Source organism: Carcharodon carcharias, chromosome 28 (genome assembly GCF_017639515.1).
Source record: "Carcharodon carcharias isolate sCarCar2 chromosome 28, sCarCar2.pri, whole genome shotgun sequence".
Lineage (NCBI taxonomy): Eukaryota > Metazoa > Chordata > Chondrichthyes > Lamniformes > Lamnidae > Carcharodon > Carcharodon carcharias.
Window position 1 is genome coordinate 6,773,711 of NC_054494.1, and position 288,358 is coordinate 7,062,068.

Consider the following 288,358-nt stretch of genomic DNA (forward strand, 5'->3'; position numbering starts at 1 on the left):
TTTGTTGACTTGTAGAGGTCTTTGTTGTCAAACACTTGCTGCTGTAGTTTGTAGAAGGCTGAGCTGGCACAGCTGATCTGGCATTGGATCTCCTCGTCAATAGTGCCCTTTTGAGACTTTTGAGGCTACCAAGGTATGGGAAGTGTTCAACCTATTCTAGCATCTCCCCTTCAATATATATGGAAGGTGGGATATTTTATAGGAGTTTCGCCTGAATGTTTGTGGAGCTGGCTTCAAGAAGGACTCTAGCATTTGGTGTGGGTTTACATGAGTTTTGTTTTGGCCATATTCAAGGACGGGCTGAATTTCTTGTATGCAAAATTGAAGACATCAAGAGTGACTTGAAAATCTAGTGCAGAATGGGCAATGACCCTGTAGTCATCCACAAACTGTAGATCATGTGTGTCGTTGAGAGTCAGTTTAGTTTTGGCACAGAGGTGACTGAGGAGAAAGAGTTTTCCACCTAGGTGGTATTTAACATTAATACTGATGGGGAGGCAATGGCATAGTGGTATTGTTACTAGACTGGTAATCCAGGGTAACGCCCTGGGGACCTGGGTTTGAATCCTGCCACAGCAGATGGTGGAATTTGAGTTGAATAAAAATCTGGAATTAAAAGACCATTGTCAATTCCTGCAATAAACCCATCTGGTTCACTAATGTCCTTTAGGGAAGGAAATCTGCTGTCCTTACCTGGTCTGGCCTACATGTGACTCCAGACCCACAGCAATGTGGCTGACTCTTAAATGCCCTCTGAAGAAGAGTAATGCTGGCCTAGGTTTGAGGTGAATAGCTACTGTCACTGTAAATAGTATGGGGGCTATCATTCTGTCTTGCTTGACCCCAGTCCATATTCAGATCTCCCACTCTAGGCAGCAGCAGTGAAGCAGTTACAGGATTGTGATGTAGTTTGTTGGATGTCCAAACTCTGAAGCACAATCCACAGCGCCTCGTGATCTACTGAGTCAAATGCTTTGGACAGGTCGATGAATGTAATGAAGAGTTCCTGGTGGAGTTGCAACATTTTTCTTGGATTTGCCTGGTAACAAAGACCATGTCAGAGGTTCCTCTGTAAGATCGAAAGCCACACTATGTCCCTGGGTGATTTTCTCAGCCACAGGAAGTAAGTGATTCAGAGGAATGTGTCAGAATTTTCCCTGCTTTGGATGAGAGGGAAATACTCGATAGTTTCCTCAGCATGATTTATCTCCCTTCTTGAAGATAGTTACAGTTTAAGTGCTGCTGAGAAAGAGACATGCTGTCGAAGCTTTTTGTCTCGCACTCATCAGGTCAGTTTGCAAAAAGGCCAATAGCAAAGGGAGCAACAATTTATACTGCATGAGAAGGGAATGTTGATTGGTTGGCAAGGGAATTCACCAGGGAACACATAACTGCCAAGCTTTTATTTAAATTCAAACCAAGCAGGTTGCCTCTGAGTGGTCAAGGCATTGCCATGAGGAATGAACAAGGGAAGGGCTATCCCACAAGCTTTTACTTAGTTGAAAAAGGTGCAATGCATGGGCATGCTCCTTCTGTCTGCATGTGGTTTTATATTTGTCCCTCGGGCAGAAGAAGGTGCTTGTTATAATGAGACCATGCTGAGTGCACTTGGTCAGCAGGAGGATGCCATTTGCATTGGCTTTTCACACCCTGCTTTTCCCAATGGTTCCTTGGGATCAAGCCTGGCATTAAAGTCCCCCAGAAGGTGATTGTTTCTTCTTTTGGAGCAGCAGTGAGGAATTCATTGCTTCATCACAATCAAGGGTCGGGCATAACCGCTGATAACTGGCTTTTTTTTTCACTCTTTCATGGGAAGTGGACATCTCGTTGATAAGGCCAGCATTTGTTGCCCATCTCTAATTACCCTTGAACTGGACATTTCAGAGGGCAGTTAAGAATCAACCACATTGCTGTGGGTCTGGAGTCACATGTAGGCCAGACCAGGTAAGGACAGCAGATTTCCTTCCCTAAAGGACATTAGTGAACCAGATGGGTTTTTACAACAATCGGTGATAGTTCCATGGTCACCGTTACTGAGACTAGTTTTCAATTCCAGATTTATTAATTGAATTTAAATTCTACCGGCTGCTGTAGTGGGATTTGAACCCATGTCCCCAGAACATTAGTCTTGGCCTCTGGATTATAGTCCAGTGACATTACCACTACTGCCATCATCTCCTGACCACTTCACCTGTGGTTAAGCCGTAGATGTCACCAGTCATTCATTTATACAACTGGGGAGTTCAAGCAGTGCATCTGAGATCCTATCCTGGATGGCAGAACTAAATCCGTGGACGCGAGGATCGCTGTTAGCTTTCCTTTCCAGTAGAAGGTGACTCGCCCTGCTTGTTCCGCAGCTGACCCTCCCCAGGAAGATGGGTCTCACTAAGGGCGGTGATGTCAATTTGGAGTCTTGGTAGCTCGTGCGATACGATTGCAGTTTTTCTTTCCAGGCGGTCATCCCGAGATTATCCAGGAGAGTTCGAACATGCCAAATTGCAACATTTAAAGTTTTCTTTCTTTGACCACAAAGATGGTGATCCTGCAGGGAGTGGTTCCCCAGCCAAGAGGAAGTGGGACAGCCTATTTTAAGGGGGCCTTTTCTGCACCCCCCACCCCACCCGACCCCACCACCCACCCGCCCGCCTATTAGTTTTTCATTTGTGTTGATTCATCCAGTGGGGGGGCGGGGGGTGGTGTACTTTCTGTCCCCTGCAACCAATGGCCCCTACCCTTTTGCTGATAGTGCACATTCCATTCCTGTCCCTGCTTCTATGTTGACATCCTTTACCAAAATGCTCCATGAATGTTGCAGCTTGCTTAACTTTTCCGGCTACACCTCCAAACAGTAGTGGTAAGGTAGGGGACAGCATTAAACAGGAAATTTGAGATGCATGGAACAAAGGTGTTACAATAACCATGGGTGACTTTAATCTGCATATAGACTGGGCAAACCAAATTAGCAATAATACTGTGGCGGAAGAATTCCTGGAGTTTGTACGAGATGGTTTTTTTTAGACTAGTACATCGAGGAACCAACTAGGGAACACGCTATCCTAGATTTCGTGTTGTACAATGAGAAGGGGGTTAATTAATAATCTTGCTGTGCGGGGTCCTTTAGGGAACAGTGACCATAACATGATAGAGTTTAAAACAGCGAGAGGAGAGCCGGGATTTCTACAGTGTAAAACAGCGAGAGGAGAGCCGGGATTTCTACGGTGTAAAACAGCGAGAGGAGAGCCGGGAGCACACAGAGAGTGGACCTGTGTGATGTGGTAGATGAAAACCAGTGGCAGAGAGTTCCTTCAATCTGTTTCTACCTGTCAGAGCCAAAGTGTGACATCACAGGAAATCAGGTAGGTGATTGGTGGCTATCTTTTCCATGTCTCATTTGACTGGCCAAGCGGCTTAAATCAGGAGATGTTATTACAGCTGAAAAGTACAGTTCAGAAATTCACTTTTAAAATATTTAACACCCAAATTAATTAAGTAGAATAGAGATGGCTTGGTAGGCAATGTGTTGCAGCTGTAGAGGATGGGGCTGATGGACCCTGGTGTGATCCACAGTGACCACATCTGCAGCAAGTGCTAACGGAACTTTGGCTCAGAGTTGTTGAGCTGGGGTCTGAGCTGCAGACACTGTGACACATCGGTGGGGGATGGGGGGAATGTACCTGGACACTGTTTCAGGAGGCAGTCACGTGCCTTAGATTAATTACATCAAATTTGGACCATGGGTCAGGGACAAGAGGGTGTGACTCCAAGTGAGGCAGGTATGGAGATCCAGAATTTAGCTTTGGAGGAGCCCCAGCCAGTGTCCTTGCTCAACAGGTACGAGGTTCTTGCTCCCGGTGTGGACGAGGGCACAAACTGCAGGGGCGATGAGTGAACGGACCACAGCACAATGGTACAGAGCGCCATTCAAATAGGGGGAGAAAAGAGAAATGTAGTAGTAATAGGGGATAATATATTTGGGGGAATAGAAACTATTCTCTGCAGTAAGACAGTGTCCCGAAGGCTATGTTGTCTACCTGGTACCAAGGTTAAGGGCATTTTTTTCTGGGCTGGAGAGGAACTTGGAATGGGAGGGGAAGGACCCCATTGTCGTGGTCCATGTAAGGACCAATGACATAGATAGGATTAGGAAGGAGGTCCTGCTGAGGGACAACGAGCAGCTCGGGGCTAAATTAAAAAGCAGAACCGCAAAGGTAATAATCCCCGGATTACAACCTTAGCCACATGGAAATTGGTGTAGGGTAGGTAAGATTAGAGGGGTAAAGGCGTGGCTCAAAGATTGGTGTGAGTGAAATGGGTTCCAGTTCATGGGGCACTGGCACCAGTACTGGGGAAGGAGAGAGCTGTTCCATTGGGAAAGGCTTCATTTGAACCATGCTGGGACCAGTGTCCTGGTGATTTGTATAACTAGGGTTGTAGGTAGGACTTTAAACTAATTAGCAGGGGAGGGAGAGTTCAATTGAAGAGAAGTTTAAAAAATCAAAAAGAAACAAGAGAGCAGAAGTGCAGGGTAGTGAAAAGATGAACGATAATCAAATTGTGATAGGAAGGGGCAGAAAATATAAGTAGAAGAGTGCAGCAGAAATTAGAACCAGAATGAGTAATAATGGTAAAAATTTTAAGTTTAAGGCTCTTTATCTGAATGCACGCAGCATTTGGAACAAGATAGATGAGTTGATGGCACAAATAGAAATAAATGAATACAACTTGACAACTATTACAGAGACGTGTTTGCAGGGTGACCAGGATTGGGAACTCAATATTCAAGGGTATTCGACATTCCAGAAAAATAGGCAAAAAGGGAAAGGAGGTGGGGTAACTTTGTTAATAAAGGAAGGTATCAGTACCATGGTGAGTACTGATACAGGTGCAATAGATCGTGATGTGGAATCAGTTTGGGTGGAAATAAGGAATAGCAAGGGGAAGAAGTCATGGGTGGGAGTCGTCTATTGGCCCCCGAAGAGTTGCCTCACTGTAGGACAAATTATAAATCAGGAAATTATAGGAGGCGTGTAACAATCATCATGGGTGATTTTAATCTGCATATTGACTGGACAAATCAGATTGGCAGGGGTAATGTGGAAGATCCATTTGTAGAGTGCATCAGGGATTGTTTCTTCAAGCAATACATTGCAGAACCTACCCGGCAACAGGCTATCTTAAATGTGTAATGTATAATGATGAAGGATTAATAAGAGATCTCATAGTTAAGAATCCTGTAGGGGGTAGCGATCACAACATGGTAGAATTTTAAATTCAGTTCGAGGACGAGCAACTCAGATCTCAAACCAGTGTCCTTAACTTAAATAAAGGCAGTTAAAGAGGTATGAAGAAAGAGTTGTCTAAAGCGGGCTGGGAAAATAGACTAAGGGGAAGGTCAGTGGATGAGCAATGGCAGACATTTAAGCAGATATTTCATAACGCTCAGCAAAAATTTATCCCAGTCTAAAAGAAGGACTCAATGAGAAGGATGAACCACCCATGGTTAACAAAGATGGTCAAGGAGAGTGTCCAATCAAAAACTAAGGCATACAAAGCAGCAAAGACTAGTGGTAGGCCAGAGGATTGGGAATTTTTTAGGAATCAGCAGTGGATGACTAAAAAGCTAATAAACAGAGAGAAAATTGATTATGAAAGTAAATTGGCAAGAAATATAGAAATGGCAAGACCTTCAACGGGCCTATAAAAAGAAAGAGAGTAGCTAAAGTGAGCATGGGACCCTTGGAGGATGCGACTGGAGAATTGATAATGGGGAACAGGGAAATGGCAGATAATTTAAACCAATATTCTGCATCGGTCTTCACACTATAAACATCCCAAAGATATCAGATAAGCAAGGAGCTAATTGGAGGAAAGATCTTGTAACAGTCTCTATCACGAAGGATAAAGTATTTGACAAACTAATGGGACTAAAGGCAGACAAGTCACCAGGACCTGATGGCCTGTATCCAAGGGTTTTAAAGGAAGTGGCTGCAGAGATAGTGGAGGCATTGGTCGAAATATTCCAGAACTCACTGGATTCCAGGAGGGTCCCAGTGGATTGGAAAACCACTAATGTGACCCCCCTGTTCAAGAAGGGAGGGAGACAAAATGCAGGAAACTATAGGCCAGTCAGCCTAACATCTGTTGTTGGGAAAATGCTGGAGTCCATCACTAAGGAAGAAGTAGCAGGATATTTAGAAAAGCTTAACCCAATCAAACAGAGTCAACATGGTTTTGTGAAAGGGAAATCATGTTTGACAAATTTGCTAGCGTTCTTTGAGGATATAACAAGCAGAGTTGATAAAGGGGAACCAGTAGATGTAGTGTATTTGGATTTCCAGAAAGCATTCGATAAGGTGCCACATAAAAGATTATTGCACAAGGTAGGAGGTCACAGTATTGGGGGTAATGTATTAGCATGGATTGAGGATTGATTCACACACAGAAGACAGAGTCGGGATTAATAGGTCCTTTTCAGGTTGGAAAGATGGAACTAATGGAGTCCCACAAGGATCAGTCCTAGGGCCTCAATTATTTACTGTCTATATTAATGAGGGGGCAGAGTATATTGTATCCAAATTTGCTGATGATAGAAAAATAGGTGGGAGGGCATGTTGTAATGTGGACATAAGGAATCTGCAAGGGGATAAAGACAGGTTGAGTGAGTGGGCAAAAATTTGGCAGATGGAGTTTAATGTAGGAAAGTGTGAGGTCTTGCACTTTGGTAGGAAAAGTCAAAATTATTTAAATGGAGAGAGACTCCTAAAAAGTGCAGCACAGAGGGATCTTGGTGTTCGTGTGCATGAAACACAAAAAGTTATCATGCAGGTGCAGCAAGTAATTAAGAAGGCAAGTGGAATTTTGGCCTGTATTGCTAGGTGGGGGGGTTGGAGTTTAAAAATAAGGAAGTCTTGTTACAACTGTACAGGGTGTTGGTGAGGCCGCACCTTGAGTACTGTGTACAGCTTTGGTCCCCGTATTTAAGAAAGGATATATTGGCATTGGAGGCAGTTCAAAAGCGATTCACTAGGCTGATTCCTGGGATGAAGGGGTTGACTTATCAAGAAAGGTAAGCAGGTTAGGCCTTTATTCATTAGAGTTCAGAAGAATGAGGGGTGATCTTATTGAAACATACAAGATTCTGAGGGGGTTTGACTGGGTAGATGTTGAGAAGTGGGGGAATCTCGAACTAGGGGACATAGTTACAGAATAAGGGGACACACATTTAAAACTGAGATGCAAAGGAATTTCTTCTCTCAGCGGGTAGTGAATGTCTGGAATTCTCTACCCCAGAGAGTTGTGGAGGCTAGATCGCTGAAAGTATTTAAAGAGGAGGTAGATAGATTTTTGAAATATCGGGGAGTTGAGGACTATGAGGAGCTGGCACGAAAGAGGAGTTGAGGCCTGGGGCAGATCAGCCATGATCTTATTGAATGGTGGGGCAGGTTTGAGGAGCTGAGTGGCCTACTCCTGCTCCTATTTCTTATGTTACGTTCTTAGAATTCCTGTTTAGGATGGAAAGTCCGATCTGAAACTGAGACCTTAAACCAAAACGGAGGAAACTACAAAGGTATGAGGCATGATTTGGCTAAGATAGATTGGGGAACTTCATTAAAAAGCTTGATAGTGGATAGGCAGTGGCTAATATTTAAGGAACGAATGTTTGCATTGCAGCAGATAGACATTCCTTTCTGGCGCAAAAACACAACAGGAAAAGTGGCTCAACCGTGGCTAATAAAAGAAATTAGGGATAGTATTAGATCCAAAGAGGAGTCATATAAAGTTGCTAGAAAAAGTAGCAATTCTGAAGATTGGGAGCAGTTTAGAATTCAGCAAAGGAGGACCAAGGGATTGAATAAGAGAGAAAAATAGAGTATGAGAGTAAACTTGCAAGGAACATAAAAGCAGACTGTAAAAGCTTCTATAAGTATGTAAGAAGAAAAAGATTAGTGAAGACAAATGTAGGTCCCTTAAAGTCCGAAGCAGGAGAATTTATAATAAGAGAACAAAGAAATGGCAGAGCAATTAAACAACTACTTTAGTTCTGTCTTCACAGAGGAAGACACAAATAACTTCCCAGAAATGCTAGGGGACCAGGGCTCTAGTGGGAAGGAGGAATTGAAAGAAATTAATATTACTAAAAAAACAGCACTGGAGAAATGAAAGGGACTGAAAGCCAATAAATTCCAAGGGCCAGATTACTATATCCCAGGGTACTAAACGAGGTGCCCATGGAAATAGTGGATGCGTTGGCTGTCATCTCCCAAAATTCTGCAGATTCTGGAACAGTGCCAGCTTGATTGGAGGGTGGCAAATGTCACCCCACTATTTAAAAAAGGAGGGGAAAAAATATCAGCAGTGGGGAGAATGCTAGAGTCTATTATAAAGGGTGTGATAACAGGACACTTAGGAAATATCAACGAGGTGAGACAAAGTCAGCATGGATGTATGAAATGGATATCATGCTTGACAAACCTACTAGAGTTTTTTGAGGATGTAACTAGCAGAATAGGTAAGGGAGTACCAGTGGATGTGGTGTATTTGGATTTTCAGAAAGCTTTTGATAAAGTCCCACATAAGAGGTTAGTGTGCATAATTAAAGCACATAGAATTGGGGTATTATATTGGCATGGATTGAGAATTGGCTAACAGACAGGAAACAGAGAGTAGGAATAAATGGGTCTTTTTCAGAGTGACAGGCGGTGACTAGTGGGGTGCCGCAGGGATCAGTGCTTGGGCCCCAGCCATTCACAATATATATCAGTGATTTGGATGAAGGAACCAAATGTAATATTTCCAAGTTTGAGGATGACAGAAAACTTGGGGAGAATGTGAGTGGTGAGGAGGATGTTAAGAGGCTTCAAGGTGATTTAGGCAAGTTGAATGAATGGACAAATACGTGGCAGATGCAGTATAACGTGGATAAGTGTGAAGTTATCCACTCCGGTAGGAAAAACAGAAGGGCAGTGTATTATTTAAATGGTGATAGATTGGGAAATGTTGATGTACAAAGGGACCTGGGTGTCCTTGTACACCAATCACTGAAAGCAAGCATGCAGGTGCAGCAAGCAGTTAAGAAGGTAAATGGTATGTTGGCCTTCATTGCGAGAGGACTTGAGTACAGGAGCAAGGATGTCTTACTGCAGCTGTACAGGGCCTTGGTGAGACCACACCTGGAGTATTGTGTGCAGCTTTGGTCTCCTTACCGAAAAAAGGATATACTTGCCATAGAGGGAGGGCAGTGAAGGTTCAGCAGACTGATTTCTGGGATTACAGGATTGTTGTATGAGGAGAGATTAGGCCGACTTGGCCTGTATTCACTGGAGTTTAGAAGAATGAGAGGGGATCTCATTGAAATGTATAAAATTCTGACAGGGATGGACAGACTGGATACAGGGATGATGTTTCCTCTGGCTGGGGGAGTCTAGAGCAAGGATCACAGTCTCAGGACACAGGGCAGGCCATTTAGGACTGAAATGAGGAGAAACATCTTCACTCAGAGGGTGGTGAACCTGTGGAATTCTCTACCACAGAAGGCTGTGGAGGCCAAGTTACTGAATATATTTAAGAAGGAAATAGATGGATTTCTGGGCTCTAAGGGTGTTAAGGGGTATGGGGAGAGAATGGGAGTACAGTGTTGAGATGGAGGATCAGCCATAATTGTACTGAATGGCAGAGCAGGTTCGAAGGGCCAAATAGCCTACTCTTGCTCCTAGTTACTATGTTACATTCATTAGAAGCCTCCTTTTTGTGTCTCATTTTAACCTCTGTATCTTTAATTATCCAGGGAGCTCCAGCTTTGATGTCCTTCCCTTTCTCCCTCCGCTCCCCCATCTCCTTTCAGAATGCGTTTCTTCTGTACCTGAAGCATCTCCTTAATTACTGCTGAACAATTTTGATTCCAATCCATCTCGGTCAGGTCCTTTTAGCCCATTGAAGTTAGCCGTCCTCCAGTTCAGTATTTCTACAATTCGATCCCCGGAAATAGATCCAGCATAGTTCCATTCCATACTGGGCTGGAAACAAAGTTCACTCGAACAGTCATTCGGACTCGGAACGTTAACTGTGTTCCTCTCCGCAGATGCTGTCAGACCTGCTGAGTTTTTCCAGGTATTTTTGTTTTTGTTTTGGATTTCCAGCATCCGCAGTTTTTTGCTTTCACTAGAAAGTTCTCTTGTACATAAATTCCTCCTGGTCTTTCCTGTCACACAATTACTATCCCAGTTTATATTAGGATAACTGAAGTCCCGCATTATCACTACTCTATAGTTCTTGCATCTTTCTGTAATTTGCCTGCAGATTTCGCCTCTTTGCCTTTTGCTTTATTTGATGGCCCATTGTATTCATCCAGCGTGTCATTGTCCCTGACTGTTCCTCAATTATAACCAAACAGATTCTGTCCTTGACCCCTCAACTCCATCATCCCTCTCCAGTGCAATTATAGCTTCTTTGATCAATACTACCACTGCCTCCTCATTCATTCGCTATCTTTCCTGAATACCTTGCAGCCAGGAATATTAAGTTGCCAATGCCCCTCCTTCTTTGAACAAGGTCTCTGTTATTGCCACAAAGCATTTTTTTAATTAATCCATGGGATGTGGGCATCACTGGCTGGACCAGCATTTATTGCCCATCCCTAGTTGCCCTTGAGTAGGCGGTGGTGGGCTGCTGCAGTTCATGTGGTGTGGGTATAACTAATGCCCGCAGCTCACCGGCCTGATTTACCACACTCTATGCAGCTGTCTAAATGCACACCAAATACATCTTGAATTGCTTCACACTCTTGATCTCTCCTGCTCCTGAACGATTCTTTACTCTGGTGCTATTTGTCTTTCCCAGTGCATCGTGCTTCTCCTCTCTAATATTTCATCCTGGTGCCTGACCCCCTACCAAATGAGTTTTAGCCTCCCCCTCCTCCACAGCACTAGATAGCTGCTCTGTGAGAACACTGACCCCAGCCCTGTTGAGGTACAGACCATCCACCTTGACCTGCCCCAGAACTGGGGCCAATGCTGCAGGAATTGGAAACCTCTCTCCTGCCTTGTCAGCCTGTTCTCACTGGCTCACTGTGAAACTCACTGGCATGGGGCACATGGAGCCAGAGGTTACTAACTTTGGAGGTTCTACTTTACACTTCCTACTGTGCTCTTCACCCTCTGACTGTAGAATGCCACCTCTCTTCCTTCCTGTGTCGTTGGTTGTCTCGTGGACCACAAGCTTTTGACTGCTCCCCTTCACCCTGTGAAATGTGGTTTCCTTTACTCTGGTGCCAGACAAGTGACATCATGTAAGACTCACCTTGACAGCTGTTTATCTCCATGACTATCGAATCTCCTATCAGCATTCCTTCCAAACAACCATGCAGCCTTTTACCCTACAGTGTGGCACCAAACTGCACCACCCTGCCTGGTTTGAGTGTGCCACACTCCTGGAGGGTTCCTGTACAGCTTGCCACCTTCCTATCCTAAACCCTTGTTTTAAATTTATTATTCATTCACGGGATGGGATGAGACCATTACTAGGCCAGCATTTATTGCCCATCCCTAATTGCCCTTGTTCAGGGGGCATTTAAGAGTCAACCACATTGCTGGTGGGTCTGGACTCCCATGTAGGCCAGACCAGGTAAGGACAGCAGATTCCCCTCTCTAAAGGACATTAGTGAACCAGGTGGGTTTTTACAACAATCAACAACTGTTTCATGGTCACCATCATACTTTTATTTCCAGATTTTTATTGAATTCAAATTCCACCATCTGCCATGGTGGGATTCGAACCCAGATCCCCAGAGTATTACCCTGGGTCTCTGGATCACTAGTCCAGCGACAATACCACTATGCCACCAGCGACAATACCACAACACCATCACCTCCCCCACTGCAGTTACAGGGTGACCGTCGCCTGGAGCGTGTACCCGAGAAAATTCGCAGCCTCCCACCGCCCAGCAGTGACTCCAACTACTGTTCAAACTCGGAAACCCTGAGTTTGAGCAACTAGAGACATCCATGATACATCCTGGTGTTCCCAGGAGTGCAGGCTCCCGATCTGCCATCATTTTGCTGAAAAATCAACCTGTTTGCTCTAATTAATTAAAATTTATTGATATATTTACCATTTTGGCTTGGATTAAAGCACACAGCACCTCTTTCTGTACTGAACTCTCACTCTCACCAGGTTCTCCAGTGCCACCCGGTTTACAAGCCATTCTGTTTAACAGATGCTCCTAGCTGTCACACAGCTCCATGTTAACCCTCTAAAAATACCTTTGTGCAAACACCCCAAATGACCCCATACATACTCCTCTTTCCCCAGAGCCCTGAAAATTTCCCCTTTTCAAGTATCTTTCACCACATCAGAAAAGAAATACAGTTTCAACTTTTTGTATCTAATGGTTCTAATAACCTTTAAAGACACTCAGTCATTAATCTAACATTAATAAAAGACATGAGTGAGCAGTAGGAAGCCACTTAGAGCTGTATTTTACATCAAAAACATTAAACGCACAATTTCAATGTTTCTTGAAGTTTCCATTTATTAAAGTTTTTTATAAATTATTCACACAACAGGGATCTTACAAAATGCAAGGAGTCAATTACTGAAGAACACACCAATTCAAGATGTTCCAAACTGGAAAAATAAAGTACTGGTCAAGTTAATGTTCATTAAATAATCTAATTTAAATCTAGATTATTGTAAAACATGATCAGACTTCGAGGTCATGCTTGACCTGTCTCGGGATCTATTAGCGGATTTTAAAACGCTGGATTGAAAGATTCCAATTAAAATAATTAGTTGCGTTTTAAAGATTAGACAGCAAATTTCAGAGGTGAAGACTTGTTCCTGGAAACCTGGAACCCCTGAAACCCGAACCTGATCTGGGACAGGCTCGGTTCAATCAGGCCATCGTGAGGGAGGGATGATAGGAATTCCCTTCTGGGAATCCTGATTCCCGATTGGTGCCTGGGTTCCCAGCGGGCACGCAGTGAGACCAGGATCCAGCCAGTGTTTAAAGGCCTTTCTGAAATATGGCCATTTAAGGTTGTAAACCATTCAAGGTTGGTGTCAACATGCTGGGAAAAGCCATGCCCAGTGCCATCTGCAGCTGGTTACCCATCGTCTCAACTCTGGGGTGGTAGTTCAATGGTACAGTAACACCTAGTAAATGTGTCCCCCTCACTCCCGCCTCATCCCTGGGTACCATACTGACCTTTCCCCCGGTGCCATCTTCGCCCCTGTCTGAGATGTCACTCCGCTACTCTCAGTTCACAAGGTTTGAATATAATTGACTGGTGGGGCACCAGGTCCCGACTCAACAATCATAACTGTTCACATTTATATAGTGCCTGTAATTTAATAAAACATGTCAGGGCACCTCCACAGGATCATTGTAAACAACATTTGACATCAAACCACATAGGAGATCACCTTTGGTCAGATAACCAGAAGAGAGGCAGAGAGGTGGAGGGAGGGAGCTCCAGAGATTAGGGCCTTGGCAATTAGAACCATAGAACCATAGAACACTACAGCACAGAAAACAGGCCATTCGGCCCTTCTAGTCTGTGCCAAAATATTATTCCGTTAATCCCATTGACCTGCACCTAGTCCATAACCCTCCAGACCTCTCCCATCCATGTATCTATCCAATTTATTCTTAAAACTTAAGAGTGAGCCCGCATTTACCACGTCAGATGGCAGCTCGTTCCACACTCTCACCACTCTCTGAGTGAAGAAGTTCCCCCTAAAGTTCCCCCTAAACCTTTCCCCTTTCACCCTAAAGCCATGTCCTCTCATGTTTATGATATCACCAAGGAGCGCATGTAGAAAGGAGTGGGCCCAGTGTAGGTCCTTAGGGGTGGAAAAGATGGGCACGGATTGCAGAGGCACCAACATGTTCAAGGGCTTTGGAGAGGAATGGGAGGTTGGAGATGGGAAGGTAGTTTGCAAGGACACAGTTGTCAAGGGCTGTTTTTTTGAGGAGAGGGGTGATGACAGGAGATTTGAAGAAGAGAGGGTCAATACCTGGGGAGAGAACCTGAGGTGGTGACGAGGCCTTTATTTGTGAGTGAACGGATATTCTGGAGGGAGATGCAGAGAGGGGCAGTGAGAGCTGGACCACTGGCAGATACAGTGAGTTGGACAAGGAGGAGATTGGTAAGATCAGCCCCTAGCTGGCATACTGGGTGGGAAGAATGGTTAAGGGCACACAGGCAGATAGGAAACCCAGCTGCAAAACGCACAAGTCAGGCAGTGCCCAAGGACAATAAATCACTGGCAGCTTTCTCGGGGCAGGGAAAGTGTCAGTCAAAACTTACTGTTTTAATACAAAGTTTTCTTTCCTCCTACGTTGAAGGGGTGTGTTTTGTAGCGAATGTATTTTAAAAAGAGACATTAGTATGAAGAGGATTTAGTTGTATGCACAGGTGATGTGGACGCAGTGACAGAAAACATGTAACTCCCACTGAATTAGTCCTGGACAAATCTGTAGGAATCTATGGCCGGGACCTCTCTGTGATTCTTCAGACTTACGGCTGTCAGTTAACTCCACAAACATTCGAACCCAAGTACCTTAGCCAGAGAGGGTGAGAATTCTGAAATTATCATGGGTCCATGTGCATTATAAAAAATCCTAAACTTCACTCAGGTCAGTCTCACACCAATCAGCCCTGTGCATTTAAAAAAGCAAAGAAAATTACAGGGTTTAGTCACAAGGCCCAAAATACTAAAACTAAGTGGGTAATGTTAAACTTGTCCAATCAGAGTATTGGGTACAGCTTGGGCCATGTCATTAGAGAAAGTTGTAATGTGTCAGGAAATGTACAACAGACATTCACCAGGACCTTACCAGGCATGAGTAAGAACTGGGGATAGAACTTATTAGGGCTGGCAAGGTTAAGCAATGATCCAATAGAAGCATCAAGGTTATAATAGAGAACAGCTGCAATGCATCGGGCTGTGGGTAGGATTAGTCTCCTGCTTTCAGGAAATCCAATCCGACTTTTCTGCTCACTCCACATATCCCTTAATATCCCACCCAGTCCAGACTCACTCCCCAAAATCTTTACTATCCCACCCAGTCTATTCTCACTCATCTGCTCACTCCCTGTACCCTTTCATATCCCATCTCATGTGGCTGTTTTAAAGGTAAACCCTTCCTCCTTATCCATGGTTGACCACACTATCTACCTCCAACACCTCTCCACTCTCACCCAACTGGGCGAGACAGCTCTTACATGATTCCATTCTTAACTGGCTAGTGGTAGCCAGACAATCATCCACAAAGGCTTCTCTTCCTGTTCTCTCGGGTGCCCCCAAGGATCTATCCTTGGCCCCTCCTACTTCTCATCTACCTGCTGCCCTTTGGCGACATTGTCTGATTAGAATTGCTCCACCATTGGTGACTGTGCCCTTCAGTTACCTGATAGCACATGGGACAGATATTTTGGGCATCAGCTCTTTCCTACAACTTCCTAGCTAGGCAACAAACTCATGGATGCCAAAAGTTCCAACTTCCTTTGCATCTATTCTTCTTCCACACTGAGGTCACAGGAACACAATAAGCAGAAGCAGGATTAGACAACACGCCCATCGAGCCTGCTCTGCCATTCAATATGATCAAAGCTGATCTTAGGCTTCAAGTCCACTTTCCTGCCCATTACCCATATCCCTTAATTCACTGAGACTCCCAAAATCTGTCTATCCCAGCCTTAAATATATTCAATAATGGATCATCCATAACTCTCTGGGGTGGAGAATTCCAAAGATTCACAACTTGTTGAGTAAAGAAATTTCTCCTCATCTAAGTCCTAAATGATTGGCCCATTATCCTGAGACTGTGTCCCCATGTTTAAATCATCCAGATAGTGGAAACAACCTCTCTGCATCTACCCTCTCAAGACCCTTCAGAACTTTATATGTTGTATGTTTCAATGAGATGGCCTCTCATGTTCTCAGAGTTCAGATGAAGTAGCCCAACTTACTCAGCTTCACATCATAGGGCAGCCCCCAGACGCCAGGGTCTGATCTAGTGAGCCTTCGCCGCATTGCCTCCAATGCAAGTATATTCTTCCTTAAATGTGGAGACCAAAACTACACACCGTACCCCAGATGCAGTCTCGACAAAACCCTATACAATTGTAGCAAGGCTTCTTTATCCTTGTAATGTAACGCCCTTGCAATAACGGCCAACAAGTCATTTGCCTTCCTAATTGCTTACTGCACTTGCATAGGATCTTCCTTCCTCATTGTAAGAGCACGCCCAAGTCTCTTTAAATATCAAGTTTCACACCTGTTAAAAAATATACAGCTTCTCCATTCTTATGACCAAAGTGAAAAACTTCACATTTACTCACATTATACTTCATCTGCCAACTTGTTGCCAATTAACACAATGTGCTGTAATCTCATTGCAGCCTTTAAGTGTCCTCCACACAGCTTACCTTTCCAAGTTATTTGGTATCAGCAGCGAACTTTGACACATTAATGTTTAAGTCTAATTCATGAATATAGATTGGAAATACTGGAGGCATCAGCACGGATCCCTGTCACAGTCCACTATTCACTGCCTCAGCACTGATCCCTGTGACACTCCACTATTCACTGCCTCAGCACTGATCGCTGTGACACTCCACTATTCACTGCCTCAGCACTGCTCCCTGCGACACTCCACTATTCACTACCTCAGCACTGATCCCTGTCACACTCCACTATTCACTGCCTCAGCACTGATCCCAGTGACACTCCACTATTCACTACCTCAGCACTGATCCCTGTCACACTCCACTATTCACTGCCTCAGCACTGATCCCTGTCACACTCCACTATTCACTACCTCAGCACTGATCCCTGTCACACTCCACTATTCACTGCCTCAGCACTGATCCCTGTCACACTCCACTATTCACTGCCTCAGCACTGATCCCTGTCACACTCCACTATTCACTACCTCAGCACTGATCCCTGTGACACTCCACTATTCACTGCCTCAGCACTGATCCCTGTCACACTCCAATATTCACTACCTCAGCACTGATCCCTGTCACACTCCACTATTCACTACCTCAGCACTGATCCCTGTCACACTCCACTATTCACTGCCTCAGCACTGATCCCTGTCACACTCCACTATTCACTACCTCAGCACTGATACCTGTGACCCTCCACTATTCACAGCCTCAGCACTGATCCCTGGGACACTCCACTATTCACTGCCTTATCATTGATCCCTGTGACACTCCACTATTCACTACCTCAGCACTGATCACTGTCACACTCCACTATTCACGGCCTTATCACTGATCCTTGTGACAGTACACTATTCACTAACTCAGCACTGATCCCTGTGACACTCCACTATTCACTGCCTCAGCACTGATCCCTGTCACACCCCACTATTCACTACCTCAGCACTGATCCCTGTGACACTCCACTATTCACTGCCTCAGCACTGATTCCTGTGACACTCCACTATTCACTGCCTCAGCACTGATCCCTGTCACACTCCACTATTCACTGCCTCAGCACTGATCCCTGTGACACTCCACTATTCACTGCCTCAGCACTGATCCCTGTAACACTCCACTATTCACTGCCTCAGCACTGATCACTGCGACACTCCACTATTCACTGTCTCAGCACTGATCCCTGTCACACTCCACTATTCACTACCTCAGCACTGATCCCTGTGACACTCCACTATTCACTGCCTCAGCACTGATCCCTGTCACACTCCACTATTCACTACCTCACCACTGATCCCTGTCACACTCCACTATTCACTACCTCAGCACTGACCCCGGTCACACTCCACTATTCACTGCCTCAGCACTGATCCCTGTCATACTCCACTATTCACTACCTCAGCACTGATACCTGTGACACTCCACTATTCACAGCCTCAGCACTGATCCCTGGGACACTCCACTATTCACTGCCTTATCAATGATCCCTGTGACACTCCACTATTCACTACCTCAGCACTGATCCCTGTCACACTCCACTATTCACTGCCTTATCACTGATCCTTGTGACAGTCCACTATTCACTAACTCAGCACTGATCCCTGTGACACTCCACTATTCACTGCCTCAGCACTGATCCCTGTCACACTCCACTATTCACTGCCTCAGCCCTGACCCAGGTCACACTCCACTATTCACTGCCTCAGCACTGATCCCTGTCACACCCCACTATTCACTACCTCAGCACTGATCCCTGTCACACTCCACTATTCACTGCCTCAGCACTGATTCCTGTGACACTCCACTATTCACTGCCTCAGCACTGATCCCTGTCACACTCCACTATTCACTGCCTCAGCACTGATCCCTGTGACACTCCACTATTCACTGCCTCAGCACTGATCCCTGTAACACCCCACTATTCACTGCCTCAGCACTGATCACTGCGACACTCCACTATTCACTGTCTCAGCACTGATCCCTGTCACACTCCACTATTCACTACCTCAGCACTGATGCCTGAGACTATCCACTATTCACTACCTCAGCACTGATCCCTGTGACACTCCAATATTCACTACCTCAGCACTGATCCCTGTCACACTCCAATATTCACTGCCTCAGCACTGATCCCTGTCACACCCCACTATTCACTACCTCAGCACTGATCCCTGAGACTCTCTACTATTCACTACCTCAGCACTGATCCCTGAGACTCTCCAGAATTCAATGCCTCAGAACTGATCCCTGACACGCTCCACTATTCACTGCCTCAGCACTGATCCCTGTGACACTCCACTATTCACTGCCCCAGCACTGATCCCTGCGACACTCGACTATTCACTGCCTCAGCACTGATCCCTGTCACACTACACTATTCACTGCCTCAGCACTGACCCCTGTGACACTCCACTATTCACTACCTCAGCAGGGATCCCTGTCACACTGCACTATTCACGGCCTCAGCCCTGATCCCTGTCACACTCCACTATTCACTGACTCAGCACTGATCCCTGTGACACTCCACTATTCACTGCCTCAGCACTGATCCCTGTCACACTCCACTATTCACTACCTTAGCACTGATCCCTGTCACACTCCACTATTCACTGCCTCAGCACTGATCCCTGAGACACTCCACTATTCACTGCCTCAGCACTGATCCCTGTGACACTCCACTATTCACTGCCTCAGCACTGACTCCGGTCACACTCCACTATTCACTGCCTCAGCCCTGATCCCTGTCACACTACACTATTCACGGCCTAGCACTGATCACTGTCACAATCCACTATTCACTACCTCAGCACTGATCCCTGTGACACTCCACTATTCACTGCATCAGCACTGATCCCTGTGACACTCCACTATTCACTACCTCAGCACTGATCCCCGTCACACTCCACTATTCACTACCTCAGCACTGATCCCTGTCACACTCCACTATTCACTACCTCAGCACAGATCCCTGTCAAACTCCACTATTCACTGCCTCAGCACTGATCTCTGTGACACTCCACTATTCACTGCCTCAGCACTGATCCCAGTCACACTCCACTATTCACTGCCTCAGCACTGATCCCTGTCATACTCCACTATTCACTGCCTCAGCACTGATCCCTGTCACACTCCACTATTCACAGCCTCAGCACATATCCCTGTGACATTCCACTATTCACTACCACAGCACTGATCCCTATCACACTCCACTATTCACTACCTAATAAATGATCCCTGTGACACACAACTATTCACTGCCTCAGCACTGATCCCTGTCACACTCCACTATTCACTACCTAATAAATGATCCCTGTGACACACAACTATTCACTACCTCAGCACTGATCCCTGTCACACTCCACTATTCACTACATCAGCACTGATCCCTGTCACACTCCACTATTCACTACCTCAGCACTGATCCCTGTCACACTTCACTATTCACTGCCTCAGCACTGATCCCTGTCATACTCCACTATTCACTGCCTTAGCTCTGATCCCTGTGACACTCCACTATTCACAACCTCAGCACTGATCCCTGTGACTCTCCACTATTCACTGCCTCAGGATTGATCCCTGTGACACTCCACTATTCACTACCTCAGCACTGATCCCTGTGACACTCCACTATTCACTACCTCAGCACTGATCCCTGTGACACTCCACTATTCACTACCTCAGCACTGATTCCTGTGACACTCCACTATTCACTGCCTCAGCACTGATTCCTGTCACACTCCAATATTCACTGCCTCAGCACTGATCCCTCTGACTCTCCACTATTGACTGCCTCAGCACTGATCCCTCTAACACTCCACTATTCACTGCCTGTGCACTGATCCCTGTGACACTCCACTATTCACTGCCTCAGCTCTGATTCCTGTGACACTCCACTATTGAATGCCTCAGCACTGATCCCTGTGACACTCCACTATTCACTGCCTCAGCACTGATCCCTGTGACGCTCCACTACTCACTACCTCAGCACTGATCCCTGTGACATTCCACTATTCAAAACCTCAGCAGTGATCCCTGTGACACTCCACTATTCACTAACTCAGCACTGATCCCTGTCATACTCCACTATTCACTGCCTCAGCACTGATCCCTGTGACACTCCACTATTCACTGCCTCAGCACTGATCCCTGTCACACTCCACTATTCACTAGCTCAGCACTGATCCCTGTGACACTCCACTATTCACTGCCTCAGCACTGATCCCTGTCATACTCCACTATTCACTGCCTCAGCACTGATCCCTGTCACACTCCACTATTCACAGCCTCAGCACATATCCCTGTGACATTCCACTATTCACTACCACAGCACTGATCCCTATCACACTCCACTATTCACTACCTAATAAATGATCCCTGTGACAGACAACTATTCACTGCCTCAGCACTGATCCCTGTCACACTCCACTATTCACTACCTAATAAATGATCCCTGTGACACACAACTATTCACTACCTCAGCAATGATCCCTATCACACTCCACTATTCACTACCTCAGCACTGATCCCTGTCACACTCCACTATTCACTACCTCAGCACTGATCCCTGTCACACTTCACTATTCACTGCCTCAGCACTGATCCCTGTCATACTCCACTATTCACTGCCTTAGCTCTGATCCCTGTGACACTCCACTATTCACAACCTCAGCACTGATCCCTGTGACTCTCCACTATTCACTGCCTCAGGATTGATCCCTGTGACACTCCACTATTCACTACCTCAGCACTGATCCCTGTGACACTCCACTATTCACTACCTCAGCACTGATCCCTGTGACACTCCACTATTCACTACCTCAGCACTGATTCCTGTGACACTCCACTATTCACTGCCTCAGCACTGATTCCTGTCACACTCCAATATTCACTGCCTCAGTACTGATCCCTCTGACACTCCACTATTGACTGCCTCAGCACTGAACCCTCTAACACTCCACTATTCACTGCCTGTGCACTGATCCCTGTGACACTCCACTATTCACTGCCTCAGCTCTGATTCCTGTGACACTCCACTATTGAATGCCTCAGCACTGATCCCTGTGACACTCCACTATTCACTGCCTCAGCACTGATCCCTGTGACGCTCCACTACTCACTACCTCAGCACTGATCCCTGTGACATTCCACTATTCAAAACCTCAGCAGTGATCCCTGTGACACTCCACTATTCACTAACTCAGCACTGATCCCTGTCATACTCCACTATTCACTGCCTCAGCACTGATCCCTGTGACACTCCACTATTCACTGCCTCAGCACTGATCCCTGTCACACTCCACTATTCACTAGCTCAGCACTGATCCCTGTGACACTCCACTATTCACTGCCTCAGCACTGATCCCTGTCACACTCCACTATTCACTACCTCAGCACTGATCCCTGTCACACTCCACTATTCACTACCTCAGCACTGATCCCTGTCACACTCCACTATTCACTGCCTCAGCACTGATCCCTGTCACACTCCACTATTCACTACCTCAGCACTGATACCTGTGACACTCCACTATTCACAGCCTCAGCACTGATCCCTGGGACAATCCACTATTCACTGCCTTATCATTGATACCTGTGACACTCCACTATTCACTACCTCAGCACTGATCCCTGTCACACTCCACTATTCACTGCCTTATCACTGATCCTTGTGACAGTCCACTATTCACTAACTCAGCACTGATCCCTGTGACATTCCACTATTCACTGCCTCAGCACTGATCCCTGTCACACTCCACTATTCACTGCCTCAGCCCTGACCCAGGTCACACTCCACTATTCACTGCCTCAGCACTGATCCCTGTCACACTCCACTATTCACTACCTCAGCACTGATCCCTGTCACACTCCACTATTCACTGCCTCAGCACTGATCCCTGTGACACTCCACTATTCACTGCCTCAGCACTGATCCCTGTAACACCCCACTATTCACTGCCTCAGCACTGATCACTGCGACACTCCACTATTCACTGTCTCAGCACTGATCCCTGTCACACTCCACTATTCACTACCTCAGCACTGATGCCTGAGACTATCCACTATTCACTACCTCAGCACTGATCCCTGTGACACTCCAATATTCACTACCTCAGCACTGATCCCTGTCACACTCCACTATTCACTGCCTCAGCACTGATCCCTGTCACACCCCACTATTCACTACCTCAGCACTGATCCCTGAGACTCTCTACTATTCACTACCTCAGCACTGATCCCTGAGACTCTCCAAAATTCACTGCCTCAGAACTGATCCCTGACACTCTCCACTATTCACTGCCTCAGCACTGATCCCTGTGACACTCCACTATTCACTGCCTCAGCACTGATCCCTGCGACACTCGACTATTCACTGCCTCAGCACTGATCCCTGTCACACTCCACTATTCACTGCCTCAGCACTGACCCCTGTGACACTCCACTATTCACTACCTCAGCACGGATCCCTGTCACACTGCACTATTCACGGCCTCAGCACTGATCCCTGTGACACTCCACTATTCACTGACTCAGCACTGATCCCTGTGACACTCCACTATTCACTAGCTCAGCACTGATCCCTGTCACACTCCACTATTCACTACCTTAGCACTGATCCCTGTCACACTCCACTATTCACTGCCTCAGCACTGATCCCTGTGAAACTCCACTATTCACTGCCTCAGCACTGATCCCTGTGACACTCCACTATTCACTGCCTCAGCACTGACTCCGGTCACACTCCACTATTCACTACCTCAGCCCTGATCCCTGTCACACTACACTATTCACTGCCTCAGCACTGACCCCTGTGACACTCCACTATTCACTACCTCAGCACGGATCCCTGTCACACTGCACTATTCACGGCCTCAGCCCTGATCCCTGTCACACTCCACTATTCACTGACTCAGCACTGATCCCTGTGACACTCCACTATTCACTACCTCAGCACTGATCCCTGTCACACTCCACTATTCACTACCTTAGCACTGATCCCTGTCACACTCCACTATTCACTGCCTCAGCACTGATCCCTGTGACACTCCACTATTCACTGCCTCAGCACTGATCCCTGTGACACTCCACTATTCACTGCCTCAGCACTGACTCCGGTCACACTCCACTATTCACTGCCTCAGCCCTGATCCCTGTCACACTACACTATTCACGGCCTAGCACTGATCCCTGTCACACTCCACTATTCACTACCTAATAAATGATCCCTGTGACACACAACTATTCACTGCCTCAGCACTGATCCCTGTCACACTCCACTATTCACTACCTAATAAATGATCCCTGTGACACACAACTATTCACTACCTCAGCACTGATCCCTGTCACACTCCACTATTCACTACATCAGCACTGATCCCTGTCACACTCCACTATTCACTACCTCAGCACTGATCCCTGTCACACTTCACTATTCACTGCCTCAGCACTGATCCCTGTCATACTCCACTATTCACTGCCTTAGCTCTGATCCCTGTGACACTCCACTATTCACAACCTCAGCACTGATCCCTGTGACTCTCCACTATTCACTGCCTCAGGATTGATCCCTGTGACACTCCACTATTCACTACCTCAGCACTGATCCCTGTGACACTCCACTATTCACTACCTCAGCACTGATCCCTGTGACACTCCACTATTCACTACCTCAGCACTGATTCCTGTGACACTCCACTATTCACTGCCTCAGCACTGATTCCTGTCACACTCCAATATTCACTGCCTCAGCACTGATCCCTCTGACTCTCCACTATTGACTGCCTCAGCACTGATCCCTCTAACACTCCACTATTCACTGCCTGTGCACTGATCCCTGTGACACTCCACTATTCACTGCCTCAGCTCTGATTCCTGTGACACTCCACTATTCACTGCCTCAGCACTGATCCCTGTGACACTCCACTATTCACTGCCTCAGCACTGATCCCTGTGACGCTCCACTACTCACTACCTCAGCACTGATCCCTGTGACATTCCACTATTCAAAACCTCAGCACTGATCCCTGTGACACTCCACTATTCACTAACTCAGCACTGATCCCTGTCATACTCCACTATTCACTGCCTCAGCACTGATCCCTGTGACACTCCACTATTCACTGCCTCAGCACTGATCCCTGTCACACTCCACTATTCACTAGCTCAGCACTGATCCCTGTGACAGTCCACTATTCACTGCCTCAGCATTGACTCCGGTCACACTCCACTATTCACTGCCTCAGAACTGACTCCGGTCACACTCCACTATTCACAGCCTCAGCACTGATCCCTGTGACACTCCACTATTCACAGCCTCAGCAGTGATCCCTGTCACACTCCACTATTCACTACCTCAGCACTGATCCCTGTCACACTCCACTATTCACTGCCTCAGCACTGATCCCTGTCACACTCCACTATTCACTGCCTCAGCACTGATCCCTGTCACACTCCACTATTCACTACCTCAGCACTGATCCCTGTCACACTCCACTATTCACTACCTCAGCACTGATCCCTGTGACACTCCACTATTCACTACCTCAGCACTGATCCCTGTCACACTCCACTATTCACTGCCTCAGCACTGATCCCTGTCACACTCCACTATTCACTGCCTCAGCACTGATCCCTGTGACACTCCACTATTCACTACCTCAGCACTGATCCCTGTGACACTCCACTATTCACTGCCTCAGCACTGATCCCTGTGACACTCCACTATTCACAACCTCAGCACTGATCCCTGAGACACTCCACTATTCACTGCCTCAGCACTGATTCCTGTGACACTCCACTATTCACTGCCTCAGCACTGATCCCTGTGACACTCCACTATTCACTGCCTCAGCACTGATCCCTGTGACACTCCACTATTCACTACCTCAGCACTGATCCCTGTCACACTCCACTATTCACTGCCTCAGCTCTGATCCCTGTGACACTCCACTATTCACTGCCTCAGCACTGATCCCTGTGACACTCCACTATTCACTAGCCTCAGCACTGATCCCTGTCACACTCCACTATTCACTGCCTCAGCACTGATCCCTGTCACACTCCACTATTCACTGCCTCAGCACTGATCCCTGTGACACTCCACTATTCACTGCCTCAGCACTGATCCCTGTGACACTCCACTATTCACTGCCTCAGCACTGATCCCTGTGACACTCCACTATTCACTACCTCAGCACTGATCCCTGTCACACTCCAGTATTCACTACCTCAGCACTGACCCCTGTGACACTCCACTATTCACTACCTCAGCACTGATCCCTGTCACACTCCACTATTCACTGCCTCAGCACTGATCCCTGTGACACTCCACTATTCACCGCCACAGCACTGATCCCTGTCACACTCCACTATTCACTGCCTCAGCACTGATCCCTGTCACACTCCACTATTCACTACCTCAGCACTGATCCCTGTCACACTCCACTATTCACTGCCTCAGCACTGATCCCTGTGACACTCCACTATTCACTGCCTCAGCACTGATCCCTGTGACACTCCACTATTCACTGCCTTAGCTCTGATCCCTGTCACACTCCACTATTCACTACCTCAGCACTGATCCCTGTCACACTCCACTATTCACTGCCTCAGCACTGATCCCTGTGACACTCCACTATTCACTGCCTTGGCTCTGATCCCTGTCAAACTTCACTATTCACTACCTCAGCACTGATCCCTGTCACACTCCACTATTCACTGCCTTGGCTCTGATCCCTGTCACACTCCACTATTCACTGCCTCAGCACTGATCCCTGTCACACTCCACTATTCACTGCCTCAGCACTGATCCCAGTCACATTCCACTATTCACTACCTCAGCACTGATCCCTGTGACACTCCACTATTCACTGCCTCAGCACTGATCCCTGTGACACTCCACTATTCACTGCCTTAGCTCTGATCCCTGTCACACTCCACTATTCACTGCCTCAGCACTGATCCCTGTGACACTCCACTATTCACTGCCTCAGCACTGATCCCTGTCACACTCCACTACTCACTGCCTCAGCACTGATCCCTGCGACACTCCACTATTCACTGCCTCAGCACTGATCCCTGTCACACTCCACTATTCACTACCTCAGCACTGATCCCTGTGACACTCCACTATTCACTGCCTCAGTACTGATCCCTGTCACACTCCACTATTCACTACCTCAGCACTGATCCCTGTCACACTCCACTATTCACTGCCTCAGCTCTGATCCCTGTCACATTCCACTATTCACTGCCTCAGCACTGATACCAGTCACACTCCACTATTCACTACCTCAGCACTGATCCCTGTGACACTCCACTATTCACTGCCTCAGCACTGATCCCTGTGACACTCCACTATTCACTGCCTCAGCACTGATCCCTGTGACACTCCACTATTCACTACCTCAGCACTGATCCCTGTCACACTCCACTATTCACTGCCTCAGCACTGATCCCTGTCACACTCCACTATTCACTACCTCAGCACTGATCCCTGTGACACTCCACTATTCACTGCCTTAGCTCTGATCCCTGTCACACTCCACTATTCACTGCCTCAGCTCTGATCCCTGTCACACTCCACTATTCACTGCCTCAGCACTGATCCCTGTGACACTCCACTATTCACTAGCCTCAGCACTGATCCCTGTCACACTCCACTATTCACTGCCTCAGCACTGATCCCTGTGACACTCCACTATTCACTGCCTCAGCACTGATCCCTGTCACACTCCACTATTCACTGCCTCAGCACTGATCCCTGTGACACTCCACTATTCACTGCCTCAGCACTGATCCCTGTCACACTCCACTATTCACTGCCTCAGCACTGATCCCTGTCACACTCCACTATTCACTGCCTCAGCACTGATCCCTGTCACACTCCACTATTCACTGCCTCAGCACTGATCCCTGTCACACTCCACTATTCACTGCCTCAGCACTGATCCCTGTGACACTCCACTATTCACTGCCTCAGCACTGATCCCTGTCACACTCCACTATTCACTGCCTCAGCACTGATCCCTGTCACACTCCACTATTCACCGCCTCAGCACTGATCCCTGTGACACTCCACTATTCACTACCTCAGCACTGATCCCTGTGACACTCCACTATTCACCGCTTCAACACTGATCCTTGTCACACTCCTGTAGTCACTACCTCAGCACTGACCCCTGTGACACTCCACTATTCACTGCCTCAGCACTGATCCCTGTCACACTCCACTATTCACTGCCTCAGAATTGATCCCTGTCATGCTCCACTATTTACTGTCTCAGCACTGATCCCTGTCACACTGCACTATTCAATGCCTCAGCACTGATACCTGTGACACTCCAATATTCAATGCCTCAGCCCTGATCCCTGTGACACTCCACTATTCACTGCCTCAGCACTGATCCCTGTGACACTCCACTATTCACTGCGTCAGCACTGATCCCTGTCAAACTCCACTATTCACTGCCTCAGCACTGATCCCTGTGACACTCCACTATTCACTGCCTCAGCACTGATCCCTGTGACACTCCACTATTCACTGCCTCAGCACTGATCCCTGTGACACTCCACTATTCACTGCCTCAGCACTGATCCCTGTCACACTCCACTATTCACTGCCTCAGCACTGATCCCTGTCACACTCCACTATTCACTGCCTCAGCACTGATCCCTGTGACACTCCACTATTCACTGCCTCAGCACTGATCCCTGTCACACTCCACTATTCACTGCCTCAGCACTGATCCCTGTGACACTCCACTATTCACTACCTCAGCACTGATCCCTGTCACACTCCACTATTCACTGCCTCAGCACTGATCCCTGTCACCCTCCACTATTCACTGCCTCAGCACTGATCCCTGTCACACTCCACTATTCACTGCCTCAGCACTGATCCCTGTCACACTCCACTATTCACTACCTCAGCACTGATCCCTGTCACACTCCACTATTCACTGCCTCAGCACTGATCCCTGTCACACTCCACTATTCACTGCCTCAGCACTGATCCCTGTGACACTCCACTATTCACTGCCTCAGCACTGATCCCTGTCACACTCCACTATTCACTGCCTCAGCACTGATCCCTGTGACACTCCACTATTCACTGCCTCAGCACTGATCCCTGTCATACTCCACTATTCACTACCTTAGCACTGATCCCTGAGACTCTCCACTATTCACTGCCTCAGCACTGATCCGAGACTCTCAAATATTCACCGCCTCAGCACTGATCCCTGTGACACTCCACTATTCACTACCTCAGCACTGATCCCTGTCACACTCCACTATTCACTGCCTCAGCACTGACTCCGGTCACACTCCACTATTCACTGCCTCAGCACTGATCCCTGTGACACTCCACTATTCACTGCCTCAGCACTGATCCCTGTGACACTCCACTATTCACTGCCTCAGCACTGATCCCTGTGACACTCCACTATTCACTGCCTCAGCACTGATCCCTGTGACACTCCACTATTCACTACCTCAGCACTGATCCCTGTCACACTCCACTATTCACTACCTCAGCACTGATCCCTGTCACACTCCACTATTCACTGCCTCAGCACTGATCCCTGTGACACTCCACTATTCACTGCCTCAGCACTGATCCCTGTCACACTCCACTATTCACTGCCTCAGCACTGATCCCTGTGACACTCCACTATTCACAGCCTCAGCAGTGATCCCTGTCACACTCCACTATTCACTGCCTCAGCAAAGATCCCTGTGACACTCCACTATTCACTGCCTCAGCACTGATCCCTGTGACACTCCACTATTCACTACCTCAGCACTGATCCCTGTCACACTCCACTATTCACTACCTCAGCACTGATCCCTGTGACACTCCACTATTCACTGCCTTAGCTCTGATCCCTGTCACACTCCACTATTCACTGCCTCAGCACTGATCCCTGTGACACTCCACTATTCACCGCCTCAGCACTGATCCCTGTCACACTCCACTATTCACTACCTCAGCACTGATCCCTGTGACACTCCACTATTCACTACCTCAGCACTGATCCCTGTGACACTCCACTATTCACTGCCTCAGCACTGATCCCTGTCACACTCCACTATTCACTGCCTCAGCACTGATCCCTGTGACACTCCACTATTCACTGCCTCAGCACTGATCCCTGTCACACTCCACTATTCACTGCCTCAGCACTGATCCCTGTCATACTCCACTATTCACTGCCTCAGCACTGATCCCTGAGACTCTCCACTATTCACTGCCTCAGCACTGATCCGAGACTCTCAAATATTCACCGCCTCAGCACTGATCCCTGTGACACTCCACTATTCACTACCTCAGCACTGATCCCTGTCACACTCCACTATTCACTACCTCAGCACTGACCCCTGTGACACTCCACTATTCACGACCTCAGCACTGATCCCTGTCACACTCCACTATTCACTGCCTCAGCACTGATCCCTGTCACACTCCACTATTCACTGCCTCAGCACTGATCCCTGTCACACTCCACTATTCACTGCCTTAGCTCTGATCCCTGTCACACTCCACTATTCACTGCCTCAGCACTGATCCCTGTGACACTCCACTATTCACTGCCTCAGCACTGATCCCTGTGACACTCCACTATTCACTGCCTCAGCTCTGATTCCTGTGACACTCCACTATTCACTGCCTCAGCACTGATCCCTGTGACACTCCACTATTCACTGCCTCAGCACTGATCCCTGTGACACTCCACTATTCACTACCTCAGCACTGATCCCTGTGACACTCCACTATTCACTACCTCAGCACTGATCCCTGTCACACTCCACTATTCACTGCCTCAGCACTGATCCCTGTGACACTCCACTATTCACTGCCTCAGCACTGATCCCTGTGACACTCCACTATTCACTGCCTCAGCACTGATCCCTGTGACACTGCACTATTCACTAGCCTCAGCACTGATCCCTGTCACACTCCACTATTCACTGCCTCAGCACTGATCCCTGTGACACTCCACTATTCACTGCCTCAGCACTGATCCCTGTGACACTCCACTATTCACTGCCTCAGCACTGATCCCTGTGACACTCCACTATTCACTGCCTCAGCACTGATCCCTGTGACACTCCACTATTCACTGCCTCAGCACTGATCCCTGTCACACTCCACTATTCACTACCTCAGCACTGATCCCTGTGCACACTCCACTATTCACTGCCTCAGCACTGATCCCTGTCACACTCCACTATTCACTACCTCAGCACTGATCCCTGTGACACTCCACTATTCACTGCCTCAGCACTGATCCCTGTCACACTCCACTATTCACTGCCTCAGCACTGATCCCTGTCAAACTACGCTATTCACTACCTCTGCTCTGTTCCCTGTCACACTCCACTACTCACTGCCTCAGTACTGATCCCTGCGACACTCCACTATTCACTGCCTCAGCACTGATCCCTGTCACACTCCACTATTCACTACCTCAGCACTGATCCCTGTGACACTCCACTATTCACTACCTCAGCACTGATCCCTGTCACACTCCACTATTCACTGCCTCAGCACTGATCCCTGTGACACTCCACTATTCACTACCTCAGCACTGATCCCTGTCACACTCCACTATTCACTGCCTCAGCACTGATCCCTGTCACACTCCACTATTCACTGCCTCAGCACTGATCCATGTGACACTCCACGATTCACAGCCTCAGCACTGATCCCTGTCACACTCCACTATTCACTGCCTCAGCACTGATCCCTGTGACACTCCACTATTCACTGCCTCAGCACTGATCCCTGTCACACTCCACTATTCACTGCCTCAGCACTGATCCCTGTGACACTCCACTATTCAATGCCTCAGCACTGATCCCTGTGACACTCCACTATTCACTGCCTCAGCACTGATCCCTGTCACACTCCACTATTCACTACCTCAGCACTGATCCCTGTCACACTCCACTATTCACTGCCTCAGCACTGACCCCTGTGACACTCCACTAATCACGACCTCAGCACTGATCCCTGTGACACTCCACTATTCACTGCCTCAGCACTGATCCCTGTCACACTCCACTATTCACTGCCTCAGCACTGATCCCTGTCAAACTCCACTATTCACTGCCTCAGCACTGATCCCTGTGACACTCCACTATTCACTGCCTCAGCACTGATCCCTGTCACACTCCACTATTCACTGCCTCAGCACTGATCCCTGTGACACTCCACTATTCACTACCTCAGCACTGATCCCTGTGACACTCCACTATTCACCGCCTCAGCACTGATCCCTGTCACAGTCCAGTATTCACTACCTCAGCACTGATCCCTGTGACACTCCACTATTCACTACCTCAGCACTGATCCCTGTCACACTCCACTATTCACTGCCTCAGCACTGATCCCTGTGACAGTCCACTATTCACTGCCTCAGCATTGACTCCGGTCACACTCCACTATTCACTGCCTCAGCACTGATCCCTGTCACACTCCACTATTCACTGCCTCAGCACTGATCCCTGTCACATTCCACTATTCACTACCTCAGCACTGATCCCTGTGACACTCCACTATTCACTGCCTCAGCACTGATCCCTGTGACACTCCACTATTCACTGCCTTAGCTCTGATCCCTGTCACACTCCACTATTCACTGCCTCAGCACTGATCCCTGTCACACTCCCCTATTCACTGCCTCAGCACTGATCCCTGTGACACTCCACTATTCACTGCCTCAGCACTGATCCCTGTCACACTCCACTATTCACTGCCTCAGCACTGATCCCTGTGACACTCCACTATTCACTGCCTCAGCACTGATCCCTGTCACACTCCACTATTCACTGCCTCAGCACTGATCCCTGTCACACTCCACTATTCACTGCCTCAGCACTGATCCCTGTGACACTCCACTATTCACTGCCTCAGCACTGATCCCTGTCACACTCCACTATTCACTGCCTCAGCACTGATCCCTGTGACACTCCACTATTCACTGCCTCAGCACTGATCCCTGTGACACTCCACTATTCACTGCCTCAGCACTGATCCCTGTGACACTCCACTATTCACTGCCTCAGCACTGATCCCTGTCACACTCCACTATTCACTGCCTCAGCACTGATCCCTGTCACACTCCACTATTCACTACCTCAGCACTGATCCCTGTCACACTCCACTATTCACTGCCTCAGCACTGATCCCTGTCACACTCCACTATTCACTGCCTCAGCACTGATCCCTGTGACACTCCACTATTCACTGCCTCAGCACTGATCCCTGTGACACTCCACTATTCACTACCTCAGCACTGATCCCTGTCACACTCCACTATTCACTGCCTCAGCACTGATCCCTGTGACACTCCACTATTCACTACCTCAGCACTGATCCCTGTGACACTCCACTATTCACTGCCTCAGCACTGATCCCTCTGAAACTCCACTATTCACCGCCTCAGCACTGATCCCTGCCACAATCCAGTATTCACTACCTCAGCACTGACCCCTGTGACACTCCACTATTCAATGCCTCAGCACTGATCCCTGTCACACTCCACTATTCACTGCCTCATCTCTGATCCCTGTCACACTCCCCTATTCACTGCCTCAGCACTGATCCCTGTGACACTCCACTATTCACCGCCTCAGCACTGATCCCTGCCACACTCCAGTATTCACTACCTCAGCACTGACCCCTGTGACACTCCACTATTCACTGCCTCAGCACTGATCCCTGTCACACTCCACTATTCACTGCCTCAGCACTGATCCCTGTGACACTCCACTATTCACTGCCTCAGCACTGATCCCTGTCACACTCCACTATTCACTACCTCAGCACTGATCCCTGTGACACTCCACTATTCACTGCCTCAGCACTGATCCCTGTCACACTCCACTATTCACTGCCTCAGCACTGATCCCTGTGACACTCCACTATTCACTGCCTCAGCACTGATCCCTGTCACACTCCACTATTCACTGCCTCAGCACTGATCCCTGTCACACTCCACTATTCACTGCCTCAGCACTGATCCCTGTCACACTCCACTATTCACTGCCTCAGCACTGATCCCTGTGACACTCCACTATTCACTGCCTCAGCACTGATCCCTGTGACACTCCACTATTCACTACCTCAGCACTGATCCCTGTGACACTCCACTATTCACTGCCTCAGCACTGATCCCTGTGACACTCCACTATTCACCGCCTCAGCACTGATCCCTGTCACACTCCACTATTCACTGCCTCAGCACTGATCCCTGTCACACTCCACTATTCACTACCTCAGCACTGATCCCTGTCACACTCCACTATTCACTGCCTCAGCACTGATCCCTGTGACACTCCACTATTCACTGCCTCAGCACTGATCCCTGTCACACTCCACTATTCACTAGCCTCAGCACTGATCCCTGTGACACTCCACTATTCACTGCCTCAGCACTGATCCCTGTGACACTCCACTATTCACTGCCTCAGCACTGATCCCTGTCACACTCCACTATTCACTGCCTCAGCACTGATCCCTGTGACACTCCACTATTCACTGCCTCAGCACTGATCCCTGTGACACTCCACTATTCACTGCCTCAGCACTGATCCCTGTCACACTCCACTATTCACTACCTCAGCACTGATCCCTGTGACACTCCACTATTCACTGCCTCAGCACTGATCCCTGTCACACTCCACTATTCACTACCTCAGCACTGATCCCTGTGACACTCCACTATTCACTACCTCAGCACTGATCCCTGTCACACTCCACTATTCACTGCCTCAGCACTGATCCCTGTCACACTCCACTATTCACTGCCTCAGCACTGATCCCTGTCACACTCCACTATTCACTGCCTCAGCACTGATCCCTGTCACACTCCACTATTCACTGCCTCAGCACTGATCCCTGTCACACTCCACTATTCACTGCCTCAGCACTGATCCCTGTCACACTCCACTATTCACTGCCTCAGCACTGATCCCTGTCACACTCCACTTTACAGTGCCTCAGCATTGATCCTTCTGACACTCCACTATTCACTGCCTCAGCACTGATCCCTCTAACACTCCACTATTCACTACCTCAGCACTGATCCCTGTGACACACCACTATTCACTGCCTCAGCTCTGATCCCTGTCACACTCCACTATTCACTGCCTCAGCACTGATCCCTGTCACACTCCAGTATTCACTGCCTCAGCACTGATCCCTGTCACACTCCACTATTCACTGCCTCAGCACTGATCCCTATCACACTACATTATTCACTGCCTCATAACTGATCCCTGTGACACTCCACTATTCACTGCCTCAGCACTGATCCCTGTGACACTCCAGTATTCACTGCCTCAGCACTTATCCCTGTCACACTCCACTATTCACTGCCTCAGCACTGATCTCTGTCACACTCCACTATTTACTGCCTCAGCACTGATCCCTGTGACACTCCACTATTCACTACCTCAGCACTGATCCCTGTGACACTCCACTATTCACTGCCTCAGCACTGATCCCTGTGACACTCCACTATTCACTGCCTCAGCACTGATCCCTGTCACACTCCACTATTCACTGCCTCAGCACTGATCCCTGTCACACTCCACTATTCACTGCCTCAGCACTGATCCCTGTGACACTCCTCTATTCACTGCCTCAGCACTGATCCCTGTGACACTCCACTATTCACTGCCTCAGCACTGATCCCTGTGACACTCCACTATTCACTACCTCAGCACTGATCCCTGTGACACTCCACTATTCACTGCCTCAGCACTGATCCCTGTGACACTCCACTATTAACCGCCTCAGCACTGATCCCTGTGAAACTCCACTATTCACAAACTCAGCACTGATCCCTGAGACATTCCACTATTCACTACCTCAGCACTGATTCCTGTGACACTCCACTATTCACTGCCTCAGGATTGATCCCTGTCACACTCCACTATTCACTACCTCAGCACTGATCCCTGTGACACTCCACTATTCACTACCTCAGCACTGATCCCTGTGACACTCCACTATTCACTGCCTCAGCACTGATCCCTGTGACACTCCACTATTCACTGCCTCAGCACTGATCCCTGTCACACTCCACTATTCACTGCCTCAGCACTGATCCCTCTCATACTCCACTATTCACTACCTTAGCACTGATCCCTGTGACACTCCACTATTCACTGCCTCAGCACTGATCCCTGTCACACTCCACTATTCACTGCCTCAGCACTGATCCCTGTCACACTCCACTATTCACTGCCTCAGCACTGATCCCTGTCACACTCCACTATTCACTGCCTCAGCACTGATCCCTGTGACACTCCACTATTCACTACCTCAGCACTGATCCCTGTGACACTCCACTATTCACTACCTCAGCACTGATCCCTGTCACACTCCACTATTCACTGCCTCAGCACTGATCCCTGTGACACTCCACTATTCACTGCCTCAGCACTGATCCCTGTCAAACTCCACTATTCACTGCCTCATCTCTGATCCCTGTCACATTCCACTATTCATTACCTCAGCACTGATCCGTGATACTCCACTATTCACTGCCTCAGCACTGATCCCTGTGACACACCACTATTCACTACCTCAGCACTGATCCCTGTCACACTCCACTATTCACTACCTCAGCACTGATCCCTGTGACACTCCACTATTCACTGCCTCAGCACTGATCCCTGTCACACTCCACTATTCACTGCCTCAGCACTGATCCCTGTGACACTCCACTATTCACTGCCTCAGCACTGATCCCTGTCACACTCCACTATTCACTACCTCAGCACTGATCCCTGTCACACTCCACTATTCACTGCCTCAGCACTGATCCCTGTCACATTCCACTATTCACTGCCTCAGCACTGATCCCTGTCACACTCCACTATTCACTGCCTCAGCACTGATCCCTGTCACACTCCACTATTCACTGCCTCAGCACTGATCCCTGTCACACTCCACTATTCACTGCCTCAGCACTGATCCCTGTGACACTCCACTATTCACTGCCTCAGCACTGATCCCTGTCACACTCCACTATTCACTGCCTCAGCACTGATCCCTGTCACACTCCACTATTCACTACCTCAGCACTGATCCCTGTCACACTCCACTATTCACTACCTCAGCACTGATCCCTGTGACACTCCACTATTCACTGCCTCAGCACTGAGCCCTGTGACACTCCACTATTCACTGCCTCAGCTCTGATTCCTGTGACACTCCACTATTGACTGCCTCAGCACTGATCCCTGTGACACTCCACTATTCACTGCCTCAGCACTGATCCCTGTGACACTCCACTATTCACTACCTCAGCACTGATCCCTGTGACATTCCACTATTCACTACCTCAGCACTGATCCCTGTGACACTCCACTATTCACTACCTCAGCACTGATCCCTGTGACACTCCACTATTCACTACCTCAGCACTGATCCCTGTCACACTCCACTATTCACTGCCTCAGCACTGATCCCTGTCACACTCCACTATTCACTGCCTCAGCACTGATCCCTGTGACACTCCACTATTCACTGCCTCAGCACTGATCCCTGTGACACTCCACTATTCACTGCCTCAGCACTGATCCCTGTGACACTCCACTATTCACTGCCTCAGCACTGATCCCTGTCACACTCCACTATTCACTGCCTCATCTCTGATCCCTGTCACACTCCCCTATTCACTGCCTCAGCACTGATCCCTGTGACACTCCACTATTCACTGCCTCAGCACTGATCCCTGTCACACTCCACTATTCACTGCCTCAGCACTGATCCCTGTCACACTCCACTATTCACTGCCTCAGCACTGATCCCTGTGACACTCCACTATTCACTGCCTCAGCACTGATCCCTGTCACACTCCACTATTCACTGCCTCAGCACTGATCCCTGTGACACTCCACTATTCACTGCCTCAGCACTGATCCCTGTCACACTCCACTATTCACTGCCTCAGCACTGATCCCTGTCACACTCCACTATTCACTGCCTCAGCACTGATCCCTGTCACACTCCACTATTCACTACCTCAGCACTGATCCCTGTCACACTCCACTATTCACTGCCTCAGCACTGATCCCTGTCACACTCCACTATTCACTGCCTCAGCACTGATCCCTGTCACACTCCACTATTCACTGCCTCAGCACTGATCCCTGTCACTCCCCACTATTCACTGCCTCAGCACTGATCCCTGTCACACTCCACTATTCACTGCCTCAGCACTGATCCCTGTCACACTCCACTATTCACTGCCTCAGCACTGATCCCTGTGACACTCCACTATTCACTGCCTCAGCACTGATCCCTGTCACACTCCACTATTCACTACCTCAGCACTGATCCCTGTCACACTCCACTATTCACTGCCTCAGCACTGATCCCTGTCACACTCCACTATTCACTGCCTCAGCACTGATCCCTGTCACACTCCACTATTCACTGCCTCAGCACTGATCCCTGTCACACTCCACTATTCACTGCCTCAGCTCTGATCCCTGTGACACTCCACTATTCACTGCCTCAGCACTGATCCCTGTGACACTCCACTATTCACTACCTCAGCACTGATCCCTGTGACATTCCACTATTCACTACCTCAGCACTGATCCCTGTGACACTCCACTATTCGCTACCTCAGCACTGATCCCTGTCACACTCCACTATTCACTGCCTTGGCACTGATCCCTGTCATACTCCACTATTCACTGCCTCAGCACTGATCCCTGTCACACTGCACTATACACTGCCTTAGCTCTGATCCCTATCACACTCCACTATTCACTGCCTCAGCACTGATCCCTGTGACACTCCACTATTCACTGCCTTAGCTCTGATCCCTGTGACACTCCACTATTCACTGCCTCAGCACTGATCCCTGTCACACTCCACTATTCACTGCCTCAGCACTGATCCCTGTGACACTCCACTATTCACTGCCTCAGCACTGATCCCTGTGACACTCCACTATTCACTGCCTCAGCACTGATCCCTGTGACACTCCACTATTCACTGCCTCAGCACTGATCCCTGTGACACTCCACTATTCACTGCCTCAGCACTGATCCCTGTGACACTCCACTATTCACTGCCTCAGCACTGATCCCTGTCACACTCCACTATTCACTGCCTCAGCACTGATCCCTGTGACACTCCACTATTCACTGCCTCAGCACTGATCCCTGTCACACTCCACTATTCACTACCTCAGCACTGATCCCTGTGCTCTCCACTATTCACTGCCTTAGCTCTGATCCCTATCACACTCCACTATTCACTGCCTTAGCTCTGATCCCTGTCACACTCCCCTATTCACTGCCTCAGCACTGATCCCTGTCACACTCCACTATTCACTGCCTTAGCTCTGATCCCTGTCACACTCCCCTATTCACTGCCTCAGCACTGATCCCTGTGACACTCCACTATTCACCGCCTCAGCACTGATCCCTGCCACACTCCAGTATTCACTACCTCAGCACTGATCCCTGTGACACTCCACTATTCACTACCTCAGCACTGATCCCTGTGACACTCCACTATTCACTAGCTCAGCACTGATCCCTGTCACACTCCACTATTCACTGCCTCAGCACTGATCCCTGTCACACTCCACTATTCACTGCCTCAGCACTGATCCCTGTCACACTCCACTATTCACTGCCTCAGCACTGATCCCTGTCACACTCCACTATTCACTGCCTCAGTACTGATCCCTGTGACACTCCACTATTCACTGCCTCAGCACTGATCCCTGTCACACTCCACTATTCACTGCCTCAGCACTGATCCCTGTGACACTCCACTATTCACTGCCTTAGCACTGATCCCTGTCACACTCCACTATTCACTGCCTCAGCACTGATCCCTGTGACACTCCACTATTCACTGCCTCAGCACTGATCCCTGTCACACTCCACTATTCACTGCCTCAGCACTGATCCCTGTGACACTCCACTATTCACTACCTCAGCACTGATCCCTGTGACACTCCACTAGTCACTGCCTCAGCACTGATCCCTGTCATACTCCACTATTCACTGCCTCAGCACTGATCCCTGTCACACTCCTCTATACACTGCCTTAGCTCTGATGCCTGTCACACACCACTATTCACTACCTCAGCACTGATCCCTGTCACACTCCACTATTCACTGCCTCAGCACTGATCCCTGTCATACTCCACTATTCACTGCCTCAGCACTGATCCCTGTCAAACTCCACTATACACTGCCTTAGCTCTGATCCCTGTCACACTCCACTATTCACTGCCTCAGCACTGATCCCTGTCACACTCCACTATTCACTGCCTCAGCACTGATCCCTGTGACACTCCACTATTCACTGCCTCAGCACTGATCCCTGTCACACTCCACTATTCACTGCCTCAGCACTGATCCCTGTCACACTCCACTATTCACTGCCTCAGCACTGATCCCTGTCACACTCCACTATTCACTGCCTCAGCACTGATCCCTGCCACAGTCCAGTATTCACTACCTCAGCACTGACCCCTGTGACGCTCCACTATTCACTGCCTCAGCACTGATCCCTGTCACACTCCACTATTCACTGCCTCAGCACTGATCCCTGTGACACTCCACTATTCACTGCCTCAGCACTGATCCCTGTGACACTCCACTATTCACTGCCTCAGCACTGATCCCTGTGACACTCCACTATTCACTGCCTCAGCACTGATCCCTGTGACACTCCACTATTCACTGCCTCAGCACTGATCCCTGTGACACTCCACTATTCACTGCCTCAGCACTGATCCCTGTGACACTCCACTATTCACTAGCCTCAGCACTGATCCCTGTGACACTCCACTATTCACTACCTCAGCACTGATCCCTGTCACACTCCACTATTCACTACCTCAGCACTGATCCCTGTGACACTCCACTATTCACTGCCTCAGCACTGATCCCTGTGACACTCCACTATTCACTGCCTCAGCACTGATCCCTGTCACACTCCACTATTCACTGCCTCAGCACTGATCCCTGTCACACTCCACTATTCACTGCCTCAGCACTGATCCCTGTGACACTCCACTATTCACTGCCTCAGCACTGATCCCTGTGACACTCCACTATTCACTGCCTCAGCCCTGATCCCTGTGACACTCCACTATTCACTGCCTCAGCACTGATCCCTGTGACACTCCACTATTCACTGCCTCAGCACTGATCCCTGTCACACTCCACTATTCACTGCCTCAGCACTGATCCCTGTGACACTCCACTATTCACCGCCTCAGCACTGATCCCTGTCACACTCCACTATTCACTGCCTCAGCACTGATCCCTGTCACACTCCACTATTCACTACCTCAGCACTGATCCCTGTGACACTCCACTATTCACTGCCTCAGCACTGATCCCTGTCACACTCCACTATTCACTGCCTCAGCACTGATCCCTGTGCACACTCCACTATTCACTGCCTCAGCACTGATCCCTGTGACACTCCACTATTCACTGCCTCAGCACTGATCCCTGTGACACTCCACTATTCACTGCCTCAGCACTGAACCCTGTGACACTCCACTATTCACTGCCTCAGCACTGATCCCTGTGACACTCCACTATTCACTGCCTCAGCACTGATCCCTGTGACACTCCACTATTCACTACCTCAGCACTGATCGCTGTCACACTCCACTATTCACTGCCTCAGCACTGATCCCTGTGACACTCCACTATTCACCGCCTCAGCACTGATCCCTGTCACACTCCACTATTCACTGCCTCAGCACTGATCCCTGTGACACTCCACTATTCACTGCCTCAGCACTGATCCCTGTGACACTCCACTATTCACTGCCTCAGCACTGATCCCTGTGACACTCCACTATTCACTACCTCAGCACTGATCCCTGTGACACTCCACTATTCACTACCTCAGCACTGATCCCTGTGACACTCCACTATTCACTGCCTCAGCACTGATCCCTGTGACACTCCACTATTCACTGCCTCAGCACTGATCCCTGTCACACTCCACTATTCACTACCTCTGCACTGATCCCTGTCACACTCCACTATTCACTGCCTCAGCACTGATCCCTGTGACACTCCACTATTCACTGCCTCAGCACTGATCCCTGTGACACTCCACTATTCACTACCTCAGCACTGATCCCTGTGACACTCCACTATTCACTGCCTCAGCACTGATCCCTGTGACACTCCACTATTCACTGCCTCAGCATTGATCCCTCTGACACTCCACTATTGACTGCCTCAGCACTGATCCCTCTAACACTCCACTATTCACTGCCTCAGCACTGATCCCTGTGACACTCCACTATTCACTGCCTCAGCACTGATTCCTGTCACACTCCACTATTCACTGCCTCAGCACTGATCCCTGTCACACTCCACTTTACAGTGCCTCAGCACTGATCCCTGTGACACTCCACTATTCACTGCCTCAGCACTGATCCCTGTCACACTCCACTATTCACTGCCTCAGCACTGATCCCTGTGACACTCCACTATTCACTGCCTCAGCACTGATCCCTGTCACACTCCACTATTCACTGCCTCAGCACTGATCCCTGTGACACTCCACTATTCACTGCCTCAGCACTGATCCCTGTCACACTCCACTATTCACTGCCTCAGCACTGATCCCTGTGACACTCCACTATTCACTGCCTCAGCACTGATCCCTGTCACACTCCACTATTCACTGCCTCAGCACTGATCCCTGTGACACTCCACTATTCACTGCCTCAGCACTGATCCCTGTCACACTCCACTATTCACTGCCTCAGCACTGATCCCTGTCACACTCCACTATTCACTACCTCAGCTCTTATCCCTGTCACACTCCACTATTCACTACCTCAGCACTGATACCGGTCACACTCCACTATTCACTGCCTCAGCACTGATCCCTGTCACTCTCCACTATTCACTGCCTCAGTACTGATCCCTGTCACACTCCACTATTCACTACCTCAGCACTGATCCCTGTCACACTCCACTATTCACTGCCTCAGCACTGATCCCTGTCACACTCCACTATTCACTGCCTCAGCACTGATCCCTGTCACACTCCACTATTCACTGCCTCAGCACTGATCCCTGTCACACTCCACTATTCACTACCTCAGCACTGATCCCTGTCACACTCCACTATTCACTGCCTCAGCACTGATCCCTGTCACACTCCACTATTCACTGCCTCAGCACTGATCCCTGTGACACTCCACTATTCACTACCTCAGCACTGATCCCTGTGACACTCCACTATTCACTGCCTCAGCACTGATCCCTGTGACACTCCACTATTCACTGCCTCAGCACTGATCCCTGTGACACTCCACTATTCACTGCCTCAGCACTGATCCCTGTCACACTCCACTATTCACTGCCTCAGCACTGATCCCTGTCACACTCCACTATTCACTGCCTCAGCACTGATCCCTGTGACACTCCACTATTCACTGCCTCAGCACTGATCCCTGTGACACTCCACTATTCACTGCCTCAGCACTGATCCCTGTGACACTCCACTATTCACTGCCTCAGCACTGATCCCTGTGACACTCCACTATTCACTGCCTCAGCACTGATCCCTGTCACACTCCACTATTCACTACCTCGGCACTGATCCCTGTCACACTCCACTATTCACTACCTCAGCACTGATCCCTGTGACACTCCACTATTCACTGCCTCAGCACTGATCCCAGTGACACTCCACTATTCACTGCCTCAGCACTGATCCCTGTGACACTCCACTATTCACTGCCTCAGCACTGATCCCTGTGACACTCCACTATTCACTGCCTCAGCACTGATCCCTGTGACACTCCAATATTCACTACATCAGCACTGATCCCTGTCACACTCCAATATTCACTACCTCAGCACTGACCCCGGTCACACTCCACTATTCACTACCTCAGCACTGATCCCTGTGACACTCCACTATTCACTGCCTTAGCTCTGATCCCTGTCACACTCCACTATTCACTGCCTTAGCTCGGATGCCTGTCACACTCCCCTATTCACTGCCTCAGCACTGATCCCTGTGACACTCCACTATTCACTACCTCAGCACTGATCCCTGTCACACTCCACTATTCACTGCCTCAGCACTGATCCCTGTGACACTCCACTATTCACTGCCTCAGCACTGATCCCTGTGACACTCCACTATTCACTGCCTCAGCACTGATCCCTGTCACACTCCACTATTCACTGCCTCAGCAAAGATCCCTGTGACACTCCACTATTCACTGCCTCAGCACTGATCCCTGTGACACTCCACTATTCACTACCTCAGCACTGATCCCTGTGACACTCCACTATTCACTGCCTCAGCACTGATCCCTGTCACACTCCACTATTCACTGCCTCAGCACTGATCCCTGTGACACTCCACTATTCACTGCCTCAGCACTGATCCCTGTCACACTCCACTATTCACTACCTCAGCACTGATCCCTGTGACACTCCACTATTCACTGCCTCAGCACTGATCCCTGTCACACTCCACTATTCACTGCCTCAGCACTGATCCCTGTCACACTCCACTATTCACTGCCTCAGCACTGATCCCTGTCACACTCCACTATTCACTACCTCAGCACTGATCCCTGTCACACTCCACTATTCACTGCCTCAGCACTGATCCCTGTCACACTCCACTATTCACTGCCTCAGCACTGATCCCTGTCACACTCCACTATTCACTGCCTCAGCACTGATCCCTGTCACACTCCACTATTCACTGCCTCAGCACTGATCCCTGTCACACTCCACTATTCACTACCTCAGCACTGATCCCTGTCACACTCCACTATTCACTACCTCAGCACTGATCCCTGTCACACTCCACTATTCACTGCCTCAGCACTGATCCCTGTCACACTCCACTATTCACTGCCTCAGCACTGATCCCTGTCACACTCCACTATTCACTGCCTCAGCACTGATCCCTGTCACACTCCACTATTCACTGCCTCAGCACTGATCCCTGTCACACTCCACTATTCACTGCCTCAGCACTGATCCCTGTCACACTCCACTATTCACTGCCTCAGCACTGATCCCTGTGACACTCCACTATTCACTGCCTCAGCACTGATCCCTGTCACACTCCACTATTCACTGCCTCAGCACTGATCCCTGTCACACTCCACTATTCACTGCCTCAGCACTGATCCCTGTGACACTCCACTATTCACTGCCTCAGCACTGATCCCTGTGACACTCCACTATTCACTACCTCAGCACTGATCCCTGTGACACTCCACTATTCACTGCCTCAGCACTGATCCCTGTGACACTCCACTATTCACTGCCTCAGCACTGATCCCTGTCACACTCCACTATTCACTGCCTCAGCACTGATCCCTGTCACACTCCACTATTCACTGCCTCAGCACTGATCCCTGTGACACTCCACTATTCACTGCCTCAGCACTGATCCCTGTGACACTCCACTATTCACTACCTCAGCACTGATCCCTGTCACACTCCACTATTCACTGCCTCAGCACTGATCCCTGTGACACTCCACTATTCACTACCTCAGCACTGATCCCTGTGACACTCCACTATTCACTACCTCAGCACTGTTCCCTGTGACACTCCACTATTCACTGCCTCAGCACTGTTCCCTGTGACACTCCACTATTCACGGCCTCAGCACTGATCCCTGTGACACTCCACTATTCACTGCCTCAGCACTGATCCCTGTGACACTCCACTATTCACTGCCTCAGCACTGATCCCTGTCACACTCCACTATTCACTGCCTCAGCACTGATCCCTGTGACACTCCACTATTCACTACCTCAGCACTGATCCCTGTGACACTCCACTATTCACTGCCTCAGCACTGATCCCTGTGACACTCCACTATTCACTACCTCAGCACTGATCCCTGTCACACTCCAGTATTCACTACCTCAGCACTGATCCCTCTCAAACTACACTATTCACTACCTCTGCTCAGATCCCTGTCACACTCCACTACTCACTGCCTCAGTACTGATCCCTGTGACACTCCACTATTCACTACCTCAGCACTGATCCCTGTCACACTCCACTATTCACTACCTCAGCACTGATCCCTGTGACACTGCACTATTCACTGCCTCAGCACTGATCCCTGTGACACTCCACTATTCACTGCCTCAGCACTGATCCCTGTGACACTCCACTATTCACTGCCTCAGCACTGATCCCTGTGACACTCCACTATTCACTGCCTCAGCACTGATCCCTGTCACACTCCACTATTCACTGGCCCAGCACTGATCCCTGTCACACTCCACTATTCACTGCCTCAGCACTGATCCCTGTCACACTCCACTATTCACTGCCTCAGCACTGATCCCTGTGACGCTCCACTATTCACTGCCTCAGCACTGATCCCTGTCACACTCCACTATTCACTGCCTCAGCACTGATCCCTGTGACACTCCACTATTCAGCGCCTCAGCACTGATCCCTGTCACACTCCACTATTCACTGCCTCAGTACTGATCCCTGTGACACTCCACTATTCACTGCCTCAGCACTGATCCCTGTCACACTCCACTATTCACTACCTCAGCACTGATCCCTGTGACACTCCACTATTCACTGCCTCAGCACTGATCCCTGTCACACTCCAGTATTCACTACCTCAGCACTGATCCCTGTCACACTCCACTATTCACTGCCTCAGCACTGATCCCTGTCACACTCCACTATTCACTACCTCAGCACTGATCCCTGTCACACTCCACTATTCACTGCCTCAGCACTGATCCCTGTCACACTCCACTATTCACTACCTCAGCACTGATCCCTGTCACACTCCACTATTCACTACCTCAGCACTGATCCCTGTCACACTCCACTATTCACTGCCTCAGCACTGATCCCTGTCACTCTCCACTATTCACTGCCTCAGTACTGATCCCTGTCACACTCCACTATTCACTGCCTCAGCACTGATCCCTGTCACACTCCACTATTCACTGCCTCAGCACTGATCCCTGTCACACTCCACTATTCACTGCCTCAGCACTGATCCCTGTGACACTCCACTATTCACTGCCTCAGCACTGATCCCTGTCACACTCCACTATTCACTGCCTCAGCACTGATCCCTGTCACACTCCACTATTCACTGCCTCAGCACTGATCCCTGTGACACTCCACTATTCACTGCCTCAGCACTGATCCCTGTCACACTCCACTATTCACTGCCTCAGCACTGATCCCTGTGACACTCCACTATTCACTGCCTCAGCACTGATCCCTGTCACACTCCACTATTCACTACCTCAGCACTGATCCCTGTGACACTCCACTATTCACTGCCTCAGCACTGATCCCTGTCACACTCCACTATTCACTACCTCAGCACTGATCCCTGTGACACTCCACTATTCACTGCCTCAGCACTGATCCCTGTCACACTCCACTATTCACTGCCTCAGCACTGATCCCTGTGACACTCCACTATTCACTGCCTCAGCACTGATCCCTGTGACACTCCACTATTCACTACCTCAGCACTGATCCCTGTGACACTCCACTATTCACTGCCTCAGCACTGATCCCTGTGACACTCCACTATTCACTACCTCAGCACTGATCCCTGTCACACTCCACTATTCACTGCCTCAGCACTGATCCCTGTCACACTCCACTATTCACTACCTCAGCACTGATCCCTGTCACACTCCACTATTCACTGCCTCAGCACTGATCCCTGTGACACTCCACTATTCACTACCTCAGCACTGATCCCTGTCACACTCCACTATTCACTGCCTCAGCACTGATCCCTGTGACACTCCACTATTCACTACCTCAGCACTGATCCCTGTGACACTCCACTATTCACTGCCTCAGCACTGATCCCTGTGACACTCCACTATTCACTGCCTCAGCACTGATCCCTGTCACACTCCACTATTCACTGCCTCAGCACTGATCCCTGTCACACTCCACTATTCACTACCTCAGCACTGATCCCTGTCACACTCCACTATTCACTGCCTCAGCACTGATCCCTGTGACAGTCCACTATTCACTGCCTCAGCATTGACTCCGGTCACACTCCACTATTCACTGCCTCAGAACTGACTCCGGTCACACTCCACTATTCACAGCCTCAGCACTGATCCCTGTCACACTCCACTATTCACTGCCTCAGCACTGATCCCTGTGACACTCCACTATTCACTGCCTCAGCACTGATCCCTGTGACACTCCACTATTCACTGCCTCAGCACTGATCCCTGTCACACTCCACTATTCACTACCTCAGCACTGATCCCTGTGACACTCCACTATTCACTGCCTCAGCACTGATCCCTGTGACACTCCACTATTCACTGCCTCAGCACTGATCCCTGTCACACTCCACTATTCACTACCTCAGCACTGATCCCTGTCACACTCCACTATTCACTGCCTCAGCACTGATCCCTGTGACACTCCACTATTCACTGCCTCAGCACTGATCCCTGTCACACTCCACTATTCACTACCTCAGCACTGATCCCTGTCACACTCCACTATTCACTACCTCAGCACTGATCCCTGTGACACTCCACTATTCACTGCCTCAGCACTGAGCCCTGTGACACTCCACTATTCACTGCCTCAGCACTGATCCCTGTGACACTCCACTATTCACTGCCTCAGCACTGATCCCTGTGACACTCCACTATTCACTGCCTCAGCACTGATCCCTGTGACACTCCACTATTCACTGCCTCAGCACTGATCCCTGTGACACTCCAGTATTCACTACCTCAGCACTGATCCCTGTGACACTCCACTATTCACTACCTCAGCACTGATCCCTGTGACACTCCACTATTCACTGCCTCAGCACTGATCCCTGTGACACTCCACTATTCACTGCCTCAGCACTGATCCCTGTCACACTCCACTATTCACTACCTCAGCACTGATCCCTGTCACACTCCACTATTCACTGCCTCAGCACTGATCCCTGTCACACTCCACTATTCACTACCTCAGCACTGATCCCTGTCACACTCCACTATTCACTGCCTCAGCACTGATCCCTGTCACACTCCACTATTCACTGCCTCAGCACTGATCCCTGTCACACTCCACTATTCACTGCCTCAGCACTGATCCCTGTGACACTCCACTATTCACTGCCTCAGCACTGATCCCTGTGACACTCCACTATTCACTGCCTCAGCACTGATCCCTGTGACACTCCACTATTCACTACCTCAGCACTGATCCCTGTGACACTTCACTATTCACTGCCTCAGCACTGATCCCTGTGACATTCCACTATTCACTACCTCAGCACTGATCCCTGTCACACTCCACTATTCACTGCCTCAGCACTGATCCCTAACACATTCCACTATTCACTGCCTCAGCACTGATCCCTGTGACACTCCACTATTCACTGCCTCAGCACTGATCCCTGTCACACTCCAAAATTCACTACCTCAGCACTGACCCCTGTGACACTCCACTATTCACTGCCTCAGCACTGATCCCTGTCACACTCCACTATTCACTGCCTCAGCACTGATCCCTGTGACACTCCACTATTCACTGCCTCAGCACTGATCCCTGTCACACTCCACTATTCACTGCCTCAGCACTGATCCCTGTCACACTCCACTATTCACTGCCTTAGCTCTGATCCCTGTCACACTCCACTATTCACTACCTCAGCACTGATCCCTGTCACACTCCACTATTCACTGCCTCAGCACTGATCCCTGTCACACTCCACTATTCACTGCCTCAGCACTGATCCCTGTGACACTCCACTATTCACTGCCTCAGCACTGATCCCTGTCACACTCCACTATTCACTGCCTCAGCACTGATCCCTGTGACACTCCACTATTCACTGCCTCAGCACTGATCCCTGTCACACTCCACTATTCACTGCCTCAGCACTGATCCCTGTCACACTCCACTATTCACTACCTCAGCACTGATCCCTGTCACACTCCACTATTCACTGCCTCAGCACTGATCCCTGTCACACTGCACTATTCACTGCCTCAGCACTGATCCCTGTGACACTCCACTATTCAATGCCTCAGCCCTGATCCCTGTGACACTCCACTATTCACTGCCTCAGCACTGATCCCTGTGACACTCCACTATTCACTGCCTCAGCACTGATCCCTGTGACACTCCACTATTCACTACCTCAGCACTGATCCCTGTGACACTCCACTATTCACTACCTCAGCACTGATCCCTGTGACACTCCACTATTCACTACCTCAGCACTGATCCCTGTCACACTCCACTATTCACTGCCTCAGCACTGATCCCTGTCACACTCCACTATTCACTGCCTCAGCACTGATCCCTGTCACACTCCACTATTCACTACCTCAGCACTGATCCCTGTGACACTCCACTATTCACTGCCTCAGCACTGATCCCTGTGACACTCCACTATTCACTGCCTCAGCACTGATCCCTGTGACACTCCACTATTCACTGCCTCAGCACTGATCCCTGTGACATTCCACTATTCACTACCTCAGCACTGATCCCTGTCACACTCCACTATTCACTGCCTCAGCACTGATCCCTAACACATTCCACTATTCACTACCTCAGCACTGATCCCTGTCACACTCCACTATTCACTGCCTCAGTTCTGATCCCTGTGACACTCCACTATTCACTGCCTCAGCACTGATCCCTGTGACACTCCACTATTCACTGCCTCAGCACTGATCCCTGTGACACTCCACTATTCACTGCCTCAGCACTGATCCCTGTGACACTCCACTATTCACTGCCTCAGCACTGATCCCTGTCACACTCCACTATTCACTACCTCAGCACTGATCCCTGTCACACTCCACTATTCACTACCTCAGCACTGATCCCTGTGACACTCCACTATTCACTGCCTCAGCACTGATCCCTGTCACACTCCACTATTCACTGCCTCAGCACTGATCCCTTTCGCACTCCACCATTCACTACCTCAGCACTGATCCCTGTCACACTCCACTATTCACTGCCTCAGCACTGATCCCTGTGACACTCCACTATTCACTGCCTCAGCACTGATCCCTGTCACACTCCACTATTCACTGCCTCAGCACTGATCCCTGTCACACTCCACTATTCACTGCCTCAGCACTGATCCCTGTCACACTCCACTATTCACTGCCTTAGCTCTGATCCCTGTCACACTCCACTATTCACTGCCTCAGCACTGATCCCTGTCACACTCCACTATTCACTACCTCAGCACTGATCCCTGTGACACTCCACTATTCACTGCCTCAGCACTGATCCCTGTCACACTCCACTATTCACTGCCTCAGCACTGATCCCTGTCACACTCCACTATTCACTGCCTCAGCACTGATCCCTGTCACACTCCACTATTCACTACCTCAGCACTGATCCCTGTGACACTCCACTATTCACTGCCTCAGCACAGATCCGAGACTCTCAAATATTCACCGCCTCAGCACTTATCCCTGTGACACTCCACTATTCACTGCCTCAGCACTGATCCCTGTCACACTCCACTATTCACTACCTCAGCACTGATCCCTGTGACACTCCACTATTCACTGCCTCAGCTCTGATCCCTGTGACACTCCACTATTCACTGCCTCAGCACTGATCCCTGTGACACTCCACTATTCACTGCCTCAGCACTGATCCCTGTGACACTCCACTATTCACTACCTCAGCACTGATCCCTGTGACACTCCACTATTCACTGCCTCAGCACTGATCCCTGTGACACTCCACTATTCACTGCCTCAGCACTGATCCCTGTGACACTCCACTATTCACTACCTCAGCACTGATCCCTGTGACACTCCACTATTCACTACCTCAGCACTGATCCCTGTGACACTCCACTATTCGCTGCCTCAGCTCTGATCCCTGTGACACTCCACTATTCACTACCTCAGCACTGATCCCTGTCACACTCCACTATTCACTGCCTCAGCACTGATCCCTGTGACACTCCACTATTCACTACCTCAGCACTGATCCCTGTGACACTCCACTATTCACTGCCTCAGCACTGATCCCTGTCACACTCCACTATTCACTGCCTCAGCACTGATCCCTGTGACACTCCACTATTCACTGCCTCAGCACTGATCCCTGTGACACTCCACTATTCACTGCCTCAGCACTGATCCCTGTCACACTCCACTATTCACTACCTCAGCACTGATCCCTGTCACACTCCACTATTCACTGCCTCAGCACTGATCCCTGTCACACTCCACTATTCACTGCCTCAGCACTGATCCCTGTCACACTCCACTATTCACTGCCTCAGCACTGATCCCAGTCACACTCCACTATTCACTGCCTCATAACTGATCCCTGTGACACTCCACTATTCACTGCCTCAGCACTGATCCCTGTGACACTCCACTATTCACTGCCTCAGCACTTATCCCTGTCACACTCCACTATTCACAGCCTCAGCACTGATCCCTGTCACACTCCACTATTCACTGCCTCAGCACTGATCCCTGTCACACTCCACTATTCACTGCCTCAGCACTGATCCCTGTGACACTCCACTATTCACTGCCTCAGCACTGATCCCTGTCACACTCCAATATTCACTGCCTCAGCACTGACCCCTGTGACACTCCACTAATCACGACCTCAGCACTGATCCCTGTGACACTCCACTATTCACTGCCTCAGCACTGATCCCTGTGACACTCCACTATTCACTGCCTCAGCACTGATCCCTGTGACACTCCACTATTCACTACCTCAGCACTGATCCCTGTCACACTCCACTATTCACTGCCTCAGCACTGATCCCTGTCACACTCCACTATTCACTGCCTCAGCACTGATCCCTGTCACACTCCACTATTCACTGCCTCAGCACTGATCCCTGTCACACTCCACTATTCACTACCTCAGCACTGATCCCTGTGACACTCCACTATTCACTGCCTTAGCTCTGATCCCTGTCACACTCCACTATTCACTGCCTCAGCACTGATCCCTGTGACACTCCACTATTCACTGCCTCAGCACTGATCCCTGTCACACTCCACTATTCACTGCCTCAGCACTGATCCCTGTCACACTCCACTATTCACTGCCTCAGCACTGATCCCTGTCACACTCCACTATTCACTACCTCAGCACTGATCCCTGTGACACTCCACTATTCACTACCTCAGCACTGATCCCTGTCACACTCCACTATTCACTGCCTCAGCACTGATCCCTGTCACACTCCACTATTCACTGCCTCAGCCCTGATCCCTGTGACACTCCACTATTCACCGCCTCAGCACTGATCCCTGTCACACTCCACTATTCACTGCCTCAGCACTGATCCCTGTGACACTCCACTATTCACTGCCTCAGCACTGATCCCTGTCACACTCCACTATTCACTGCCTCAGCACTGATCCCTGTCACACTCCACTATTCACTGCCTCAGCACTGATCCCTGTCACACTCCACTATTCACTGCCTCAGCACTGATCCCTGTCACACTCCACTATTCACTGCCTCAGCACTGATCCCTGTGACACTCCACTATTCAGCGCCTCAGCACTGATCCCTGTCACACTCCACTATTCACTGCCTCAGTACTGATCCCTGTGACACTCCACTATTCACTGCCTCAGCACTGATCCCTGTCACACTCCACTATTCACTACCTCAGCACTGATCCCTGTGACACTCCACTATTCACTACCTCAGCACTGATCCCTGTGACACTCCACTATTCACTGCCTCAGCACTGAGCCCTGTGACACTCCACTATTCACTGCCTCAGCACTGATCCCTGTGACACTCCACTATTCACTACCTCAGCACTGATCCCTGTCACACTCCACTATTCACTGCCTCAGCACTGATCCCTGTGACACTCCACTATTCACTGCCTCAGCACTGATCCCTGTGACACTCCACTATTCACTGCCTCAGCACTGATCCCTGTGACACTCCACTATTCACTGCCTCAGCACTGATCCCTGTGACATTCCACTATTCATTACCTCAGCACTGATCCCTGTGACACTCCACTATTCACTACCTCAGCACTGATTCCTGTGACATTCCACTATTCACTACCTCAGCACTGATCCCTGTGACACTCCACTGTTCGCTGCCTCAGCTCTGATCCCTGTGACACTCCACTATTCACTACCTCAGCACTGATCCCTGTCACACTCCACTATTCACTGCCTCAGCACTGATCCCTGTGACACTCCACTATTCACTGCCTTAGCTCTGATCCCTGTCACACTCCCCTATTCACTGCCTCAGCACTGATCCCTGTGAAACTCCACTATTCACCGCCTCAGCACTGATCCCTGCCACACTCCACTATTCACTACCTCAGCACTGATCCCTGTGACACTCCACTATTCACTACCTCAGCACTGATCCCTGTCACACTCCACTATTCACTGCCTCAGCACTGATCCCTGTGACACTCCACTATTCACTGCCTCAGCACTGATCCCTGTCACACTCCACTATTCACTGGCCCAGCACTGATCCCTGTCACACTCCACTATTCACTGCCTCAGCACTGATCCCTGTCACACTCCACTATTCACTGCCTCAGCACTGATCCCTGTCACACTCCACTATTCACTGCCTCAGCACTGATCCCTGTGACACTCCACTATTCACTGCCTCAGCACTGATCCCTGTCACACTCCACTATTCACTACCTCAGCACTGATCCCTGTGACACTCCACTATTCACTGCCTCAGCACTGATCCCTGTGACACTCCACTATTCACTGCCTCAGCACTGATCCCTGTGACACTCCACTATTCACTACCTCAGCACTGATCCCTGTGACACTCCACTATTCACTGCCTCAGCACTGATCCCTGTCACACTCCACTATTCACTGCCTCAGCACTGATCCCTGTGACACTCCACTATTCACTACCTCAGCACTGATCCCTGTGACACTCCACTATTCACTACCTCAGCACTGATCCCTGTGACACTCCACTATTCACTACCTCAGCACTGATCCCTGTGACACTCCACTATTCACTGCCTCAGCACTGATCCCTGTGACACTCCACTATTCACTGCCTCAGCACTGATCCCTGTCACACTCCACTATTCACTACCTCAGCACTGATGCCTGTCAAACTCCACTATTCACTGCCTTAGCTCTGATCCCTGTCACACTCCACTATTCACTGCCTCAGCACTGATCCCTGTGACACTCCACTATTCACTGCCTCAGCACTGATCCCTGTGACACTCCACTATTCACTGCCTTAGCTCTGATCCCTGTCACACTCCACTATTCACTGCCTTAGCTCTGATCCCTGTCACACTCCCCTATTCACTGCCTCAGCACTGATCCCTGTGACACTCCACTATTCACCGCCTCAGCACTGATCCCTGCCACACTCCACTATTCACTACCTCAGCACTGACCCCTGTGACACTCCACTATTCACTGCCTCAGCACTGATCCCTGTGACACTCCACTATTCACTGCCTCAGCACTGATCCCTGTCACACTCCACTATTCACTGCCTCAGCACTGATCCCTGTCACACTCCACTATTCACTGCCTCAGCAAAGATCCCTGTGACACTCCACTATTCACTGCCTCAGCACTGATCCCTGTGACACTCCACTATTCACTACCTCAGCACTGATCCCTGTCACACTCCACTATTCACTGCCTCAGCACTGATCCCTGTGACACTCCACTATTCACTGCCTCAGCACTGATCCCTGTCACACTCCACTATTCACTACCTCAGCACTGATCCCTGTCACACTCCACTATTCACTACCTCAGCACTGATCCCTGTGACACTCCACTATTCACTGCCTCAGCACTGATCCCTGTGACACTCCACTATTCACTACCTCAGCACTGATCCCTGTGACACTCCACTATTCACTACCTCAGCACTGATCCCTATGACAGTCCACTATTCACTGCCTCAGCATTGACTCCGGTCACACTCCACTATTCACTGCCTCAGCACTGATCCCTGTCACACTCCACTATTCACTGCCTCAGCACTGATCCCTGTGACACTCCACTATTCACTACCTCAGCACTGATCCCTGTGACACTCCACTATTCACTGCCTCAGCACTGATCCCTGTGACACTCCACTATTCACTGCCTCAGCACTGATCCCTGTCACACTCCACTATTCACTACCTCAGCACTGATCCCTGTCACACTCCACTATTCACTGCCTCAGCACTGATCCCTGTCACACTCCACTATTCACTGCCTCAGCACTGATCCCTGTCACACTCCACTATTCACTACCTCAGCACTGATCCCTGTCACACTCCACTATTCACTGCCTCAGCACTGATCCCTGTGACACTCCACTATTCACGACCTCAGCACTGATCCCTGTCACACTCCACTATTCACTGCCTCAGCACTGACTCCGGTCACACTCCACTATTCACTGCCTCAGCCCTGATCCCTGTCACACTCCACTATTCACTACCTCAGCACTGATCCCTGTCACACTCCACTATTCACTGCCTCAGCACTGATCCCTGTCACACTCCACTATTCACTGCCTCAGCACTGATCCCTGTCACACTCCACTATTCACTGCCTCAGCACTGATCCCTGTCACACTCCACTATTCACTGCCTCAGCACTGATCCCTGTCACACTCCACTATTCACTGCCTCAGCACTGATCCCTGTCACACTCCACTATTCACTGCCTCAGCACTGATCCCTGTGACACTCCACTATTCACTACCTCAGCACTGATCCCTGTGACACTCCACTATTCACTGCCTCAGCACTGATCCCTGTGACACTCCACTATTCACTGCCTCAGCACTGATCCCTGTGACACTCCACTATTCACTACCTCAGCACTGATCCCTGTGACACTCCACTATTCACTACCTCAGCACTGATCCCTGTGACACTCCACTATTCACTACCTCAGCACTGATCCCTGTGACACTCCACTATTCACTACCTCAGCACTGATCCCTGTGACACTCCACTATTCACTGCCTCAGCACTGATCCCTGTGACACTCCACTATTCACTACCTCAGCACTGATCCCTGTCACACTCCACTATTCACTACCTCAGCACTGATCCCTGTGACACTCCACTATTCACTGCCTCAGCACTGATCCCTGTGACACTCCACTATTCACTACCTCAGCACTGATCCCTGTCACACTCCACTATTCACTACCTCAGCACTGATCCCTGTCACACTCCACTATTCACTGCCTCAGCACTGATCCCTGTGACACTCCACTATTCACTGCCTCAGCACTGATCCCTGTCACACTCCACTATTCACTACCTCAGCACTGATCCCTGTGACACTCCACTATTCACTGCCTCAGCACTGAGCCCTGTGACACTCCACTATTCACTGCCTCAGCTCTGATTCCTGTGACACTCCACTATTGACTGCCTCAGCACTGATCCCTGTGACACTCCACTATTCACTGCCTCAGCTCTGATTCCTGTGACACTCCACTATTGACTGCCTCAGCACTGATCCCTGTGACACTCCACTATTCACTGCCTCAGCACTGATCCCTGTCACACTCCACTATTCACTACCTCAGCACTGATCCCTGTGACACTCCACTATTCACTGCCTCAGCACTGATCCCTGTGACACTCCACTATTCACTACCTCAGCACTGATCCCTGTGACACTCCACTATTCACTGCCTCAGCACTGATCCCTGTCACACTCCACTATTCACTGCCTCAGCACTGATCCCTGTGACACTCCACTATTCACTGCCTCAGCACTGATCCCTGTCACACTCCACTATTCACTGCCTCAGCACTGATCCCTGTCACACTCCACTATTCACTGCCTCAGCACTGATCCCTGTCACACTCCACTATTCACTGCCTCAGCACTGATCCCTGTCACACTCCACTATTCACTACCTCAGCACTGATCCCTGTCACACTCCACTATTCACTGCCTCAGCACTGATCCCTGTCACACTCCACTATTCACTAGCCTCAGCACTGATCCCTGTGACACTCCACTATTCACTAGCCTCAGCACTGATCCCTGTCACACTCCACTATTCACTGCCTCAGCACTGATCCCTGTCACACTCCACTATTCACTGCCTCAGCACTGATCCCTGTCACACTCCACTATTCACTACCTCAGCACTGATCCCTGTCACACTCCACTATTCACTGCCTCAGCACTGATCCCTGTCACACTCCACTATTCACTGCCTCAGCACTGATCCCTGTCACACTCCACTATTCACTGCCTCAGCACTGATCCCTGTCACACTCCACTATTCACTGCCTCAGCACTGATCCCTGTGACACTCCACTATTCACTGCCTCAGCACTGATCCCTGTGACACTCCACTATTCACTGCCTCAGCACTGATCCCTGTGACATTCCACTATTCACTACCTCAGCACTGATCCCTGTGACACTCCACTATTCACTGCCTCAGCACTGATCCCTGTGACACTCCACTATTCACTGCCTCAGCACTGATCCCTGTGACACTCCACTATTCACTGCCTCAGCACTGATCCCTGTGACACTCCACTATTCACCGCCTCAGCACTTATCCCTGTGACACTCCACTATTCACTGCCTCAGCACTGATCCCTGTCACACTCCACTATTCACTACCTCAGCACTGATCCCTGTCACACTCCACTATTCACTGCCTCAGCACTGATCCCTGTGACACTCCACTATTCACTGCCTCAGCACTGATCCCTGTGACACTCCACTATTCACTGCCTCAGCACTGATGCCTGTGACACTCCACTATTCACTGCCTCAGCACTGATCCCTGTCACACTCCACTATTCACTGCCTCAGCACTGATCCCTGTGACACTCCACTATTCACTACCTCAGCACTGATCCCTGTCACACTCCACTATTCACTGCCTCAGCACTGATCCCTGTCACACTCCACTATTCACTACCTCAGCACTGATCCCTGTGACACTCCACTATTCACTGCCTCAGCACTGATCCCTGTGACACTCCACTATTCACTGCCTCAGCACTGATTCCTGTGACACTCCACTATTGAATGCCTCAGCACTGATCCCTGTGACACTCGACTATTCACTGCCTCAGCACTGATCCCTGTCACACTCCACTATTCACTGCCTCAGCACTGATCCCTGTGACACTCCACTATTCACTACCTCAGCACTGATCCCTGTGACACTCCACTATTCACTGCCTCAGCACTGATCCCTGTGACACTCCACTATTCACTGCCTCAGCACTGATCCCTGTCACACTCCACTATTCACTGCCTCAGCACTGATCCCTGTCACACTCCACTATTCACTGCCTCAGCACTGATCCCTGTCACACTCCACTATTCACTGCCTCAGCACTGATCCCTGTCACACTCCACTATTCACTGCCTCAGCACTGATCCCTGTCACACTCCACTATTCACTGCCTCAGCACTGATCCCTGTCACACTCCACTATTCACTGCCTCAGCACTGATCCCTGTCACACTCCACTATTCACTGCCTCAGCACTGATCCCTGTCACACTCCACTATTCACTAACTCAGCACTGATCCCTGTGACACTCCACTATTCACTGCCTCAGCACTGATCCCTGTCACACTCCACGAGTCACTGCAATAGCACTGATCCCTGTCACACTCCACTATTCACTGGCTCATCTCTGATCCCTGTCACAGTCCACTATTCACTGCCTCAGCACTGATCCCTGTCACATTCCACTATTCACTGCCTCAGCACTGATACCAGTCACACTCCACTATTCACTACCTCAGCACTGATCCCTGTGACACTCCACTATTCACTGCCTCAGCACTGATCCCTGTGACACTCCACTATTCACTGCCTTAGCTCTGATCCCTGTCACACTCCACTATTCACTGCCTCAGCACTGATCCCTGTGACACTCCACTATTCACTACCTCAGCACTGATCCCTGTGACACTCCACTATTCACTACCTCAGCACTGATCCCTGTGACACTCCACTATTCACTGCCTCAGCACTGATCCCTGTCACACTCCACTATTCACTACCTCAGCACTGATCCCTGTCACACTCCACTATTCACTGCCTCAGCACTGATCCCTGTGACACTCCACTATTCACTACCTCAGCACTGATCCCTGTCATACTCCACTATTCACTGCCTCAGCACTGATCCCTGTGACACTCCACTATTCACTACCTCAGCACTGATCCCTGTCACACTTCACTATTCACTGCCTCAGCACTGATCCCTGTCACACTCCACTATTCACTGCCTCAGCACTGATCCCTGTGACACTCCACTATTCACTACCTCAGCACTGATCCCTGTCATACTCCACTATTTACTGTCTCAGCACTGATCCCTGTCACCCTCCACTATTCACTACCTCAGCACTGATCCCTGTCACTCTCCACTATTCACTGCCTCAGCACTGATCCCTGTCACACTCCACTATTCACTACCTCAGCACTGATCCCTGTCACACTCCACTATTCACTGCCTCAGCACTGATCCCTGTCACACTCCACTATTCACTGCCTCAGCACTGATCCCTGTCACACTCCACTATTCACTGCCTCAGCACTGATCCCTGTCACACTCCACTATTCACTGCCTCAGCACTGACTCCGGTCACACTCCACTATTCACAGCCTCAGCACTGATCCCTGTGACACTCCACGATTCACAGCCTCAGCAGTGATCCCTGTCACACTCCACTATTCACTGCCTCAGCAAAGATCCCTGTGACACTCCACTATTCACTGCCTCAGCACTGATCCCTGTGACACTCCACTATTCACTACCTCAGCACTGATCCCTGTCACACTCCACTATTCACTACCTCAGCACTGATCCCTGTGACACTCCACTATTCACTGCCTCAGCACTGATCCCTGTCACACTCCACTATTCACTACCTCAGCACTGATCCCTGTGACACTCCACTATTCACTGCCTCAGCTCTGATCCCTGTCACACTCCACTATTCACTGCCTCAGCACTGATCCCTGTCACACTCCACTATTCACTAGCCTCAGCACTGATCCCTGTCACACTCCACTATTCACTGCCTCAGCACTGATCCCTGTCACACTCCACTATTCACTGCCTCAGCACTGATCCCTGTCACACTCCACTATTCACTGCCTCAGCACTGATCCCTGTCACACTCCACTATTCACTGCCTCAGCACTGATCCCTGTCACACTCCACTATTCACTACCTCAGCACTGATCCCTGTCACACTCCACTATTCACTGCCTCAGCACTGATCCCTGTCACACTCCACTATTCACTGCCTCAGCACTGATCCCTGTGACACTCCACTATTCACTGCCTCAGCACTGATCCCTGTGCACACTCCACTATTCACTACCTCAGCACTGATCCCTGTGACACTCCACTATTCACTGCCTCAGCACTGATCCCTGTGACACTCCACTATTCACTGCCTCAGCACTGATCCCTGTGACACTCCACTATTCACTACCTCAGCACTGATCCCTAACACATTCCACTATTCACTGCCTCAGCACTGATCCCTGTGACACTCCACTATTCATTGCCTCAGCACTGATCCCTGTGACACTCCACTATTCACTACCTCAGCACTGATCCCTGTGACACTTCACTATTCACTGCCTCAGCACTGATCCCTGTGACACTCCACTATTCACTACCTCAGCACTGATCCCTGTGACACTCCACTATTCACTACCTCAGCACTGATCCCTGTCACACTCCACTATTCACTACCTCAGCACTGATCCCTGTGACACTCCACTATTCACTGCCTCAGCACTGATCCCTGTGACACTCCACTATTCACTGCCTCAGCACTGATCCCTGTCACACTCCACTATTCACTGCCTCAGCACTGATCCCTGTGACACTCCACTATTCACTACCTCAGCACTGATCCCTGTCACACTCCAGTATTCACAACTCATCACTGATCCCTCTCAAACTACACTATTCACTACCTCTGCTCTGTTCCCTGTCACACTCCACTACTCACTGCCTCAGTACTGATCCCTGCGACACTCCACTATTCACTGCCTCAGCACTGATCCCTGTCACACTCCACTATTCACTGCCTCAGCACTGATCCCTGTCACACTCCACTATTCACTGCCTCAGCACTGATCCCTGTCACACTCCACTATTCACTGCCTCAGCACTGATCCCTGTCACACTCCACTATTCACTGCCTCAGCACTGATCCCTGTCACACTCCACTATTCACTGCCTCAGCACTGATCCCTGTCACACTCCACTATTCACTACCTCAGCACTGATCCCTGTCACACTCCACTATTCACTGCCTCAGCACTGATCCCTGTCACACTCCACTATTCACTACCTCAGCACTGATCCCTGTCACACTCCACTATTCACTACCTCAGCACTGATCCCTGTCACACTCCACTATTCACTGCCTCAGCACTGATCCCTGTCACACTCCACTATTCACTGCCTCAGCACTGATCCCTGTGACACTCCACTATTCACTGCCTCAGCACTGATCCCTGTCACACTCCACTATTCACTGCCTCAGCACTGATCCCTGTCACACTCCACTATTCACTGCCTCAGCACTGATCCCTGTGACACTCCACTATTCACTGCCTCAGCACTGATCCCTGTCACACTCCACTATTCACTACCTCAGCACTGATCCCTGTGACACTCCACTATTCACTGCCTCAGCACTGATCCCTGTGACACTCCACTATTCACTACCTCAGCACTGATCCCTGTGACACTCCACTATTCACTACCTCAGCACTGATCCCTGTGACACTCCACTATTCACTGCCTCAGCACTGATCCCTGTGACACTCCACTATTCACTGCCTCAGCACTGATCCCTGTCACACTCCACTATTCACTGCCTCAGCACTGATCCCTGTCACACTCCACTATTCACTGCCTCAGCACTGATCCCTGTCACACTCCACTATTCACTGCCTCAGCACTGATCCCTGTGACACTCCACTATTCACTGCCTCAGAACTGACTCCGGTCACACTCCACTATTCACAGCCTCAGCACTGATCCCTGTGACACTCCACGATTCACAGCCTCAGCAGTGATCCCTGTCACACTCCACTATTCACTGCCTCAGCAAAGATCCCTGTGACACTCCACTATTCACTGCCTCAGCACTGATCCCTGTGACACTCCACTATTCACTGCCTCAGCACTGATCCCTGTGACACTCCACTATTCACTGCCTCAGCACTGATCCCTGTCACACTCCACTATTCACTACCTCAGCACTGATCCCTGTCACACTCCACTATTCACTACCTCAGCACTGATCCCTGTCACACTCCACTATTCACTGCCTCAGCACTGATCCCTGTCACACTCCACTATTCACTGCCTCAGCACTGATCCCTGTGACACTCCACTATTCACTGCCTCAGCACTGATCCCTGTCACACTCCACTATTCACTGCCTCAGCACTGATCCCTGTGACACTCCACTATTCACTGCCTCAGCACTGATCCCTGTCACACTCCACTATTCACTGCCTCAGCACTGATCCCTGTCACACTCCACTATTCACTGCCTCAGCACTGATCCCTGTCACACTCCACTATTCACTGCCTCAGCACTGATCCCTGTCACACTCCACTATTCACTAGCCTCAGCACTGATCCCTGTCACACTCCACTATTCACTGCCTCAGCACTGATCCCTGTCACACTCCACTATTCACTACCTCAGCACTGATCCCTGTCACACTCCACTATTCACTGCCTCAGCACTGATCCCTGTGACACTCCACTATTCACTGCCTCAGCACTGATCCCTGTCACACTCCACTATTCACTACCTCAGCACTGATCCCTGTGCACACTCCACTATTCACTACCTCAGCACTGATCCCTGTGCACACTCCACTATTCACTGCCTCAGCACTGATCCCTGTGACACTCCACTATTCACTGCCTCAGCACTGATCCCTGTGACACTCCACTATTCACTGCCTCAGCACTGATCCCTGTGACACTCCACTATTCACTGCCTCAGCACTGATCCCTGTGACACTCCACTATTCACTGCCTCAGCACTGATCCCTGTGACACTCCACTATTCACTACCTCAGCACTGATCCCTGTGACACTCCACTATTCACTACCTCAGCACTGATCCCTGTGACACTCCACTATTCACTACCTCAGCACTGATCCCTGTGACACTCCACTATTCACTGCCTCAGCACTGATCCCTGTCACACTCCACTATTCACTGCCTCAGCACTGATCCCTGTCACACTCCACTATTCACTGCCTCAGCACTGATTCCTGTGACACTCTACTATTGACGGCCTCAGCACTGATCCCTGTGACACTCCACTATTCACTGCCTCAGCACTGATCCCTGTGACACTCCACTATTCACTGCCTCAGCACTGATCCCTGTGACATTCCACTATTCACTGCCTCAGCACTGATCCCTGTCACACTCCACTATTCACTGCCTCAGCACTGATCCCTGTGACACTCCACTATTCACTGCCTCAGCACTGATCCCTGTCACACTCCACTATTCACTGCCTCAGCACTGATCCCTGTCACACTCCACTATTCACTGCCTCAGCACTGATCCCTGTCACACTCCACTATTCACTGCCTCAGCACTGATCCCTGTCACACTCCACTATTCACTGCCTCAGCACTGATCCCTGTGACACTCCACTATTCAGCGCCTCAGCACTGATCCCTGTCACACTCCACTATTCACTGCCTCAGCACTGATCCCTGTGACACTCCACTATTCACTGCCTCAGCACTGATCCCTGTGACACTCCACTATTCACTGCCTCAGCACTGATCCCTGTCACACTCCAGTATTCACTACCTCAGCACTGATCCCTGTCACACTCCACTATTCACTACCTCAGCTCTTATCCCTGTCACACTCCACTATTCACTACCTCAGCACTGATCCCGGTCACACTCCACTATTCACTGCCTCAGCACTGATCCCTGTCACTCTCCACTATTCACTGCCTCAGTACTGATCCCTGTCACACTCCACTATTCACTGCCTCAGCACTGATCCCTGTCACACTCCACTATTCACTGCCTCAGCACTGATCCCTGTCACACTCCACTATTCACTGCCTCAGCTCTGATCCCTGTGACACTCCACTATTCACTGCCTTAGCTCTGATCCCTGTCACACTCCACTATTCACTGCCTCAGCACTGATCCCTGTCACACTCCACTTTTCACTTCCTAGGCACTGATCCCTGTGACACTCCACTATTCAATGCCTCAGCCCTGATCCCTGTGACACTCCACTATTCACTGCCTCAGCACTGACCCCTGTGACACTCCACTATTCACTGCCTCAGCACTGATCCCTGTCACACTCCACTATTCACTGCCTCAGCACTGATCCCTGTGACACTCCACTATTCACTGCCTCAGCACTGATCCCTGTGACACTCCACTATTCACTACCTCAGCACTGATCCCTGTGACACTCCACTATTCACTACCTCAGCACTGATCCCTGTGACACTCCACTATTCACTACCTCAGCACTGATCCCTGTGACACTCCACTATTCACTGCCTCAGCACTGATCCCTGTGACACTCCACTATTCACTACCTCAGCACTGATCCCTGTCACACTCCACTATTCACTGCCTCAGCACTGATCCCTGTGACACTCCACTATTCACTACCTCAGCACTGATCCCTGTGACACTCCACTATTCACTACCTCAGCACTGATCCCTGTGACACTCCACTATTCACTGCCTCAGCACTGATCCCTGTGACACTCCACTATTCACTACCTCAGCACTGATCCCTGTGACACTCCACTATTCACTGCCTCAGCACTGATCCCTGTGACACTCCACTATTCACTACCTCAGCACTGATCCCTGTGACACTCCACTATTCACTGCCTCAGCACTGATCCCTGTGACACTCCACTATTCGCTGCCTCAGCTCTGATCCCTGTGACACTCCACTATTCACTACCTCAGCACTGATCCCTGTCACACTCCACTATTCACTGCCTCAGCACTGATCCCTGTCACACTCCACTATTCACTACCTCAGCACTGATCCCTGTGACACTCCACTATTCACTACCTCAGCACTGATCCCTGTGACACTCCACTATTCACTGCCTCAGCACTGATCCCTGTGACACTCCACTATTCACTACCTCAGCACTGATCCCTGTGACACTCCACTATTCACTACCTCAGCACTGATCCCTGTGACACTCCACTATTCACTGCCTCAGCACTGATCCCTGTGACACTCCACTATTCACTACCTCAGCACTGATCCCTGTGACACTCCAATATTCACTGCCTCAGCACTGATCCCTGTCACACTCCACTATTCACTGCCTCAGCACTGATCCCTGTCACACTCCACTATTCACTGCCTCAGCACTGATCCCTGTCACACTCCACTATTCACTGCCTCAGCACTGATCCCTGTCACACTCCACTATTCACTACCTCAGCACTGATCCCTGTGACACTCCACTATTCACTGCCTCAGCACTGATCCCTGTCACACTCCACTATTCACTGCCTCAGCACTGATCCCTGTCACACTCCACTATTCACTGCCTCAGCACTGATCCCTGTCACACTCCACTATTCACTACCTCAGCACTGATCCCTGTGACACTCCACTATTCACTACCTCAGCACTGATCCCTGTGACACTCCACTATTCACTGCCTCAGCACTGATCCCTGTCACACTCCACTATTCACTGCCTTAGCTCTGATCCCTGTCACACTCCACTATTCACTGCCTCATCTCTGATCCCTGTCACATTCCACTATTCATTACCTCAGCACTGATCCCTGTGATACTCCACTATTCACTGCCTCAGCACTGATCCCTGTGACACTCCACTATTCACTACCTCAGCACTGATCCCTGTGACTCTCCACTATTCACTGCCTTAGCTCTGATCCCTGTCACACTCCCCTATTCACTGCCTCAGCACTGATGCCTGTGACGCTCCACTATTCACTGCCTCAGCACTGATCCCTGTACACTCCACTATTCACTGCCTTAGCTCTGATCCCTGTCACACTCCCCTATTCACTGCCTCAGCACTGATGCCTGTGACGCTCCACTATTCACTGCCTCAGCACTGATCCCTGTCACACTCCACTATTCACTGCCTCAGCACTGATCCCTGTGACACTCCACTATTCAGCGCCTCAGCACTGATCCCTGTGACACTCCACTATTCACTGCCTCAGCACTGATCCCTGTCACACTCCACTATTCACTGCCTCAGCACTGATCCCTGTCACACTCCACTATTCACTGCCTCAGCACTGATCCCTGTCACACTCCACTATTCACTGCCTCAGCACTGATCCCTGTCACACTCCACTATTCACTACCTCAGCACTGATCCCTGTCACACTCCACTATTCACTACCTCGGCACTGATCCCTGTCACACTCCACTATTCACTGCCTCAGCACTGATCCCTGTGCACACTCCACTATTCACTGCCTCAGCACTGATCCCTGTCACACTCCACTATTCACTGCCTCAGCACTGATCCCTGTCACACTCCACTATTCACTGCCTCAGCACTGATCCCTGTGACACTCCACTATTCACTGCCTCAGCACTGATCCCTGTCACACTCCACTATTCACTACCTCAGCACTGATCCCTGTCACACTCCACTATTCACTGCCTCAGCACTGATCCCTGTGACACTCCACTATTCACTACCTCAGCACTGATCCCTGTGACACTCCACTATTCACTACCTCAGCACTGATCCCTGTGACACTCCACTATTCACTGCCTCAGCACTGATCCCTGTCACACTCCACTATTCACTACCTCAGCACTGATCCCTGTCACACTCCACTATTCACTGCCTCAGCACTGATCCCTGTCACACTCCACTATTCACTGCCTCAGCACTGATCCCTGTGACACTCCACTATTCACTGCCTCAGCACTGATCCCTGTGACACTCCACTATTCACTACCTCAGCACTGATCCCTGTGCACACTCCACTATTCACTGCCTCAGCACTGATCCCTGTGACACTCCACTATTCACTACCTCAGCACTGATCCCTGTCACACTCCACTATTCACTACCTCAGCACTGATCCCTGTGACACTCCACTATTCACTGCCTCAGCACTGATCCCTGTGACACTCCACTATTCACTGCCTCAGCACTGATCCCTGTCACACTCCACTATTCACTACCTCAGCACTGATCCCTGTCACACTCCACTATTCACTGCCTCAGCACTGATCCCTGTCACACTCCACTATTCACTACCTCAGCACTGATCCCTGTGACACTCCACTATTCACTACCTCAGCACTGATCCCTGTCACACTCCACTATTCACTACCTCAGCACTGATCCCTGTGACACTCCACTATTCACTACCTCAGCACTGATCCCTGTGACACTCCACTATTCACTACCTCAGCACTGATCCCTGTGACACTCCACTATTCACTACCTCAGCACTGATCCCTGTGACACTCCACTATTCACTGCCTCAGCACTGATCCCTGTCACACTCCACTATTCACTGCCTCAGCACTGATCCCTGTCACACTCCACTATTCACTGCCTCAGCACTGATCCCTGTGACACTCCACTATTCACCGCCTCAGCACTGATCCCTGTCACACTCCACTATTCACTGCCTCAGCACTGATCCCTGTCACACTCCACTATTCACTGCCTCAGCACTGATCCCTGTCACACTCCACTATTCACTGCCTCAGCACTGATCCCTGTCACACTCCACTATTCACTGCCTCAGCACTGATCCCTGTCACACTCCACTATTCACTACCTCAGCACTGATCCCTGTCACACTCCACTATTCACTGCCTCAGCACTGATCCCTGTGACACTCCACTATTCACTGCCTCAGCACTGATCCCTGTGACACTCCACTATTCACTGCCTCAGCACTGATCCCTGTGACACTCCACTATTCACTACCTCAGCACTGATCCCTGTGACATTCCACTATTCACTACCTCAGCACTGATCCCTGTGACACCCCACTATTCACTACCTCAGCACTGATCCCTGTGACACTCCACTATTCACTACCTCAGCACTGATCCCTGTCACACTCCACTATTCACAACCTCAGCACTGATCCCTGTCACACTCCACTATTCACTGCCTCAGCACTGATCCCTGTCACACTCCACTATTCACTGCCTCAGCACTGATCCCTGTCACACTCCACTATTCACTGCCTCAGCACTGATCCCTGTCACACTCCACTATTCACTACCTCAGCACTGATCCCTGTCACACTCCACTATTCACTGCCTCAGCACTGATCCCTGTGACACTCCACTATTCACTGCCTCAGCACTGATCCCTGTCACACTCCACTATTCACTGCCTCAGCACTGATCCCTGTCACACTCCACTATTCACTACCTCAGCACTGATCCCTGTGACACTCCACTATTCACTGCCTCAGCACTGATCCCTGTCACACTCCACTATTCACTACCTCAGCACTGATCCCTGTCACACTCCACTATTCACTGCCTCAGCACTGATCCCTGTCACACTCCACTATTCACTACCTCAGCACTGATCCCTGTCACACTCCACTATTCACTGCCTCAGCACTGATCCCTGTCACATTCCACTATTCACTGCCTCAGCACTGATCCCAGTCACACTCCACTATTCACTACCTCAGCACTGATCCCTGTGACACTCCACTATTCACTGCCTCAGCACTGATCCCTGTCACACTCCACTATTCACTGCCTCAGCACTGATCCCTGTCACACTCCACTATTCACTGCCTCAGCACTGATCCCTGTCACACTCCACTATTCACTGCCTCAGCACTGATCCCTGTCACACTCCACTATTCACTGCCTCAGCACTGATCCCTGTGACACTCCACTATTCACTGCCTCAGCACTGATCCCTGTGACACTCCACTATTCACTACCTCAGCACTGATCCCTGTGACACTCCACTATTCACTACCTCAGCACTGATTCCTGTGACACTCCACTATTCACTACCTCAGCACTGATCCCTGTGACACTCCACTATTCACTACCTCAGCACTGATCCCTGTGACACTCCACTATTCACTACCTCAGCACTGATCCCTGTGACACTCCACTATTCGCTGCCTCAGCTCTGATCCCTGTGACACTCCACTATTCACTACCTCAGCACTGATCCCTGTCACACTCCACTATTCACTGCCTCAGCACTGATCCCTGTGACACTCCACTATTCACTACCTCAGCACTGATCCCTGTGACACTCCACTATTCACTACCTCAGCACTGATCCCTGTGACACTCCACTATTCACTGCCTCAGCACTGATCCCTGTGACACTCCACTATTCACTGCCTCAGCACTGATCCCTGTGACACTCCACTATTCACTACCTCAGCACTGATCCCTGTCACACTCCACTATTCACTACCTCAGCACTGATCCCTGTCACACTCCACTATTCACTACCTCAGCACTGATCCCTGTGACACTCCACTATTCACTACCTCAGCACTGATCCCTGTCACACTCCACTATTCACTACCTCAGCACTGATCCCTGTCACACTCCACTATTCACTGCCTCAGCACTGATCCCTGTCACACTCCACTATTCACTGCCTCAGCACTGATCCCTGTGACACTCCACTATTCACTGCCTCAGCACTGATCCCTGTGACACTCCACTATTCACTGCCTCAGCACTGATCCCTGTCACACTCCACTATTCACTGCCTCAGCACTGATCCCTGTCACACTCCACTATTCACTGCCTCAGCACTGATCCCTGTCACACTCCACTATTCACTGCCTCAGCACTGATCCCTGTCACACTCCACTATTCACTGCCTTAGCTCTGATCCCTGTCACACTCCACTATTCACTGCCTCAGCACTGATCCCTGTCACATTCCACTATTCACTACCTCAGCACTGATCCCTGTGACACTCCACTATTCACTACCTCAGCACTGATCCCTGTCACACTCCACTATTCACTACCTCAGCACTGATCCCTGTCACACTCCACTATTCACTGCCTCAGCACTGATCCCTGTCACACTCCACTATTCACTGCCTCAGCACTGATCCCTGTGACACTCCACTATTCACTGCCTCAGCACTGATCCCTGTGACACTCCACTATTCACTACCTCAGCACTGATCCCTGTCACACTCCACTATTCACTGCCTCAGCACTGATCCCTGTCACACTCCACTATTCACTGCCTCAGCACTGATCCCTGTCACACTCCACTATTCACTGCCTCAGCACTGATCCCTGTCACACTCCACTATTCACTACCTCAGCACTGATCCCTGTCACACTCCACTATTCACTGCCTCAGCACTGATCCCTGTCACACTCCACTATTCACTGCCTCAGCACTGATCCCTGTGACACTCCACTATTCACTGCCTCAGCACTGATCCCTGTCACACTCCACTATTCACTGCCTCAGCCCTGATCCCTGTCACACTCCACTATTCACTACCTCAGCACTGATCCCTGTCACACTCCACTATTCACTGCCTCAGCACTGATCCCTGTGACACTCCACTATTCACTGCCTCAGCACTGATCCCTGTCACACTCCACTATTCACTACCTCAGCACTGATCCCTGTCACACTCCACTATTCACTGCCTCAGCTCTGATCCCTGTCACACTCCACTATTCACTGCCTCAGCACTGATCCCAGTCACACTCCACTATTCACTGCCTCAGCACTGATCCCTGTCACACTCCACTATTCACTACCTCAGCACTGATCCCTGTGACACTCCACTATTCACTGCCTCAGCACTGATCCCTGTGACACTCCACTATTCACCGCCTCAGCACTGATCCCTGTCACACTCCACTATTCACTGCCTCAGCACTGATCCCTGTCACACTCCACTATTCACTACCTCAGCACTGATCCCTGTCACACTCCACTATTCACTGCCTCAGCACTGATCCCTGTCACACTCCACTATTCACTACCTCAGCACTGATCCCTGTCACACTCCACTATTCACTACCTCAGCTCTTATCCCTGTCACACTCCACTATTCACTACCTCAGCACTGATCCCTGTCACACTCCACTATTCACTGCCTCAGCACTGATCCCTGTCACACTCCACTATTCACTGCCTCAGCACTGATCCCTGTCACACTCCACTATTCACTGCCTCAGCACTGATCCCTGTCACACTCCACTATTCACTGCCTCAGCACTGATCCCTGTCACACTCCACTATTCACTGCCTCAGCACTGATCCCTGTCACACTCCACTATTCACTGCCTCAGCACTGATCCCTGTCACATTCCACTATTCACTACCTCAGCACTGATCCCTGTCACACTCCACTATTCACTGCCTCAGCTCTGATCCCTGTGACACTCCACTATTCACTGCCTCAGCACTGATCCCTGTTACACTCCAGTAGTCACTACCTCAGCACTGATCCCTGTGACACTCCACTATTCACTGCCTCAGCACTGATCCCTGTCACACTCCACTATTCACTGCCTCAGCACTGATCCCTGTCACATTCCACTATTCACTACCTCAGCACTGATCCCTGTCACACTCCACTATTCACTGCCTCAGCACTGATCCCTGTGACACTCCACTATTCACTGCCTCAGCACTGATCCCTGTGACACTCCACTATTCACTGCCTCAGCACTGATCCCTGTCACACTCCACTATTCACTGCCTCAGCACTGATCCCTGTCACACTCCACTATTCACTACCTCAGCACTGATCCCTGTGACACTCCACTATTCACTGCCTCAGCACTGATCCCTGTCACACTCCAGTATTCACTACCTCAGCACTGATCCCTGTCACACTCCACTATTCACTACCTCAGCTCTTATCCCTGTCACACTCCACTATTCACTACCTCAGCACTGATCCCTGTCACACTCCACTATTCACTGCCTCAGCACTGATCCCTGTCACACTCCACTATTCACTGCCTCAGCACTGATCCCTGTCACACTCCACTATTCACTGCCTCAGCACTGATCCCTGTCACACTCCACTATTCACTGCCTCAGCACTGATCCCTGTCACACTCCACTATTCACTGCCTCAGCACTGATCCCTGTCACACTCCACTATTCACTGCCTCAGCACTGATCCCTGTCACACTCCACTATTCACTACCTCAGCACTGATCCCTGTCACACTCCACTATTCACTGCCTCAGCACTGATCCCTGTGACACTCCACTATTCACTGCCTCAGCACTGATCCCTGTGACACTCCACTATTCACTACCTCAGCACTGATCCCTGTGACACTTCACTATTCACTGCCTCAGCACTGATCCCTGTGACATTCCACTATTCACTACCTCAGCACTGATCCCTGTGACACTCCACTATTCACTACCTCAGCACTGATCCTGTGACATTCCACTATTCACTACCTCAGCACTGATCCCTGTGACACTCCACTATTCACTGCCTCAGCACTGATCCCTGTGACACTCCACTATTCACTACCTCAGCACTGATCCCTGTCACACTCCACTATTCACTGCCTCAGCACTGATCCCTGTGACACTCCACTATTCACTACCTCAGCACTGATCCCTGTGACACTCCACTATTCACTACCTCAGCACTGATCCCTGTGACACTCCACTATTCACTGCCTCAGCACTGATCCCTGTGACACTCCACTATTCACTGCCTCAGCACTGATCCCTGTGACACTCCAATATTCACTACCTCAGCACTGATCCCTGTCACACTCCACTATTCACTACCTCAGCACTGATCCCTGTCACACTCCAATATTCACTACCTCAGCACTGACCCCGGTCACACTCCACTATTCACTACCTCAGCACTGATCCCTGTCACACTCCACTATTCACTACCTCAGCACTGATCCCTGTCACACTCCACTGTTCACTGCCTCAGCACTGATCCCTGTCACACTCCACTATTCACTGCCTCATAACAGATCCCTGTGACACTCCACTATTCACTGCCTCAGCACTGATCCCTGTGACACTCCAGTATTCACTGCCTCAGCACTTATCCCTGTCACACTCCACTATTCACTGCCTCAGCACTGATCCCTGTCACACTCCACTATTCACTGCCTCAGCACTGATCCCTGTCACACTCCACTATTCACTGCCTCAGCACTGATCCCTGTGACACTCCACTATTCACTACCTCAGCACTGATCCCTGTCACACTCCACTATTCACTACCTCAGCACTGATCCCTGTGACACTCCACTATTCACTACCTCAGCACTGATCCCTGTGACACTCCACTATTCACTACCTCAGCACTGATCCCTGTCACACTCCACTATTCACTACCTCAGCACTGATCCCTGTCACACTCCACTATTCACTGCCTCAGCTCTGATCCCTGTCACATTCCACTATTCACTGCCTCAGCACTGATCCCAGTCACACTCCACTATTCACTGCCTCAGCACTGATCCCTGTCACACTCCACTATTCACTGCCTCAGCACTGATCCCTGTCACACTCCACTATTCACTGCCTCAGCACTGATCCCTGTCACACTCCACTATTCACTGCCTCAGCACTGATCCCTGTCACACTCCACTATTCACTGCCTCAGCTCTGATCCCTGTCACATTCCACTATTCACTGCCTCAGCACTGATCCCTGTCACACTCCACTATTCACTGCCTCAGCACTGATCCCTGTCACACTCCACTATTCACTACCTCAGCACTGATCCCTGTGACACTCCACTATTCGCTTACCTCAGCACTGATTCCTGTGACATTCCACTATTCACTACCTCAGCACTGATCCCTGTCACACTCCACTATTCACTACCTCAGCACTGATCCCTGTCACACTCCACTATTCACTAGCCTCAGCACTGATCCCTGTGACACTCCACTATTCACTACCTCAGCACTGATCCCTGTCACACTCCACTATTCACTGCCTCAGCACTGATCCCTGTCACACTCCACTATTCACTGCCTCAGCACTGACCCCTGTGACACTCCACTAATCATGACCTCAGCACTGATCCCTGTGACACTCCACTATTCACTGCCTCAGCACTGATCCCTGTGACACTCCACTATTCACTGCCTCAGCACTGATCCCTGTGACACTCCACTATTCACTGCCTCAGCACTGATCCCTGTCAAACTCCACTATTCACTGCCTCAGCACTTATCCCTGTGAAACTCCACTATTCACTGCCTCACCACTGAATCCTGTCAAACTCCACTATTCACTGCCTCAGCACTGATCCCTCTCATACTCCACTATTCACTGCCTCAGCACTGATCCCTGTCACACTCCACTATTCACTGCCTCAGCACTGATCCCTGTTACACTCCACTATTCACCGCCTCAGCACTGATCCCTGTCACACTCCACTATTCACTGCCTCAGTACTGATCCCTGTGACACTCCACTATTCACTGCCTCAGCACTGATCCCTGTCACACTCCAGTATTCACTACCTCAGCACTGATCCCTGTCACACTCCACTATTCACTACCTCAGCTCTTATCCCTGTCATACTCCACTATTCACTACCTCAGCACTGATCCCTGTCACACTCCACTATTCACTACCTCAGCACTGATCCCTGTCACACTCCACTATTCACTGCCTCAGCACTGATCCCTGTGACACTCCACTATTCACTACCTCAGCACTGATCCCTGTGACACTCCACTATTCACTGCCTCAGCACTGATCCCTGTCACACTCCACTATTCACTACCTCAGCACTGATCCCTGTGACACTCCACTATTCACTGCCTCAGCACTGATCCCTGTCACACTCCACTATTCACTGCCTCAGCACTGATCCCTGTCACACTCCACTATTCACTAGCCTCAGCACTGATCCCTGTCACACTCCACTATTCACTGCCTCAGCACTGATCCCTGTCACACTCCACTATTCACTGCCTCAGCACTGATCCCTGTCACACTCCACTATTCACTGCCTCAGCACTGATCCCTGTCACATTCCACTATTCACTACCTCAGCACTGATCCCTGTCACACTCCACTATTCACTGCCTCAGCACTGATCCCTGTCACACTCCACTATTCACTGCCTCAGCACTGATCCCTGTGACACTCCACTATTCACAGCCTCAGCACTGATCCCTGTCACACTCCACTATTCACTGCCTCAGCACTGATCCCTGTCACACTCCACTATTCACTGCCTCAGCACTGATCCCTGTGACACTCCACTATTCACTGCCTCAGCACTGATCCCTGTGACACTCCACTATTCACTGCCTCAGCACTGATCCCTGTCACACTCCACTATTCACTGCCTCAGCACTGATCCCTGTCACACTCCACTATTCACTACCTCAGCACTGATCCCTGTCACACTCCACTATTCACTACCTCAGCACTGATCCCTGTCACACTCCACTATTCACTACCTCAGCACTGATCCCTGTCACACTCCACTATTCACTACCTCAGCACTGATCCCTGTGACACTCCACTATTCACTACCTCAGCACTGATCCCTGTCACACTCCACTATTCACTACCTCAGCACTGATCCCTGTCACACTCCACTATTCACTACCTCAGCACTGATCCCTGTCACACTCCACTATTCACTGCCTCAGCACTGATCCCTGTCACACTCCACTATTCACTGCCTCAGCACTGATCCCTGTCACACTCCACTATTCACTGCCTCAGCACTGATCCCTGTCACACTCCAGTATTCACTGCCTCAGCACTTATCCCTGTCACACTCCACTATTCACTGCCTCAGCACTGATCCCTACCACACTCCACTATTCACTGCCTCAGCACTGATCCCTGTCACACTCCACTATTCACTGCCTCAGCACTGATCCCTGTCACACTCCACTATTCACTACCTCAGCACTGATCCCTGTCATACTGCACCATTTACTGTCTCAGCACTGATCCCTGTCACACTCCACTATTCACTACCTCAGCACTGATCCCTGTGACACTCCACTATTCACTACCTCAGCACTGATCCCTGTCATACTCCACTATTCACTGCCTCAGCACTGATCCCTGTCACACTCCACTATTCACTACCTCAGCACTGATCCCTGTCACACTCCACTATTCACTGCCTCAGCACTGATCCCTGTCACACTCCACTATTCACTACCTCAGCACTGATCCCTGTCACACTCCACTATTCACTACCTCAGCACTGATCCCTGTCACACTCCACTATTCACTGCCTCAGCACTGATCCCTGTGACACTCCACTATTCACTACCTCAGCACTGATCCCTGTGACACTCCACTATTCACTGCCTCAGCACTGATCCCTGTGACACTCCACTATTCACTACCTCAGCACTGATCCCTGTGACACTCCACTATTCACTGCCTCAGCACTGATCCCTGTGACACTCCACTATTCACTGCCTCAGCTCTGATTCCTGTGACACTCCACTATTGACTGCCTCAGCACTGATCCCTGTGACACTCCACTATTCACTGCCTCAGCACTGATCCCTGTGACACTCCACTATTGACTGCCTCAGCACTGATCCCTGTGACACTCCACTATTCACTACCTCAGCACTGATCCCTGTGACACTCCACTATTCACTGCCTCAGCACTGATCCCTGTGACACTCCACTATTCACTACCTCAGCACTGATCCCTGTGACACTCCACTATTCACTACCTCAGCACTGATCCCTGTCACACTCCACTATTCACTGCCTCAGCACTGATCCCTGTCATACTCCACTATTCACTACCTCAGCACTGATCCCTGTGACACTCCACTATTCACTGCCTCAGCACTGATCCCTGTGACACTTCCATGTTCACTGCCTCAGCACTGATCCCTGTCACTCTCCACTATTCACTGCCTCAGCAATGATCCCTGTGACACTCACTATTCACTGCCTCAGCACTGATCCCTGTCCGACACTCACTATTCACTTGCTCAGCACTGTTCCCTGTGACACTCCACTAATCACTACCTCAGCACTGATCCTTGTCACACTCACTATTTCTGCTCAGCTCTGATCCCTGTCACACTCAACTATCACTAGCCTCAGCACTGATCCCTGTACACTCCACTATTCACTACCTCAGCACTGATCCCTGTCATACTGCACTATTTACTGTCTCATCACTGATCCCTGTGACACTCTCAGTATTCCACTACCTCAGCACTGATCACGGTGAAAACTCCACTATTCCACTGCCTCAGCACTGATCCCTGTGACACTCCACTATTCACTATCTCAGCACTGATCCCTGTCACATTCCACTTTAAGGGACCAATGTTTACTTTAGCTACTCTCTTCCTTTTTATTTACTTATCACTGATCCCTGTGACACTCCACTATTCACTATCTCAGCACTGATCCCTGTCACATTCCACTATTCACTGCCTCAGCACTGATCCCTGTGACACTCCACTATTCACTGCCTCAGTATTGATCCCTGTGACACTCCACTATTCACTGCCTCAGCACTGATCCCTGTGACACTCCACTATTCACTACCTCAGCACTGATCCCTGTGACACTCCACTATTCACTGCCTCAGCACTGATCCCTGTCACACTCCACTATTCATTGCCTCAGCATTGATCCCTGTGATACTCCACTATTCACTACCTTAGCACTGATCCCTGTGACACTCCACTATTCACTGCCTCAGCACTGATCCCTGTGATACTCCACTATTCACTACCTCAGCACTGATCCCTGTCACACTCCACTATTCACTGCCTCAGCACTGATCCCTGTCACACTCCACTATTCACTGCCTCAGCACTGATCCCTGTCACACTCCACTATTCACTACCTCAGCACTGATCCCTGTGACACTCCGCTATTCACTGCCTCAGCACTGATCCCTTTAAGACTCTACTATTCACTACCTTTGCACTGATCCCTGTCACACTCCACTATTCACTACCTCAGCACTGATCCCTGTGACACTCCACTATTCACTGCCTCAGCAATGAACTCTTTGACACTCCACTATTCACTGCCTCAGCACTGATCCCTTTGACACTCCACTATTCAATGCCTCAGCACTGATCCCTGTCACACTCCACTATTCACTGCCTCAGCACTGATCCCTGTCACACTCCACTATTCACTACCTCAGCACTGATCCATTTGACACTCCACTATTCACTGCCTCAGCACTGATCCCTGTCACACTCCACTATTCACTGCCTCAGCACTGATCCCTGTCACACTCCACTATTCACTGCCTCAGCACTGATCCCTGTCACACTCCACTATTCATTACCTCGGCACTGATCCCTGTGACACTCCACTATTCACTGCCTCAGCACTGATTCCTGTCACACTCCACTATTCACTACCTCAGCACTGATCCCTGTGACACTCCACTATTCACAGCCTCAGCACTGATCCCTGTGACACTCCACTATTCACTACCTCAGCACTGATTCCTGTCATACTCCACTATTCACTGCCTCAGCAATGATCCCTGTGACACTCCACTATTCACTACCTCAGCAATGATCCCTATCACACTCCACTATTCACTACCTCAGCACTGATCCCTGTGACACTCCACTATTCACTACCTCAGCACTGATACCTGTGACACTCCACTATTCACTGCCTCAGCATGATCCCTGTGACGCTCCACTATTCACTACCTCAGCACTGATCCCTGTCACACTCCACTATTCACTGCATCAGCTCTGATCCCTGTCACACTCCACTATTCACTGCCTCAGCACTGATCCCTGTCATACTCCACTATTCACCTCCTGCCAATTTGAAAACGCCCCGTTCATGCCCAGTGTTTTCTTTCCTTTAACCAATCCTCTATTCATATTAATATATCGCCCCCAACTGCAGGAGCCCTTGTTGTGCCTATTCACCTTTTGTGTGGCACCTTATTAAATGCTTTTTGGAAATCCAGGTATACGACATCTATGAGTTCCCCCTTACCTACCCTAGTACTTACATCCTCAATATATTTTAATAAATTTGTCAAACAGGATTTCCCTTTAGTAAAACCATGTTGACTTGATCTAATCATACTGTGCTTTGCTAAGTGCATTGTTAAGTCTTCCTTAATGATAGATTCTAGCATTTACCCAACTGATGTTTGGTTAACTGTTCTGTAGTTCACTGTTTTCTCACTCTCCGCTTCCTTGAAAAGTGATGTAACATTTGCCAAGTGCCAGTCTAAAGGGACTATTCTTGAACCTTAGGAATTTTGGAAAATCCTAGCCAGCAGATCCACTATCTCTGTAGTTATCTCTCTTAGAACTCTGGAGTGTAGGCCATCAGGTCTCAGGGATTTATCGGATTTTAGCTCCATACTTTCTCCAATGCATTTTCTCTAATGATATTAATCTCCCTCATTTCATTTAAGCTCCCAGGTTGCGCTCTATTTTTGGTATGAAACCTGTGCCTTCTATTGTGTAGACAGACAAAATATTTCTTCAATGGCTCTGCCATTTCCTCATTCTCCATGATAATTTCTCCTGTCTTCGCTTTAAAGGGACTAATGTTTACTTTACCTACTCTCTTCCTTTTTATTTACTTATCCCTGATCCCTGCGACACTCCACTATTCACTGCCTCAGCACTGATCCCTGTGACACTCCACTATTCACTGCCTCAGCACTGATCCCTGTCACTCTCCACTATTCACTGCCTCAGCACTGATCCCTGTCAGACTCCACTATTCACCTCCTGCCAATTTGAAAACGCCCCGTTCATGCCCATTGTTTTCTTTCCTTTAAACAGTCCTCTATTCATGTTAATATATCGCCCCCAACTCCAGGAGCCCTTGTTGTGCCTATTCACCTTTTGTGTGGCACCTTATTAAATGCTTTTTGGAAATCCAGGTATATAACATCTACGAGTTGCCCTTATCTACCCTCGTAGTTACATCCTCAATATATTTTAATAAATTTGTCAAACAGGATTTCCCTTTAGTAAAACCATGTTGACTTGATCTAATCCATACTATGCTTTGCTAAGTGCATTGTAAAGTCTTCCTTAATGATAGATTCTAGCATTTAACCAACTGATGTCAGGCTAACTGACTTGTAGTTCACTGTTTTCTCTCTCTCCCCTTCCTTGAAAAGTGGTGTAACATTTGCCAAGTGCCAGTCTAAAGGGACTATTCTTGAACCTAAGGAATTTTAGAAAATCTTAGCCAGCAGATCCACTATCTCTGTAGTTATCTCTCTTAGAACTCTGGGGTGTAGGCCATCAGGTCTCAGGGATTTATCAGATTTTTAGCTCCATTGTTTCTCCAATGCATTTTCTCTCATGATATTAATCTCCCTAATTTCTTTTAAGCTCCCAGGTTACCTTCTATTTCTGGTTTGAAACCTGTGCCTTCTGTTGTGCAGACAGACAAAATATTTGTTCAATGGCTCTGCCATTTCCTCATACCCCATGATAATTTCTCCTGTCTTCGCTTTTAAGGGACCAATGTTTACTTTAGCTACTCTCTTCCTTTTTATTTACATATAAAAGCTCTTATAATCTGTTTTTATTTTCCTGGCTAGTTTATTCTCATTCTTTTTTTTTTACCTTCTTATCAACTTTTTGGTGGCATTTTGCTGGTTTCCAACACACTCCCAATCCTCAGACTTGCGACTGTTTTCTACAACATTATAATTCTCCTTTTAACCTAATACTACCCTTAATTTCCTGAGTGAGCCACGGAGGGATCCTGCTTGCTGAGTTTTTGTTTTTCAATGGGATGTATTTTTGTTGAACATTTTGAATTGTTTATTTAAGTATTTCTCCATGTTCATTTACCTCCATACCCTTTTGTCCATTTACCCAATTAAACTTAACCAGTTCTCCCCTCCTACCTTTATTGGCTTTAAGTTTAGGATTCTTGTTTGTAATTGGAGTATGTCATTTTCAGACTTAACATGGAATTCAATGGTCTTTTGATCACTATTTCCCAATGGACCTTTAACTACGACATTAGAAATCAACCCTGCTTCATTATACAATATTAGAGCTAAGATAGCTTTAATCCTAGTTGGTTTCACTATGTACTGCTCCAAGAAATTGTCACAAAAACATTCTACAGACTCACCCTCTATATCATGCTTGCCAATCTGATTGCCCCAGTCTATATTTGAATGCATAGGGCAAGCACCAGGCATACCTAAAAATGAGGCATCAGCCTGGTGAAGCTACAACACAGGACTACTTGGATGCCAAACAATGAAAGCAGCAAGCGATGGACAGAGAAGCGATCCCACAACCAATGGATCAGGTCTGAGGTCTGCAGTCCTGCCACATCCAGCCATGAATGTGGTGGATACTTAAACATCTCACTGGAGGAGGAGGAGGATCCACAAATAGCCTCCTTCTCAATGATGGGGGAGCCCAGCACATCAGTGCAAAAGGCAAGCCTCTGGCATTTGCCACAATCATCAGCCAGAAGTGCCGAGTAGATGATCCATCTCGGCCTCCTCTGGAGGTCCCCAGCATCACAGATGTCAGTCTTCAGCCAATTCAATTCATTCCATTTGATATCAAGAAACAGCTGAAGGTACTGGGTACTGCAAAGGCTATGGGCCCTGACAATATTTCAGCAATAGTAATGAAGACTTGTGCTCCAAAGTTGCATCCTTAGCCAAGCTGTTCCAGTACAGGTACAACACTGGCATCTACCCGCCTATGTGGAAAATTGCCCAGGTATGTCCTGTACACAAAGAGCAGGACAAATTTAACATGGCCAATTAGAACCCCATCAGTCTACTCTCGATCATCAGTAAAGTAATGGAAAGGGTCAACAACAGTGCTATCAAGCGGCACTTACTCAGCAATAACCTGCTCACTGACGCCCAGTTTGGATTCCGCCAGGGCCACTCAGCTCCTGACCTCATTACAGCCTTGGTTCAAACATGGACAAAAGAGCTGAACTCTTGAGGTGAGGTGAGAGTGACTGCCCTTGACATCAAGGCAGCATTTGACTGAATGTGGCATCAAGAAGCCCTGGCAAAACTGGAGTCAATGGGAATCATGGGGAAAGCTCTCCACTGGTTAGAGTTATACCTAGCACAAAGGAAGATGGCTGTGGTGTTGGAGATCAGTCATCTCAGCTCCAGGACATTACTGCAGGAGTTCCTCAGGGTAGTGTCCTAGGCCTAACCATCTTCAGCTGCTTCATCAATGACCTTCCATCCAAAGGTCAAAAGTGGGGATGTTCGCTGATGATTGCACAATGTTCAGCACCATTCACGACTCCTCAGATACTGAAGCAGTCCATGTCCGAATGCAACAAGACCTGGACAATTTCTACGCCTGGGTTGATAAGTGGCAAGTAACATTCCTGCCACACAGGTGTCAGGCAATGACCATCTCCAACGAGAGAAAATCTAACCATCACCCCTTGCCATTCAATGGCATTACTATCACTGAATCTCCCACTATCAACATCCTGAGGGTTACTATTGACCGGAAACTGAACTGGGCTAGCCACTGTGACTACAAGAGCAGGTCAGAGGCTGGGAATTCTGCTCCGAGTAACTTACCTCCTGACTCCCCAAAGCCTAACCACCATCTACAAGGCACAAGTCATGAGTGTGATAGAATACTCTCCACTTGACTGGATGAGTGCAGCTCCCACAACACTCAAGAAATGCGACACAATCCAGGACAAAGATAAGGGAGAATTAGTGGATGTGGTGTATTCGGATTTTCAGAAGTTCGACGTAAGCTGCTAGTAAAATTGAAACACATGGGATTGGGGGTAATATAGTGCCATGGATTGAGAATTGATTAGCAGGCAGAAGACAGAGTAGGAATAAATGGGTCTTTTTCAGAGTGACAGGCAGTGACTAGTGGGGTACCTCAGGGATCAGTGCTTGGGCACCAGCCATTCACAATATATATCAGTGATTTGGATGAAGGAGCCAAATGTAATATTTCCAAGTTTTCTGACGACACAAAACTGGGTGGGAATGTGTGATGAGGAGGATGTTAAAAGACTTCAAGGTGATTTAGGCAAGTTGAGTGAGTGGGCAAATACATGGCAGATGCAGTATAACATGGATAAGTGTGAAGTTATCCACTTTGGTAGGAAAAACAGAATGGCAGAGTATTATTTAAATGGTTATAAAAACAAAAAAACTGCGGATGCTGGAAATCCAAAACAAAAACAGAATTACCTGGAAAAACTCAGCAGGTCTGGCAGCATCGGCGAAGAAAAGAGTTGACGTTTCGAGTCCTCATGACCCTTCGACAGAACTTGCGTTCGAGTCCAAGAAAGAGTTGAAATATAAGCTGGTTTAAGGTGTGTGTGTGGGGGCCAGCGAGATAGAGAGACAAAGAGGTGGAGGGGGGTGGGGTGTGGTTGTAGGGACAAACAAGCAGTGATAGAAGCAGATCATCAAAAGATGTCAACGACAATAGTACACATAGGTGTTAAAATTAAAGTTGGTGATATTATCTAAACGAATGTGCTAATTAAGAATGGATGGTAGGGCACTCAAGGTATAGCTCTAGTGGGTTTTTTTTTTTATTTTTTTTTATTTTTTTTAATATAATGGAAATAGGTGGGAAAAGGAAAATCTTTATAATTTATTGGAAAAAAAAGGGAAGGGGGAAACAGAAAGGGGGTGGGGATGGGGGAGGGAGCTTACGACCTAAAATTGTTGAATTCAATATTCAGTCCGGAAGGCTGTAAAGTCCCTAGTCGGAAGATGAGGTGTTGTTCCTCCAGTTTGCGTTGGGCTTCACTGGAACAATGCAGCAAGCCAAGGACAGACATGTGGGCAAGAGAGCAGGGTGGAGTGTTGAAATGGCAAGCGACAGGGAGGTTTGGGTCATTCTTGCGGACAGACCGCAGGTGTTCTGCAAAGCGGTCGCCCAGTTTACGTTTGGTCTCTCCAATGTAGAGGAGACCACATTGGGAGCAACGAATGCAGTAGACTAAGTTGGGGGAAATGCAAGTGAAATGCTGCTTCACTTGAAAGGAGTGTTTGGGTCCTTGGACGGTGAGGAGAGAGGAAGTGAAGAGGCAGGTGTTGCATCTTTTGCGTGGGCATGGGGTGGTGCCATAGGAGGGGGTTGAGGAGTAGGGGGTGATGGAGGAGTGGACCAGGGTGTCCCGGAGGGAGCGATCCCTACGGAATGCCGATAAGGGAGGTGAAGGGAAGATGTGTTTTGTGGTGGCATCATGCTGGAGTTGGCGGAAATGGCGGAGGATGATCCTTTGAATGCGGAGGCTGGTGGGGTGATAAGTGAGGACAAGGGGGACCCTATCATGTTTCTGGGAGGGAGGAGAAGGCGTGAGGGCGGATGCGCGGGAGATGGGCCGGACACGGTTGAGGGCCCTGTCAACGACCGTGGATGGAAAACCTCGGTTAAGGAAGAAGGAGGACATGTCAGAGGAACTGTTTTTGAATGTAGCATCATCGGAACAGATGCGACGGAGGCGAAGGAACTGAGAGAATGGGATGGAGTCCTTACAGGAAGCGGGGTGTGAGGAGCTGTAGTCGAGATAGCTGTGGGAGTCGGTGGGTTTGTAATGGATATTGGTGGACAGTCTATCACCAGAGATTGAGACAGAGAGGTCAAGGAAGGGAAGGGAAGTGTCAGAGATGGACCACGTGAAAATGATGGAGGGGTGGAGATTGGAAGCAAAATTAATAAATTTTTCCAAGTCCTGACGAGAGCATGAAGCGGCACCGAAGTAATCATCGATGTACCGGAGAAAGAGTTGTGGAAGGGGGCCGGAGTAGGACTGCAACAAGGAATGTTCCACATACCCCATAAAGAGACAGGCATAGCTGGGGCCCATGCGGGTACCCATAGCCACACCTTTTATTTGGAGGAAGTGAGAGGAGTTGAAGGAGAAATTGTTCAGTGTGAGAACAAGTTCAGCCAGACGGAGGAGAGTAGTGGTGGATGGGGATTGTTCGGGCCTCTGTTCGCCATATGAACACACTCGACCTCTCCCTCCAGCAGCACCGCCGTACTCTTTTTCAAAGCTGCGCGTGCCCCCAGTTTCATTTTATCCTTCGGCTCATCCGACGCCTCAACAAGAAACTTTTTCTCTTTCTCTCAAGTGCTAAGGAACGCAAGCTGCAACAACTCATTGACACCAACACCCATCTAGGACCCTCCACCCCTGCCTGTTCCTCCGTCCCCACCCTTTCTTCCAATCCCAACCGTGTATTCACTATACCCCCTGACCTTCCCCTCTCCGATGCTGAACGTTCAGTGCTCAGCAAAGGACTTAGTTTCATACCCTTACGCCCTCACCTCAATGAATTTCGGGCTCGGCATGATGCTGAACTCTTCTTCCGCCGTCTTCGTCTCCGGGCTCACTTCTTTGGGCAGGAGTCCTCTCCCAGTTCAACGGATCCTTTTACCCATCTCCAATATTCTCCCTCCACCTGGACCCCTCCCTCTGGATTCTTACCTTCTCTTGATCTTTTCATTGAGAACTGTCGGCGCAACATTAGTCGTCTCAATTTCTCTGCTCCTCTCACCCATTCTAACCTGTCTCTCTCTGAACTTACTGCACTCCATTCTCTCAGGCCCAACCCTGACATTGTCATCAAACCCGCGGACAAGGGTGGTGCTGTTGTTGTCTGGCGCACTGACCTCTACCTCGCGGAGGCTGAGCGTCAACTCGCAGACACTTCCTCCTACCTCTCCCTGGACCATGACCCCACCACTGAACATCAAGCCATTGTTTCCAGGACTGTCACTGACCTCATCTCCTCTGGGGATCTCCCTCCCACAGCTTCCAACCTGATAGTCTCCCAACCTCGGACGGCCCGCTTCTATCTCCTACCCAAAATCCACAAACAGAACTGCCCCGGTAGACCGATCGTGTCAGCTTGCTCCTGCCCCACAGAACTCATTTCTCGTTATCTTGACTCCCTTCTCTCTCCCCTTGTCCAGTCCCTTCCCACCTACATCCGTGATTCCTCTGACACCTTACGTCACATCAATAATTTCCAGTTCCCTGGCCCCAACCGCTTCCTCTTCACCATGGACGTCCAATCCCTCTACACCTCCATCCCCCACCAGGATGGTCTGAGGGCCCTTAGCTTCTTCCTCGAACAGAGGCACGAACAATCCCCATCCACCACTACTCTCCTCCGTCTGGCTGAACTTGTTCTCACACTGAACAATTTCTCCTTCAACTCCTCTCACTTCCTCCAAATAAAAGGTGTGGCTATGGGTACCCGCATGGGCCCCAGCTATGCCTGTCTCTTTATGGGGTATGTGGAACATTCCTTGTTGCAGTCCTACTCCGGCCCCCTTCCACAACTCTTTCTCCGGTACATCGATGATTACTTCGGTGCCGCTTCATGCTCTCGTCAGGACTTGGAAAAATTTATTAATTTTGCTTCCAATCTCCACCCCTCCATCATTTTCACGTGGTCCATCTCTGACACTTCCCTTCCCTTCCTTGACCTCTCTGTCTCAATCTCTGGTGATAGACTGTCCACCAATATCCATTACAAACCCACCGACTCCCACAGCTATCTCGACTACAGCTCCTCACACCCCGCTTCCTGTAAGGACTCCATCCCATTCTCTCAGTTCCTTCGCCTCCGTCGCATCTGTTCCGATGATGCTACATTCAAAAACAGTTCCTCTGACATGTCCTCCTTCTTCCTTAACCGAGGTTTTCAACCCACGGTCGTTGACAGGGCCCTCAACCGTGTCCGGCCCATCTCCCGCGCATCTGCCCTCACGCCTTCTCCTCCCTCCCAGAAACATGATAGGGTCCTCCTTGTCCTCACTTATCACCCCACCAGCCTCCGCGTTCAAAGGATCATCCTCCGCCATTTCCGCCAACTCCAGCATGATGCCACCACCAAACACATCTTCCCTTCACCTCCCTTATCGGCATTCCGTAGGGATCGCTCCCTCCGGGACACCCTGGTCCACTCCTCCATCACCCCCTACTCCTCAACCCCCTCCTATGGCACCACCCCATGCCCACGCAAAAGATGCAACACCTGCCCCTTCACTTCCTCTCTCCTCACCGTCCAAGGACCCAAACACTCCTTTCAAGTGAAGCAGCATTTCACTTGCATTTCCCCCAACTTAGTCTACTGCATTCGTTGCTCCCAATGTGGTCTCCTCTACATTGGAGAGACCAAACGTAAACTGGGCGACCGCTTTGCAGAACACCTGCGGTCTGTCCGCAAGAATGACCCAAACCTCCCTGTCGCTTGCCATTTCAACACTCCACCCTGCTCTCTTGCCCACATGTCTGTCCTTGGCTTGCTGCATTGTTCCAGTGAAGCCCAACGCAAACTGGAGGAACAACACCTCATCTTCCGACTAGGGACTTTACAGCCTTCCGGACTGAATATTGAATTCAACAATTTTAGGTCGTAAGCTCCCTCCCCCATCCCCACCCCCTTTCTGTTTCCCCCTTCCCTTTTTTTTCCAATAAATTATAAAGATTTTCCTTTTCCCACCTATTTCCATTATATTAAAAAAAATTAAAAAAAAACCCCCACTAGAGCTATACCTTGAGTGCCCTACCATCCATTCTTAATTAGCACATTCGTTTAGATAATATCACCAACTTTAACACCTATGTGTACTATTGTCGTTGACATCTTTTGATGATCTGCTTCTATCACTGCTTGTTTGTCCCTACAACCACACCCCACCCCCCTCCATCTCTTTGTCTCTCTATCTCGCCGGCCCCCACACACACACCTTAAACCAGCTTATATTTCAACTCTTTCTTGGACTCGAACGCAAGTTCTGTCGAAGGGTCATGAGGACTCGAAACGTCAACTCTTTTCTTCTCCGCCGATGCTGCCAGACCTGCTGAGTTTTTCCAGGTAATTCTGTTTTTATTATTTAAATGGTGATAGATTGGGAAATGTTGATGTTCAAAGGGACCTGTGTGTCCTTGTCCACCAATCACTGAAAGCAAGCATGCAGGGTCAGCAAGCAGTTAAGCAGGCAAATGGTATTTTGGCCTTCATTGCGAGAGGACTTGAGTGCAGGAGCAAGGATGTCTTACTGTAGCTGTACATGGCCTTGCTGAGACCACACCTGGAGTATTGTGTGCAGTTTTGGTCTCCTTACCTAAGAAAGGATATACTTGCCATAGAGGGAGTGCAGTGAATGTTCACCAGACTGATTCCTGGGATTGCAGGATTGTTGTATGAGGAGAGATTGGGTCGACTAGGCCTGTATTCACCGGAGTTTAGAAGAATGAGAGGGGATCTCATTGAAATGTATAAAATTCTGACAGGGATGGACAGACTGGATACAGTGATGATGTTTCCTCTGGCTGGGGGAGTCTAGAACAAGCGGTCACAGTCTCAGGATATGGGGTTGGCCATTTAGGGCTGAGATGAGGAGAAACTTCTTCACTCAGAGGGTGGTGAACCTATAGAATTCTCTACCACAAAGGCTGTGGAGGCCAAGTCACTGAATATATCTAAGAAGGAAATAGATTTCTAGACTCTAAAGGCATCGAGGGGTATGGGGAGAGAGCGGGAGTACGGCGTTGAGATAGAGGATCAGCCATGATCATATTGAATGGTGGAGCAGGCTCGAAGGGCCGAATGGCCTACACCTGTTTCTATTTTCTATGTTTCTGTTTTTTAACTCGCTTGATCGGCACACCATCCACAAATGTTCACTCCGTCCACCACGGACACACAGTAGCAGCAGTGTGTGCCATCTACAAGATACACTACAGGAACTCACCAAGGCTCCTTCAACAGCACCTTCCAAACCCATGACCTCCAGAAGGACAAGGACAGCAGACACATGGGAACACCACCACATGCAAGTTCCCCTCCAAGTCACTCACCATCCTGACTTGGAAATATATCGGCCGTTCCTTCACTGTCGCTGGGTCAAAACCCTGGAACTCCCTCCTTAACAACACTGTGGGTGTACCTACACCACATGGACTGCAGCGGTTCAAGAAGGCAGCTCACCACCACCTTCTCAAGGGCAATTAGGGATGGGCAATAAATTCAAGCCTAGCCAGCAACATCCACACGCTGTAAAAGAATAAACAAAAAGGTTAAATTCTCCCACAGTTATTACATTTCCTTTGTTACAAGTTCTAACATTTTCTTGCTTCATGCTCCAACCCAACAGCATTACTACTGTGTGTGTGTGTGTGGTGGGGGCGGGGGGGGGCGCGGGGGGGTGGTGGTATATAAACTACTGCCTCCGGTGTTTTCTGACTCTTGCTATTCCTAATTTCCACCTATGCCGATTTTACTTCATGATCTTTTGAGGCAAGATCCTTTTTCCATAATATCCTGACATCATCCTTCACTATCAGGACCACCCCTCCTCCTGTGCCATTCTGTCTGTCTCCCTCCAAAACATTGTGCACCCTGGAAGATTTATTTCCCAACCTGTAATAGCGATTAGATCCAAATCATTTACTGCTATTAGTGTGACTGGTTTATCGATCTTATTACAGGTGCTTGATGCATTCAGATAAAGACCCTTTAATTTCATTCTTTCCTTCTATTCCCTGCAATGGCCTTATTTGCAGATGTACAGTTTTTGTTCAACTCTGTCTCCCTCTGCTCATCTTTAGCCACATTGCTAAACGTGCTGGTGCCTCAGCCCTTCTATTTGGATTTCTAAATCTCTCGTCACATGAACCGCCCATGAGTTTAAAGCCTTGTCCACAGCCCTTGTTATATACGATTAGCCAGGATTGACCCACCTGAACCAAATTCCCAACTGCACATTCTACTTAGGTCAACTCCGACATAGTCTCCTCTCTGTACAACTCCCACATAGTCTCCTCTCTGTGCATCCACTTACTCGGTGCAGTTTGAAAAAAACCGGGTTGCTGACATATGTAGCATTCGGGTTTTTAACGGTTAACAGTGTGAATAGCTCTTCCCATAACGATGAGGTCAGACAACACATGACGAGGAGTCAAGATGGAGAACGTTCATGGCTTCAGCAGTGTAACACCTAGTCGTAGATAGTTGTACATAGTTCAGTTGGAAACAATAAACCAGTTATTATTTGGACATATCAATGTCTCAGTAATTATTTCAAAGCTAGACTAACCAACATATGACAACATTGAGCCTCTGATGAGTCACTAGTTAGCTTAGCTATGGTAATTAACACCTATTGAACCAACTAATTTCAGCTGATTAACAGATAATTGGCACTGCCAGGCAGCTCACTGTTTAACAAGGCTATTTAACCCACTTGAAGGTTGAAAGTTCAATGTCAGACCCTGACCCTTAATCTAAACTTAAGCTTAAGAAAAAATTTATCACCTGAACCAAATTTTTTAAAAATTCCTTCACGGGATGTGCGATTCACTGGCCGGGCCAGCATTTATTACCCATCCCTAGTTGCCCTAGAGCTGGCGGTGGGTTGCCTTCTTGAACCGCTGCAGTCCATGTGATGTAGGTACACCCACAAATCCCCAACTATACACACCGTCTAGGTCTCATTCTGGTGTAGTCTCCTCTCCATCACAGATAGAACTGCTCTCCTCAGTACCTTTGCTCTGCACATACTGGATTTGCATCAGGTACAATGTGAAATTCACTACCACATGGTGTGATTAAGACAAATGACATAGGTACACTTAGGAGGAAGCTAGATAATCACAAGGTAGAAAAGAGTATAAGGATGCACTGATAGGATAAGATGAAGGTGGGAGGAGGCTCTCCTGGAACATAAACACCAGCGTAAGCTATGCTTCTGTACTGTAGATACCAGGTAGCTCTGGCTAATAACCGGCATGACTCCTTCCATCACACTCAGCGCCTGCTAGTTTACTGACATTGAGTGCATAGAGTGTGCCAAATTCCCTGAATTCAGGGTCACCACATATCCAGCATCACTTAGCCTCCTGGGCTGAATCGTTGTTTATACTGTGTCCCACTTTATTACAGTAACATTGTTTAAGGATAGAAAGCTTCACCCATTCAACCTGTTCCAGAGTTCAAAAAAAGTGTTGCAATTATATAGTGCCTTATATGAGATCCCAAAGCACTTTATGAAGTAGTTGTCCTGAAGTATAAAGCAGGAAATGTGACAGCCAATTTTCACGCAGCAATCTCACAAAACCCACTGAAATACTGACTAAACAATCCACTTTATGGTGATGTTGGTTAAGGAATTAATATTGGCCAGGGGGAGAACTCTGCTTTTCTTTAAGCAGTGCTGTGGATCTTTCGCATTCATCAGAATAACATAAAAACTAGGAGGAGTGGGCCATTCGGCCCTTCGAGCCTGCTGCTCCATTCATTATCATGGCTGATCATCCAACTCAATAGCCTGCTGCCGCTTTCTCCTCATATCCTTTGATCCCTTTCGCCCCAAGAGCTATATCTAACTCCTTCTTGAAAACATACAATGTTTTGGCCTCAAAGACTTTCTGTGGTAGCGAATTCCACAGGCTCACCACTCTCTGGGTGAAGAAATTTCTCCTCATCTCAGTCCTAAATGGTCTATCCCGTATCCTCAGACTGTGACCCCTGGTTCTGGACTCCCCCACCATCGGGAACATCCTTCCTGCATCTACCCTGTCTAGTCCTGTTAGAATTTTATCGGTTTCTATGAGATCCCCCCTCATTCTTCTGAACTCCAGCGAATATAATCCTGATCGACTCAACCTGTCTTCATATGTCAGTCCCGCCATCCCAGGAATCAGTCGAGTAAACCTTCGCTGCACTCTCTCTATAGCAAGAACATCCTTCCTCAGATAAGGAGACCAAAACTGCACACAATATTCCAGGTGTGGTCTCACCAAGGCCCTGTACAATTGCAGCAAGACATCCCTGTTCCTGTACTCGAATCCTCTGGCTATGAAGGCCAACATACCATTTGCCTTCTTTACCGCCTGCTGCACCTGCATGCTTACCTTCAGCGACTGGTGTACAAGGACACCCAGGTCTCGTTGCACATTCCCCTCTCTCAATTTATAGCCATTCAGGTAATCTGCCTTCCTGTTTTTGCTACCAAAGTGGATAACCTCACATTTATCCACATTATACTGCATCTGCCATGCATCTGCCCACTCACTCAGCTTGTCCAAATCACACTGAAGCATCTCTGCATCCTCCTCACAGCTCACCCTCCCACCCAGCTTTGTGCCATCTGCAAATTTGGAGATATTACATTTAATTCCCTCATCTAAATCGTTAATATATATTGTGAATAACTGGGGTCCCAGCACCGATCCCTGCGGTACCCCACTAGTCACTGCCTGCCATTCGGAAAAAGACCCGTTTATTCCTACTCTTTGTTTCCTGTCTGCCAACCAGTTTTCTATCCATCTCGATACACTACCCCCAATCCCATGCGCTTTAATTTTACACGCTAATCTCTTATGTGGGACTTTGTCAAAAGCCTTCTGAAAGTCCAAATAAACCACATCCACTCGCTCCCCTTCATCAACTCTACTAGTTACATCCTCAAAAAATTCCAGTAGATTTGTCAAGCATGATTTCCACTTCGTAAATCCATGCTGACTCTGTCTGATTCTGCCACTGTTTTCCACGTGCTCAGCTATTAAATCTTTTATAATGGACTCTAGAATTTTCTCCACTACTGACGTCAGGCTGACTGGTCTATAATTCCCTGTTTTCTCTCTACCTCCCTTTTTAAATAGTGGGGTTAAATTAGCTACCTTCCAATCTGTAGGAACTATTCCAGAGTCTATAGAATCTCGGAAGATGGCCACCAATGCATCCAAAGGGCCACTTGCTTAAGTACTCTGGAATGTAGATCATCAGGCCCTAAGGATTTATCGGCCTTCAATCCCATCAATTTCCCCAACACCATTTCCCTACTAATACTGATTTCTTTCAGTTCCTCCCTCTCACTAAACCCTGTGTTCCCCAACATTTCTGGTATATTATTAGTGTCCTCCTTTGTGAAGACAGAACCAAAGTATGTATTTAGTTGGTCAGCCATTTCTTTGTTCCCCATTATAAATTCCCCTGTTTCTGACGATAAGGGACCTACATTTGTCTTCACCAATCTTTTCTCTTCACATACCTATAGAAACTTTTACAGTCAGTTTCTATGTTCCCCGCAAGCTTACTCTTGTACTCTATTTTCCCCTTCTTAATCAATCCCTTGGTCCTCCTTTGCTGAATTCTATATTGCTCCCAATCCTCAGGGCTGTTGTTCTTTCTGGCCAATTTGTATGCCTCTTCCTTGCAAGTAATACTATCTTTAACTTCCCTTGTAAGCCATGGTTTGGCCACCTTTCCTGTTTACTTCTGTGCCAGACAGGAATAAACAATTGTTGCAGATCACCCATGCGCTCTTTGAATGTTTGCCATTGCCTATCCACCATCATCCCTTTAAGTAACGTTTCCCAATCCATCATAGCCAACTCGCACCTCATATCATCGTTGCTCTCCATCTTGATGAAGAATTCTACCATATTATGGTCGCTCATCCCCAAGGGGCCTCGCACAACCAGATTGCCAATTATTCCTTTCTCATTACACAATACCCAGTCGAGGATGGCCTGTTCTCTCATTGGTTCCTCAATGTAGTGGTCCAGAAAACTACCCTGTATACACTCCAGGAATTCCTTCTCTATGGTATTGTTACCAATGTGATTTACCCAATCTATATGCATGTTAAAAACATCCATAATTACAGTTGTTCTTTTATTGCATGCGTCTCTAATTTCCTGTTTAATGCCATTCCCAACATCACCACTACAGTTTGGGGGTCTACATACAACTCCCACTAACATTTTTTGCCCCTTAGCGTTTCTCAGCTCTACCCATACAGATTCCACATCGCCGGAGCTATCTTTCCTATTTCCTCACATCAGACAGGACCCGTCTAACGACTCATCTGAAAGTTACTGACCCTCCAACAGCGCGGTACTCCCTCGGTACTGACCCTCCGACAGCGCGGTACTCCCTCGGTACTGACCCTCCGACAGCGCGGTACTCCCTCGGTACTGACCCTCCGATAGTGCGGTACTCCCTCGGTACTGACTCTCCGACAGTGCGGTACTCCCTCGGTACTGACCCTCCGACAGTGCGGTACTCCCTCGGTACTGACCCTCCGATAGTGCGGTACTCCCTCGGTACTGACCCTCCGACAGTGCGGTACTCCCTCGGTACTGACCCTCCGACAGTGTGGTACTCCCTCGGTACAGACTTTTCAACAGTGCAGTTGTCCCTTGGTAAAATCTTCTGACTCAGAGACAAGAGTGCTACCCACGGAACCATACCTGACACCGTTACAGAGCACACAAATCACTGCCAGTATCACCAAATGTCACAAAATGCCTCTTCAACTTTCAAAGATTTTGCTGTTATCAGTCTCAATTATTTCCCACTAGCCCCAACATCCATTACCTCTCTGAAATAGTTAAACCTGATTTCTCCACTCCTCACCCCACGTGCGCAGTAATGTTACTTGGTCTGTTCAATCACCTTCAATCTGTCAATAAGGGGATGGTGAACAAAGGCATCGCAGTGATGCTTTAGGAGAGGAGCATTCAGAATCTAGGCATTGGGACCATTTTAGGATCAGGAGTAACCTTTACTGGGTGTGAGTTTCACCTGTCTCCCGCTGGGACAGTAACTGGTGCAGTGAAGGAAGACATTACTAGCAAAAGTAGAAAGTGCAGGGATTGGCAGGTAACTTTGTAAGACAGGTTGGTAATTGGTTGGGAGGCAGGAAACAGTAGAGATACAGGGGATATATTCTAGCAGGATGTGACATGTGCTGAATCCCAGGATCTCTTCAGCTTTACCCAATATTTATCAATTACTTGGGCGATGGGGCAGAGAATTGCAAACATTGCTATGTGCAGTAGTTTCTGTAGATGGGATCAGAAAGTTACAAAGTCAGAGACAGATTGCATGAGCAAAACTAAGCAACACGTGACAATATTGAGTCTGTGATGAGTCACCAGTGTTCCAGCTGGGGAAGTGTGAGGTCATCCATTTGACATCAAGAAAAAAAAAATTGGAATATTTTCTTCATGGCAAGGGGCGAGGAACTGTGCAAGAGAAAGATAATTTGGATATCCAAATCTACTAAATTCACCGTTATGTTCCCCATAGAGACCAGCAACTTGTTAAAAAGAGATGAATTTCCCCAAAATAATGTAAATAAACCGACGGACAAGATTCCACTTTAAGACTTTTATGAACATAGATGGTAAAGGTTGTGAGGTTCATGTCCTGACCTTTGTGCTACCCTGCTACTACCAGCCTGCCAACCAGAAAAAGTCCTGTTTATTCCTACTGTTTGTTGTTCATTTGCCAATCCTCAATCCACACTAAGATATTACCCCCAATCCCACAAATCCTAATTTTGTGTAATAACCTCTTGTGTGGCACCTTCTCGAATGCTTTCTTGAAAATCTAAATACACATCTACTCTTTTCCCCCCTTATCCACCTTGCTAGTTACAACCACAAAAAGCTAACAGATTCAAACACAATTTGCCTTTCACAAATCTGTGTTGACATGGTTAATGATATTATGGTTAATGATATTATGATTTTAAACTCTTACACCGCCCCCCCCACCCACCACCCCCCCACCCCCCCCCCCCCCCCCCGCCCACTCCCAAAGCTGTTTTGCTTTGCCAATTGAAATTTCGCAACCAGTAAGATGAAGGGATCTGGATCAAAGGCGGGTAAATGGAATTGAGCTACATATCAGCATTGATCTTATTTAATACTGGAACATGCTCGAGGGGCTGATCGGTGTTCTCCTGATCCTACGAAGCAGGAATAAACAACAAAATGATCAAAGGCGTTTAGGTAAAAGAGAGAAACAAACTTAATATAGAACGGATCGGGGGGAGGATGAAGGAGTAAGACTGTCAAACAGAGGCAAGTTTGATTTGTTTGTATCCAAATATGTAATATATTCCTAGTAAAACTGGTACGAGGGCATATGAGTAGCAACAGAGCTGGGCAGTAACAAAATACCACAGGGAAAGAGAAGGATTAAAAATTTGCAATAAAAACTGAAAATGCTAGAAATACTCAGCATGTCAGGTAGCATCTGTGGACAGAGAAAGAGTTAAAGCTACAGGTCAATGATTTTTCATCAGAACTGGGAAAAGTTAAAATATAATAAGTTTTAAGCAAGTGAAAGAGTCGAGTGTGGGATAAAGAATAAAAGGCAAGTCTGAGAGGGTGGAAGGCAGGAGAGATTAATTGGTAAAGGAACTGATGGTGCAACGCCAAAGGGGACAAAAGTAAAGAAACAAAAGATGTGTTTTGAGGTGGTGTGAATGGCAGAATTAGCAGTTGCCATCTGAAAGCAAAAACAGGAGCAGTAAAAAAAGGTGGGAGGCGGAGCACTGTACTGTAACGGACCATGTAAAAGGTGATTCCATTTTGTGTTATGATGTGGCAGATGACATGTGCCAGGTGGACCAAATCCACAAAGAAACCGGTTTGTGCTATCACAATGTTTTTGCAATTTGTATTTATGATGACAATATGTGTGTACTGAATTCAGAAATAATGAGTCCAAGACCTTTAGAGATTTTAAAACTTAAATTCAAATATTTACTAACAAAATAAAAGATTTCAAGCACATACATAAGGTTACAATTACTTATTACTATAACAAATCCTAAAATTCCTAATTGACCTCTCAGTTATACATCGCCTTTAAGGCTGCAGTCCAAAATAGATTTTAGATTTAACAGACCCAGCAAATTAATAAAATATGCACTTGAAAGTGGAACTCCAAATTGTTTTCCCAAACTTAAGTTATTTTATATAGCAGACTTAGGCACAGAAGGCTGGAGGCTTCTTGAAGGCTGTTTCACACACTCTTGTTAGATCTTACCTGGCCTTCCTTACGTAGCCTTTCATTCTCCTTTATATGTTTCTCTCTTTAATAGTTAAATTCTATTGTTCCATGTCTTTGAAACTGTATCGTCCCTCATAATATAAAAACTTTCATGTTGCCAATATTGTCAGTAACCTTTGGTAAAAAATAAACACACTCGTTAGCCTTGCTTATCTGGTGAGCTGTACACAGACTAAGATCCCTTTGAAATCCAAACAATCCCTTCATTTATCTAAAAATGTAGATTCCCTTCACACTTTACATGCTAAGCCAGCATTCATGTTTACTTGTTGGCATGTCATGCACATTTCTACACTTAGCTTCTTTTGATGATTTCAAGCTTACAGTCTACTTGACTCCAAATGTAATTAAATCACACAGACAGAACCACCTGTACTTAACCGCCATAAACATACTTCACAATAAACCAGAAAAATATTATGAAAATTATACTTTTGTAACATTGGGAAAGTGTAACTCTATTAAAAACCACACTGTAGAATAGAGAAAGATGAAAACAAGAAATGTTGGAAATACTCCAGTTCTGGCAGCATCTGTGGAGAAAGAGATAGAGTTAACATTTCAGGTTAATGACCTTTCCAGTTCTGAGTATTTTCAGCATTTTGTTTTTTTTTTTCAGATTTCCAGCATCTGCAGTCTTTGTTTGTAGCAAAGCAAGCGATCTGTGGACAAGTTAGAAAAAATGTTGATCAATGGCCATAATTAACACATTTAATTCTTCAGAGATTGAAGGGGGTTAATTTAAGTGAGAGATGTGTACTTGTAGGCACAACTGCCTATGGTTGGTCAAAAAGAGGCAGTAATTAGGTTAATGGAGAGTTTGAGGGAATGGGAAGTGTTGAAGCACTGGAAGGGTTAAGAGATGGAGATAAATAAATCCATGAAGGGGTTTAAACACAAGAATGAGAATTTTAAATTTAAAATATTAGAGGATCAAGGACTGATATAGTCAGCATGGGCAAGCATGGTGTCCAAGCAGACTTTGGGTGACCTGAAGCTTGGGGAGGGTAGAGCTTACCTAAGAGAGCACTAAAGGCGGCAAGTCAGCATGTGACATAGATGAGGGTTTCAACAATGTGTTTAAGGGTGAAGGCAGACAATGTGAAAGACTTGAAAATACACTGGTATTTGCGATGGAGATTTGGTGGTAGATTCTCAGTTCAGGCATGGACAGGACACCAAGGTTGCAAGCTGTTTGGTTCAGCCTAAGGCATTTGTTGGGGAGGGAGGTAAAGTCTGTGACAAGATGACATCATTTCTGACAGGGTCAAAGACTATAGCTTCAGTCTTCCCAATAATCAATTATGGCTCACCAAAAACGGAATATAAGGCAGGCAGTCTAAGAGCATGGAATCACAGTAAGGATAGAATTGGATAAATATTTGAAAAAGAAAATTTGAAAGGACATAAGGAATGGGATGCAGTGGATAGCTTCCGAGAGAGCCAGCACAGCTGAGATGGGCCAAATGGGCTCCTATACTGAACAATTCTATGGGAACAGCAAGAATAAAAGTACTCAACTGGGCAGCAATCAGAGCGAGTTCAGGCTTACATGGCATAAAGGCAGGAGGGGCAGAGAATAAAAGAAATCCAATATGCTGATGTCTAATTGATAAAACCAGCCCTTCCATCCCCACCCCCTCCAATTTCTCAACTTCTGACAAAAGATAGAGGAGACTTTGGGGATAAAAGTTTAGTAAAGACAGACCTATGCATGTCCCTCATGCATCATCATCACAGCCGTGAGATCTACTTCTTTGCAAGCTCAGACGCTGCTCCCAATCACCTACAAATTCCACCCTCTTCTCCATTCACATACACGCTGGATGTATGGACCAACTCAATCATTGCTGGGGTGGGGGGGAAACACCACATAATCCAATTCTACCACCATTTCAGAGATAAGTGGACAATTAGAATTACCAACATCAAAAAAAAGACTTCAGCACCGCAGTTTCAAGGCAGGTAGCAGACATGTGAATTCATCTGACACCAGTGGCATCAAAGGTCTTCCCCAACACAGGGTGGCTCAATAATGAATGATTATGGCCTACTCCACAATGCAGATATAAAGGTTACCCAGCTAATCACTAAATACAATCTGGCCATCATTCAACACCTAGGTAAATTGGACTGGGGACCCAAAAGCCAATTTTGTGCTTAAAAATAACAGTGATCACTATATTAAAGAGCTAACTGAGCAGAAACAACTAGCGACTGCACATGTGCAGTTAAATGTGCAAATCAGGAAATTGCTTTTCATGTTGCTCTGCTCCTCCAGCTTTGCTGCACTAGTATCTCAACCAGAGACTTGCATTCTTGCGTTTCAATGGGCATGAACTTGCAGTAAAAATTCACCAGATACCCATTAAACTCACTGGAAAATGTCAAGGCTTATCCATTCTAGTGTAAGGGGATGGTGTGCTAAGTCTTAATTACCACTCTCCTGACATTGAAAATTAACTTTTACAAATGTGGAGTTTCATTCATGTTTTGAGATTTTAGAAAAATTAAAAGAAATACTTTAGCGTTTTGTCTCTGAATCCCATCTTCTTTCCCGTTTTCACTTCCTGAATAAAATTTAGCAGTTACATTTTTTAAATTCACGCATGGGATGTGGCTAGCCCAACATTTATTGCCCATCACCAATTGCCTTTGAGGTGGTGGTGTGCTGCCTTCTTGAATCGCTGTAGTTCATGTGGTGTAGGGAGTTCCAGGATTTTGCCCCAGCTGCAGTGAAGGAATGGCGAGATATTTCCAAGTCAGGAGGGTGTGTGGCTTAGAGGGGAACTTCCAGGTGGTGGTGTTCCCATGCATCTGCTGCCCTTGTCCTTCCAGATGGTAGCAATCGTGTGTTTGGAAGGTCTAAGGAGCCTTGGTGAGTTCCTGCAGTGCATCTTGTAGATGGTACTCACTGTCTGTCAATGGTGGAGGGAGAGAATGTTTGTAGGAGAGCCAATCAAGTGGGCTGCTGTGTCCTGGATGGTGTCAAGCTTCGAGTGTTGTTGGAGCTACACTCATTCAGGCAAGTGGAGATTATTCCAACACATTCCTGACTTGTGCCTTGTAGATGGTGGACAGGCTTTGGGGAGTCAGGAGGCAAGTTAATCGCCGCAGGATTCCCAGCCTCTGACCTGCTTTTGTAGCCACAGTATTTATATGGCTAGTCCAGTTCAGATTTTGGTCAATGGTAACCTCAGGATATTTGATGGTAGGGGGTTCAGAGATTGTAATGCCATTGAATGTCGGGGGCGATGGTTAGATTCTATCTTGTAGGAGATGGTCATTGCCTGGTACTTGTGCGGCATGAACGTTACTTGCCACTTGTTAGCCCAAGCCTGGATATTGTCTGGGTCTTACTGCATTTGGACATGGACTGCTTCTATGTTAAGTAAACTTTCTGGTTCTGACTGCATGTTTTGTAAAGATTCCTCAATTTGATTGGTTGAGGTACATATTTGCTTGACCTGTCCACACAGATAATCATCACAAGTTTCAAAACAAAAGCCCTGAAAGTCTGTTGGCAGGTACAAGAGAGATGAACTTCTGGTGCTGAATGTTTGTTGTTGACAACCAAATCCAGGTCAATATTTTCCAAAAGTGTCCATGTCTCCATTAACATTTCTCGGAGCTCACTGACCTTTATCCCCAACTCCGATCATAAAAATCATATAGCATAGAAAGAGGTCACTAAGGGTTAGCTATTTGAAAGAACTATCCAACTAGTCTCACGCCTCACCACTTTCCCCATAGCCCTTCTTTCCTCTTCAAGTTTTAACTAATTCTCCTTTGAAAGTTACGACTGAACCTGATTTCAGGCAGCACACACCAGATAACTTGCTGCATAATAATTCTCATTATCTGAAATCCGTGCCCTTTGTTTACTGACACTCTTGCTAGTGTAAACAGTTTCTCCCCATTTACTCCATCAAAATACATACAACTTTGAGGATCTCTATTAAATCTCCTTACCCATTTCTGCTCTGAAGAGGAAAAGAGAACATTCCTGAAGGGAAACTCCCAGAATATAAATACGCACGTTTTAAATCAAGAAAATCGAAAATCACTCAAAGTAATATTTTTTTATATCGACTAATCCCATATTGGGAGATTTTATTGGATATAGGTGTATATATAGTTAGCATATCTGTACTCTTTATCTCTACCCTCTCTTTTTTCATTTTGTCAGGAACATCTCAACCCTCTGCAGACACCAATATGCTTTCCAGCAGTTTTGTTATGGCTCAGATTTACAACACACACAATTTCATTTTCAATGATGCAATTTTGTATTGTGCACATAACTGTTTCATTTTAAAAAGGACAGCAAATCTTATGTCTGAAAAGTTTTTATTTTGTTTTCATTATTCCTGAACATTCCTTCAAGCAGTAACGCTCCAGATGATGCACGTGTCGAGTGCTCAGGTAGGATTAACAAAATTTTAGGTTCTAAATTACAATTTTGTTGAGCCTTCAGAGACAGAATTGGAAAAATACTAAAGAAGTCAGAGTAACATCCACACATATAATGGAGATACCATTTTCATGCAATGGCAGGCAAGATGTAAAAAGCCACCCAAAAAATTGTCACACATTTATACACCAAATTAATTTGTTATCAGAAAAAGTACTATGTAATAAATCTGTACATCCAAATAAATTTGGGTTCTACGCCTAAAGTTACATTATAAGGTTATATACATTTATTACCCCCTTTCATATTATCTTAAGTAAAGCCTTCATTCCCACCACAACATAAAACAAGACTAAGCTGCAAGACTAACTCTTGGAGAGAAGGAGAAAAAAAAGAAAATCAGTTTATACGCCCAATTAAAATATTTCACTTAGAGCTTTCTAATAAAAACCATCAACAGATCACCAGCCTTTCAAACAGTATACTCTGTTTGTTTTGTATTCTAGCTACTGTGAAGTTCAGTGCAGATAATCATCTCTGTCCTTAGTCTTCACTCTTTGGATGGACTGAAGCTGAGAACTAATTTATAACTTATATCTCAGACTTGATATATAAGATACAGAAATTGAGTTGGTCCAATTATAATCATGGCTGATGTGCATCCCATTACTGAAGATAGTATATAAACTGTGTCAGATTTACAAATTAAAATAAATGCAATAAGCTCCCATTGATAAAGTACAAAAACATAGCAGGTTTCTGAGCAACCGTCACAAAACTAGAATGCTCAGCTTTTCTATAGCTACCTTTCTGATCTGTTTGGAAAGGTAACCATCTCAGAATGGAGGCTCAAATAACTTTTAACTAGTCAGATTTTTCCCTCCTCAATGGAACAAATGATTTTAAATAAACTGTTTGTCCTCTTCATTGAAGAGAGCTAGTCTATTCTTCATTAATAAGCTATGTTTTATGTGGGAAGATTAGCACTGTATTGTAGTAATGCTTACTGCATATAATCCAAGCTTTTGCTGAACAGTTGGTTAAAGCAGTCAATACAAGCTCAGGATCAAGGGGAACAGATGTCGCTTTAAGCTTCCATGAATGGAACCCACACTTTACCCAGTGTTAACCCAATGTCTCCTTGCAGTTTAAACTGTGCAAGTTCCAGCCTAATGAACAAAAAGCAGTAAGTGATCCTCAGCTCTCTGGGTCTCTGGCCTTCGTTAGTCAATTTTCACATTGGTGTAGATCTTTCGGACAAAGGCACTTGTTCCCATATAACCAACAGCACCTGGAAATAAAGAACATTTTGTTGCAGGGTGAATATAATTAGTACTTATCTGTAACATTGGTATAATAGTGAAAAATTAACCTTCGCATGCCTTGTATAGAGGCTGCACACTGCTACACACAGGCAAGCTAAAAATCAGTGTCAAGTTCCTGATCTTGATGGACTGGAGGAGGAGGAGGGGGGGACAGAACAGCCAGTGTTGCTCACTTCTGATTGATATCCAGTGACTCCACACCAGAATGGGATACTACCGCACAGTGGGCATATACTTGGGCGTTATGAACCCAAGGTCAAATATAGTTAGCACTCCCTGTCCCAGTACATACTGTACATTGAAGGACACTCACTTGCACAGAAAGTGTTTGTGGAACTACACCAGCAAGTCAATCTTTAGAAGGTGAACAGGACAAAAGAGAGGCCGCAGCATGGGTACTATATCACTTTGCTACATGCCTACCTATCCCAGTAGCCTATTCCAATAGGCTGATCAAACCCATGCATTATTTTCAGCTGAGGCTGGAACAAACCATTTTGTTTCATACCGACATTGCAATTGTAATTTGCAGTTTCCATTTAGGCATTTAAATCATTAATAGTCAAAAGAACAAAGAAGGAGTTGAACATTCAAACTTATTAAAAAGATAAAAGACTGACACATCACCAAATTCACAAGTCGTTCTGACAATGTGCCAAGTACAAGAATCCTAAACTGACTGATAGTTCATCGCTTCTTGTAGAGTTAATGCCAGCTCACCTTTGTTGTAACTAAATAACCTGAAATGTGACTACCTTTGATCCAGAAGCAGTATAGTAAAATAAAATTGTAATTTCTTTTAAAATGTCTGTGGAATCTGTAATTATTTTTAAAATGTTTGAAAGGACTTCAGAGCTTGCATCAATTGTTAAGTGGTCAATTATAACTGTCTTGGACAATAAGAAATATTGGTCCATGTGATCTGGCCACCCTGGATCTGAAAGCAGTACCAACAGGAAGAAAGTTAAGAAAGAAGCTGTGTGGCTGGCAGGCACAAAAGAGGACTACAAGCAGGGTGAAGGTGATCAGTGCGCAGGTGTGGACACAAAGAGAAAGCAGACACACAGAAAGAGGAACACAGAATTTTTGTGGGGAGAAGCAGCAAATCATTCCCAGGAAGGGGCTAGTTTTTCTGTTTGGCAGTAAAGGAGACAGAAGCTATTGGAGGTACCGTGCGAGCTGGCTAAAAAGGTTTAAAACCTGGAAAACTGTGAGATTGGTTGTTCGGTTGAAAAGGAACTCTGGAAAGTTATACCATCTGGACTGAGGGTCCAAAAAAGTGTGCCTTGCTGATGATAATCACACCTGTGAAACCTGAAGGTGAAATTGTCGGCTAAGACTCCTGGCCTACCTGTGTGAATGAAGAAATGCAAATTGTGGAACTCTGTAGTTCCACATGTCTGCAGAGACTGATGTGGATACTTCTGGTTGTGTAAGATGCATCTTTACTGCATCGTCTATTTAAAGTGAAATTTACCTTTTTGTCATCTATCTATTAATTCATATTTAATTTGCGTAGTTCTGATTCGTTTTAAAGTAAAAGCTGCAAAAAGTGGAATCTTGTTGGTAATTTCTTCATTTGGGGGGTCAGTCAGTACATTGAGTTATTTTCTTCATTTGGGGGGTCAGTCAGTACATTGAGTTATTTTCTTCATTTGGGGGGTCAGTCAGCACATTGAGTTATTTTCTTCATTTGGGGGGTCAGTCAGTACATTGAGTTATTTTCTTCATTTGGGGGGTCAGTCAGTACATTGAGTTATTTTCTTCATTTGGGGGGTCAGTCAGTACATTGAGTTATTTTGGTTTGCACAGTGCTGCTCAAATACCAACAACGTAAAATTATTTTGCATCTCTGACAAAGTAAGGTGCCACACAAGTGGTTATTATACAAGATTGGGGCTCATGAGATTGGAGGTAATATATTAGAAATGGGAATAGGCCATTTTGTCCCATAAGTCAGCTCTACTATTCCCATATTATACTAACTCTGGTTAACAAAATTCTATCAATCTCGGTGATCCAGGATCAACTGCTGCTTGCAGAAGAAGGTTCTAAAATTCTAATACCCCTTTGTGCATAGAAATGTTTCCAAATTTCACTCTCTAAAGGTCTGGCTCTAATTTTTAGACAATGACCCCTGGTCCTAGACTCCCCAACCAGCAAGGATAGTTTGTATTGACCCTATATGTTCCCCTTAATATCTTGAAAATTTCAATCAAATCACCCCTTAATCTTTCAAACCCCAGGGGCTATCACCTTTTTTCTGTATTCTCTCCTTACAATTTAACCCTTGAAGTCCAGGTGCCATTCTGGTAAACCTATGCTGTACTGCAAGGCCAATATATCGCTTGTAAGGTGAGGTGCCCAAAACTGTTCACAGTACTCCAGATGTTGTCTAAGCAATCGTGACTTAGTTGACATGTTGAATCCTGACTTCCGCTCTCTTGCTCCGTTCATCTAGATCTAAGGCCAGCATTCCATTATCTTTCAATTATTTTCTCTACCTGTTTGTGACATTTCAATGATCTATGTAGTTGGATTCCCAAGTCTGTCATGAAAATATTATAATTTTCATAATATTGTGATTTATTGTAAAAGTAGGTTAGTAGTGGAGTTTGGATTAGTTTCTCTGTGTGGATGTGTGTGTGGGGGTTTTAATTAAATTGCAAACAGCTGGTCTGGAGCTTTTGAGGGATCAAAAGGGAAGCTAGGTTTGAAATGCTAACTACATAAACATGGCTGAAGTTTTAGGATGAGGTGTGAGGAACATCTGCATTTTTAGATAAAGAATAGTTTGAGTTTCAAAGAGATGACGTGATGTTACACCTAGCCATAAGAAGTTAAACCAAATAGTGTGTTAATTTTTCCCAAAGATTACTGATAATATGAATACTATGAAAGATTTATTTTATGGAAAAAGTAAAGTTGCAAAGATATATTTGGACAATGGAACTACATTAAGAGAGAAACCTGTTTAAAGATGATGAGGTTATATGCAAGGAGAAGGAATTCTAAAGTCTAACAAGTGTGAAAACCCTATAGCTTGTATACATCAAACTGCTGTCTACAGGAACCGAAGCCAAGAAAACACATTGTGAATATCCCTGCCCAGGGTATTGTGCACTTTGCCTGGGTCTGTTGAAATCTATGTTGTTTTACTGTTGCCTTAACAGAGGTGTAACTGGGAATCAAATTAGGGGAGTTATTATAGTGTTATAGTTATTATAGACCTATGTATGTGCTTAAAATCTTTTCTTCTATTAATAAATGTTTAATTTAGTCTTGTAAAAAACCTCAGACTCGGTGGACCCATTACTACTGAATTCGAGGCGTGCATCTCAAAGTAAAAATACAAATTGCAAAACAGTTGTGGCAGCTGTTTCAAATTTCCCTCTGGGATTCGAGTAGCTCAGCATTTACCATCTACTGTGCCATTACAAGTCTCTCTGGTCCTCCACTGTTTCTAGCTTTTCACCAAGTATCCTACCCTATCCTCTTTTCAGCATCCAAAGTTGATGACTTTACATTTGCCTACATTAAAATACATTGAACAGTTTTTTTTCCAATTAATTAATCTATCAATATCTCTTTGGAAATTCATACTTTAGCATGGATTCAGGATTAGCTTAGCTAACAGACAGAAAACAGTTATATTGGTGGGCTTTAACTAATACAATCGGTGCTTGTGTGCAAGCTATTTATAATCTAAATCAATTCTTGGATGAGGAAAATTAAGTGTAACGTTTCCAAGTTTGTAGATGAAACATGGGGTGTCAGCGAAGATAGGTGGGCACACTGTGGCAAGGCCAGTGGAAACTAAGCTCAGTGGGAAAGTAGGTGGCAAGGAGGGCACAGAGATTTAAGCAGGTTAAATGATTGGGCAAGAACATGGAATATGAGAAGCTATCCACTTAGGAAGATAAACAGAAAAGCAGAATATTTTCTAAATTGTGAGAGACTGGGAAATGTTGGTATTCAGTAAGCCCTAGGTGTCCTTGTACAGGAATCAAAAAGTTAACATACAGGTACAGCAAACGACAAGGAAGTCAATGGTATATTAGCCTTTATTACAAGGGGATTGGAGTACTACAGTAAAAAAAGTCTTACAGCAATTGTACAGGGTCTTGGTGAGTCCGCACCCAAATGCTGTATATAATTCTAGTCTTGTTGTCTTACAGGGCGTGCAACTAGGGCCCACTACATGGATTCCTGGGATGAGGGGATTGTTGTGATCTCACTGAAAAATATAAAATTTGTAAGGGTCTTAACAGGGTAAATGCTGGGAGGATGTTTTCACTGGCTGGAAACTCTACAATTAGGAATCTCAGTCTCAGGGTCGCTCATTTAGGAGTGAGACGAGGAGAAATTTCTTCACTCAAAGAACAGTGAAACTTTGGGATTCACCAATCCAGAGAGCTGTGGTGCTCAGTCACTGAGTATATTCAAGTCAGAAATCGAGAGATTTTCGGAAACTAAGAAAATAAGGAATTATGCAGGAAGGTGTTGCTGAGGTAGGTCAGCCATCATGGAACCAAATGGCGTACTCCTGCTCCTATTTATTGAGTTTCTTATGTAGTTCATGAACAGAATGTGTGCAACCTCAATCCCTGCTATCAGTAAATCCTCCCAGTTGCAATGCATTCTATTCAAATACTAAATTAAAGGCTGCATAATGAAGGTAAGTGGTTATGTTAAAATCCCCTGCTGTGTAATTGGAATTCCTGAAACACTTATATTACTTCGGCAGGATCTTATGCTAGGCACAAAGGATATTTCAACCAAACGAATATTGCAATGCAAAATTTTTTGGATAAGCTGATCTGATGAGAAAAATATTGTGCATTTAAAATGCTGCCCCCGTTTGCCTATTCTGTTGACATGAAAAAATTAATTTTAACCCAATCTCCTGAACCTTTTTCCTCCCGTAAGACTACAGCATTGCTGAAAAAAGCCATTTTGTCGAAGCTTTTCATCTTACACCCATCAGGACAATTCACAAGAATACCAATATCAGGGGAAGCAACAACTTTATACTGTATGAAAAGAGAGTGCTGACTGGTTGGCAAGTGGACTCTGATTGGTAGAAGCATTGCCATGAAGAATGCACCAGTTGATGGCGACTGAGTTAAGCATTGTTTGAAAATTAAACCAAGCAGCTGGACTCTGATTGGTCAAGGCATTGCCCTGAGGAATGAACCAGTGAATGGCTATCACTTATTGTGTTTAGCGGAAACAGGCACAATGTGCATGTTCCTTCTGTCTGCAAAGAACAGGGCCCTGAGTATTAATATTGTAACTTCCAGTACATGCAGATGTGCCACATTGCAAGCCCAACTGACAACCTTAAATTGGTTGTCAGCATAATTTTTAGCACCCTAAGAATTATTTAGCAAATGTTGTCCAATCACGGAATCAATCCTGTAAGTTCAATTCGGCATATTCCTGTACCTGTGTCAACAATAATCTTATGCCTACAAAATACAAGTTGCATAAAGACTTTGAGTCACCGAGGAAAAGAAGATCGTGATTAACCAAAGAGAGGTCAGGAATTAGTAGGTTTGAATAGAACTTAAAATATTGATTTCCACTATCCTATGCCATGTTAGACCACAACACAATATCCTATAAAACACTGATAGAATGAAGATGCTTGAAAGCTCAATTCACTTCTAATCTCTTAAAATTTGATGTGGCATAATTTAGCAGCAAGAGGTAGATGGTAAATATTGTTCGTGGTCTGCCAAACAGCTTATAACCTACTTCTACAAAGAGACGGACCTTTCTGTTCATCTTAGAAAGCTGACTTGCATTTATAGACCGCAGGACGTGAAGTGCTTTACTGTCAATCAAATACTTCCGAAATGAGTTCACTGTCAAGTGTAAGAGGCATGCCAGCCAATTTATGTACAGCAAGATTCCACAAGCAGCAATAAGCTCATCATCATATTTTGGTGATGTTGGTTGAGGGATAAATATTGGCAAAGACACCAGGGAGCACCAGCTATTCTTCATTTTGCTGAAAAGAAGTGCTCTTGTAATGTAGTGATAAAGTATGCAACCAGGTTGGGCAAATATCTGGTACATCGGTATGCAGGGCAGTTAGTGTAGGTAGATTGGGAAAAATTAGATGAATAGGTATGATGATAGATAAGCAATGGCAAACATTAAAAACAATCAAATCTCAACAATATACATTACATTGAGAAATTAAAAATTCCATGGGGAAAGTAATCCAAAAAGGTTAAAGTGAATATTAGATTAAAGGGAGGGGCTTATGATGTTGCTAAGAGTGCGAAGCCTGAGGAGTGGGAGAGCTTTGGAAACCAACAAAGGGTGAGTGTCAACTGACAATAAATGAAGGAGATCCAAGGGTCCAATTTAAGTGAGGAACTTAAAGCAACTAAAATCAGTAAATAAATACTGGAAAGATTAATGGGACTAAAAATCCCCATGGCCTGATGGCCTCCATCCCAGGGTTTGATGAGAGCCGGCTGCAGAGATAGAGGCTGCAGCGGCTGTGATCTTCCAAAATTTAGTTGATTCTGGAATGGTCCTAGTGGATTGGAAAGTAGCAAATCTAACATTGCTATTCAAGAAAGGAGGGAGAGAGAACACAGGAACATACAGGACCAGTTATCTGGTATCAGTTGTTGGAATGATTAAGCGTAATTAAGAAAGTGCAATTGGATGCAGAGTAAATATATTATGTGAAAGGAGAATCAAGTTTGACAAATGTCAGTTTTTTAAGGATATAACCAGCAGGGTAGATAAAAGGGAACCAGTGAATGTAATATATTTGGATTTTTAAAAGGTGCCACAGTAAAAGTTGTTGCACGACACAGACTCATGGGGTGTGTGAGCATGGAGAGAGAATTGGCTGCAAGACTGAAACAGCTTAGGAATAAATGGGTCATTTTCAGGTCAGCAGGTTATCACTAGTGGGGTGCCACAAGGGTCAGTGCTGAGGCCTCAGGCATTTACAACCTATATTAATGATGTAGATGGAGGAACTAAGTAAATGTATCTAAGTTTGCTGATGTTGTCAAGCTAGGTGGGAAAGAAAGCTATGGGGTGAACAAAAGAAATGTCTGCAAAGGGAGGCTGAATGATTGACTAAAGTTGTGGCTGATGGAGATGAGGTTTATTTACATTGGCAAGGTCAGAAAGCCGGATATTTCTTAAAATGGTGAGAAACTAATAAATGTTGGTGTTCAAAGAGATTTAGGTGTCCTTGTAAATGAAACACAATGTTAACATGCAAGCACAACAAATAGGGAGGCAAATCTTATATTGGCCGTCATTGAAAGAGGGTTGGAGTACAAGAGTAAGGAAGTCTTGCTGTAATTGTGGTGAGATCACATTTAAAGTAGCGTACAATGGAAGGTGGTACAACCGAGGTTCATCAGGTTCATTGCCGGTATGAGAGGGTTGTTTGATGAGGCAAGGTTGAGTAAATGGGCCTACACTCAGGGGTTCAGAAGAATGAGATGTGATCTAATTAAAAGGAACAAGATTCGGAGGGAGCTTGACATGGCAGAATGTTTCCTCTGGTTGGATTTTTTTTTAATATTTGTTCACAGGATGAGATTTTTTTTATTCATTCATGGGATGTGGCTAGACCAGCATTTATTGCACATCCTTAATTGCCTTTGAGAAAGTGGTACTGAGCTGCCTCCTTGAGCCGCTACAGTCCATACGGTGTACACCCATAATGCTATTAGGAAGGGAGTGCCAGGATTTTAACCCAGTAACAGTGAGGGAATGGCGATATATTTCCCAGTCAGGATGGTGGTTTGGAGGGGAACTTCCAGTTGGTGGTGTTCCCATTATCTGCTGCCCATGTCCTTTTAGATGGTAGTGATCTTGGTTTGGAAGGTCCTGTCTAAGGAGCCTTGGTGAATTCCTACAGTGCATCTTGTAGATGGTATACACTGCTGCCCCTGTGTGCTGGTGGTGGGAAGAGTGAATGTTTATGGATGGGGTGCCAATCAAGCAGGTTGCTTAGTCCTGGATGGTGTCAAGCTTCGAATGTTGTTGGAGCTGCACTCATCCAGGCAAGTGGGGAGTATCCCTCACAATTCTGACTTGAGCTTTGTAGATGGTGGGCAGGCTTTGGGGAGTCAGGAGGTGAGTTACTCGCTGCAGGATTCCTAGCCACTGACCTGCTCTTGTAGCCACAGTATTTATATGGCTAGTCCAGTTCAGCTTCTGGTCAATGGTAATCTCCAGGGTGTTAATTGTGGGGGGTCCAACGATCATAATGCCATTGAATGTCAAGGGGTGATGGTTAGAGATGGTCATTGCCTGGTAATTGTGTGGTGCCTGTTGCTTACCACGTATCAGCCCAAGCCTGTGTGTTATGCAGTTCTTGCTGCATATCGATACAAACTGCTTCGGTATCTGAGTCATGAATGGTGAACATGGTGGAGTCTAGAACAAGAGGCAGTGTCCCGAGATAAGGGCTGAGCCATTTAAGATTCAGCTAAAAAGAGCAATTTCTTCACTTATAGCTACGAAACTTTGGAATTCTCTATCCCAGAGGGCTGTGTCCTCAGATCAAGTATATTCAAGGCTGAGATTGATAAATTTGTGGACTCTAAGGGAATCAAGGGATTGGGCAGGAGAGTAGAGGTCAAAGATCAGCCAAATTCTTATTGAATGGTGGAGAAAGCTTGAATGGCCATATGACCTACTCCTGCTCCTACTTCTATGAACAGAGGGACTTAGAGGTTCAAAGACACAATTCCCTAGAAGCGCAGGTGGATAAAGTCATAATAAAAGCTAGCTGTTTTTTGGGTTTAATAAATAAAGATGATGAGGTAAGGTTGGATAGACTAAGCTTGTATCCGGGGAGTTTAGAAGAGTAAGAGACGACTTGATTGAAACGTGTAGGATCCTGAGGGGGTCTTGACAGGGTCAATGTGGAGGGAATGATCCTCTTGGGGATGAATCTAGCACTAGGGGGTCACTGTTTAAAAATAAGGGGTCGCCCATTTAAAACAGAGATGAAGCGAAATTTGTTCACTCGGCCTTTGAAATTCTCTTCCTGAAAAGGTAGCGGAAGCAGATTCTTTGAGTATTTTTGAGGCAGGAATGGTTAGATTCTTGGTAAGCAAGAGGGTGATAAGTTATCGGGGGTAGGTGGGATGCAGATTTGAGGTTACTATCAGATCAGCCACGATCTTATTAAATGGCGGAGCAGGCTCGAGGGGCTGGGTGGTCTGCTCCTGCTCCTTGTATGTATGCTCTTATGTACGTTCGTAAGTAAATAGTCGTCTGGTAGTGCAGAACTTGAGCATTGCTGAGAAGAGTCATGTCTAAGCTTTTCGTCTTTGTCTGTACTTATCAGCAAGAATACCAATATAAGGGGGAAAACAATAATTTATACTATATATGAAGAGAGTGACTTAGCTGGAAGTCACGCTACCATGGAGAATGCACCACTAATGGTGACTGACAGTTAACTGTCAAGCATTGTTTGAAATTTAAACCAGGCAGCTTGACCCTGATTGGTCAAGGCATTGCCCTGAGGAATGAGTCAGCGAATGGCTGTCACTTATTTTGTTTAGCTGAAACAGACGCAGTGCATGTACATGTTCTTTCTGTTTACAAAGAACAGGGCCTTGTGTATTAATATACGTAGCTTCCAGTACACACAAATTCACCACATTGTGAGCCGGACTGACTATCCTAAATTGGCTGTCAGCAATCGCAGAATCACACCTAATGGTGGATACTGTTTCGTGTTTTGTGAGTATAAGCTGGTTGGGTACCATCTGTACACTGCCCATTATGAATAGCAGCTGGGACATGCTGCTTGATACGATCTGCCAGTCTTTGGGAAATACGGCCTACGTACCTAGTATCACACTGGCACTGAAATTTATACACCACATTACTCATTTGTGCGATAGGCCGAACGTCTTTTTGGCTTGACAGCAGCATCCTGATAGCTTCACTGGTTGCTCAAATTTTTGCAATACCTTGCCCTTCCAGGGTAATCTGAGGTAGACTGGGCGCTTTTCAAGGCCGAAAGTGATGGTCTTAGGCCCGTTCATGAGTTTGCGCAATATACAGCGCGAAATGATCTGATCAGGTTAGCCACTGTCCTGCAGAATGCTTTTGATGGGTCCTATTTCAGCATCAAGCTTGCATGGTGAGCAAATAGGGCCCGAGCCATTTGCAAGGTTGCCAATAAGACCAATCTCAAAGTGTGTGGAACTGTTAGAATCCAAGTGTGTATATTGACCATTGAAGGTAGGTTTGCGGTAGACCGTGGTAGAGAATCCCCTGACAGATTTCTCAACTAGTGCATCAAGGAAGGGGAGTTCATTTGACTGCTCCATTTGAGAGCAGGATGGAGCCCATTAAGACACGTAAGGAAATTGTTACATGCAGCTGTGGATTTAAATATAGCAAACGTATCAGCCACAAATCGGAAATATGCAAAGGGGTAAGAAAGTTAGGTGTCATTCCATCAAAGGTATGTTTTTCATGGAACCCAACAAAGATGTTTGCAAGAGCTGGGCCTAGGGGGGATTCCATGGCAACACTATCTAACTGGGGATACATGGTGTCATTAAAACTGAACTCAATAACACGAGTTGCTGGGTTCATAAGTTCAATGAATATTGATTCATGCAATGGTGGCAGGTCTAGATCACGATGATATAGTGCTGCAGCACAAATATCTATGGCTTCCTTAAGTGACGTTTTAGTGAATAGGCTAGCAATGTCAAATGAGCACATGGACACAACATTGATATCGATGTGCAAGTCCTGCAATGTCTTTGCAAATGTAAAGGTCACTGGGTAGAACTCCTCTGCTCTTCTTCAAAATTGTGCCACAGAATCTTTTAGCATCCACTTGACAGTACAGACGGGATCCTCAAACCTGGTTTAACATCTCACCTGAAAGATGGCACCTCCAACAACGCAGCACTCTCTCATTACTGCAGTGGAATGCTAACCTTGGCTAAGTACTTAAGACTCTAGAAAGAGACTTAAACTCATGACCCTCTGATTCAGAGGGGAGAATGCTATCAACTGAGCCAAAACTGACTTATCAAAAACATCAAACTTTCAATTTTGTTCCCACAATTCCCACCTCCTCTGCTGAAGGTGCTAGCTCTTTGTAGGCTAATGTTACTTAGGTGGTGACAGGCCCACTTTACTCTCGTATATCAGTCTAGGGATTTGCTGTCAGCAGGTTACTTGACTAAGGTCAACGTTGGTGTGGAGTCTCACCCTGCTCTCACCGATATCCCATTTTCCAATGTCAACTGTTGGTTAAATGCCTTACTTCAAAGCAGGATGTTAAAGCCATCCTAAGGGAGAGGGTGCAGAGGAGTTTAACTAATGACACTTACAATGAGGAGGTCGAGCTATGAGGAGATATCAGAGAAACTGGGATGCTTTTCATTCCAAAAAGGAGGCAGAGGCCTTTTCAGCTTCTAAGGAAATGTGTAATAAATAATTGCAGCAGATAAATGGAGGTATGGGACAGAGTGGGGCTAGTTTTCAATTTTTCCAGCACAAATACAATAGGTTGAGGAGATCTGATAGATGAATAACAAATTATGGCGAATAAGGAAAAGTATCGCCACCTTGCAGCTCCTAACTAAATGGGAATGTGAATAAAGTACAGCTTCACATTTAGAAAAAGTTTTATTAAGCTCTATGTGATAGGAAGGATACAAAGTTATGTTCACTGCTAGATCTGGGACATTCACTAAAGCAAACCTTTGACGATAATTCTAGATAGCTTCACATTTTAATTCTAAACCAAAACCCATCTTTTTGCCAGTAAATGAAATCAAGTGCCCGGTTGGCATTGGTTTTAAACTAGTAACTCTGTATTTATTGTCCACCTGCCCTCTGGCACTTTGATGTAGCCTCGGTCTGTGTATTTCCATTTCACTTACCACACATGATCCCAAGTGCAGTGCTGAATACTGCCATGTATCCAAAGTAGAACGCTGTTTGAAACAATCCATACATTCTGTTGTGGGAAGAAAGCAGAAGGTGTTAAGTCACACACATTCAACATTCTAAGCCCGTCATTTTTTGAATAAATGACGTAATGGAGTGGAGGAATATTTTCTAAATGGGCCACACAGTGCTAGCAAGTAATCTGTTTGTACCATTAACTGCAGAGTAAATCTTCACTGCCCCACTGTACCTCAGAGGAAACTCATTTCTGCAGTAGCATGAGTTTACCAAGTCCCACACAATTCATCCTGTGCACTGAAGGAAACTCACATTTCAGTACCAAATTAGAAACAATGTTGTCCATTAATTCTTAGAAGGAAAGTGAAGTAAAAAATGGCCAAACTTATCTTAGATAGGACCCTTACAGCCAGTAGACAGAGGTATTGGTCTGGGCTGGATTTAAACTCAGGTTCCACAAGTCAAAGGCCTGTGACAACTTCATTTTGCCTCAGCTCACCTGCTACTAAAACACTCATCCGTACCTTTGTTACCTTTAGACCTGATTATTCCACTGCAGTTCTGGCTAGCCTCCCATGTTGTATCCTCTGTAAACCTGATGTGATCCCGAACTCTGTTGCTTTTGTCCTATCTTGCATCAAGTCCCATTCACCCATCATTCCTGTTCTCACTGACCTACAATGGTTAGATACCAGAATTTAAAAATTCTTATCCTTGTTCTCAAACTCCTTCATGTCCTTTCCCTTATTCATATAACCCTTCAACCCCGCAATCTTCAGAAATCTGCGCTTCTCTAATTCTGGTCTCTTGCATACCAGTTTTTAATCGCTCCTTCACTGGTGACCTTATCTGCCTGTGCCCTAAACTCTGTTACTGCACCCCCAAACCTCTCAGCCTCTCTTTCCCCTTTTAAGTCATTCATTCGGTCACCTAATATCTCCTTATGTGACTCAGTGTCAAATTTTCCTTTATAATGCTCCTGCAACATTATAGCCTCTATATAAATGCAAGTTGCTGTTATTCCATTGTACAGTGCCACTCTCTTAGAAAATCGGGGGAGAGCTTGGGGTTGGGGTGAATAGCAGAATCTAGATTAATTTAGTAAAATGCCTATTAAATCAATTTACTCCAATTTTGTATTAGATACTCCAAGATACAAGAGAATGTGGACAACCTTTTTGGCATGTCTGCTAAAATGTGAAATAGGAAATATAATTGCTTACTTTGTTTTGAAGAAATAGTAGTAGAAGGAGTACATGTAAACGTAGACTGCAGTGGATGCTGCAGAAAGGAAGCTTGTCCATTGCCTGCAATAGCAAAACATTCATTGTTTTAAAAAATGACTCATTAAGAATGATGGCTAACATGCTTTTGAGAATGAAAACGTTCTATAAATGAGATAAATTTCAAGAACAATACAAGTTTTAGATAGAAAATGCGCTATTCTTTGAGCTTATTTTGAGAAAAGAACAGTGCCACAATTGTATTAAACCAGCCATTATTTTACAATGTAAAATGCAGCCCAAATTCTGTTAGCTGTGCCTGTCTTTGTCTTAGAAACAGATCTTTGTGCTCTGGTTTTTTGTTCTGAATGAAAAGCTGCATCTAATTCAAAAAGCAGAGTCACATGGCAAAGGTCTGGCCCCACTCTGTACGGGGCTCTTTATTGCAATAGGCTGTGGGAAGGAGGTGACTGGTTCAAGGTCAATGCTGTTGCAATGAAAGTCAAAGAATCCCAACACGTTTATCATACAAAATGTCAGCTTTTAGACAAAACTAATACAATGGCAGCTCCTTTGGTCGTTAGATTAGAACAATCTGCTAAATCTAAAGGTTACGCTTTGAGCGGGGCACTTGACACAAAAAAGTAAAACTAAATCCATATTATTACAATTTGAGATAACTATCAGGACCTGGGCATTTCATGTACAAGGCCAGGGCTCCCATTCCACAGTATTAATGAGCACGTGATGCTGCGTGTGAGGTGAGCACAGGGCAAAGCTTCACTATGAAGCTCTTCACGGTTAGAAAGCCTGATGAAATGCACTATTCAGGTTTACACATGAAGAATGGCCAACTGGACAAAGTATTGGAGACCACCTGTATCTGCGAAATTCCATCTGTCAGAAGATGAGGCAGAATCAGGTTTTATTCTCATGGCAGGATTCATTTTTGTACTGGAGCAAGTTTCAGGCCAGAGCAGAAAAAAACTTACCAAGATTTAAACAGATGGATAAGAGCTCTTCAACTTACCACCTGTAATCTTCAGCATTGAGCAGAAAATAAGTGCAGACAATGGTCACACAGACTGTCACGATGCAGAGAATAACCAGGACAAGCATCATAAAGCCATATACATAATAAATCTTGTAAGCCCAAAAAGAAGTGAAGATGAAGTACCTAAAGATAGAGAAGACTCAACATGAATGTTCTTTTTAATTAATCTGCTTAATTTGGTCAAATGATTAAGCACAAGCGTAATATGTACAATTACGATACACAAATCTGCTCTCCCACTCCATAATATACATTAAATGACACACCTGGTTTTCTACTTATTTTCTACAATCGGACACAGGAAGCCGATTCATGTACTGTTGCAATTAATTTAGTAACTGGTACCAAAACATGGCACAATTATTATAATTAAACCTTTAATATTGAGACATTTATTGTCAACCATCTCAAGCTACTCTCAGCAATTGCCACTGACAAGCTTGCGCCCATCAGTACTCATGTCAGTGGTATGGTAGCACACTGGTCATGTTATTTGGTCAGTATTGCAGAGTAATTTCAATTCCAGTATGGACAAAAGGTTATCAACCTGAAAAGGTAACTGTTTTTCTCCGCACATGCTGCCAGACCTTGGTATTTCCAGCATTTTCTGATTTAATAATAAAAATCCAGAGGTGTGGATTGATGATCTGGTCCTGAGGTCAAGCAACACCTTGATTTTAAAATTCTCATCCTTATTTTCAATTCCCTCCATGTCCTTGTCCCTCCTTACCCCTCTGATCTCCTCTAGCCCCACAACCCTCAGACAACTGCGCTCATCTAATTCTGGCCTCTTGAGCATCCCTGATTTTAATTGCTCCATCACTGGCGGCTGTGCCTTCAGCTGTCTCAGCACTAAGCTTCTGAGCTCTTTCCCTGCACCTCTGACTCTCTCTCCCCCTCTTCTCTTTTAAGACGCTCCTTAAAACCTATCCCTTTGACCAAACCTTTGGCCATATGTCACAATATTGCCTAGTGTGGCTTGGTGTCTAATTTATATCACCACCATGAAGTGCCTCAGGGCATTTTATTACGGTAAAGGAACCATATAAATAAAAGCAGTAGTCATTCAAATCCCAGCAAGCCAGCTGGGAAATTTAAATTCAGGGTAATGGCGACCGAGAAATGACTGGAAAGTCGTAAAATAGCCATCTGATTCAGTGATGTCTTTTATTAGGTAAGGAAAAGGGAAATACTGGAAAAACTCAGCAGGTCTGGCAGCATCTGTGGAGAGAGAAATAGAGTTAATGTTTCCAGTCCATATGACTCTTCTTCAGAGCTCACCATGGTCAAGTAACACCTGCTGTCCTGGCTCACACTAAGAATGGTCACTTAAATGAGCGAGAGTCAGCGACTTTAGAATAGGAAGGAAACATTTTTAAAAATCCCATTTTTACAAAGCAAAATTGTTCCAACTGCATCCATTTCACATCCAGTCAGGATCTGGCTTTTCCCTTCCTTTGACACTGAAGCACAAGTGCAGGCATAAAGCAGGGATGGTTCCGAGACCTAGGCATCCAATTTGGGAATTACTGCAGATAAACTACGTCAAAAACGGAATGTGGCTTAAAACTTTTCCCCAAGGCTGAACCTAGATTGCACACAAGTCTAAACGAAAAAGGGCATAAAACAAGATTTTATTTGATGATAGAGCTACCTCCAAATAATCAAACAATATAAAAGTAAATTACTGTGGGTGCTAGAAATCTGACATAAAAACAGAAAGTGCTGGAAAAACTCAGCAGGTCTGGCAGCATCTGTGTGGAGGGGGACAGAATTAACACTTCAAGTCTAATATGACCCTTCTATGGAACTCAAACAGTATGTTGAGTTTTACAATTTTCCCAAATACTTCCATATTAAATTTCCCTAATGCAGTGCAATTTAGAAAGCCAATACATTATTGCAGCCAACATTAAATTATTTCAGCAAAGACGACAGCATGAAATTTCCATTTAAATTATAACAAGCTCACTTAAACCTGGGTTATTTCTGGACAGGAACTGTTAACTGTAGAACACTGTCCTTGTCCCTCCTTTGATCTCCTCTAACCCCACAATGCTCAGACATCTGCACTCATCTAATTCTGGCCTCTTCGGCATCCCTGATTTTAATCTCAGCACTAAGCTTTTGAATTCCTTGCCTGCACCTCTGACTCTCTCCCCTTCTCTTCTCCTTTAAGACGCTGCTTAAAACATATCCCTTTGACCAAACCTTTGGCCATATGTCTCAATATGGCCTAGTGTGGCTTGGTGTCTAATTTATATCACCACCATGAAGTGCCTCAGGGCATTTTATTAAGGTAAAAGGGCCACATAAATAAAAGCAGTAGTCATTCAAATCTTGTTAAAGCTGCCGGTGGAGGGGGAACAACTAGATGTGGCGATGGACAAAGTTAATTATCATGGTGCTACACTGCAGACTTTAGCGTGATGTTTCCCTGCAATATATTTGTAGCAATACATTAAGGGAGGTGATGGGGTAGTGGTATTGTCGAAGGACTATCCAGAGGCGCAGGGTAATGGGGACCTGGGTTCAAATCCTGCCATGGCAGATGGTGGAATTTGAATTCAATACAAATCTGGAATTAAAAGTCTAATCATGACCATCAAGCCATTGTCGATTATTGTAAAAACCCATCTGGTTCACTAGTGCCCTTTATGGAAGGAAATCTTCTGTGACTCTGAACAAGGGCAATTAGGGATGGGCCAGTGACGCCCACATCCCATGAATGAAAAAAAAACATACAGATGAACAGTCTCAATAATACTTTCAGATTAAAATGAAATATATTTAAAACAGGGTTTAAATCAGGAAAATGCACATTTTGATGACCATAATGTTGATGACCATCTTTTCTTTAAATGTGGCTCTCCATAAACTGATTTCTTTTTCTTCTCTCCAAAAATCTTGATCCAAGCAGCTACTGAAATTTAAGTACTTTTTCACAAGTAGTAACTCAGTCTCCATCTTTCTTATTGAGGCCATTTTATTTTAAGCATTAATGCTGAGTATATGATTGATAGGGGGATTAGATGGGAAAACGAGGGAAAGCTTTCTCACCCAGATGGTGGTAGGGGTCTGAAAATCACACCTGAAAGGGTAGAAGGAGAAACCAGAAACCCTCAACTCATTTTAAAGCTGTCTGGATATGCACCTGCAGTTCTGTAACCACCACAGCTACAGGCCATGTGCTGGAAAATGGGATTAGACTGAGGGGCTTGATTTTTGGATGGCGCAGCCACAATGGGCAGAATGGCCTCCTTCTGTGCCACAGATTTTTCTACATTTTCTAAAATTGGAAAGGGGGAATGCGCAGGGATGTGGGGAGTGTCAGTATGTGAATTGCTCCTTTGGAGGGCCAGTATGGGCACAATGGGCTGAATGCCCATCTTGTGCGCTGTAATAATTTTATTCTATAATATGTTATGCAGCATTAATGTAAGTTATGAATTCAGCCTTTAACTATATAACACAATATGAACCTGTGCTGAGATATAATGAACATCCCATACTACAAAGAAACTTACATTTCAATAAAAATGGATCCAAAAGGCAGGATTCCACCCAAGCATACAATAACAGCTGGCTCCATGAACCTGCAACAAAAGATCAAAATTAGCAATAGTCAGCTTAATGCAATATGTCAAAAGCATCATCTGTGGATGTGGCATTGTCCAAAAGAGATTTCAACTGTGAAGAGACCTTTTAGTTTGGTTCTGTGAGCTAGCTTCCTTTGCACAGCAAGGTCAAAAGGTTAACAACTTCTACACTTCCAACAACAGAGGAAAGAGTCTGTTTTCACCCCACTGAAGAAAACTGTGAATTACCCCCAAGAGAGCAGTCATGTAGAGCTGGATAAACACGGTATTCCACAGGCCACTAAGCATTTATACAACGTGCATTAAAAATGTTAAACAACTAGCTTAAGCACTTTGTTGAAAGCTAGTGAGGATTGTAAGCAAAATGGACACAAAGTACATCCCAGTTATGTGACAGCTGCACCTAAATTAGCAAGCCTTTAGCCTTTTAAAGAATGGGGGAAAAGAATAAAGTCAGGCAGAAAAAAAAGGGGGGGGGGTTGATGAGACAATAATGTCTGAAGTTGTCAAATGTCCTGAATTTCCTACCCATTTCTACAACCACCTTTTTCATCCCCATCCCCTTCCTACTTTAATCCTCTCCCTTTTCCCTCCTTTCAATCACCTTGCAATTTTTAACCCCTTGCAAACTTCCCTCATGTAAAAAAAATCCTAAACTGTTAATTTCCAACTACATTGTGACAGTTCATGCTCTGGGCTCAGCTTCTTTTTTGCAGTTCCCTACCCTCTCATTTTCAAAGATATGCTAGTTTAGTGATTATGGGTTCTGAACAAGCAAGAGGGGGGTCATGAGTTCAAGTCATGGCAAATTGTGAATCTGAATTTGATAAATTGCCTCTCAACACCCTCTGAAGTGGCCTGGCAAGCCACTGAGTAGTGAAAACACAACCAACAATAAATGCAGTCTTGACCACATCACAAGGATAAAGTAAAATTATTCAATTTTAAAAAGGCATTCACTCCAGTGTTTAAGAAGGGACTAAATCAAACATTAACCAACCTTTTCTAGAAAAGAAAGGACCAGCATTTAAATAGTGCCTTTCACAACATCAGGACTTTCCAAAATGCTTCATTTTCCATAAGGTACTTCAAAAAGAAAGTCACATAGGCAAACAATTTCCCCACAGCAAGCTCCCACAAACAACATGATATTAATCACATCATCTACTATAATAATGACTTAGGCCTTGGTGTACAGGGCACAATTTCAAAGCTTGCAGATGATACAAAACTTGCAAATATTGTGAACTGTGAAGAGGACAGTGTAGAACTTCAAAAGGACAGACAAGTGACAGATGAAATTCAACACAGAGAAGTGTGAAGTGATTCATTTTGGCAGGAAGCACATGGAGAAGCAACATAAAATAAAACGTACAATTCTAAATGAGCAGAGGGACCTGGGTGTACACGTGCATGTCACTGAAGGTGGCAGGATAGGTTGAGAGCGCAGTTAATAAAGCATACAGTATAAGAACATAAGAACTAGGGGCAGGAGTGGCCAATGCAGCCCCTCGAGCCTGCCCCACCATTTATTATGATCATGGCTGATCTCATTTCGGCCTCAACTCCAATTTCCTGCCCTCTCCCCATAACCTTTCAACCCATTACTCATTAAAAATCTATCTCCTCCTTAAATTTATTCAGCGTCCCAGCATCCGCTGCTCTCTGAGGTAGTGAATTCCACAGATTCACGACCCTTTGCGAAAAGTAATTCCTCCCCATCCCTGCTTTAAATCTACCACCCCTTAGCCCAAAACTATGACCTCTTGTTCTAGAATGCCCCCACAAGGGGAAACATCTGCTCCATGTCTACTTTGTCATCCTTAGTATCCTAGGCTTTACTGATAGAGGCATAGAGTACAAGTGCATGGAGGTTATGGTAAACTTCTTTAAGATACTGGTTAAGCCTCAACTGGACTGTTGTGTCCAATTCTGGGTTCAGGGCAGATGTGGAGGCATTAGAGGGAGTGCACACAAGATTCACAAGAATGGTTCCAGGAATGAGGAACGTCAGTTACATTGATAAAGTGGAGAAGTTGGGACTAATCTCCTTGGAGAAGAGAAGGTTGAAAGGAAATTTGATAAAGGTATTCAAAATCATCAGGGATTTGGACAGGTTAGATAGGGAAAAATTGTTCCCAGTGGCGGACGGATCAAGAATGAGGGGGCACAGATTTAAGGTAATTGGCAAAAGAAGCAATGGAGACATGAGGAAAAACTTTTATGCAACAAGTGGTTAAGATGTGGAATGCGCTGCCTGGCGGTAGGTTCAATTGAGATGTTCAAGAGGGAATTGGGTTATTTGAAAAGGAAGAATGTACCAGGTTATGGGGAGAAGGCGGGGGAATGGCACTAAGTGAATCGCTCCCTCGGACAGCTGGTGCAAACATGATGGGCCGAATTGCCTCCTTCTGAACTGTAATTATTCCGTGAATGGTCCTGGCTGATGGATAAACATTGACCAGAATATGGGGAGAGCTTCCTTGTTCTTCAAATAGCGCTATGGGATCTTCTGCATCATATGACAAGAAAGATGGGCACTCAGCTTAACATCTCATCTGAAAGGTGTCACTTCAGACAGTTGCAGCGTTCCCTTGGTACTACACCAAGCGTGTCAGCCTGGTTTCTGCACGCAAGTTTTTGGAGTGGGTCTTGAAACCATAAACTTTGGTTGACAGCTTCCAGACACACATATTGACAGACAAAATGAGTATTTCTAATTTGCTTTTATATAAAAATAATGATTTGTATTAAATAATGAAGTATGATCCATGCCTACACTATAACAATAGGAAAAAGTTAATTAGTAGCCGAAGAGGTTTGCACAATTGATCATTTCCCTTTGAGTTGATTTCCTACTCTTATAATACTAAGTGCAGCGATAATAAGTGTGGTCTTGCTAAGCTGGTGCAGAATCAATCATACAGCCTAAGTCTACAAGACAGTGATAACATTTAGGCTACTTATCTTTGTAACTCCAATCAGGCTTCCGCCCTGCCACAGCACTGGCATGACTTGCAAAGTGTCAAATTACAGCCTATGTGACTGACCATAATAAACCATCCCTCATTCATCTTGACCTGTTTTCAACCTTTGACACTTAACATTGCCATCTTACCCCATTGTGCAGCTTGATATGGCTACCCAGTCTGCTCTACTCCTGTCTATTCAATCGTAGCCAGAGAGTCACCTGCAATGACTTCTCTACCTATTACTACACAGTTAGCTCTGCTATGTCCCAGGGATCTATCTTCGGCTGCATATTTCCCACCTACAAGCCCTTTAAGCCCTTTGCTGAAATTATCCAAAAACATGTCAGGTTCTACATATACACTGATGAGACTCAGCTCTATCTCTCTTGACTGCTTCACTGCCTCCAATTTGTCACGCCGCTTGTCTGACATCCAGTATTGAATAAGCAGCAATTTCCTATTGGGAAAGATATTGGGAAGACGTCCTTCGGATGTCACCAGAAACTCCGTTCCCGAGCCACTGATTCCATTCCTTTCCCTGGTATGAGGGTGAATCAAATCATTTACAACTTGGAGTGGTGTCGAGTTTCCTGCCCCATATCTTCTCCATCATTAAGATCACCTACTTAAACCTCCATCTCTGCCTCATCAATGCCATTGTCACCTCTGAACTATTCCAATGCTCTCTTGGTTGGCCTCCCACCATGCCTACTTCATTACCTTGAGCTCATCTGGAACTCAGCTGCCCACATCCTAACTTGCCCCACCTCCCATTCATCCATCACTCCTGTGCTTGGTGACCTACACTGGCTCCCCATTAAAAAATGTTTCAATTTCAAAATCCTCATCCTTGTTTTTAAATCCCTCCATGGTTTTGGCTATTCCTGTATAACATACACATGAACAAGGAACCATTCAGCCTCTCCGCCATTCAATAAGATCACGGTTGATCTGATTGTGGCTTCAACTCCACTTTCCTTCCTACCCTCTTGTTTGACAAGGGAGTCAATTTAACTTAGCCTTAAAAATATCCAATAAGACTGCCTCCACCGCTCTCTGGGAGGGAGTGTTCCACAGACTCACAACACTCAAAAATGTTTTCCTCATTTCCATCTTAAATGGGAAACCCCTTACTTTTAAACTGTGTCCTCTAGTTCCCCACAAGGGGAAACATCCTTTCAACATCCCCCTGTCAAGTCCTTTCAGGATATAATATGTTTCAATAAAACCAGCTCTCATTCTTCTAAATTCCAATGGATACAGGCCCAGCTTATCCAACCTTTCCTCATAGGATAACCCCCCTCAATCCAGGGATCAGCCAAATGAGCCTTCTCTGAACAGCTTCTAACACAATTATGTCCTTCCTTAAATAATGGAGACGGAAACTCTAGATGTAGTTTCATCAATACCCTATACAACTGCAGTCAAACATCCCTACTTTTATATTCCATTCTCCTTGCAATAAATGACATCATTCCATTTGCCTTCCTAATCACCTGCTGTACCTGCATACTAAACTTTTGAGATTCATGTACCAGGACTCTCTCTCTAAACTAAATAGTGGGGGTGAGGGGAGATGCAATAAGCCAAAGAGACAGAAGGTCAGAGAGTAGGATAGCAATAAGGGAAATAGCTATCAAAGTGTGTCAGGAGGGGACAGAGCAAACAAACATAAGAATGAGCCAGCAGTTAAGGCTAGAGATTGTGAAAATAATAATTCAGAACTAAAGGCACTCTACCCGAATACACAGCATTTGAGACAAGGTAGATGAATTGATGGTGCAAATAAAAGTAAACAGGTACAATCCAACTGCCACTATGGAGACGTAGCTGCAGGGTGACCAAGGCTGGGAACTGAAAGTTCAAGGGTGTTCGGCATTTAGGAAGGATAGGGAAAAAGGGAAAGGAGGTGGGGTAGTGCTGTTAATAAAGGATGGGATCAGTACGTTAGTAAGAGAGGATTTTAGTTTGGAAGATCAAGATGTAGGGTCAGTTTGGGTGGAGCCAAGAAACAACAAGGGGCAGCAAACTTTTGGAGGAGTTGTTTATAGGCCACCAATAGTGGTAATGTAGGGCATGGTATAAATCAAGAAATTAGGGGTGCACGTAACAAGGATAATACAGTAATCATAGGGGACTTCAATCTACATAGACTGGGCAAACCTAATTAGCACTAATGCTACGGAGGATGAATTCCTGTAATGTATACAAGATGGTTTTCTAGAACAGTATGCTGAGGAACCAACTAGGGAATGGGCTATTTTAGAACCAGTATTGTGCAATGAGAAAGGGCTAATTAATAACTTTGTTGTAAAAAGCCTTTAGGGAAAAGTGACCATACTGTGAGAGACTTTTACATAAAGTATGAAAGCGATGTAGTTCAATCCAAAACTAGGGTTGTAATCTAAACAAAGGCAACTACGAAGGTGTGAGGGGAAAGTTGGCTGAGGTAGATTGGGGAACTATATTAAAAGGTGTGATGGTAGACAGGCAATGGCTAGCATTTAAAGAATTAATACCTAGTTTGCAACAAATTTAAATTCCTTTAAGGTACAAAAAAAACACAACCATGGCTAACAAAAGAAGTTAAGGATTGTATCAGATCAAAGGAAGAGGCTTATAAAGTTGCCAAAAAAGTAGTAATCCTGAGGGTTGGGAACATTTTAAAATTCAACAAAGGAGAACCAAGAAATTGATGAAGAGAAAATAGAATGTGAAATTAACCCAGTGAACATAAAACAGACTGTAAAACTTTTATAGGTATGTAAAAAAGAAAAGGTTAGTAAAGACAAATGTGGGCCCATTACAGGCAGAGATTGGAGAATTTATAATGGGGAGTAAGGAAATGGCAGAGAAAATAAACAAATACTTTGTGTCTGTCTTAACTTTGTCTCTTTCTCCATGAAAAGGACTACTGAGGTTGAGGATTGGAATGAAATTAGCGTTAGTAAGAAAGTAGCACTGGAGAAACTAATGGGACTGAAAGTTGATAAATCCTCTGGACCTGATGATATATATCCCTGAGTGTTGAAAGAAGTGGCTGTAGCGCTAGTGGATGTGTTGGTTGTCATCTTCCAAAATTTTACAGATTCTGGAACAATTGCTGCGGATTGGAAGATAGCAAATGTAACCCCACTATTTAAGAAAGGAGGGAGACACAAAACAGGGAACTACAGGCCTGTTAGCCTGTCATTAGTAGGGAAAATGCTAGAATCTATTATAAGGGATGTGATAACTGGGCACTTTGAAAATAATGGTAAGATTGGGCAGAGTCAACATGGGTTTATGAAAGGGACATCATGTTTGACAAACTCGTTGGAGTTTCTTTGAGAATGTTACTAGCCAAATAGATAAGGGAGTATCAGTGGATATGGTATATTTGGATTTCAGAAGGCTTTCAATAAGGTCCCACACAGGAGGTTAATAATTAAGTGAAATTAGAGCTCATGAGATGGTTTGAGGATTCGTTAATGGTCAGAAAACAGAGTAGTGATAAATGGATCATTTTCAGCTTGGCAGGCTGTGACTGGTGGGGTATCGCAAGGATCACTGCTTGGGCTCCAGTTATTCACAATCTATATCAATGATTTGGATGTGGGGACTAAATGCAATATTTCCAAGTTTGCTGATGACACAAAACTTGATGGAAATGTGAGTTGAGGAGTGGCTAAGAACATGGCAGACTGAATATAATGTGGAAAAACATGAGTTTATCTACTTTGGTAGAAAAAACAGAAATGCAGAGTGTTTCTTAAATGGGGAGAGACTGGAAAGTGCTGATGTCCAAAGGAACCTGGGTGTTCTTGATCATAAATCTCTGAAAGCTAACATGCAGCAAGCAAAAAGGAAGGCAAATGTTATGTTAGCCTTTATTGCAACTGCATGTGAGTACAGGAGTAAGAAAATCTTGCTGCAGTTGTAGAGCCTTGGTGAGGCCACACAGAGTAGTGTGTAGAGTTTTGGTCTCCTTACTCAAGGAAGAATATACTGGCCATAGAGGAAGGGCAATGAGGGTTCACCAGACTAATCCTGGAGAGGTGGGATTGTCTGATGAGGAGAGACTGAAGAAGCTAGGGCTGTGTTATCTGGAGTTTAGAAGAATGAGAGGTGATCTTATTGAAGTGTACAGAATTCATACAGGACTCAAAAATGTAGATGCAGAAAGGGTGTTTCCCTGTTTGGTGATGGGCGGGGTGGGGGTGACTATAAACAGAGACACAGTCTCAGAGTAAGAGGTAAGCCATTTAGGACTGAGATGAGGAGGAATTTCTTCACTCAGAAGGTACTGAATCTTTGGAATTCTATGCCCCAGGGGGCTGTGGAAGCTCAGTCATCGAGTATGTTCAAAGCAGAGGTCGATAGATTTCTAGATACCATTGACATCAAGGGATATGGGGATAGTGGCAGGGAGATGGTGTTAAGATAGAAGACCAGCCACGATCCAGTTAAATGGAGGAGCAGGCTTGAGCTGCCGAATGGCTTACTCCTGCTCCTATTTTCCTGCAGCTCTACAGCTCTTAGAGATGTTTGTGATCCTTCAATTCTGACCTCTTATCACACCAACACCACACCCCGCCTCCCCCCAACCCATCGTCAAACCCCATGATTCTAACTGCCCCACTATTGACAATTGTGCCTTCAGCTGCCGTAAACTTGAATTCTCTCCCTAAACTTCTCCATTTCTTTTCTCCTACAAAAGGCTTATAACCTGTCTTTTTGAGCAAGCTTTCAGTCACCTGTCCTGTGGTTCAATGTCAGTTTTATTCGATAATTATTCTTCTAATTAGCTTTCAGCAGTAGTTTAAATGCCGGGATATGAACACGGTACTCAATGTTGTCTGCACTAGACTGGTCCTACTAGAGACAGCTTGATGTGACTACGTTCTACTGGAGTGCATGAGGTTGACTCTAAACAGTACAGCTGGCATCACCAAAAAGCAGATTTCATGGCGTCCAAAATCATTTCAACAATACAAAGGATACTGCAACCTGCACCACTGATTGATCCTACTCTGAGCTTTCTCAATAGAAATGAGCTCCATGTTTGCAAATCTGTAGCTTTAACAGATTTGAAACAAAATGAAAAAATAGTTGACACACTATTTTTAAAAAGCAAACAATATATAACCCCAACAAATATTTAATAACATTTTTCTATGTACTCACCATTTCTTCTCTGGAATTGGACGTGGTACTGCATTGACACGACAAGGAAAGTTGGGCTGTCCCGACATATTTCTACCAAGAATAGTTCCCACCAAGTTCAGTGGAAGGATGACAAAAAAACAGATGCAGCATACAGCAACCTTCATGGAGAAAAACAGCAAATTAAAAATCAATTCAACTTTACTACATGTTTTGTTTATACTGCATCGCTGAAATATTTTGATAAATTATAAACCCCAGCTGGCGTGAAAAGGGTTGAAAACGATTGTATGCAGATAATGGGTGACTGCAAAGTATTTATCAAAGTTTGGTCAATCCATAAAGATGTGATTGTTGACCGAGAACCTCCGCCAACCAAGGTCATTCTGAACTTCTTTGTACACTGTTGGAATGATTAATGGGCACCATAGATCCACTAAGATAGGAAAATGCTAATGTGAGAACACAACCCATATTAAGATATGGGCAACTAGCTGGAAAATCCTGACATCACAATGGATCAAGGAAAAGTACTGGGATTTAACTTTGAAGCTGAAGGTTTCATATACAATGGCATATTTGGGTCACTTTGGGTTCTCATTGTTGATATTCATTTTGGCTTAAAGTAAGAAACATTTTACCTGAATGAAAACCACTTAACTCTTGGCTTATTAGTGATAAAAAACAAAAAGCAGTACGCCTCAAGTACTACCTCAGTCTCCTAACTCTTAAGTTGCGAATGAGATCACAATGCAGCTGTGGTTCATAAAATAGATTCAGTTATCCTCAAACTTGTTGTACAATCTGAATTGAGGTCAATTTGGCTTAATGTAAGAGCACTCAAGTCAGAACTACAATCTCGCAGGTTTTGATGCGAATCCTCTAAGTATTAGATTAGCATTACAGCTTTGAAGATTATGCTATCAGTAGGTTCTTTGTTTAGTCATAAAAGCAATTCTATGCTTTCGACTAAAGCCTACGATATTAGTAGATTGTGTTAAAATCAAGCTGCTATGGGAGCACAGTTGAGCTCTCTTCTCTGGTGATCTGGTCCCTTCTGTGTGATGTACTTGGTTACTTAAGAATTTACTTAAGAATTGCTTACAAGTTGAGAACTGGTTAGTGAATTTATTACAGAACTTTGAGTTTATTTTTTTTCTCTTTTACAGTCTTAATCCAATTATGACTTTGTTTGCATCTTTTTTTTTTTTCTTCTGCTGTCTGAAAAGCTGTGTGTAACATGACTGCTGTTATACAGGATCACAGCAATCCAAGAAGACGTGGCTTATCCTGTACCCTAGTTCGAAACATTTCCAACTTATAAAAATACTTGCAGCGCATCAACGTTCTTGATAGACTGCACAGCACTAAACATTCAAACTACAGCTAAACAATGAAACTGCAGGCTGGAACCAAGGGTCTCTGGAGCCAAAATGTCTATTCATGCTGATACCGGGGCCACCTTCAAGGTAGGAAGTGATCTCTTGTTATAGACAGCTTTAGGCAGGGATAGGTTTAACCATTTGTTTGTCAAGAATCTCCCTCAGCTAATCTTTGATCTTCAAACAATTTTAGACACCCATTTAGCCTTTTTTTTAAAACAACCTTGGCCTCTCAGATTTTTGTCCTCTCTTATTCCCCTCTCCAGTATGTAAAATAAGCCTGATTCCCTACTCCTTATTTAGGAAGAATTCAAACATAAACTTTAGAGTTTTATTTTGATTAATAAAACCATTAAAAATAATGCCAGTCCATTTTAGGTTGGAAGGTCATGTCAGTCCTGGCAAAATGGAATAACCTACATGCGGTTCACTTAAAAAAAAAGGGTTGAGCCTAAGTATGGAACAAAAAAGGAAAAGGGGTTCAATTAGAGGCACTCAGTTAAGTCAATTGCCTAACTCAAGGTCCTCTGTGGGCAAAACTAAGAATGGTCATTCATTAAGGACAGTATACAAGCGCCATCCAGAGGCAGCAGCACTCAAGTGCACAACAGCGAGCAACAAGGAGGCAATAAGTGGAACTTTCCATTTGTGTCTATTCTCTCTAGTGTGTGGTGTGTCTGTGTGGCTCTCTCATATTCGCCTTTATTGATAGACTAAATATTCGGGGGGGTGGGGCTTGGAGGGGAAGTAATATAGTTACACAGGAGTTAGAACTGGTTTTAATCCTTCTAACTTTTCCTGGGTAATTATTCTGCTAAAAGAGTCGGAACCATCCGAAGTGTCCAACTCTAGCCCAGAGTTTCAGAGGGCTCCAGACACAGGGAAACTGCTATCCAGAATTTGAAATTTCCAGGCAATTCCTGCGGAGTCCTTGCATCAGGACTTCTGAGGAGTCCCTGGAGCATTTTCTGGTATATGGCCATCTGGAGACCAGAAGATCTGGGCCTATATGCACAAGTGGTCAAGGATGGGATAAGCTCTGATGTTGCCCCCTTCCCACCACTGTATTTACATGTCTGCCAACATTCACAATTTAATTTCATCGATGAAGAACTACAAAATAGAGCAAGGAACAAAAGGACTGAGATGAGGAGAAATTTCTTCACCCAGAGAGTGGTGAGCCAGTGGAATTCGCTACCACAGGAAGTAGTTGAGGCCAAAACATTGCATGTTTTCAAGGAGTTAGATATAGCTCTTGAGGTGAAAGGGATCAAAGGATATGGGGAGAAAGCGGGAGCAGGCTACTGAATTGGATGATCAGCCATGAGCATAATGAATGGTGGAGCAGGTTCGAAGGGCCGAATGGCCTACTCCTGCTCCTAGTTTCTATGTTTCTATGACATTGGTGTTCGTGGGAGTGTGTCCCAACATACATCAACACCTTCACAGAGATAAGTGGATGGAAGAAGTAAAGTATTAATTTGAACAATGTTTCCCTTTGTGGGCAATCGAAAATCAGGCAACAGCTTTCAAAAATTACCAAACTACATGAATTTAAGTCCACAAAAACTAAATCCAATTATGTAAGTAGCTCATCAAAATAATGTAACAATATCGGCAAACAATTAGTATGAATTTCATTATGTTAGAACAAGTCAGTCAGGTTTTGCAGCATAATCCTAATTTCCACTCCACATTGCTGTGCGCGCCTGGGCTGATGTCTCCAAGAAACAGTTCCGAAACAGACTACGGCAATTTGCATAGCTCTCCTGAATCACAAAGACAATTACAAATTGGGAACTGTCCAAGGAACTGAAGAATATCCAGGCCATCTTGGGGCATGTTTATGAACATCAGCCTCACTCACTGTCACTACTCAAATAAATAGGCTGAATGCTTAGAATTCACATAATTAGTGCAAATTACAGTACTGCACCCGATAATGCAAAACATTCTTGAAGCCCATTGTGCAAAGTCAATGACTTCTAGACCTTGAAACATTTTCAGGCAGCCCATCCAAAAATCTAAGCCTGTCAAACACTGAGAAAATAACAACCCTCAAGCTATTAGCGAATGTCACAAGGAGGTTTGAGACGAGTTACCCAGTGAGGACTTCGGATTCGACAGACCATAACTAGCAGCCAAAGGTGGAAATCAGAGCTTGGCAAACCTATATTAAAGGTGTACATAAATAAATGCAACCAGCGTCTCCAATAGGATGGCCGAGATCACCATTCCCTTCACTTTCTCTGTTCACCCAGCATCCCAACTTCAAATTCCCCAATCCTCAGGAAAGGTAATTAATCTTCCCCCTTAAGCATGAATATAATGTACAAGGGTTTGGGAGTTCTCAAAGGCAGAAGATTTATCAGGAAACAAGTTAGTGCAGTTATCTATGCCACAATAAAGGATATGAGACAGACTTTCCAACAAGCTATAAAGCTGGAAGGATGAAGGAGGTGTATGCAAACAGAAAATTCACATATTAATTGGGCATTTTAAATAGCCCAAGTTAAATTGGAATACAAAAAATTAACAAGTTAATTGAATGCATAAATAGTATAACAAAAATTTCACATGAGGCAAATTGCACCTCTACTCAGTAATAAAATCACCCACATATTTTGGGAATAGAACTCTGTACCTCTGGGCTACAGCAACCATAGTATGATTACACTTGATATGATTTAGGATCAATGAATACTGTAAACCAATGACCAGTTTTAAAAACACTTCCTGAGTGGTCACATGATGAGATTAAGTGGATCAATGGTGAATAGCATTGAAGAAATACTCAGCCCTGGACAAGAATGGCTTTAAAGACATACTGCTGAGAATGGAAGGTAAACATCAAGGGCTAGTAATGTCCTTGATTACTAAACAAACAATAACATGCAAAATAGAAAAATAATTAGGGGAAAGGGGTGCTGTAAATCCAAGAAAGCTGGGGTCTTGAAAAAAAAGGCAGAGGAATAAAGTGAAATGAGAAATGGTACAAGCCGAATTCAACAGCAAGAAAATCTTGCAGAATTAAACGGGGTCAGAGAAAGCAGTAAGCTCCTGTAAATATTAAAAGACATCATAATGAATATGTATGCTAATAAAGTACATATTCTAGTTTTTCCTGAAGACTAACAGGCAACCTAACATAAGTTTCCTACCATTAAAGTTAACAATATCAACATCACTGAAATGGGAGATTGTAGACAGGTACAAAACATTGGAAAAAAGTGGGCTAACAGATAAATCTACAAAATATTGCTGGGCATCAGGAAAGAGTTGATGAACACAGGAATACTCCAATGGATTGGAAAAAGCCAACACGGTAACCAATCTTCAAGATGGTAACACAGCAAACCCGCGGCACCATTATAATAATTTTGCCAAATAACAAAATCGGTCATTAGGAGCAAGTTGAAGAATTAATTCAATTAAATTAAACTAATAAATGGTAATCAAGATCATTTCAGAAGGAGGCTCTGCCTGATAATGTCAAGCCCTTGACAAGTGCCGGACTGGCTCAGTGGTAGCATCTTATGTGAGAGTAAGAAGGACCATATAAATTAGCCTGGTACCTCAATGCAGTATCGAGGGAACGTTGCATGCTTGGAGGTGCCACCGTTACAATGAGACACCAAATCAAACTGTCTGCAGTAAAAGACACAAAATGCCTTACTGAAAGAGGAAGACGAGATCTTTTGGTGTCCTGGTCAACATTTCTCTCTCAGGCCAACATTATCTAATCAAATTAATTGGTTTTTCATCTCAATTTTTTTTCGGGTCCTTGGCAGCTTTGCATGCCTACAAAATAAGTGACCACATTTCTAAAGTAATTCATTGGCTATAAAGCACGTTGGGACATCCCAAGGTTGCAAAAAGCACTATATAAATTGAAACTCTTCTTCCTTTCATGGTATTTAGACAATCTCATGGCAAACCCATAAGTGGATAGGTAATAGGGTGAAAAGAAAGTAGTAAGCGCTAGTTAGGAGAGTGCTATCATTTTAGGTCACTTAACTGACAAAAAGCATAGGTTCAGAAACAAATTGCAATTTAGCCCAGTTGGCAACTGATACCCAGCTAGGTTATGGTAGTTGAGCTAAATAAAGCCAAAAAATGTCAGCTGAAATTCAATTCTGTACATAGAAGGTAATGAATGCTGGAAGAAAGAATAGGAAACACCTATATGTCAAATGTCATTAATGTCACCTGGAAGAGAGGCTGAATGATCTGAGAACAACAGCAGAGGAACTACTGACACATCCAATCAACGCTGAACATCAATTACTAAAGTTAAAGAAATGTTGCCCTATATCACTAAATCAGCAGATAAAACTGAGGCCGTCTTGCTAAAACTTTACAGTTCTCCAGGCAAGCCACATTGAGTGCTCCATTCAGTTTTAGAAATGTCTCAACACTTCAGCTGTGAAACGATATGAATGGTGGAAGACCTTTCAGAGCTACATAAAATACTAAGTGAACAAGGACATAAGGGGTTAAACCAGTAAAATAACGAGAAAAGACTCATGTCAAAGAGGAAGTGGGCATAGAAAGATCATTCAATACTTGGTGCAGGGGGGAAACATTTTTCTACGGGCGAGGGGGACGAGCTGAATGACTTCCCTCATTTATACTTACCTTTGTGAAGATTTCAGCTGTTAGGATTTACTGCTTGTGTTCAAGTCTGACATGCTTACCATTGTTCCGAAAGGAATAGCTCGTGATGCATGATAATACATTGCAATGAAGTTTATGAAGAATGCAGTTCCGCACACCATGGCTGGGATCAAGAATGCCCCAATAAACATCTGCTTTATCCATCTTCGGCCTATTTATATATAAAAAGTAGAAAGTCAAAATTAAATTTGATTATGTGATCAGTGTTTACTGGATTTGTATTTTGCTGTTCTATACTTTCACGACAGTAACACAGGTAAATTAGTTAACAACTTGAACAAAAATGCAAGTTTCAAACAACATGACCCCACCACTGAACAAAGATTGTCATTGACCTTCCCACTTTCTGGAGATCTTTCCAGGGCTTCCAATCTCAGTCCCCAGACCCGCACTGGTCACTTCTACCTCCTTCCCAAGGTCCTTAAACAGGACTGCCCTGCTAGCCCATTGCTTCAACCTGTTATCTCAAACTTTTCTTTTTCTCCTTGTCCTGTCTCTTCCCACTTACGTCTGTGGCTCTATCAACACCCTTTGTCACTAAACTGTTTCTTAGTTCTAACTGCCTCCTTTTTCATTATGAATGCCCAGTTCCTATTTACTTCTATTCCCCAGGAAGGCTGGAGGGTTCTTGGTTCTCCCCTGAGCAGCGGCCCAACCATTCCCGCCCACATCACCCTCCTCCACCTGACTGAGCTTATTCTCACATTAAATAATTTCTCCTTTGACTCTACTCATTCTTCCCAACACAGTGTTGCTATGGGAAGTTGCATGGGTCTCAGCTATGCCTGTCTTTTTGTAGGATATACGGAACATTCTTTGTTCCAGTCCGACTCAAGTCCACTCCCTCATCGCTTTTTCTGCTACACAGATGACCTGCGGCAATGTTGTTTTCTGCTCTTGCCCTTTTCACTTCCACCTTTCCCACCATCAAGGGACCTAGATGCACTTTCCAGGTAAAACAACGACTTACTTGTACCTCTTTCAAGTTAATTTAATGTATTCACTGCTCATGAAGCAACCTGTTCTACATGAAGGGAGAGAGATAAACCAGGAAACTAAGGCTAGTCAGCCTAACATGGTGATGGGGATGTTACTAGAACCCATTGTCGGGGACAAAATCTTTCTGGAAAGGCATGGGTTAATGTGGGGAGTTGGCGTGGACTCGTTAAAAGCAAATCGTGTCTGGCTAACTTGACTGAAATCTTGGATAAGTTGACAGAGTGGGGTGATTAAGGTAATGCAGTAAATGTTGTATCAATGAAGTACAGGAACAGAGATGTCTGCTGCAATTGTACAGGGCCTTGGTGAGACCATACCTGGAAGTGTGTGCAGTTTTGATCTCCTTATCTGAGGAAGGATGTTCTCGCTATAGAGGGAGTGCAGCGAAGGTTTACCCGACTGACTCCTGGGATGGCAGGACTGACATATGAAGAGAGATTGAGTCAATTAGGATTATATTCGCTGGAGTTCAGAAGAATGAGGGGGGATCTCATAGAAATCTATAAAATTCTAACAAGACTAGACAGGGTAGATGCAGGAAGGATGTTCCTGATGGTGGGGGAGTCCAGAACCAGGGGTCAGAGTCTGAGGATACGGGGTAGACCATTTAGGGCTGAGGTAAGGAGAAATTTCTTCACCCAGAGAGTGGTGAGCCTGTGGAATTCATTACCACAGAAAGTAGTTGAGACCAAAACATTGTATGTTTTCAAGGAGTTAGATATAGCTCTTGGGGCGAAAGGGATCAAAGGGTATGGGGAGAAAGCGGGAGCAGGCTATTGAGTTGGATGATCAGCCACAATCATAATGAATGGCGGAGTAGGCTTGAAGGGGCGAATGGCCTACTCCTGCTCCTAGTTTCTATGTTTCTATGAACTTTCAAATGGCATTCAACAACATGCCAAATTGGAGGTTTATTAAGACAGTAGCCCATAGAATTGAGGAGAAAATGATATTATAGATACAAAATTGGCTCTCTGACAGGAAGCAAAAGGATGGTGGTGGATGGGTGTTTTTTGACTGGAACGTGGTTTGGTGTTTCTGAAGGGTCAGTTTTAGGTTTATTACTTGTATAAATTTTTATAAATAACTTAAGCTTGGGTGTAGGGAGAAGCACAACAATGTTTGGAAATGGTCTGAAACTTGGGAAAATAGATTATAGGATAGGCTGTGAAGCTGCATCCAGGTAGAAATTAGTTCTTGCAGAAAGGGAAGGTGGTGGGGGCTGGCAGTGGTGTGCGGGAGGAGTACTGATGATAAAGCCAATTTTTAGTTTTCCTTATTTCTGTGTATGGCAGGAAACTTTGGCACTAAGTTTTAGGTAGTAGCTTAGTTGTAAACAATGGGAACAGCAAAGGAATAACGGGGATGGTGGAATCATACAAGCATTAGCAGCACTTCGGACCAAATGAAAGCCAAATTAAATCACAGAAACCTCACGAGTGCTTGCAATTCCCTTCATAAAAATACACCAGTATCCAGTTATTCCCAGAGGTTAGAGAAACTTGACTTAAGGTAGTGTGAAACAAATGGTGCAGTTTAAATATTAGTAGAAGCAAGGGGCAAGTTTCATGACTCAGTTTTCCAGCAGTAATTGAAGCCTTTTATGACAGGAAGGATGACGTGGCCTTACAGCAAACATGTGGTATTCAATTTCCTTAAAGATACACACACTCTTTTGCTAACTAACCAGAAAGTTCTACATATCAGCAAGGCCACAACTGAGATGCAGTTTGGCTCAAAAGCTCCAGGCTAAAGAAAAAGGACAAGCAGCAGCTGGCATTCCTGCTCCTGGTAAGTGAGCCAGGGACACCTGCTGGAAAGTAGTGTGTGAATGTCATGCGAGGACAGGAGGTCTTCCATAGTTGAATGGCCTATCATTTATGGTCTAGGTTCAGGTATATAATTATAAGTCAAAGATTTAGCTTATGAAGCTCAACTCATAGCACCCTAAATCTCTAACTGTATTCAAACTGACATTTTAGTCTCCATCACCCTGTCTGGCAAGTCATATGAAATACTTTCACAGAGTAAAGGTGGCCCTCCTGATATCTGTTTAACACTTATACTTCACCAATTTCCCTTTTTTACTTTTGTGGCTTACCTTAAAGTAATATTCCAGCTCCTAGCAGGCATTTACATTTGTCCGAAAACACTAACCACCATCTCAAAACAATGAGTACAAAACAGTGGAAATGCACAAAACTTTTATATAATGGATAAACAGGCCAAGGGATAATATGGAGACACCCGAGATTTTCCTCTATTTTTCTTACCCTGAATTCAAGATTGAGAGAAAGATTAGTGCCTTTACACCATGTAGTGGAATCAGTGAGTACTGATGAAGCCTCACAGCTTCCCTTGTCATGCATACATTGAGTGTAAAAACACTGGCACTGGATTCAAAAATATGGTAGCAGATACTTCAGCTCTGCATCAACGATGTTTATTAGAAAACTGTTTTTACACAAAATGCAGCTCAATCACATCCTTAACTATGAGTTGCTTTTCTATCTGGGTGACTGCCTGCAAAGTATGGGGCACAGAGATTTTCTGGATAAATCAAACCGCATAGGAAGGAGCACAATAATATTCAAAATTCCACTGTGGCACCACAATGGTGGTGAAAAGCCATGAAAAGCTAGTGGATCAATATATTTCCAGTAAGTTAACCACATAAGCAGGCTGCATGGCCCCACACTTCAGAAACGTTGAGTCACCATCCATCTTAATTTTTTAAATTCCCAGAATTACTCGCAGTTAAGTAGCAGCACAAACACCTGTACAACTGTCGTACGTAGTAAAGTATAAGCAAATCCCACATTACCAAAATCCAGCTGTCCACACATTACCTTACTACAGTCATCATCACCCTTTCACAGGATAACAAATGGTGTTAACACAAGTTTAGCAACAGTAAAAAGCCATATAGCCTAACAAGCCCATCCTTGTTCTTCAGTGAACAATTCTCACCATAACCCTCTCTCCATTAATTCTCTCTCTAACTCATTTATGCTGTCTGCTTTGATTGCTTTCCCTTGTAATATATTCTACAATTTTTTCCCTTTCCATGAGAAATTTCAGACTAATTCCCACCACTAACTTTTTTTTAATTTATTCCCTTAGACTTGAATCCTTTTTTACAATAAATTTGCTTGGATTAAGTTTGTCAATTCCTCTCAATCTTAAAAATGGCTATTCAAACACCTGAAAGCTCTCCCCTATTGCAAAAATTCATGGATTAAATTATTCCAAGAGTTTACTCCATTCTTGGAGTCTAAAAGTGTCATTTTTTTAATTAGTCAATATCAGTCACTAGCTTCACTATTCCTGCAGCACCAAAATCAAAGATTTTACAAAGCTAGCCTAACCCTGAAAACCCACAAGGGAGCAACAGGAAGCTGCAGCCATTCAACCCATCTAAGCTCATGCAACCAGAAACGCCTTCCAATTCCATTACAGCATTCAACTGTTGCTTAAATGAATCCAGCAGTTTTCATTTCCAACATCCATCAACCTTTCCATATGTTAACCACTGTGTAAATTCTTCTTGATATCAGTCTTTTCATGAGTATCTTAAGAGTGTGAACCTGTGACCTATCGTCTGACAGATGAAATTAGTCAAATATATTTTCTGAATTGATTGTATCTATATTGTTTATGATTTGATAAGGTAGCCTCTCAGTAGTCTCCTATTAAAGAATCTCCTCACTCCATCCTCTAATACTTCGAACCAGCTTGTGAAATACAAAATGAATTGAACAAGTGACTGGGTGTAACTGTGGCACATGGAAATTTAATATTTAGACGCATGATATCTCCCTAACTTGTTGAAATAATCATGAATGAAGTTGAGAGATTTGCAATTTTTGGTCGATTCAGCACTCAACAAGATAAACAATGCTTAACAAATTTGAGCAAAAGATTAGTCTTGGTTACAGAAGTATATCCAATTCTGGTCAATAGGACATCAAAGACAAATTCACACTTTGGAAGCAGTAAGAGCCATGAGAACCAGAATGAACAGAAAGCTGGCTGCAAAATAGAAAAGTCAGTAAGGATTAAGTGTAGCTACTCAGACTGGCAAAAGCTAGAAACATGGTTTTCTACTGGAATTGGGTGTCAGAGCACATCCAGGCCTGGCTTTGAAGAAGACCCTAAGACTAGGATGCTTTAGTAGAGAATGTTTATCACTCACCACAGAGCTTACTTCTCCACTCTGATACCAGACACCCAGTGCTGGCTGACTCTTCCTTATATACACGAGTGTAATGAATCAATACCTATCACCTGTTCACCTGAAACTACAGGGTATTTAGCATCCATCAACAGAACTATTAGATGCAAACATTGGTGCTGGGATCACTGCTCTTCAGCACTAAAGTACAATTTCAAAATTGGAGGACAGCACCATATTGGGGGATACTGGTTGTAGGAAGACTGGAACAAATTACAGAGGACATCACTTAAAAAACTCAAAGCAGCTATGCAGGTTAATAAGGCATTAAAAAATGTAATTTCTAGGAGAAGATTGAAAAGCAGAGAGGTTGCGTTAACTTTGTGCTGACCACTTGAGAACATAAGAAATAGGAGCCGAAGCAGGCATACCACTCTTCGAGCTTGCTCTACCATTCAATAAGATCATGGCTCATCTTGATCTCAACTCCACTTTCCTGCCTGTTCCCCATAACCCTTGCCATTTTAGTTCAAAAATCAATCCATCTTGAACAAGTTCAATAACTCAGCCTCCCCAGCTACATGGGTAGAGAATTTCAAAGGTTCACATTCCTCAGAGAAGAAATTCCTCCTCATCTGTCTTAAATGGGTGACCTCTAATGCTGAAACTATGCCCCCTTCGTTCTCAATGCCATCAGGAGAAGAAACATTCTTCCAGCATCTACCCTTGTCAAGCCCCCTCAAAATTTTGTGCGTTTCATAAGATCAACATTCATTCTTCTAAACTCCAATGAGTATAAGCCAAACCTGCTCAACTTTTCCTCCTAAGGCAAAGCCCTCACTCCAGGAACCAGCCCAGTGAACCTTATCTGAACTACTTCCAATGCTAGTATATCCCTCCTTAAATAAGGAGACTAAAACGGTACACATCAACAACATCCTGTAGCAAGGTGTCCTACCTTTATACTTCACACCCTTGCAATAAAGGCCCAAGATTCCATTTGCCTTCCTAATTACTTGCTGTACTTGCACACTAATATTTTGTGGCTCATGTATCAGGGCATCCAGAATCCTTTGTACTGCAGCATTCTGCAATCTCTATTTAAATATTTGTTTTCCTATTATTCAACCAAAGTGGTCAATGTTTCCCACATTATACTCCATCTGCCGAATTTTTGCCCATTCACTTAACCTATCTTTATCCCTCTGCAGACTCTGTGCCCTCCTCACAACTTGCTTTCCCACCTTTGTATTGTCAGCAAATTTGGTTACAACACACTCCCGACTCTGCTTCCTTTTAAATAAAAGCAAAATACTGCGTCTGCTGGAAATCTGAAACAAATACAGAAAATGCTGGAAAAACTCAGGTCTAGCAGCTTCATGAGTATCTTAAGAGTTTGAACCTATAACCTATTGCCTGACTAATGAAATTAGTCAAATATATTTTCTGAATTGATTGTACCTATATTGTTTACGATTTGATAAGGTAGCCTCTCAGTAGTCTCCTATTAAAGATTCTCCTCATTCCATCCTCTAATACTTCGAGCCAGCTTGCGAAATACAAAATGAATTGAACAAATGACTGGGTGTAACTGTAGCACATGGAAATTTAATATTTGAGTGCATTCAGAGCTCTGAAGAAGGGTCATACGGACTCGAAACATTACCTCTGTTTCTTTCTCCACAGATGCTGCTAGTCCTGCTGAGTTTTTCCAGCATTTTCTGTTTCTGCTTTCTGTTAGTTAGCTAATCCTCTTTCCATTGTAATATATCACCCTCAACATCAAACTCTTATCCTGTCATGTGGTACCTTACTACTGAATGCCTTTCAGAAATCCAAATCCACTACATCAACTGGTTCCCCTTTACTCACCCTGTTACATCCTCAAAGAACTCTTAACAAATCCTATTTGTTAAACATAAATTACCTTTCATAAAGCCATGTCAGCTTTGCTTGATTGTATCAGGCTTTTCTAAATATCCTGCCAGCACCTCCTTAATAATGGGTTCTGGCATTTTCCTAATGATAGATTTTAGGCAAACTGGCCTGGAGTTCCCTGTTTTCTGTCTCCCTCCTTTGTTGAATAGAGGCATTACATTTGTGGTTTTCCAATATGTTGGGACCTTTCTAGAATCTGGGGAATTTTGGAAGATTACAACCAATGCATCCATTATCTCCGCAGCCACTTCTTCTAAGACCCCAGGCCCAGGGGACTTGCCAGACTTTAGTCCCATTAGTTTGCCGAGTACTTTTTCCTTTAGTGATAATAAATGCTTTAAGTTCCTCTCTCTCTTTTGCCCTCCCACTTTCTACTGTTATCGGGATGCTTTTGGTGGAGAACGGCTGCAGAATTCTGAGGTGCAGAGGGATCTAGGTGTTCTAGTGCATGAGTAATAAAAAGTTAGTATGCAGGTACAGCAAGTAATTAAGGCGGCTAATAGAATGCTATCCTTTATCACGACGGGAATTGGAACATAAAAGTAAGGGTGTTATGCTTCAGTTATAAAGGGCATTGGTGAGACCACATTTCGAATAGTGTTTCCTATTCTCCCCAGCTTCCAATTTAAGGAAGGATGTAAATGTGTTGGAGGTGGTTCAGAGGAGGTTTACTAGATTGTTACCTGGAATGAGTGGGTTGCCTTAAAGGTTACACAAACTGGATTTGTTTTCACTGGAGTTTAGAAGAGTGAGGGGTGAATTGATTGAAATATATAAGATCCTGAACGGTATTGACAAGGTGGACGTGGGAAGGATGTTTCCTCTGGTGGGTGAGTCCAGAACCAGGAGGCACTGTTTTAAAATTAGGGGTCACCCTTTTAGGACAAATGATGAGAATTTTTTTCTCAGAGGGTTGTGAGAGTTTGGAACTCTGCCTCAAGAGGCGGGGTCAGTGAATATTTTTAAGGCAGAGGTAGACTGATTCCTTTACCTAACAAGAATCTAAGGTTATCAGGAGATAGATGGGAATGTAGAATTCAAAACACAGACAGATCAACCCTGATCTTATTGAATGGCGGAGCAGACTCCAGGGACCTACTCCTGATCGTATTTCATATGTTTTATGTTCGTTTGAAGACATATGAAATATTTGTTCAAAATCTCCACCATTTCCTTGTTTCCAATTATAATTCCCCAGTCTCATGCTCCAAGGGACCAACATTTACTTTAGCTACTTTTTTTTATATGATTGCAGAAGCTCTTACTATCTGTTTTTATGTTTCTTGCTAGTGAACTCTCAATCTATATTTTTAAGTTGTTCTTTGCTGGTTTTTAAAATGTTCCCAATGCTCAGACCTACCACTAATCATTGCAACACTTAAGTGCTGACCACAGTTCTGGTCTCCATACAATTAAAGGGATATAGAGGCATTGAAGAAGGCAGAAAAAAAGATTTACAAGGATGATATGAGAATTTAACTAGTTATACTTACTGGAAAAAGGTGAAGAAGCTAGACTCTTTTCACTGGAAGTGAGAAGGCTGAGGGTGACCTAATGGAGGTTTTATTTATATATATATATATATATATATATATATTTATATTTAGGTAGGCAAGTGGCGGATGGAATTTCATACTGAGAAGAATGAGGTGATACATTTTTAGAAGAAGGAATAAGGAGAGGCAATGTAGGCTTAATGGCACAGTTCTCAAGAGTGTACAGGAATTACAGGGACCCAGGGGTTCATGTGCATTGATCTTTAAAGGAATCACAACATATTAAGAGAGCTAGCAACACATATAGGATCTTGGGCTTCATAAATAGAGGTACTGTGTACAAAAGCGGGGAAGTTATACTGAACCTTTATAAAGCACTGCATCTGGTTCTGGTCTTAACACTTTAGGAAAGATATGAGGGGTCTTCGAGAGGGTGCAGAGGAGATTTACCAAAATGATTCCGTGCTTGAAGGATTTTAAGCTGCAAGGTTAGCTACAGTTGGGGTTGTTCTTCTTGCAAAGGAGGTGAAGGGGAGGTTAGATAAGACAAGATTAGAACAGATTTAGATGAAGTAGACAAGCTATTCCCATTAACTGATGGTATAAGAACAAGGGGTATAAGGACAAGGAGACAGAGATTTAAAGTTTGGGCAAATGCAGATGCTATGTGAGAAAGATTTTTGTTTTATGCAGCCTAGGAGAACTTACCATCTAAGAGGGTAGTGGAAGTGGAGAAAATAATTGATTTCAAAAGGAAATTGGATTTGCACTCAAGGGAAATATACTTGCAGAGCTACGGGAACCCCGTATAGGAAGCGGGACTGTCTGGATTGATCTAGAGAGCCCGCATTGACTTGATGGGCCAAATGGCTTCCCTCTATACCATAATGACTTCATGACATAGAGAAGACAACTTGTCTTCAAAGCTCAGGGAAACAATAGATAGCCACTAATACGTTCAATAATGAATTCAGGAGAAAGTTCTATCCCCAAAGAATTATTAAAATGTAGAAATTCAAAGAGTAGCTAAGGCAAATAGCATAGATTTACTCAAGGGGAAACTAGATATGCACAAGGGGGAAAGGACCAGAGGGATATGCTGATGGGTTTAGAAGAGGTGTAAAGGAAGCTCATGCTGAGCATAAATATTGGGACAGACTGATTGAGCTTAATTGCCTACTTCTGTGCTGTAAGTACTATTAATTCCATGTAAGCATATTATACAATGCTCATGTTCTCCCCTCATCTCAAAGGGCCCTCTTACTGCCAAAGCACTAAAAGAAGTTCTCCGTAACATTTTCTCCGTAACATGTGTTTTTTAAAACAAGAAACCACTTTGTATGACCACCTATTGTATAAGCGCATTTTTGCATATTGACAGTAGTCAAAGCTGGACATCTCTACACTCTCTCATGGTGTTGCCCATGTAGCATCACGAGACACTAGGCATGTTTGCAAAAGGAACGTTGTGTGACATTACACACAAAGTAAAACTGAATTTTGATTTCTAGCATAGTCTGATATTATTTCACATTTTCAGTATATGCAGTGTTTTGTTGGCACATTTGTCACATGGCATTGTTGTATATTCTGTATTTGAAAGGAAGAATTGGTGGACTAGTTTAGGAGCTCAATATTAATTCTTCCTTTCAAATACAGAATATACAGGAAGATGTACAGGTTAGAAATAGATACCCACTTAAGATTATAATAGCATTGTGGAGGATGAGGCCACACAGATTGGCTGGACTGGATAAGAACTATAGGGTTTCAACAGGACATTGTTGAAAGTTTTTCAGCAAATGAGACAGCCCTGGTGTTAGCACCACAGATTTGAGAGGTTGGGGGGTGGTGGTGATGGGGTGTATTTTGAGGTTTGGCAGTGGTTCCACTGGGGTCCTGGGTTTGAAGGCACTGAGGCAGGAAGGCAGCAACAGAAACAACGGGGACACATTAAACATAAACAAGCTGCGGAGCTTGGATCTGGAGGACTAAGGAAGGCATTTGCTGGAGGGCCAAGACTTGGAGTGATTTACATGTCAGAAATATGCAAGAGACAATTGCACTGACTATTTGGAGAAACCTGGGCAGAAACACTGAATTCTTACTGAGATTATTGAAAGCCTTGATTGTAATACAAAAGTTGTTTTTGAAAGGCTGTCAGATTTGAAACCGTAAAAACAAACTGCCTTTCAAAAATTATTTATATTTCTGCTTTGTTATACTTAATATGGGTGAATGGACAGATCCAAGTTAATTCCTTTAGTTCAAGATTTGGAATATATATATATCAACACAAACTCACTCACCATTATGGCTGGCCTTAGCGCCCGAGAGATACTGAGGGGGAATATTAAGCTGCCCGCTACTTTCCAGTAACCCATGCCAGGTGTATGCAGACAGAGATGTAGGCAGGGTCAGCTATGATCATCTTCCTCGCTCTCTTTCACCACACAGCCATCCATCCAGCCCACTCCCCAAAGTCAGGAAGCCTGTGACATTCACTGCTTTGTTTCACATATTATACTGCCAAATTCTGGTATTTTACCTGTGACCAATTAATTGTCGAAATGGACCCGAGCGTACTCAGAAAGGGAAGGAAGAAATCACAAAAACAAAATACATAAGATGCACAAAGTACCTCCTTGGCGAGCATACAAACTCCCTCCAAAGTAGCCATTCAGTGGCGATGTTGCAGCAAACACAAATATAGCTGTACTTAGCATTGATCCTCTCCTGGAAAAGGAGGAAAAGAGAAACAGGTCCTAAATAAATATTTAATAGCATTTTCTCAGTTACAAACTTAAAGATCTTTCATAGAATCAGAGAAATCTCCCGAACTGAAACTCATTACTCTAAGCCCATTTTCATGGCCTTTGGCTAAGTCTTTGTTGAATCCATTAGAAAAAACCTTCCTTCTGGTGTGTATAAAACCACCTGAATTTAGGAATTTAATGAATTCTTGGATTTTGCAGTAAAGAAAAATGCATTTGATATTGAGCAATTAACAGAAGAGTGAAGCTTTTGATTTTTTTTTAATAAATTAAGTTTTGTGAGAAACAGCAAATATTGAAGAAAGACACTAGTCTTCAGATAATGAACACAGAAAATGATTTCTCTCTTCCTCCCAGTCTCTCAAATCTGTTTTAGTCTCTGCAGCAACAAATGGTCCAATTTACCTTAAAAAGTATACCAATAGAAAGTGTCTACAATTAAATTCTTAATTCTCTAAGTCCACAAAGGAAAATTTAGTTTGTGACAAAGTAGATATCACAAACCATAAAAGTTACTTTAGAAAACTTAAAGATCCCATAATGGCCTGGTAATAAATATATCACTAAGTCAGTCCAGGGTTCATTTAACTGCCTCCTAATCTTCTGACTCAAGAGTTGAGAATGCTACCACTAAGTTAAGCTAATAGGTAAGAAACATTCTGCTTCACCGCTGAATCAACTATTGCAGATTATTTTAAAACTTAAACTCTTCACAGAATAAATCTTTTATTTCATACAGAACGTATGTACATCCAAAATGGGATCAAAGGTGCATAATCCAAGAAAAACAGGAAGTGTACTGCTTGTAGGTCACAGGCTTTGGTTAAGTGTGCATCAATCTAAAATATCTTTGTCATTACTCTTACTCCTCCTTCAGGTACCATGCCCTAAGAGGGCATTGGCAACCACGGACTTCCAGTGGATTGGTCCATAGTTATGCTTGGCAAAGTACTGTAGTGGTTTGCTGTTGCCTTCAGCAGTATGGCTGACCACGAAAGTCTCCCACTCATACTGCCTGCCATCTGGTGTACTGGAAGGATTTACAGTTGATAATCAATTTGTTTGGCCAATTTATGAACACACCTTCCATGGCCAAAATTCCTGAAGTGAGACTTGAACCTGGAGCTGCTGGCCCAAAGGTAGGGACACTACCTAATCAATCTTTTATACTAGGTTACATTAATTCTGCTGTTATTAAGTGGAGTCTGAATCACTAACAGCTGCCACTTGAATATTTGGTCATTTATCTCATTGTTGTTTATAGGGCCTTGTGTGAAATTTCACTGCCTTGTCCACCTACGTTAAAATGTTAGCTTTGACTGTTTCAGCACATCTGGAAGATGAGAAATCTGTTATATGAATAAACATTCTTGTTTCTAATACATCCCCAAGTACAATGCAGGAAACAGAAGATCAGTGATAATGTATGGCTACCTCTTACAAGTGGCCAGCCTTCAGATTAGCTCCAACAGCAAAAGTCATGCTATTCAGCATGTGAAGCCATTACAGCCAAGCCCAATCCTGTACATTTGAGTACGTTTCCAGCATAGATGGCTGGGTGGCAATCAGATTGGAAGCTACTGATTTTTCTTCTCTGTTCAGTTGAGGCACCAAAGCCATTTGCAGCAGCGCCACAACTTAGGCTGAGACCAACCAAGTTAGCACCACTGAAGGTTGAACGTTGGACCTGCCAGGCTTGACCTGTTCAGCTGCTCACCAGTAATGTTGCTGAACCATCAAAATATATTCTAAAAAAGTGGCTCAACCTTTTCCATCTTTTGACTTATGCATGACAGCAGCTCTATGTAAAGTGACATATTAATACTAGCAGTCCAGTGAAGGGAGAAATTTGATCATCAGAATTTGATCATCAGAATAAATATTCTGCAAAGTTAGCGTCTAAAGTGGATCTAGAGCACCTTCCTTATCCAGCACCATTGTAAAAGTTTCAAATTACAAATGTTAAGCCTTAAATAGGCCTTAAATACTACCTGAGACAGTCTGAAAACTATGACTCAGTCACTTCCAACTTTGAAATCGTCTTCTTTTCATTCATTTCTCTACATCTCTATGACGCAGGCAGCACCTCACCGAACAGCACATCCTTCACCTGGAAGCCTTGGGTGGAGTGTTGGCAGGTTGTTCTGGCACAGGTGCCATGGTAGCCAAGTCTGATCAAGTTCCCACCTAATGTATACACACACACTCTTTCAAGCAGAGTAGATAGTGATCCACAGTGGAAACTCTGGCTAATATTTTAGTGCCCTAGGCCAGAGAGTTGAGGCCAACTCTAGCCACTCAACAGCTTGACGCAGCCTAAAGGTTGTTGCTCAGTACAAGGTTTAGTTGTGTTCATGTGCTAATGCTGCCCTCTGTTGGAAGGTACAAGAAGCAATGTCTGAGTATGAACAATCCCTTTATTGTTACTGAGAAACTTGTGAAAAGCATGTTTGCACCAGGACCACATTGCAGACAACTCATCAGGCTTCATGTCCTTGGGGCATAGAAAAGGGGGGAAGGCAGGATGTGAAGGACCAGGATCCTGGTCACAACAACAAAATCATAGATAAATTTGTAAAAGCCTATTCATGTACAGCCTTCGGCGCTCTCCTAAATGACTATGGATTTTACCCAAGCGTTTGTGTGAAGAGTTTCCTCCTATCAGTCCTAAATCCGTCTTTCAACAATTTGAATTTGTGTTCTCCCATCTTGCTGCCAAGATTTACGTCAAAGGCATAATTTACATTTATCTTTATATAATTTACTATCGACAGCCAATCAGCTGCTCACGATGCTGCGAGTGCGAGCTCAGTGTAAGCCAAAATGCTGAGGGGAAACAAAAAGCATCAATACCATATGACAGACACCAAGCTTGTGAGAAACACACAAAGGGAAGGCAAAGAATTGATTAAGCAGTTCTCAATGGTACAATATCTATCACATACATCAGTTAGTTACTCTGATCATTTGGGCTACAGGAAGCTAGCTCTGTTTAGAGCCAGCTGTTTAAAATTGGAGGCTGAATATCATTTGAAGCTTTTGTAATAGGAAAGATGCAATAATTTAACTGTTTAATGCCTTTTCTACAGCAATATTGTTGATGAGGTGCTCCAGATCCACTTGAAGGATATTAATTTCTAATTATCAAATGGTTTCCCTTTGATGAACTGATTTTTTAATGTACTCTATTACACCTCTATACAATTCCCTAGACTTTCCAAAACTTCCTCAACTCAATTTTCTGTCCCTTTTCTACACTGTTTCTAGCATCTGAATATATCTTTACCTGCTTGTGTACAAAACTGAACACTACTCAAGGTGCAGCTGCCCGAGTGTTGACTAGTTTCAACATGATATCCCTATCCAGTGACTCTTGTTTGGAAGAGCTTGAGCGGATGCTGGGAAGAACTGATTTAGTTTAGCTATGAGGCACATCACTGCAAATACCCTATGACATGCAAAGATTTTTAAAAATTCTTTTTGCAGAATTTCAGCACTGCTGGTAAGGTCATCACTTTTTGCCCATCTCTAATTGTTCTTGTGGTGGTGTTGGTGAGGTGTCTTCTTGGACCACTGCAGTTCACCTGGTGTAGGTACACCCACAGTGCTATTAGGGAGTTCCAGTATTTTAACCCATCGATAGTCAGGACAGTGTGTGGCTTGGAGAGGGACTTGCAAATGGTGTTGTTCCCATGCACCTGCTGCCCTTGTCCATCTAGGTGGTACAGGTAGCTGGTTTGGAAGATGCTATTGAAGAAGGCTTGGTGAGTTGCTGCAGCACATCTTGTAGATGGTACACACTGCTGTCACTGTGTGCTGGTGGTGGAGAAAGTGAGCATTTAAGGGTTGGATGGGGTGTCGATCATGTAGACTGCTTTATCTTGGATGGTGTTGAACTACTTGAGTGTTGTTGGAGCTGCATTCATCCAGGCACGTGGGGAGTATTTCACCACACTCTTGACTTGTGCCTTGTAGACAGCGGACAGACTTTGGGGAGTCAGGAGGCGAGTTACTCACCAGAATTCCTAGCTTCTGACCTGGCCTTGTAGCCACAGTATTTATATGGCTGGTCAAAATCAGTTTTTGGTCAATGGTAATCCCCAGGATGTTGATGGTGGGGCATTCAGTAAAAGTAATGCCACCAAATGTCATGGGGAAATGGTTAGATTCTCTCTTGTTGGAGATGGTCATTGCCTGACAGGAATGTTATTTTCCACTTACAAAGTGTCTTCAATCCAAAGACAATTAGGTGGAGTATCAGAGTTTTGTCAGCACTCAGGGAAAATGAATGACCAGGACAGCTTAAAATTGATAGAGGGGCAACCAGTAAACTGTAAAAATGTGTTTTTTGTTTAGCTACTGTAAAACAGTATAGAAGTAACCTCACAAAGCTGAGTTCAGCAATGTGTGGCAGGAAGTCAGGTCACAGTGCGACATAACACAACACACTGAGCCCATCCATGACTGTTTCCCCCTGTCACTACAACCTGTGACTTCAGTTAGGATATTTCTATAGGCTCTATTAATTCCAATTTTTCTGACTGCCCCATATTCCATCATAGGGAGCATCACAGCTGTACACAATCCATTTGTACATGATCTGCTGGAGAATACAACAGATGGGCGAGGGGAAGTTTGAGGGGGCAGTGAGAGCAAAGGCTCACTTTGCCCACTCCAGCTCCTAAGCCAGCAGCTTTGAAAGCAATCTGCCACATTTCCTCGTGTTGCCCAGGCCGAGATCAGCGAGCTGTGTGTAACCTATGGCTCAAACCTGGGAGCTTGCCTGTGAGGTTAATATCTCAGGAGACAATTTCACACAAAACAAGAAAGCTACAAAAGCACTCTCAAAGACTATATTTTTTCCCTCAGTTGGAACTGCTACATTTTTCACACTGAAAGGAACATTATACACAATCTTTTGCAGAAACACTTACTACACTGGCACTTAAAACAATAAATTACTATAACATGAGATATATATGCTTACTCTGTGTATAAGTCTTCTACCATTGCCACAACAATGACAATGAAGGACACGAAGAATATCTGACAACCAGATCCTATCAGTGATGAAAATATTAGCGGGTGACTAGATGGTCTGAATACATCACCATGAACTTGTTTCCATCCATACTCATCTCCTAGGTCTCTGTCCTGTTAAAATATAATTTCACCATGGGTTAGACTCATGCACCTTCAATCCAGTTAGGAAACAGCTAAACGCTATGCAAACAGGCCAAAAGAAACCTCAATAAGCTGGGCAAAAGTCCAAGGGAGTAACATTACAAACAGTAAAGTCCAAATTTAATTCTGGAGAGCTGTATGTGTAATTTTTGCACTTGCAATCAAATATTTTACTTACTTAAAGTATTTAAATGAGCCGTTTTAGTACTACAAAAGGTACCCACAACTGAAGGCATAAATTGTGAACCATCAACAAAGGCTCAGACAGGCTCTGCCACAACTGGCCTTTGATCTCCAGAAATTTTGCTTGTACTGGGCTAGTACAGACAATCGGGGCCATTCCAAAAACCTCCTGAATCAGGTCTTTCCCCACAAAGTTACCAAGATTAATGTTATGTTGTTTCCCTTGTTCAAATTTCGAGCAAATTCTTGGTTGATTCTGATACTTTGACACAAGATAATGCCTTGAAGACGACTTAGATGGTGGCCTACTATTTTGTGCCTGCTCTTCCTATAGAGGAGAACTTAAGTGATCTTTGATGTAAATCATAAAAACTTATGTTGGATGTAGATTAAGTACACATACTGCTGCAGTAAGTGCATAAGATTTGACCAAGTCACAATAATATTCTGATCTTTAAGAACTGCAAATCAAAAAGTGCAAAATTGGGACAAGCAACTCAAACGCTGTGATTTTGCAAAATTGTTACAGCACAGGAGGCCATTCGGCCCATTGTGTCTGCATCAGGTCTCCAAGTCAGCAATCCACCTAGTGCCATTCCCCTGCCTTCTCTCCATAAACCTGCACATACATACTTCTCAGGTAACATTCTAATTTTCTTTCGAATGCTTCAATTGACTGGTCTCCGTCATACAATCAGGCAGAGCTTTCCAGACCCTAACCACTCACTGTGAAAAAGGTTTTTCTCCTATTGCTTCTTTTGCCAATTACATTAAATCCGTTACCTCTCGCTCAATTCTTTCACGAGTGTAAACAGTTTCTTCCTATCTACTCTATCCAGACCCACTATGATTTGGAATACCCCTATCAAATCACCTCTCAGCCCTCCCTTCTCCAAGGAAAACAGTCCCAACTTCTCCAATTTATCTTCATAATTGAACTTCCTCATCCATGGAACCAATCGCTCAAATCTTTTCTGCACTCCCTCCAATGCCTTTACATCTTTCCTAAAGTGCAGCACCTAGAAATGGATGCAACACTCCAGCTGACAATGTCCTATACAGAAGTTCAATGTAACCTTTTGCTCTTGTACTCTATGCCTCAAATAATAAAGTTCAGGGAACTGCATGCTTTATTAACCATGCTCCCAACTTACCCTGCCACCTTCAATGATTTATGCATGCATACATACGCAGGTGGGTTCCAAAATCCACCCCACCTTGTCCTCCCCGTGGAACCTGATCAGTAAGAAAGGGTTGGTCAAAACAGGGTGAAGTATAGTGGGACTGTGTACATCCTGGGCTGCTTCAATTACCACAAAGGCTGTTCTGAACCCTAGAAATGCTCAGCAGTCAGGGCTCTAGCAAACAAGCGCTCAATGGTAGAACAGGCGGGGGAAGATGTGCGACCTGGAATAGCACAACGGCTGTTCCTACAGATGAAGGTTGCAGAACGAAACCAATGGTTTTCTTGCCACTGGGTCAAGGTTTTCTTCTGTCAAGGCACGAGTGGAAGTTGATGTGCAATGGTTTCCCACACTCAAAAACGTCATGCACAGCCGTCTTTCCTTCCGAGCACAGCGATCAGCAAGTGGCGACAGGCGCAGGATTGTATTGTCTGGAAGTTTCTAGTCATGATCTGACATGGAGACGGCCGTTACAAGATGGTTGTCTAGCACTTGGATAAGGCTGGGGTGTCTTTCAGCAGCTGTAACTGTGACTGAGCAGCCCTTTTTGGGATCCACTCTGCTCACTTCTTATGGGGAGGGTGGACTAGAAAAGGTGCCCTAAACATAGTCTGCTTCACCTCTCCAGGCTGGATAGCCACATCCAGATGGATCACCTTCTGTCATAAAAACACACAAAAGAAAAGGAATGTTTGGGACCTGGAACATCACGACCCTCATGGACACACCCGTGAGTGATCGCCCAGAGCATCGCACTGCACTTGTCACCTGAGAACTCCGGCAATATGACATCAACATCGCTGCTCTGAGTGAAACCTGACGAGCTACAGAGGGGCAGCTCAAGGAACTCTGAAGTGGCTATACTTTCTCCTGGAAAGGGAAATCAGAAGAACAACACAGAGCTTAGAAGTTGGATTTCCCATCAAGAATGAACTTGTGAACCAGCTTCATGAGTTCCGTTTTGCAAGCAATGAGCACCTCATGACTCTCTCAAAATGGCAAGGAGCCAATTTGCCACTGTGCTCAGTGTACACGTCCCAACTCTGGACGCAGACAGTGAAACCAAGGAAGATTTCTATGCCAGACTTGACCAAATTCTCTGTGATGTCCAAGGAGGACAGGCTTATTCTTCTCAGCGGCTTCAACACCAGAGCTGGAAGAGATTCCAATCTCTGGAATAGAACTACTGGCAGGGAAGGAATTGGCAATGTCAACTCCAATGGCATTCTTCTCTTTACCAAATGAGCAGAACATGGGCTTATCATCACCAATACCCTATTCCACCAGAAGAACAAGTACAAAACTTAATGGCAACACCCATGGTCCAAGAACTGGCAGCTGATCAATTACATCGTCGTCCATGCCCGGAATCACAAAGATGTCCGCATTACCAGAACAATGACAGGAGCTGATGACTGGACTGATCAGTGAATTATTCGTTCAACTATGTCCATCAAACTGGCTCCCAAATGGCAAATGCAACAGAAGAGATGTCCACGAAAGCTCAACGTCCAACCTCTGAAGGGTTCAATCAAAAGAGACCGATTCCAACAATGCTTTAGGGAAAAATTTTCAAAGTTCAATCAAGGGCAGAAGAAGTGTTCAGTGTTGGGACATCTTCGAGTCCAATATCAAAGCCTGCAAAGCGACAGTTGGATTTTCTGTTAGAAAACATCAGGATTGGTTTGATGAAAATGATCAGGTTATTAACGAACTGACTGATCACAAGCACAAGGCTTTCTCCACCTGATGGAATGACCCAAACTCAAAGCAAAAGAAACTGGCTTACCAACAAAGACCGAGGTACAAAAGGTGCACCTGCAGCATGAACATGTGGTGGGCAGACAAGGCAACGGAAATTCAACATCTCACTGACATGAATGATATCAGTGGCTTCTTCACTGCCACAAAGGCCATTTGTGGCCGAAGTACTCAAGGGTCAGCTTTTCTGAGACCTAAGGACTGGGGAGATCTGATCAAGGAAAGGGAAGCTGTCAATGCCTATTGGAGGGAGCATTTTGAAGACCTTTCCAATTATTAATCATCTGTTAATCAGTGCTTTCTATTTGTCCCACAACAGCCAGTTAGAGACGAGCTCGGAAGTCCACTGATGCCATGGAGATTATGCAAGTCATCACACAAATAACAAAGCAGCAGGTGATGATGGAATCCCCACTAAAATCTCTAAGCACAGAGGAGAGGAACTAACATTACAGCTCCATGCCCTTATCCTACAGGTCTGGGATGAAGAGGAAGTCCTGAATGATTTCAAGGATGCCATGATTGTGACCATCTTCAAGAAAGACGACAACTTCAACTGTGGAAAATACAGAGGTATCTCCCTGTTTCCATTGCAGTAAAGATCATTACAAGAACATTTCTGAATGGACTTATTACACTTGCTGAAGAGCTATTCCCCAAGTCTCAATGAGGGTTTAGGCCATCAAGATGCATGGCCGACATGCTATTTACAGCTCACCAACTACAAGAAAAATGTTGCGAATATCAACCTCTCTACATAGCATTCTTTGACTTAAAGACCTCCTGGAGGGGGAGGAAGATGGCGAGGGTGGTGGTCTAGAGCCAGGGGGCAGAGCCTCAGAGTAGAGTAAAAGGTAGGCCATTTAGGGCTGAGATGAAGAGAAATTTCTTCACTCAGGGGGTGGTGAATCTTTGGAATTCTCTGCCCCATAGGGCTGTGGAGGCTCAGTCGTTGAATATGTTCAAGACTGAGATCGATAGATTTCTACATATTAAAAACATCAAGGGATACAGGTATAGTGCAGGAAAATGGTATTGAAGTAAAAGATCAGCCATGATCTCACTGAATGGTGAAGTGGGCTTGAAGAGCTGAACGGCCTACTCCTACTCCTATTTCTTATGTTTGACTCTGTTGTGAGGCACTCTAGAAGATTCTGAAGTGTGGATGTCCTCCAAAATTTGTTACCATCCTTCACTTGCTTCATGATAATATGCGAGCAGTGATCCTTAACAATGGATCAATTTCAGACCCTTTTGTGTTGAGACAGGAGTAAAACAAAGTTCTCAGCGCTCCAACTTTTTTTTGATCTTTCTTGCTGCCATGCTCCATCTGACTAAAGACACGCTCCCTGCTGGAGTTCAGCTTATTTATTGAATGGACGGAGTTGTGAATGGTCCTGTACACTGCAATCATCAGCAACCAGTTCCACATCCGACCTTATGATGGAGGGAAGGTCAATGATGAAGCAGCTGAAAATGGTTGAGCCTAGGATGCCACCCTGAGGAACTCCTGAAGCGATGTCTTGGGTTGAGATGGTTGGTCTCCAACAGCTACAACCATTTTTGTTGGGCTAGATATGATCCATTCCAGTGGAAAGTTTTCCCCAGATTCCCAGTTACTTAAATTTTGCCAGGGCTCCTTGATGTCAAAGACAATCACTCTCATCTCACCTCTGGATTTCAGCTCTTCAGTCCATGCTTGGACCAAGGCTGGAATGAAGCCTGGAGCTGAGTAGCGCTGGAAGACTGAGCAATGATAAGCAAGTTATTGGGGAGTAAATACTGCTTGATAGTGCTACCAACAACACTTTCCATCACTGCTTATGGGGCAATAATAATCTTGTTTTTTGTCAACAGGATATATCTAGGCAATTTTCCACTTTGTTGGGTAGATGTCAGTGTTGTAGCTGTACTGGGACAGCTCAGCTAGAGGTGCGGCTAATTCTGGGACACAAGATTTCAACTGTGGTGTTAGAGATCCACCATCTGTGATAGTGGGGACCTCATGAGGAGGCAGAGATGAATCATTCACTTGCTGCTTCTGGCTGAAGATGGTTATAAACGCACTCGCATGCTGTGCTCTGTCATCACTGAGAATGGGAATGATCACGGAACTTATTTAATTGTCCATCACCATGCACGATTAAATGTGGCTGGGCTGCAGAGCTTTGATCTAATCCTTTGGTTGCAGGATTGCTTAACTCTGTCCATAGTATGCTGCTTTTGCTGTTTAGCACACATGTAAGGCATGTGTTGTATCTTCTCCAGGTTGGCAATTTTTTTTTTTTAAGGTATTCTTGGTGCTGCTCCTGGCATGCTTGTCCACACTCCTCATTGAATCAGGGTGATCCCCTTGCTTGATGGAGTGAGGGATATGCAAAGCCAGAATTTGCTGCTGTTGCTGATGGCTCACAGTGCCTCATGGATGCCCAGTTTTGAATTGCTAAACTTAATTTATCACATTCAGCGCAGTGGTACAGGATATCCTCAGTGTGAAGATGAGACTTCATCTCCAAAAAGACTGTGTGGAGGTCACTCCTACCAATACTATCATAGACAGAGACACCTGTGACAGGGACACTGCTGAGGACGAGGCCAAGTAGATTTATCCCTTGTTTTGGTTCTCTCAAAAACCTACCGCAGGCCCAGTTTGGCAGATATGCCCTTTAGGGCCTGGCCAGCTTGGTCAGTAGTGGTGCTAGCATGCCACCCTTGATGATGCATTTTGAAGTATCCCATCCAGAGTGGATTCTGTGCCCTTGCTACCCTTAGTGCTGCTTCCAGGTGGTGTTCAATGTGGAAGAGTGCTCAGTCATCAGCTAAGGAAGAGGTGTTATGTGGTAAGATGATTTTCTTGCCCACCTTTGACCTGATGCATGAGACTTCATGGGGTCTGGAGTCAATATTGGGAACTGCAAGGACCATTCACTCTCAACTATATCATTGTGCTGTCAACGCTTGTGGGTCTGTTCTGCCAGTGATGGTGATGGAGAAGTCTAGGACATTGGCCGAAAGGTGTGATTCTGTGAGTATGGCAATGTCAGAGTGTTGCCTGACAAGCCTCTAGGTCTTCCAATTTTGGCCCAAGTGCTCATGATGTCAAAGATGAGAATTCTGCAGGCTTGGCTGGGCTGGGTGTGTCTAGGTTGATGCCAGGTGGTCCTTCCAATTTTAGTTCTTATTAGACTTCTATGTAGTGGTTTGATACAACCAAGAGGTTTGCTAGAGAATTTCAGAAAGCATTTAAGAGTCACCATGATGTGGGTCTGCAGTCAATGGTAGGTCAGTCCGGGTAAGACTGCAGATTTCCTTCCTGAGCATTATCACTCAGATGGGTTTTACACTGGCTTTTTATTCCAGATTCGTGCAATGAGTTCATTTAAATTTAAATCTCCCAGCTGCTGTGGTGGTTTTTGAATTTATGTCTCTGATCATTAATTTAGGCCTCTGGATAACTAGCCCAGTAACGTACCCACTATTCCAGCATACCCATCCAATCAATCACAGAACCACAACAGCACAGGAGGCAACTTGGTCCATTGAGTCAGTGTTGGCTCTCCTGAGCAATTCACATAATGCCATTCCCCACTCTCTCCAGAGATCCCTGCACATTCCTCCTCCTCAGATATTTAGAAAATTTAGAAAAATGTAGAAATATTTACGGCACAGAAGGAGGCTACTCTGTCCATTGTGTCTGCGCCGGCTGAAAAACAAGGTTCCGCAGCCTAATCCCATTTTTCTGCACTTGGTCCATAGCCTTGAAGGTTACAGGACTTTAGCTGCATATCCAGTCATCTTTTAAGTGAGTTGAAGGTTTCTGCCTCTACTACCTTTTCAGGTAGTGAGCTCCAGGCCCCTACCTCTGGGTGAAAATTTTTTCCCTCATTTCCCCTCTAAGCCTTCTACCAATCACTTTAAATCCATGCCCCTTAAGTCATTGATCTGTCTGCTAAAGTAAATAGGCCCTTCCCATCCACTCTATCCAGGCACCTCACAACCTTGTAAATCTCAATCAAATCTCCCCTCAGCCTGCTCTGTTCCAAGGAAAACAACGCCAGCTTATCCAATCTTTCCTCGCTGCTTCAATCTTCCAGTCTGGCAAAATCCTCGTAAATCTCTTCTGCAAATCTTAAATGTAAGATCCACCACTAGGAAAGATCCAAAATGTGATAAGGGACTTGCTTCCCTTACTGCGGCTCTCAGCCATTAGACGTGGAGTTTGAGGTGCTTGGCAGACATGGTTACTGCTTGAAACAAAAATAGAAAATGCTGGAAAAACAGCATGTGTGTCATGCAGCATCTGTGGAGAGAAAGGCAGTTAAGGTTTTGAGTCCGTATGACTCTTCTTCACCCTTTTTCTTTGTGGAAACCTCTTTATTTTGAACCCGTTGACTCTTCCCTTTGAATGCCTCCCACTGCTCTGACGCTGATTTATCTTCAAGTAGCTGTTTCCAGTCCACTTTTACTCCTCAGCTTAGTAAAATTGGCCTTACCGTAATTTAGAACTTTAACTCCTGCTCTTTGCCCTTTTCCACAATTATGTTAAGATTAACTGAATTATGATAATTACCACCAAAATGCTCTCCCACTGCCACTCCTTCCACCTGCCCAGCTTCATTTCCTAAAACTAAGTCCAGAACCACATTCTCTCTTGTTAGTCTTGCTACATAATGGTCAAAAACATTCTCCTGAATGCACGTCAAAAATTCCGCTCCCTTCATTCCTTTCACACTAAAACCATCCCCGTTAGTACTGGGATAATTAAAATCCCCTACTATTACTACCCTACTGTTTTTGCATTTCACAGATTTGCCTACCTATTGCTTCTATCTCCCTCGTACTGTTTGGGGATCTACAGTACACTCCCAGTAGTGTGACTGCTTTTTTGTTCCTTAGCTCAATCCATATGGCCTCATTTGATGATGCTTCTAACATATCAACCATCCTCACAGCTATAATTGTTTCTTCAACCAAAATTGCCTACCCCCACCTTTTTTATCCCCGTCTACCTTTTCTGAAAGCCTTGTAACCAGGAACATTGAGCTGCCTCTTTAAGCAATGTTTCTGTAATAGCTATCATACTGTCACATTTCTATCTGTGCCTTCAGTTCATCTGTTTCATTTGCTATACACCTTGCATCGCAGTATATACCCTTGAGCACTGCCAAACTCTATATTCCAGCCTTTGTTTCCTCTGATTTCCAGACTCATTCACTAATTTTCTGCCGTCTATTCCCATTTCTGATTTTGTCTCATTTGAATTCACCCTCAGATTCCCACCCCACCCCATCAAACTAGTTTAAACACTGCCCAACAGCTCTAGCAGCCCTCCCCACAAGGATATTTGCCCTGGCCCTGTTGAGGAGCAACCATCCGCAGAATCGGTCCCAATGCCGCAGGAATCTAAAGCCCTCGTTCCTGCACCATCTCTCCAGCCACACATTCATCTGCTCTTCCCCCCTATTTCTACACTCACTAGCGTACGGCACTGGGAGTAATCCAGAGTTTACTACCTTTAAGGTCCTGTTTCTTAATGTCTCTCCCAACTTCTTAAACTCTGCCCGCAGGACCTCGTCCCTTTCCTTTTACTACCTACGTCATTAATACTGATAACAGGCCACGACCTCTTGCTGTTCACCCAATGCTGAAGTGTTAACATATAACCCATCTTAACTTCCTTAGTTTTTTCGGTCGCTTCTGCCCTCTTCACTCTTGATTCATTAGCTCTTATAGGAGAATCCCAAATCTCTATGCCGTTGTAAGTTGTAGTTAGGAATTTGGTGGAGAGGAGCTACTTTTTCTACTTTTCTTCAGCATCCAGGTGAGTTTTCTTCCTTTGCCTCCAAGCTAGTTGAGTGCAACTTTCTAATATTTTATCTGTGTTAATTATTAACTAATTAAATAAGTACGGTTGGACAGAAACGGCAGGGCTGGTGGTGTGCCGTGACTGCAAGTGGGAATCTGTGGAATGCACTGCAATCCCAGGCAGCCACATCTGTAGCAAGTGCCTGCAGCTTAGGCAACTTTGGCTCAGAGTTGCTGAGCTGGAGTCTGAGCTGCGAACACTGCAGGGCATCAGGGAGGGGGAAGAGTTACCTGGGCACTTTGTTCCAGGAGGCAGTCACCATCTTTTGGGGTAGAACCTTCCAGTTGGTCAATGGTCATGGGCTGGAGGGCGTGACTGCAAATCAGGCAAGGGGAACCAGCATGTCGTGTTGGGGGAGCCTCAGGCCCTGACTTTGCCTAACAGGTACGAGGTGCTGTGTGGATGAGAAGGAATGCAAGGTCAGACTGGCCATGGTACCATGGTGAAGGATGTCATTCAATTGGGGGGGAGCAAAGAGGAATGTGGCAAAGGCAGGGGACAGTAGAGACAGGGGGATAGATACTATGTAAGAAATTGGGGTCTTTAATAAGCAAGTATTTTCTGCATTTTATAGAATTAGCTAAGCAGCATTGATTGTCTCTCTGGGAAGAGGATTTCTAAGCACACTAACCTCTAAACAGTCTTAGTTCAGGCTGCCATGTTGACATCCCTAAGTTGTTCAGATGGCATCTTGCGTAGCCCCTCATCTATGCAATTGTTTAGAAAGGGCCAGGATATGACCCTCAGCATGATGTAAACTAAAAAGCTGACCTCAAGCAGGGTGATGAACAGGGGGTAACCACCTTGACAGTTTGGGCACATGTCCTGTATCCATTGGTCAGGAGCGCTTGGACAGATGATTGACACTGGTTAAGCTACCACATCCCAGAAAAAGGGTATACTAACAAGTGCTCAGGCACAGGGACTTTGGCCTGGTGGGATCATATACAGGTGAGGTCACAATGCTCATTGGCAGCTGCTTTCCTCAGAATGGACAAGCAGGAAGAAGAAGATATCAACACACACTGTGCCAACCATTTGTCCACCATCTGGGATCGGTAAACCGCTCTCAACTGTCACCAGTCGTACACTTCTAATTAGTTAATGCATCATATCTAAACTGTTGTTTCTTAATCAACTTGATAAACCACACTAAAATTACTTTTGACCAGTTGGCTGCCTATTTAAGTATCTGTGGTCCCAGAATCCAGAATCTTGCAACTGTTCTCTGCAACTGTGACTGGGAGATCCAAAGGCTGCGCTGCCTGCCTGGTGCCAGGGTTAAGGACTTCTCCTCGCGGCTGGAGGGGAACTTTGTGGAGGGGGGGGGGAAATCCAGTTGTTGTGGTCCAAGTGGGAACCAATGACATAGCAGAACATCATCCTGGTTCTACCTAGGGGAATTTGAGTTAGGGTCCAAATTAAAAAGCAGAACAAAGCTAATCATCTTTGGATTGTTACCTGAGCCACATGCTAACTGGCGTAGGGTCACACAGATTAGAGAATTAAACACATGGCTCAGAGTGGTGTGGGGAGAAGGGGTTTCGATTCATGAGGCATTGGCATCGGTACTCACGGAATAGTGAGCCATTCCTCTGGAATGGGCTCCACCTGAACCAGGTTGGGTCCAGTGTCAAACAGAGCGGGACAGGAAGGGGCAGAGTTTAACAAAAACTGTACATTAGCGAACAAGGTCATTGCAGGGAATGGAAGTAAAAAAAAAAATGAAACTGAAGGTTCTTTATCTGAATGCATGAAGCATCTGCAATAAGATGGATGAACTAGTGCCACAAATAAATGTAAATGATTTACATCTAATCGTCATGATAGAAACATGGTTATAAAACAGATTGCAAGAGCTTTTAGAAGTATGTAAAAAGGAAGAGAGTAGCTAAATTAAACATCGGTCCCTTTGAAGCAGGAGAAGTTGTCATGGGGAATAAGAAAATGGCAGAGACATTGAACAAATATTGTGTGACCGTCTTCACAGTGGAAGACACAAGTTCCCTATCAGAAATAGACGGTAATGTAGGGGATAAAAAGAATGAGGACCGCACTATCTGATAAAACACTGAAATACCAAGGCTACAGAAACTGGTCAGTCAATTACTGGGATTATCCTATATCACTCTCCAGTTATTAAGCAAAAGATCATTACATTGTAGCTCTAGTTTTAAACTATTAAGCATTTTTTAAAACAATAAACGAGTTACTGCATAAAATATACTCAATAAAATGTTCTCTTAAAAGGAAAATTAAAAGCCACAGACTTATGACAGCTTATTTCTCTATAAACTGCATTAAAACCAGCTTTTTGCTGGTCTCTTTATGAACTTTGGGAGTGTTTAAAACCTACCTGCCTGTCTACAGTTTGTTAATTTCAGCAAAGGACACTCTGCCCCACCCTTTTTTAATTAAAATATTCCTCAAACTGCTGCCAGGTTACCTTAGAAACTAGAAGTGCCAGTTGATTCAAGGAGTAACAGGTTGCCAAATCCATGACTCAACCAATAAGCAAGTAAAGCACTGAAAATCAAGTGTTAAGGCTACCTCTCCCATTTATCAGTGACACAAGAATGCCAAATTTTATAATACATGAAACCACATAGGCAGAGGCTATGCAGGTACTTGTTCAAATACATTTATTGTACATTACTTAAAGGAGCAGCCACCAAACCAAAGCAAGCCTCAAGCTATCCCCATGTCCTAAGACAAGGCCAATCATCATTTTGAAAAGTAACTGCTAAAATGACCATTATCGAAGGACAGATCCTTACCATGTCATCCATTTCTTCTTCCTTACTATACCTAGCATAATCCTTTCGTAATGTGCGCATTAAAATCATGGAAACCAAGCCGACCAGGAAAATAACCATCATGAAGGAATTGAAGATAGAAAACCAGTGAATCTGTCAACACAAAACAAGTGACATCTTAAGAATTTACACATTAATTTTACTTTACAGAATTGGCATGCAAAGTTACATCTTACAACTCAAAAAACAAATTCCCTGTGCCAAACCAATGTTCAATAAGATAAGCTTTAATATTTACAGAAGCAATACGTCCCTGTGGTTAGAGCCATCAGGCAATTCAACCACACTGACTAAAGCTTCAGAGTTACATTCTTAACCTGTGTGAAGTTAATCTCAGCAGGTAAAATTGTCCATGCCATCTCTCTATCAGGGAGACAAAGAAAAATAATTTTCAGTGGCTTCTGCTGGAAAATGCATTTGTGGACTTGGGGCAAGGGCTGGACAGGGTCATCAATGATACCCATCTTGATTAAACAGCACGCCATTACCACTGAAAAGAGGTGGCATACTGGAAGACAGCCAACACCCAAGCACTCATACCTGACTAGAAGTTAATACCTTCAAAGAAGGAAAGTGGACAACAATGGCAAAAATTCATTAGAAGACCAAGAGAAATGATAACACAGCAATTTTTGATTGACAATTTATACCAGAAATGAGCTAACCTAAACTTTAAATAATTTCACTTACTTTATGTACATCAACATGAACTACTGACAGGGCTCATGATGAGCCACTTTAGACGAATGTTGACCAAATACCAGACTGGAAAATATGATTCATTAGTATAGAACAAGAACATTTATTGTCCAGCATGAACTTTAGTCAACTGAAAATTACTGCATCAATTTTATCTTTAATGAAAGTTTTTCCAGTTCAGCACTGTTTTAATCTCTTGGCCATTATTTAGAAAAGGAGGTTCACAACACGTTATCAGGGCCTCTGGTTTACAATTTCTCAATACTCAATTTACATTTTATTATTTATACATCTAAATAGCTGTTTATTTACTCAAGCTTTTGCTCCCAACTATAATGTACACTTTAACTGTGAGAAAACCCAGAGAAGAGCTAGCATATGTTCTAAGTTGTGAATAGCATGTATTTTATACCAGCAGATTAAATACTGGGAAACCTCAAACAATCTATTGTCCACTTATTCCACTGTTTCTTAACTGCATCAGCTGGTAGTGCTCTGGCTTCAAGTCTTATGTCTGAGACCTAAGCATAAAAATCTGGACTGGCACTCCACAGAAGTAAAGGGAGGCTGCACTGTTGGAGATGCTAACTTTCAGATTAGACATTAAACTGCTCCCTCAGTTGGGCATAAAGGATCCCATGGCACTATTGTGAAGAGGAGCAGATGAGTTACTCCCATTGCCCAACTCAATATTTACCCCTCAGTCAACATCAGCTGACTATTGTTGTTTATTATCACATCATTGTGGGAGCTTACGTTGTATTTCCAACACTACAGCACTGGCTACACTTCAAAAAGTACTCATTGGTCGTAAAACATTTTGGGATGTCCTGAGGATGTGAACGGTGTCATACAAATGCATATCTTTCACCACACTAATCAAACTTCAATCACAACCTCTGGCTCATTGTGAGCAATTCTATGGGAGACTGATCACTAAAAACTATATTAACAAAGCCCAAATGCAGAAAATCAAAGACTACTCCAATAGTCGTCACTCTACTGCATGACCCAGCACAGCACTCAGCCATACAGAAGTCAAGGCATCAGGTTCAAATCCTAATCTCCAGAAAGTCAGAATATCACAACTGAAGTAATAATTGGGGAGATACAATTTGCTTCAGTTCCCCAGAGATATGGAGTCAGGGGGCTAGGGCAGAGAGCAAACTAGGGCTCCGACTGAAATACAAACGGAAAGTGTTGATGAACTCAGCAGGTCTGACTGCATCTGTGGAGAGAGAAACAGAGTTAAATCTTCAAATCTAATATGACTCCAATTAGACTGTTTTTCTCTGCACAGATGCTGCCAGGCTTGCTGAGTTTTCCCAGCACTTTGTTTCTATTTCAGATCCCCAGCACCCACAGTAATTTGCTTTTATTTCAGAGCTCCAACTGATTACTAAGCAATGAGCTCAAGGATTGGCTGAGGACAGGGTCAGAATTGTTTGTGATACCCCCCCCCCCACCATGGATGAAAAGCATGCAACATACGCTGCCAATGTTCAAAGTGGACACTGGAGTGAAATAGCGTGGTGCTAATATCAGTAAAATTGCATTCCAGCTTAAAAAGTGTTACGAAAATGGTAATTTTTAAATTGCAACATACTCTGTGCTGGAAGAAGGATGGGTCAAGGTACTTATCAAATCGATCCTCAAATTTCACATCAGATTTCTTCCATTTCATCTAAAAAAACAGAAAAGACCAACTGAGTTTAGAACAATATGCAGTGGCACACAAAATGATGTTGGCAGAAATATTATCAACTTTGTTTGAGCATGATCGCACAATTTGACTTACCTGGGATTTACAATGCAGATTGCCTGAAAACTCGGTGCATAAAAAAAATCGATCCCATTTAAGATTTATGTAACATTTAAAAAGCTGCTGCATTGTCAGAAGGTCATGTCATGTAACTTCATGACATGCTGTTCCCCTGGAGCAATCATTCTTTCCTTGGTTAAGTGATTTGCCAGACTTAGGATGAATGTGGATGGGGATTCTGGCCAAAGAAAACAATATTAGAACTGTAAGGGTATTGGACCAAAATATGTGACCTTCCTCCTCTTTGCAACTCTCAAAATCTAATCTCTCAAAACATCAGAGTTGTGGCAGCAAAATTAAATCTGACAGTAGATAAACCTGCAATTGGTGACTATGGGGAGTTCCAGCTGACCTGGTATTGGGGCTGCAGTGTGTAACACAACACCACCAAATACAAACTGACTGATTCATAGCCCTGCCATTTAATTCCAATTGTTTTAAGATGGGACTGCAGCCCTCCTGGAAGAAAGCCATTCATTCAGTGGCCTAATCTATTAAGTATCAAGTCATTGAACAGAGATTCACAGAATTGGTGCCATTGAAGTTATCAAGCTTTCAGTGGCATCATGTTAAGAGTATTAGCTAGTGAAAATGCACTAGGAAATCTTTCAGTGAAGTTCCTGTAATAGCTTTCTACATTACACACACCCTGGGGTTAAGAAATGTATTAAGTACCTATTTAGTGCCGAGACCAAAGGTAAGGAACATACTGGTTTAAAATACAGATAGGAGAATTTCACCACGGACATCAGCCTTACAATGAAAAGGGAACATTCGGAAAAGCAATAACTTGTCCAGAAGGGAGATCCCTTATCAGCTGTTAAACAGTTAATAAACTCCAGCTTCAGTATCAGGAACCAGTACTGTCACATGGTAGTATGATTCTAGTTTTTTAAATATTTATTCTGGGATGTGGTTGATGCTGGAAAGGTAGCACTTACTGCCAATCCTCAGTGACTGTTAAGGCTACATCAAAACAGTGTGGACTAGAATCAGTTGTGGATCAGACTGGGTGGGGGTGGCAGTTTCCTTTCCCAAAGAACTTTAGTGAGCTTTAGAAAAATAACGGAAAACACTTGACACTATGGAATCTAACACTCACTCTCTGCTTTGCTAGTCCAGTGTCATAACCAATAGACTACCAAACTTATGAGTTTGAAGTACTAATCTCAGCGCAATCTAAAATTTAGCAAGCTGTGGAAAACAGCAATTGCACTGCAGCTAATTTAAAGACCTTGGTTTCAAACAACTGGAACTCTTGCTGACCTTACTACCTTTGGCAAGAACACCCATCCACATTCAGGCTGAGCATGGCAAGTCATAAAAAAAAAGAATTAGCAGCTACATTTTCTAGGTTATGACACAAGGAGAGAGAAGTGGAGAGGTGGTAGAATAGAGGGATAACAATGGCAGCAAAAAACAACACAACCTCAACTCATGGAAGGGTAGAAACAAAATCCACATGGATTGAAATCGGAGATAAAAAGGGATCACTGACCCTTGAGATATACCACAGACCACCTAAAAATAGAAAACAGGTGGAAGGAGAACTCTATGACTACAGTTAAAATTGTAGGAGGTTTGAGTTATCCAAAAATAGACTGGTATGGGGAAATAGTTGTCAGGAAGTGGAAGATTTACCCCCATTCCGCGCCCTTAGCTTTCTCAGCCAATATGTTTCTTACTCCAACAAGGAAGGAAGGGCTATGTTACCGAGTCCTGGGTAACAAAGTCAGTCACAAGGCAAGTAACAACAATCTGCATTCTTATATAACGTTTAAAGTAATAGTTCCAAGGTGTTTTACAGGAAGATTATTAAGCAAAATTTGACGTAAGGAGATACTAGGGCTGATGACCAAAAGCTCGGCCAAAGAAGTAGGTAGTAAGGATCATCTTAAAGGAGGGAGGAGAGGTAGAGGTGCAAAGAGGTTTAGGGAATGAATTCAAGAGCTTAAGGCCGTGGGAACTAATGGCACAGCCACCCATGGCGGAAGTTATTGAAATTGGAGATGCTCAAAAAGCCAGAATTAGGTAAGCATAGATAGGAGGGTTATGGGGCTGGTGGATATATAAGGAAGTCAGAACATGTAGAAACTTGAAAACAAGGTTGAGAATTTTAAAAATGAAACGTTGTTTAACCAGCAGCTAATGAGAGATGGGTGAATGAGTCTTGGTGTGAGTAAGGGCAAGGGTAGCAGAGTTTTGTGTGGACTCAAGTTTTTAAAGGGTTAAATGTGGAAGGCCAGAGAGGAGCACATTTAAACAATCAAGTCCAGAAGTAACAAAGGCATGGTTGAGATTTCAGCAGATGAGCTGATGCAGGGACAGAGTTGGGCAATTTTTAAAATCCATTCCTGGGATAGCTTTGCTGGCAACACCAGTATTTATTGGCCATCCCTAATTGCCCTCAGGAAGGTGATGTTGAGCCACCTGCTTGTACTGCTGCAGTCCTCGTGGTGTAGGTACACCCACAGTAGAGAGGGATTTCTAAAACTTTAACCCACTGACAGTCAAGATATGGCAATATAGTCTCAAGTCAGGATGATGTGTAACTTGGAAGGGAACTTGCAGATAGTGGTGATTCTCATGCATCAGCTGCCCTCGATTCTTCTAAGTCGTAAAGGTTGCAGGTTTGCCAGGTGCTTCTGAAGGATGGTGGACAGGTTTTGGGAAGATAAGTGGTTACTCGCTGCATAATTTCCAGCCTCTGACCTGCTCTTGTAACCACAGTATTTACATGACTGGTCCAGTTAAGTTTCTGGTCAACGTTAACCCCCAGGGTGTTGTTAGTGGGGAAGTCAGCAATGGTGCCATTGAATGTCTAGGGGAAATGGTTAGATTCTCTCTTTTTGCCTGGCATGTGTGGCATGAATGTTACTTGCCACTTATCAGCCCAAGCTCGGATATTGTCCAGGTCTTCCTGCATATCGACACGAACTGCTTCAGTATCTGAGGAATTGCAAATGGTACTGAACACCCTGAATCATCAGCAAACATCTCCGCTTCTGACTTTAGGTTGGAGGATAGGTCATTGATTAAGCAGCAGAATGGTTGGGTTTAGGACACTAGCCTGACAAATCCCTGCAGCGATTTGCTGCGGCTGAAGTGACTGGCCTCCATCAACCACTGTCATCTTCCTTTGCGAGGAGAGAGATGGAGTTGTTAGCTAGGCAATGGCGGTTTGTGGTATGGATTGTAGACAATGGGCTGGCCACCCCAACGTTCAAGTGGATATTTAAATAATCAAAAAGTAGGGGAAAAGAGACAATTCTAGCACAAGTGTTGAAAAAGTTAAAGAAAACAGTGGTGGTGGTGGTGGTGGTCGTGGTGGGGGGGGTGCAAACTTCACAGGAGGTGGAGGAACAAATAGCAGAAATTAAGAACAAAAAACAATTGAAGGGAACCAAAAGGCCAGACACTAAAATCAAATTAAATTTAAGTGAATAGCACATTTAAGTCAATAGCACATTTCAGTAAGGAATAAAGATAGTATATTCACATTCAATGGCATTACCGCTGTTAACATCCTGGGGGGTTACTGTTGACCAGAAACTGAGCTGGACTAGCCATATAAATACTATGTCTCTAAGAGCAAGTCAGGAGGCTAGGAATTTTGTGATGAGTAAATCACCTCCTGACTCCCCAAAGCCTGTCCACCATCAACAGGGCACAAGTCAGGAGTGTGATGGAATACTCTCCACTTGCCTCCATTCACTCCCTCCACCATCGATGACAAGATGCACTCAGAAATGCACCAAGCTTCCTTAGACAGCACCTTCCAAACCCACGACTGCTACCATCTAGAAGGTCAAGGGCAGCAGACTCATGGAGCACCATCACCTGGAAGTTCCCCTCCAAGCCACTCACCATCCTGACTTGAAATATATCATAGTTCCTTCACTGTCGCTGAGTCAAAATCTTGGAACTCCTTGCCTAACAGCACTGTGAGTACCTACACCACATAGGTGGTTCAAGAGGCAACTCACCACCTCCTTCTCAAAGGCAATTAGGGATGGGCAATAAAAGCAATGACTTCCACATCCCATGAGTATAAAAAAAAACTGGGGCTCAATTGGGGTTGTCAAAAAAAATTGGGTTTGAATGGAACAGGATCATTAGCTAACAAAGATTAGCATAAAAGAGTAAATCATCAAAAAAATAACCAATTAAAACGCCTTCTACAGATACAATAACCGTATGCTAGCTCAGGTAGGGTTAGGTTCGTCAACAGACGGAGGCAGCAAACTTGACAGGAGATTAAGGGAACAAAGGCAGTAAGAACAGTTCATGAAAGGTCATCAACCTGTAATGTTTTCCCTTTCCACAGATGCTGCCAGAACTGCTGAGCATTTCCAGCATTTTCCTTTTTACTTCAAATTTCCAGCATCCACAGTACTTTGCTTTTGTAGTAAAACAGTAGTTACTAAGGTTCCAGAGGTGGTGATCACTGGGGTCTTGAACTACCAGAGGTGGTGTAATTTAGTGAGTGGAGGCTATTCAGAGATCTCTCCAAATAGGCACATGACTTAGTAAAGACAGTCAAACTTAAAGTTACATATGTAGCTGTGGTAGGGGATGGGGAGGAGAATTTCAGATTAGAATTTTCCAAAGATCTATGAAATGTAAGATGTATCAAGAGGATCAGTCGATGCCAAATGTGACACTTCTTTTCAGAAAAAAGTAAGCAGCAATAATGCAAGTATGAAATCCCAGGGGTCTGTGTCGTGGCTTCTCATTTACCACATGTACCATACGTACATTTTGGACAGGATAAGGCCATATAAAGACAAAAAAGCATCTTCTATTTTGTAACTAGAGGCATAGAAAGCAAAATTCATTATCTTTATCATAAGTCTGTTATGTGGTGCCTTTTAAAGAAATCTATAGATATTAACTTATTGGTATTTACTTAAAATTAGTGATATTTTATGTATACAAAGGAGCAAAATGCATTTGGAGTATTTTGCAGAAAGGGCACAAAAGCAATGGAAAAAATACAGCATTGACTCACTAGGTTATTACTGAAAGGATGGAGCTTTTTTCACTGAAGCTAAAAAGGTAAACGAGTGCTCTGAGAGAAGTCTTCACCATTAAGAAAGGTGCTGATAAAGAGTCTCCATTAGTCAGCAAGACAATAAGGAAACTATTTTCTCAAGCATGTTCTGGATAGTTTTTTTGCCTCAATAGATCCCAGAACCAATAAGGGGCAGGCCACATTGGAGTTAATGAGCCAGATTTAGTTAGCATCTTACCAATGTGTGAACATGTATCTAATAATGACCATAAGAAGATTGAATTCAATGTTATGTCTGGAAGGAGGATGCATCAAACAGCTAAAGCCTGGTGGGATGAGACACAGACTGTCTGTCCATCAGAAACAGGGAAAATCTGTCAATGGGCAAAACAAAAGATCAGTTGCTGGGGGGGGGGGGGGGGGGGTGGGGTGGCGGTGGGGGTTCAGAAAGGAATGTGTAATGCAGAACCAGTTTATACCCCTAGGAACAAGAGCTCTACTTACAAAAAAAAAACAACTGAAGAGACATAACCATAGGGAAAAAAAAAAAGAGGGTGATTAAGAGCAATGTTGGACACTTAAAACCAGTAAGGACATATTACTTTGCATCAGTTTTGCAGCAGAGGAAGAGGGTAATATGCTGGATATCAAGGAAATTGATACTGAGTCAAAGAAAGGGAATTGGAAAAATTAATGCAAGCAAATTAACAGTAGGAAAGAAACTAATGGCACTAAACAGTGACAAACTCCCAGGGCCAGATGGGTTTCACCTCAGGGTTTTAAAAGAAGTTGGTTAACAGGAAGACAGTGGCACTGTGGCAATGTCAATTAGTGATGCAGTGGCCCAAGTCTGGGGTCATGGGTTCAAATCCTGCCACGGCAGCTGGTGGAATTTAAATTCAAGTTATTAAAAATCTGGAACTGAAAGCCAGTCTCGATAAGTGTTTAGCCAAAACTATCGACTGTTGTAAAAAAAAAATACCCATCCGGTTCATTAATGTCCTTCAGGGAAGAAAATCTGCCATCCTTGCCCAGTCTGGCCTATTTGTGACTCCAGGCCCACAGCAATGTGATTGACTCTTAACTGGCCTCTGAAATGGTCGAGCAAGCCACTCAGTTCAAGGATAATTAGGGATGGGTAACAAATGCTGGCCTTGCCAGTGACATACCAGGTCCCAATAAAGAAGCATAAAAAAAGAAAAAAATTACAGATATCCTGATTTTTAAGATAATTTGGAAAAGAATTAGAAGTTAGAAAAAGGTTTTACTCAAAGGGTCCTGACAAATTCTTTGACATGACCATTATTGAATCAAAATCCATGAAGTTTAAAAGAGATTTAGATATTGATTTCAAAAAGAGAAACATTAAAAGAACTGGGGGGACAGCAAGAAAATGGGATGGGAGCACATGCAGAGGAAAATACTGGCACAGTCTTCGGTGGTTAAACAACCTGTTTCTGTGCTAGAACACTAACCTACAATCTACATCAGGTGAAAATTATAAACTGTAAAATAAAATGTTTTATTTGTAGGCTTGATACTGAACTTCAACTCTGAAAATTCTTACAGTTAAAAAGAAACTGCATTCTGGCAATGCATAGTCAACAAAGAAAGAAATCATAGGTTGATGTTCAGATCTAACAAAGAATTTCTACCCAAAATATTAACTTGCTTTTTGGATCTGTTGTATTTGGCAACATTTTCCAACTTTAAACGTAAAAAGAATTTTCTTTTGACAGGCTATACTTACAGAATATGACATTGCAATTTTTGTATTTGGCACCAACTTGACCTTTCCCTCACTAGTCAAGTTTACATCCACGATTCGATTGCCATTGTAGCCTATCTCGAGTTTTTTGTAGGTCCAGAGAAAATGGTCCTCTCCATTTTCATCTGCTTCCCCTACGATCCCTGCACATAACAAGAAAAACAATGTATCATGTCGTTTAAAAGCAAGTCCTTTTTTCTCTGGAAGATGTAGAACTTCTTGAACATCTAACAGTGGTTTTCTTGAAAGAAACAATGCACTTTTTAAAATGAGTGTACTACCCAGTACAGCAGTAAGGCACCCAGACCAGGAAATCCAGGGTTCAGGCACTGCCTGCATTGTATTAGCTGACTTAAGTGGCAGCAGCAGTTGGACTGCCAGACCTGACTCTTGTTCCTATGGGCGAGGGATAGAAAATAATCAAATTACAAATGGATGACAAGTGAAGATGAGGTCGGACTTAACTGTGATGCCCTTCATGCTGTTAAAGCTTGTCAAGACTGTCTTGTCTGCGCACACACATGAAGAATAGCCACATAAGCCAAACTGATTACATCAAGTTAGCACTTTAACAATAGATTCTGGAAGAATGGTGCAGGTCGTATACACCTATACATGGCTACTTCTGTACTCAAATGTTATCAATAACTCATTGTACATCTGCGACAACATATTTCTTAATCAATTAAAGATAAAGCTGACAAACAATATAAAGCAATTAATTGAGCACTCGTTATATCACTTTTTCTATTGTGTGCAAAATGGCTGTCACACTTGCTTACTCAAAACATAGCATTTGAAATGCTGAAATGTTGAGATGAGATGAGATGTAGGTATGAGCATGAGATTTTTACACCTTATCACACATCAGGAGGCAGCAAGTGAAATTACCACACAACTGCAACATCACCACAGGCCCAACACAGACGTCTTTGCCACTGTTACTGAGCCGACTATCACTTGATCTCACCCCCCGTGCCACATCCCACCACCCACTTTAATAAATTACCATGTATTCAACTAAAGATAAAATAGCTAGAAACAGCTAGCATGAATTCGAGGGAAAAGACCGTGCTTCACAATCCTCAAAAATTCCAGGTGACAGACATGATAAATTGGGTAAATGCCGTGGATGTAGCACACCTGGACTTTAGGAAAGCCTTTGACACGGTACCACAGGGGAGATTACTGGAGTAATTTTCGGGATATGGAATTTATCAAGACAATAGCAAATAATTAAAAATTCGAGAGAAAAGAGAAACTGTAGGCATTAGAGACAGATTTTCCGAATAGTTCAGGTGAGTCACGCCACCCCTCAATGTTCCACTCTGGGGCCACTTCTGTTCACTGTGTATATCAATGATTGGATACAGGCTTGGAGGGTGAAGTCAACAATTGCTTTTGATACCAAAAGAGGATCAATAGTTTTTTTTTAACAAATCAAAGGAAACTGCAATAGGATATTGGCAAGATAGAGGAATGATCTGAAACATGAGGGACAAATTACAATACCATTAATTGCAATGGAACACATTTGGTTAAAAAAGCCTGAATGTAAGTAAGCTCGGTGCTGTAGAAAAGCAGATAAATTCTTTGGGTGCAGATTCAAAGGACATTAAATAAATTTGACGTAGTGTCTTTAAAGAAAAGATAATGAAATTGTAGGTTTTAATCACTAGAGGTATGGGATACAAAACCCAAGAGCTATTAGTGACCTCACTCAGTACTGTGAACAGTACTGGCTCCACTATAAGGAAAGATATTGAGACTTTAGAGAATGCAATGTAGATTCACTAAGAAGCTGCCTTGTATGAGAAAATACAAAGACAGGCTGGAAAAACTAGGTATTTCTTTATTAGAATAATGTAGAATATGGGGGTGATGTTATGGGAGTGGTTAAAATTATGCAAGGATGGGACAGTTTGATAAAAGGAGACTTTTTCTAGTAATTGAGGGATCGAGAACAAGGGGTTAGAGATACAAGATTAAACAGAAGTGATTTCGAACAGAAGGCAAGAGAAATTTCTTTATGTGAGGCTGTGGAATCTGCTTTCAGGGCCAGTGTTTGATGCAGAAACAGTGCCAACATTCAAGGTTAGATTGAATAGATGAGTGAAAAGAAAGCAGTCGATGGGATATAGTAAAAAGCAGAGTTAAAGAGATTCTGACTATTTGCTCATAAGGTAAACGGCCACACAGGCTGGCTGGATCCAATGGCCTGCTTCTGTCTTGTTACTTCTATTATTTTCCCATGTCCACAAAAGCAAGATTTCCCCTTGCTCTAACCGTGCTTTTTTCTAGTTTCTCTCCCAGCTCACGTTGCATGAGATCCACTTGCTGATCCTTTAACCTGATTCCCACTCACTGCTGATTACACACCTTCCTTCTTAGCCCCATGCCAGTTGACATTGTAGATGGTTCCAGCTGCTCAGGTACTGCCCTCTCCAAAAAAAATTAACAGAAACTCTGGAGTATGCAATACTTTAAAACGCCTGCACAGGAACTTTCACATTGCTGTACAATCACACAACTTAAAAGTAATGCCGATCCCCTCCCTTTCAAAACCACTGACATCACACCTCCTTCTCAATCTTCTTGCTTTTGCAAGCTACTATCCCATCTATAAAATCCTCGAATGCGCAGTCACCTCCCAAATCTATGAACATTCTCTGGTGCCAGCCTTCAATCTCTTAAGGCAATGGTTTATGTCGTGGTGGTCGACATTGTTATGTATTGCCTGGTGTGGTTCAGGAGCCCCAAGCTGGCACGGCAGTCTGCTGTATTTGCTGTGGAGGAAGACAGTGGGCTGAGAAAGTGCACGATTCCCTGACCTGCGTTTTCTCTGGGCTCTCTTCTCGACCACCTGAGGTTTTTGTTTCTTCTTGCCTTTTCCAATGTCCTTCCAAACAATCAGCCTCCAAAGGTCACGGTCATCAGCAACTGTCACCCAGTTGTCAGCGTCAATGTCCGCCATCTTCATATCTCACTTGCAGGTGTCAATCTAGAAAAAGTATGAACCCCTAGGTGGTTTTGACCCAGCGGCTAATTCACCGTACAGGTCTTTGGGTATATGGCTGTCATCCATCCAATGAATGTGGCCAAGTCACCGCAGATGTCATTGACTTAGCAATGAGTGTATTTGATGGAATTAGCACATTCCATGGCCTCTGAGCTTGTGACCTATCCAGTCAGGAGCTGCCAAAGATACGTCTGGGACAACAAAGGTGGAAACAGTTCAGCCTTTTCTCCTGCCTTGCATATGTTATCCAGGTCACACACAGTAGAGGAATGCACTAGGGATACAGGCTTGGTAGACCCACAGTTCGATGTTCTCAGTCAGGTTGCTGCTCCACACTCTTTTACTCAGCTTACGTACAACAACTGTAGCTTTTGTGATGTGTGAGTTGATTTCAGCATCAAATGACAGATTGCTAGTGATTGTGGAGCCTAGATATGTGAAGTTATCAACAACTTCCAGCGTCACATTGTCAATGTCAATGGATGGCAATATAGCAACACCCTGGGCAATAATATTCGCTTTCCTGATAGTCAAATCAAACTTTTTACAGGCATGAGAGTGTCTGCCCATTTGCTGCTGAAGGCGTTCCTCAATATGAAATGTTATTGCATCATAGTCAGTATAGAGCAACTCTCTGAGGAGGACTTGGCACACCCTTGCCTTAGATCTCATGCAAGCAAGACTGAACAGCTTTCCATCAGTTCTGGTATGCAAGTAGACTGCCTCTGTAGATGGCCTGATAACAGCAGCAAAGAGAAGAATATGTCAAAGAGTGTCAGTGCCAGAGCACAACCTTGCTTGACCCCACTGCAGATCTCAAAGGGTTCTAATGTTGCCCATCATAGCTGACTTTACGCATCATGTTGCTATGGAAAGAGATCACATTGAGCAGCTGTGGTGGGCAGCCAGTTTCCACCAGCAGGTTAAATAGCCTGTCCCTGCTCACATTGTCAAATTCCTTGTGGACTCCTTTGTTCACGGCACTTCTCTTGCAGCTACCGGACTGAGATCATGCCAATTGTAGATCTTCCATTTTGGAAACCACACTGGGATTCAGGGTAGATGCATTCAGCCAGGATCTGCAGTCTGACAAAGGCAACAAAGCAAATACTTTTTCTATGATGCTCAGCATGCAACCACGTCAATAGTTGTTGCAATCACTGTCGATTATTGTCCAAGGTGTTGCTAAATTGCAATCTATTGACATTGACAATGTGACACTGGAGGCTGTGGATAGCTAGCTTCACATATCTAGGCTCCACAATCATCAACAATCTGTCACTTGGTGCTGAAATCAACACACACATCACAAAAGCTACAGTTGTTATATGTAAGCTGAGTAAGGCAGTATGGAACAGCAACCTGAGAACATCAAACTGCAAGTCTACCAACCTTTGCATCATGCATATCCTGGGACACTACCCTCTCCAGCAGAGACAGATAAGATTGTGCAGATCCTGCAGGAGTGCCGGGTTCCCGTGCTTAATGAGTTCAGGCAGTATAGCATCAGCACCTGAAGCTTTGCCAATGACTTTGCTAAGCTCCTCGACTGTGAGCACGATATTTAGTTCTGGCTTTCTACAGTGTCTAGCGTTTCCTCGGTGACAGTGTTCTCCTTAGAGTACAATTCAAGGTAATGTTCCACCCATCTCTCCAACTGTTTATTGCAGTTGGTGACGACCTCCCCTGCCTTTGTTTTCAATGGAGCTGTATTTTTTACTGATGGACCTGTTGCCTTTTTGATCCCTTCATACACGGCCCTTTTCTGCTCTAGCTTCCGATATGTTCAGAGTGCGGTATAGTAGATGGTGTCTCGAAGTATGTTCCATTTTGCTTCTGCGTTCTCTGTGGGGATGTCAGAGTATGCTTGTTCAGCCAAGGCAAGGAGTTGTTGATTATTATCTGGGCAGACAGTGTGGCCGACATTGATCCGAGGGTGGCATTTCTGCTCTGAATGAAAAACTTCAAATGTTGCATCTTCACCCCAGTGCATACCAGGGACTGATCTGTATCACAGTCAGCGCTGTGGTAGTTGCCTGTATTGAGAGTACTGCTCAGAGATGCTGGTGATGATCAGATCCAGCTGGTACCAATGCCCTGATCTCAGATATCTCTAAGACACTTTACGGCATGGTTTGGTTTGAAAGATGTTAGTTACACAAAGCTTGTGGCAGCAGCAAAACTTAAGTAGTATCTTACAGTCTGAAACAGGGGAATTTATAATGGGGAACAAAGAAACGGGTGACCAACTAAATACATACTTTGGTTCTGTCTCCACAAAGGAGGACACAAATAACATACCAGAAATGTTGGGAAACACAGGGTTTGGTGAGAGGAAGGAACTGAAAGAAGTCAGTATTCGTAGGGAAATGGTGTTGGATAAATTGATGGGATTGAAGGCCGATAAATCCCCAGGCCTGATAATTTACATCTCTAAGAGTACTTAAGGAAGGCCCTAGAAATAGTGGATGCACTGGTGGTCATCTTCTGAGATTCTATAGACTCTGGAACAGTTCCTACAGATTGGAAGGTAGCTAATTTAAAAAGGGAGGTAGAGAGAAAACAAGGAATTATAGACCAGTCAGCCTGACGTCAGTAGTGGGGAAAATTCTAGAGCCCATTATGAAAGATTTAATAGCTGAGCACTTGGAAAACAGTGGCAGAATCAGACAGAGTCAGCATGGATTTACGAAAGAGAAATCATGCTTGACAAATCTACTAGAATTTTTTGAGGATGTAACTAGTAGAATTGATGAGGAGCAGCCAGTGGATGTGGTTTATTTGGATTTTCAGAAGGCTTTCGACAAAGTCCCACATAAGAGGTTAGTGTGTAAAATTAAAACGCATGGGATTGGGGGTAGTGCATTGAGATGGATAGAAAACTGGTTGGCAGACAGGAAACAGAGTAGGAATAAACGGGTCTTTTTCCAAATGGCAGGCAATGACTAATGGGGTACCGCAGGGATCGGTGCTGGGACCCCAATTATTCACAAAATATATTAACGATTTAGATGAGGGAGCTAAGTGTAATATCTCCAAATTTGCAGATGACACAAAGCTGGGTAGGAGGGTGAGCTGTGAGGAGGATGCAGAAATGCTTCTGGGTGATTTGGACAAGCTGAGCAAGTGCATGGCAGGTGCAATATAATGTGGATAAATGTGGTGTTATCCATTTTGGTAGCAAAACCAGGAAGGCAGATTATCTGAATGGCTATAAATTGAGAGAGGGGAATGTGCAACGAGATCTGGGTGTCCTTGTACACCAGTCGCTGAAGGTAAGCATGCAGGTGCAGCAGGCAGTAAAGAAGGCAAACAGTCTATTGGCCTTCATAATGAAAGGATTCGTGTACAGGAGCAGGAATGTCTTGCTGCAATTCTACAGGGCTTTGGTGAGACCACACTTGGAATAACATTCAAGGCTATGGGCCAAGTGGTGGTAAATGGGATTAGGTAGGTAGGTCCGTTGTTTCTCATGTGTCAGTGCAGACTCGATAGGCCGAAGGGCCTCTTCTGCACAGAGATTCTGTGAATATTGTGTGCCATTTTGGTCTCCTTATCTGAGGAAGGATGTACTTGCTATAGAGGGAGTGCAGCGAGACTTGTGTCGAGTGTGTGGGTGGAGAGAGTTAACACGCTTTCTGCTTTTTGTGGTACTTTGCTTCTCATTTCCATCCCCCACTGCTGGCTAGCCATAGCACAAAAAAAAAGCCAAACATGCAAGTCTGCCCCTGTCAGTACACAGCTTCTCTATTGGCAAATCTTCAAGTCCTCAGCTGTGAACATCTTACCCGTGCCTAAGTGTTTGAATTCTGCCAAGGAGATTTCTGCTCCTGCCACAGCACTGAAATGGCCTAAATAAGACACAAATAGCATCCTCTGTGACTGTGGTGAATTAGCCCTCTTTGATCTTTCTGCAGCCGTTGACACTGTTGACCACACCATTCTCCTCGAATGTCTTTCCTGTGTTGTCCTACTCAATGGGATGGCCCTTGCTCAGTTTCAAATGTAGCAATGGCTCATCCTCACACCCCAAGTACAAGTTACCTTGGCACCCTTCTTTTCCTCATCTATTATCCCATGGTGGCATCATCTGAATACATGGAGTCAGGTTCCATGCATACTGACAGTAAACCTCTCCATCATCACTTTCAACTCTACTGCCTGTGTTGTCAGACTGCTTCTCAGATATCCAGTCATGGATGAGCCACCGTTTTCTCCAGTTAAACACTGGGAAGGCTGAAGCCTTCAGCCCCATCACAAATTCTGGATCCAAGCCATCAAATGCATCCTCCACCTTGGCTATTGTCCATGCTCAACCAAGCTGTTCACAACTTTGGTGTCCCATTCAACCCCAAGCTGAGCTCTGACTCTTAATGCTCACCAGCACAAAGATGATCTACTTGCCCTCCATAGCATGGCCTGACTCCACCCCTACCTTTACTCATTTGCTTCTGAAATCCTCATCCATGGCTTTGTCACCCTCATACTCATCCATTCCAACAGTCTCCCAGTTAGTGCCCCATCCTCGACCCTTCAGCTCAACCAAAACTCTGCAGCCCTTTTCCTATCCACACCAACTCCAGCTTACCGATCACCTGGCCTTGCTGACCTACTTTGGCTCCTAGTTCAACAATGGCCATAGTTTATAATTTTTTATCTGTGTTTAGAAATTGCTTCATGACCCTGTCCTTTCTCTCCTCTAACTTCCTACACTTCTACAACTCCCCCGCAACCACAAACCCCAAACTCTCCTGTTGTCTGACATTAAATTGCTTCATTGGAAGCATCAGGCCAAAACAAAGCATCCCAAGCACAACGCTTCAACATAATTTAAGAAGAAATAGCTTAAAAATTACTGCTCTGTGCTGCATTTGCTCTGCTCAGTCAGATCAGCTCAATAGCTGCAATAATTAACTCAGACCCCTAGGCAAAGGAACCAAGAAAAGACCCAACAATGCTTTGGTTCCTGATCTATGGTCAGTGACCACTACTTGGAAGCACATGTGTGAGGTCAGTTATGGATGGGGATTAACAGTGACCCAGACTCATTGTCCAGGTTCAATGGTGAATAATCATGAAGACATTTGCCACAAGTTACCAGAGGGCACTAGCATCTGGTGAACCCGATAACAAAGCAAGTCTGAGACAAAGTTGGGTGGTACAGAAAATAATGTAGATGGGAGAAAAAAATTGCAAATGGACATTGACAGACTAAGTGAGTGGGCAAAATTCAGCAGATGGAATTCAATGTGGGAAATGAGACACCATCCACTTTGAGCCTAAGAAAATTAGAGCAGTACATTTTCTAAAAGGCAAGAAATTAGGAACTGTGAAGCAGCAGAGAGATTTAAGGGTGTAATTACAGTAATCAGAAAGCTAGCAGACCGGTGCAAGACAATCTTAAAAACTAATGGAATTAGCAGGTGAAGTGCAGGTTCCCCAGAATGATATGGGGCTAAAAGCATTAAATTATGAGCACAGGTAACTGTAGTTAACAGCTTAAGTATAAGATTGATACTGGTGTAAAAAAAAATTACAATAAAGCGTAAAGAGCGGGGGATTCTTCAAGTGTTAAGAGCAGTGATGCTAGAGTAATTAATAAATTAAATAAAATACAATAGTGATGGCAGGAAGGGTGATGTGTTGCTGCTGCAGCTTGAGAGAGCTGGATTACCAAGGTGATCCAGAGCGAACACATCTGCAGTAAGTGTTTGTAGCTCGAGGAACCTCGGATCCGAGTTGAGGAGCTGGAGTCCGAGCTGCAGACATTGCGCCACATCAGGGAGGGGAAAGTTACCTGGGCACTTTGCTCCAGGAGGCGGTCACACCCTTCAGATTAGGTCATTCAAATGTGGTCTGTGATCAGGGACAGGAGGGTGTGGCTGCAGTGAGGCAGGTTTGGGGACCCAGGGGCAAGCCTTCGAGGAGCCTTGCCCCTGCAAATGTCAACAGTTATGAGGTTCTTGCAAGCTGTGTGGACAAGAGCAGGGACTGCTGGGAGAATGAGTGAACTGACCACAGCACCGTGGTACAGGGAGCTATTCAAGTGGGGGAAGGAAATAGGATAGTAGTAGTAGTGGGGGACTGTATAATTAGGGGGATAGATACTGTTCTCTGCAGCTGTGAGCACGAGTCCCGAAGGCTGTGTTGCCTGCTCAGTGTCAGGGTTAAGAACATCTCCTCAGGGCTGGAGAAAAACTTGCCGAGTGGGAGGGCAGGGATGCAGCTGTCATCATCCAAGTTGGTACCAATGACATTGATAGGACTAGAAAGGAGGTACTGCTGAAAGAATTCGAACAGTTTGGAGCTAAAATAAAAAGCAGAACTTCCAAGGTAATAATCTTGGGGTTACTACCCGAGCCACGGGCAAACTGGCATAGGGTAAATAAAGTCAAGGAGTTACATGCGTAGCTCAAAGATTGATGTGGGAGGAATGGGTTTCAATTAATGGGGGCTGTCACCAGTACTGGGGTAGAAGGGAGCAGAGGGGGCAGGCTTCACTTGAACCATGGTAGGAGCAGTGTCCTGGCAAATCAAATAACTAGGGCTATAAAGAGAGCTTTAAACTAAATAGAGGGTGGTCCTGGAGAGGGGATATGTAGGCTTACAAGGCAAAAGGATATGACAACATTACAGGGCAGCTATTTAGGTAAAGATACCCAAAGTGTGACAGGAAGGGATAGAGTGTACAAACATAAAAAAAAGCAGCAAATAGGGTCAAAAGGGAAAAATGGGAAAAAGACAAAATGAATGGCTCTTTACTTAAATGCACATAGTATTCGGAACAAAATAAACAAATTAACAGCACAAATAGAGGTTAATGGGTATGATCTTATCGCCATTACGGAGACATGGTTACAAGGAGATCAAAGCTGGGAACCAAATATTCAGGGGTGTGTGACTTTTCAAAAGGACAGACAGGAGGGAAAGGGTGGTGGGGTAGCTTTGTTAGTACGAGGTGGAATCAGTATGATAGCAAGAAATGATCTATGTTCGGAGAATGTAGAATCCACATGGGTGGAGGTGAGAAATAACAAGTAGAAGATGACACTGGCAGGAGTAGTCTATAGGTCCCCTAACTGTAGGGCAGAGAATAGATCAGGAGATAATGAGGGCATGTAAAAGAGAGAGTACGCATTAATCATGGGTGACTTCATTCTTTGGGATTGGGAAATATAATAGGCAGAGGTAGCCATGAGCAGAATTCATAGGCAGCTTCCTAGAACAATATGTTGTGGACCCAACCAGAATTAGGCTAATCTGGATCTGGTGATATGTAATGAGGCAGGTTTAATAAATGATCTCAGAGTAAAAGGACCGCTAACAAACAGTGACCATAACATGGTAGAATTTAGCGTTTAGTTTGAAAGTGAGAAACTTGGGTCAGAAACAATTGTGCTAAACTTAAATAGTGGTAATTACAAAGGAATGAAGGCAGAGTTGGCTGGAGTGGAGAGGGAGAAAATAAATTCTGAGGGTAAATTAGCAAGTAATATAAAAACAGAAAGTAAGAGCTTCTTTAAATATACAAAAAGGAAGAGAGAGGCCAAAAGTGAACATAGAGAATGAGGCTGGGGAATAATAATGGGGAACCAGGAAATGGCAGAGGAGTTGAATAAATACTTTGCATGAGTCTTCACGGTAAAAGATACTAATAGCATTCCAAAAATACTAAATAATCAAGGGGCAAAAGAGAGGGTGGGGAAAGAAATAATTACAGTAACTGTCACTAGAGAAAACGTACTAGGGAAACTAATTGGGCTAAAGGCCAATAAGTCCCCTGGGCCCGATGGGTTGCATCCTAGGATATTAAAGCAAGTAGCTACAAAGGTGGTGGATACACTGTTAGTAATCTTCCAAGAATCCTTAGATTCTGGAAAAGTCCCAGAGGACTGGAAAACTTCCAATGTAACACCCTCCTTCAAAAAGGGAGGGAGACAAAAGAACAAGTAACCATAAGCCAGTTAGCTTAACGCCCGTCATTGGGAAAATGTTAGAGTCTATTATAAAGGACGTAATAGCAGAGCTTTTAGAAATGCATAATATAATCAAGCAGAATCAGCAAGGCAATCATGCCTGACAAACTTATTAGAATTCTTTGAGAAGGTTAACAAGCAGGATAGATATAGGGGAACCAGTAGGTGTAATATATTTGTATTCCCAAAGGACGTTTTGATAAGGTACCGCACATAAGGCTACTTAATAAGATAAGAGCACATGGTGTTGGGGGTAGTATATTAGCATGGATAAAGGGTTGGCTAATAGAAGGCAGTGTGTTGGGATAAAGGGCACATTTTGAGGATGGTATCCTATAACTAGTGGAGTGCCACAGGGATCAGTGCTGGGGCCTCAATTATTTACAATATATATTAATGACTTGGATGAGGGAAGTGAATGTACTATCGTCAAGTTTGTGGATGACACAAAAATAGGTGGGAAGGCAAGTGGTGAGGATGACAGAGTCTGCAGATGGATATAGACAGGCTAAGTGAGTGGGTAAAAACTTGGCAGATGAATATAATGTGGGAAAATGTGAGGTTATGCACTTTGGCAGAAGAATAGAGGAGCTGAATATTATTTAAATGAAGAAAGACTGCAGAAAGCTGCAGCACAGAGGGATTTGGGGGTCCTCAAGCATGAATCACAAAAAGTTCAGCAGGTAATAGGGAAGGCAAATAGAACGTTGGACTTTATTTCAAAGGGAATGGAGTATAAAAATTGGGAAGTCTTGCTAAAACAAAACAAGGCATCAGTTAGGCCACACCTAGAATACTGTGAACAGTTTTAGTCTCCTTATCTAGGGGAAGATACAGTGGCATTGGAGGCAGTCCAGAGATTCACTAGGTTGATGCCGGGTATGGAGAGATTTTCTAATAAGGAAAGGTTAAGTAGATTGGCCTGTACTCATTGGAGTTTAGAAGAATGAGAGGTGGCCTTATTGAAACATTAAGATTCTTAGGGGGTTTGACAGTGTAGGTGCTGAGAGGTTGTTCCCTCTTGTGAGAGAGTCTAGGACCAGAGGGCATAATCTCAGAGTAAAGGGTCACCCATTTAAGATGGGTGAGGAGGAATTTTTTCTCTGAGGGTAGTGAATCTGTGGAATTCTTTACTGCAGGGGGCTGTAGAGGCTGGGTCGTTAAGTATAGTCAAGGCTGAGATAGACAGATTTTTAATCAGTAAGGGAATCAAGGGATATGAGGTAAAGGCAGGAAAGTGCAGTTGAGAATCATCAGATCAGCCATGACCTCGCTGAATGGTGGAGCAGACTCGATGGGCCAAATGGCCTACTTCTGCTCCTACATCTTATGGTCGTCTTAGGTTGCATAGACTAGGTTTGTATTCTTCCCTCAAGCAAAGAGGATTAAGGGGTAATCTAACTGATATGTTTAAAATATTTAAAGGATTTATTAGGGTAGGCAGACAGAAACTATTTCCTCTGGTGGGGAGTCCAGAATGTGAGGCATAACTTTAAAATTAGAGCCTGGCCGTTCTGGGGTCACGTCAGAAAATACTTCTTCACACAGAGGATAGTGGAAATCTGCAACTTTCCCCACCAAAAAGCTATTGAGGCTGAAGATCAACTGAAAATTTCAAAACAGATCGATAAACTGTTGTTAGGCAGGGTATTAACAGTCATGGAACTGTGGATGACAAATCATGGAAGCATTGTGAACTGCGGGAGTATGGCATTGAAAATGAGGATCAGCTATGATCATAATGAATGGCAGAGCAGGTTCAAAGGGCCAAATGACCTATTCCTGCTCCTATTTTCTACGTTTCTAAATTTTGCAGTAATTATGTGGAGCACAAGTTCATGTAATATACGCAAGGCCATTTTCTAGATCAGTATGTCCAGGAACCAACTGAAGAAGTCTAGTTTAGAACTAGGGTTGTGCAAAGAGAAATTATTAATCAATGGACTTATACCAATCAAGCCTCTAGGGAATAGTGATCATAATATGGTAGCATTTTACTGAGTTTGAGAGTTAAGTCTGAAACTAAGGTCTTAAATCTGAATGAAGGAAACAACAGTTATGAGGGAGGGGTTGGCTAAGGTCAGTTAGGAAAACTAGATTAAAAGATATGCTGGTAGATAAGCAATTGCAAGCATTTTAAGAAATCACCCAAAAATTTGTAATATACTTTTTCTAAAAGAATAAAAACCCCCAAGGAAAAAGTCATCCTACTCTTGATCACTGGAGAAGTTAAAGATAATGATAGATTAAAGGAAGCGGCTTGTAATATTGCCATAAACAATAGTAAGCCTGAGGAAAAGTTTAGAATTCAAAGGATGACTAAGGAATTGATAAGGAAGCACAAAAGAAAATAAAAGAAATCTAGCAAGACTCAAAAACAGATTAGAAAAGCTGCTATAGATATGCAAGAGATTCTTGTAAATAAACATGGATCTCAGAGACAGGAAAAGGAGAAATTATAATTGGGAATAAGGAAATGGCAGACACATGAAATAAACACTTTGCATCTGTATTCAAATTAGAAATAACATTACAGAAATCGTGGCGAACCAATGGTCGAGTAAAAATGAGGAATATTAGTAGAAAAACAGCACTGGAGAAACAAACATGACATAAGGTCGACAAATCCTCAGGACTTAGAATCATAGAAAGTTTACGGCACAGAAAGAGACTACTTGGCCCATCTTGTCTGCATGGGCTGAAAAATGAGTCACCCAGACTAATCCCCCTTCCCAGCATTTGGTCTGTAGCTCTGCAGATTACGGCACTTGAGGTATATATCCATTCACCTTCTAAATGAGCTGAGGGGATTTCTGCCTCTACTACCCTTCCAGGCACTGAGTTCCAGACCCCCACCACACTTTGGGCTAAAAATATTTTCCTCATCTCGCCTCTAATTTTCTATCAATCACTTTAAATCTATGCTCCATAGTCACTGACCTCTCTGCTAAAGGGGGGGGGCAGTGGCATAGTGGTATTGTCACTGGACTGGTATTCCAGAGACCAAGGGTAATGCTCTGGGCTCGAATCCCACTGCTGGAGATGGCGAAATTTGAATTCAATAAAAATTTGGAATTAAAAGTCTGATAATGACCATGAAACCATTGTCGAGAGTTGTAAAAACCCAAATGGTGGTCTGGTGGGGAGTCGTCTTTAGGAAAGGAAATCTGCCGTCCTTACCTGGTCTGGCCTACTTACGATTCCAGACCCACAGCAATGCGGTTGACTCTTAAAATGCCCTCTGAACAAGGGCAATTAGGAATGGGCAATAAATGCTGGCCTAGCCAGTGACGCTGATATCTCACAAACGAATAAAGAAAAAAATAGGTCCTTCCCATCCACTCTATCCAGGCACCTCTCAATTTTGTACAACTCAATCAAATCTCCCCCCAGCCTTGATAGCATGCACTCTACAGCTTTAAAATAGATTGCTACAGAGGTGGTGGATTCGTTGATTTTTAATTTTCAAAGATTCCCTAGATTCTAGAATGGTCCTTATGTTGCAAAAGCAAGCTGCTATTCAAGGAGTGGGAGAGAGAAAACAGGAAACTATGGGCTAGTAAGACTGACAACAGGAATAGGGAAATGCTATAATCTATAAGAGCTGTGGCAACAGGGCACTGAGAGAACCATAATATCATTAGACAGAGTCAACACTTTTATGAAAGGGAAATTACATGTGATAAAACTGTTAGAATTTCTTGAGGTTGTAACCAGTAGGGCAGGCAAAGGTAAAATCAGCAGCTGTATTTGGATTTACATAAGGCATCTGATAAGGCAACAGACAAGAAGTTCTTACACAAAATTAGGGCTCATGGGATAGGGGTAATATATTACCATAAACTGAGGGTTAGTTGAGAGATGGAAAACAGGAGGAGGAGTCAATTTGGCAGGCTATAACTTGTGGTGTCCAAGGATCAGGGCTTGGGCCTCAGCTGTTTAAAATCTACAATTATTTAGATGATGGTACTACTGAGTATAATATATCCAAATTATTTCTAAAAAAAAAGAGACATGTTAAAGCTTTTCTACTTGCACTCATCATGTGGGCACTTCACTAGAATACCAGCATAAAGGGAAAAGCATCAATTTATATGTATGAGAAAGGAGTGATTAGTTGGCAAGTGAACTCTGATTAGTTATCAGCGTAATTCTTAGCACACTAAGGATTAAAGAGTAAATGTTGAACGCTGTTTTCAGTTTTGCAAACACGGGCTGGTTGTGTACGGTCTGTACCTTGTCCGCTGCGAACACTGGAAGGGACATGCTGTTTCATACGATCCACCAGCCTTTGGGATACACGGCCTACATATCTATCACCACACCGGCACTGAAATTCATATACCACATTACTCATTTGAGATGGACGGAACGTTTTTTTAGCTTGACGCCAGCGTAAAACTGCTAGCTTCACCTGTTGCTCAAATTTTTTGAGATACCTTGCCCTCCAAGGGTAGTCTCAGGTAGAGTGGGCACTTTTCTGTCAGGCAGCTTGTTAGTTGGACTCGCAGTGTGGCGCGTTTGTGTGCACTGGAAGCTACATATATCAATACACAGGGTCCTGTTCTCTGCAAGTGGAAAGAACATGTACACACATTGCACCTGTTTCAGATAAACAATAAGTGATAGCCATTCGCTGACTCATTCCTCAGGGCAATGCCTTCAGCAATCAGGGTCATACTGCCTGGCTTAAATTTCAAACAATGCTTGACAGTTAACTGTCAGTCACCATCACTGGTGCATTCTCTCTGGCAATGCCTCTACCAGAGTCCAACCAATCAGCTCATTCTTCTCAGTGTAAACTGCAGTGTTCCCCTTATAATGGTATTCTTGTGAAGTGTCCTGATGAGTACAAAATGGAAAACTTTGACATGTTTCTTTTTTTCAGCAAGATCCAAATTCACAGAATCACACAGTGCGGGAGAGGCCCTTCAGCCCACTGAGCCTGCACCGACACATGAGAAACATCTGACCTATACAGAAATTAGGTGTGAGGAGGACACAAAGAAGCTGCAAAGAGATATGGACAAGCTAATTGAGTGGACAAGAGCATGCAGATGGAACAACTTCACACTTCTCCACTTTGGAAGAAAAAATAGAAAAGCAGAAGACTTTTAAGTGGTGAGGCTGGGAAATGTTGGTATTCAGACGGGTCTGGGTGTTCTTGTTCACTCAACGCAATATCAGCATGCAAGTAAGGGCAAGCAATTAGGAATACAAATGGTTATATTAGTCTTTATTAATAAAGGATTGGAGTAAAAGAGTGAAGTCTTACTGCAATTGTAGAGGGCTTTGGTGAGGCCACATCTGGAGTGCTGTATGCAGTTTTAGACTCCTGACCAATAAGATACAGGGAGTGCAACAGTGGTTCACTATTCTGATTCCTGGGATGAGGAGATTGTCCTACAGGATAGATTTAGAAGACTAGGTCTACATTCTCTTGAAAATATTACCCTCATTGAAACATGAAATTCTAAAGGGGCTTCATAGGGCAGATGCTGGGAGGATGATTCCCCTGGCTGCAGAATGTAGAATGATGGGTCACAGTCTCAGAATAAGGGGCCAGCCATTTAGAGGAGACATTTCTTCACCCAAAAGGTTATGAATCTTTGGGATTCTCTATTCCAGAGGACTCCATATACTCAGGCCTTGAGTATACTCAACAGAGATCGATAGATTTTTGGATGCTAAGGGAAGTAAGGGATATAGGAAGATTGCAGGACAGTGGAGTTGAAATAGATCAGCCATTATTGTACTGAATGGTGAAGCAGGTTCTAAGGCCTGAATGGCCTCACCCTGCCCCTATTTACATTATGTCCTTATGAATGTTGGAAAAGGCTCAAGAGCTGAATGACCTATCCCCTATGTTCAGAATGGGAAGGGAAGAATTGGAAAAGAAAACAAGCAAATGGAATTCAGCTTGCCTTCCTGTGAACATCCTTCATTAAACTCAACCTGAGATGTCACTTACCCCAAATTGGCAAATCATCAATGTACATCTGGTACCAGTAGTGGTTCTTGATAGCATAAACAAAGGCATCCCGTTTTGGTTTATCCAGCTCAATTTCACAGTAAGTACTTTGCATGACATCCTCTAGATAAAAGGAATGCATTAGAGTATATTAATCATTGTCAAAAAATGCACCAGAATATAAATACCAAACTGGATATTTTTACATTATAAATTTCTAGCATACTATTATACCTTTATCTTCTTATATACTGTGATATCAAGTTAATAAATTTCAAATTTTTGGACCTTAATAGGTTTCTCCATGGTTCCAAATGCAACTTTTCTAGATCATGAAATAACAAAATGCTGAAAATACTCAGGTCTGGCAGCATCAGTAGAGAGCAAAAAAGAGTTAATGTTTCAGGTGAGTGACTTTCCATCAGAACTTGAAAGGTCACAGAGCTGAAACGTTAACTCTTTTTCTCCCTCCATAGATGCTGTCAGACCAGCTGAGTGTTTCCAGCATTTTCTATTTTTATTTCAGATTTCCAACATCCACTGTATTTTATTTTATGAATCATGAAAGTAGATGATCAGCCGTGATTGTACCGAATGGTGAAGCTGGCTTGAAGGCCTGAATAACCTCGTTCCACCCCTATTTACATTACATTCGTATGAATGTTGGAAGGGCTGAACAGCCTATCCCAGTATATTCGGGAGAATGGGAACTGCAGTTGATTAGTATGACTGTCTTTTCACTTCTGGGATCTGGAATGCCGCGGCGGGGTTTTGGGGGGGGGGGGGGCGGTGAAGGGAAAATATGTTTGGTGGCTACCTCATGCTGGAGTTGGCTTTCCACCCCTCCATCATTTTCACATGGTCCATCTCTGACACTTCCCTTCCTTGACCTCTCTGTCTTAATTTCTGGTGATAGACTGTCCACCAATATCCATTACAAGCCTACCCGACTCCCACAGCTACCTCGACTACAGCTCCTCACACTCCACTTCCTGTAAGGACTCCATCCCATTCTCTCAGTTCCTTCGCCTCCATCACATCTGTTCTGAAGATGCCACTTTCAAAAACAGTTCCTCTGACATGTCCTCCTTCTTCCTTAACCGAGGTTTTCTACCCATGGTGGTTGGCAGGGCCCTCAACCATGTCCGGCCCATCTCCCGCGCATCCACCCTCACGCCTTCTCCTCCCTCCCAGAAACATGATAGGGTTCCCCTTGTCCTCACTTATCACCCCACCAGCCTCCGTATTCAAAGGATCATTCTTCGCCATTTCTGCCAACTCCAGCATGATGCCACCACTAAACACATCTTCCCTTCACCCCCCGATTCCGTAGGGATCGTTCCTTCCTTGACACCCTGGTCCACTCCTCCATCACCCCCTACTCCTCAACCCCCTCCCACGGAACCTTCCCATGCAACCACAGAAGATGCAACACCTGCCCCTTTACTTACCCTCTCCTCACCGTCCAAGGGCTCAAACACTCCTTTCAAGTGAAGCAGCATTTCACTTGCACTTCCCTCCCTATGCGCGGTTTCCTCTACATTGGAGAGACCAAACGCAGACTGGGTGACCGCTTTGCAGAACACCTGCGGTCTGTCCGCAAGCATGACCCAGACCTCCCTGTCGCTTGCCATTTCAACACTCCACCCTGCTCTCATGCCCACATATCCATCCTTGGCTTGCTGCATTGTTCCAGTGAAGCTCAATGCAAACTGGAGGAACAGCACCTCATCTTCCGACTAGGTACTTTACAGCCTTCCGGACTGAATACTGAGTTCAACAATTTTAGATCCTGAACTCTCTCCTCCATCCCCACCCTCTTTCCGTTCTTTCCCCTCCTTTTTGTTTTTTCCAATAATTTATATAGATTTTTCTTTTCCCACCTATTTCCATTCATTGTTTTATCTCTACCTTTCAGCCTTTTTAGATTCCTTCACCCCACTCCACCCCCACTAGGGCTATCTGTACCTTGTTTGTCCTGCTTTCTACCCTTAATTAGCACATCCCTTCAGATAATATCACAACCTTCATCACCTCTTCGTCCTTTTGTCTGTGACATCTTGTGGTTAACTCCACCTATCACTGGCCCTTTACCTAGCTCTTCTTGTCCCAACAACCCCCCCCCTACTTAAACCAGCTTATATTTCACCCCTTTCCTATTTTTACTTAGTTCTGGTGAAGGGTGATGAGGACTCAAAACATCAGCTGTGCTCTTCTCCACCGATGCTGCCAGACCTGCTAAGTTTCTCCAGGTATTTCTGTTTTTGTTTTGGAAAGATTTTCCACCTGTTGTAGTCAATTTAGTTATGTGGTATTCCAAAATCACATTATACACAAAGGACTCATTTTAAAATCACACTTCAGTGTTTGAACAAGGAAGGCAGCAGAACTTACAATTAGAAGAAAACTGCACCAAGCCACACACAGACATCTCCAACAAACTCTAAGATGACCAGAAAACAAGAGCTAAGGCAATCAGTAAGAATTATACTGAAAAAATTAGTAAATATTTTCTTCTGGGTAGCTCCCTTGTTTCAATTGAAACATATCAAAGCAAAAGTAGCATTGCACTGAGAAATAGCAGCAACTTATATTTATATAGCCCCTTTAATATAATAAAACATCTCAAGGTGCTTCACCAAGGCACTATCAAACAAAGTTTAACACCGAGCCGCATAAGGAGATATTTGGTCAGTCAGAGGTAGGTTGTAAAGATTTTAAAGGAAGAAAGTAAAGAGGCAGAGGGGTTAGGGGTGGAATTCCACAGTTTAGGGCATAGCCACCAATGATCACAAGAAATAGGAAGAATTGGCCATTCGGCCCATCGAGCCTGCTCTGCCGTTCAATAAGACCATGGTTGAACTGATTCTGGTTTTAACTCAACTTTCCTGCCTGTCTGCAATAACCTTTAGCTCCTTTATAGATCAAAAATTCACCTAACTCAGCCTTGAATATATTCAATGATCCAGCCTCCACTGTTAAGGAAGAGAATTCTAAACACTAATGACCCTCAGAAGAAATTCCTCCTGTCTTAAACAGGAAACCCCTTATTTTGAAACTGTGACCCCCTAGTTATAGATTCCACTCGTCTCCCAATGAGGGGAAACATCCTCTTCATATCTACCCTTTCTATAAGTTTCAATACGTTCACCTCTCATTCTTCTAAGCTCAAATGAGTATAGGCCTAACCTTTCCTCCTAAGACCATCCCTTCATTCCAGGAATCAGCCTAGTGAACCTTCTTTGATCTGCTTCCAATGCAAGTACATCCCTCCTTAAATAAGGAGACCAAAATTTTACACAGTACTCCAGGTGCGATCTCACCAATGCCCTGTAAGAGTAAAGCTACCCTACTTTTATACTCCAGCCTCCTTGCAATAAAGGCCAAATACCCATATGCCTTCCTGATTACCTGCTTAATCTGCATTAACTCATTGTGAATCATGTACAAGGACACCCAGATCTCTCTTTACCGCAGCATTCTGCAGTCTCTCACATTTAAATATTCTTTTTTCTGTTCTTCCTGCCAAAGTGGACCTCACATTTTCCCACATTATACTCCATCTGCCAGTTTTTTTCCTCCACTCACTTAGCCTCTTTGTATCCTCTTTGCAACTTGTTCTCCTACCTATCTTTATATCACCTGCAAATCTGGCTACAATACATTGGGTCCTTTTATCCAAGTCTATCATAGATCATAAATAGTTGAAGCCCCAGCATTGATCCCTATGGCACTCCATTTGTTAGTTTGCTAATCTGAAGATGGTCCATTTATCCCAATTCTGTTTTCTGTTAGCCAATCCCCCACCCATGCTAATATATCACCCCCAACGCCATGAACTCTTATCTTGTGCAGTAACCTTTTATCTGGTACCTTATCTAAAGCCTTTTGAAAACCCTAATGCATTACATCTATTAGTAACCCTTTATTCAACCTGGTTGTTAAATCCTCAAATAATTCTAAAAATATATTTGATTATAATACAATGTGAAATAACTGAAGTCAATTTGCTACCAATCTGATTTCAATATAATTTGCTTCTAGAGTGTTTGCATGCATGCATGGGAGGTGGGCAACATGGAACTTGGTAGGAAGTTTGAATCTGAGGATTCCAAGTATCCATTAAGCTGGTAAAAAAACAATTACAAATTACAATAGTTTGGACTTAGATGCTTTCAGGCAGATCAACCATCACCAGCAGTCCAGGCACACTAGACCTGGTCAGTTGCAACTCGCAGTCCAGACTACTTAGCAAATTGAATAGTGCAGCAATTAAAATTGGGGATACTTAAGAGGCCAGAATTAGGCGAGCACAGATATCTCAGAAGATTGTGGGGCCAGAGGAGACTACAGAGATAGGGAGGCTTACAGTCAGGGAGGGATCTGAAAACAAGGATGAGTATTTTAAAATCATGATGTTGCTAGATCAGGTGAAAGTCAGCAAGCACAGGGATGATAGGTGACAGGACTTGATGCAAGTTAAGGCATGGCAATGTATAGAACGTGGGAGGCTAGCCAGCAGTATTTTGGAATAGTCAAGTCTGTAAGTTACAAAAGTACAATACAGTGTTTCAGTCGCACTTGAGCTGAGGCAGGACCGAAGTCAAGCGATAATAGAGATGGAAACAGTAGTCTTAGCCATGGCACAAAAAAGTGGTCTGACACAGCAAAGAAGGCCGCCATTCACCCCATCGAGAGTGCGCCAGCCCATTAGAAGAGCACTTAAGCCCCTGCTCTTTCTCCATATTCCTACAATGATTTCTTCAAGCATTTATCCAATTCCCTCTCAAAAAGTACTTTTGAATCTGTGTTCACCACCCTACCAGGTAGTGCATTCTAATTCTAATCAGTCATTACGTAAGTTTTCCTCAGGTTCCTTTGGCAATCACTTTCCGTCTGTGCCCTTTGCTTATCCATTCTTTAGCTATTTACCTTACAAACCTTTCAGGATTTTAAGCACCTCTATTAAATCCCCCGAGTCTTCTCTGTTCTAACCCCAGCTTCTCCTGTGTACCAACATAACTGTAATCCTGAATGTTCGAACCGTTCTAGCAAATCTCTTCTGTACTCTTTCAAGTGCGGTGCCCTGAATTATGTACAATCCTCCAGCTAGGGCTGAGCTTGTGTTTTATATAGGTTCAGCATAACTTCTTGGCTTTAGTACTCTGTGCCTCTATTTATAAAGCCCAAGGTTCCAAATGTTTCATTAGCTGCTTTGTTAACCTGTCCTATCGCCTCCAAAGAATAGGAGAAATAAGAACAATTATTTAACATATGCAATCCCCCAGTCCTGTGCCACCACTCTAGTATCTATGGAGAATTGGAAAATTGTGGCCAACATCTACACAATTTCTACCCTTACTTCCCTCAGCAACCTATGCTGCATCCTGCCCAGGCCGATGACCTATTCACTTTAAGTACTGCTTATAGAGGACCTTTGGATCCCCTCTTGTTAGGCCCCAATCTACTCTCTATTTGAAGCCATCTATTCCCTGCTGTCATGAGATTTAAGCCCAGATCAAAGAACCATGTGCACAAACCAATAGCCACTCTGTGCTGTCCAAGGACAGTGAAGCTGGAGATTTCTGCAGTACCAGAATGTAAATTCTTCTGCAAATTCGACCTGAGTTTGGGGAAATAATGTTAGTAGGTTTATAAAATGCTGCATGAAACCAATGTTAAACTGACAGCTTGCTTAGAAAAATATGAATTTAGAACTGTGCATACTCAATTTAGTGTGGTAAGAAAAAGTTCCTGATATCTATCCTAGGTTTGCCATTTACTAGTTTGAACCTGGGATCCTTATCTGCCTCTTGCAGTTTTATAGTTTAGCTCTCCAGATGTACCTTTTCTATAATCGTTTGTCAGACACCTTATTTTACAGCTGAAAGTTTCTTCAGTCTTTCCTTATAAATGAGGCCCCTAAGATGAGGTCCATACACCCTCCTGGCTTAACAGCCATATCGCAAAAATTAATTAAAAGTCTTCAATTTTATACTGATTAGCAACTTATTTACCCCACACATTTCACATCTTTGCACACTTGCTTCTTAAAATAGTCTATTTCTGATTAATCTGAAGGTTTTGGATTCAAGTCCCACTCCAGGGAGTTTTGAGAATGAGCAGGGGAGTTATCGCCACAAACAAGAGTAAAAGCAAATTATATGCTCATTATCACACTGATGTTTGGTTACCACGTTTCCAACATTACCATCGTGACTACATTTCAGGAGTGCTTCATCAGCTATAAAGCATCTTGGATCATCCAGTGCTCATGAAATACGGTGTATATAGATGCTTTTTCTCTGTGGCACTTGGAATAATGTTCAGGAGGTTACTTTGAATCGATAATGAAGCAACAAATACAGGGTGGGAGAAATGATTACTAAGCAAATTTACAATGGAATCTATTCAACAAGTGGTTTACAAATTAAGCACAGCCCTGAAAAGCAAAGAAGATAATTCTGGGGTAATGCAACTATGGTGTTAAAGAATGGTTCGGGCACATATTGAACACAAAGCAACAGCAGATACAAGATCAAAGAACATGAAGAATGAGGGCTGTAACAAAAAGATACAAAAAAATGCAAAGGGAGAGTATACAAAAACATTTATTTATAATTAATGGTTCATGGAGAAGGGAAAATAAAATTTAAATTACGACAGTTAGAAGGTAGCTCAGGCAATTCTTCACAAAAGTTTGCAACAATACCGAACTCTCTACCCTAGAAAAGCAACTGAGGTGTTTAAAAAGTAAGTAATGACTTACTGCACAAGTAAGGCTATTGGGGGATATGGAAAAAGACAAGGAATCAATATTGAAGACTTAGCTGACATGGGCTGGATAACATTCTAATTCTTAAAATGTCACATGTCTAAAGATTCAAAAGTTATGAAACACTGCACTGACTTTGCACAGTACATTTGTAAAACTAAGATCCCAAAACAATGTCCCCATAAATATGGCTCCCAATATTGCACACCCCACACATTTCAGAGCTTTGCACACTCGCTATTTTAAAAACATCTCAGTTGTCCACCTGGGGAATTATCCTCACAATGATTTCTAAAGTTGTTAGAGATTCAAATATACCATTCTAAATTAGATTTGAAAAGATTGAATTTTTGATTGCTCCTGATTGCTGGGGGCCATAGCCAGGGCAAGCCCATCTCTGTGGCCTTCTGTTGCTGGGTTCCCTCGATTCACCAGCCAGGCTGCCCGTTTGGCCATCTGCCAGGCAGGAGTTGAAGTTACAAGATGTGAACGAGTCCTCCACATCCCTGGGTTCCTTGGCCCTTTTCAGCCTCACCCATACCCTCCCCGCCTCTCTGTAAATATCAGGGCCTGTATAGCTGCACCCAAACTTCCTGTTTACCGTCATGTATCGTAATAAGCATAGTGAGTCTAATATCTTATCTTCATGCCTTACTAAACAAAGTGAATCAATATTCCTACCTTTAAATTTAATATCAAGACCACTGAACTCCAGCTCTACTCCTTGAAGGGCTTCTCCTAATGTTTCATGGTAATGATTGATAGTCTTTTTTTTCCCTGCACAAAAGGGTAGGGAAAAGTACTTGTATGTTTCTTGTCGATTATGGTAGGGTCCAACAGTGTTCATCCATAAAACTACTTCCTCTTTATCTGCATACTGGAAAGAATAAAATCAAATTATTAGCAGTTCAGCTATACTGTAGACTAATCTAACAAATAGCTTCTCAAATTCAATGAACTTGAAATTACTAAGTGGACATTTTGAGTAAGGCATTGCTCCAGATGTCAGTTAAATATAATTACTTTAAAGCAAATATCCTTTACAGCTTACTGAAAATGCCATCTCTGAAGAAGCTAAAACTCAGGGCACCCGAAGTTACAAAATGGGATGTCAATATTATTAGTGGGAGGAGAGAAAGAACCAAAGGGGATGCTCCAAGATGCAGACCCTTTGGTTAATGTAACTAGTTTTACAATTGAAGTATAATGCAGTTTTCAAGAGTAAAGCCTTGGGGACTTGGATTCCATACAGGTCTCGTCTTACAATTCACAGACTTCCAATAGTTACATTGAAACATATCAAATTGTCTCTGATGCCAAAATATACCAACAAGTACATCAGTAAGCCATACTGACCTGTGAGTCCAAGGTTCAATGCCAAGCCTGAAGGTACAGTTACACATTCATGTACCTGCCAGTAGCCCATCCCTTGAGGTCATTATCCACATACAACCCATGTCAGCGTCAGCACCATACTGGGCTAATCCCAGCCATGTCTGATCTCAACCTCAAGCAATATTTATTTCATCCCATTTGCGGAGATTTTCATGTTTCCTAATAACTGCTTGAATGTTCCACTTAACTTGCACATGCCTTTGGCCTGCCACTCCAGGCCCAAGACTGTCAATCCTATTTCTAATTTTAAAAAAAACTTTCCTCTTTATCTCTCCTAGATCCTCTCCCCTCTCAGAAACCCTGCCATCCTAAATCTCTACACTCAATTCTTCAACATTCATCTCTTTTCCAGCCACACTCTCAAGCTTGACTGTCTCATCGATAAGCCTAACTCTCCCTCTGTGCTTCTGTTGGGATCCTCCAAACAGCCCAGCAAGACACTTGGCACTACCTCATTACAAGGAACATCCTCAACTGTCGAACTTTCAGCCCAGCATGTCTGCTGGAGGCTCAGCTTGTCAATCTCCTTCCCGTCCAACTCCCTGCACAGTTGACCCAGTGAATCAGTTTCCACCATCGCGCTCTGCATCGCTCTCCAGAATGGCCGTTCCCTCATAAACATGACCCTTACCATCCTCAAGCTTATTGTGAATAACTGCATCAACATCATGGTCTTGACGAAAACCTGCCAGAAAGTGATGACAACTTCTGCCTAAATGAAGCCTGGACAAATCTTCCAACACTTAGCTCACTCAGACTGGCATGATGCTGGTGTGGTTCTTTATCTTCAAATCGCACCCTGGTCTGTTCCCCCTGCTCCTCTGGCACTTTCTCCTCCTTTGAGCATCTCCCCTTATTCCAACCCTCTTACCTCATTTAAAATCCTTGTTCTCTACCTCCCAGCCAAATACCATATAAATTTTCTCCCTAAGTTATCTTCACTGTTTTCCATCCTCAATCTCTGCACTGAGCAACTTTTCATCCTCAGGTGATTTCAACCTCCATCTCATCTCATCATGTTCTCTCTTCTGATTTCACTACACTCTTATCCTCCTGTAATCTTCTTAACCCAAAATCATCGCAATAGCCTCAACCTTGCCATCTCCTCAAAAACCATCACTTGACCCCCACCAGCTTTGCAAACTATGGCCCCATCTCCAATCTTCCTTTCCTCTCCAAGTCTTTGTGCAAGTTGCCTCCCAATCCATGTCCATTCTTCCTGGAATTTCATGTTTGAATCCCTCCAGTCTACCAGGACATCATTTGTGACTAAGGTAAGCTTGAGCTCCATGTGCTTTTCCACTCGGCTGCAGGCTTTGATATGGCTGAACACACCATCCTCCTCCATTGCCGCTCCACTGTCATTCATCTAGGTGGAGTTGCTCTTGCCTGGTTCAGTTCTTACCTAATCGTAGCCAGGTATGATTGCAATGGCTTCTCTTCCCGCTCCTGCACCATTATCTCATGTCCACAACATTTCATCTTGAATTCCATCCTATCTCTCATCTACATGCTGCTCCTCGATGACATCATCCAAAAACATCGCTTCAGCTTTCACATGTATGCAGACACCACCCAGCTGTACCTCAGCACCACCTCTTTCGACTCCTCCACTGTTGTTAAGTTATCGGATTGCTTATCCCACACCCAGTATTGCATGAACAAAAATTTCCTCCAATGAAATGTTGTGAAATCAAAGTCATTTACTCCAAGTTCCCTAGCTATCAGGTTCATCTCCCCGCAAACCCCCCCATCACCCAGGTAACAGTCTGAAATTAAGTCGTTTGTTCACAATCTTGGTGTCACATTTGACCCAGAGATGAGCTTTCAACTAAGATCGCCTTTTATCACCTCCACAACATTGCTCGACTCCAGTCCTCCCTTAGCTTAACTGCTGCCGAAACCCTCATCCATGTGTTTGCTAGCTCTAGACATAGTTATTTCAACAAACTCCTAGCTGGTCTCCCACATTCTACTCTCCACAAATCTGGTTATTCAATGTTCTGCCACTCATTCCTTACACACACCAAGTCCTGTTTATCCATCACCACCGTACTCGCTGACTTCTGGTTAAGCCATGCCTTGATTTTAAAATTCCCATCCTTGTTTTCAAAGCCCTCCATAGTCTGCTCCCTCCCTATCTTTAATCTCATCCAGTCCCAAAATCTTGAAATACCTGCGCTCTTCTAACTTTGGTCTCTACAGCATTCTCAACCTTAATTATGGCACTGGTGGCCGTGCCTTCAGCTGTCTAGGCCTCACGTTCTGGAGTTGTCTCCCTATACATCTTTGTCTCTCCACCTCTCGCTCCTCATTTAAAATAATCCCTAAATCTCTTTTACCAAGTTTTTGGTCATTTGCCCTAATATTGCATTTTGTGACTCAGTGTCAAATATTGTCTAATAATGCACCTATGAAGTGCCTTGGAACATTTCATTATGTTAAAGGCATTATATAAATACTAGTCATTTTTATTGTTACAGGATCACAGAATTTTAACGGCACAGGAGGCCATTCAGCTCATCAAGTCTGCACCAGCTCACCAAATGAGCATTATGACCTAGTGCCATTGCCCTACCTCTTCCCCGTACCCCTTCACATCGTTTCTATACAGATAATCATCTAATTGCTTCTTGAATGCCTTGATTGAACTTGCCTCCACCACACTTCCAGGCAGTGCATTCCAGGCCCAAAGTACTCACGGTGTGAAAAAGCTTTCTCACATCACATTTGCTTATTTTGCAAATCACTTTACATCTGTGCCCCCTCGCTCTGATCTTTTTATGAGTGAGAACATCTTTTCCCTTTTGCACTTCCCTCAATTTAGTCTACTGCATTCACTGCTCCCAATGCGGTCTCCTCTACATTGGAGAGACCAAACACAGACTGGGTGACCGCTTTGCAGAACACCTTCGGTCTGTCTACAAGCATGATCCAGACCTCTCTATCACTTGCCATTTCAATACCACCCTGCTCTCATGCCCACATGTCTGTCCTTGGCCTGTTGCAATGTTCCAGTGAAGCTCAATGCAAACTGGAGGAACAGCGCCTCATCTTCCGACTAGGCACTTTACAGCCTTCCGGGCTTAACATTGAGTTCAACAACTTCAGATCATGAACTCTCCCCTCCATCCCCACCCCCCTTTCCGATCCTCACCTTTTCCAATAATTTATATATTTTTTAAATATATTTTTCTTTTCCCACCCATTTCCATTATTTTTAAATTTATTTCTATCCTTTGTTTTATCTCCACCTTTTAGCCTATTTAGATCCCTTGCCCCCACCCCACCCGGGCCATCTGTCCCTTGCTCGTCCTGCTTTCTACCCTTAATGTCACCATTAGAACATTCCTTACATAACATCACCACTGTCAATGCCCTTTTGTCTATGACATCTTTGGCGATCTTTCCTTTGCCTCCACCTATCACTGGCCCTCTATCCAGCTCTACCTGTCCCACCCCCCTCAACCAGCTTATATTTCACCTCATTTCTATTTTTCCTCAGTTCTGACGAAGAGTCATACGGACTCGAAACATTGACTGTGTTCCTCTCTGCAGATGCTGTCAGACCAGCTGAGTTTTTCCAGCTATTTTTATTTTTGTTTTCTCTATCTACTCTGTCTAGCCACCTCATGATTTTGAACATCTCTATCAAAGCCCCTCTTAGCCTTCTTCTCTCCAAGGAGAACAGTCCCAACCTCTCCAAACTATCTTCATAGCTAAAGTTTCTCATCCCCAGAACCATTCTTGTAAACCACTTGAGCACTCTCTCTAATGTGTTCCTATCCTTCCTATAATGTGGCATCTAGAACTGTACACAATACTCCAGCTGAGGTCTAATGAATGTCTTATATAAATTCAGCATAACCTCCCTGCTCTTGTACTCTATGCCCCTATTAATAAAGCCTAGGATACTATATGCTTTATTAACTGCTCTCTTTTTTTTATTCATTCACAAGATGGGTCACTTCACTGGCTGGGCCAGCATTTATTGCCCATCCCTAGTTGCCCTTGAGAAGGTGGTGGTGAGTTGCCCTCTTGAACCACTGCAGTCCATGTACACCCACAGTGCAGTTAAGGAGGGAGCTCCAGGATTTTGACCCGGTGACAGTGAAGGAGTGCTGCCCTTGTCCTCCTGGATGGTAGTGGTTGTGGGTTTGGAAAGTGCTAAGGAGCCTTGGTAAATTCCTGCAGTGCATCTTGTAGGTGTTACACACTGCTGCCACTGTGCATTGGTGGAGGGGGCAGCAAATGTTTGTAGAAGGGGTGCCAAACAAGCGAGCTGCTTTGTTCTGGATGGTGTTAAGATTTTTGAGTATTGTGGGAGCTGTACTCATCCAGGCAAGTGTGGAGTATTCCATCACACTCCTGACTTGTGCCTTGTAGATGGTGGACAGGCTTTGGGGAGTCAGGGGGTGAGTTATTTGCCACAAGATTCCTAGCCTCTGACCCGCTCTTGTAGCCACAGTATTTATATGGCTAGTCCACCTGTCCTGCCACCTTCAATGATCTATACACATATACACCCAGGTCTTTCTGCTCCTGCACACCCTTCAAAATTGCACCCCTTATTTTATATTGTCTTTCCATGTTCTTCCTACCAAAATGCATCACCTCACATTTCTCCGCATTGAACTTCATCTGCCACCTATCTGCCCACTCCACCAACTTGTCTATGTCCTTCTGAAGTTCTACACTGTCCTCCTCATAGTTCACAACATTCCCAAGCTTCATATCATCTGCAAACTTTGAAATTGTCCCCTGCACTTCAAGATCTAGATCATTAATACATATCAGGAAAAGCAAGGGTCTCAATATAGACTCCTGGGGAACTCCACTACAAACCTTCCTTCAGCCCAAAAAATATCCATTAACCATTACTCTCTGCTTCCTATTTTTCAGCCAATTTTGTATCCATGTTGCTACTGTCTCTTATTTCATGAGCAATGACTTTTCTCACAAGTCTGTTGTGTGGCTCTGTATCAAATGCCTTTTGAAAGTCCACGTACACCACATCAACAGCATTACCCTGATCAACCTTCTCTGTTAACTCTTCAAAAAACTCCAGCAAGTTAGTTAAACACGATTTCCCCTTTAGAAATCTATACTGGCTGTTCCTTCTCAACCTATATTTTTCCATATATTTAATTCTATCCTGAATAATTGTTTCTAGAATCTTGCCCACCGCTGAAGTTAAACTGACTGGCCTGTAATTGCTGAGTTTATCCTGACAACCTTTTTTAAACAAGTTGGCACAGTTAGTGCCAACCACAACCACAACCAATTCTAACACCCAACCTCTGTCGGGGCTAAGATCAGCCAGCTTGGGACAGATTTAGTGTTGAAATGGGTCCAGCCTAATGCTCAGCAACTAACGGCCTAAATTCACTGAGTGATCAGGAGAATTGAAAATCATTTCAAAATTTGTAAGGCTGATGTATGATCTGATCTGTAGGATGCAGATCTATTCTGCAATCTCAGTGAATTACTCAGCTCAAGTGAGTTTATAGGAGAAGCAGTGGCATAGTAGTAACTTCACCGGACTAATAATCCAAGCGCCCAGGCTAATGTTCTGGGGACATGGGATCGAATCCCACCACGGCAGCTGGTGGAATTTAAATCTCGATAACAGTGACCATGAAACCATTGTTGATTGTTGTAAAAACCCATCTGGTTCACGAACGTCCTTTAGAGAAGGAAATCTACCATCCTTACCTGGTCTGATTTACATGTGACTCCAGACTCTCAGCAACAGGGTTGACTCTTAAATGTCCCCTGAAATGGCCTAGCAAACACAATTTAACTGGACAGATCACCCGGCATCGAGCTAGGCACCGGAACGACAATAGCAAACCCAGCCCCATCAACCCTGCAAATTCTTCATTACTAAAATCTGTGGGTTTGTGCCAAAACTGGGACAGCAACAGCCTGACAAAGTCATACTCAGAGACAATGTCCCAGACACCATCATCACTATCCTTGGATATGTCCTGGCTCAACGACAGGGGAGACCCACCAGAGGTGACAGCATAGTGACATACAGTCAGGAGCCCTGGAGAGTCCTCAGCATTGACTCTGGACCACATGAAGGAAACTTTCTACTGATTACCACCTACTGCCCAAAACCACACCTGCTTACCTGCCACCCCCAACACCACTGAGGGTGCAAGAGCACAGAATGGACTCTGGGTGGGGGAATTCAATGCCCATCATTGAAGGCATTGGAGGGAATACAGAGATTCACAAGAATGATTCCGGGGATAAACAACTGTAGCTATGAGAATAGATTGGAGGGGTTGGGTCTATTTTCCTTGGAGAAAAGGCTGAGAGGAGATTAGTTAGAGGTATTCAAGATACTGAGGGGTATGGATAGGGTAAATAGTGAGAAACTGTTGCCTCTCAGGAGTACATCAAGAACTAGAGGGTACTGATTCAAAATAATGGGCAAAAGGAGTAAATGTGATGTGAGGAAAAGATTTTTCACCCAGAAGATGGTTGGAGTCTGGAACAAACTTCTGAGAGGGTGGTGGACGCAGATTTGATCGCGATGTTAAAAGGGAATTGGATTGCTATCTGAAAATAGAGAATGTGCAAGGTTGTAGGGATAAGGCAGGGGAGTGGGATTAGGTAGATTGCTCATTTAGTGAGCCAATGCAGACTCGATGGGCCAAATGGCTTCTTCCTGCTCTGTAAAAATTCTGTGATCACAAGAGTGGCTCGGCAGCACCATTACAGACCGAGCTGGTGAAGTCCTAAAAGACCTAGCTGTTAGACTGGGTCTTCAGCAGGCAGTGAGGGAAAAGCCGACTCGACCTCATCCTCACCAATCTTTGTTGCAGAGTGTCTGTTGATGACAGTATTGGAGGAGTGACCACCACATGGTCCTTGTGGAGATCAAGTCCAGTCTTCACATTGAGGATACCCTCATGTTGCGATGGAGGAAATACCACCATGTTATTAGCTATGAGAAGAGGTTGGAGAAACTCAGATTATTCTCACTACAGCGACGGAGATTGAGGGGCGCCTTGATAGAAGTTTACAAAATTATGAGTGGCATGGACAAAGTAGATAGTCAGAAGCTTTATCCCAGGGTGGAAGAGTCAATTACTAGGGGACATAGATTTAAGGTGGAGAGGAGAAAACTATAGAGGAGAGGCAAGTTTTTTACGCAGAGGGTAGTGAGTGTCTGGAATTGTGCCAGAGGAGGTGGTGGAAGCAGGTACGATAGTGGTGTTTAAGAGGCAGCTTGACAAATACATAAATAGGATGGGAATAGAGGGATACAGACACCGGAAGTGCAAAATGTTTTAGTTGACGGGCAATATGATCGGCGCAGACTTGGAGGGCCGAAGGGCCTGTTCCTGTGCTGTACTTTTCTTTGTTCTTTGTGTTAAATGGGATAGATTTCAAACAAATCTAGAAACTCAAAACTGGGCACCCATGAGGTGCTGTGGGCCATCAGCAGCAGCATCTTATACAGCCACAATCTGTAACCTCACGGCCTGGCATATTCCTCACTCTACAATTACCATCAAGTCAAAGGATCAACCCTGGTTTAATGAACAGCATAGGAGGACATGCCAAGAGCATCACCATGCACACCTAAAAATGAAGTGTCAACCTGGTGAAATTAGAACATGGGACTACTTGCGTGCCAAACAGTGGAAGCGGTATGTGATAGACAGAGTTAAGCAATTCCACAATCAACGGATCAGACCTAAGCTCTGCAGTCCTGTCACATCTAGTCATGAATGGTGGTGGACAATTAAACAACTGGAGGAGGAAGCCCCACAAATAACCCCATCCTCATTGATGGGGGAGCCCAGCACATCAGTGTAAAAGATAAGGCTTCAGCCAGGCGTGCGGAGTGGATGATCCATCTCGGTCTCCTCCGGCAGTCCCCAGCATCACAAATGCCAATCTTCAGTCAATTCAATTCACTCCAGGTGAAATCAAGAAACAGAAGGCACTCAATACTGCAAAGGCTACGGGCCCGGATATTATTCCGGCCATAGTGCTGAAGACTTATGCTCCAAAACTAGCCGTGCCCATAGCCAAGCTGCTCCAGTAGCTACAATACTGGTATGTATGAGGCAATGCGGAATATTGCCCAGGGGTGTCCTGTACACAAAATGCAGGACAAATCCAATACAGCCAATTACTGCCCCCATTCGTCTACTCTCAATCATCAGTAAAGTGATGGAAGGGGTCATTGACAGTGCTATCAAGCAGCATTTAGTTAACAATAACCTGCTCACTGACACTCAGTTTGGGTTCCACTAGGGCCACTCAGCTCCTGACCTCATTACAGGCTTGGTCCAAACATGGGCAAAAGAGCTGAATTTAAAAAGGGAGGTGAGTGACTGCCCTTAACATAAAGGCAGCATTTAGCAGAGTGTGTCATCAAGGAGCCCTAACAAAACTGGAGTCAATGGGAATCGGGGGAAAACTCTCATACCTATCGCAAAGTAAGACGGTTGTAGTTGTTGGAGGTCAGTCATCTCGGCTCCAGCATATCACTGCAGGAGTTCCTCAGGATAGTGACCTAGGCCCAACCATCTTCAGCTGCTTCATCAATGACCTTCTCTACATCATAAGGTCAGATGTGTGGATGTCCACTGATGATTGCACAATGTTCAGCACCATTCAGGATTTTCAGATACTGAAGCAGCCCATGCCCAAATGCAGCAAGACCTGGACAATATCCAGGTATAGACTAACAAGTGGCAGGTAACTCTTTCGAGTACAAACACGTTTCCATCTGTTTTTCAGATGAAGTTACATTGTTTCATAGTTTGCCATTGTGAGATTTGAACTCTTGATCTTGGGATTACAAGCCCAGTACCATAACCACTTGGCTATTTAGGCCAAGCCAAGTGGCAGGTAACATTCACGCCACAGGCAATAACTATCTTCAACAAGAGGAATTCCAACCTTCTCCCCTTAACATTCCATGGCATTACTATCACTGAATCCCAACTAGCAACACCTGGGGGGGGCGGGGGGGTTACCATTAACCAGAAGCTGCATTGGACTAGCTATTTAAATACCTTGGCTACAAGAGGAGTTCAGGAGCTGGGAATTCTGCAGATAGTAACTCATCTCCTGGCTCCCCAAAGCCTGTCCACCATCTACAAGTCAGGAATGTGATGAAATACTCTCCATTTGCCTGGATGAATGCAGCTCCAACAACATTCAAGAAACTTGACACCATCCAGGACAAAGCCTGCTTGATAGCACCCCATCCACGACCGTTGACATCCACTCCCTCCACCACCAAAACACAGTGGCAGCAGCGTGTACCATCTACAAGACACAATGCAGGAACTCACCTTTGACAGCACATTCCAAACCTGCGACTTCTGCCACCTGGATGGACAAGGGCAGCAGATGCATGGGAACACCACCACCTGCAAGTTTCCTCCAAGTCACACACCATCCCGACTTGGAACTTATGCACGAAGGGCATAGCTGAGGTATTAAGTGCATACTTGGTAGCCGTCTTTACCAAGGGGGATGCTGATCAAGTTATAGTGAAAGAGGAGGTAAACGCAACAAATTGATAGAGGTATTAGAAAGGTTGGCTATACTTAAAAGTTAATAGGTCATCAGGGCTGTACAAGATGCATCTGAGGATACTGAGGGAAGTGAGGATGGAAATTGCGGAGGTACTGGCTGCCATCTTCGAGCCCTCCTTGGACATGCCAAGGGCTGAGAATTGCAAATTTATACCCTTGTTCAAAAAAGGGTGCAAGGATAAACCAGCAACTACAAGTCATTAGGTTTAACCTCAGTGCTGGGAAAGCTTATAGAAATTATAACCCGGGAAAAAAATTAGCAATCACTTGGATAAACGTAGATTCATTGAGAAAGACCAGCACGGATTTGTTAAGGACAAATTGCATTTAAATAATTTGACTGAGTTTTTCGATGAGGTAACAAGATGGTTGATGAGGGTAATGGGGTTGGTGTGGTTGACATGAACTTCCAAAAGGCACCTGATAAAGTGCCACATAACAGGCTTGTAAGCAAACTTGAAACCCAGGGAACAAAGTAAAGTGACAACATGTATATGAAGTTGGCTGAATGACAGGAAACAGAGTAATTCGGGTATTGCTGAAAAAATATATTATAAAGCTTTTTGTCTTGCACTCATCAGGACAATTGCAAGAATACCAATGTCAGAGGAAGAAACAACTCTATACTTTATGAGAAGAGGGTGCTGATTGATTGGCAAGCGGACTCTGGTAGAAATGTTGCCATGGAGAATGCACCACAGTAATGGCAAACAGCTGTTTTTCAGACTCAGGAAGATATATAACGGGGTTCCCAAGGGGTCAGTATTAGGACCACTGCTTTTCTTAACCTATATTAAACTTGGTTATACAGAGTACAATTTCAAAATCTGTGGATAATACAAAACTTGGAAGTCCTGTGAATTCTGAGGAGTATAGAGCTAAACTTCAAAAGGACATAGACTGGTGGAAAAGTGTCAGATAAAATTTAATGCATAGAAGTGCAAAGTGATATATTTTGGTAGGATGTAAAAAGAGAGGAAATATAAAAAGAGAGGATATCATTCTAAAGGAGGTGCAGGGCTATATGTGCACAAATCACTGAAGCTGGCAGGACAGACTGAGAAAGGAGTTTAAGGCATATGGGATTCTGGGCTTTATAAATGGAGGCGTAGAGTACAAAAGTAAGTAAGTTAAGGTGAACCTTTATAAAACCCGGTTTGTCCTCAGTTGGAGTGTTGTGTTCAATTCTGGGCACTGTATTAGGAAAGAAGTGACGACATTGAAGAGGGTGTTGAAAAGATTTACAAGAATGTTTCCAGGAATAAGATATTTCAACTGCACAAATAGATTGGAGGAGCCAGGAATGATCTCTTCAGAGAAAACATCAGGTGGAAATTTGACAAGGGGGTTGAATCATGAGGGAGTTTAGTAAGAGGTAAAATTGCTCTGGCACACCAATTTAAAGTAAATGGCAAAAGAACCAGAGATGGCAAGAGAAAACATTTTTAATGCAGCGAGTGGTTCGGACATGGAACATTCTGCCTGAGTGGTGGAGAAAGATTCCATTGTGATTTTCAAAAGCAAATTGGATAAACATCTGAAAATTAAAATCTGCCGGATTGAAGGGAAAACGCAGGGATTGTTAGCTGAATTGTTCTTGCAGAGAGCCTGTACGGACTCGATGGGCCAAATGGCCTCCTGTTCTCAAACCGTGATCTATAACCAGTCCTCTGTTTCTGCTCTTTGCTTGACTGTACACTCTGCCAGTGAATATTCATTTGAAATGAACTACAGAGGCCCTCAATGTATGTTTTGCAAATGCAATTAGCTTGGGGCAGGTCTTGTACTCTATTACAACAGGTGCTGAGAAATCACAAGTTTAAATAAACACAAGTAAACAAATCTTAAAGATTCCATTGTGATTTTCAAAAGCAAATTGGATAAGCATTTAAAAATTAAAATCTGCAAGGTTAAAGGGAAAATGCAGGGAGTGGAACCAGCTTAATTGCAGACAGCCTGTACGGACTCAATGGGCCAAATGGTCTCCCCGTTCTGAGCTCTGAAGAGTTATACAGACTCAAAACTTTAACTGTGTTTCTCGCTCCACAGATGCTGTCAGACCTGCTGAGTTTTTCCAGCATTTTCTGTTTTTATTTAGGATTTCCAGCATCTGCAGTATTTTGCTTTTAACTTAAAGTTTGCAATGTGCCTGCAATGCTGATTGAATTATTTTGCCCAGTCACCAACTTGAGGATTTCACACCATAATTGCGCCAATTCATCTGAGTATTGAAATAACTTAGTGTTTTAAAAATCCCTTTATTTTGGCTGTCAGTTTTTTTGATACTCCCCTTTGAGCCATCCTAACTTTTTTGCTATCCTTACATGTTTTATATTTGTTTGCAGTCGTATTGCACAAGCTACCAAGACTCCAGATTGACATCACCACCCTCAGTGAGACCCATCTTCCTGGGGAGGGTCAGCTGAGGAACAAGCAGGGCGAGACACCTTCTACTGGAAAGGAAAGCTAACAGCGATCCTCGCGTCCACGGATTTAGTTCTGCCATCCAGGATAGGATCTCGGATGCACTGCTTGAACTCCACAGTTGTGAAAACGAAAGACTCATGACACTTCACCTACAGCTCAGCCGTAACCAATATGGTTATGCCCTGGTCCTCGACTGCGATGAAAATGTTAATGAAAAGTTCTATTTTGACCATAGTGAGCTCCTCACTACCACCCCAAAAGAAGACTCAATGTCTGGAGTGGAACCTTTAGGGAAAATGGGGCAGGGAAAAACGAACGAATGTGACGTCCTCCTGCTGACCAAGTGCACTCGGCATGGCCCCATTACAACAAACAGCCTCTTCTGCCAGGACAAATATAAAACCAAATGGGGGCATCCTAGATTGCGACACATCCTGGATTATGTCATTGTTCGAGCCAAAGATCCAAGTGATGTATGTCTCACTTAATCCATACGGGAGGGCTGATGGCTACTGGACAGATCAAGGTTTGTTTGATCGGTGATGAACATCCACCTAGCAACCAAGCCATTGCAAGGCGCAAAATTCCAACAGGAAGATCATCAAACAGCCTAAAGCACCTAAAACAGCCCGACCAAAAAGAGGAATTCCAAGTGCAGCCCATGACCAATCTGAAAAACCTTCACAAAGCCAACTGAATTCCTGAACTGTAGGATCAAATAAACTCAGCTGTACTAGGCTCCTTTACCCAAACAATTGGGTTTGAGCATTGCCATCACCAGGACTGGTTCGATGAAAATGATGCTCAAATACGTGAACTCCTGCAACAAAAACAAGCAGCCTTAGTTGCCTGGCAGAACAACCCAAGGTCTCAAGTCAAGGAGGCAGCATTCCAACAGCTCCAGGATAATGCCCAAAGACAAATCAGGAAGCTAAAGGAAATGAGGTGGAAGAGAGAGTCCAAGAGATCCAATAGTACGCTCGAATCATGGTGTGAAGCTTTCTGAAGCCAACAGGGTCTTCGACAGACCAAGATCAAATGGACAGAATTTCCTTCACTCTCAGGATGGTGCTTCTCTTCTCAATGCCACCCATCAATGCTGGAAAGAACATTCTGAACAACTCAATTGTAAATCCACAGGGGCAGCTGATACTCTCCAGGTTATCCCTCAGGTCCCTGGGTTAGAATCCACGGGTGAACCACCATCGTTGGGAGAGCTGCAACAAGCAATCAAACAGATGAAAAACAACAAAGCCTGCGCCCCTAATGGTTTTCCAGCTGAGCTCTTCAAAGCTGCCGGACTTCTGCTTAAATTAAACCTCCACGTACTCATCCAATGGATTTGGAATGAAAAAGACCTCCCCACTCCACATCAACTTCAGGAATGTGACAACTGTAACTATCTTCAAGAAGGGAGATAAATCATGCTGAGGAAACTATCGAGGTATTTCCCTCTCATCCAAAGCAGGGAAAATTCTGACACATTCCTCTGAATCACTTACTTCCTGTGGCTGAGGAAATCACCCAGGGACATAGTGTGGCTTTTGATCTTACAGAGGAACCTCTGACATGGTCTTTGTTACCAGGCAAATCCAAGAAAAATGTTGCAACTCCACCAGGAACTCTTCATTGCATTCATCGACCTGTCCAAAGCATTTGACTCAGTAGATCACGAGGCTCTGTGAATTGTGCTTCAGAGTTTGGACATCCAACAAACTACATCACAATCCTGTTTCATGATGATATGGCTGCAGCTGCCTGGAGTGGGATATCTGAAACAGACGGCTTCAAAATACAGACCGGGGTCAAGCAAGGCTGAGTGGTAGCCCCTATACTATTTACAATCTACCTGACAGTGGCTATTCACCTGAAAGATCAACTGTTCTCTCGTATCAATATTAAATACCGTCCAGATGGAACACTCTAACCTCAGTCGCCTCTGTGCCAAAACTAAACCGACTCTCAAAGACACACATGATCTACAGTTTGTGGATGACTACAGGGTCATTGTCCATTCTGCACTAGATTTTCAAGTCACTCTTGATATCTTCAATTTTGCATACAAGAAATTCAGCCTGTCCTTGAATATGGCCAAAACAAAACTCATGTAAACCCACACCAAATGCTACAGTCCTTCTTGAAGCCAGCTCCGCAAGCATTCAGGCAAAACTCCTATAAAATATTCCACCTTCCATACATATTGAAGGGGAGATGCTAGAATATGTTGAACACTTCCCATACCTTGGTAGCCACCTCTCTCAAAAGGGCACCATTGATGAGGAGATCCAACGCCGGATCAGCTGTGCCAGCTCAGGCTTCTACAAACTACAGCAGCAAGTGTTTGACAACAAAGACCTCTGCAAGTCAACAAAAGTCCTAGTGTACAGAACAGTTGTTGTCAATTTTCCCTCTAATGTCCCCTCCTTCTGCACAGCCCATTTGTTGCAATGCATGGTTCCTTTAAGATTGCTGTGCAGCCATGCCCAGGTACATTTTAAATGAAACACTGCTTACGCACAGTACATTTCTGATTGCCATGCAACCACCGACCCATGTAGCATAGGAACAACCACTGTCATCGCTCAATCTGTACTGCATTGAGACCTGGATCAGGGAGACATGGCAGCACTAGAGAAACTCCATCAGCAATGCCTCCGCCACACCCTTTGTAAATGGGAGAACCGTCGAACAAATGCTACAGTCCTTCTTGAAGCCAGCTCCACAAGCATTCAGGCAAAACTCCTATAAAATCAACTTCGATGGACTGGAAATTGTGTCCAGATGGCTGGAAAACATCTACCCTGTTAGGCCTTGTTTTCCCAACTCTCAAACAGCCACGGTTCTAGAAGAGGACAAAAAAACACCTCCAAGACACTCTGAAGCTTACTAGGAAGCTTGGCATTGACATTAATGACTGGGAGGAGCTCACTACCAAATTGTTCAAAATGGCCACATCTTGTCCATCAAGCTGCATCATACTAAGTCACAGTGTCTTGATGGTGAGGCAGAGCGGCGGCAGGTAAAGCAAATCCTGCACTCCGAACCCCACTAGCTCATGGGACATACTGCCCCATGTGCTGAAAGATCTGCAGATTGAGAATCAGCCTGTTCATTCACATGAAGAATTGTGGCAGAAGCTCACGACTCACAGTAGACATCACCCTTGAGGGACCATCATCACCACCAATTTGTTTTATTCTGTAGATCCTTCCTGTATTTACAACTTACTCCAATGCCGGTGCCACCATTTTAAAACCAAACAACCTCGACTAGGTCCCCTTTTGCCCCACCAAATTTAACTAACTTACTTGTTTAATCTGAGAATTCCAAAATCAATGATTGTTTCTTTAAATGAAACCCATGGAAGGCCTGAACCATTATTCAGATTTGGAATTAATCCTTAATTTAAATTATTTCATCATCAAATTCTATTCAAATGTACCAAGTGTTGTTGCTGATATATTAGGTAACGACAGAAGTGATAAAAATAAAGAATAAATTTAAGTTTTATATACATCTTAGCCTTCACCAAAAAAAAACACATTAAACATGTGCAGAGTAAAGATTTTTTTGTCCTTACAGGCTAATTTATGAGGCTACAAATCAAAAAACAGCCTTTTTACAAAATGAGCTTCAAATTCTCACTGCAGATGCATACTGGAGGGCATGCAACTGAACAAATGCTTAGATGGATACATCTGCAGCTTTCACAAGGCTCCTGTGCCACCACAACACTAAGAACGAAAGGTGAGAATGAGAAAAAGTCCAGGTTTGGGGGGTGGGGGGGGGGGGGGGGTGTGCCAGGAAGGAGGAGGAGAGAGAAGAGAGAGAGGGAGAGCATGGTTGCAGGTGTTAGGAAACTTTTGAGGAAGAGGAAATACTGCCAAGTCTACTATGCTGACAAAAAAAGTCAGGAAGGGAGATTTAGGGAGGAAGAACGGTAATGTGAATCCTGTAAAGTTGTAAGTGTTACAAAGATTCCATCAGCGATCCTGCATCCTTCAGTATGGGAAATGAACATACATATTTACCCTGTGTCAATCATTTTTCAGGAAATTTACCATTTTGAAACAATGGGCAAACCCTGGTCACAGTTATTTTAAGTTAGAACAGAGCCCATACTCCTACAAATAGTAAGCTAGTGAGCAGAGCTCAATTTTTTTTTATTCACTCATGGGCTGTGGAAGTCGCTGGCTCGGACAGAGGGTACTTAAGAGTCAACCACATTGCTCTGGGTCAGGAGTCACATGTAGGCCAGGCCAGGAAAGGACAGATTTCCTTCAGTAAAGGACATTAGTGAACGAGGTGGGTATTTACAGCAATCGACAATGGTTTCATGGTCATTATTGGACTTTTAATTTCAGATCTTTATTGAATTCAAATTCTGCCATCTGCCGTGGTGGGATTCGAACCCAGGTCCCCAGAGCATTGCCCTGGGTCTCTGGATTACTGGTCCAGTGACAATACCATTATGCCACAGCCTCCCCACTACATGTTTTTAAGATAAGATCATAGAAAATACAAGTAGACCATTTAGCTCATCAAACCTGCTCTGCCATTCAATATTCAATAAGATCATGGCTGCAATGATTCTGGTCTTAACTCCACTTTCCTACTTGAGCAACACCCCCCACCCAAAAAAGTCTCAACTCCCTTGTAGATCAAAAATCTGTCTATCTCAGCCTTGAATATATTCAATGCCCAGCCTCCACAGCTCTGGGGGAAGAGAATTCCAAAGACTAACTGCGCCCAAAGAAGAAATTCCTCCTCATCTGTCTCAAATGGGAGAACTCTTATTTTGAAACTATGCCCCCTAGTTCTAGATTACCTCCCACCCCCCAAGAGGGGAAACATCCTCTCAGCAGCTACCCTGTCAAGCCCCCTCAGAATCTTATGTTTCAATAAGAACACCTCTCATTCTTCTAAACTCCTATGAATATAGCCCAATCTTTCCTCACAAGACAACCCCTTCATCCCAGGAATCAGCCAAATGAACCTTCCCTAATCAGCTTCCAATGCAAGTATATTCTTCCTCAAGGAGACCAAAGTTTTGCAGTGTTCCAGGTGCAGTCTCACCAATGCCCTATATAGTTGTAGCAAGACTTCCCGACCTTTATACTCCAGCCCCTTTGCAATAAAGGCAAACATTCCATTTGCCTTCCTGATTACCTGCTTAACTTGCATTAATTAATTGTGATTCATGTACGTGGACACCAGATCTCTCTTTACTGCAGCATTCTGCAGTCTCTCTCCAGGTAAATAATATACTGTTTTTCTCTTCTTTCTGCCAAAGTGGACAATCTCACATTTTCCCACATTACACTCCATCTGCCAATTTTTTGCCCAGTCATTTAACCTATCTGTATCCCTTTGCAGACTCTTTGTGTCCTCCTCACAACTTGCTTGCCTACCTGTGTATCATCTGCAAATTTTGCCAATAGTCGGTCCTTTCATCCAAGTCATTAATATAGATTGTAGAGATCTGAGGCCCCAGCTGTGAGCCCAGTGACCCTCCACTCGCTACAGTTTGACAACCTGAAAATGAACCACTCATCCCGACTCTGTTTCCTGTTAGTTAGCCAATCCTCTACCCATGTTAATATATCACCTCCAACATCATGAGCTCTTGCCTTGTGCAGTAACTTTTTATGTGGCACCTTATTTAATGCCTTTTGGAAACCCGAATGCATTAAGTCTATATCTTTATTCACCCTGCTTGTTACATCCTCAAAAAACTCTAATATCTTTGATCAGAACACAATGTGATCTAACTCAAGTCAGTTGCTACAAATCTGACTTCAATATAACTTGTTCCTAGAGTGTTTGCATGCATGCATGCGAGATGGGCAACTTCGAGTTTGGCAGGGAGTTTGAACCTGAGGATTCAGAGTATCCAATAAACTGGAAAAAAACAATTACAAGTTACAATACTTCTCAGACGAAAAATCTCAGATGAAAAAGAACAGAATTACATAAAGAAATGAGTTTGCCATAAGTAAACAAGCTGCATATTTGGTACAGTACAATGCAACATGATTGATACCTTGCATGAATAAAATGAAAGCCAGAACTGAACACTGCAGAGTGTTCCACAACAATTGCTAACAGACATAATTAATCCTTCACATTTTGCTGAGTTTAACAATACTATTTGTTATTCAATGATTCCATCTGTCGCAATCTTACATTATCACTGGGTCCAGATGAAGACTTGCTGTATTCAACTCAAACTCCTTATGTCTGAGGACCTTAAAACTGTGGAACTCAACTTCTTCGCTACCCACTCTCTCTCTAATTTTCAACCTTTTGAAACACAAACTTGCCAGATTACTGCATTTTTTGTAATTACTAATTCTATGCTCTTCAATCTTTGGCATCTGCACAATGAGTATCAGTCCTATACCATGGCAAATAAAAACTGCACATCTTCCTTTAAACTTAAAAAAAATGAGGAATTGGCATAAAATCAGGTGATGTCAATGATGGGGGAACTCACTGCCAGCATCAAGCAGTTCCACATCTCAAACTGGTTAGATGCTGGTTTAACCTCCCCTATACCAATTAACTAATATCCTGAATTAATACTTTCCCACACAGGAGTTCCAATTTGATCTCATGTTTCCCATGTGCTTCAAAGAATAAGCTTATCTTGAAAGGATTCCCATGACATACCAATAAAGCTCTGATTACTCATCTTCAACTCTTGCTGAAGATCTTAACTCTGGATTAAATATTTCCATTGTCCATGTAAAACCTTGCAATGGAAAGGTCTACAGGAAAATGATCAAACTGTAACAAAGAGTTTGAAATGGGTATTTTAATCCTTAATGCTATCCTAGCATTATTCCTGTTTTCTGCTTTCAGTAACTTGCCGTGCCATATTGTTTCTGCATATCCATCTGTAAATAAATCTATTAGTCTTAGCCTATTGGTTTGTCTGCTTAGTACATCCCCTCTTTTGAAAATAATAATAAAAGCACTCTCGGAATCTCACATGATTATGGGGAGCAAACAGGAAAATGGAGCTGAGACCACGACCAGATCAGCTGTGATCTTACTGAATGGCAGAGCAGGCCTGTGGGGCTGAATGGCCTACTTCCACTCCTAAGTCCTATGTTCCAATGATTTCCAATCATTGATATCACAATAAATAGGTAATTGTTAGTCTTGGACACGCTATCTGGGACAACACTGTAAGGCTGCAGGTTTTGATTCACAGCAGATCTGTCTGCTTATGGATGCCATTTTTTGCTGGGGGTACCATAGAAAAACATGAGGAACTGTGCTGCACATCACTGTATCCAGAGTTCCAGCAGAAACGTTTACCTCTTAAAACTACATGCTACAATTTTAAATGGGGTGCTGGAACAGAGAGAGCTGGGATGTACACAAATGTATCTGACAGAAGTAGAATAAGTTGGTAAGACTGTTTAAAAAAAAGCATATGGAATCCTTGGCTTTAGAACCAAAAAGCAAGAAAGCACTGCACATCTCTATCTCCTGCGCCTCCTTTAAGATGCATCTTAAAAAAAACTTTGAAACCAAAAGCTTTTAGTCACCTGTCCTAATATCTCACATGGCACAACTTCCAATTTTGTTCAACAATGTCCCTTGGGGCTTTTTACTACGTTAAAGGTGCTTTAAAACTGCAAGTTGTTGTTATAAACTTTTATAAATCACTAGTTGTGCCTCAGATGCACTGTGTTCAATTCTCAGCACCACACTTTATGAAAGGCATCATGCATTTGAGAGGATGTAGGGCACATTTACTACATTAGTACCAGGGATGAGAGACTTCAACTATGTGAAGGGAATAGAGAAGCTGGGATTGCTCTTGTTTAAGCAGAGAAGGTTAAGGAGAGATGAGGCGTTCAAAATGATGAATAATTCTGATAAATAATTGGAAACTATTTCCAATGGCAGAAGGTTACAACAAAAGGACACAGAACCAGTGGGGAGATGAGGGGAAAGATCTTGTACACATTGAGTTATTGCGATATAAAATGCACTGCCTAAAAGGATGCTAGAGGCAGATTCAACAGGAACTTTCAAAAAAGAAATTAAAGATATAGTTGAAAAGGAAAACAATGTAAGGCTGTGGGGGAAAAAGCAGAGAAATGGAACTAATTTAATAATTCTTTCAAAGAGGCTGAATGGCCCACTTCTGTGATTGTATGATTCCAGTGAAGAAACATATCAGAATTCAGGCAGGGACATGTTTGTCCTGTACCAGAGAGTAAGGCTCAAGGTAGGCCCCGGGGAAATTTAGTTTCACACAATTTCCATGATCTTGGTTTGAAGCTCTAGTTCTGAGATATGGGCATGCCTCAAAAAAACAATAGCAATGGGAAAAAATATTTTTTACACTTACAAAAGGTAACCCCTATAATCCCCACTAACAACCTAATTTTTTATTCCGTTTCCTCACATTACTGTGGAAAGAAGATGGTGGCTAAAGGAATTTCAAACTGAATTTTCCCACTGGTACTTTTAGTGATTTTTATATGCAGGTTGTTGAGCCTTGGTGAATAGTTTTCATACCTCCTTGCAATTTTTCGATTAGTCTCAAGTTCACAGCTAGGGCTGTCTGGCCAAAGTTCCAGTTGGGAACAAAAAGAAATTAGAGAGATTTGAACAGAATGCAGCTGAGCTAACTTAGTGAAGACTCAGAGTTTGGTGAGGAGGGAATTTTAAGTATAAATTTTGTTCTTAAATTTTGCTCTTAAAATTCTAATCTAGTCTGTAATTAACAGTAACCGGAAAGTTCTGTGTAAGCAGGCTAAGTTCTTTCTTTCTGGCAGTTTAGACAAGGCAAACTCACTCTCAGCTATAGGAGCTGAGTAGTGGTTGCTGTAGCCCCAGTTCAGTTTACTGTAAATTCAGGGTTCTTTAATGCAGCCAAGGTAAACGGAGTGCAGCTGAGCTAACAGTGAAGACTTGGACTTCGCTTGGTTGTTGGGGGGTGAGGTGTGTGGGGGGGGGGGGGGGGTGTGTGTGTGTGTGTGTGTGTGTGTGTGTGTGTGTGTGTGTGTGTGTGTGTGTGTGTGTGTGTGTGTGTGTGTGTGTGTGTGTGTGTGTGTGTGTGTGGTTTTGTTTCCTTTTCCATTTTTCTCACGCTGTAGGAATTGGTTCTTGCTCTAGTACAGGGACAGGAGCTAGCTGTTTGGTCAGTATCTGGTAAGTAGATAAGTTCTATTCTATCCCTAAGGTTTAAAATAATAGACAAATTGGTGGTAAGGTTAATAAAATACATAAGAAAGCAACCAAAATAAGCAATTAATATAATTAAGAGATTACTTAAAACACATTACGGATGGCAGGACAGGTGATGTGTCAAGGCTGCAGCATATGCGAGCTCCTGGATAACACTGCAATCCGGGGCAAACACGTCTGCAGTGTTTGTGGCTTGACAAACTTCAGCTCAGAGTTACTGCAACACATCAGGGAGGGGGAAAGCTACCCGTATGCTTTGTACCAGGCAGTTAGGATAGGGTCTTCTGATTTGGTCTGTGGTCAGGGACAGGAGGGGGTGACTGCGAGTGAGGCAGGTAAAGGGACCCAGAGGGCAAGTGTGTGAGCCTCTGCAATTATCCAATAGGTCTGAGGTTCTCTCAGCTTCTTTGGATGAGAATGAAGGCTGCAGGATGGATGAGCAAACCGACCATAGCACCATGGTACAGGAAGCCACCCAAGTGGGGGGGAGTAAAAAGGAATGTAGTGGTAGTAGGGGACAGAACAGTGAGGGGGAGTGCCACAGTTCTCTGTACCAAAGAGTGAAAGTCCAGGCAGTTGTGTTGCTAAGCCAGTGCCAGAGATTGGGACATCTGCTCAGGGCTGAAGAGGAACTTGTAGTGGGAGGGGGGCGGATCTAGTGGTTGTGGTCCATGTAAGCACCAACGACATAGGAAGGATGAGGAAGGAAGCTTTTTGTAGTCATTATGAGGAGTTAGGCACCAAATTAAGCAGAACCTCAAACGTAATAATTTCTGGATTATTACCTGAGCCATAGGACAAATAAGAATAGAGAAATGAATGCATAGCTCAAAGACTGGTGTGGGAGAAGCGGGTTCCAATTTGGGCACTGGCACCAGTTCTGGGGAAATTGGGGGCTGTACCATTGGGACAGTCTACACCTGAAATGTGCTAGGGTTGGTGTCCTTGCGAGCCACATAATTAGGGAAGTAGAGACAGTTTTAAACTGAATAGTGGGAGCAAGGGATCAAATTTGGAAAGATGTGATAAACCAAAGAGTAGAGATAAGGCAAGAGACACGGGTATTAATATGGGAAATGATAAACAGACAGTGTCAGGAAGGGACAAAGAGTACAAATCTAAGAGTATATCAGCAGGTAAAGCTGGACGCTACAAAAATAAAAGGAAAAAACTGAAGGCTCTGTATCGAAACACAGGTAGCAATCCAATCCAAACTAAAGAGATGAACTGATAGCGCAAATGGAAATAAAGAATTACAATCTGAGAGCCCTTACAGAGACATGGCTACAAAATGGCAGATTGGGACCTGAATATTGAAGGGTATGCGACATTTAGGAAGGACAGGAAGTTCGGGAAAGGTGGAGGAGTGGCTCTGCTAATTAATGATGATACTAACACATTAGAGCAGGGTGACCCAAGTTCAGGAAACCAGGATGTAGAACGGTTTGGGTTGAGATGAGAAATGATAAAGGTAAGAAGTCACTCGTGGGAGTGGTGTACAGGCCCCTCAATTGTAACTACACAGTCGGACAGAGTATAAAAGAAGAGATAACTGGAACTTGTCAGGAAGATACAGCAACAATCTTTGATTTAAATCTACATATAAACTGGAAAAATCAGATTGGCAAAAGTAACGTAGATGAGAAGTTCATTGAATGTTTTCGGGTAGTTTCTTAGAACAGCATATCATGGAGCCAACCAGAGAGCAGGCTATACTAGACCTGGTATTCACAGAATCTCAGTGCAGAAGAGGTCTTTCGGCCCATCGAGTCTGCACCGACACGTGAGAAACACCTGACCTACATACCTAATCCCAAATACCAGCACTTGGCCCATAGCCTCGAATGTTATAATGTGCCATTGAGCATGGTACTGAGCAAAGAGATAGGATTAACTGATACCTCTGAGAGAAGGCACCTCTGTGTAGCAGCAATCATAATATGATTGAATTCTACACTCATTTTGAGGGAGAAACAAGTGCGTCCAAGACTAGTATTTCAAACTTGATGAGAGCATGAAAGCAGAGTTAGCTAAAGTGAACTGGCAAATGAGGTTAAGGAATAGGTCAACAGAGGTTCAGTGACAGACATTTAAAGGGATATTTCAGGATACACAGAATATATGCAATCCAATGAGAAAGAAAAATTCCAAGGGGAGGGCGCCCCAATGCGTGATTAACTAAAAATGTCAAGGACAGCATCAAACTTAAAGAAAAAGCTTATAATTACACAAAGACGGGTGGCAAGTCAGAAGATTGAAAAGGGTATAAAGAACAGCAAAGAATGACAAAAAGATTAATAAGGAGGGAAAAATTAGAGAATGAGAGAAAGCTAGCTAGTAATATAAAGACGGATAGTAAGGGTTCCTATAGATATTTAAATAAGAAAAATTAACAAAATGAGCATTTGTCCTTTAGAAAGTGAACCTGGGGAATTGATAATGGAAAGTAGGGAGATGGCGGCTGAATTAAACAGGTATTTTGCTTCAGTCTTCAGCATAGGGGACACAAGTAACATCCTGAAAACAGCTGTAAATCAGGAAATGGAAGGGAGGGAGGCACTTGGGAAAAATTACAATCACCAGGGAAGTGGTATTGAGCTAATTGTTGGGGCTGCGGGCTGACAAATCCCCAGGTCCGGATGGGCTTCACCCTGAGATCTTGAAAGATGTGGCTAGTGAGACAGCTGATTCACTGGTTTCAATTTTCCAAAATTCCCAAGATTAGGGGAAGGTTCCATTAGATTGGAAAATAGCAAATGTACCTCCTTTATTCAAAAAGGGAGGGAGACAGAAAACAGGAGGCTACAGGCCAGTTAGCCTAACATCTGTCATAGAAAGAATGTTAGAAGCTCCTATTAAAGATGTTATAGCAGGGCACTTAGAAAAATTCAAGGCAATCAGGCAGAGTCAACATGGCTTTGTAAAAGGGAAATCATGTTTAACCAATTTATTTGGAGGAGTCACATGTGCTGTAGAGAAAGGGCAGCCAGTGGATGTATTGTACTTAGGCTTTCAGAAGGCATTTGATAAAATGCCACATCATGAGTTAATGCGAAAAATAAAAGCTCATGGTGTAGAGGGTAACATATTGGTATGGATAGAAACAAGCAGCAGACAGTTGGCATAAATGGGTCTTTTTCTGGTTGGCAGTATGTGACGAGTGGTGTGCCACAGGGATCAGTGCTGGGACTTCAACTTTTTACAATTTATATAAGTGATTTGGATGAAGGAATCAAAGGTATGGTTGCTAAATGTTCTGACAACACAAATTTGGAAGGAAAGCAAATTGTGAAGAGGATATAAGGAGGCTATAAAGTGAGATAGATAGATTAAGTGAGTGGGCAAAGATCTGGCAAATGAGAGTACAATGTGAGCAAATGTGAAATTGTTCATTTTGGCAGGAAGAATAAAGATGATCTAAATGGTGAGAGATTGCAGAGCTCTGAGGTTCAGAGGGATCTGGATGTCCTAATGCATGAATCACAAAAGGCAAGTACACAGGAACAGCAAGAAATCAGGAAAGCTAATAGAATGTTATAATTTATTGTGAGGGGAATTGATTACAAAAGTAGGGAGATTATGCTTCAGTTGTATAGGGCATTGGTGAGACCACATCTGGAGTACTGTGTACAGTACTGATCTCCTTATTTAAGGAGATATGTAAATGCATTAACAGTTCAGAAAAGGTTTACTCTACTAATACCAGAAATGGACAGGTTGTCTAATGAGGAAAGGTTGGACAGGTTAGCCTTCTATCCACTGGAATTTAGATGAGTAAGTGGCGACTTAATTCAAACCTTTAAGATCCTGAAGGGCCTTGGCAGAGTGGATGTGGAGAGGGCATTTCCTCTTGTGGGAAAACCTAGAACTAGGGGTCATGGTTTAAAAGTAAGGGTCGCTTATTTAAGACAGAGATGAGAATTTTTTTCTCTCAGTGGGTAGAGTGTGCTTGCACATGTACAGGAGAGCGAGCACATCCTGAGTGGGGCACAGCCAGAGTGGGTATTCGGAATTCGGTGCATAGGGGACGAGGCGCTCTTTGCATTTTTCCCTTGCTGTCCAACTTCTTAAACCTTCAGAGCGTGCTGCAGCAGCAGAGGCTACAAGGGAAAGGAATCACTGGTAAGTAGTGGGTAAGGTATTTACTATTTTAATTGCTTATAGTTTAAGGTCTTTTTGTGGTTTACAGTTTGTATACTCTGCAGTAACGAGGATCAAGAAAAAAGGGTCCTGGAGTAATTGACTTAAAAGGTTTAATTTAAAGGGATAAGTCATGGCAAAAGCGCTCAAAGCAATGGTGTGCTCCTCGTGCTCCATGTGGGAAGCCGGGGACATTTCCAGTGCCTGGGACCAGCACGTGTGCAGGAAGTGTGTCCAGCTGCAGCTCCTGGAAACTCAGGTTTCAGAGCTGAAACGGCGGCTGGAGACACCGTGGAACATCCTCGAGTCTGACAGCATTGTGGACAGCACATTTAGAGAGGTGGTCACACTGCAGATGAAGGGACTTGAGGAAGGAAGGGAATGGGTGACCACCAGGCAGTCCAAGAGAAACAGGCAGGTAGTTCAGGAGTCCCCTGGGGTTCCACTCGCAAATTGGTATTCTGTTTTGGAGGCTGATGAGGGTGCTGGTTCCTCCAGGGAGTGCGGACAGAGCCAAGCTGCCTGGCACCATAAGCAGCCTGTCTGTACAGGAGGGAAGGAAGAGCAATAGTAATAGGGGATTCTATAGTCAGGGGAACAGATAGGCGCTACTGTGGCCATCAAAGTGACTCCAGGGTGGTATGTTGCTTCCCTGGTGCCAGGGTCAGGGATGTCACTGAACGGCTGCAGGGTATCCTGAAGGGGGAGGGTGATAAGGCAGAGGTCATGGTACCAATGACATAGGTAGAAAGAGGGATGAGGTCTTGCATCAAGAATTCAGTTAGGCAGTAGACTAAAAAGCAAGACCTCCCAGTGCCACGTGCTAACGAGCTCAGAAATAGGAGAATAGCGCAGATGAAAACATGGCTTAAGAGTTGGTGCAGGAGGGAGGGTTTTAGATTCCTGGATCACTGGGACCATTTCTGGGGAAGGTGGGACCTGTACAAGCGGGACGGTCTACATCCTTGCGGGCGTGTTTGCTAATGTTGTTGGGAGGAGTTTAAACTAATTCGGCAGGATGAGGGGACACAGAATGTTAGCAGAATATGGACACATCATAATACAGTAAAACAATCAAGACAGAAGGAATACAGCTGCACTAAGCTTCAAGGGAGTAAGGCAAGGCTGGATGGCCTCTACTTTAATGCCAGGAATATTAGAGGTAAAACGGATGAGTTAAGGGTGAGGATTGACATGTGGAATTGTGATACACTAGCCATCACTGAGACGTGGTTGAGGGAAAGGCAGGATTGGCAGCTCAACATCCAGGATATAGAATCTTCAGGTGAGACAGGGGAGGGTGTAAAAGAGAAGGAGGCATCGCATTATTAGTTAAGAAGTCCGTTACTGCAGTAAAGAGAGATGATATCTTGGAGGGGGCATCGAATGGAGCTTTGCAGGTAGAGCTTAGGAATAAAAAAGGGGAAACCACATTATTAGGTGATTATAGACCCCCCCAAGATAGTCAGCGAGAAATTGAGGAGTAAATATGTGCACAATTTGTGGAGGTGTGTAAAAACAATTACAATCGGGTAATTATATTAGGTGATTTCAACTTTCCCAACATTAATTGGGATAGACATAGTGTTAAGGGCTTGGATGGAGTGGATTTCTTGAAATGTGTACTGGGGAACTTTTTAGGTCAATATGTAGAGGGTCCAACAAGGGACGGTGCGTTGCTGGACTTAATTCTGGGGAACGAAGCCGGACAGGTGGCTGAGGTGGTGGTGAGTGAGCATTTTAGTGATAGCGAACACAACATGGTACAGTTTAAATTGGTTATGGACAAAGAAATCGACAAGTTTCAAAGAAATGTTTTGGACTGGAGGAGAGTGGATTTTAGTAAAATAAGGCAGTATCTGGCCAAGGTAGACTGGGGACAGTTACTTGTGGGGAAATCTACAGAGGAACAGTGGGGGGTGTTCAAAAAGGAAATGGGGAGAGTACAGGCTCAACATGTTCCCTCTACAGTGATAGGAAGGAGTAACAAGCCCAGAGAACCATGGATGACCAGAGATATTCAGGTTATAGTGAGAAGGAAAAGCGAGGCTTTTAGCAGGTACAAGGGAAGCAAATCAGCAGAGGTATTAGTGGAGTACAGAAAGTGCAGGGTGGAGCTTAAGAAAGCAATTAGGAGAGCAAAGAGGGGTATGAGAAAGCTCTGGCTGGTAAAAGTAGGGAAAATCCCAAGATATTCTATAAGCATATCAATGGGAAGAGGATAACCAGGGAAAGAGTAGGGCCCATAAGGGACCAAGGGGGCAACCTATGGGTGGAGCCAGAGGACATCACCAGGGTGTTGAATGAATACTTCACATCCGTCTTCACCCAAGAGAATGAGGATGAAGGTATCGAACCCAGGGAGCGAGACTGCGAGATTCTTAAGCAAATTGATATAGGGATTGGAGGTATTGGCAGGCTTAAAAGTGGAAAAATCTCCAGGTTCGGATGATTTGTGTCCCAGACTGCTGAGGGAGGCAAGGGAGGAGATTGCAGGGGCTCTGACCCAAATTTTTAATTCCTCTCTGGCCACAGGGGAGGTGCTAGAGGACTGGAGAACAGCTAGTGTAGTTTCGCTATTTAAGAAGGGTTGTACAGATAAGCCAGGGAACTACAGGCCAGTGAGTCTCATGTCAGTGGTCGGGAAACTACTGGAGAAATTTCTGAAGGAGAGTATCTATCTCCACTTGGAGAAGTAAGGTTTAATCAGGAATAGTCAGCATGGCCTTGTCAGAGGGAGGTCATGCCTATCAAATTTGATTGAATTTTTTGAAGTGGTGACCAGGTGTGTAGATGAGGGTAGTGCAGTTGATGTAGTTTATATAGATTTCAGCAAAGTCTTTGACAATGTCCCACATGGGAGACTTATAAAGAAGGCAAAGGCACATGGGATACAGGGTAATTTGATAAGGTGGATTCAAAATTGGCTTAGTTGTAGGAGGCAGAGGGTGATGACAGAAGGATGCTTTAGTGACTGGAAGCCAGTGTCCAGTGGTGTACCACAGGGATCTGTGCTGGGTCCCCTATTATTTGTCATTTATATAAACGACATAGATGACTATGTGGGGGGGTAGGATTAGTAAGTTTGCGAATAACACAAAGATTGGCCAGGTGGTTAAGTGAGGTTGAGTGTTCTGGGCTATAGGAAGATATAGACGGGACGGTCAAATGGACAGATGGAATTTAACCCTGAAAAGTGAGAAGTGATACACTTTAGAAGGAGTAATTTGACAAGGAAGTATTCAATGAACGGCATGACACTAGGAAGTTCTGAGGAACGAAGGGACCTTGGCGTGTGTGTCCATAGATCTCTGAAGGCAGGGGGGCATGTTAGTGGGGTGGTGAAAGGCAAATGGGACACGTGCCTTTATCAATCGAGGCATAGATTACAAAAGTAGGGAGGTCATGTTGGAGTTGTATAGAACCTTGGTGAGGCCACAGCTGGAGTATTGTGTGCAGTTCTGGTCGCCACATTATAAGAAGGATGTGATTGCACTTGAAGGGGTGCAGAGGAGATTCACCAGGATGTTACCTGGGATTAAACATTTAAATTATGAAGAGAGGTTGGATAGACGCGGGTTATTTTCGTTGGAGCAGAGAAGACTGAGGGGCAACCTGATCGAGGTGTACAAGATTATGAGGGGCATGGACAGGGTGGATAGGGAGCAGCTGTTCCCCTTAGTTGAAGGGTCAGTCACGAGGGGGCATAAGTTCAAGGTGAGGGGCAGGAGGTTTAGTGGGGATGTGAGGAAAAACTTTTTTACCTAGAGGGTGGTGACAGACTGGAAAACGCTGCCTGGGAGGGTGTTGGAAGAGGGTTGCCTCACATCCTTTAAAAAGTACCTGGATGAGCACTTGGCACATCATAACATTCAAGGCTACGGGCCAAGTGCTGGTAAATGGGTTTAGGTAGGTAGGTCAGGTGTTTCTCACATGATGGTGTAGACTTGATGGGCTGAAGGGCCTCTTCTGCTCTGTGATTGTGTGTGTCTTTGGAACACTGCTTCCACTGCCTTTTGAGGAAGAGTCCTTGAATATTTTTAAGGAAGAGCTAGATAGATTCCTGATTAACAAAGGAGTGGAAGGTTATTGGAGTTTGACAGGAATGTGGGGTTGAGGTTATATTCAGATCAGCCATGATCTTATTGAATAACGGAGGAGGTTCTAGGGGCTGAGTGGACTACCCCTGCTCCTAATTTGTATGTTTGTATGTTGAACACATATCGACAGACAGTCCTTTCAACTGAAAACTGTTAGCACAGATTTCTGTCCAGGATCAGGTGGTCAGGATGCAACAGCAGTGATAAAAGTTACTTCATCAACTCAAGCAAGATGATCCACCAATGTCGGAAAGCAGGATTATTCTCATTATGTTAGATCATGCAAAAACAAGTTGTACCCATTAAATTCTGTGAAATTTATTATATATGCTGATGTGAACATTCAATGGCAATCTTGAGAAATTAAAACATCAGAATGCTTGTTCTGGCCTGGCTGCCCTAAAATACAAATTGTCCAGAAGCTGAGGGGGTGTAGAAACACGTGCATGGGCATGTGCAGAGACAATGTGGGACACTGTTATACCATTACACTATCCTATGAAGAGATATTGGATATTGTGAGTCAATGTTGGATTAAAAGGGGCCTTGGGGTCCACTTACAAGAGCAACAGCCTCCACTGAACCAGATAAGAAACTTGTGACAAACCCAGATTTGAAACACTGGCAATCGAACTCTTTAGATCTCCTATACATTTTTCTAGGGCTGGAGTGTCTTAAGCTTTTTAGTTTTCAATGGCCAATTAGATGTAGGAGTCAAACAAATTTGAAGTCAATGCCCCGATTAATTTGCATCACAAACTATGCATATTAACAGATCTTGGTGTTTGGATTGACTTTTTACCTACCGATGTCACACCATTGTCAAAACAACCCTTTCTAAACCTCTAGGTATATAACACTTAAAGCAGAAAAACCAGTGAATATAAACAGAAACACAAATTGTTGAATGGTTGAGCTTGGTCAGGGGTTGAGGACAACTGTCTATGGACTAGTTTGAATATTCTGCTCCAAGACAAACGTTCTCTTTTAAAGACTAATTTTTAAATTCTCTGTTCAGCCTTTTGTGAAATGTCTTCCTGGCCCCCCCTTGTGAAAGTTTCATTCCATACAGAGTCTCATTTTGCTCAGGTCACACACTTTTTTCTCCAGCCTCAAAAAAACCCATCCAGACTAATTTTCAGATTAAAGGCAACTGCCATGCTAAGGTGATAAAAAAATTGGGTCATTAGGAAATAAGGCCCAATATCTCTCACTTCTTCCCCCAGTACAGGACTTGAACACAATCCGAGACTCCAATGTAGTATTGAGGGAATTGTTAGAAGTACCTTCCTGGAGAAGATGTTAAACCAAGACCTCTCAGTTTATTCCAGTGGTTCAGGTGGGTTTTAAAAGATTTCATAGCACTAATTCAAGCAAGATATTCTCTTAGCAAACATCTTTTCCTCAATCATCACCAACAATAATAGCTGATACTAGAAATTTGAAAAAAAAACAAAATGCTTTACACTATAATTTGTCATTTAACCATTTCCTGTTCTCCACCTCATTTTATAAATCATTTTTCTTTTACCGTATACTGTATGTGGCCTTCACAATACTTTTCCCTTGTTCTATTCCTCCTTATGAGCTGTTCATCTGTAATTCCTTCCAGTTGTGAAGGTTATATCTGAAATGTTTTCTTTTTGCTTTCTCCACAGATGCTGCCTGATCTGTTGAGTGTTACCATAAAAATAGATTAACTAGTCATCACCCATCTGTGGGACCTTGCTGCGTTCAAAATGGTTGCTGTATCTACCTGCATAACAACAGTGACAATCTTTGGGGCATTTGGGACAGAAGAAGCTGTTTTCTCAGATTGTGTTTTATTTTCTTTTTGCCTGCCTTCCCTGCTTCCCAGAGCCTCTTCTGAAATTAAGTTCCACTTAACATTTTTCTACTGTGGCTTATTTCACTTCAGTATCTCAAGTTTTGAAACTATCTTCCCCAACCTTCCCATACTTTAACAACGCATGAGTTTCAATTTAAAGCTTGACATCACCTAACAGCAGTTCCTGATGTACCTTGTCTTTTCTACTCATCTCTTCAATCTGATGTCCGACATAATGAGGTGTCAGTTCACCTTGCTCAATAAAGAAACTCCCTTCTTCACATTCGATCCATTCATTTTGCACTGTACTTGACCCAATTTACCTTGATTACAAGCTAATGTAGAATACAACATATAACTATACCAATGATTACTGGTCTGCTTTTCATGTACAAAGCTATGTTCTTATAATCACCAGTATAGCATTCCTCCTAAACAGTGTCAAGCTGTTCACAATAATTTGCTTGTAAACATTTAATTTGCAAGATGAAATGTTACATTTTACCAAGTTTCTTCGATGTAAATAGGACAGGAATGATGAGTAAGTAGATATTCCAAGGTTTTGAAAGCATTATCAAGTCATGTTTGCATGTCTTGATAGTGCAACTCCACCCACTCCAGCTGGGTGTGAAGTGCTAGTTCAGGAGCACCATCTCTGTTTTAGCACCTGATCTATCATGCCATATTCATTTATTACCATGTAATTCTGAGCTAGAGTAAAAAGGGATGACTAAATAAAATGTGTATACTAAACTGGTGTACCATCTGTATGATATACTGAAATTGCTGCACATGTAATAAAAACAATAATACTCTTCTAGGGCTGGGTAATCATCATTAGTTCCCTACATTGTTGTTCTGAGAATGCAATCTTAGCAGCAATACTTATCATAATCTAAAAGATTGTAGATAAAACAGGTACAATTTCTGAATGAAACCACACATCGACTAATGAGCGCTGGGCAGCACAGTTGTTAAATCCACTTTACCCCCTTGAACCAAGCAAAGACACAGAGTGTACTACCAATCTGTACTTGTAATCTACCCGTTACATGTTCAAGCCAAAAATTCTCAAACAATTGCAGACACCAGCTTACAGAATAATATGGAAACAACTGGAAAGAATCACAGGCCCTCACCACGAGAGTCTCCCAACTTCTGGTTCCAATAAATCGGGCTTGCTGGTCAGTTATGGGCAGTGTCCTGGAATACTATGGACCTGCCTGGTTCAGGTATTGGATTATCATGTCTGCCACAGAGGATCAACCTGGCTCCAATTTCCAGTACTATCCTGTTCAGCCTAAATGGATGCAAGGCAAAGTGGGCTGTTTGCTAGCTGAAGGATTTGCAATTCAAATGCTTTTGGGGGATCTCAATCCAGTTTCTGGTGGGCATCAGTCTACAGGACAAATTCGTAACCTGATGCTAAACCAGCAATCGCTCTTGGCCACAGCACGGACCTGGATGTGAAAGAATATCAGATGGTGGAAGAGATTTTGCCGAGAGGTTGCGACAGAGAGGAGGGGAGATTTACTCTGCAGTAACCTGACCTAGTAGAGTGCAATGGCAACAGTGAGTGCCAACATAGATGTTTCATTCTCTTTTGTTAACGTGCTTTAGCTTGAGGACAAAGTACACAAAAATTGTTTAGGGAAATGCCAGTATTTCACATCATGTGATTACAAGAACTGAATAACTAAAGCCCCTCAAAGAGCAAGGAGGTTTAGCTTATTTTTGCACATTTGATTTACTGGGGGTTTTACTGTTTAGCTAATACTGAACAATGGTTAATTTTGAATGGTTAGTTATATTGAGACTGCAAATAGTATAACCACATATTTCCATGGGGAGACACAGTCCCTTCATTTTTAGATCAGAATGACAATCCACCGCCCCACCATTCCTTCTATCTTCACCATCTGTCATTCACACCCTGTGCTATCTCCAGTTTTTTTTCCGCTCAAAGCCATAATAAAGGCACACTCAGCCTTTAAGTTGCTGCTCTCCACAACCTGGTCAAACGATTGACAACAAGCTGCTAAACGGTGAGAAACACCACATTCAGCACAAACCATGTCCCTCACCCAACATCTCAGCAGCACACAAATCAAGGTGCAACTTCCATCTCCAGAGCAACGCTTGCTCACAACTACAGACCTGTCCAAGCTGGCCATCATACCGCATGTCTTTTGGGGGAAGTTTGGTGGAGTTACTTCAAAGGCTACAAGTACGAGAGCAAATGGTTATAGGGAATGTGGTCTGGTTACCTGCAGCCCACCTGATAACTGTGGCAGCTCCCACAACCAATCTGGGTGCAATCAGGTCCTGTCTGGGTTTGCAATTCAGGGATGGACAACTGCAAATCCTTACCCACTCCAGCCAGTCACCCAAAGACCCCCCACACCCCCAGAGCCAGGCATCCCCCACACTTCATGGCCCAGGTCAGTAATTGGAGATGCAATGAGGAAATGGATAGGCTTTTCCATCAGTCACATCGCTGCTGTCATCGCCACCATGACAGGCTCCAGCTCCAGGGCAACTGGGACCCTCGCCCCAGGCCGGCTCCGGGTGGGGAGGGGGAGGGGGAGGGGGAGGGGGAGGGGGAGGGGGTCCCCCCCACCCACACACACACACACACACACACAAACCCCAACGACACAAGGTCAGGGGCGGGGAGCCGAATCCACCAACAGGGCCGCGGGCACCGGCCACCCACCCCCCGGGTGAGCGGGGCCTTCGCCACCGGGCCTGACAGCGAGGGGCAGGATCGGGCCCGCCGGCCGGCCGAGCTGCTTCCTCCCCGACCCCTCCCGGGGCCCCGCCGGGCCTCCTCCCCACCCCCCCTTACCGTGTGATCGTGCTCATCCGCCCGGGCCCTCAGGACGCTGAGGCCGACACAGGCCAGCAGGAGCGGCAGTTTCCAGGGGGCCATGTGGGCGGCCGTGCTCGGTGCTGGGCTGGGCTGGGCTTGTCTCTGTCGGGCGCTGGGCCTGAGGCTCTCGGTGGCTCCGCTCCGGCTCCGGCTCCCGCTCCCGGCCCCGCCTCGCGCTGCTCGGCCTCAGGAGGCGCGCGCCACAAGCCCGCCGCTCCGGCACCGCCACGTCATCGGGCACTCCGCGGAGCACGCAGGCGCGCGCGTGGGGGGCGGTGACAGGGATCCGTTGGAGGTGGGGGGGAGGGCGGGGGGCGGGCGGCAGCCGTTGGGGTGGGGGGGGGGGGGGGGGCGGGGTTACAGCGCCAGGGGCTGGGCCGCAAGCGTCGGAGACGATGACCTTGCGCCCGGGGCGGGGTCGGAAATCGGGGCGGGGGGTGGGGCCAGGAGCGACGTGGGCGGAGTTAGCAGCGCTGTGGGCGGGGCCGGAGATCAAGGGCGGGGCTTGGGAGTTCCAGCCGGTAAACACCAGCACCGCCTCCTCTCCAGCTCAGCTCTGGGTCCAATGCGAGCAGCAGCTCTACCCATGGTATTGTAAACCCCACCCCCTCGTTAACATTAAACACCAACATCTCATTAACATTAAACACCAACATCTCATTAACATAATCACCACCCCTCATTAACATGAACACCAATCCCTTCATTAACATAAACACCACCCCTTTATTAACATAAACCACCTCCTCATTAACATAAACACCAACCCCTCATTAGCCTAAACACCACCCCTCATTAACATAAACACCAATCCCTTCATTAACATAAACACCACTCCCTCATTAACATAAACACCACCCCCTCATTAACATAACCACTTCCTCATTAACATAAACACCAATCCCTTCATTAACATAAACACCATCCCCTCATTAACATAACCACTTCCTCATTAACATAAACACCCCCTTATTAACATAAACACCACCCCATCATTAACATAAACACCACTCCCTCATTAACATAAACACCACCCCCTCATTAACATAAACAGGAGACCCTCGTTAACATAAACACCACCCCTCATTAACATGAACACCACCCCCTCATTAACATAAACACCATCTACCTCCTCATTAACATAAACACCATCTCCAAAATTTCAAAATCCCGTACCTACTGCCTAATGTACATGGTTGGACCTGTTTGTGTCTGTGGTGAGATATCTGCTGCCCTTTGTGGTTGTGTCTCCCCAATTCCTTAATCTTCTTTCCTTCAATGCTACAGGAAACCCACAGAGATGTGCCTGTAGGCATCAACATCCTAAAGTTGTAATCCTCTTCAGGGAATCTCTTCAATCTCTGCAGACTGCATTCCTCCAGCATCACACAGACCAGTAATCAGAGATGACTGTGCCTGAGCTGCCCAACACAAGGAAGACGTCCAGACTATGGCAAAAAATGTTGAACTTTGACTCAGTGTCTCCAAGACCAAAGTTATGTTTCAGCCAGTACCAGACACACACAATGAAGCACCACCAATGACCATAGATAGCACCAGTCTCGAGGCTCTCATGCCTTGGTAGTTTGCTCTCTACCAAGCCATTTCCCTTACCACCCTGCTGTATAGCACAGAATCCTGGGTCTGCTATAGGTGCCACATCAAAGCTCTGTAACTCTTCCACAAAGTCACCTGAGGTCCATCATGAGAATTCAATGGCAGGGCAAAATCACAACTCAATGAGGTTCTCCATCATGCTGGGTTCAATAGTGTGAAGACCACACTCCAAAAAATTCAACTTAGTTGAGCAGGCCATGAATGGTTACAGAGTCATAGAACCATAGATTTTTACAGCACGGAAAGAGGCCCTTCGGCCCATTATGTCTACACCAGTCAACAAGCCCTTATCTGCTCTAATCCCATTTTCCGGCACTTGGCCTGTAGCCTTGTATGCTATGGCATTTCAAGGTTTAATCTAAATACTCCTTAAATGTTGTGAGGGTTCAGGCAGTGAGTTCCAGATACCTCCCAACCCCTGGATGAAATTTTTTTCTCAAATCCCCTCTAAACCTCCTGCCCCTTACCTTAAATTTATGCCCCCTGGTTATTGACCCCTCCACCAAGGGAGAAAGTTTCTTCCTATCTACCCCGATCTATGCCCCTCAATTTTGTACACCTCAATCAGGTCCCCCCTCAGCCTTCTCTGCTCTAAGGAAAACAACCCTAGCCTATCTAGTCTCTCTTCATAGCTGAAATGCTCCAGCCCAGGCAACATCCTGTTGAATCTCCACTGCACCCTCTCTAGCGCAATCACATCCTTCCTATAATGTGGCGACCAGAACTGCACAGTCCCCAAAGAGATCTTCTAGAGGGAACTTTGAAAATGCACTTGATACAGTGCCACACGCCAGACATGTGAGCAAAGTGAGCTCATGGAATAAAAGGGATAGTAGCAATATGGACACAGAATTGGCTGATTGACAGGAAACAGAGAGTAGTGGTGAATGGATTTTTTTTTTTGGCTGGAGAAAGGTTTGTAGTGGAGTTGCCAAGGGGTCAGTGATGAGATCCTTGCTTTTCCTGACACATATCAACAACCTAGACTTTGGTGTACAGGGCACAATTGCAATGTTTGCAGATGAAATGTAAGTTGGAAGCATTGTGAACTGTGAGGAGGATAGTGTAGAACTTCAAAGGGACATGGAACAGTTGGTGGAATGGGTGGACAGGTAGCAGATGAAGTTTAATGCTGAGAAATGTGAAGTAAATAATTTTGTTAAGATGAGCATAGACAATATAAAATAAAGGGCACAAGGGGGTACAGGAGCAGAGAGATCTGGGTGTATATGTGCATAAGTCATTGAAGGTGACAGGGCAGGTTGAGAACACAGTTAATAAAGCATACAGTATCCCAGGTTTTATTAATAGGGCATGGAGTACAAAAGCAAGGAGCTTATGTGGAACTTGTATAAGACCCTAGTTTGGCCTCAGCTAGAGTATTGCTTCCAGTTCTGGGCACCACACTTTAGGAAAGATGTGAAAGCATTAGAGAAAGTGTAGAAAAGAGTCGTGAGACTGGTTCCAGGTATGAGGAACCACTTCAGTTATGAAGATAGCCTGGAGAAGTTTGGATTGTTTTCCTTGGAGAAAAGAAGGCTGAGAAGAGATTTGATAGAGGTATTCAAAATCATGAGGGGTCTGGGCAGGGTAGATTGGGAGAAACTGTCCCCACTTGTGAAAGGATTGGAAACAAGAGGGCACCAATTTAAAGTAAGCGACAAAGAAGCAAAAGTGGTAGGAGAAAAAAACTTTTTTCAAACAGTGAGTGGTTAGCGTCTGGAATGCACTGTGTTGAAGTGGTAACGTAGTGGTATTGTCACTGGACTAGCAATCCGGCCAATCCCAGGGTAATTATCTCAGACCTGAGCTCAAACCCCAACATGGCAGATGGTGAAATATGAATTCAATAAAAAATCTGGAATTAAAAGTCTAATGATGACAACAGAATCATTGTCATAAAACACAAGCATTTATTTATTCATTGCTTTATCCCCTTTTTAATCACTTTTTCCCCAACCACCATCCCCTCCCCCACCTTACCCCCAAAGGCATGCAAGCATTACCCAGCCCTCCCTGTCGCTTGCCATTTTAACACTCCACCCTGCTCTCTTGCCCACATGTCTGTCCTTGGCTTGCTGCATTGTTCCAGTGAAGCTCAACGCAAACTGGAGGAACAGCACCTCATCTTCCGACTAGGCACTTTACAGCCTTCCGGACTGAATATTGAGTTCAACAACTTCAGACCATGAACTCTCTCCTCCATCTTCACCCCTTTTTAATCCCTATTTTTAAAATTTATTTTTATTTATTATCCACTTACTTTCATTTTTTTTCATTTATTCATTATTTTATCCCCTTTTTTATTCCCTTTTTCCCCAACCACCACCCCCTCCCCCCACCTCAGCCCCTAAAGGGCCGCCTGTTACTTGTTCTGTGTTGTTCTTTCACAGAGCGCTGATCCTTGTTCTGCTATTCACACATTCACACATTCTGCTTTCTTACCTTTATGGTACTATTAGCACCTTCTTTAGTCCTTACCACCACAATTAACACTCCCTTTGTCTTTTTTTCCATGACATCTTTGTCAATCTCTCCTTAGCCCCCACCTATCACCTTCTATCCAGCTTCACCTGCTCCAATCCCTTAAACAGTATAAATTTCATCACATTTCTACTTCTCTTTAGCTCTGAAGAAGAACCATACAGACTCGAAACGTTAACTCTGTTTATCTCTCCCCACAGATGCTGTCAGACCTGCTGAGGTTTTGCAGCATTTTCAGTTTTTATGTCATAAAAACCCCATCTGGTTCACTAATCCCCTTTAGGGAAGGAAATCTGCTGTCCTTACCCAGTCTGACCTACGCGTGACTCCAGACCCACAGCAATGTGGTTGACTCTTAAATGCCCTCTGAATGACCAGCTATTATAATATGGAATTGTAACTCTCTTTGGTATACCCTGCAACCCTGGATTGGATGAAGCGGTTCTGGAAAAGTGAGCGAGTGAACTCTCTTTAGTGACCTCAATGTGTTGTCATCATGATACATTAAGTAAGTAATACTTGTATACTCATTAACATTGTGTTGATCCTCACAGCATTTTATACAATCTGTTCCACATACTGTTGAAGTGCAAGTGTTATCTAGTACAGCATAGTTAATGGAGCCTGAGATGAATACATTCATCACAGGACTAAAACTCCTTGTGACTATATAATTTGTTTGGATTCACCATTATCCTCATTCTCTTCCTCAGAATTTGTCTTCATCAAGCTTCATTTCAAGTTCCCTGCAAGTTATGCTTGATATGTTAAACTTTAGGACTGCCAACCTCTGCTCTGTATTGCTGCTGGTGGGTCAGGGAGAAAATGGGGGGGAGGTGGTTTGTTCCCAATGCCTGCTGGTGTGACCCGTATTGATCATCATGCTGTGGAGGGTTATAGCATGCATACCCATTCTTGCAATGGAAGTCGGCAGAGGGGGCAGATTGTGACATCAGTCAGTGGCTAACACTGAGTTGGCACCTGACCTGCCAACTTGGACCTCACCATTCCTGTTAACGCCCTCTCTTAAGCAAGCACAAGTGGATATGCATGCAACAGTACAAGGTGTCAATGTATCAGTAATTACATTTTCAAGGTCCAATAACAATCTTCTTGTTGACTGGGTATTACACTGTATAGCAATTACATTGTTAAGACAATTGCCTTGTTAAAACAAATGATGGGCATTGGCTCACCTACAAATGGGTCCAGGGCTTGGTCTAAATAGCCAAGTGGTTATGGTACTGGGTTTGTAACCCCAAGATCAAGAGTTCAAATCTCACCATGGCAAACTATGAAACAATGTAACTTCATCTGAAATAGATGGAAATGGGTTTGTACTCGAAAGAGTTACACGTACATACAGAAAAACTATCAAGAGTTCAAATTTCACAATGGCAAACTATGAAACAATGGAACTTCATCTGAATAGGAACAGATGGAAACGGGTTTGTACTTGAAAGAGTTACAAATGGGTCCAGCCGGAACACTCCAGTATGGAAGGGACTCGGAGAGTCTGCTACACTGCAGCGTTATCTTGAGAATAAACCATCTTGAGGTAAAAGACTAGCTTTGGATTCATTCTTCCATGACAAGCACTTATTGTGATTAACACAAGAGACTCCTGCACCCACTCCCCCCATCCAACGCATCATCACTCAATCTGCAGGTGAGGTGCTTTTGACTCCCCTCTTGCTGTTGTAGGGTTAGTGCAAAATACTGAATTGTTGGAGAAGCTGTGAGGAGCGGTTTAAGTCAGCAGGGATTGGTGGTCTTTGTATGGAAGGAGTTCTGCACGTGTTCCGAATAGACACTTTCTCCCAGTCAATGGAATTGTGTAGGGTGGGGCTGGGGTTATATTTGCAGTTTCCCTTGGATTACACCAATGGAGGGAGATGGAGCAGAGGCAGCAAAGGAGGCAAGCTAGCCACAGAAGAGGAACGCTAAATTATAAGAATAGATATGAATATTTCATTAAAAGGAAGACTACACATTGTGTGCATTATTACCAATGGTCTCACAAGCAGTTTCATGAATGGAATTTGTTATATTTACTTCCTTGTTGATCCTGTAGTTTCTCCCTGCGGTGTATATGTGTCCTGCGGATTATACTACTGGATGACTCCTTGTCATGTTATGCAAACAACAACCGAGAGAGCCTCATTCCATGGCAGCTAAACAGGATGTCACTCCTTTATCAACTTCCTGAAGGAATTGCCCAACCATCATCACTAAAGTGGCTTGATTTTTAGTGAACAATCGCTTGTTGCACAGTATTTTTAATCAGCTACTAGCTACTACTTAGCACTTTCAATATAACTCCATTAGTGGAAACAACTACTCAGACACTCTCCAGGTTTCCCGCAATGAAGTTTTTCTCCAGCCTCCCATTATTTATTTGGCAGCCTGCCATCTCTAGCTTTTCCCACAGGAACAAGAAGTTGTGCCCCTTTAAGCTACCACCAGCCTTTAAGGTCAACAGTAACACTCCAGGTGGAACACAGTAAAGATCTAGGAAACTGGATAATCAGATTACAGGTGGGATAATTATTAACCTGTTTCACGTCATTCAGGATTGTAAAGAATTCAGCCTGTCAGCTTACATAACCTACAAATCTGAAAAAGCTGATAAACATAGGAACAGGGGAACATAGGAACAGGAATAGGATATTTATCCCCAAAATCCTGCTCTGCCATTCAATAAGATCGTGCCTGACCTATAACCTAACTCCATTCACCTGCCTTTGCCTTGTACCTTTTAACACTTTTGCATAACAATAACCTATAAATCCTGTTTCAAAATGAACAATTGATCCAACACCAACTGTTGTTTGTGGAAGAGGGTTCCAAACTTCCACCACATGTTTTTAATCTTCCATGGGATGTGGACATCGCTGACTAGGCCAGCATTTATTGTCCATCCCTAATTGCCCTTGAGAAGGTGGTGATGAGCTGCCTTCTTGAGCCACTGCAGTCCATGTGGTGTAGGTACACCCACAGTGCTGTTAGGGAGGGAGTGCCAGGATTTTGACCCAGTGACAGTGAAGGAACTTTTCAAGTCAGGATGGTGAGTGGCATGGAGGGGAACTTCCAATGGTGGTGTTCCATCTATCTGCTTCCCTTGTCCTAGATGGTAGCAGGTATGGGTTTGGAAGGTGTTGTCAAAGGAGCCTTAGTGAGTTGCATACACTTTGCCTGAAGCAGTATTTCCCAATTTTGTTCCTGAAAGATCTGCATCTAGTCTTTAGACTACTTCCACCTAGTCCTAGACCCCCCCAACCAGCACAAGAGGATTTTCCCTCCCAACCTTATCTGTTCCCATTAATATCTTAATTTCCAGCCAGTTTCCATAGACTACCACCCTGCTCTGCCTGGGTGAACTTGTTCTTTCATTGAACAATTTCTCCTTTAAATCATCTCACTTCCTCCAAATAAAAGGTGTTGCTGTGGGTACCTGTGCGGGTCGTAAATATTATATGGAACGTTCCTTGTTCCAGTCCTACTTGGGACCTCCTCCCTGAGCTCTTTTTCTGGTACATTCATGACTGCCTCAGTGCCTTGTCCAGCTCTCACTCTGAATTTAAAACTTCACCAATTTCCACCCCTCTCTCAGTCTGACATGGTCCTTCTCTGACTCTTCCCTTCCCTTCCTTGACTTCTCTGTCTCCATTTCTGGTGATAGGCTGTCAACTGATGTTCATTATAAGCTCACTAACTCCTGCAGCTACCTTCACCACACTTGCTCACACCCTACATTTTGTAAGGACTCTATTCTCCCAGCCCCTTCTGATGATTCAACCTTCCACACGAGTGTTTCTGAAATGTCTTGTTTATTCCTCAACTGAGGATTCCTCCCCACTGTGGTTGCCAGGACCCTCGACGGTATCAGCCACGTTTCTACTCTCACCCCTTCCCCTCCCTCCCAGAACCACGATAACATTCCCCTTATCGTCACCTTCCACCCCATCGGCCTCCACGTTCAACCGATCATTTTCTGTCATATCTGTCACTTCCAACATGATGCGACCACCAAATGCATCTCCCCCACCCCTTCGCTTTCAGAATTCCGAAGGTGTTAATATGGCAATCACCTTGTTAAAACCAATTGAGAGTTAAACAGGTGATGTGCGTTGATTATCCTATCTAAATAGAATAAAAAGATACAGCTGGAACGCTTTGTGCGGAAGCTCCTTGGAGTTGTCTTGAAAATAAACCAGCTTGAACCAAAAGACCAGCCTGGTTTAATTCTTCCACCACAACCTCTTATTGTGAGTAACAAAGGGAGCATTGCCTTGATGATATCCTGGTCCAGTCCCCAATCACCCGTCATATCATATGCCGCCTTCCTGTCTTCTCTTCCCTACCCTGTCTTCCACCCTATCACAGACCTTCATTTTAGAACCTAAGAATATAAGAAATAGGAGCAGAAGTAGGCCATTCGGCCCCTCGAGCCTGCTCCACCATTCAATAAGACCATGGCTGATCTGGTGTTTCAAGTTCCACATTCCCACCTACCCCCGATAACCTTTGATTCCCTTGCCTAACAAGAATCTATCTACCTCCTGAGGCAGAGAGTTCCAAAGTCCCACAACCCTCTGAGAGAAAATGTTTCTCCTCATCTCTGTCCGAAAAGGATGACCTCCCCTAATTTTAAAACAGTGGCCCCTAGTTCTGGACTCACTCACAGGAGGAAACATCCTTTCCACATCCACCTTGTCCATTCAGGATCTTGTATACTTCAATCAAGTCACCCCTCACTCTTCTAAACTCCAGTGGAAACAAGCCCAGTCTGTCCAACCTTTCCTCATGAGACAACCCACTCATTCCAGGTATCAATCTAGTAAACCTCCTCTGAACCACCTCCAACACATTTACATCCTTCCTTAAATAAGGAGACCAAAACTGCACACAGTATTTGAGGTGCAGTCTTACCAATGCCCTGTATAACTGAAGTATACCATCCTTACTTTTATATTCAATTCCTCTTGTAATAAAGGATAGAATTCCATTAGCTGCCTTAATTACTTGTACTTGCATACTAACCTTTTGTGACTCATGCACTAGAACACCGAGATCCCTCTGCACCTCGGAATACTGGAGCCATTCTCCGTTTAAGTAATACTCTGCTTTTCTATTCTTCCCTCCAAAGTGGACAACTTCACATTTCACCTGTCAGATCTTTGCCCACTCACTCAACCCTATCTATATCTGTCTGTAACCTCCTTGTGTCCTCTTCACAACATACTTTCCTACCTACCTTTGTGTCATTTGTTAATTTAGCCACCATGCCTTCACTCCCCTCATCTAAGTCATTGATATAAATTGTAAAGAGTTTAGGCCCCAGCACAGACCCCTGTGGGACTCCACTCGTCACATCCTTCCAATCCGAAAAAGACCCATTTATGCATACTCTCTGTTTTCTGCCAGCCAGCCAATCCTCTATCCAGGCTAATATGTTACCCCCTACACCATGAGCTTTTATTTTCTGCGATAACCTTTGATGTGACACCTTATCAAATGCCTTCTGGAAATCCAAGTACAGTATGTCTACAGGCTCCCCTTTATCCACTGCACATGTTACTCCTTCAAAGAACTCTAATAAATTAAACATGATTTCCCTTCCACAAAACCATGCTGACTCTTTCCAACTACCTTGAGTTTTTCTAAGTGGCTGACTATAACCTCCTTAATGATCAATTCTAACACCTTCCCCATGTCAGACGTCAAGCTAACTGGACTATAGTTTCATGTTTACTGGCTCCCTCACTTCTTGAGTAGAGGGTTTATATTTGCTACTTTCCGGTCTGATGAAACCTTTCCAGAATCTAGCGAATTTTGGAAAATAATACCAGAACATCTAATACCTCATTAAGCACCTCTTTTAAGACCCTAGGATGAAGTCCACCAGGGCCTGGAGACTTGTCAGTCCGCAGCTCCATCAGTTTGTTCAGTACCGCTTTCCTAATGATTGCAATTACACCAAGTTCCTCTCTCCCCTCCACCTCCTGATTTACAGCTATTACTGGAATGTTTTTGTATCTTCTATAGTGAAAACAAGTAAAATATTTGTTCATTTTGTCTGCCTTTTCCTTATTATCTCTATTAACTCCCCATTGTCACTCTCTAGAGGATCTTTTTAAATACCTGTAGAAACTTTTGCTATCCATTTTTACATTTCTAGCTAGCTTCCTCTCATACTCTAATTTATTTCTCCTGATAAACCTTTTAGTCATTCCCTGACAATCTTTATATTCTGACCATATTTTGCCCTCGTCCCACCCTACCCTTGCTCAAAACCTATTACGTTTCTAACTTACCCCAGTTTTGATGAAAGGTCACTAACCTGAAACGTTATCTCTGATTCTCTCTCCACAGATGCTGCCTGACACACTGAGCACGTCCAGCATTTCCTGTTATTGTTTCAGATTTCTAGCATTCGCAGTATTCTGCTTTAGGATTAGTGCCTCATTCATGTACTGTAATCTCTCCTAATGTTTTAACCTGGAGTCCAGGTATCGTTCTGAAAACAGCTACAAAAAGACTGACAGTTCAAAAACAAAACAACATCCAATTAAAAATCAAAGACCTATGATCTTCATGGTAACCAAATAGATTAAAATATCTCCTTTATTACTTAATTCAGAGTTTTGGGATTATGTTTTTCAAATTGGTTTGGTTTTCTGTGAAAACTGAATCCCAATGATCTAGCCCACAACATATAAAAATAAATAGTTATAGTGGGAGTGCAGCGGGACATGAATTTATCATGACTTCAGTCCCATCGGTTGTGTTACAGGAAATGAAGCCTGAGGTACACAAAAGTATAATTTTTGCAGTGGAGCATTATGACATTTTTCAAGGGAGGAACTGAACTCTGATGGTGCAAAACACAATTCCTAGGAAGGTGGTTTGAAACATGTACATTCCGCAGGGAATTTTGTTACCAAGAAGGAGTAGCCAGAGGTGGCTAAAAGACAGCAGCAGGAGGTATTGTAGCCCTGTACCTGGATCGGGTGCAGGGAGCATTTTAAGAAACTAACCAGGTCAGAAATGTGAGCAGTGTTGCAGATTACCCTATGTCCTGTAGTGTACACCCTGCTTCCTCACTCTGTCTTGTCAATCGAACTCATTCACATCACTCCTCACACCCACTTGAGTTTGAAGAGCCCCCTTTGTTCACTTTCTATAAACTTCATCAACTCCCCATTCCTCACTGTCACTTAGCCCAAACTGTATGAAATGTGACTCTTTGAGATAATCACCATCCATTGGATGAAGACATGCCTTACAGTCATTCAGATATCTGTTGTTCATCCATTGCAGGTGAAAAGAGCACAGAGCACAAGGGACAGGGAGAGGAATGGAGCAGAACAGTCACACAAAGTGCAACTAAGACCATCAGAGGAAGAGGCCATGAAAATGAGGGACATATCTGCATCCCTGGCTATCAGAGATGGAGACTGGACCCTCACAGCTCCATGGTGACAGCATTAACCATCTCAGGCAACACTCAGTCATGTTGACAGGACTTCAGGAAAGAAGGAAAAGTGCTTCCTTTATATGCCAAGTAGCAACATTTTTACGTTAGCAGCAATAATTCATATCCATTTCTTCTCTCCTTCATGATCCTCATGTGCAGAAAAGTAATCCATGGAGTTTACAGGTGAGGATTTCTTGGAGGAGCTGAATCTCCGCGGCTTCACTGGACACATTCTCACCGTGCACCAGCACGGACACTCACACTTTGCTGGGTGCCGTCAGGCAGTTGGTTATGCTTTCAGCTGAAGACTCCCAAAGTTCACAATTCAGCACAAGCAGACAGTGGTGGCAGGGGTGGCTGTGGAGAGTCTGTGCCAGCTCACCCAGCCTCTGCTCAGCTAGACACAGATGCTGAACCCCAGGGTTCATGGATGAAAAGGATAAGGTACTGACAATCCTGCCATGCATGGTGTTCACAACACCAGAGAGGAGGAAAGTGTCCAGCTCAAGCATGAGTGGATTGAGGCAGGTGCAATGTTATCACTTCGCAAAGTGGCCAACTGTGTGGAGCATCAATCTGGGTAATCAAATGAGTCTACACATGTCTTGACCATGGTCATGCACAGTACAGATGTCAACACGTGTGCTGTCTGAAATAGGATGACCATAGCTTAGCTTTGCTCTTACGCTCTTACAATGATGCACTGATCTGCACCAAAGTGCCCTCCAGCAGAATGTTAGCTGTGAAATTTAGCAGGGTCATGAGAGGGTTGATAGCGAAAGGAGACATGGAAGTTATCCACTCGGAGTGCTCCCACTTCTCACCTGTTGACCCTCTTCAGCCAGTACCTGATATGCTGCCTTGTGTCACGATGGCTGAATCTGTTCCTGCACACATACAGGCGAAACAGACTTTGCAGGATAGAAAAAGTGATTTAAAAAGGGGATAAAAAGGGGATAAAACAATGAATAAATGAATAAAAATAAAAATGAAAATAAATGGATAAAAAATAAAAATAAATTTACAAACAGGGGATTAAAAAAGGGACGAAGATGGAGGAGAGAGTTCATTGTCTAAAGTTGTTGAACTCAATGTTAAGTCCGGAAGGCTGTAAAGTGCCTAGTCGGAAGATGAGGTGCTGTTCCTCCAGTTTGCGTTGAGCTTCACTGGAACAATGCAGCAGGCCAAGGACAGACATGTGGGCAAGAGAGCAGGGTGGAGTGTTAAAATGGCAAGCGACAGGGAGGTCTGGGTAATGCTTGCCCTCTCTTTTCACCCATTTCCATTTCCACCCCCGCCATTCCCACCAACTCCAGCATGATGCCACCACCAAACACATCTTCCCCTCACCCACCCCCAACAACATTCCATAGGAACCATTCCCTCTGGGACACCCTGGTCCACTCACCAATCACTCCCAACACCTCATCTCCTTTCCACGGCACCTTCCCATGCAACCACAGAAGGTGCAACACCTGCCCCTTTACCTCCTCCCTCCTCATCGTCCAAGGGCCTAAATATTCCTTTCAGGTGAAGCAGCATTTCACTTGCACCTCCTTCATTTTGGTCTACTGCATTCACTGCTCCCAGTGTGGTCTCCTCTACGTTGGAGAAACCAAACCCAGACTGGGGGACCGCTTTGCAGAACACCTTCGGTCTGTCAGCAAGTATAACCCACACCTCCCTGTCGCTTGCCATTTTAACACTCCACCCTGCTCTCATGCCCACATGTCCATCCTTGGCTTGCTGCATTGCTCCAGTGAAGCCCAATGCAAACTGGGGGAACAGCACCTCATCTTCCAATTATATAAAAGACTTGGATGAGGGAACCAAAATATAATATTTCCAAGTTTGCTGATGACACAAAACTGAGCAGGGTTGTGAGTTGTGAGGAGGATGCAAGGAGGCTTCAGGGCGATTTAGACAAGTTGTGTGTGTGTGCGCAAACACATGGCAGATGCAGTATAACATGGATAAATGTGAAGTTAAACACTGTGGTGTGAAAAACAGAAAAGCAGAGTATTATTTAAATGGTGATATATTGGGAAATGTGGATATACGAAGGGATCTGGGTGTCCTTGTGCACCAGTCAATGAAAGGAAACAGGCAGGTGAAGCAAGTAGTTAGAAAGGCAAATAGTATGTTGGCCTTCTTTACAAGAAGATTTGAGTTCCGAAGTAGGGATGTCTTACTGCAGTTATACGGGGCCTTGGTGAGACCACACCTGGATTATTGTGCCTAGTTTTGGTCTCCCTACCTAAGAAAGGATATACTTGCCATAGAGGGAGTGCAGTGAAGGTTCACTAGGCTGATACCAGGGATGGCAGGACTGTTGTATGAGGAGAGATTGGTTCGACTGGGCCTGTATTCACTGGAGTTTAGAAGAATGAGAGGGGATCTGATTGAAATGTATAAAATTCTAACAGGGCTAGAGAGACTAGATGCAGGGAGGTGTTTCCCCAGGTTGGGGAGTCTAGAACCAGGAGCCACAGTCTCAGGATTCGGGGCCATTTAGGACCGAGATGAGGAAAAATTTCTTCACTCAGAGGGTGGTCAACCTGTGGAACAGAGGCTGTGGAGGCCGGGTCACTGAGTATACTCAAGAAAGAAATTGATAAATTTTTGGATATTAGGGGCAGGAAGGGGTATGGAGAGAAAGCGGGAATATGGCGTTGAGTTAGAGGATCAGCCATGACATATTGATTGGTGGAGCAGGCTCGAAGGGCTGAATGGCCTACTCCTGCTCCTAATTTCTATGTGTCTATGTTTACAGCCTTCTGGGCTTAATATTGAGTTCAACAACTTCAGACCATGAATTGTCTCCTCTGTCCTTGCCCCTTTTTAATCCCCTTTTTTAAAATTTATTTTTATTTTTTATCCACTGAAGAAGAGCCATATGGACTCGAAACGTTAACTCTGTTTGTCTCTCCGCAGATGCTGTCAGACCTGCTGAGTTTTTCCACCATTTTCTGTGATTGTTATTGGATCTTGACAATGTAATCGCTGATATATTGACAGGGGGATGTAAGCCAGTGTAAGCGACTAACTGATCCCATCTTCATCATCCTCTTCTTCATCTTCCTTCTGCTCTCCGGTGAAATCTTCAGTAGCTGATCAGTGCTGAGCAGATTATTCCTCCTTCACCTTTAATCCAGCGCCAGAGCTTTATTGAGCAGAATCTATGACAAAATGATTATCTCAAAGACTCTCAGTGCTGAGTACTGAACGGTGCCTCTGTACCAGTCGAAGCAGCTGAAACACAGGCTGATGCTGACCCGTTGATACCTCTGGTGTTCATATAGCTGTCGTTGTTGATGGAATTTTTTGATAGGGTTCCTCAGAGGTACCTTCAGCCAGGTTTGAAGAGGATATCCACTGTTACCTGGCAACCACACCTTCAGGGTACTTCCAGGTCTGAAATGTCGGACTGCAGGATGAAAGCATCACAGCCGCTCCCAGGGAAAATGGCACAGAACCTGCACGAGCCTATTCTTGTGGTTGTCCACCATCTGAACATTGATGGAAGGAAACCCTTTGTTGTTTATAGATGCTCCTGGTTAGCCTGTCGTGCTCAGGTTGCCACAGGTGTGCACTTGATACATGTGGGAAGGCAGCCAGAGACAGGAAGCTGAGCGCACACTTATTCTGGCTATTGTCGTCATGGGGAGAAGGTTACTTCAGTCTGAGGCCTGACAAACAATCCAGCCTTAATCACTGATGTGCGGGGAACTGTGAGACCCCCGCTGTACCCCCTGTGGTGCCTTGGAAGGAACCAGGGCAAACAGGTTGACGGAGGAGGTCACTCACACAGCCGCTGGTAACATGTGACTGTCAGGTCTGGCAGGAACCAAGTGTTCTCCTAGGGAGCTGCATGTGCCTGCGACCGACTGATGTGATGGTCTCAGGCTGCAGACTCTTCCGAGACCTCATGGAAACGGAGTCTCTGTTCATATATCCTGATGTGGTAATACCACCTGTGGTCTTAACCAGTCTGTTGCTGCCTTCTCTGCTGCTCACCATACACATTTATATTAAGTAAAAAGACACAACAGCTCCTTCCTTGAAGAATCTACTGGTTCAGATAACCTTTCTCTATCTCTCCCAGTTGAAGGCTATTCAAAAAACTGATCACAATACTGACCAGTTCGCCCTTTTCTTGCATTAAAAACATGAAATAAAATTGCATCTGGAGGCACAATTAGTGGAAATGAGCATTAGCAGTATATTAGGGCAATTTCATAAACAAATTTCAATAATAATTCTTGAGAAAATATGACAGCATTGTTTGTCTGAGCCTGACCTGACATTTCCCTTTATTTCAGCCCTCTTCCAAATCGTTAGGAAATGTGACAGAACTGCCAGAAAGCAAAGTAAAAGCTCCTAATTGGACCAAAGACCCATGGTTGGTTGCTTTTGTTTAGCATTTATTTATTTTATAGTCTAAACTGACTCTCCAGTGAAGTACCAGGGGAGTGCTGCAATGTGGTGGGGGTTGGGGAGGGAGCAAGCATCTATCGAGTAGATGTAAAATATTCCATGCCACTATTTGAAGAAGAGCGGGGGGGGGGTGGTTTCTTCCTGATCTTCTGACCAATATTTACCCCTCAACCGATGGCAGTAGAACAGGTTATCTGGTCGGTGTCACATTGTGGGAGTTGCTGTGCATAAATTGACTGCTGCATTTCCCTCCAATGCAATCGTGACTACACTTCAAAATTAAAATATGAAATTCTCATCTTCGTCTTCATTTCCCTCCATTGCCTTGATCCGCCCCATCTGTGTAATCTTCTCCAGCCCCTAAACCCTGTGAGATATCTGCGCTCATCAAATTCCCACCTTCCTGAGCATCCTTATTTTAGTTGCTCCATCATTGGCGACCGTGCCTTCAACTGCCGGGGTTCTAAGCTCTGGAATTCCTCCCTAAAACCTCCTCATCTCTCTACCTCTCTCTCCTCCTTGAAGACGTTCCTTCAGACTTAACTCACTAGCCAGGATTTTGGCCTCTGACCCAATATCACCTTAAGTGTCTCTGGGTTTAATTTTATTTTGTAACACTTCTGTGAAGCACGTTGGGGCATTTTATCCCATGAAAGGTGCTATATAGATACAAGTGATTGTTATTCATTCATTGGCTGTAAAACACTTTGGGATTTCCTGAGACTGAGAGATGCAGTATAAATCTAAGTTCTTCCTCATTGGTAGAAGCTGAGTACAGATGGTGTTGTCATAGTGATTGGAATTAATTAGTGCGATTCAGAATTTTTTTTTATGAAATGGATGGAATTAAAACCCTAGTGTCCTCTTTATAATTATTCTGAAGCAAATTGTAACGAAAAAGCATTTTGTAGGTCCCCAGAATCTTTAGGTGCTAAAGAGTCCCCAAGGTGACCAGGATTTGGTCTTAAGCTGAAATGCTGGTTTAACCCACGCTTAGCGCAAGACAGCAGCTTGGTAAAGGAATATAAACATGTATGTGGAAAAGCTGCCTGGAGGGTTGTTAATCAGCTGATTGCCATCTCCCTGCTGGACTCTAAAGGCTTCAAGGGGTATGGGGAGAGGGTGGGAGTACGGCGTTGAGATGGAGGATCAGACATGATCATATTGAATGGCGGAGCAGGCTCGAAGGGCCGAATGGCCTCCTCCTGCTTCTATTTCCTATGGGCAGAATTTTCCCGTTGTCGTGTGAGGGGCAGGTCTGTGTGTAAAATGAGGCGCGGTGATGTTGGGCGAGCGTCCTGATGTCACCCCGCGCCATCGTGATATTTCATTGGGCGGGTGCGCGATGATGTCCGATGTGCGTCCGCCATTAATTAACGGGCCACTTAAGGCCCTTGACTCATCGATCGATGCTGATTTTTCGGCGCCCGTGCAATTTTCGGGTCAGCGCATAGGCACAACGGACAGGCGGGTAGGACACATTTGCATAAACCTTATCCACGGGTGGGATAAGAGGGCTCAGTGGGGTTGTGAGTGTGGTCTCTCAAATATTTATTTTTCAAAGTTACTGATACTTGCCTGTGTGATCTGCAATACTTCAAAACACATCCCAGCTGCTTGGTCTGGACTCACAACCTTCAGGTCAGCTCTCTGCAGTGAGGAATCTTTACTGGGCCTGCAGGTTTCAGGAAGCCTTCCTTTAGCCTGGGAGTGGGAGCTGATCTGTCCACCGGAGGCACCTCCTCTGAGGAGGAAGTGAGGGCTAGAAGAGGGAGGAGGCAAGGAGTGCACATTCCTGGGGAGCCACCTTTGGGAGGACAGGCGCAGGCACAAGGGGTGCAGGGCCCAAAGCTAGTCCAAAGCGGAAGGGGCCGCAGAAGATGCCACTATCCAGCTGCCAGGGTTTACAGGCGGCGAAGCAGCTACCTCACTATGACTGAGGTGCAGTGCTGAAGGAGGCTCCACCTCTCAAGGGAGACAGTCAACTACACCTGTCAGATGACTGGCCCTGAGATCTCCCCTAACTGTGTGGGTGGACACCCCATGCCAGTGGCTCTGAAGGTCACAGCTGCCCTCAACTTCTATGCCTCTGGCTCCTTCCAGGGGTCAGTGGGTGATCTTTGTGGTGTCTCCCAATCAGCTGTCCACACTTGTGTCAAGCAGGTCACAGACGCTCTGTTCAGTCGTGTATTGACCTTCATCCCCTTCCGTTGGGACCAGGCAAGTCAGACACAGTGAGCCAGAGGCTCTGCGGCCATTGCTGACTTCCCCCGTGTCCAGGGTGCTATAGACGGTACACATGTGGCCATCAAGGCGCCAGCAGGTGAGACCGGTGCCTTCGTCAACAGGAAGGGCTTCCACTCCATGAACGTGCAGATAGTGTGTGACCACAGGATGCTGATTCTACAAGTCTGTGCAAGGTACCCAGGCAGCTCCCACGTCGCCTACATCCTCAGACACTCCCAGGTGCCGGGGCTCTTCAGTGCTGCAGCCCGGCTGGATGGATGGCTGCTGGGTGACAAGGGCTGTTCCCTCAGAAGGTGGCTCATGACGCCTCTCCACCATCCAAGAACAGAAGCTGAGCAGCGGTACAATAGGAGCCACGGCTCCACTAGGGCTGTGGTGGAGAGAGCCATTAGTCTTCTCAAGATGCACTTCCAATGCCTGGACCACTCAGGGGGTGCACTCCAGTACCCCCCAAATCGAGTGTTGGTGATAGTGATTGCATGCTGCGCTCTCCACAATCTTGTGCTGGAAAAAGGGGACGATGAAGACATTGACACAGTGGCTGTGGCTGCACACGATGAGTTCAGCAGTGAGTCCGAGGATGAGCACACACAGGGAAATGCTGAGGGGGTAGACGCTGACCCGGGCATACTCCAGGGAGGCAGGGACACTGGGGAGGCTTTAATCCAACACTCCTTCAGCTAGCACAGCACAGATGGACCTCCAGGACAAGCCTGGGCTGCAGGCTCCATACTCGAGACCTAAGTGCAAAATCTGCTTGGTTAGGAACTAAGGTCCTTGTTAATAAAGCTGAGTGTCCAACAAAGCACACATTACATTTTTGGAAACCATCCACATGCAGAAGAACCCGTGGTGTGCCTAAGGTGCCGTATGTTTACGTTTCCGGGTGCTACATCTTGGTGCTGACCCCTCGCTGGGAGTGGGATCTGAGACAGCTGCTGACTCTGCTGTCCTGTTGGCCTCGATGACCTTGGCGATCGTCCTCTGGCCCATGGAGCCTGTGCTGGCCCCGCCTGGGTGGGAGCTGCCAGTTCCACAGCTGGCACCTCCCCAGTCAGCGCAGCCTCACCGGATGCTACGGTCACTGGGAGAGGGGCAGAGGAGCTGCCGCCCTCATCCGGAGCGCCCTGAGAGGTGCCCACAGAGACGACAGGCTGCTGCTGCGCTGATGTGAGGTCGCTTCGGACCTCCCTGCTTGCCGTGGATGGATCAGCAATGAGCTGGGAAACGGTGCCCAAACCATCTCCCTCACTGGCACTGACCAGCTGAGGTCAATGCCGATGTGAGGGCTTGCTGGTCTGAGCGCATCCCCAGGAAACGCTGATGGGTCTCCTGGAGGAGCCTCTCCACGAGACTCGCCATTCTATCCATGGAGGACACATGGCGCTCGGACATGAGGCTCATTGCTTCATCGATAGCCTGCGTAGACTCCTCCACCACGGACACCAAGCCAAGCACGGCCTCATGTATCTACCCCAGATGCCCCCGCACACCCGGCCGCATTTCCTGCGCTTGTGTCGAGGACGACTCCAGAGGGACATCATCAGGCACCGACTGAGCATGTACCTGGTCCCCTGCAGTCCTCTGACTGCTGGCACCATGGGCACTCTCTGTCTCTGCCAGCTCCTCCAGCGACTGTGAAGTGCCCTCACTGCTGTGCCCTGGGGCACTAGCCGATGTTTGAATTCCCACCAAGGTGCTAGTGTCTGTGCTGGTGCCTGCCTGGCAGAGATGGTGTGACGCTGGTGAGACATCAGGGCCCTCAGGTGAGAGGGACCCTCTGCTGCTCCTCCTCCTGGCCCTGCTCCACTGATGCTGAAAGGAAGAACAAGGACATTGGATCAGTTAACATAGAGTCAATGTCAATGTGTATCCCTGTCCCCCGGATCATTATGCGCTCATCCTTCCATAAGCAATGGTCAAGCCATATTACAAACTTCAATCACTGAACATTCAGCACTGCCATGGCTGTTGGGAGAACAATGGTGACCTCACTGCTGGGCAAACATACCTGCCCGTGTCACCCCAGCCTCATCGACACCAATGGACTTGGGCACATGGAGCCTCTCCAAATCCAGGGCCTCCTGCTCGAAGCGGCTGAGAATGGCGATCTGCGCCTGCCCTCCGCTAGTCCTCACCCGCTCAGCTGCATTATGTACATTCATCTCCTGAAAAGGAGAGAAGAGCATTGATTAGTGCTACTTGTACCTGGACTCTCTTCACGGACGGCCCACCCCAACCAGAGGGGGACATGTCAGGGCTCCAGTGTCTCCTCACTCCGCTGCTGCTGAACACTCACACAAAGGTGCTAGGCCTGTCCACCCATTCCAAGCCGTCCCCATTGAAGGGGGTTGCAGGGGGGTGGGGTGGTGGTGTGCAGCTGTGCGGGTAATCCGACCTGCTGGGTTAAGTGACCAATGTCAACATTGTCCTCACCCTTCCTGAGCGCAACAAGTTGCTGAAGCAATTGCAACACCGGATCCAGATGTGCCGCACCACATCGCACATTGCAGGAGCTCACCATCTCTGCCACCTCCTCCCAGGCATGTTTCCTCATGTGGGGGGACCTCCTCTTCCTGTCCTGGGTATAAGTACCTCCCGCTGTGCTGCCATCTCCTCGAGGAGGGCAGCAAGGCAATCCTCAGAAAAGCGAGGGACACAGCGTCCCCCTGCCCTACCCTCCGGCCTGGCCTGCCCTGATGGCCTCGCCTCCGGACTTGCATGAGCTTCATTGCCCCTCTGCACAGCCCTTTGCCCAGCCATTGCGAGCAGCCTTTCTCAGGCTGCTAGGCCTTCCTTTATACAGGCCGCTGGGTCACCATTAGACCTGGTAGCCTGAGCGCGCCCGCTGCCACCTGCCCACACCCGCTACGCAAGGGAGCCGTGAATACGCCAGGGTTAATTGGCCCACCCATGTAAAATGGCAGCGCAGACCCAATCCCGAAAGCCTATCGGTGTCCGCACCCACCCACGCCTGCTCCATCCCCCCTGCCAACCAGAAAATTCAGCCCTGTGTTTCTATGGGCAGGATTAGGAGCAAACTAGTCAATGCTGAGGAGTTCGAATGCTACTCACCTTTTACTGATCATTTGCTGCTGGAGATAATGAAGAGGACTTTCGAAATCTATTGGGAGATTTTCTGGGGCACTTTGTTAGGACTTCATCAAAATTCTTTTGGGGGTGGAGAATGTGCACTCTGGCCAAAGATTGTGACCTCTGGATAAAATAAAGTCATACGAACATACAAACAAGGAGCAGGAGGCCATTCAGCCCCTTGAGCTTGCTCAGCCGTTTAATAAGATCATGGCTGACCTGATAGTAACCTGAAATCTGCATCCCACCTACCCCCGATAACCTATCACCCCCTTGCTTATCAAGAATCTATCCACTTCTGCCTTATAAATATTCGAGGACTCTGCTTCCACCACCTTTACAGGAAGAGAGTTCCAAAGACTCACAACCCTCTAAGTGAAAAAAATTTTGCCTCATCTCTGTCTTAAATGAGTGATTCCTTATTTTTAAACAGTGACCCCTAGTTCTAGATTCTCCCACAAGAGGAAACATCCTCTCCACATCCACTCTGTCAAGACCCCTCAGGATCTTACATGTTTCAATCAAGTCGCCTCTTACTGTTCTAAACTCCAGCGGATTCAAGGCCTAGCCTGTCCAGCCTTTCCTCATGAGACAACCCACCCATTCCAGGTATTAGTCTGGTAAACCCTCTCTGAACTGCTTCCAACGCATTTACTTCCTTTCTTAAATAAGGAGACCAACACTGTACACAGTACTCCAAATGTGGTCTCACCAGTGCCCTCCCGACTTTTGTATTCAAGTCCCCTCACAATAAATGATAACATTCTAGTAGCTTTCCTAATTACTTGCTGTATTTGCATTCTAGCCTTTTATGATTCATGCACTAGGACACCCAGATCCCTCTACACCTCAGAGCTCTGCAATCTCTCGCCATTTAGTTAATATGCTTCTCTTTTATTCTTCTTGCCAAAATGGACAATTTCACATTTTCCCACGTTAAACTCCACCTTCCAGATCTTTACCCGCTCACTTAACCAACCTATATCTGTTTGTAGCCTCTTTATGTCCTCTTCACAACTTACTTTCCTACCCATCTTTGTGTCATCAGCAAATTTTGCAACCATACCTTCACTCCTTTCATCCAAGTAATTCACATAAATTGTGAACAGTTGAGGTCCCAGCACTGATCTCTGTGACACACCACGCATTACATCCTGCCAACCTGAAAGTCCCTCCGTGAGTCGACCCATTCTTGTATTTGAAAACTGCAGAATGACAGCCCTCCCACCGTTCAGAACCAGACTCTTGCACATCCCCATAAACTTTATGATCTGACTGCAGGGCAGTGCAGGGACATGCTGTTCCTGATTAGAACCTGCCTGGTCAATAGTAGTTAGGGTATTCATTTGAGGACGAGCTCCATGAACCTGTGCTCGTCCAGCGACATTGTTTGCCAGGGAACAGATGAGTACCTCATCTGGAGACTGGTTGCAGAAAACAGGGAACGCTAGCCTAATTTGTGGTGTATCTGCAGTTATTGGCTTTAGTGCTTACAGGCATGTTAAAGTCATGCAAATCATCAATTAGGCTGAAAATTGTGTGTTAAACCCAGGCGTTTCTTATTAGTTATACACCCCATTTAGCACCTGTTTTCAACCTTTGGCCAAAAGCAGCCCATTAAACCTGATGCTTGGATAAAGGTCATCAAGATAAAAAATATGGGCAAGTGCCCATTCGTCAACCAGTGGGGGTAGAACTCAGGATAATTGTGTAAAGGAAACATTCACATCCTTTGCTCAGTTGTAAGAATTCCCCTCCAGACACTGAGCAAGGCAGTCTCAGAGTGAAACTGGACTGGGCAGTGCAGAGTCAGCGAGGAAGATGTGCTGATCTCTTACCCACACATTGTGAACACTAACTCTGCGCCAACATTTGATCCCTTTAGTATCATTGAGTCAACTGATGATTGTCAACCTCTCAGATGTGCTTTCTCTTTCACTCATCTTGCCAGAAGGACTAGTTATCCTGGAATCCCACAGAGCTTCTCGGCTGCTTGCCTTAGCTCAAGTGAAACGCCCTGGGAAATGGTGTGAAAGATGAAAACACGTGCATCCTTTGGGCTCTGCTGGTCTCCTGTCAGATTGACAGAGGGAGCGGAGAACTTCTCCCGAAGAATATCAGGCCACACAAACTTGTTTGTCTAACTGAGATCGGGGAGGGCAGTTTGGCCTTTGTTCATCGCACGTAATGTTCTTCTGTCCAGACAAAAATCTTTGATTTCTATATCCACATGTTATTTTGCCTTAAACAGCATTGTTTTCTTGACAATTCCAGCCTCAGGACTTTTCCACAGTGGGCCCCTAGAGATTTAATGTATGACATCTCTACAAGTCTCCCAGGCATCTTCCTGTTTCATTAATAACTCATTATATCGTCGAAATCTGACTAAAGACACCCTGTAGGACAGTTTGATGCATGCATACTTAGCATGGTTAGGTTGCTGCAGCATATAGTGTTCTTAATTTGATGTGTGCTCTAGACTAGATTCCAAGCATCAGATCTTAAATGTTCTTGTTACAGAAGTAAGCAGGTTGTTTATTGTACCAGGTTAGGTCACTCTCAGTAATCATGTGGCGATCTCAATCTGAAGGGAGATCTGAACCGGCATTTTGAGGCTGATGTTCCCTTTGGCCTGTACACCCACACCAGCCCTCTCTTTGCGCTACATGGCTGTGACCAGGGTTCCCTCAGCACTTTAGAAGGCTCAGTCAGTTCCAATCCTTGGCTTGGTGGGTTAGAGTGGGTTTAATAAATGCTGCAATGCTCCATTAATGAGAAATGCTTTCAGCCAAAGAACCCAGGAAGCAAAGCTATCCACCTTTGATATGCTTTGTTGGCTTATCTTTTCAGTACATATGCAGAATAGAGTAATGCTAGTTGCATTGTAGGATGGTTTAAAATTGCTGAGGTTTGAGTGCCATCTGAATACAACAACAACTTGCTTTACACAGCACCTTTAACACATTGAAACCCCCCCAAAGCCACTTCACGGAGGTGACGATTAGATCAAATTTAACACTGAACCACGCAAGGCAATTAGGACATTAGGACAGGTAACCAAAAACTTGTTGAAAATGTAGCTTTTAAGGAGCATCTTAAAGGAGGAGGGAGAGGTGGAGGGGTTTAGTGAGGGAATTCCAGAGCTTGGGGCCTAGGTGGATGAAGGTATGGCCACCAATGGTGGGGCGATGGAAATCGGGAATATGTAAGAGAGCAGAACTGGAGGAAGGCAGAAATCTCAGGGGGTTGTAGACTTGATGAGCTTACAGTAGCAGGAACTGAAGCTGGATGCCCTGACTGCTTGTTCTGACTACCAGTGAATGGTAACCACGTGAGTGCTGCAGAAGCACTGAAGCAGAACAACTGCTGATAGTTTATATTAACGCTGCCAAAAATGGTGATTTCATTACAGAGGAATCTGTATTTGAAAGATTTGATTTTACTTGTCAAAAAGTAGTGTACAGTTATAGTGGTGAGGAGAGTGAGACGCAACAGGAGGATTTAGTGAGAGGACAGGAGAGACAGGAGGAGGATTTAGTGAGGGGGCAGAGAGAGACAGCAGGAGGATTTAGTGAGGGGACAGAGAGAGACAGGAGGAGGATTTAGTGAGGGAACAGAGAGAGACAGCAGGAGGATTTAGTGAGGGGACAGAGAGAGACATGAGGAGGATTTAGTGAGGGGGCAGAGAGAGACAGCAGGAGGATTTAGTGAGGGGAAGAGAGAGATAGCAGGAGGATGTAGTTAAGAGTGAGAGGAAGTAGGAGGATTCACTGAAGGGAGTGAATAGTTTTTAACCACAGGAGACATCAGAAGATGGTCCAAAAATGCCAAGGTGATTACAAACTCAAATGAGGCACCTCCTGTGGACGGGGAAGCTGAAGTAAACCTGGAAGAGGAAGGAATGGAAAAGCAGTGAAATCTGTCATTTATTGCATGAGATGAGTACCAGGAAAGAGGGGCTCAAGGGAAAAGGGGCCTTTGGGAAGGAGACGGTGGGAATGTGGAGTCAAGGGGAAAGGGAGATTGGAGAATTGGGTGCTCAGTGGGGGAGACTGCAGAATGGAGTTTGGGGGGAGATGGAAACTGGGGAATGGGACTCAGTGAGAGGGTTGGAAACAGGAATGGGTAAAGGTGCCCTGGATAGGCGGATTAGGGCTCAGGCAGGGAGAGAAGGGGATATTGAAATAGACGGAGATAGAAACGTGTGCTTATGCCAGGTGTCAGGTAGAAAACACAATTGAGAACCAAGCTGAATACAGAAGGTTCAGTGGGGAGGTGAAGAAGCAAATAACAGAAGCAAAGAGGGATTATGAGAAAAGAATTGCAGCCAACATAAAGGGGAATCCCAAAGTCTTACATTGGCACACAAATAGTAAAAGGGTGATAAAAAAGAGGAGTAGGGCCAATTAGGGACCAAAAAGGGGATTTACACATAGAGGCAAGAGGCATGGCTGAGGTTTTAAATGAATACTTTGTATCTGTCTTTACCTACGAGGCAGATGTCACCCAGGCCATGGTGACAGAGGAGGAAACTCAGTCACTGGAAAGGTTTAAAATTGATAAGGAGTAGGTGTTGGATAAGCTGTCGGTACTTAACGTTGATAAGATACCGGGACTGGATAAGATACATCCAAGAATACTGAAGGAAGTGAGAATGGAAGTTGCAGGGGTAATGGCCATTATCTTTCAGCCTTCCCTAGACTCAGGGGAGGTGCCAGAGGATTGGGGAATTGCAAACATTACACCCTAGTTCAAAAAAGGTTGTAAGGATAAGCCCAGCAATTACAGACCAGTCAGTTTAACTTCGGTGGTGGGGAAGCTTCTAGAAGCAATTATTCGGGATGGAATTAGTGGTCACATGGAAAAATGTGGGTGGATTAGTTAGAGCCAGCATGGATTTCTAAAGGGGAAATCATGTTTAATTAACTTGCTGAAGTTTTTTGAAGAGGCAACAGAGCCGGTTGATGAAGGTACATGGACTTTCAAAAGGCATTCGATACAGTGCCACACAACAGACTTGTGAGAAAAGTTATAGCTCATGGAATAAAAGGGAAATTGGATACAAAATTGGCTGAAAAATAGGAAGCAGAGAATAATGGTTAATGGATGTTTTTCAGGCTGGAGGAAGGTTTGTAATGGAGTTCCCTAGGGGTCAGTATTGGGACCCTTGCTTTTCCTGATATATTAATCATCTAGATCTTGGTGTGCAGGGGACAATTTCAAAGTTTGCGGATGATAGAAAACTTGGAAGAATTGTAAACTGTGAGGAGGACAGTGTAGAACTTCAAAAAGACATAGACAAGTTGGTGGAATGGACAGATAGGTGGCAGATGAAGTTCAATGCGGAGAAGTGTGAGGTGAGACATTTTGGTAGGAATAACATGGAGAGACAATATAAAATAAGGGGTGCAATTCTAAATGATGTGTGGGAGCAGAGGGAGGTGGGTGCAGATGTGCAGAGATCATTGAAGGTGGCAGGACAGATGGAGAGAGCAGTTCATAAAGCATACAGTATCCTGGGCTTTATTAATAGGGGCATAGAGTACAAAGAAAGGAGGTTATGCTGAACTTAAATAAGACATTATTTAGGCCTCAGGTGGAGTATTGTGTACAGTTCTGGATGCCGTACTGTAAGAAGATGGTGAATGCATTGGTAGAGTGTGCAGAAAGGTTTACAAGAATGGTTCCAGGGATGAGAAACTTCAGTAATGAAAATAGGTTTGAGGTTGGGACTGTTCTCCTTGGAGAGGAGAAGGCTAAGAAGAGATTTGATAGAGGTGTTCAAAATCATGAGGGGTATTCTTCATATACATGTGGTATTCTTCACCACATGTGGTTGTTGAGGTAGAGATGAAAGCTGCATTTCAAAGGGAATGTCATATATATGTGTAAAGCCCTTGGAGCAGGGGGCAGGTAGCATTGTAGGATAAAGCATAAGCACAGAATAGATAGATAGATCTAATTTCTGTGGTTCTATAAAAATTGTTATTGAGACCGAGCCTAGGGAATAGTCTCTTTTTTTTAATTCATTCATGGGATGTGGGCTTCACTGGCTGGGCCAGCATTTATTGCCCATCCCTAGTTGCCCTTGAGAAGGTGGTGGTGAGCTGTCTTCTTGAACTGCTGCAGTCCATGTGGTGTAGGTACACCCACAGTGCTGTAAGGGAGGGAGTTCCAGGATTTTGACCTAGCGACAGTGAAGGAACAGTGCTATATTTCCAAGTCAGGATGTTGAGTGACTTAAAGGGGAACTTACAAGCGGTGGTGTTCCCATGTATCTGCTGCCCTTGTCCTTCTAGGTGGTAGTGGTTGTGGGTTTGGAAGTTGCTGTCTAAGGAGCCTTGGTGAGTTTCTGCAGTGCATTTTGTAGATGGTACACACTGCTGCTATTGTGCATCGGTGGTGGAGAAAGTGAATGTTTGTGAATGGGGAGCCAATCAAGCGGCTGCTTTGTCTTGGATGGTGTCCAGGTTCTTGAGTATTGTGGGAGCTGCATTCATCCAGGCAAGTGATTTAGAAAAGTTGATGCTCTGAGTTTGGGATGAAGTGGCCTTTAGGAAATCCCGCAGACCGAGTGCTCTGTCCTCTAGTTCAGCCTCTTAGATTAATTCACTTTGGTCCGTTACTCAAGGTTTTAATGGCTGGAGTCCATGTACAGAGCTGCTGTGACTGAGGCTCCCTGTTCAGAGTCACCACCTCCACAGGGAACTGGAATCTAAACCAGAGGCTAAGGAGTCAGGCGGACGGATTGGGTCTGTTAAAGGGCCCTTCAACTGGGGGGCCTGAACGCAACTTGTTCAGTGCAGGGGGCTTTGCGACTGTGGCTTCAGTATGAATATCAGAGGTTATAGGATCACATCTTGAATACTGTGTGCAATTTTGGTCTCCATATTTAATGAAGGGTACACTTGTATTGGAGTCAGTGCAACAAAGGTTCACTAGATTGGTTCCTGGAATGAGAGGATGAATAAACTGAGCCTATATTCCCTGGAGTCAAACAGAATTGGCAGCTCTTGGCACTTGTTGAGATGCAGGTCCGCAGGCAGTTAGAGAAGCAGGACAAGTGGGATTGGCTGTCCAACATCCAAGAGGAGGAGGCTAGCTCACCAAGCTAAACCTTTTCACAGTCCCTCTCCCACCAGAGAGTCCTTTCCTCCTCTTTCTCATTTATCTTCTGACCCTTGGCAACATCATCTGCTGCAAGGGTCAGCTTCCACATGTAGACTTATGACACCAGCTCCAACTCTCCACCATCTCTCTTGCTCCCACCACTGCCTCTGTGGTATCAGACTGCTAAGCCAACATCCAGTCTCTGTCAAGCTATAATTTCCTCCAGCTCAATATTGGGCGATTGTTTGGGAGTGCAGAAATAGTATCCTTTACAACCTGAATCACACTGTGTTGCACTAACTGCTTGTGGACCTGCACCTCAACAAGTGCCAGGAGATGCCAATTCTGCTTGTAGATACCTCAGGCTTTGACCAGCCGGTTGAACCTCGGTGATGGGAAAGTTGGTAGAGATGATGATCCAGCAGAAAATTAACAACAACTTGGACAAGTGTGGATTAATTAAGGAAAACTACCATAGATTTGTTAAAGGCAAATTGTATTTAACTAATTTGAATGAGCTTTTTATACAGTAGCAGAGGGGGCCGATGAGGGTAATGTGATTGGTATGATGTATATGGACAAAAGGCATTGATGAAGTGCCACATAACAGGGAAAATGGCATCATGGATATGAAATAGACTGAGTAACAAGAACAGAGGGTTGTTCGATGGTTGTTTTTCATACTGAAAGAAGGTACACTGTGGGATCATCCAGTCCTGTTGAGGAAGGGTGGAGGGACACAGAGGCAGGACCATGGACTGGTCAAGGAACAGAAAATGGACTAGTGAAAGATTGTTCTGGTGTTGAGGCCACAATGTCGGGGGCAGGGTATCCCGGGATTGAGGTCACGCTGTCGGGGGCATGTTGAAGAGACTGTCCTATGGCTGTGCGGGCCATGTTAGGGGGCTCTGGATGGCATGCATATCTTAGGCAGGGGAAGGACTCTCTGGGCAGTGACGGTCATGTGCAGTGTGGTGTACAGGGCATGGTCGGTTACCAAAGGAGTTTGATCCTGGGGGTTAGAGTCAAGGTACTGAGAAGCACAGGGCACAATCAGGTTCAGGAGAGGCATCTGTATCCTGTAGGTTAGTAGATGAAAAGTTATGGGGGTGGGTATTGGATAGTCTCACGGGTGGAAGGGTCACCCCAAAAGGTCAGGGTGCACCTGGCTTCGAAGGGGAAGGGTCAGGTGGACAAAGGGCATGGGGACAGCAACACTAAAAGGGTTTAAGTGAGGAGAACACGAATATTCACGTTGGTAACGATGGGTTCAAGAGTAACAGGGATGCTGGACAGTAATAGGAGGAGAGCATCAGGATCAGGAAGCCTGGTGATTTAACAGAATGCCTCATGGCTTACAGAGAGCAGAAAAGAAGAAGGAGACGAGAGGGATGGAGGTGTCTGGCTTTGCAAAGGGAGGAGCACCTGCCTCAAGATGAAGGGTGGCAGGGCCTGCTGCGTATGCAGCAGAAGATCCATTACTCGTAGGAGCTTAGCTAGGCCCAAGGTCAATAGATGGTGCTTGTCATACCTGCAGATGATCGAAAACCAGTGTGGCCAAAGACTGCGCATGTCTAGGGAACTGATTGGTTAAATCTGCCAGCTGCTGCAGGATTTGGCACCACGGGGATATGGAGGGCATCCACTGCCAGTGGCTGTGAAAAATGATCATGGCGCTCAATTTTTACATCAGTGGCTCCTTCCAGGGCTCCACAGGTGACCTCTGCGGGGTCTCGCAAGCCTCAAAACAGAAGAATATCCAGGAGATCATGGACGCCATCTTTCCGAAGGCACAGAATTTTATGCATTTCGAACAGGATCAGGAAAGGCAGGAAGCAAGAGCACTGGGATTTGCCCAGATCTCTGGGTTTCCACAGGTGCAGGGTACCATCAACTGCACTCACATGGTGCTTAGATCTCCATGGCAACAAGCAGTCAACTACATCACACGCAAAGGCATTCAGTCACTGAATGTTCAGCTGGTGTGCCGCCACAAACACATCCTTCAGCTCTGTGCACAGTTCCCAGGGACCATCCACAACTCCTACATCCTTAGCAGATCTCAGACCCCTGACATAGAAACATAGAAACTAGGAGCAGGAGTAGGCCATTCGGCCCTTCGAGCCTGCTGCACCATTCATTATGATCATGGCTGATCATCCAACTCAATAGCCTGCTCCGGCTTTCTCCCCATACCCTTTGATTCCTTTCACCCCAAGAGCTATATCTAACTCCTTCTTGAAAACATACAATGTTTTGGCCTCAACTACTTTCTGAGGTAGCGAATTCCACAGGCTCACCACTCTCTGGGTGAAGAAATTTCTCCTCATCTCAGTCCTAAATGGTCTACCCCGTATCCTCAGACTGTGACCCCTGGTTCCGGACTCCCCCACCATAGGAAAGCAAAGAGGGGATATGAGAAAGCTCTGGCTGGTAAAAGTAGGGAAAATCCCAAGATATTCTATAAGCATATCAATGGGAAGAGGATAACCAGGGAAAGAGTAGGGCCCATAAGGGACCAAGGGGGCAATCTATGGGTGGAGCCAGAGGACATCACCAGGGTGTTGAATGAATACTTCACATCCGTCTTCACCCAAGAGAATGAGGATGAAGGTATCGAACCCAGGGAGAGAGACTGCGAGGTTCTGGAGCAAATTGATATAGGGAGTGACAAGGTATTGGAGGTGTTAGCAGGCTTAAAAGTGGACAAGTCTCCAGGTCCGGATGATTTGTGTCCCAGACTGCTGAGGGAGGCAATGGAGGAGATCACAGGGGCTCTGACCCAAATTTTTAATTCCTCTCTGGCCATGGGGAAGGTGCCAGAGAACTGGAGAACAGCTAATGTTGTTCCGCTATTTAAGAAGGGTTGTAGAGATAAGCGAGGGAACTACAGGCCAGTGAGTCTCACGTCAGTGGTCGGGAAACTATTGGAGAAAATTCTGAAGGAGAGTATCCATCTCCACTTGGAGAGGCACGGTTTGATCAGGGATAGTCAGCGTGGCTTTGTCAGAGGGAGGTCATACCTAACAAATTTGATTGAATTTTTTGAGGAGGTAACCAGGTGTGTAGATGAGGGTAGTGCAGTTGATGTAGTTGATATAGATTTCAGCAAAGTCTTTGACAAGGTCCCACGTGGGAGACTTATAAAGAGGGCAAATGCACATGGGATACAGGGTAATTTGATAAGGTGGATTCAAAATTGGCTTAGTTGTAGGAGGCAGAGGGTGATGACAGAAGGATGCTTTAGTGAATGGAAGCCAGTGTCCAGTGGCGTACCACAGGGATCTGTGCTGGGTCCCCTATTATTTGTCATTGATATAAACGACACAGATGACTATGTAGGGGGTAGGATTAGTAAGTTTGCGGATGACACAATGATTGGCCGGGTGGTTAACAGTGAGATTGAGTGCCTTGGGCTACAGGAAGATATAGATGGAATGGTCAAATGGGCAGATAAGTGACAGATGGAATTTAACCCTGAAAAGTGTGAGGTGATACACTTTGGAAGGAGTAATTTGACAAGGAAGTATTCAATGAACAGCATGGCACTAGGAAGTTCTGAGGAACAAAGGGGCCTTGAAGTGAGTCCATAGATCTCTGAAGGTGGAGGGGCATGTTAGTGGGGTGGTGAAAAAGGCATATGGGACACTTGCCTTTATCAATCGAGGCATAGATTACAAAATTTGGGAGATCATGTTGGAGTTGTATAGAACCTTGGTGAGGCCACAGCTGGAGTACTGTGTGCAGTTCTGGTCGCTACATTATAGGAAGGATGTGATTGCACTGGAGGGGGTGCAGAGGAGATTCACCAGGATGTTGCCTGGGATGAAACATTTAAGTTATGAAGAGAGGTTGGATAGACTTGGGTTGTTTTTGTTGGAGCAGAGAAGACTGAGAGGCGACCTGATTGAGGTGTACAAGATTATGAGGGGCATGGACAGGGTGGATAGGGAGCAGCTGTTCCCCTTAGTTGAAGGGTCAGTCACGAGGGGGCATAAGTTCAAGGTGAGGGGCAGGAGGTTTAGGGGTATGTGAGGAAAAACGTTTTTACCCAGAGGGTGGTGAGGGTCTGGAATGCGCTGCCTGGGAGGGTGGTGGAGGCGGGTTGCCTCACATCTTTTAAAAAGTACCTGGTTGAGCACTTGGCACATCATAACATTCAAGGCTATGGGGCCAAGTGGTGGTAAATGGGTTTAGGTAGATAGGTCAGGTGTTTCTCACGTGTCGGTGAAGATTCGATGGGCTGAAGGGCCTCTTCTGTACTGTGTGATTCTGTGGACATCCTTCCTGCATCTACCCTGTCTAGTCCTGTTAGAATTTTATTGGTTTCTATGAGATCCCCCCTCATTCTTCTGAACTCCAGCGAATATAATCCTAAGTGAATCAATCTCTCCTCATATGTCAGTCCCGCCATCCCAGGAATCAGCCTGGTAAACCTTCGCTGCACTCCCTCTATAGGAAGTACATCCTTCCTCAGATAAGGAGACCAAAACTGCACACAATACTCCAGGTGTGGTCTCACCAAGGCCCTGTACAATTGCAGCAAGACATTCCTGCTCCTGTACTCGAATCCTCTGGCTATGAAGGTCAACATACCATTTGCCTTCTTTACCGCCTGCTGCACCTGCATGCTTACCTTCAGCGACTGGTGTATGAGGACTCCCAGGTCTCGTTGCACATTCCCCTCCCTCAATTTATAGCCATTCAGATAATAATCTGCCTTCCTGTTTTTGCTACTAAAATGGATAATCTCACATTTATCCACATTATACTGCATCTGCCATGCATTTGCCCACTCACTCAGCTTGTCCAAATCACACTGAAGCATCTCTGCATCCTCCTCACAGCTCACCCTCCCAACCAGCTTTGTGTCATCTGAGCTCCCTCATCTAAATCTTTAATATATATTGTGAATAACTGGGGTCCCAGCACCGATCCCTCCGGTACCCCACTAGTCACTGCCTGCCATTCTGAAAAAGACCCGTTTATCCCTACTCCTGGTTTCCTGTCTGCAATCCAGTTTTCTATACATCCCAGTACACTACCCCAATCCCATGCACTTTCATTTACTACGCTAATCTTCCAGGGTCCACAGAGGCACAGGACTGGCTCCTCAGGGACAAGGGTTACCACTGAGGATCTGGCTGATGATGTCCATGAGGTGGCCTCAGACTTCACCAGAGCGATGGCATAACGAAGCTGATGCCACAACCTGGACTTTGGTGGAACAAGCGGTTGGCATTTTGAAAATGAGGTTCCCGTGCCTCGACAGGTCCAGTGGAGCCCTGCAATCCAATCCCCAGGGGGTGTCGCGCATCATCGTAACTCGTTGCGCGCTACACAACCTGGCACTGGGGAGGAACTGGCTGAAGAGGAGATGGCAGAGCTGCCCACATCTTCTCCAATGAGAAGGAAGTTGAAGGGGATGACAGTGATGAGATGCTTGAGGGCGGAGATGCCGGCGATTAGGCCATCACTGGCCCAGGTGAGCCAGGTACACTCATAGCCGCAAGATTCATGGAGAATGATGACGAGATAGAAACTAGGAGCAGGAGTAGGCCATTCAGCCCTTTGAGCCTGCTCCACCGTTGATTATGATCATGGCTGATCATCCAACTCAAGGACCTGCTCCCGCTTTCTCCCCATACCCTTTGATCCCCTTTGCCCCAAGAGCTATATCTAACTCCTTCTTGAAAACATACAATGTTTTGGTCTCAACTACTAGAGGGCAACTAAAAAAGGGTAAACTAGCCAGTAATATAAAAGAAGATTGCAAGAGTTTTTTTAGATCTACAAAAGATAAGAGAGAGGCAAAAGTAGACATTGGGCCACTGGAAAATGACGCTAGGGAAGTAGTAGTGGGGAATAAAGAAATGGTGGAGGAACTGAATAGGAACTTTGCGTCAGTTTCACAGTGGAAGACACGAGGGACATCCCCAAAGTTCAAGAAAGTTGGGGGGCAGAGGTGAGTATGGTGGCCATTACCAAGCAGAAGTTGCTAGGAAAACTGAAAGGTCTGAATCACCTGGACCAGATGGATTACATCCCAGAGTTCTGAAGGAGATAGCTGAAAAGATAGTGGAGGCATTAGTGGTAATCTTTCAGGAATCACTCAAGTCAAGAAGGGTCCCAGTGGACTGGAAAATCGCTAATGTAAGCCCCCTGTTTAAGAAGGGAGTGAGGCAAAATACGGGAAATTACAGGCCGATTAGCCTGACCTCGGTCGTTGGTAAGATTTTAGAGTCCATTATTAAGGATGAGATTTCAGAATACTTGGAAGTGCATGGTAAAATCGGACAAAGTCAGCATGGTTTCATCAAGGGGAGGTCATGCCTGACAAATCTGTTACAGTTCTTTGAGGATGTAATGAGTAGGTTAGACAAAGGAGAGCCAATGGATGTTATCTACTTGGACTTCCAGAAGGCCTTTGACAAGGTGCCGCACAGGAGGCTGCTCAGTAAGATAAGAGCCCATGGTGTTAGAGGAAAGGTACTAGCATGGATAGAAGATTGGCTGTCTGGCAGGAGGCAGAGAGTGGGGATAAGGGGATCCTTCTCAGGATGGTGGCCGGTGACTAGTGGAGTTCTGCAGGGGTCAGTGTTGGGACCACAACTTTTCACTTTATACATTAATGATCTAGATGAAGGAACTGAGGGCATCCTGGCTAAGTTTGCAGATGATACAAAGATAGGTGGAGGGACAGGTAGTATTGAGGAGGCGGGGAGGCTGCAGAAGGATTTGGACAGGTTAGGAGAATTGGCAAAGAAGTGGCAGATGGAATACAATGTGGGAAGTGTGAGGTCATGCACTTCGGTAGGAAGAATAGAGGTATAGACTATTTTCTAAATGGGGAGAGAATTCAGAAATCTGGAGTGCAAAGGGACTTGAGAGTCCTAGTCCAGGATTCTCTTAAGGTTAACTTGAAGGTTGAGTCAGTAGTTAGGAAGGCAAATGCAATGTTGGCATTTATTTCGAGAGAACTAGAATATAAAAGCAGGGATGTGCTGCTGAGGCTTTATAAGGCTCTGGTCAGACCACATTTAGAATATTGTGATCAATTTTGGGCCCCGTATCTCAGGAAGGATGTGCTGGCCCTGGAGAGGGTCCAGAGGAGGTTCACGAGAACGATCCCAGGAATGAAAGGCTTAACATATGAAGAACGTTTGAGGACTCTAGGTCTATACTCGATGGAGTTTAGAAGGATGAGGGGGGATCTGATTGAAACTTACAGAATACTGAAAGGCCTGGATAGAGTGGACATGGGGAAGATGTTTCCATTAGTAGGTGAGATCAGGACCCGAGGGCACAGCCTCAGAGTAAAGGGAAGACCTTTTAGAACAGAGATGAGGAGAAACTTCTTTAGCCAGAGAGTGGTGAATCTACGGAATTCATTGCCACAGAAGGCTGTGGAGGCCAGGTCATTGAGTGTATTTAAGACTGAGATAGATAGGTTCTTTATTGGTAAGGGGATCAAAGGTTACAGGGAGAAGGTGGGAGAATGGGGTTGAGAAACTTATCAGCCATGATTGAATGGCGGAGCAGACTCGATGGGCCGATTGGCCCAATTTCTGCTCCTATGTCTTATGGTCTTATACTTGCTGTGGTAACGAATTCCACAGGCTCACCACTCTCTGGGTGAAGAAATTTCTCCTCACCTCAGCCCTAAATGGTCTACCCCATATCCTCAGACTGTGACCCCTGGTTCTGGACTCCCCCACCATCAGGAACATCCTTCCTGCATCTACCCTGTCTAGTCCTGTTAGAATTTGATAGATTTCTATGAGATTCCCCCTCATTCTTCTGAACTCCAGTGAATATAATCCTAATCGACTCAATCTCTCCTCATATGTCAGCCCTGCCATCCCAGGAATCAGTCTGGTAAACCTTCGCTGCACTCCCTCTATTGCAAGTACATCCTTCCTCAGATAAGGAGACCAAAACTGCACACAATATTCCAGGTGTGGTCTCACCAAGGCCCTGTACAATTGCAGCAAGACATCCCTGTTCCTGTACTCGAATCCTCTGGCTATGAAGGTCAACATACCATTTGCCTTCTTTACCGCCTGCTGCACCTGCATGCTTATCTTCAGTGACTGGTGTACAAGGACACCCAGGTCTCATTGCACATTCCCCTCTCTCAATTTATAGCCATTCAGATAATAATCTGCCTTCTTGTTTTTACTATCAAAAGATCATTGAGATCATTGACCCATTTTCTGCACTGGAAGGCTGACCTCTTGTGTGCAGTGTTGGCACTGACCCCACTGCCACTGCCTCCCAAGCCAGAGTGATGAGACTGATTGGCCTCCTGCAGAAAGAGCGGAGGTGGAGGACCTCTCAGCGGGCTTCCATAGCGTCCAGAAGGTGTCCCAGGGATGTGTCACTGAATTGGAAGGTTGAAATCTTCCTGGCTTTTCAGGCCATAGCTTCACTGGAGCAGTCCTGGGCTGCAAACATTGAGAAGTGTGCGCACAGCTGCAGTTTAAATATGGCACCTGGTGTGAGGAAGCGGTGAGGTAACAATGTGGTGGGCCAATCAGAGGTCCCCCCCCTCCCCCACAGTGGGACAGCATGTTTCCCGTGACTGCGTAATTTATGAGGCCGGCAGGTAAAATGTCTTCTTTCATGCCCACTACCGCACTTGGTGCAAATCGGAGATGATTCTGCCCATAGAGCATAAAATTAAGGGAGTTATGATAAACCTGTGCAAAACTCTGGTTCGGCCCTAACTGGAGCATTGTGTCCAGTTCTTAATTTTAGGAAGGATGTGAATGCTTTAGAGAAGGTTCAGGAAAGATTAAGGAGAATGGTTTCAGGGATGAGGAATTGAGTTGAGGGGATCGATTGGAAAGGCCGGGGCTGTATCCTTTGGAGAAGAGAAGGTTAAGAGGAGATTTGATGGAGGTGTTCAAAATCATGAGGGGCCTGGACAGAGTAGATAGGGAAGAACTATTCCCATTGGTGGAAGGATTGCGAATGAGAGGGCATTGATTTAAGGTGAATGGCAAAAGAATCAAAAGTTCTTTTACACGGTGAGTAGTTCAGACCCAGAAGCCTGAGACCCTGGTTGAGGCAGATCCAGAAGAGAGTTGCATAATTATCTGGAGCGATTTGGAGCACAATGGGGGGAGTTAGACAAGCAAAGTTCCAGAAAGCTGACAAAGACACAGGGTTGAACGGTCGCCTCCCGTGTTGTAATTATTTGAAGATTCTGTGACCCTCTCGTCTCCAGCCAACCTTCCTCATGGTTTCTATCATTGGCTGCCCGACACATCAATCCTCCCGGCTCCCGAGAACCCACGGCCAATCAGAAAACAAACTGTTCATTGTCCAACTGGAGGATTCCAGTCAGATGGTTAATCAAGCAGCCTCTTTTTCCATTTATAACAAATAAATATAAGTTTCAAGAAAGTGAAATCTTTTTGTTTAACATTAGGTTGTTTAACAGCCTGGGTGTTGCTTGCTGCAGTATCCAGGAGGTTAATCTTTAATTCCTGGACACACAAAGATAATCCTGGAGAGTTGGCAACACTGGTGGTAGATAAGAGATAAAAACATTAGGTGATGATAAAGTTTACTTCTTGCCATGGCAACAGAGTGAGTGTGACCTGCTAAGCCCTAAATGAGAAAATATGTATAATTAAAATGGAAGTATTTAAGGGTCAGCGACTTAAGTATGTATACAGTGGAACTTGTACCAATATTACTAATGATGAATTATTTGGCAACGTGCAGACAACCTGAGCAAACACAACATGAAAGAAACAGGATATGGCAGCAGGATACTGGAGTCAGGGTGAGTGTTGAATTTTGCAGGGTTGAAGGGAAAAGCTTAGCGTTAGGTGGAGTTTAGGATGAAGTAGCAAACGAGAGATAAAGTGTGGATATGGTTAGGTGAGTGAGAGCCTGATTGTGATACTAAAGAAAGGCAAAGTTAAGAATGGGACCAAATAATGGAAAAGGAAGGAGGGGCAGGAAGAAGCTGTCAAAGTTCATTCACACCACAGGAAAGCAGGGGCTAGATTATCACTGCAGCAAAGTTTGATCAAAGGGTGTTCCATTCCCTGGTGAAAGGTGAACCTGGTCCCTGATGAAAGGTGATCCAGTCCCTGGTGAAAGGTGGTCCTGGTTCCTGGTGAAAGGTGATCCTGGTCCCTGGTGAAAGGTGGTCCTGGTTCCTGGTGAAAGGTGATCCTGTTCCCTGGTGAAAGGTGGTCCTGGTCCCTGGTGAAAAGTGATCCTGGTCCCTGGTGAAAGGTGATCCAGTCCCTGGTGAAAGGTGATCCTGGTTCCTGGTGAAAGGTGATCCAGTCCCTGGTGAAAGGTGATCCCGGTTCCTGGTGAAAGGTGATCCCGGTTCCTGGTGAAAGGTGATCCAGTCCCTGGTGAAAGGTGATCCTGGTCCCTGGTGAAAGGTGATCCTGGTCCTGGTGAAAGGTGTTCCTGGTCCCTGGTGAAAGGTGATACTGGTCCCTGGTGAAAGGTGATCCTGGTCCCTGGTGAAAGGTGGTCCTGGTCCCTGGTGAAAGGTGATCCTGGTCCCTGGTGAAAGGTGATCCTGGTCCCTGGTGAAAGGTGATACAGTCCCTGGTGAAAGATGATCCTGGTCCCTGGTGAAAGGTGATCCTGGTTCCTGGTCAAAGGTGATCCTGGTCCCTGGTGAAAGGTGATCCTGGTCCCTGGTGAAAGGTGGTTCTGGTCTCTGGTGAAAGGTGGTCCTGGTCCCTGGTGAAAGGTGATCCAGTCCCTGGTGAAAGGTGATCCAGTCCCTGGTGAAAAGTGATCCTGGTCCCTGGTGAAATGTGATCCTGGTCCCTGGTGAAAGGTGATCCAGTCCCTGGTGAAAGGTGATCCTGGTCCCTGGTGAAAGGTGATCCAGTCCCTGGTGAAAGGTGGTCCAGTCCCTGGTGAAAAGTGATCCTGGTCCCTGGTGAAAGGTGATCCTGGTCCATGGTGAAAGGTGGTCCTGGTCCCTGGTGAAAGGTGATCCTGGTTACTGGTCAAAGGTGATCCAGTCCCTGGTGAAAGGTGATCCTGGTCCCTGGTGAAAGGTGGTCCTGGTCTCCGGTGAAAGGTGGTCCTGGTCCCTGGTGAAAGGTGATCCTGGTCCCTGGTGAAAGGTGATCCTGGTCCCTGGTGAAAGGTGGTCCTGGACCCTGGTGAAAAGTGATCCAGTCCCTGGTGAAAGGTGATCCTGGTCCCTGGTGAAAGGTGATCCTGGTCCCTGGTGAAAGGTGATCCAGTCCCTGGTGAAAGGTGATCCTGGCCCCTGGTGAAAAGTGATCTCGGTCCCTGGTGAAAGGTGGTCCTGGCCCCTGGTGAAAGTTGATCTCGGTCCCTGGTGAAAGGTGATTCTGGTCCCTGGTGAAAGGTGATCTCGGTCCCTGGTGAAAGGTGATCCTGGTCCCTGGTGAAAAGTGATCCTGGTCCCTGGTGAAAGGTGATCCTGGTCCCTGGTGAAAGGTGATCCAGTCCCTGGTGAAAGGTGATCCTGGTTCCTGGTGAAAGGTGATCCTGGTCCCTGGTGAAAGGTGATCCCGGTCCCTGGTGAAAGGTGATCCTGGTCCCTGGTGTAAGGTGATCCAGTTCCTGGTGAAAGGTGATCCTGGTCCCTGGTGAAAGGTGATCCAGTCCCTGGTGAAAGGTGGTCCCGGACCCCCTTGGTGACTGGGTATGCCACAAATAGACCGGCTGTACCGAAACCACATACTCTGAATGGAAGCAGACTCAGGGATAAGAGGAAGCAGAGGAATTTAGTGGAATATTCATAAGACATAATAAAATAGAGTGGTATTGTTTTTTATCCCTAAAGGTGTAGAAGATAAAAGTGAAGAGATTATGACAACCTGATATAAAACTCTAATAGAACATTAGTTAGTGCACTCGGTGCAATATATTGGGCTCCACACTGTAAGGGAGAGTATTAAGGCTTTGGAGAGGAAACAGTGCAGATCGACTAGGAAGTTGCCTGGTATGGTGAAACACCAAAAAAATTATTTAAAATGATGTTTTTTCTTGCTGAAACAATTAGGATTGGGGGCAGTGATGGGGTGGGGGTGGCGGGGGGGGGTGCGAAAGAATAGTAACATTTAAAATAATGGAACAGGGTAGATAGGAGCAGACTGTTTCCAGTAATTTATGGGTCAAGAATGAGGGACATTTAGACAAGGTTAAAGATGAACAGGGTGAGGGGCTAGGGGTGGGGTGGCAGGGGTTGGGGGTGGGAGGTGAGGGGGGTCCGTGAGTGGAACTGTATACAGAAAGCTCTCAGGCTCTCCATTTCAGTTCCAGAGTTCGTATTTGAGACAGAAACTTTGGGGGTGATTTTAACCCTAACTATTCGGTGGACCTGGGTTGGAGGGCAGTTAAAATTTGGCCAGGTGACTTACCTGTCCTGGAGCTGCCACGAGCTGACCAGTCCCAATTTCAACCAAGGAGGCAGCAAGGACAGCCACACAGAGCCAGGTATATGCACGTGGGTTCCCAATGACATCATCAGAAGTCAATGGAAACATATCATCAATCTGAATGGGAAGTCTCAGTGACTTTCCTGCTTCTCACACAGTCTCATTCTATGACATTAAAAACTAACCTCAATGTGTAAATGAAGAATATCTCCCAAAAATTATTCCTTAAATTTGTCTTAATTTAAAAAAAATTCTCTAATAGATCCATCACCAGAACAAAAACAATCCTAACACCCTTTAAAAGTTCACTAACTCACAGGGGTTCCACTTAAAGCACTTAAAGTGGGTTTTGTATTAAAATGTTTTAATACTGGCACAAAATCTCGAAAAAATGTCATTAGATCTGATCAAGGTGTTTATTACGATTGTGAGAGCTGAAGGTAAGCATGCAGGTGCAGCAGGCGGTAAAGAAGGCAAATGGTATGTTAACCTTCATAGCAAGCGGATTTGAGTCCAGGAGCAGGGATGATTTGCTGCAATTGTACAGGGCCTTGGTGAGACCACACCTGGAATATTGTGTGCAGTTTTGGTCTCCTTATCTGAGGAAGGATGTACTTGCTATTGAGGGAGTGCAGCGAAGGTTTATCCAACTGATTCCTGGGATGGCAGGACTGACATATGAGAGATTGAGTCGATTAGGATTATATTCGCTGGAGTTCAGAAGAATGAGGGGGGATCTCATAGAAACCTATAACATTCTAACAGGACTAGACATGATAGATGCAGGAAACTTGTTCCCGATGGTGGGGGCGTCCAGAACCAGAGGTCACAGTCAGAGGATATGGGGTAGACCATTTAGGACTGAGATGAGGAGAAATCTCTTCACCCAGAGAGTGGTGAGCCTGTGGAATTCGTTACCACAGAAAGTAGTTGAGGCCAAAACATTGTATGTTTTCAAGAAGGAGTTAGATATAGCTCTTGGGGTGAAAGAGATCAAAGGGTATGGGGAGAAAGCGGGAGCAGGCTGTTGAGTTGGATGATCAGCCATGATCATAATGAATGGTGCAGCAGGCTTGAAGGGCCGAATGGCCTACTCCTGCTCCTAGATTGTATGTTTGTATGTTTGTATGTTTCTATAAGGTAGATGTACCGAGAAACTATTTCTTCTTGTGCGAGAGTCTGGAACAAGAGGGCAGAATATTAAAGATAGAGCCAGATCATTCAGGAGTGAAATCAGGAGGCACTTTTTCACACCATGGATGGGGGAAATCTGGAGCTGTGTCCCCTGCAAACATCCCCTACCCCCTCCAAAATGGCTGTGGATGCTGAGGGACAATTGGAGCCTTCAAAACTGAGATCCTCAGATTTTTGTTGGCTAAGGGTGTTGAAGGGTAGGGAGCAAAGGCCAGGATCTAATTGAATGATAGAACAGGATAGAGTGGCTGAATGGCCTCTTCCTGTTCAGATTTTCCAGCTAGTCCTTGAAATATTTTTGAAGCATTTAGGAGTCTTATTGAGGAGAGGATACAAAATGCTGGGGGGTGGGGGGGAGGTTCATGAGAGGAGCTATATACAGAAAGATCTGAGGTAATTCTGGGAACATAGAAACGGGAGAAGGTTATTCAGCTCATTGAGCCTATTCCAACATTCAGTTTGATGATGGCTGATCTGTATTGAAACTTCACTTACCAGCTTGATTCCCTTAATCAGGGTTCCCTAACAAATTATATTGGTTTTGTAATTTTCAAATGACATCGTCTAGCTCTGTGTTGGGCTGAGCTGAGAAATGGAAAAAAAAGATAGTTTTATGGCACCTTTCACCACCTCAGCACTTCCCAAAGTGTTTTACAGCCAATTAAGTACTTTAGGAATGTGGTCACTGCTATTATGGGAAAAACACAGCAGCCAATTTGCGCACAGCAAACTTCCCCAAAAAGCAACAACCAGGTAATCTGTTGCTGTGATGTTGATTAAGGGACAAATTTTGGGCAGGACACCGGAGATAATTCCCCTAGTCTTCTTCAAGTTATTGCCATGGATTCTTCTACATCTGCCTGAGAGGGCATATTGATGTCTTGTTTGAAAGACAGCACCTCCGACAGCGCAGCACTCCCTCAGTACTGCACTGGAGTGTCAGTCTGAAGTTTTGTGCTCAAGCCTCTGGACTCACAACCTTTTGGCTCGGAGCTGAGGCGCTACCCACTGAATCAAAGCTGACACTCCCAGGAACAATTCCACCAGATTCCTGCCGATTGGCATCACATCTGGAACTTCCCATTGAAAGTGTTGCTCAATGTTGAAATGAGTGGGGGCGATCAAAGTGAGCGGCAGTCGTGGAGTGACAAGCAAAATATTTCCTATCCTTCTCACCGTATTAATCCTGGATGTCAGGGTTGTTCACATGTTCCTGCAATGGAGTGAAGGAGGCCATTCAAGATTTAACAGCCCCAAAGCAGGATGACAATCCCTGGAGATCAGGTGCCAGAATGTCATCACCAAAACAAAGCACCTGGCACATAAAACGCAGCCAGATGGAAAATCCCCGGCAGAAAGAATGGGGACCAAACCCTGGACTCTTGCCCAAGTCTCCCCAGCACCACCACCTATTCTGCACCTATCTGACTTGAACCCCACCGCTCAACACAAATCCGCCCGGTTTTCCCCAGATAAAACTCAGCATCAATTGAAGTAACCTCTGGTTAAATTTCATGACGTTTTGCAAGTTATAAAAATATGAAGCAAAACTCATTTTGTCTCCCACAATCCACCATTAGGAGATAAGGTTCAGTCCTCAGACAGAGGCCTGAAAGCTGCCCAAATCTTGGAACTAAACAGGTTAAACAGCACAAAATGACTTAAAACCTCTCTGTGGCAGTGGCCGGGTATGTTTGCCCAGGGGCTGGAGGTGGTGACATCCCTCTGTCCTCCCCCACCCCCCCCCAACCCCGTCAGTCACTGGAGATCAGTTCCCCTCCTCACCCTGCCTTCCCTTAGCTGGAGAGAGCTGGTATTTTCTGTAAAGAGCAGATGGGGCAATTGGGCAGGACAACCTCCCCATGTTTCCCGAGATCAGGAATTATTTCCCAGGCGCACTGCGGCCTCCCAGCAGATTCCCTACACTTCAAGGTAAACATGGGCAGTGCTGAAGTAGGCTCACCACTGCTGTCTCCCAAGAGGCAGGAGGAGTGCTGTATCCCAATTTCTCAGTTCCTCCCAGTTTAATAATGCAGTTGGCCATGTTCTGTTCTTCTGTTCAATGTAAACATACCAATATTACACAAGAATTTGTGAAACAATGTGAGTTCTTTATTTGAAGATAATACTGTATACAGGTAGAGTTAACTGGGAGGCTATTATACATACATCATTCTCCTAATCATGCTGTTCATTGACTAAATAAAAATAATAGGATTAATGCATCATATCCTATCAAGATGTTAGTGATTGACAATAGTTTAAGATACACCCCTTAAAGGTATATGCCATCATATTGTTATGATCCCAGCTTATGTTACAACTGGATAAGCCTAACCCCCAGGGCAGATCCCAGCTTGACAGATCCCAACTTTTATTCAAAAACAAAAAAACTGCGGATGCTGGAAATCCAAAACAAAAACAGAATTACCTGGAAAAACTCAGCAGGTCTGGCAGCATCGGCGGAGAAGAAAAGAGTTGACATTTCGAGTCCTCATGACCCTTCGACAGAACTTGAGTTCGAGTCCAAGAAAGAGTTGAAATATAAGCTGGTTTAAGGTGTGTGGGCGGGGGGGGGGGGGGGGGGGGGGGGGGGGGGGTGGTGGGCGGAGAGAGAGAGAGAGAGAGAAGTGGAGGGGGCGGGGTGTGGTTGTAGGGACAAACAAGCAGTGATAGAAGCAGATCATCAAAAGATGTCTCCCCTGTTTCCCCCTTCCTTTTTTTCCAATAAATTATATAGATTTTTCTTTTCCCACCTATTTCCATTATTTTTAAATATTTTAAAATCTTTTATGCTCTCCCCACCCCCACTAGAGCTATACCTTGAGTGCCCTACCATCCATTCTTAATTAGCACATTCGTTTAGATAATATCACCAACTTTAACACCTATGTGTTCTTTTGTTCTATTGTTCTTGACATCTTTTGATGATCTGCTTCTATCCCTGCTTGTTTGTCCCTACAACCACACACCCCCCTCCACTTCTCTCTCTCTCTCTCTCCGCACCACCCCCCCCACACACCTTAAACCAACTTATATTTCAACTCTTTCTTGGACTCGAACTCAAGTTCTGTCGAAGGGTCATGAGGACTCAAAACGTCAAGTCTTTTCTTCTCCGCCGATGCTGCCAGACCTGCTGAGTTTTTCCAGGTAATTCTGTTTTTGTTCCCAACTTTTATTTATTTGTTCAGATACATGGAGAGGGGCTACTGAACAGAGTCACTGAGTCAGCTAAAGAACTTATATCAAAAGAATAAGGCATTTATTAAACAAGAAAAGATGAACTATATTACAATACTCCTTCAACCAAAGCTATACCTTTACAAATATATACAGATTTGTAAGGATAACACAAGTACAAAAGCTATCTTATACTCTAATGTTCACAGTAAGTATAGTCCATGTAAACCAATTGACAACCTGTGGCCAGGCACACCGCATTCTGAAACCTAGTGACAGATGTCACCCCCACCAGATGCTATGGGTCTCTCCTCTGCTCCCCCAAGATGCTTTTCACACTGTCAGCCAACCGGTCCCACTGAATTCCATCCTTCACACAAGGGTTTCTAATTTCCACTCTCCGAGAACTCGCCTTGGAATCTTTTCCCAAACTGGTGCTTCCTCTCAGGCCCTTCCACAAGGATTCACCTCCGGGGTTTTGAACTCTTCTGCTGTTCTTCTCCCCTGACTCACCACATACATTCAAGCTTTCTTCCACACACTCTTTTTCACCGAATCAGCTATCACCAGCACACCACTGCTTCACATGCCCATAGCAAAGAGGACTTTCAGTTGCCTCTTTGGATCTTCTGACTTCTCACAAGCCTTTATATCACTTTGACTCTGCTTCCTGCAGCTTGGAGCTTTAAGCTTGAAGCTTGGAGCCTTTCTCCGCCCCTCACTCTTAACTTTACTTAACAGGACCTTTTCCAGGTTCCTGTCCTTCCTTTGACTAGAAGGTCTGCTTGGGACTTTTTCCTGTTCCACTTCCCTGGATTCTTGGGGACTTTCTTCTTTAGCATGGGACTTGCTATTTGTCCCCTTTGCTCCAGTCTCTCCCTGGCAGCTACTATCAATCAACATTAGTTTGGAACTGACTATCTGCCCCTTCTAGGCTGCATCTGCTTGGCCACTGCCTTCAAAACTGAACTCAAAAACTGCTGTTCCTAGCTTCTATGTGTGTCTGTGGGAGGACCCTACCTCTCTGGATCCCTGGTGCTAGGCAACAGCCCAGTTTTTCTACTCTTGTATTTGCTTCTCTTACAGTCGTAAACTCTCGTTAGAAATGCACCTTTAAAGTGAAACTAAAACCCAACTTGACGTTTTCTTAACACACAGATACAGAAATAGAAATCAAACTTAAACATTAAAGCTGAAAGCCATTCCGAACACTCACAAATACCAATATAACTTATTTAAACTATCTCTATTTCCTAACAATATCACAACATCCCCTTTTTTCCTAAATTAAAGCTTTACCTTTAACAAATCAAACAATTTATATGAAAGCAGAAGGAGATACTATGGTGTGTGAGTGTACTTTAACACAGAGCAATAGATGTACAAGTCTCCGAATTGAAACTGCAGTTTGCTTATCTGTCCAGTTTTAGTTATAGTGATCTTTGCTGGAGGCTGCTGAATGGTTTCAGAATGCTGGTTAGGGAGCTTTGTCTGTGTGTCTTAGAAAATGTTCTTAGACAATGTTAGACAATGTTCTGTGTGCAACTCGGTGTTTCTGGTTTGGTATCTGTTTTGTTGCCTGTCATACCATTTGGTGTTCGTACTTAATACATCTTGGTTCCACGTGTAAGCTGATGATTTCTGCTGGATTCCAGGTGCTATCAGTTGGGTGTTGGACTCGGACTTTCTGTCCAATGTTCAGGTTAATTTGTTAGCCACATGCTGGTCAAGAGCACCTTTCATCTTCCCCTGTTTTTCAACTAACGGATCACATACTCCTGGGGGTATCAGCAAATGATGACTGGGAGGTTTGTTCACACTTGTCTGCTGGATAGCAGTTCCATGTTGGTTCCATAGTATGAAGTTTGCAAGTGCGGAAAGGGTGTATATATTCAATTCAAACAGTGTCATCTAGCCTGTTGACTGAAGATCTGTACTGCAGAGAAAGGTGATCTTCTCTCAGTGTAAGCACAGAGTTTCCAATGGCAATCCCTGTGGAATCTGCTCTTTGCCATTGTCTCAACGATTCCATGGATGGTGACCATGGACAGGCCTGTGATCACTGGGCCTGAGGTGTTCACAATATAAAATATCTGGGGCATTCAGGGTGAGTCTTTGAAGTGACACTTGAGTCTAATGGATCCCTGGGATGGAACCTCTGAGTCATTGTACGCAGTGAGCTTGGCAGTTATTGGTTGAATCATCGCTTGTCACCTCTGTGGGTACATACATTTCAGTGTACAAAGTGGAAATATCTTTGCACCCACATCAGTACCCAGCTTTGCATATAGATTATGCTGAGCCTTCACCCATGGGCCAATCTGGATGATGCCAAAGGCTTATGTTGGTGCCACTGTGCCAGTATGCTCTGTGATGTTCACTGTGCTGAATGTTGGCTCACTTTGTATAACGATGGTCTGGTCATCCTCATCTGTTTGTGTAGCTTGACTAGACATTTTGTGAATCTTGTCTTTACACTGTTTGGTACACGCTCTTGGTTGTTTGGAATGCTGTACCTGTCTGGCCCCTGGTTGTGGCTGCTTGTGATGTCGAAACACTTGTTTGGCTTTGCTTTCTGCACTGGCTCTGCCTGTGTCCTCTGGTGCTACAAGCCTTGCATACAGTGTTAAAAGCTGGGCATTTTCTGGGTACACATCAGATGCTGCACCACCCACATTGCTTACAGGGCTTTCCTCTGTTGGCTATCGTGCCAATGTTGGGTGAATTATGCATAGCCTGAAGTCCCTGTCTACACATTAATATGGCTTTGCACTTGCACCTGTGCTTTCATGAGCTTTATTAACCTGTCAGTTCAGCTGCTGTCACAATCATAACCCTTGTCTCTGAATCTACTTATGAACTGATCCATGGTCTCTGTTGACTGTTGCCTAAGGGATATGAATTCCTGAGTGTGTTCTGAAGTTGAGCTTTTACACACAGTTGATCTATGAGTGATGACCATATTTTATCTGGCTTCTTTAGATGATTGATGGACAGACCTGACGTGTTCAGCCTGTGGAGGCCTTTATTGACCATTGCAATTTTAATTTTAATGGCTTGTTTACTTGGAAATACTAAAGTCCAGAAAACACAACTTGATGCATTGTCGGAACAGAGTAAACTCAGATAGGAGATCTGTTGCCTTCCGATTGAGTGTTGGAAATTTTGTGGTCATTTTTTAGCTTTTACAGGATTTTTAATGCTTTCTGGAGCTTTTGACAGCTATGCAAGTTTCTTTCAGCTCTTTTAGAGTTAATTTAGCTCTGAGTTGCAGTACTTTTAGTGGTCACTGCCTGAGCTGGTTGTAGGTTATTGCTTGACTGCAATGGAGGCTCTGTTGAGCTTTTTTTTCCAGTTTACCTCTAAGCCCTGCCCACAAAAAAAGTAATTTTGGTAGAAAAATGGCTGCTGGACTTCCAAAGTGAAAGCAAACAATAAAAAAAGCTTTTTCACAAGCTTCTCTGGTTGCTGGAAGCTGCTAGTGGATAGATTCTTCTTCCCAGCCCAGTCTGCAGTATTTAGCTTTATCAGTAATGAATTCTCCTGTCTGTGGAGTTCTACTTTAAGTAGATCACTTGCAGTCTGCTGTTTAATTTATTTTCCTGCTTAAACATTATAGCAGTCAAATTTTTACTAATTAAGCTCTCCCACATTTGAACAATCTTACCAGGACCTAATGCCTGATAGTAGGAGGGAGGTGCGATCCCAGAGCAAATGTACACTTTGTGTGGGATTCCTACAAAACTACAGAATCATTTACACATGGTGAGGCTTGACAGTGGTTTCACTTTCACAGCAGCCCTTTTTGTCTGTTGCATGTGAAGGTGTTGAGGTTTGTATATCTGACAGTCAAACCTTCAAAATCTGTGCTGTCACACTGCCACCATGTCACATTCTTCTTCTTCGATGTAAATATACCAACCATCCACAAGGGTTAAATAGTCATTTGGTAGCACAGAACTTAAGTAGTGCCAAAAAAGGAGACATGTCTAATCTTTTCATCTTGCACTCATCAGGACACTGCACAAAACTATGGATATAAGGGAAAAACAACAAGTTATACTGTATGTGACGAGAGTGCTGATTGGTGGGCAAATGGTCTGATTGGTAGAGGTGTTGTCATGGAGAATGTACCAGTGATGGTGACTGACAGTTAACTGTCAAGCATTGTTTGAAATTTAAACCAGGCAGCTTGACCCTGATTGGTCAAGTCCTGAGGAATGTGTCAGCGAATGGCTGCCATTTATTTTTGTTTAGCTATATTTTGCTTAGCTGAAACTGGCGCGATGCATGTAAATGTTCTTTTTGTCTGCAAAGTACAGGGCCCTGTGTGTTAATATATGTAGCATTTAGTACATGCAAATGCACCACATTGTGAGCCCAACTGACTATCTTAAATTGGTTGTCAGTGTGATTCTTAGCACATTGAGGATTATTTGCAAATGTTGTCAATCATAGAATCACATCTAATGTTGGACACTGTGCTTTGTGTATTACAAGCATGGGCTGGTTGGGTCCGGTCTGTACCCTGCCCATTGCAAACAGCAGCTGAGACATGATGTTTGATATGATCCGCCAGTCTTTGGAATGTACAGCCTACATATCTAGCATCACACTGGTACTGAAATTCATACACCACATTACTCATTTGTGTGATGGGCAGAATGTCTATCTGGCTTGACGGCAGCATCCTGATAGTGGTGAATACCACTCATGTTGCTACTGCTACTGCATGAAACAGCTAACTTCACCTGTTGCTCAAAGTTTTAAGATACCTTGTCCTCCCAGGGCAATTTGAGGTAGACTGGGCACTTTTATTGGCCGAAAGTGACAGCCTTAGGCCTGTTGATGAGTTTACGTGATATACATCCCTGAAATAGGAAATGTTTGATTAAGCCAAATGTGGGTCCATGACAGGTTCGAGTCAGGAGAATACATAATGGGGAATTGAGAAATGGCAGAGGAGCTAAAAGATTACTTTGTGTTTGTCTTCACTGAGGAAGATACAAGAAATCTCCCAGAATTCGAGATACAAGGGACTGGGGAGAATGAGGAATTGAATGAAATTTGTATTAGCAGGAAGATTGTACTTGAGAAATTAATGGGACTGAAAGTGTGTAAGTACCCCAGGACCTGATATTCTACATCCTGGACTGTTGAAAGAGGTAGCTATGAAGATAGTGAATGCATTGGTGGTCGTCTTCCAAAATTCTATGGATCCTGGAATGGTTCCTGTAGATTGGAAGGTAGCAAATGTCACCCCACTATTTAAGAAGGGAGGGAGCGAGAAAACAGGGAACTACAGACCTGTTAGCCTGACGTCAATAGTAGGGAAAATGCTAGAATCCTAGAATGCTAGGATTTGATAAATGGACATTTGGATAATAATGATCTGATTTGGCATATTCAGCATGGAATTATGTTTGACAAATCTGTTGGAGTCTTTTGAGGATGTTACTAACAGAATTGATAAAGGGGAGTTGGTGGACGCAGTGTACTTGGATTTTCAGAAGGCTTTTGATAAAGTCCTCCACAGAAGGTTGGTTAGCAAAATTAAAGCACATGGGATAGGAGATAATATACTGGCTTGGATTAAGGCAATGCATCCACTATTTTCATAGCTACCTCTTTCAACACTCTGGGATGTGGAATATGAGACTAACAGGCAGAAAACAGAGTAGGAATAAACGGGTCATTCTTGCACTGGCAGGCCGTGATTGGTGTGGACCGGAAGGATCAGTCCGCGGGCCCCAGCTGTTTACAATATGCATCAATGATTTGGATCTGGGGACCAAATGCAATATTTCAAGTCAGCAGGTGACACAAAGCTCGATGGGAATGTGTGTAGTGAGAAAGATGCAAAACGGCATCAAGAGGATTTGGACAGAATTAGTGAGTGGGCAAAAACATGGTAGATGGAATATAATGTGAAAAAATGAGAAGTTATCCACTTTGTTAGGAGGAACAGATGAGCAAAGCATTTTCTAATAATAAGAGATTAGAAAGCGTAGATGTACAAAGGGACCTGGGTATCCTTGTCCATAAATCACTGAAAGCTAACATGCAGGTGCTACAGGCAGTTAGGAAGGGTAATGGAATGTTAGCCTTTATCACAAGAGGATTTGAGTACAGGAGTAGTGAAGTCTTGCTTCAATTGTATAGAACCTTGTTCAGGCCGCACCTGGAGTAGTGTGTTCAGTTTTGGTCCCCTTACCTCAGAAAGGATATTAATGCTATAGGGGGAGTGGAACGAAGGTTCACCAGACTTGTTCCGGGGATGGTGGGACTGTCCTATGAAGAGAGATTGGGGAAACTGGGCCTGTATTCTCTAGCGTTTCGAAGAATGAGAGGTGATCTCATTGAAACCTACAAAATACTTAAAGGAATAGACAGGGTAGAGGCAGGTAAGATGTTGTGCCTGGTTAGGGAGTCTAGAACCAGGGGACACAATTTCAAAATAAGGGAGAAGCCACTTAGGACCAAGACAAGGGAAATTTTTTTACCTGGATGGTTGTGAATCTTTGGAATTTTCTCCCCCATAGGGCTGTAGAAGCTCAATCATTGAGTATGTAAAAGCAGAGATTGACAGATTTCTGAATATCAGTGACAAAAGGGGATATGGGGTTAGTGTGGGGGGAAAAGGCATTGAAGTGGATCATATTGAATGACAGGGCTGAATGAATGGGCTGAAAGACTTGTTCCCACTCCTATGTTTTTATGGATGGTGTTGAGCTTCTTGAGTGGTGTGGGTTCTTTGTTTGAAAATAAGACTATATTCAAATAAAGTTAACTGAGAGACTATTATTTACACATCTTACTCCTAGTCCTGTTACTCATAGACAAACTACAAGTCATGGGGCTAGTCCACCATATCCTGGGGTGGTAATGATTGACAGCAGTTTAAGATACGCCCTTAAATGTGTATGTCATCATATCACAACAGGCCAGATCAGGCTAGGATTTTATCTGCCTTTCCCTCTCCCTGCCTGGTTTCCACAATCAGGAAGAATTCAAATTGAGGCCTTAATGTTTTTAATGGTTCCTTGATTAACAATTTTTGATAAACTGACACTTCGATAATGTGCTGACCTATTGATCAATGTCAGGACTGCAAAGGGTTGCACAAAGTTGCATAGGGCTACACAGGGTTGTGCAGGACAACAGAAGATTGTACAGGGCTGGACCATGCATCTGCCCAGGGTCATGGTCTGCTACTGGCTACTTGGGAATTATAATGGACCAGCATATGGGGAATTGTTGATTGATTCATTCATCAACATCCTCCATTGCTCTGTCAGAGATTTCTGAGGTTGGAACTAATGGAGACCCAGGAATACTCTGTGGGTGTAATGGCACCAAACATTATGTAATTCTAGCGACTGTCCATTGGTGATGCTCCAAAGGATTATCAGGAATAACATTGGGTGGAGGAGCACAATAGAGAACAAGTTGAGTGTTGTTGCCTGTGTATTATGGTGTTAAAATGGGTACAGCAATGACAAATTTAGCAGGAAGGCAACCCTCGACCTACTTCTCAAAGACCTGGCTCCCATCGATATCGAAATGAAGGTCCACAACCTATATGCTGGAAATTTGTTTAAACTCATTGGAGCTTGTGCTGCACAATTGTTCCAGGCACTGCAGAAGCCCGGATAGGGTCCTTAACTCTGGTTGTCCAGCCTCTAGGATTAGGGATCAAAGGAATTGTAAGAATATAGGAAGAGGAATAGGCCATTCAGCCCATCGAAACTGTTCCACCATTCAAACAGATCATAGCTGCTCACCTACCTCTACAGGATCCTTCCCCAATATCTCCATATCCCTAGATGTCATTAGTCTCCAGAAATCTATCGATTTCTGTCTTGAACATGCTCAATGACTGAGCCTCCATAGCCCTACAGACCAGAGAATGCTAAAGATTCACCACCCTCTGAGTGAAGAAATTGCTCCTCGTCCCAGTCTTAAATGGAAAAAAGAGTATGAATGCAAGAAAGTGAGAAACATAAAGGCAGACTATAAGAGCTTCTTCAGGTATGTGAAAAGATCAACAAGGACAAATGTGGGTCTATTACAGGCGGATACAGGAACATTTATAATGGAGAATAGGGAAATGGCAGGGAAACTAAACAAATACTTTGGGTCTGTTTTCACAGAGGTAGGTACAAAAAATCTTCCAGGGTTACATGGAGCCAAGGGGTTTGTGAGTCAAAGCTTCTTCTATTGAGAGTAATTCCAGGAGTAAAACCACCAGGGCAATGTTCCTTTTCCATTTCCTTCAAGCACTTTCATTCATGTATTATAAGAACAGTGGAGGTGGACAAAAGGCTGTTTGACTGAGAGTCAGAATTATCCAATCTGATCTTCTTGCTTTCTGATTGGCTGTGGGAAATTGAGTGCTCTGATGATGGATATATTGGACACCCAATGAAGAGAGAGTGAGGGCGATTGGACGAGAGAGGTCAAGTGGAGATACTTCCGGGAATACATAAAACTGGAATTGTTAATGACACCTTAACATGGGACTGGTATGGTTTTAAAAAAAAACCTATAGAGAATGTCTCCATCTTGAGGTGTCCTTCTCCCTTTCAGCTCCCTATATAGGCAGATCTCACTCACCCCTATCACTGTGGCTGCTGATCTGTCTTTGCTAGGGAGTTTCTGGTGGCCCTCTGGCCTTGGGGGGCCTGCCTGTTGTCCTGTATTGGAGGGCGAGTGCATACCCTGGCCAATAATTAACCAGCATCAAGCATCAGGCACCAACACAATATGGGGTTGGGCCCCGCAAATACGCCCAATGCCAGGAACTCGGAACAAAAATTCAGCCCCGAGTCTCCAGAGAAGACAGTGAACTCAAAGATAAAATAACAACCAGGAGCCATATCTCTGAGACACTTTTTTGAAGAACATCGAAGCTACCTTGTTTGTCCTTTTGTAACTTTTAATTGGTTGAATGGAATGCCCAGTCTCTCCATTTAGTCTCATGCTATGAATTCATGGTCGATTCTGACAAACTGAAAACCTGAAAACATGTATAATGAGGTACGAGATAAAACCATTTGTATCAAGAGACATTGTTTTTAATCAGCTCAAATATGAAGTATTGCTTCTGTGTTACATTTAGAATTGATACGAACCAATTAGGATGTGAAACTAAATCTTCTTGGATCTTGGAGGATGTCCAATGTGAGCTCAATTTACTGTTTCTTGAAGACTCTCTTGGTGTCCTGTCCATCAATCTTAATTATCTAAATTTAGAGAAAAGGATATTCAAACAGTTAGAAACGGGTGACAGAGTAGGTATCAGCATCACACAACCTGCCGAGAGGATGGGCTTGGATTCATGTCTTCAACAATGGATAGTTGCCAACTGTCCACTCATGAAAATTTACTGCTGGAATTCTGCTGATCTGTGGGCAGCAATGGCCCTGAGGGGTAAATGACAAAGAAGGGGTAAGGACGCAGGCAAAGGCAGGGCAGGTAAATGGGATCAAAAGAAACATGTAAAAAGGTGGAACCCTCAGATTGGGGAAGGAGTAGGGAGATGGTCAACATGAAGTTAGAGGGACAGAGGAAGACAGTTTCTTTCTGAGAGGGTAGGGAGTTATTGGATAAAGTGTGCGTGTGAGAGGGTGGGGAGTTGAATGGGGTAGTGTGTGTGAGAGGGTAGGGAGTTGGATGGGGTACAGTGTGTGTGAGAGGGTGGGGAGTTGGATGGGGTACAGTGTGTGTGAGAGGGTGGGGAGTTGGATGGGGTACAGTGTGTGTGAGAGGGTGGGGAGTTGGATGGGGTACAGTGTGTGTGAGAGGGTGGGGAGTTGGATGGGGTACAGTGTGTGTGAGAGGGTGGGGAGTTGGATGGGGTAAAGTGTGTGTGTGAGAGGGTGGGGATTTGGATGGGGTACAGTGTGTGTGAGAGGGTGGAGAGTTGGATGGGGTATAGTGCGTGTGAGAGGGTGGGGAGTTGGATGGGGTACAGTGTCTGTGAGAGGTTGGGGAGTTGGATGGGGTTCAGTGTGTGAGAGAGGGTGGGGAATGGATGGGGTACAGTGTGTGTGAGAGAGGGTGGGGAGTTGGATGGGGTACGGAGTGTGAAAGAGGGGGGAAAGTTGGATGGGGTACAGTGTGTGTGAGAGAGGGTGGGGAGGTGGATGGGGTACAGTCTGTGTGTGAGAGGGTGGGGAGTTGGATGGGGTAAAGTGTGTGTGTGAGAGGGTGGGGAGTTGGATGGGGTACAGTGTGTGTGAGAGGGTGGGGAGTTGGATGGGGTACAGTGTGTGTGTGAGAGGGTGGGGAGTTGGATGGGGTACAGTGTGTGTGAGAGGGTGGGGAGTTGGATGGGGTAGAGTGTGTGTGAGAGAAGGTGGGGAGGTGGAGGGGGTAGAGTCTGTGTGTGAGAGGGTGGGGAGTTGGATGGGGTACAGTGTGTGTGAGAGGGTGGGGAGTTGGATGGGGTAAGTGTGTGTGAGAGGGTGGGGAGTTGGATGGGGTACAGTGTGTGTGAGGGTGGGGGGTTGGATGGGGTACAGTGTGTGTGAGAGAGTGGGGAGTTGGATGGGGTACAGTGTGTGTGTGAGAGGGTGGGGAGTTGGATGGGGTAAAGAGTGTGTGTGAGAGGGTGGTGAGGTGGATGGGGTACAGTGTGTGTGTGTGAGGGAGGTGAGGTGGATGGGGTACAGTGTTTGTGTGAGAGGTTGGGGAGTTGGATGGGGTACAGTGTGTGTGTGAGAGGGTGGGGAGTTGGATGGGGTACAGTGCCTGTGAGAGGGAGGGGAGTTGGATGGGGTACAGTGTGTATGAGGGTCGGGAGTTGGATGGGGTACAGTGTGTGTGTGAGAGGGTGGGGAGTTGGATGGGGTACAGTGTGTGTGTGAGAGGGTGGGGAGTTGGATGGGGTACAGTGTGTGTGAGAGGGTCGGGAGTTGGATGGGGTACAGTGCCTGTGTGAGAGGGTGGGGGGTTGGATGGGGTACAGTGTGTGTGAGGGTCGGGAGTTGGATGGGGTACAGTGTGTG

The 288,358-nt window shown here is 45.1% G+C and overlaps 2 protein-coding genes across 3 annotated transcripts in view; both read right to left on the bottom strand.

Annotated features, from left to right (window-relative positions):
* Positions 1-101,718: 101,718 nt before the first annotated feature.
* On the bottom strand, positions 101,719-232,298 carry tm9sf3 (transmembrane 9 superfamily member 3). The gene is made up of 15 exons (XM_041176409.1): positions 232,074-232,298; positions 197,226-197,421; positions 189,770-189,892; positions 172,786-172,946; positions 165,806-165,883; positions 163,462-163,593; positions 151,494-151,660; positions 146,374-146,468; positions 135,146-135,276; positions 129,088-129,227; positions 120,878-120,946; positions 117,327-117,473; positions 116,297-116,380; positions 115,049-115,125; positions 101,719-103,090 (listed from the first exon to the last, which is right to left on the bottom strand). Exons 1-15 carry the CDS (start codon positions 232,155-232,157, stop codon positions 103,023-103,025), a joined length of 1,752 nt encoding a protein of 583 aa, XP_041032343.1. The 5' UTR covers positions 232,158-232,298; the 3' UTR covers positions 101,719-103,022.
* Positions 232,299-286,401: 54,103 nt separating this feature from the next.
* LOC121270932 (fatty acid-binding protein, intestinal-like) overlaps positions 286,402-288,358 on the bottom strand; it is a 175,550-nt gene continuing 173,593 nt past the window's right edge. For both annotated transcript variants that reach the window (XM_041176555.1, XM_041176556.1), the window contains exon 5: positions 286,402-286,591. In XM_041176555.1, the coding sequence (XP_041032489.1) occupies positions 286,541-286,591 (51 nt within the window). In that variant the 3' untranslated portion in view covers positions 286,402-286,540. The remainder of the gene's footprint in view (positions 286,592-288,358) is intronic.

Excerpts from the sequence above, each read along its gene's own strand:
- tm9sf3 (XM_041176409.1), bottom strand. The coding sequence starts at position 232,157 with ATGGCCCCCTGGAAACTGCCGCTCCTGCTGGCCTGTGTCGGCCTCAGC. Across the intron at positions 189,893-197,225 it reads TCTTGATATTAAATTTAAAG|AGGATGTCATGCAAAGTACT; the intron begins GTAGGAATATTG and ends CCTTTTATCTAG. Across the intron at positions 165,884-172,785 it reads AAATTGCAATGTCATATTCT|ATGAAATGGAAGAAATCTGA; the intron begins GTAAGTATAGCC and ends CTGTTTTTTTAG.